This window comes from Primulina eburnea, chromosome 8 (genome assembly GCF_022965805.1).
Source record: "Primulina eburnea isolate SZY01 chromosome 8, ASM2296580v1, whole genome shotgun sequence".
Taxonomy (NCBI): Eukaryota; Viridiplantae; Streptophyta; class Magnoliopsida; order Lamiales; family Gesneriaceae; genus Primulina; species Primulina eburnea.
Genome location: NC_133108.1, coordinates 3,843,667 through 4,059,533, shown reverse-complemented (window position 1 = coordinate 4,059,533; position 215,867 = coordinate 3,843,667). Strand labels below are relative to the sequence as shown.

The 215,867-nt window shown below is 34.9% G+C and overlaps 23 protein-coding genes, 1 long non-coding RNA gene and 1 pseudogene across 47 annotated transcripts; 9 read left to right on the top strand and 16 right to left on the bottom strand.

Moving 5' to 3' along the window:
• Positions 1–2,260: 2,260 nt before the first annotated feature.
• Positions 2,261–8,374, bottom strand: LOC140838535 (GDSL esterase/lipase At4g10955-like). The gene is made up of 2 exons (XM_073204919.1): positions 7,926–8,374; positions 2,261–3,387 (listed from the first exon to the last, which is right to left on the bottom strand). Exons 1-2 carry the CDS (start codon positions 8,081–8,083, stop codon positions 2,415–2,417), a joined length of 1,131 nt encoding a protein of 376 aa, XP_073061020.1. The 5' UTR covers positions 8,084–8,374; the 3' UTR covers positions 2,261–2,414.
• Positions 8,375–8,770: 396 nt separating this feature from the next.
• On the bottom strand, positions 8,771–11,024 carry LOC140838534 (cytochrome b561 domain-containing protein At4g18260-like). Of its 2 annotated transcripts, XM_073204918.1 has the most exons (5): positions 10,503–11,024; positions 10,098–10,277; positions 9,814–9,975; positions 9,272–9,420; positions 8,771–9,201 (listed from the first exon to the last, which is right to left on the bottom strand). In XM_073204918.1, the coding sequence occupies exons 2-5, from the start codon at positions 10,236–10,238 to the stop codon at positions 8,901–8,903; spliced, it is 753 nt and encodes a 250-aa protein (XP_073061019.1). In that variant the 5' UTR covers positions 10,239–10,277; positions 10,503–11,024; the 3' UTR covers positions 8,771–8,900. The 2 variants fall into 2 exon arrangements, with proteins under 2 accessions (XP_073061019.1, XP_073061017.1); XM_073204916.1 differs by lacking the exon at positions 10,503–11,024 and having other exon boundaries at positions 10,098–10,460.
• A 1,124-nt stretch (positions 11,025–12,148) lies between these two features.
• Positions 12,149–16,440, bottom strand: LOC140838532 (3-hydroxyisobutyryl-CoA hydrolase-like protein 5). 5 transcript variants are annotated; one of them, XR_012119611.1, is made up of 17 exons: positions 16,279–16,440; positions 15,567–15,611; positions 15,314–15,397; positions 15,158–15,226; positions 15,012–15,075; positions 14,828–14,901; positions 14,649–14,732; positions 14,315–14,399; positions 13,986–14,071; positions 13,608–13,729; positions 13,465–13,531; positions 13,288–13,386; positions 13,095–13,196; positions 12,954–12,995; positions 12,805–12,835; positions 12,562–12,668; positions 12,149–12,460 (listed from the first exon to the last, which is right to left on the bottom strand). XR_012119611.1 is itself a non-coding variant. In XM_073204912.1 (16 exons), the coding sequence occupies exons 2-16, from the start codon at positions 15,597–15,599 to the stop codon at positions 12,415–12,417; spliced, it is 1,164 nt and encodes a 387-aa protein (XP_073061013.1). In that variant the 5' UTR covers positions 15,600–15,611; positions 16,279–16,439; the 3' UTR covers positions 12,149–12,414. The 5 variants fall into 5 exon arrangements, 4 of the variants coding, with proteins under 4 accessions (XP_073061013.1, XP_073061014.1, XP_073061015.1 ...); XM_073204912.1 differs by lacking the exon at positions 12,805–12,835 and having other exon boundaries at positions 16,279–16,439; XM_073204913.1 differs by lacking the exon at positions 12,805–12,835 and having other exon boundaries at positions 16,303–16,406.
• An 11,097-nt stretch (positions 16,441–27,537) lies between these two features.
• LOC140838531 (probable amino acid permease 7) lies at positions 27,538–32,377 on the top strand. Its single transcript, XM_073204911.1, has 7 exons — positions 27,538–27,773; positions 28,130–28,366; positions 28,748–28,841; positions 29,561–29,775; positions 30,947–31,080; positions 31,183–31,410; positions 31,811–32,377. Exons 1-7 carry the CDS (start codon positions 27,671–27,673, stop codon positions 32,210–32,212), a joined length of 1,413 nt encoding a protein of 470 aa, XP_073061012.1. The 5' UTR covers positions 27,538–27,670; the 3' UTR covers positions 32,213–32,377.
• An 819-nt stretch (positions 32,378–33,196) lies between these two features.
• On the top strand, positions 33,197–54,387 carry LOC140838530 (flowering time control protein FPA-like). The gene is made up of 4 exons (XM_073204910.1): positions 33,197–33,482; positions 34,393–34,704; positions 51,610–52,832; positions 53,035–54,387. The coding sequence occupies exons 1-4, from the start codon at positions 33,480–33,482 to the stop codon at positions 54,176–54,178; spliced, it is 2,682 nt and encodes an 893-aa protein (XP_073061011.1). The 5' UTR covers positions 33,197–33,479; the 3' UTR covers positions 54,179–54,387.
• A 1,882-nt stretch (positions 54,388–56,269) lies between these two features.
• On the top strand, positions 56,270–57,758 carry LOC140838106 (protein PHR1-LIKE 3-like). The gene is made up of 4 exons (XM_073204188.1): positions 56,270–56,579; positions 57,272–57,348; positions 57,451–57,520; positions 57,718–57,758. Exons 1-4 carry the CDS (start codon positions 56,270–56,272, stop codon positions 57,756–57,758), a joined length of 498 nt encoding a protein of 165 aa, XP_073060289.1.
• Positions 57,650–58,417, top strand: LOC140838120 (uncharacterized). Its single transcript, XM_073204201.1, has 2 exons — positions 57,650–57,828; positions 57,969–58,417. The coding sequence occupies exons 1-2, from the start codon at positions 57,787–57,789 to the stop codon at positions 58,368–58,370; spliced, it is 444 nt and encodes a 147-aa protein (XP_073060302.1). The 5' UTR covers positions 57,650–57,786; the 3' UTR covers positions 58,371–58,417.
• A 404-nt stretch (positions 58,418–58,821) lies between these two features.
• On the bottom strand, positions 58,822–59,184 carry LOC140838105 (uncharacterized). The gene has a single exon (XM_073204187.1). The coding sequence runs from the start codon at positions 59,182–59,184 to the stop codon at positions 58,822–58,824; it is 363 nt and encodes a 120-aa protein (XP_073060288.1).
• Positions 59,185–66,086: 6,902 nt separating this feature from the next.
• On the top strand, positions 66,087–70,795 carry LOC140838529 (C2 domain-containing protein At1g53590-like). Of its 8 annotated transcripts, none has more exons than XR_012119610.1 (12): positions 66,087–66,538; positions 66,626–66,700; positions 67,169–67,312; positions 67,470–67,565; positions 67,670–67,801; positions 67,996–68,148; positions 68,374–68,415; positions 68,566–68,614; positions 68,887–68,979; positions 69,050–69,233; positions 69,609–69,994; positions 70,312–70,795. XR_012119610.1 is itself a non-coding variant. In XM_073204902.1 (12 exons), exons 1-12 carry the CDS (start codon positions 66,389–66,391, stop codon positions 70,395–70,397), a joined length of 1,389 nt encoding a protein of 462 aa, XP_073061003.1. In that variant the 5' UTR covers positions 66,087–66,388; the 3' UTR covers positions 70,398–70,794. The 8 variants fall into 8 exon arrangements, 7 of the variants coding, with proteins under 7 accessions (XP_073061003.1, XP_073061004.1, XP_073061006.1 ...); XM_073204902.1 differs by having other exon boundaries at positions 69,609–69,732; positions 70,251–70,794; XM_073204903.1 differs by having other exon boundaries at positions 66,087–66,520; positions 69,609–69,732; positions 70,251–70,793.
• Positions 70,796–79,269: 8,474 nt separating this feature from the next.
• LOC140838528 (putative callose synthase 8) lies at positions 79,270–95,644 on the bottom strand. Of its 4 annotated transcripts, none has more exons than XM_073204898.1 (41): positions 95,296–95,644; positions 94,592–94,692; positions 92,412–92,533; positions 92,249–92,330; positions 92,000–92,104; positions 91,737–91,856; positions 91,525–91,611; positions 91,341–91,432; positions 90,996–91,122; positions 89,582–89,719; positions 89,425–89,501; positions 89,164–89,320; positions 88,816–88,953; positions 88,615–88,732; positions 88,109–88,437; positions 87,647–87,699; positions 87,484–87,544; positions 86,998–87,079; positions 86,864–86,913; positions 86,654–86,740; positions 86,431–86,565; positions 86,253–86,347; positions 86,072–86,156; positions 85,836–85,996; positions 85,564–85,687; positions 85,365–85,459; positions 85,121–85,259; positions 84,784–84,935; positions 84,435–84,541; positions 84,229–84,351; positions 84,059–84,127; positions 83,775–83,943; positions 83,562–83,673; positions 82,594–82,713; positions 82,402–82,514; positions 81,706–81,789; positions 81,416–81,528; positions 81,102–81,331; positions 80,088–80,936; positions 79,817–80,002; positions 79,270–79,730 (listed from the first exon to the last, which is right to left on the bottom strand). In XM_073204898.1, exons 1-41 carry the CDS (start codon positions 95,642–95,644, stop codon positions 79,497–79,499), a joined length of 5,970 nt encoding a protein of 1,989 aa, XP_073060999.1. In that variant the 3' UTR covers positions 79,270–79,496. The 4 variants fall into 4 exon arrangements, with proteins under 4 accessions (XP_073060999.1, XP_073061000.1, XP_073061001.1 ...); XM_073204899.1 differs by having other exon boundaries at positions 87,484–87,568; positions 95,296–95,608; XM_073204900.1 differs by lacking the exons at positions 94,592–94,692; positions 95,296–95,644 and having other exon boundaries at positions 87,484–87,568; positions 92,257–92,330; positions 92,412–92,534.
• Positions 95,645–103,419: 7,775 nt separating this feature from the next.
• LOC140838527 (tyrosine--tRNA ligase 1, cytoplasmic-like) lies at positions 103,420–120,509 on the top strand. Its single transcript, XM_073204897.1, has 10 exons — positions 103,420–103,585; positions 103,761–103,908; positions 104,639–104,928; positions 105,020–105,116; positions 118,545–118,650; positions 118,743–118,825; positions 118,917–119,062; positions 119,756–119,861; positions 119,986–120,045; positions 120,441–120,509. Exons 1-10 carry the CDS (start codon positions 103,506–103,508, stop codon positions 120,459–120,461), a joined length of 1,137 nt encoding a protein of 378 aa, XP_073060998.1. The 5' UTR covers positions 103,420–103,505; the 3' UTR covers positions 120,462–120,509.
• Positions 120,510–121,718: 1,209 nt separating this feature from the next.
• On the bottom strand, positions 121,719–123,813 carry LOC140838526 (interactor of constitutive active ROPs 4-like). 5 transcript variants are annotated; one of them, XM_073204894.1, is made up of 3 exons: positions 123,556–123,808; positions 123,108–123,160; positions 121,719–123,025 (listed from the first exon to the last, which is right to left on the bottom strand). In XM_073204894.1, exons 2-3 carry the CDS (start codon positions 123,119–123,121, stop codon positions 121,984–121,986), a joined length of 1,056 nt encoding a protein of 351 aa, XP_073060995.1. In that variant the 5' UTR covers positions 123,122–123,160; positions 123,556–123,808; the 3' UTR covers positions 121,719–121,983. The 5 variants fall into 5 exon arrangements, with proteins under 5 accessions (XP_073060995.1, XP_073060992.1, XP_073060994.1 ...); XM_073204891.1 differs by having other exon boundaries at positions 123,108–123,281; positions 123,565–123,808; XM_073204893.1 differs by having other exon boundaries at positions 123,108–123,199; positions 123,565–123,808.
• A 1,262-nt stretch (positions 123,814–125,075) lies between these two features.
• LOC140837705 (uncharacterized) lies at positions 125,076–127,478 on the bottom strand. Its single transcript, XM_073203820.1, has 5 exons — positions 126,936–127,478; positions 126,698–126,827; positions 126,315–126,608; positions 126,074–126,175; positions 125,076–126,002 (listed from the first exon to the last, which is right to left on the bottom strand). Exons 1-5 carry the CDS (start codon positions 126,998–127,000, stop codon positions 125,577–125,579), a joined length of 1,017 nt encoding a protein of 338 aa, XP_073059921.1. The 5' UTR covers positions 127,001–127,478; the 3' UTR covers positions 125,076–125,576.
• A 1,733-nt stretch (positions 127,479–129,211) lies between these two features.
• Positions 129,212–131,836, bottom strand: LOC140838096 (uncharacterized). Its single transcript, XM_073204181.1, has one exon. The coding sequence runs from the start codon at positions 131,834–131,836 to the stop codon at positions 129,212–129,214; it is 2,625 nt and encodes an 874-aa protein (XP_073060282.1).
• Positions 131,837–134,035: 2,199 nt separating this feature from the next.
• On the top strand, positions 134,036–136,021 carry LOC140838525 (polyphenol oxidase I, chloroplastic-like). The gene has a single exon (XM_073204890.1). The coding sequence runs from the start codon at positions 134,073–134,075 to the stop codon at positions 135,843–135,845; it is 1,773 nt and encodes a 590-aa protein (XP_073060991.1). The 5' UTR covers positions 134,036–134,072; the 3' UTR covers positions 135,846–136,021.
• Positions 136,022–151,259: 15,238 nt separating this feature from the next.
• Positions 151,260–151,550, bottom strand: LOC140838091 (VQ motif-containing protein 1-like). The gene has a single exon (XM_073204178.1). The coding sequence runs from the start codon at positions 151,548–151,550 to the stop codon at positions 151,260–151,262; it is 291 nt and encodes a 96-aa protein (XP_073060279.1).
• Positions 151,551–155,190: 3,640 nt separating this feature from the next.
• On the bottom strand, positions 155,191–160,982 carry LOC140838524 (uncharacterized). The gene is made up of 18 exons (XM_073204889.1): positions 160,862–160,982; positions 160,127–160,424; positions 159,413–159,825; positions 158,865–158,937; positions 158,722–158,763; positions 158,516–158,578; positions 158,265–158,314; positions 158,170–158,197; positions 158,027–158,101; positions 157,613–157,723; positions 157,464–157,524; positions 157,087–157,200; positions 156,595–156,716; positions 156,408–156,477; positions 156,233–156,280; positions 156,106–156,146; positions 155,887–156,013; positions 155,191–155,512 (listed from the first exon to the last, which is right to left on the bottom strand). The coding sequence occupies exons 2-18, from the start codon at positions 160,352–160,354 to the stop codon at positions 155,394–155,396; spliced, it is 1,785 nt and encodes a 594-aa protein (XP_073060990.1). The 5' UTR covers positions 160,355–160,424; positions 160,862–160,982; the 3' UTR covers positions 155,191–155,393.
• Positions 160,983–175,525: 14,543 nt separating this feature from the next.
• LOC140838523 (9-cis-epoxycarotenoid dioxygenase NCED1, chloroplastic-like) lies at positions 175,526–177,922 on the top strand. The gene has a single exon (XM_073204888.1). It carries the CDS (start codon positions 175,635–175,637, stop codon positions 177,444–177,446), a length of 1,812 nt encoding a protein of 603 aa, XP_073060989.1. The 5' UTR covers positions 175,526–175,634; the 3' UTR covers positions 177,447–177,922.
• Positions 177,923–179,401: 1,479 nt separating this feature from the next.
• LOC140837704 (uncharacterized) lies at positions 179,402–181,108 on the bottom strand. Of its 2 annotated transcripts, XM_073203817.1 has the most exons (4): positions 180,917–181,108; positions 180,339–180,536; positions 180,168–180,243; positions 179,402–179,769 (listed from the first exon to the last, which is right to left on the bottom strand). In XM_073203817.1, exons 2-4 carry the CDS (start codon positions 180,513–180,515, stop codon positions 179,465–179,467), a joined length of 558 nt encoding a protein of 185 aa, XP_073059918.1. In that variant the 5' UTR covers positions 180,516–180,536; positions 180,917–181,108; the 3' UTR covers positions 179,402–179,464. The 2 variants fall into 2 exon arrangements, with proteins under 2 accessions (XP_073059918.1, XP_073059920.1); XM_073203819.1 differs by lacking the exon at positions 180,917–181,108 and having other exon boundaries at positions 180,339–180,542.
• Positions 181,109–184,128: 3,020 nt separating this feature from the next.
• LOC140837785 (uncharacterized) lies at positions 184,129–185,028 on the bottom strand. Its single transcript, XR_012119458.1, has 3 exons — positions 184,884–185,028; positions 184,720–184,795; positions 184,129–184,523 (listed from the first exon to the last, which is right to left on the bottom strand). It is a non-coding gene; the product is annotated as an uncharacterized lncRNA (long non-coding RNA).
• An 891-nt stretch (positions 185,029–185,919) lies between these two features.
• Positions 185,920–189,140, bottom strand: LOC140838522 (pyruvate dehydrogenase E1 component subunit beta-3, chloroplastic-like). Of its 3 annotated transcripts, none has more exons than XM_073204887.1 (4): positions 188,801–189,140; positions 188,050–188,132; positions 187,883–187,917; positions 185,920–187,164 (listed from the first exon to the last, which is right to left on the bottom strand). In XM_073204887.1, exons 1-4 carry the CDS (start codon positions 188,892–188,894, stop codon positions 186,192–186,194), a joined length of 1,185 nt encoding a protein of 394 aa, XP_073060988.1. In that variant the 5' UTR covers positions 188,895–189,140; the 3' UTR covers positions 185,920–186,191. The 3 variants fall into 3 exon arrangements, with proteins under 3 accessions (XP_073060988.1, XP_073060985.1, XP_073060986.1); XM_073204884.1 differs by having other exon boundaries at positions 187,883–187,923; positions 188,050–188,148; positions 188,802–189,139; XM_073204885.1 differs by having other exon boundaries at positions 187,883–187,923; positions 188,801–189,138.
• Positions 189,141–189,625: 485 nt separating this feature from the next.
• On the bottom strand, positions 189,626–195,194 carry LOC140838521 (bystin-like). Of its 2 annotated transcripts, none has more exons than XM_073204882.1 (11): positions 194,794–195,194; positions 193,955–194,081; positions 193,165–193,216; positions 192,703–193,030; positions 191,974–192,053; positions 191,261–191,308; positions 190,925–191,071; positions 190,598–190,670; positions 190,445–190,520; positions 189,939–190,046; positions 189,626–189,853 (listed from the first exon to the last, which is right to left on the bottom strand). In XM_073204882.1, the coding sequence occupies exons 1-10, from the start codon at positions 195,127–195,129 to the stop codon at positions 189,967–189,969; spliced, it is 1,347 nt and encodes a 448-aa protein (XP_073060983.1). In that variant the 5' UTR covers positions 195,130–195,194; the 3' UTR covers positions 189,626–189,853; positions 189,939–189,966. The 2 variants fall into 2 exon arrangements, with proteins under 2 accessions (XP_073060983.1, XP_073060984.1); XM_073204883.1 differs by having other exon boundaries at positions 189,939–190,040.
• A 1,715-nt stretch (positions 195,195–196,909) lies between these two features.
• Positions 196,910–200,976, top strand: LOC140838520 (probable sugar phosphate/phosphate translocator At3g14410). Its single transcript, XM_073204880.1, has 7 exons — positions 196,910–197,172; positions 199,103–199,210; positions 199,290–199,324; positions 199,470–199,582; positions 199,703–199,964; positions 200,048–200,316; positions 200,533–200,976. The coding sequence occupies exons 1-7, from the start codon at positions 197,071–197,073 to the stop codon at positions 200,649–200,651; spliced, it is 1,008 nt and encodes a 335-aa protein (XP_073060981.1). The 5' UTR covers positions 196,910–197,070; the 3' UTR covers positions 200,652–200,976.
• Positions 200,977–203,113: 2,137 nt separating this feature from the next.
• LOC140837703 (serine/threonine-protein kinase WAG1-like) lies at positions 203,114–204,629 on the bottom strand. Its single transcript, XM_073203816.1, has one exon. It carries the CDS (start codon positions 204,618–204,620, stop codon positions 203,196–203,198), a length of 1,425 nt encoding a protein of 474 aa, XP_073059917.1. The 5' UTR covers positions 204,621–204,629; the 3' UTR covers positions 203,114–203,195.
• A 5,350-nt stretch (positions 204,630–209,979) lies between these two features.
• LOC140838519 (translation initiation factor IF-2, chloroplastic-like) overlaps positions 209,980–215,867 on the bottom strand; it is a 7,915-nt pseudogene continuing 2,027 nt past the window's right edge.

Below are 215,867 nucleotides of genomic sequence, written 5' to 3'. Positions count from 1 at the left end.
AGTTATACAAATGAATAGAGTATTATAAATTGATTTATTATAGATATATGAGTAGGTCTCTTGTGAGACGGTCTCACGAATCTTTATCTCTGAGACAGGCTAATCCTACTGATATTTACAATAAAAACTAATATTATTAGTATAAAATTAATATTTTTTCATGGATGATCAAAATAAGAGATGTATCACAAAATACGACATGTGAGACTGTCTCACACAAATTTTTGCCTAAATATATTATCATCATGATATTTCTTGGACCAAAAGATTTTTGGGAAAGGTGCAATAAAATTACCCTGAAACTATTTGGCAACATATGACCTCCGATTTACGTGTCTTGTGTTATTTCTTAGCCTCTTTCTGTCCAATGACTAGGCCTTTGCAAAACATTATTTAATGATTAAATTATTTTCCCAATAATTGCATGAAATCCAAATAAAACCTTCATATATAATTAGCGCTTAGTATTCTCCGATACAAGCAAAGTAGTGGTTAGTGGTTTTCAAGGTTAAACAGTAAACTCAAGAAAACTATATCCCTTCTCCCATTTTCCAGCACAAAATGAAGAAGAAATCCACAACACAGCCTCCCCTAAAAACACCCAAAAATGAAAAGAAACAGTCCCTCAACAATTTGATCAAGAATTTAAGACCTAAAGTTTACATCACAGACTCTTCAAATTTCAAGAATCTGGTGCAAGAGCTAACCGGAAATGGAAACAACCAATCCCCCGTCCTATCCCCGCCTCCTTCATCGATCCCTCTATCTCCACCAACACGGGAAAAGCGCATGTATCAAGAAAATAGCGTCGAATCGTCGTGCTTCAGCACACCTTTGGAGGGTTCACCAGATTTACGCGTGCACGAGTCTCATGATCACTGTGTGTTGGAAGAATCATTGAGTAGCCAGAATCCTGGTTTTTCATCGCTGTATGGAGATTTGGAGATGCTTTTAATGGAGATGGACTCGATTTCTGCGTATGATCACTATGATGGATGGTATGATTGTGGGATGAATCAGCAAGAGGTCTGCGTTTATGATTACGATATATCGCCCATGAGATGATCGATCTTCTGTACATATACACGTATTTTATGTGTTGTATATTTGTATTGATCGAGGTTCAGCACAGATGTGCTTATATTTTATGTATATATGTATAGAGATATAGGAAATTAATGTATAGTTTATGCACCTTTTGTACGTACAAATTGAGGAAATTTAAGTATTGTACTGTCGGTATATATGTTTATTTTGTATCTCTTAGGTGTGTATACTGCTGTTATGTGTTCAATACAATTTATATTAATGAATGTGGTTTTTCTTTTTGATTTATCAGAAGAAATAATAATACATTACCTATAACAGACTAATTTTTTTCCTTTTTTTTCCACTCGTCTTTAGGTAGCCAACCAAATATTATCAACTTCAATTCGAATACATATGATTGAACATGCATGCATGTATAAACTTCAAGCTCAATGCTAATTTGATACAAATCAAACAATATTTCAAGCTACCTCGAAGAATGCACCGAGTTGTTGTGTTCGTTTCTTAGAATGCCTCTACTATTAATGGACACACAGTCTCCACTCAGGTGAGAATAAATCTATATAAATTATGCTACAAAAACAAAACTCTTAGGAATATAATGAATTATTTAAAAAAAATTATAAACAATTTGATAATCGATTTACCAGTTGTTAAAAAATCTACTAAAATCCTTGTAAGCGAAAAGAAAATTACGTTGTTCATTATTCTACATAAGAAGGGAAAGATTCTTAATGATTATGGAGGAAACTTATATGCATATATGAAACGTAGCATATATGGAAATTCCATCTGTATGTCAAATTATTGATTTTGGCCTAAATTAAAGAGAATAATTCTTCATTTTTTTAATTGATAAAATTCACTCACTCATGCTGTCTCTTCCATTAAAATTTTCAAAAGTAAAATATGAATTGCCCATAACGGGTGAGCTTGAATGCTAAAAGTATTTAACTGAAAGAAATATTTTTCAAGTGGAAAATTTGAGAGTATTTTTTGAACATATGTTAATGTGTATTTTTAATATTTTTAAAAGACCAGATAAACATTACTTTATAAGCGTAAACTTATTTTCAAAGAGAGACTACATGTGCCATTGTGTGCGCTACTTGGCCAAAGGAAACCAACTCCAATGTACAGCCCACCATTCATACATTTAAAGGGCAAAAATGAATTGGAAACAAACTCAGACAAAGAAAGAAACAACGCATGGATTGAAAACAAGGACAAATAGGAATCATCGCAACAAAATAAGATATATGAGAGGGTTGTTATTTTTTTTGTCCCTTCAACTTTCGAAGGAACTCATATGCTGATTTTTTGTCATAAAAAAAGAAGAAAAGCATGACTGAATTTTCTCCTTATCAAGCCTTGCTCGGGGATCGTTCTGCAGGCGGGAGGCTATACAAAGATTTCAACTGTCTGCTAATCAGTTTACTGTTATTCAGAGCCGTTTGCATTTCCAAGTCATCTGACCACCATTGCTCCAAACCGTGCGCCTCAAGAAACTTTTGCTTGCCCTTTGACAGCACAAAAAGCTTGGCAGCACAGGATTCGTTTTTTGGTTTTGTATTCTCTTTCTCCGCCAAGCTGTCTTCTCTGCCATCTGGATCGGCATAATAGCAACAGATATAATCGCTATTATTTACATACAGATGCGGTATCCACTGCTTTAATCCTAAGGTTACAGACTTCGAGCCATCATCACCAGTAGCCTGAATTTCAGTACTAGAAGGGATTATTGACTTGACTCTATTCCACATAATCCCTGCTTTTTCTCCCATGTTTCTTAGACTTGAAACCAGTGAAACTGAGGGGGGATTAAACAAATGTGCCTCCACGAATATCCCTTCTTTGGCTAGTGCTTTTCCGACTTGAAGAGCAAAACCGGCTCCCAGAGAATGGCCCGAAATGCATATATTGCTGCTACCGTACTTTTCAGATATTGATTTTAGAGCCTTCAAAGCACAACTAAATCTTACGGATCCCTTCAGGCTTTCCCAAGCTAGGAACCGGAGATCATCCTCAATATCCCGTCGAATAGTTGGACTTTTCAGAAGTGTTCCTCTGAGAGCCAAAACAGCCCTTGGCGCACCACTAGGTCTTATAAGCACAAAATCTGTTAATGCTGCAGCCCGATCCCATTCTAGTATGGCACCAAAAATTGATCCATCCCTTTCATCTACGAGAGTCTCAACTAGTTTGTACTTAAAGGGTATCCACCATTTAGGAGCAAGAGCGTTTTCCGTGGTTCTGTTCTCTTGCCTATCGAGTTCAAGCAAGTACACGGCTTGTATAAAGCAGGCAATGACTGTCCTTTTGTAATTACCATCCTTCCTGGTCATGCAATTTTCCGGGATCATATTAGTTTTTTCAACTTTTTACAAAAACAACACATAAAACATTGGGGGAAAATATAGCAGAAAAAAATCTCAGCTGAAATTATATATATGATTCCAAATTTTATAATGTAAGAAATACTTATTTGATACAATTTTCATCAAATGAACATGAAGTTCTTTAGTATGTTTTCTGAAATTTCTCGAAAAAGATTTATATCACCAATAATTTCTTCGGACAAATAATTGCACCAAGGACATGGCCATACATGCAGACCTCAATGAAACTGTTATATTTGATACCTTGAAATTCGAAGATCATCTGCAACAGTTGAGTTAAGGTAAGTGTTGAACAATTTTTCCTTAAGAAAAATTTGCCCACTTGGTGCTTCGGTTTGTGACAATCTCCTCCCAAGATATAACAACTCTTTTTACAAATACATCATAGTAATTTTCAGAGCGCCCTGCGCTGCCCTAGAAATTGTAGCGCGGGTTTCCAACATGAATGAAATTGATGCATGAATGAATGTGATGTCGAAAAGAGAATTTACATGGAAAATTATCGCATCAAGGTATGTGGTTTTTGGCTTTGAACTTTATTTAGCAGAATATTATTGGATTTACTAGGCCACGAAGTGAACTTCTTGAGCTTCTTGGCAGTTTGTGTAAAATCAGACAACATAATCTACACGGTAACTTCTCTGCCATTTTCAATTTGGTTTTTTATCGGTTTTGTAAGCTTTGGCCATGAAACACTTCTTGGTTTCATAAGCGTGTTGAGGCGGCCCGTCATGACACTTACATAGGTGGTCTCCTTTCAAGAGTATGCTACCATATTCCTGCTTTTACAAGCTAAGGAACCATTAGAAGTTCAATACCTAACCTCACTACATTGGTACGTAACAACACTCATCGTCATAGGAATGAGAAAAGAATATACTAATTTTCGAGTGTTTGCTCAGGTTTTCATAATATAGTTGTCCTATTAAAAGAAGATATTGAGATCTCCAATCAACAAGGTTAGGTTTCCACAATGAAAATTTTATTTTGTAGATTTTAAACTCATTCTTCTTTACAAATTATACACTTAATCTCTATCGATGCTTTCATAAACGGATCCGCCAAGTTTTCCTTTAATTTCAAATAGAGATATAAATCTATTGAGATCGGTTGTCGTACTGTATTATGTCTTCGACGAACTACATGACGTTTTCTTCCCTTGGAATTGCCGCTCTTAACTAGTCGACATACTTTCCTTTCTTAAAACCCATTTGCATCCCAATGGCTCGGTACCTGGTGACTTCTTTCCAGTATGGAGCTTCAGGACTAAACAAAGCATCTTGTAAGGTTTTTGGTTAATTTTACAGCATATGGGTGTGGAAATCTGGATCAAAAGACTTCAAGGATCTAACCCTTACTTCGCTCAGGCTACATCAGTTCTAACATTTTTATCGTGTGAAGGTTCAACAATACTTATAAAACCTTCAATTTCTTTTTCTCCTTTTCTTTTGCTAGAGTTTTCTTCTTTTCTTTTTCAAAAGATACTGCATTCTTAGACTCAATTTTATCATGCCTACACTCATTTCAAAATTTTCAGACTTGTGTACTATGAATCTACAGGCATTGCTGTTTATATGCATATCCAATGATGGTCCAATTATGACTTGATAAAGCTTTGGTATTTCAACCTTGGCCAGACACCCTCACATTTTCAAGTATTTGTAGGAAGATTTACTGGTTTTTCCATAATTCATATGGCATATTGTGGGGGATTTGAGGTCAACAAGTCGATTTTCAACTTTGGTTCTATATGTTTTGGAAATACACTTTGGTCATTTTTGCTTCAACACATATTTCATATTTGTGTGTTGGATCGATATTACATTTAGGCAACAATTCCAAATTCACTAAACGTCACAGAGTATTAAAATTTACATGTCCTAAATGAACATGCCATACATTAAAACACTCAAGCAATTAAATATAACTTTTAGTTTTATTGTCAACATCAATCTCGCAGTGACACACTATTACATTCATTTTTAAGAGGTTATCATCCAAATAGATTTTCCCTACCAAAATGATCATTCTTCGTCAATACAAATTTATTGACTCAAATACAAGCCTAAAACCATGTTGACCAACAACTAATCCGTCATCAGGTTCTTATAATGTCTGGAACATGAAATACCTCAACAATGGTCAGTTCCATTCCTGATGTCATCTTCAAGACCATCTTTTTTTTCTTGCATTTGTTACTTGATTCCAATATGTTTACTTTCGCAGCCATCTTACTTTTCTTGTCTTCCGTTTTACAGTTGTCTTTCTCAATCCCTAGTTGTACAATCAGATCTTCCATTTCCATTTCCTTCCTATTATGCTTCAACTAATTCTTGAAATCCTTCTTCCACATAAGAGGGAGTTTCACAGTCAAAGCAGCAACTTGGAAGGATTCACTTGACTTAGACTCATTTCTTCTGCACGAATCTCGTCCAAAAGTAGTTGTATTTTTTGCACTTGACTCGCCACATATTTGGAGTCCACTATCTTGAAATCCAAGAAGCATTCAGTAATGAACTTTTTAAGGCCATCATCTATAGCCTTATACTTTTTTCAATACTTTTTTTCAAACATTTCATAGTTCCTTCGCAGTTTTGACTTGACAGTACTCATTGTAAAGTGCATTATCAAGTCCATTCAGAATGCATTTTCTGTATAGAATGTCACTTTGATTCCATGCATCCAGTGCAACCCCTCACTTGACTTGTACTCATTTCCTCTACATGAATCTCATGCAAAAGTACTTGTATTTCTTGCCCTTGACTCGCCATAGATTTGGAGTCTACTATCTTGAAATCCAAGAAGCATCCAATAATGAACTTTTTAATGCCAACATCTTCAGCCTTATACTTCTTTTCAAGCATTTCCCTAGTTCTTTCGCGGTTTTGACTTGACAATACATATTGTAAACTGCATTATCAAGTCCATTCAGAATGTCTTTTCTGCATAGAAAGTCACTTTGATCCAATACATCCAGTGCAACCCATCTTATCAGGGTCGACCTCTTTCCTACAATGGTGGGAGGATCCTCCTTTAAAAATCTTACCAAACTCAGTGTGGTTAGGTAGAACAATAAGTTTTGTTGCCACCTTTAAAATCTGCACCACAAAATTTCTTTGGTTTTTCTCCTCGTGCGATTGGAATAGTTGTCGTCGAAGATGGCAATGAATCTACTACAGTTGAATTGATGTAATTGTTGAACACTTTCTCCTTACAAAGAATTTGTCCCACCTTGATGTTCCAAATGAGCCTCGATGCTCTATTTAATGATTTCAATCTGTAAGAACACGTCAGTAACCATTTGAGGTGTCTCTTAGACCAAAGGACATGAAAGAACCATCATATGACACCATTAGGATGAAAAGGTGTCTGAAAACTCAAAAAATGAACATGCTTGTTCATGAATCCGATTTCCGGGTGTCCCAGAGATGCCTTCACTGCCTGGAAAAATCCAGGCAGTGCCAAGAGCGCCCCGCGCTGCCCTTGCTGCCTGGAAATTCCAGGAAGCACTTGCAGTGTGGGTTCCCCCTCCGGTGAAGTTGTTTCGAGTTTTTTGCTTAATTTTCCATTCATTAAGCTCAAATATAGAACAGAAACAAATAAAAACTTGGAGATCATTAGTCATTTGTGGAAGAAAAATTGCAATATCATTAGTCATTTGTGGAAGAAACAATCCACTAGTGTAGTTGAACAAAATAGTAAAGTCTGATCCCAATAAACAAATAAACTGAAACTCCATAAAGAAAAAAACTTCACAGCAGGAGTATCATTTCATTGATGACATGCTTTTTCTTGTTCTGATTGAGTCATATTTGCTACAGTCAGAATTGTGTATTTGGAGCACTTAAACAAACAAAAAGAATTGTTTGCAAAGATGTAGATTTACATTGACAACAAACAAAAAGTAAATGTACATTCCAAGTTCGCATATCAGTTCAATCGTCCTCGAATTCGAAACTTGCATGGTTAAGGGAAAGAGTCCGACCAACAAAATCATCCTTTATTCTAGTTTAGATTATTAATTTTAGAGTGTGATCACACAGATACGGCGATAACAACTACAATCAGAGTAAAGATTCAAATTCATTGGAGACCACATGCAGTAAAAGATAATCAATCTCGACCTTTCTCATATATCAACAGAATCAACTCAGACTAGTTCTTTTCCTAACTCCAACAAAATTCAAGCTTCTGTTCACATTTAAACAACTAAAATAAAAACACCATACTCAAAATCCTCACTCGAGTAAAGAAAAGATAATACTTGAAACGAGGCTGAAGTAGGTAGAATGCATTCTCATGTAAACCCCAAAAGTCCAAGATTAGGTTAAGAACCAGCTGTTCCACAAAAAAACATGTGTTCTCATACAAGGACGCAAACCCAGTTACTTCTGCGAAAGTAACTTCCCCAAAAGTACAGTACCAAAAATCTCAAAACCGAGGGGACCAAAAAAAAGGAGGAAAATGAACACTGACCAATTGGAACTGATGAGATCTCTCCAGTTAATGGAAGGAACGTTGCGAGGACCAGACACATGAAACGCATACGGGTGTTGATTTTGAGTGGCGAGCTCTGTTTCCATCACCTGCAGAATCTCACTCTTCGTCTCCTCCTCCGACTCCCGCTTCCCCATTTCCGCTCTTAAATTGACAAAACCCTCCTCAAACTTCGACTACAAAGTACGCAGAAGAGATGCCAAGAATCTTCAAGGAAGAGATGGATAAAGGAAAGTGGGGATGGCTTTTGGGCTTGTCAAGAATTTGCTGCCTTTGTTATGGAATATGATTCCAAGAGAAAAATCTGGGATTTAAATTCGTTTGATTTAGAATAAATCTAACGTTAATGGTTACAGCTAATTTTTTGAAAACGGCCTGCTTTTGGTTTTCTGGTTTTTTGGTGTCGGCTTCCTTACAACGGTCATAAGTTGACTTCACACAGCCAATTTGATATCATCAAGCAAGTAAATAATTGACTCAGGTTTAAACTCGGTCCCACCTTCAAGATTTTTTATTTTTTATTTTTAAATAAAAAAAAGCTTCATTGAGAATTTGGAAACAATGGAAATTGTTGATTTATAAGTGAAAATGTGAAATAAATAATAATTTGGTCATTTGAGATGTAAAAATCGAATACAAATTTTGGAAATACATAAATAGAGTTTTAAAACGTTGAGTTTTTTACTTATATAATTTTTACAAGTGTTGATGGTCTTGAATTTAAAAATGGATTTGGGTTTAGTCCAAAATTTGAACTTTCCAGTTAAGCAAGAATCAACATGTTTGGCCAGTGTAGGGGTGTATGGGAGTAATGATAGTTCCTGTAGGTCTACCATCTTTCTTTTTTTAATATATAAATAAATAAAATATATTACTCAATCGAAGTTGATAAATTTCTGAATGGAGTAGAGGAATCATATCTGTACAAGTATATTGATCAATAAATTAAATAAGTCAGCTATTTTCTTCTTTCCTCTGGCATCTTGGAGACATCTCTTGATCAGTAGGCTGTGTAGGCTCATTTCCTAAAATCACACCTTGTTTCTGTGCGTAGTGCCACTTTTCTTGAAGAAAGTAGAGGAAGAGTATGAATGAGATCTCCACCGCGAAAATAACAGTCCAAACCTTAACGTTTTTCGATGTCCGTTTATGGTAGGCTTGTAATCCCGTGTATATGTTGATGACTCCGAGTAAAGAAACTGCTACTCCTACCAGCCAGTGAAAAAGAAACCAAATGCTTCTTCCTTTGCTTCCCCTGCACACAAAGAACTCTCAGTTTATGCTTAAGTAATTCTGACTATAAATTTCAAGAGTGAAACCTTTACCTATGTGGCCTTAACATGCCAATCAATGTTTGTAACCATATGACACCATAAATGGCTAGGCCTATTATCTGGTGATCGTTGCTGAAAGAATTTTCGAAGTATATTATTGACAGTACTGCTGCTGCCGTTGCAAGGAGGACTGCGACAACCTTCAGATGAACCCGAATCGTTTTATATTTACAGACAAAAACAGGTGTTAGTTACCAAACCATTATGATATCGTCAGATCAGTCGGTCTCATTGTTGAAAGAAACTAGCTTTGGAAGCTTTTAGCAGCTTATCGATAATATATTTGATTTAAATGTTTTCCTTTCTTGCTAAGTATTCATAATTATTAGAACGGCTAAGTTATTATCATGATTTTATTTTTATTCCAACTAACAAAGTTCTTGATGAAAATGATACATTAATACAACACTGTGGAGATATTGTATGTTTCGCAATGGCTAACAGGAGAAAAAAGGCCATCTTTCATAATGTTTCCTGTCAATTTGCAACTAATGTTGCAAAACAGGATGGATTTGAGAATTTGAAGAACTTACCTGTGTAATAGCATGAATGTAAAGTATAATTCTTTGCTTTCTCAGGGATTCTCTTCTGTTTGACATCCTCTTAATAAGTATCGCAACCGGCATAAGAAAACCAACTGAAGCCCAGAGTAGGAATCCATGAAGTTTGATTTGAAAGGATAGTCGAGGAGTTATCTGACACCGTATACCGAGTCGACCAATTCATCAAAAAACAGTAGATCGTGATGTATACATATGCAAAGTAACGATTGTGCTGTTTCCTTAAATAAAAATTAGCTGCAGAAGTGCCACACTACCTCAGGAATCTTGTGTTTGTTACTCGAATGAACGTTTTCTTTTCTCTTGAGATCATTAGCTGAGACGATAGACAGTAGGAGACTAAGTACAAAAATACCTGCAGGAAATGCGAAACGCACCAGCTTCTGTGTAGATATCATAGTTCAATCTTGATTTGGACGGTCCTTTTTCTTAAAATCCTACGAGAACAAGAAAGAAGCATATATGAGGAAATGCGAAAAGAGGAAACCAGCTGAAAAAGCACTTTCATCTTCTCTCTTTTGAATTGATAAATATTATCTGTATATGGTGGCATGGAACATTGTTTTTTGCTATGAAAATCCCTTTCTTTCCCTCATATTCTTTCTACTTATGGAACAGAATTTTATTAGCGCTTGTTTATGTGAAAAAAGGTAGCGCATTACCCTTAGATCTTTATTATCCTCCTCCTTCGATCTTTCGGCTTGTAAAGCAAAAGTATAATGGTAAGAGGAATATTTTTACGGTGAGAGTATTGCATTGAGTCCATATCTTTCTCAGTGGAATATATAGGAGAAGCTTAGGAATTGGGATATTGTTCAAATTTCAACATGATGGCGTCTTTTTCTTACAGGCTTTTGGGTTTTAACGGAGGTATGAAAATGTCAACTTATATTGTCTGCACACTATCATACAGACAATAGAGACAGTGTTTTCTGCAGCTCCAATAAGAATTACAGACTATAATAGCAACTGCACAATAATAGTACATTACGTGTATATGCCCTTTGGAAGATGGAGCATCTTTGCTCGGACAGCAACTAAAAATTTTGATCAGTCCGGGAGCGAAAAATGATACAAGATACAAAGATTTGCGTTTGAACTTGAAAAAACATGACATGATATACGAATGTGCATATTACTTTGGGAATCTTATTGCTTCATCCCAAGTTACATACAATCTTACTTTTGATCTATATTACAGTCTTTGGGATCCCATGGTAATAATGGTTCCTAACTAACACAGCTCAGAAAGGGAGAAATAAGAGGATAATCTAGGAAGATAGGTGGAGCCTGACATTGTATTATATTCCCATGCAACTTTTTGTTGTGGGAAATCAATTAGCCAATTTAAAGTTCAAAAAGCAAGAGATGGTCCCTGTTTCCACTGAATATGTCAAATATTGAGGTTGAGCTTCAATTGTGAAATCTCGCCTCCACTCAAATACGTTCTTGCTTTTTTGGTGTTTTCATCGTAAGTTGTAAATCTTGGACTCATTATCTCATGTATGCAGATCCAATGATTAAACCCCATTGACTTGTTATCATATTCAAATAAAAAAAAAAATACATTTGCTGATATTTGCAGACGTACTGTTAATTGTGATTTAAAATACATCCATGATTTGGGTCATTTTTTTTATTCAAATTGCTTTTCTAATCAAATTTAGCATCCAAATCAAATCCTTCAATTTAAGCGCAACCTATTTTTACCACACCAAATCAAGCTTTTAATACCCATTGTATTGGGATGTAATCACCAAATTCAATATAAAAAAACTACAAAATAATGTGTAAATTAAATGATCAATTTTATTGATAATCTGTGTAATTAATTCTCATGCTAAAATAAAAGCAATTACTTCAGTCAGACTTGAAATCAACTATCTCAAAATCAAAATGAATCAATATGCTCACGGTTGAATATCGTAATCCAAAATTATTTTAGAAAATATCAATGCTAAGAAGGTTTGACATGAATTTTATGCGACTAATTCCACATGAAAATTTTTCTTTGATAATAAAAGTATTTCTTTTTTTCAAAATGACCATTATTGAAGCTGTTGGCTTGAAAAAATTTGCCCAGTATCAAATGCTCATGGTCAAGACAACAATCATCAACGTTGGAAAATAATTTATACCGTAAGGAATTTATCAAATAATTTAGTAATTCTTTCAAGCACTGGTTGGTTGTTCAGATGCAATGACGATTAATGTATAACGTGAGGATGATAAATCAATATATATAATTACATGACGTGAGGATGATAAATCAATATATATAATTACAAAACATCGGATGAAACAAGGATGCAAAATAACTTAATGTTTTATCATTAACATTCAACGATGTGTTATTTGACATTGACAGTGAATACATCAGATTCACACTGAAATCTAGTTAAATTTACTCAAGATAATTTGAGTATTGGATCCATATCGACATATGTTTGAATGACTCTAAACAAATAACCATTTCTTTTATTGAGCCACTCTCAAACTTTTAAATTTCTTAGAATTTATCAGTTTCCTCACATTCAAAATTCAAAGAAGCAAAGCCAGTGACTAAGTTGTCATTTACACAGAATTTGCATAGGCTGAACCTTCATATTTTCCTTGCCACCTGTGAATATTTAAAAAATCCAATAGTATAAAAAAGTTTGGTTAATTGTAAAAGCTTGTGGGAAGGGGAAGTGAAAGGGAAAGCAATAAGCAGCCACCAACCTGCAGTCCTCTTCATTTGGAATCTTGAGCTCTAGATCCTCTTTAAACGGCAGAAACACCTCATTGATTTTGTCAATGTTTATAGCTTCAAGATTTGAGGGCTCCCACTGCAGTTGTTTTGAGAAAATAAGGTGGTGGGTAAGGGAGACGAGACACCAATTGATGTTCTTGATAGTTTTATTCGGAAGTTCAATTCTATAGGTTCACATACTCACAACTACAAATGTAATTTTTCTTCTTCACCTGTTTGATTACACCAAGCATGAACCATGACCTGATTGACCATGCAAGGCGTACGACATATAATGAACAATTGAAAATCTAGAAAAAGATTTAAACTACAAATGTTTGGTGCTATACGTTCATATAGAGAGAGATACAGAGAGGCGTACTTTTGGGGCGTTGTCCTTGTCAATTGTGAGAGCTCTGATACCCTTCGTAGAAGAAAAGTTTAAAAAAAGGGGCTCGTTTAGATACTCCTAAAACTAATGGAGTACACTTCATATCAGGAGAAGTTGCTTTGTGAATCATACCTCGTAAACATCACCAGATATCATGATCCTAAGAATATTCATTGTGATTCTGAACTCTTTCTTCAGGCATTCAGCCAGTGATTGCTTCCTTCCTTCGCGAATCTACAGATTTTCACAATCACCGTGAGTGGACAAGATTTAGAACTGTTCCCAATCATATTGCTGCAGAATTAAGGTTTGGCAGAATCATTACCGACTGTAGTGTTATCTTTAAAGAGGTTGGGGATGATCTCTTTAAGCTTTTGAGGAACAGAGCTATCCAACCACTCCCCTCTTTGCTTGCTTCAACTTCCTAAACATGTATACGTAGATCACTTAGGCATTAAAGATTTTAGAAAAAGCTATATAAATTGGAAAATAAATCACTTACAAGTGAAACTATGATCTCCTCCACTGACTCTTTAGAAAAACACTGATCAATGACTTGGAGTCTTGCACTACATAGGAACCAACTCGTAAATTTGGAGACCTTTCAAAAATAGAAAAATAATCTCCAGTGTTTGTTATCATTACTTGTTCAGGATACTGTTTTCATCAATCTGACAGGTGATACTCCATTCATCGATGACAGTTTTAACAGCATTCTCTTCCCCAGTATTCAAACCGATCAGGCATTTCTCTAGCTCAGGTAATTTCTAAGCAAAAAATGGCATGTATAAAGTTAATACAAAGATATGGTGTGAAAAATCTTCATGTACGGCATCACCAGTACCTCAAAATCAATAGGGTGCAGTTCTAAATTGGATATTCGAGTTTTTATCAGAGAATTAGCTGAATTTCGAATATGAGGCAACATTCCATCCAACGAGAATGTAGGCCCAGAGGTGTGACAAAAGGTATTGAAACCCTTGCCTAACACTACGGAAGCATATAAAAACATGAAGATCTTACCTCAGACGGCACAAAATGAGTTGCCAAACCTGCTGCAACCAATTCTTTACCACTCAGCCTTGCCCCAGTCAAGCCTAAAAATTCGCCTACATGTACACATACATATTAGCCACTCATTTGAGCACTGTCGGAGCTAAGCGGTGGCCGATAAGGCTGTCACCCTCCTCCATCCCTAATTTTGTATTTTCATACAAATAGAGTATGTTTTTCTACATAAATATAAAAATAAAAACTTAATTATGTCCACTTATTTGTAAGAAGAATTTAGTTGAGTAATAAGCATGGAAATACGACTTCTTTTTTTCATTTTTGCCTGCAATATGGCTTACCTAAATGCCCCTGAAGGCGGGGAAGCATGTATGAAAATCCACAGTCTGTATGAAAGCCTATGCTTGCTTCTGGAGTTGCGAAAACCTATTTCAAACACATACGAAGTCAAACCACAATGACTCAATGAGGAGCAGACCCAGGAAAATGGAGACAGAGAAAGACAAGTAGAGAGAGCGATTTAATGTACTTCGTGGTGGTGAAACTTGCATTAAAAAACCATATATGAATTTTAAGTTTTTTTCCTGTGAGGGAACACTCTTTCTCTTACTGAGCACCTCCTTGGACTCAATATATCAGAACCTAGAGATAAAACCATGGGATACAGGTACTCACAGTTTTTTCCGTGACAACAGAGAACTTCATCGGGACCATGAAGGATGCGCCTCCACCCATGGAAATTCCATCAACTAAAGCGACCTTGCAACACCAAAAACCCGAGCTCTACATCACAAACTCTGCTAATAAACTAAAAATAGGATATTGTTTTGTTAATAGATAACACATGTTAATACCAGTGTTTTCTTGTATGTATGGATATGATAGCAAAGCCAGTACATCCTGTAAACTACTTCAACACAAGGGTCCTCTGAGAGCAAAAGGAAAAAGAAAAAAATGTCACAAGTAAAATTTTAGTGGTCTCAAAGCTACAAAAGGCAAGAATCATATTCTCTTATGAATTATAATGGATCCACCTACTTGAAATCCTTCCATCGTAGAACATTTTCAAATCCCCACCAGCGGAAAAAGCACGACCAGATCCCTGAAAAACATGAGAAACTTTAAAAATGCATTCAAATTCTTGAATTAAGTTAGACATCCTCTGAGACCACTCTGAACTTAACCCTGAATAGTACAAGCGCTGCCGTATCATCTTTCTCCCATTTTTCCAGAAACTTAGCCAGCGAAGCAACCTAATAATAACCAAGATATTTCTTCATCAACTTTTAAAAAAATAAAATATTTGAGTTGTTAAAGAGAACCTAATGCTTTGAAGATACCATCTCGGAAGAAATGACGTTCAATCGACGTGGTTGATTCAAGGTAATCAATCTTACGCGATCAGTTTCCTCAGTAAGAACAACCTAGCAACCAATTCAATCACTGGTAGATTATTGAATTTGGAGGCATGATATTAACAACTAATTAATGTACTAAACTGAAAGCGAAATTACTGGTACGAGATACACAGAGTCAATGAATCAGATTTATTTATTTTACAATCTGAGAGCTGAAGCTTAGACTGAAAATTACCTCTTCACCTGCCTTCACAATTTCTTGTGCCATCTGTAGCCTCAGCTGAAAGAGATAACCAACAAGAAAAAACCAACAAACATTAGAAGCTGACAGAATGAAATTCAGACAAAGCTGCCGTAAAATGAGGGCAAGAACTAACCCGCAATAGCAACTACGAGATTCAGGGTGGTAGTTTATACAGGGATGATAGTTGATTTAATGATTAGACAAAGCTTTTCAGTGTACCCTCTGATTAGATTTGGGTTTACATTTTTTTTTTTTTGATAGGAAACATAGATTTGGGTTTATATTAACTTATCACATATACATTCTTACAATAAAATATTTTCACATCTTTTCAGTATTCAAAACTATCATCTCTAACAATGTTACTCTATTGCATAAATTCTTAAGCTAAATTGGGCAAACGATAAACTCCTTGCGACACGATTACATCCATTCAAGACAAGTACATATACTCTTCGACAATATTCCAGTACAGGCCTACAACCCAGAACAGATAATGAGCAAAAACTATGTAAACGAAGGAACCCATTCAAGAACGCCAAAAGCAAACAACCAATGAAATAACTACCAAATTATTCCGCTAATCAAGAAAACGCGATCCATTTTCTCGAAATACATCGAGCATGAAAACCACACGCATAAAATAAAAAGAACAGCTTTAAAAAAACCGTAATTTCAACTGCAATTAGAAAGTTTGAGTTACCAGTTGCCAGCAAGAAGAGGTTACTCTTTGGCTTGTCGTTCCTCTCTTCAATGAAAAAGTTCGGTGACCACATTAGGTGGGGTATCATTTTAATGGAATTTGAGTCGAGAGAAGATCGACCAACCCCCTAAATCTGTTTGGTAGGTAAGGCCAACCAAAACATCAAACACTGGCTTTTCAAAAATGTACTCATTTTAAAATTTTTATTTTTTAAAAATAAAATTAAACATCGTACACGTGCATGATATCAATTATATTATAAAAATTTTAAATTTTTTTCAAATTAGACGATTTATAAGAACTTGTATAAATTATTTCAAAATTGTTTTCTAAAATTAAAATTCGAGCAGTTGATTTAATGTTATATAATAAATTGTAATGAACATAATATATACAAAAAAATGAATTGAAACAAATTTTAAAAAATATATATATTCAAACAGCACGTATAATGTAGAATAACGTAAAAATCAATCAAATTATGGATTTTATCAATATATAAATCATAATTTACTTAATTAAAGCACACCGAAGACAAATAATTATCAATTTAAAATCCTCATGATTAACACATAAAAACAATATCAAAACAAATGAGATAATAATAGTGATAGTAAAATATAACTCATAATATTTAATTTAATCCCCTACGGAATTTTTTATCTTTTATTTTTAGAATTCTATATCATGGATAATAAATTATATATCGATTTTTCATAGACTAACATTGATGACTATTAATTTTTTGTTAAATACAGTTTTAAAATAATAAATAAATGAACATGTGTAATTAAATACACATCCAAATAAGATTATACGATAAATATCAAATAAACTCATATAATAATTATTAAATATAAATTTTAAACTATTGGTATGATTTTCATCATTAATTTTGGAATATAACAAAAAAATAAAATTTCATAAAAAAATGTTATTTTTGTATTTATTGAATTAATTAGTTTGATTTCAAAATAATTAAATAAAGATATTAAATATTATATGTAAAAACTCGGATATTTTGACAAATGCTAATTAATTATTGTTGTGATTATATTTATTATAAGGATTATGTCATATATTGTTTTTACAGTAGAAAATAACTTAGTGTATTTTTATTGTTCATTAATCTCTTTTCACGAATGAGATATTTAGAGTTTTGATTGATAATTGATTTTACGAGGATATACATGTAATTTTTTAATTATACAATTTAATAAAATAATCATGCCAATACATATAGATTTGTTAATTTTTTTTCCATTTTTTCATTTTTTTTTAAAATTGTATTATCTTTTAAAATAAAAGTCAAATTTTCATATGGATATTTGTTATCTCATTTGGTAAAACAAATACATGCGAATATTTAATTTTTTACAATTAATTAACTTCCATATATTATATTAGGTAACGAAGAATTTTGAAAAATATATAATTTATATTCGACACCAAGCCTCTAAATACGAATCATTGTTATGTTTTTTTTTTATGCATTCGTGTGTTCTTAGTTCTTATATAGGACAATTCAAATTACTTGTCTTCTATGATCCATTTTAACATTAAATAGGCTGTAATATTTAACATTCGAATTAATTTGGGTTTTAATTTTTAGAGTTGTAGCATATCAAATAATTTGAAATATTTTTGTCACTTACTAACTGTAGAATTTTTAATTTTCTTATTATTTTTTTATTTTATTAAATTTTCATAAATAATTAAAATATATATTGAAATTGAAAATCATAGTAGCACTATATATATATATATATATATATATATATATATTGTAATATCTAAACTCGGCAAACGGTACAGTTTAAGATTACTTGTGTTTATTTACTACTTGGTTAAGTTAAGTATAGTTTTGATGTTAAGAATTTGCGATCTATGGTTTATAGTATTGTTGATTATAGATGTGTGTAGTTATATTGTAGCGTTGTTGCGATCAAATTCATGATAAATTGTATGTTGAGCCAATTGGTATTAGGCCAAATGGAGTGGTTAGATAAAACATAGAGGTGCAACTTTCATGTTGAGAGCGTTGCCAAAATATGGAGAGAAGCGACGTTGCGATTCGATTTTAGTTGCAAAGTTTATTGTTGGCTTCAGATGACACCGCACCCGCGCCCGAAAAGCTACCGCACCCGCGGTGATTGGACAGTATGGCCATCGCACCCGCGGTAGCAAACCCAGCGCACCCACAGTCGTTTCTTTCAGATTTTGTGGTGTGGTACAGTATGCGTAGCGCACCCGCGGTCCAAGGGCTAGCGGACCTGCGGTCGATAAACAGTAAAGTCGTATTTTGAAGTTTTAAGTGATTAAATACAAAATTTTTCCCTCATTTCCTTCATTCTTCTCGGTTCTTCAGCTTAAGGGAGAGCTAGGGTTCTCATTTCTTTCTTTTGTACCTTTGATTCAAGCTTCTTGTTGGGTTATTGAAGTGAGAGCAAGATCATTTTGGGTTTAAGGAGCTAAGGTAATCATGTGGTTTAGTTATTTTTGGATTGTGGTGTTGGGGGAAAATTATGGAAATTATGCTTGTGTTGGTTTTATGGGTTTTATGGTATGGTCATTTGATTATTAAGTTGTTGATGGTTCAATACATGGTTTATTGTTGTAGGATTTGTACCAAGATATTAGAATCAAACTTTCTGTTGGTTGTAAGTGGAATTCATTCCTTGTGCTCACATGAAGTATATGTATTGTATTTCAATGGTTTTAAAATGTTACTCCCTTCCATTTGATTTATGTTATGTATGAATACACTTTGTTGTATATTATAGGTATGGATGTAAACGAACCAAACTGTTTGTGAGCTATTCGAAGCTCGATTCGATAAAAGCTCGTTTAATGAGGCTCGTTAAGATAAACAAACCGAACTCAAGCTTCACAGTGTTCGGCTCGTTAGCTCGTGAACATGTTCGTTGGTAAGTTCATGAGTAATCTTTTAGATGAAAAAATAATAGTTTTGATATTTGATTTATTGATTTTGCATATTATTTATGAAATATATAGAAAAATATATTAAATTTATTTATTATAATAAATTTAAAATTTTTAATAAGAATAATATATTTTGTTTAAATATATAATTTACTTTTTGATTAATTTAATGAAAATTTAAATGTATGATTCATATTTATTAAGCTTGTTGATGCTCAATAAAGGCTTGAATAAACTCGTGAGCCATGCATACATTCGTTAAATAAAGCTCGAGCTCGGCTCGATTATAAACGAACCGAGCTCCAACATTCAAGAGTTCGGCTCGACTCGACTCGACTCGATTACATCCCTAATTATAGGCTTTTATATGTCTCATTTATATACAAGGGAATGCAAGAGAAAAGAGTACTCAAAGTGTTTGTTTTAATGTCCAAGAGAGAGTTCAAATGATTTATTGGATTAATAAATAGATAGTCAGATATTGCATGCAATTAGTTGATCAACGACCATAGGCTTATATCCCGAAAGAGTAATCGATTTATATCGATGGGATATAGGTATAGAGACAGAAATACTTTAAGGACCGTGTACTGTCTTATCGTAAATCTTATGTGATTATCGACAATTCATGAAATTGTCATGTGATTATGTATATGATGTATATCATGACAATGAAAATGAGAAAATAAGTGTTGATAATGAAATATCGTACTAGATATTGATTAATTAAAAGAATTGAAGTTGTAAGAGCTCGAGTGGAGAATCCGAACGCCAATACAACACAAAACCAATATTTTGGAAAGAACATCTGGCGCCCGAGCGATAGAAAATGACCGCCCGAGCTCTAGTGTACCAAAAGTTGGGTAATTGTACAGAACGTTTGGCGTCCGAGCGGTAGAAGATGACCGCCCGAGCGCCAGTGTAGAATATGTGTGCTCGGACAGAACGTTCCGCGACCGAGCGATAGTTTTTGACCGCCCGAGCGCGGTGTAAGTGACACTCGAGGGCAGAACATCTCGTGCTCGGGCGCGAGAATTCTACCGCCCGAGCGAGATAGCGGTGGAGATAAGAATGAGTCTTTTGGTTCATTTCTTCTTCATTCCTCATTTAGCAACTTCGAAAAGAGAGAAGGAAATCGATTTATACCGTACGAAATCACTTTGAAACGTTTTCCAAACACGAAACAAATTATAGATTCGGAATCTTCGCGTCGAGAGCTTCCTTTTGAGGTAAATTTCTTTTAGTTTCAGCAGCTCTAAATATTAAAGTGCTGAAATAGCATGTATTTGAAGTCGAGATTCATGTATGTGGTAGAATAACCAACAAGAAACTCATATTCGAAGTCGGAATTGAATTATGCTATGATTTCGATTTGATATGAATTTTCAAAGTTTCAAAAGATATTTGAAACTTATAATATTGATTTTGGATCATGTTATTGATTGAAATGAATATGTTATTGATGTAGATAGATTATTATACCGATATCTTCAAGCTACATCAACTGGAACGAAGAATTGAAGTATGTTGCGACTGAGTAACATACGACAGATATTTGTATCATATGATATATGTTTGATTGATTTGATTGAAAATATGTGTCTATATGCCTTATGTGATGATTTGATGTGGCATACATGACATTGTGATTGGAATATCGATGTATAAAATAAATATTTTGGTAACACACATCGTTTGATGCATACATCGATACCTGACATGTACGTTGAGTTATGATCCTTGGATACCCTGATATGATATGATATGATTTGATTCTGGGGTTTGTGAACACGATGCTATGTTTGGTATTACATGACCCTTAAAGCATAGTCATTGTGGCCCCGATGATTGATTGAGATTTGGGATTTGATGGCGCTTTTTCGACGCTATCATACGAGTATCCCTGATTGAGGCCGGTGTGCCAGCTCGAGCATTGATTTGATAGCGATTCGATTGATTCTGATATGTGCTCAGTGGATAGACATTTGACCTGGTACCTCCACGACATACATGCATTGCATATCATATATCATTGTTTAGATATCTGTGGTATATATGATGGTTGTTCCATACGGAGCTTTGCTCACCCCCAAGGGGGGATATTGTGGTCTTTGTGTGTGGACAATGGCAAGTACTCCAGGATATCAAGAGGTCGGAGAGGGTACTTCTGGAGGGAGTCGCAGTTTGGGTTTAGGTTTTATGTTTTGTTCCCAGTATATATATGTATATATATACCGGGGCATGTACCGAAGATATGAGTTGTTTGTATGTGGTTGGTTTTGATTATGTGGGTGAGTTTTATGATGTGAGATTAAATACTATTTTTAGTATTCAAATTATAGAAGAGATATTTTGGGCTCATTATAAAGAAGATTTTAAACTCGTTTTCCGCTGTAATTAATTAATCCTAATCAGATTGTGTTGTAATAACGATTAAGAGCTAAGGGTCCCACAGATGCTATTTAGATATCAATCCATCAGAGAAAAGAGAAATATCATCATTATAGTCATGTATACTATATTATTCCATGTTTCAAGAGTTAGATGATATTTAATGATTTCAAAGTCATGTTTTACAGAGTATTATATATATAGATTGCTATGTAAAAGTTCTACTTGCTGAGTTTTATACTCATTCCAGTTATTTCATGTGATGCAGATAACAGTGACGAGCCGGGACGTTGATTGGAGCTGAAGTCATATGTACAACAGATGGAAGGAAGAAAATACTTTGTTAGCCTTTTTACATGATCAAATCAATATTTTGTATTTTGATACATCATTTTATTGGTCATGTATATACTTTTGAATATATATGGAAATGAATTTATGTCAAGAAAAATTTAAATCCTTCTTTCCTTTAAGAAAATTTTAAATTCCGCTGTTATTTTATGAAATCAATCGAGAGCGTTACATTTAGTGGTATCAGAGCAACGTTCTTCGGACCAATGCATATGACTTCGTCTACTTTCAACAGTCCGGGTATGTTTTCTCTTATATATATTTATTGTTATCGGTTGATACGTATTATGTGAGCACGTTGTAGGATTTAATGCCTCCTAAGAGAAAGGCTTCAGAGGGCGATGATAGCTCCTTATCGAGAGTTGTCGACGAGTTCGGCAAATTATTGAAAGAGCAAAGCCAAGGTTCATAGTGAACAGATTCAACAGTTGCTTCGTTTACAAGGTTCGGGTCAAGGTAGAAGGCAATGGAGAGACCAAGTGATTCAAGCAGTTGGGACTCATGGGATATATACTACTTTTAAGAGGATGGATCCGCCTGAATTTGCAGGAAGCACTGATCCATTGGTGGCTGTAGAGTGGATTAAATCACTTGAGGCGATATTTGATCATCTCAAGTATGAAGACAAGGACAGAGTTGGTTGTGCAGTATTCATGCTAGTCAAAGCTGCACGTATTTGGTGGAATGCCACTAAGGTAGGTGTTGATGTTCTCATGTTCCGGCATTAAAATGACAAGATTTCACTTATCTTTTCTACGACAAGTATTTCCCGGTTGTTCAAACAGTTATTCTACTATTGCACATATAGTTAATTTTTTTCATATATCTTCTGGTGATATTATAATTTATTACTGAATTAAAAATTACACTAAAAATATAATTACAAAATTACAATAAAATCATTAAAAAAACATGTAGAGAGAAAATTAAAAGGATAAAACATTTAAATGTAGTATAAAGATGAATTATTTGATAAAATTAATATAAAAGATATTTTATTTTTGAAGTGATATAAATTACTACAATGAATGTCTATTGTAGTGATAATTCATTAACATTTGTTAGAATTTTACATATATATCATTATTGATTTTTTTTGTATTTGTATTAATAAGAAGAAGATTTGAGTCTTTTCACAATTGAAAAACAAATCAATGATCCACCTATAATATAGATATAGATTTTGTCCATCCAAGTTCGAGACCAATTATAACAAATTTTTTTATAGTGCATATGATATTAAAAAAATGTAAGAAAACCAATAATTTTAGATATTGCACATGTCAGTAGATCGACTAATATGTAGTCAATAAAATCGTTTTTTTTTGTTTCTTCCACCCATCCAATTCATCCAAGTAATCTGATGCTGTGAAATGTGATCACTGAACTTTACCACGACATACAAAGGATTATTGTTTTCGATTGATGGATTATCCTCCTTCAGGGTACGAAACCGCACAAAAAATTCCCTCAAACCAAAGGTCATAAAGTTTATGAAAATATGTTTAAAAAAAATCGCTCTCTAAATACAAATTTTAAATAACATTTGAAAGTTGTTGTTGTTGTTGTTGTTTTTTTTTTTTTAATAATAGAGAAACTTGTTCAAATACATTTAACTATAAAAAGTTTCATAGAATAGTTGTTCAAATACATATATTTATTCTTAAAACGACTTTTAAAACATTTTTAAAAAATTTTGAAAAAATATTTTTATAAAAACGTTTTTATAAGTAATTTTCTAAAGGAAACATGATTTAATACAAATAATTAATCTTAATGATTTTAAATAGATAACTAATACAATATATTATTATTATTATTATTATTATTATTATTATTATTATTATTATTATTATTGTTATTTAAAATAAATATCTGATAAAACTTGCAAGAATAGGCCTCTTATGAGACGGTCTCACGAATCTTTATCTGTGAGACAGACAACCCTAATGATATTCACAATAAAAAGTAATACTCTTACATAAAAAGTAATGCCTTTTATGGATGATCCAAATAAGATACCCCGTCTCACAAAATACGATCCGTGAGTCCATCTCACACAAGTTTTTGCCAACTTTTTGCAAAAGATATCAATATTAAGTTATCTAATTTCTTGCACACATAGTCGTCAATTAACTAATTAGTTAATCAATATAATCTAATCTGTAATCGTGGCTATTAATTACATGTGCACACACACACACACACACACACACACACACATATATATATATATATATTGAAATAATTTTTGTTAATCATGATTACATTAATTTGACCTTCACGAATAAATTATTCTAGTCGTTTAATACTTTTCCCTCACGTTAACTATGTCGTTATAATAGTATTTTTCATTAGTCCAAGGTAGTTGTGTCGTAACAAAAAGTTATTCTACTAAGTCGACCATGCAAAGAATTTGTTTTTCTGTGAAAAAAATAAAACAAATATATACATACATACATATATATATATATATACACACACACACACACACATATATATATATATATATATATATATATATATATATATACTGTATGGAAAAATATACAAAATTAAAATTAAAATATTTGTTTAAAGTAAGATATTATGAATGGTAAACATTGATCATAAGATATGCAATCACTATTTTCATTTATCAGATTAATAATTTTATTTCAAATCGAATGGCTCGACATGAGCATATTTCTAGTATTAATTAATAAATAGCACAATTAATTTATTTAGATGATGTATAGATATGTGTTATAAAATGATTGAATACAATTCCACCTCATCCAGTCAAATTTGTTGTTCAATTCAAACTTATACACGGCAACATCCATGAGAAATTTCCCGCAAATTGCAGCTGTATTTTTTCTTTATATATAATATTCAAATCTATTGCGGTCAACACAAGCAATCTGAAAATTTAATCAAACGCCAAATGTACGCTCTTGTGTATAAATATATATATATGTGTGTGTCTATATATATATGTGTATATGTCTTTCGTGAATTAATTAGTGGGATCATATCCTATCTAAAGTTTACGTCCAATCCAAAATGGCTAGAATTTTAGCTGTTACATCTGGTACTGGGAGTCATCCGAATGAAGTAGGTTTATTGTACGGGGGTTCAGGATTCATGATCATGGGCTTCATGGTTGTTATGTCCATTGCAATCATGTCTTTTATCGTCTTTGGTTGCGCGGACGGAGGTGGCAAGCGGCGTCGTAGAAGAGGTGGACTGTGGGCTGCAGGTGGAGGTGCAGGTGGAGGTGGAGATGCGGGGGGAGGGGGAGGCGGAGGTTGTGGTGGTGGAGGCGGAGGTGGAGGTTGTGGTGGGGGTGGGGGTGGAGGTGGAGGCGGCTGTTAGTTTTGTAATATTAGTAAATTAGAGTTCTGTTGTATAAAGAAAAAGCGTGTTAATGTTTATATATGTATTGAATAATGGAATATTAACACGAGGTTTGAATGAGAAGTTATAGAGTACTCATATTTAGGACAATCATGTACCGTTTGGTTTGCTATATTATTTATCCACATATTTATCCAATTTAATATCATGTTTGGTGTATAATATTATTTATCCATCTATCAATCATTTATCATACATCAATCAAATCATCAGTCATTTATCTCACATAAATCAAAACATTGTATTGAAATGACAATATCATCTTTAATAAAATAATATTATAAATATTTTATTAATATTTTTGTTGGGTGCAATTATTTTCCTTATTTGGTAGAGCGATAGAACCGTGGTGCTTGTGCTGTTGTGCGGTTTAAAAGATTTGAGTTGTACCATCACCACTAGCTATAGCTTTTGGTAAAGCGACAAGCGGTCGTTCCTACCATTAGTATCAGATCCAATGTCACGGGTTCGATTCCCATTGATTGCAAAGAGTGCGATCATTGGGAGTGAGATTGTTGGGTGCAATAATGGTCCTAATTACTTGATAGAGCGATCGAACTGTGGTGCTTGTGCTGTTTAAAAATTTGACTTGCACTATTACCACTAGCTATAGCTTTTTTGGTAAAACGGCAAGCGCCCGGTCCTACAATTTTCAAAATGACAAAACTGTAATATCACATTATCTCAAATTTAATCAAATTAAATCAAATCAAACATTATATTAACTATCATTTTATATATTTTATTATTACCAAATATTATTTATCTTTATACTCTTTGTTTCATACCACGAATCAAACAATATCTCATAAGATGGTCTCGTCTTATTTTTATTTATTTTTTAAATGGATAAATATATTTGTATTGGTTTAAAGTATATCTATTAGTTATTTATTTTAATTTTTGTTCGCATAAAATTCGGAACTTCAAGCATTTCATGTCGTTTTCTAAACAGAAATCCCCAAACAAGACTACTATATGCAATAAATTACTGAATATTACTGTTAATTGTATAAAGATTTTATTTTATATATTATTCTAAATTTTCATATAATTTTAAAGTGTGGTTAAGCTCCACCTTGCTATATGCTCATATTAAATAAATAAAAAAACATCATTTCATTAAATTAAACATAATAAAAATGTCATTGTATTTTCTTTGTTTTATAAGTATAACCTTTTTTTCAAAAAAAATAATAATAAATATTCGAGATATTTTAAAGCGTCCAATAAAAATGGAAAAAATTAGTGTGAGATGGACTCACGGTTTGTATTTGTGAGACATATATCTTATTTGGATCATCCATGAAAAAGTATTATTTTTTATATTAAGAATATTACTTTTTATTGTGAATATGGGTAGGGTTGACCCGTCTCAGTGATTAGGATTCGTAAGACGGTCTCACATGAGACACACTCTTTTTAAAAATATTCTTACTTAAAATTTTATAACATAGCCTTACATCATTTAAAAATCCTAAAATATCCCTCTTCTACCATTTTCTTTATCTTAATTTAATTTTGGGTTTGAAAATGCTAAATTTATCATAAATTATTAAAGTAATGAATCTTTTTTATGAGATGCTTTTTACAATTTGATTTTATTTTGATAAATATGTATTTATATTAGTAATAGTACATTAATAAATTATGAATGCTTAGTATGAATTAGGGTAATACTTGGTTAATTTAAATAAAATAGTAAATTCATTATATTACAACAATTATAACAATAATAACAAGAGCTATCATCATTATTCGTCATTATTTAACTTTTTATTAAATAATTTTTTTATATTTAAAATAAAATAAAAAATTGACTCTACATTAACCATCGCATATAAAATTTCAGATTTTAATTATCAACTTGTTTCTTTGTTTTTTTGAGTGGGTCTCATGTGAGACCGTATCACGGATACTAATCTGTGAGACAGATCAACCCTACCCATATTAACAATAAAAAGTAATACTCTTAGCATAAAAAATTATACTTTTTCATGGATGACCCAAATAAGAGATCCGTCTCATAAATTCAATCCGTGAGACCGTCTCACACAAATTTTTGTGATGTTTTTTTTTTTTATGTTTATGTAAAAAACATGCAAAGAAGATTAAGTTAAAAAAAATGTGTGAAAAGGTATTTTTAGAACTCAATGGATAGTTTATTAATAAATATGTAGACGACTACCTATTTGGAACTTTGGACGGTTCAATTGATGCAAGAATCACTGTTTGCTCCTTCTCATTGGAAGTCGAACATTCAAGTTTGCTAGCTGTGCCCAATTAGCAGCCATCAAGTTGCAGAGTTATGGTTGAGGTTGATGGAGAAGACGACCACACAACTCCGTTGCTCACATATGCTCCATCTTCTTCTTCTTCTTCAGATTCTCACAATTCCATAAAAAGAACAGGTCTGTTGGATCATGTTTTCTGTCAAAATCTGATCTTTGCATCATAAATTTGTGGGATACTGCTCTTTAATGGAATGGATAAAGTTAGTTGGTCGTTCTTGAAGCTACATGGATTGAACTTTATGATTACATCTAATCTTGAAATTACTGATTTACCTTTCTCGATTTGTTTTATGTCAAAAATGTGATAATTGTCATATTTGTAAGTTCTTTAATGGGTAAAAATGTAATCCCCCATTCTTTAAATTTTTACATAATTTTTTCTTGACGAAGGAACTGATTTTTTTGAATCTTGAAAAGACTGAAGTTTTCGGTTCTATTGTACTCATTGTTCGTTGTGTGATTTGGATGTGAAGGGACTGTATGGACGGCGATTGCCCATATAATTACCGGAGTTATAGGCTCGGGGGTGCTGTCTCTGGCATGGAGTGTGGCTCAGCTTGGGTGGATAGCGGGACCTGTATGCATGGTTGTGTTTGGAGTAATCACAATTATTTCGTCAAATCTTCTATGTGATTGTTACAGATATCCTGATCCCGTGCTGGGACATATCAGAAACAAGTCCTATGCTGAAGCCGTGAGGTCATATCTTGGTAATGTACATGCATTACTTCTTCCCTAAATTTGTAATCATTATGAGAGACATTTTGTGTTGAATGGTTTTTGTGGTCCAAGCCTTTTGTCTAAGAAATGCGATTGACTTCACGGATTTGATGTTAGATAAAGGAGGATGGTGTGTTTAATTGACTGATAAAGAGATTGAAGATCGATGGTTGGTATGACCTTGTGTGAGAAATTGAGCTGTGAGCTCGCGAATTTTCGTTTAGATGAACCAACGAGCGAGTTTTAAGGATTTGTGTTATCGTCTTGTTTTCAGCTTTTCCTGCCATACTTTATGAGATGAAATCTAAAGAAGCCATCAAACATCTTTCATTTGAGATGTTAAAATTTTTTAAGAGTTATAATTTTGGCAGGAGAAAAGAGTATGTGGGTGGCTGGAATATTTCTTCAAGAAAGCTACTACGGATATGGGATTGCTTATACCATCACTTCAGCGATCAGCATGAGGTCTTAATTTTATTTCTTTTGGTTCTACTCTGGATATAAACTCCATGATTGGTATGACTTGCAATGAGATAATGATATAAAGAATTGTCTTGATATAAGTTTGGTGACGATAACGAGGTTTCTAAAATTAAGTTGAGGCAGTGAGCACAGATTGCCATCACTGATTCTTATCTAGGTCTGCTACCTTGTTCAGAAACAGAAAACGAATTTTTCATCCATCTTTCTGGCAATAAAAGATCGCTAAATTCTTGTATGAGTTTTTCCACTTTTTTCTTATGTAAAATAATGAGCCCACCCTCCTTAATATGAGTAAGCACTGGGATTGGGCAGTTGATCGGAAAATATCAAGAGTATCTAACAGTCACTGTAGTTTTCTTTATAATACAAGTTCGAATCAAGAAAAATGCCTCCATATTAGGTCTACAATAGGTTAATCAGACTCTGAGCTACTCTTCCAAGTGAAGTTGTTGGCAAAGTTTTCGTTGAACGTTACAACTTATTACTGCACCGATCAACACCTTCAAGAAATTATTAATCTGATCATTTAGGATCCTCTTCTTACCTTAGCACTAGACATTCTTAATTGATACCTGGCAGTGACCTATTAATCTGAACTATGAAGCTAATTTCTATTACTCTTTAAAATAGAAGAACTTGTGTGCATTTCTTAGTATATAGCAGCTGTAAATATGATCTGTATCGGGTTTTTGGTTGTTTAGGGCAATTCTGAAATCAAACTGTTTTCACAAGGAAGGGCATGATGCACCATGTGACTACGGAGATAGTTTATATATATTGTTGTTTGGAGCTGTACAAGTCGTTTTTTCTCAGATACCTGACTTCCACAACATGGAGTGGCTCTCAATAATTGCAGCTTTTATGTCCTTTGCTTATACCTTCATTGGACTGGCTCTTGGGCTTGCAAAAGTAGTAGGTACAGTAGTTCTGGTCAGTCTTGATCCTCAGTATTCATGTTCATTTGGATATGACTCCCTTTTTTGTGTCTATAAATTATGTTAAGAGGTGAGAGGTGCATCATATGAGACCTAGAGTTGTACATGAGTTGAGTAACACTCGAGCTATTGTTAATTGCATGTGATAATAAATTCACTACTGAAACTCGATTTTGAGTTCGTTTAAGTTGTGAATTTTGGGCTGGAACTCGATGCAGATAATATTGAGTTACTTGAATTCAAGCCCATAAAGCTCGAAAATTTTCAAAATCAGTCGAGATCAAATTGGCTCGAGAAAGAAAAATATGCTTGGGTATTGGATGCACTAATTTATCTTTATTGTTCGTGAAAGTAACTGTCGCAGTGTGATTATATTTATGAAAAAATTAAGGGTATGACAATAATTTTAATAATATAAAATAAAAAACCAATATTATTCTCGAGCTCAAGTAGCTCAACATGTACTCCATCCTGATTCAAGTAAATGATCGAGCTACTCAATCAAAGCTATCATTAAGCTGCTCATGAGCTACTTGGGAGTGACTCACCCCTCTCGCACCCAGGTAAGAGTTTTTAGAGTTACTATGTGGTTGGTCTCTTTGGTATGTCAAACCTATAAAATTTCGATACTACCCTCTCCTCTAGGTGTTACACAAAAACCGTATTAATTATAATTTTCCTGCTCAGTGTGATTTCTCACTAAAGTCTTTACATATTATTGGAGTCTGGAGGACTTCATAATAATTATCATCGTTTTTTATATTTTTATGTTCCAAAAACACCCTTATATGTGATGTTTTTAGCCAATTAGGACTTCAGTTTACTTATGTTTAAAAGAAAATTTTAATTTTTATCTCAAATTATTCTCATCTGTTTTGGTTATTTCCATGCAGATAAATTTTATTAATGTTTGAATGCGAAATTGGTTACTTTGAGCAGTTAATTTAATTTTGTGTCTTTTACAACATTTATATCAGTATCAAATCTTTTAAATATAACTAATTAAAAATTGATCAAAATGCGTAAATATTAAATATAATGGTTATGCAATGTATTAAGTTTGCCTAAATGACTAGTATCAAATGATATTTGATTACCATTGGTAGATCCTCTTTATCTTGCAGCGAGGTAGATAACTATTGGCCGATGCAGGAGATGGAGAGATAAGAGGTGACCTTGTTGGAGTACCCACGGATAATGTGGCTCAAAAAGTATGGCTCTCATCACAGGCAGTTGGAGACATTGCTTTTGCCTTTACCTACAACATAATTCTATTGGAAATTGAAGTAGGAAACGATCCTTGCCATATAAACTTGTAAAATGATTTCATGTGTTTTTTATTGTCCATCTATGGAATTTGACAATTGATAATAAACTTGAAAATGAAGGATACTCTTAGAACACCTCCACCGGAGAACAAGACAATGAAGAAGGCATCAACTATAGCTATACTGATAACCAGTTTCTTCTTTATCTGCTGCGGTTGTTTTGGATATGCTGCATTTGGAAATCAAGCTCCTGGGAATCTGTTGACAGGATTTGGATTTTACGAACCCTACTGGCTCGTTGACTTTGCTAATGCGTGCATTGTTCTTCATCTCGTGGGAGGGTATCAGGTAGATCCCACTTGCTCAATGCATCAGGCATATTGCTACTTGAAGTTTGAAATATTTGAATACATTCTTGTTTGGATTGATATTTTCCGTATAATAAAACAAACACAAAAAGAAAATGTCACCCTGCATTACAAGTTCCCTGGCTGATTTTAGGAGGTTTCTGTCATAAAGAAAATTCTCAAGTACCCTATATATGCTTATTGTCTCATCCAGTTGGATCAGATCACTTGATGATATACTAAATCTGAACTCCAAAAATATTTTGCAATTGAACCTCATCTGTCAGATGACTTTCTGCAAGTTTTTTAATGTGAAATTAATTAACTCTTGAATATTTATCTTTTTTGCACGTTCTTCATCATCTTGGATCCTGGTATCTTCTACCTTTACTTTCCAATAGATATTCAGCCAGCCATTGTTTGCGGTGTTCGAAAGATGGATAGCAAGGAAATATCTAAGAAATGGATTTGTGAACAATGAGTACAGCATAAAACTCCCACTACTTCCCACTTTCAAGTTAAATCTTCTGCGGCTGTGCTTTAGAACTGTCTACGTTGCATCTACGACTGGACTTGCTTTACTCTTTCCTTACTTCAATCAAGTTTTGGGAGTTCTTGGGGCCTTGAATTTTTGGCCTTTGGCTATATATTTCCCCGTCCAGATGTATCTCGCGCAGAATAAGATAGGAGCCTGGACAGGAGTGTGGATTTTTCTTCAAGTTTTCAAGATATTCTGCTTGCTTTTCACTGTTCTATCTTTCATTGGTTCGTTAGAGGGATTGATAAGCAACAAATTAAGCTAGGAATAATCAATCTGCAGAGTTCTTGGTCTTTTGGCCAATGTTCTTTTTAGTTTTTATTGGATACAAACAATCCTGAAGCCTGGATTGATATTTGTGTGTTGTGGAATGTATCTGAATCATATTCGATACATTAACTTTTTTCAATAAAGCTTATATCCTTTGAGATATGCGTGCAATATATTTTATTTCATTTGATTGATTAATCACAAAAATTAAATGAAAATAATGGGGTTCTTCACATTTAATAATCTTTTTACAAATTCAGACAATCAAATGTCATTAGTTTGAAAATTTTCTATTCACTTTAAATGGATATAATTATATATATGTGCAAATAAATTATATTAAAACACTAAAAAGGGAAGAAATTTCAAATCCTATTGAATTCAAAAGCATCAAATCTAGTATGATATGATGTATTTAGATAATCAATATCAAATTTTGTTTTAGATATTCTTCCATCCAAAATTCAGGCTAAAACCAATTAAAAATCTTCACAAATATGTGATGCGAAATAATCCAAATACTAATATTATTTTATAATTTTGAGTCTCACGAATATGTGAGACGAATCAACTCTACTGATTTTCACAATAAAAAATAATACTTTTAACATAAAAAATAATAATTTTTCATGGATGACCCAAATAAGATATCTGTGTCACAAAATACGACCCGTGAGACCGTCTCACATAAGTTTTTGTCTATCATTTTTAAGCAACTCTAGAATTCTAAATATATCAAAAGAAATTTAAAAATTAAATTTACGTATATTTAAATTTTAAATATAAATTCATGTTTTAAATAATTATAAAATTTAATTATCTTCGGCAGAACTTTACTAAGTTATTTATTTATTGGCTACCAATATTACTATAAATTGAAGAATAATTCATAAAAACATTATTTTTATTACGGTTATCCACGGAAATTCCACGTGGCACCACCTCCTAATGCCCAAGGAACTCTATTTCCTATAGATTATTTTGTTATTTTTTATCTCCGAAAGAAAAATTTCCCCTTCTCTTTCTCCAGCCGTTCGCCGGTGATTTGTGCTGCTTCGTTGGCCAATTGCCCTCAATTAAACCCTAATCGCTCAATCTCATGACTAAACCCTAATTGGCTTTTCACTCGGCGTGTATGGATGGAATCGGTTCCACGATCGATTATCTACGGAAATATGTTCATCAATTGTAAGATTAAGTGGAGAAGAAGCCTTGTTTTGCTAGCTCTTTGAGAATCTTTCAGTGCCTTAATCGAAATCTAAATGGTCCGTTTCTTTTTTTTAACTCATCTCTCTCTGTAGTAATTAAAAATACGAATTTTACTGTACCGATAATCTTTTCATAGTAAAACCTTCACTCCGTAGTTTTGGGTGTTTCTTTCTTTTTTTTTTCCTTCTTTCCATGAGTCTTTGATTGAATGGTTTTTTTTTTTTTTTTTTTTTATTATCTCATGTCTTCCTGAAGCCTTTTTTTTTTGTTTCCCAAATACGTGTGCAGGTTACTGGATTTCTTATTGGTTACCTATATGTGCCCATGGTTGTTGTTAAGATCTATGAATGTACTTTTTGTTTCTGTTTTTTTCGGTATTTTCATGATATAGCTTATGAAAAAATTATGGCGGATTGCATTGGCTGTCCCCAGGAAAATCAAATGAATGCTTATATTTCACTCGGGATTTATGCTTGGGATTTAAATATATGGAGTATCAAAAGACTTTTGGTTTGTACGAGGTGTTTTCTGTTCTTTTACATTTTAATAGGGTCTGAATGCAATTTACCCAATTTTCTGCACTGTTGCTTTCACCTTACCATATGCACATCATAGGTAAATTACTGGCTTGATTGGTGCATATGTAAATGTTAGCATGCACCTTCAAACTTATTTTTCAATGGCAGCATAAATTGCATAATCACTTTGATGACATTCTGAACAAGCCTATTCGAAAAGTACAATTAAGTTTCTTCTTTCTTCGTTTTTTTGTGGTTTTGTGGGATGCATGTTTTAATTGTAGTAAAACCCAAGGAATTTTGTGAGAAGAAAAGAACGTGGGACTCTTTGGTGTTGTGACACGTTCATTTTTATCGCAAATCTATAACCTTACTTTTTGAGGTATGCGTTAGATTGATAACACATTTTATGTAATTTGTGCCTAAGCATCTGAACATTCCTTTGCAGGGCAGCAGAGAAGGAAGAGGCAGGCCTCAAAGAGATTACCTTACCAGAACAGAAGAGAAAATCAGTCATGGCCGCGGAAACAATCCCCCATCAAGGCACCTCTGGGTTGGAAATATTTCACATAACTTAAATGAGAGTGCCTTAGTCCATCACTTTTTGCAGTTTGGAAAGCTAGAGAGTGTTGCGTTTCAACCTGGCCGGAGCTACGCTTTTATAAACTATAGAAATGACGAGGATGCTTTGTCTGCTATTAAAGTGCTTCAAGATTATGTTGTTGAGGGCAATCCGCTTAGGATTGAGTTTGCTAAGGCGGTTAGTTTTGTCGATCTTTGTCTAGCTTTCTTTTGGTGCTTTGTTGATGTCATTTATGTACATGTGTACAATTTTTTATTGGTTCTAATCAATGACTATAACATTTAGTTAATGGCTATAGACGGTCGGAGCCATACATGGGCTCATTGCGCCTTCAAATCCTTCGCTTCATTCATTTATCAAACATCATCCTTTGGAATGATGCTAAAACCAGTATGCAGTTGAGCATAATATCTTTTGACTCACTCATTGATCCAATAATGGCTGCTACTTCTCATGGTGGCTATATAGCTTTCCAACTAGAACGAATTTAAACCTACCTATTGAACAAAAGTAAGGTTGTTATGTTGGAATATCTGGCCTTTATATGCCGATGCTATAAGTTGTTCGTATCATTCATGACATGTGGATCAGACATTCCAGTTTGTAATTTTACTTGCAAAATTCTTCTAATAAAGCTTAACAAGTCTAACCTTGTGTAAAGGTCCTCGAAGTCGCCCCAATCACGTAAATCAATAAGCATACTTGTCAGATGTCATTGTTATAAGAATGAGAATCAAGTAGTTTTCATTTAGGAAATTCTGTTATCAAGAACGAACTCACTATGTAATCAAACAGAGGGGGGCATGGCGTTGAATGGGAAATCCGTTACATTCCATCAGACAACAGAAATCCCATAATCCGTTAAGACACCACGACTCCGGAAATAAGACCGATAAGCAAGTGGAAAACTCTATTAATGATAATGGAATTCACTTTGTACCTTGACAGAGAACCTAGAGTTGAAGGAAAACTGATTCCATGATTTATCAGACAACTGCAAATCCATATCTATATGTTTTTTCTATAGAATGGTTCTATATCTACTTGGTTAGTTGAACCTGTTTGCGATTAATCAATGTAGCGTTGAGCCAACGGAAAGATAGCGGAGAAATGATTTCACTGACTTCAAAGTTGTAGCAAGAGTGTGCCCAAGTTTATTCCAAGTTTTCCTTTATGTTGAACTTGCTACTCTTGCACGGGGGACGTCTATTGAATAGGGAATTTTTTGAGGTTTTTTAGTTTATTTTATAACATGTATTTTTTGTAATGGTGGCATTTATCTGCTCATCAAAACGAATCAATTGCATAATATTTTAAATCAAATATATTATGTTTCATAAAATGAAGATATTTGTCTATACAAGCATCCATAGAAAGATAAAATCATGTGCCATTGACTATTGAAATAGTTTGCTACGGATTCAGGCATCATGAACAGGGTGAACATCTCGTAGAACTCATTTGCATGGATAATATGCTAAGATTGAAGTCCAAACATGATTTAGATAGGCTGCTATAACAAAATATTAGTTACTTTGCAGTTTCCTGTGACTTAAACGAAAATATATGCAGTTGGCGATTGTTAGGAGATCAAAATAAACTGGCAACTCTATTTTTGATGACCTATCTATAATTTGGCAAGTAATATCCTACAAGATATTGAGTTGATTGACAATTATGATGTTGTGGACATTCTATGATGAGATATCAAGACTTATTCAGGCTTGTGTCATTTGAGTTTTTGTTTGTTGTTCTAGCATGGGAGTTTTCCAGCTTACTCCATTGTCATACGGTATGTGACTCTCAGCATGTTTTATCAGCCCAAATCTTTCCCACCCTATCACTGGTTCAAGTCCAAACCATTTTGTCACTCTTGAAAGTGAATTCATTTCCTACTTCTTGGCTTATGTATCATAAAATGTCTCAGATGTAGTTTATCTGATTAGATAGCCCATCGGACAACCAACCTAACCCGGCACATCCAATCCCGCTCCGATGAACAACTTGGAAGTATGGCTGACCATGCTCAAGGCATTTAGTAGCTTGGGAAAATTCTATATTCATCCCTAGACTCGGGGTAACCTAACTCATTGTATCATAGGGGTGGTGGAGACTAGTATCAATGAATAAAGTTACTACCAGTCCACCATCAAGTCCAACAAGCTATTCATGATACATGTATTAAGTTCCACTTTCCAAATGCAACTTAATAGCTTCATTGCTTGAGAAACATGAATTTCCCATTCCATGGTTACCATCCGTTGGAGTTTGATCAATTGATAAGCAAATGAGAGGATGATATATTTTTTCGATATTCAGATGTGGAGAACGATTTTTTCTCTAGCATTATGTGTCGGGTCGTAGTTCAATTTAATTTCAGCAAAATCAAAAGTTGTTAATCTTTTTTACTGAATATAATAAAGCTTATATGTCATGACAATACCAAACATCACTTACTGAACAAGAGTTTTATGAACTTATATGAAATCATGAGACATCCTATATTCAATATGATGAAAATAGCAAAGGCATGCATCGAGCCATTATTATATGAACGAATTAATTTTCTGTAGCAAACCAATCAACTAAACCAAACTATACTTCTGGAGTAAGAACTAAGAGCCATACCTTCAGAGAGCCATACCATCAGATAACATTGAGATCAATGCTGTCAGATAATTTCCACAATACTTTTTGTTTCTTTTTTCATTCTCCTGGTATTTTTTTTTTTACATTTAATAATCTTATGTAATGAGGTAGAATTTGGCTTATTCACCAAAGTAACCTTGGTATAGAACAGGGGCCCCAAGGCAACATATTTTTCCTTGCCAAAGATTTCCCCAAGGGGAAAGGAAAAACAAGAACCATGACAAAGATGATTCACCAGAATGATCTCAATTTGTTATAGACTATAGGTTTTGAATGCAAATATTTGAAGTATGGTAATAGTGAATAAGTGTTAACAAAAGAAGAATGAATAACAATGTCATTGGCATTCTTGAAGTTGGGTTGTGTTTGAGGTCATATATATGATTATTGGTTCTGTATATTCTGGAAAAATGCCATATATATTTGTGAATGTTAAAGTGTGATGCTTTTAGTTGTGAGAGCTAAGTGATTTACCTACTAGAGTTATCAAGGATCAGAAGCAATTTGAGGCCAATATGTTTTGAAGCAGTAAGTTGGATGCTTTACGCTAAGTGTTATCTTGGCATTTATCAGTATAGGGAAAGGTCTTGTTTTTTTAAGAAACAAAATTTATTATATCAATTAATGTACAACTGAATAATAAGACATCTATCAGATCAAAATTTGTAAACTATAGATCGAAAACGCGGGACATTATGTTGTTTGGCTCAATCAACTTGTGTAATTGATGCCAGTTCTAATATAGGTTGCCACCCGATTAACAGTGAATTAGATGAAGTCTTTTTGAGGGCTCTATTCACTTATGCACAAAGTGCAACGCCATTATCTTGCATTTAGATATGTGTCTTCACCATTATAGTCATCAAGCAACATGAGTAGTATGCATTACGTATCGTCATAAATCGAATTGTCAACTCATGCAAGCAAACCAAGAAGTTGGAAAGCATACATTTTCCTTTAGAAATAGAAGAACCTGTAGATTAATTATCTAGGCTTCCCATCTTCCTCTCGAAAGTGGTACCGTTTCTACCAACACTTCTACTATATTTGTACGGTTACCAGATGACATCACAATTCCAGCAAAAGAATCATCCACTATCCACTATTAGATCCACTACGCAGTTTCCAGATAACATTGTACCATGTCACCGTTCTTTTAATGTAAGCGTTTAGTTAAAACATAAAATGTGCATCTATTACATGAAATGCCCATTGAAGCGAAAAATAAAAAATCATTACTGTTATTTCTCAGTCACATCAGATCAAAAACTTTCAATAACCTGCTAACCATCTTCAGTATATCTAGCTGATAGACCCCAAGTTTTATTTTACTTGTCAGTTCGCACAACTCTATATCTATTGAAGGCCATCTCTTAAACAGATAAATTTATGTACATCTGGAGATTTTAGACAACAGATAGATGCATCCAACAATCATTAGCTGAAGCTTAAGTTACAATGTAAAAACACCAGTCTTCGCTCATAAAGACAACTCTTTCCAATTGTAGGATCAAATTCTCACCATTCATCAAAGAGGAGACGTGATGAATTTACCATGTATTCAGCAAACTCGCCTTAATGACATTGTTTTGTCTTATACATGCAATAAGCATCCAGTCCAGCTTATTACTCGAAATCTATCTTCATCGAATTTCATTACTCTATCCTTGATACTTATAGCTGGTCACTTCTATCTCAAAACTAAATATCACATCTTACATAATATATGAAACAAATACTTACAATGGCGTTTTCTCAGAGAAGATTTACTCGAAACAATTATCTCACATTACAGTAATAAAAACGCAAAAGTTCCAAGAGGGCCATCTTGCACAATAGAAAAAATGTTTATGTTGTTTGCATCAGGTAGATTCTACTAGACGATCAACACTTTATTTTACTATCTTGCAACCTATCACAGGACAATGAATGACAGAATGTAAAATAAAAAGGCCTGCTTTCAAAAGAAAAGAATAGAAAAGGATTATTGGTGTTTGCCATGAAAAAGCCTACTCTCAAAAGACGTGAATAGAAAAGGATTATTGGTGTTTGACATAATGGCTATTATTTCTAAAAGATAGCTTAGACTAGACAAACTAATTTACTTCACAAGAGTGTTTCGTTTTAGGATATAATATTTGAAACTTGTCTTCTATTTACACCTTTGAAGTGCTTCTAAATGCTTTAAGTTACTATCAGATGTATCTTCATTATTTTACCTTACTGAAAATGGACATCTTGTGGTTCTGTGCGCTTCGATTAACACATATGCCTTAGAGCTTAATGTCACGTGCTGAATTCTTCAAACTCGAGCACCGTGCGGCACTTAGGCAAATCTTCTCTGAAACTTGTTTAAGTAATCCTTAACCAAACAAGAGCACAAGAGAATTCAAGAGGTGTTTGTAGAGATACCGTATTGTTAATATAACTGAGAAACTTGGGGGTTGTTAAAGTAATCCTTAACTAAGTCATGTCTAGAATATTCCGGACCCTTCTACATGATTCTAGGATGCTCGAGATACTTCTTGAACATTCTAGATTAGTCCCTACCTTTCCGTTGAATTCTTGAATGCGTCGGAACTTTCTAGAATTCTCCAAGTGGGGCTAGACAAGTATAGATCATTCCGAATTGAACTTAACCTCTGGCAAACATTTTCCGTTGAACTTAACCTTTATGATATGGCTTTAGCATACTTGAACGAAACTGAAGACCGGATCTATCTCTAAGTATTTAGGGAGCTCAATGCAGGACAAGCCTTGATTGACCCTCTCAATCACCCGAAACAGTCCTTCATATTTTCCCATCAAGTATTTATGCATATCACAAACCCGACGTTCCATCTTAACGATGACTTGATCCTTAGCTGTGTACTCTCTTGACCGCCGCTTGTTTCTGCCTCATCCTTTGATATTTGGTTCTCCCCTCTATTGGAGAGTACCTTGGTTGTACCACTGTAGGCACAAACTTTGTACCCGTGCTTCCACTTGGATCATTCGAGATAAGTTGAGATGAGATGAGACTCATACCTTTGTCTTGGTCCTCCGCCACATCTTCTATTTTTCTTATCCTTATGGCTCCAAGATGTTGTACTGTCTCTAGTCTCTGTCTCTGTCTCATGTCATTGTTGATCTTCTCGAATAAAAACTGACAGCTTCATGCATTTTGGGCACTCCCTAGCCCAATGTGTCCCGTCACACGAGCACCTGGGATTCCACTTGTCACCATACCCCTTTGGTGCATTTTCCTGGTGAACCTTCTTGTATGAGCCCATAGAAGATGTCTCTGCACCTTCACCATTATCCCATCATCACTCTATTCCACAGCTTTGTCCGTGGACTTGGAAGATTTGAGTGACTTGAACTCGATGAGCGACTGCGCTGCTGCAATGGCTTGGGAAGTAGTGCACACCCAGTCATAACAACTAATTCAAGTATGAACCCTAGAGAGAGAATTTTTTGAAAATGCTTTCTCCCTCCTTACCTATCACTTTCAGTTCCCGTCTCCTTCCTTCGGTCTATTGCTTCTTCTTTACCTGAGTCGCGTCGTCTGCTCCACAGTCGCCTCCGGCGCCGTCGCCGGTCACGGCTGACGGCGGCATTCCGTCTTATCCCGTCTTTTTCCTAATTTGTATTGCCAGGTCTCCTCGTTTTAACGTTTGTTCTTCCCGTCACTTGCTCGACATTCAAATTCCGATCTTCATCCTCCCAGTCGTTCTGTCTAAGATAACTATTCCATCCTTTCGCCATTTCCGTTATTAATCGCACCTTCGCACCCTTCAAGCTCAGCCGCTGGTCGTTCTAAAATGTATGGACGGATCTCGACTTTTCACCCAGATGGAATGATTAAGATAGAATTCAAAGCGTTCTCACTCAGGATGGTTAACGGAGGCTCGGCCATTCGGTGGTCTGAAAGAACAAGGAATGCCAGTTACTTTCTGGACATGGATCGACAAGAAGCCAAATGGTTCTCTTCAATACTCAGGAGCTTTGTTCATAGTCCTCAGTCAATGTCGGATTTTTATCGGTTTAGAGGCAGAAATGCGATCATCATCGTACAGCGTTTTGTCAATAGACGGGGCCGATTCTTAGAGGTCTCAAGATTCGACGTGCAAGGCAGGAAAAAGAGAATAATTGTACCGAGTGGATTCAACTCTTATGGATGGACAAGGATCTTGCTATTATTCAAACAACTACTTACGGGGAATGCTCACAGATCGGAACAAGATAAAGCTGTTTATGGACAAGATTCAAATAGAGATAAGCGACAATTTCAGGCAGCAAAGGCTAGTGTCAAAGAATACCGCCAAAAGACGTATCCAAACACAGAAGAATTGGGCAGGACTAGAACTGAAAGGAATTGGAACGAAGCCCTCATTGTTACTAGAGCAAGAATTAATGTATCCTGGGAGTTAGTTGAATCGGTTTTAAGTAAGGATGTAAAGACAAGGGTCAAATTATTTCCGTTTAGAGACAACAAAGCTGTATGGTGGACTTCACATCCGAAGGAATTCTCCTATTACTTGCAGCTGAGAAGAGGATTCTTTGATAATGGAGTGGCTCTAGATTTTGAGGGTTGGAGGCCAGATATTAACTCATCGGATATGGTTTATAAGTGTTGTCTTAGCTGGATTAAGATATCTAATCTACCTTGGAATTTGTGGACCCGACAGAATTTTGAAGCCATTGGGGAACGATGCGGGGGATTATTGGAAATTAGTGATGACACATTATCTTTCAGAGATTTAGAATCTGCAAAAATCAAGGTCAAAGGAACAAAAGATGGATTCATACCCAATAGAGCTTCAATCAATTTGAATGGGGCAAGTGCAGAGCTGATACTTTCAGTCGTATCTTTTGACTTGAAGGCGTACGAGACTTTCGAGAAACAGACGTACGCACAGGTAGTAATCAATGGCAAGCGGACAGCGGCAGGGTGGGGCAATTCCAATCTTCATAGGAATGGGGTAACAAATGGGGAGGCTACATGCTGCAACGAAGAATTTGAGAAAGGAGAACAGAGGGCTTTACCACATGCTGTTTCAGAAGAATTAAACTCAAAACAAGGATCTCCGGCAACACAAAAGTTGGATAGGAAGGTGGAGAAAATCTTACAAAGAATTAAACCAAAAGAAATTGAGGAGTTCAGACGATCTCCGATTCAATCTGCCTCAACCAAAATCCACTCGGAAAGGAATGCGCAGCAGCTTGGATTAGTACCTGGAACTTTGGTGTCACCTTATGCACGTACATATTGTAGAAGAACTATCATACCAACTGAGGAGGACGAGAGTGTCCGCGATCCCAAGGACAGATCAAAGGCCGTCGAAATCAATGAAGAGGTGATTAGCGAGCTACGAGGAACTTGTTATGATGACAAAGAAGACTTTAACTGTGACGACTCACAAGAAGATCTCATGAACGACGGATCTGAATCCTCAGATTCTGGCAGCTTCACATCATTGTATTCTGAAACAAGGGAGTACATCGACACTGAAGATTTAGACATTGAGTTGCTGTTCTCGCAAGGAAAAAAAGATATCAACAACGAGCCATCCTTCCTTGAAAACACTAAGCCAATTGTGGGTAAGGTACTGTCATGTCTCAATCCATCGACTCTTAATCATTCCTTTTCATTACACGCCATTTTTCCTTCTTCCTTCAATGCTTTGGGGTTGTCTAGTGGGTTAGTAGGGGGGGTACAACCAGGAGTGATTGACAAGTCGTCTTCAGGGCTAGATGCTTCGACAGGGTCTCAAAGGAATATCAAGTATGAAAAAGGATCGAGTTCCGGAGGGACACACCAGTTTTTATGAAGATTCTATCATGGAATATTAGGGGGGGGGATCATCTAGAAGGAGAGAAATTGTACGTAGGGTTATTCGGAAAGACAAACCGGACATTGTGGTGGTATTAGAAACTAAAAAATGGTGGATCGTCGGTTTGTTGCCACATTATGGAAATCAAGATTTGTGGAATGGGTGAGTTTACCGGCAATTGGTACAGCGGCAGGAATTACGGTCATGTGGGATCCTAGAGTTGTCTTTGTAAGAGATAATTTGATTGGGGACTTTACGGTTTCTATTCAGATCGAGATGGAGAATGAAATCAGTTGGTGGTTCACAGCGGTTTATGGCCCTTGCAAACCAAGGCAGAGAGAGTTGTTTTGGGATGAACTTGCGGGTTTGAATACCATTTGCGGGGATAGGTGGTGTGCTGGGGGAGACTTTAATGTGGTAAGGAACATTACCGAAAAAAGGAACAGCAGGTCCACAACCCCGAGTATGGACTGTTTTGACAGATTGATTCGGGATTTAGATTTATATGACCCTCCTTTGTTGAACGCACGGTATACTTGGTCGAACTTCAGGGCAGAGCCAATTTGCTGCAGGCTCGATAGGTTTTTTTTCACAGGGGGATGGAAAGATCTATTCCCAAATTTCAGACAAACGGTCTTGCCAAGAATCACTTCGGATCATTATCCAATCTTGATGGATACTGCAAAGTTACGGTGGGGACCTACACCGTTCAGATTCGAAAATGCGTGGCTGCTACATCCAAAATTCAAAGACTCGGTCAAACTTTGGTGGAATACAAGCAACCATAATGGGTGGGAGGGATACAAGTTCATGCAAAAGCTAAGAAGGATCAAAACTGAGATTAAACAATGGAACATCGAGGTTTTTGGCGATGTAAATCTAAAAATTCAAGAGCGGGAAAGTATTATACAGCAGTTGGACGACAGAGAGGCGAGGGGAGATTGGTCCCAAACGTTACAAGAGCAGAGAAGGGATGCACGCTGTGAATTGCAAGAACAGGTGATTCGAAAACAACAAATAGACACCCATAAAGCAAAACTGAAGTGGCTAAAAGATGGGGATCAGAATTCAAAATTCTTCCACTCTCTTTTGAACAACCGCAGGAATAGAGCAATGATAGACATGATCGAATTGGAGGACTGGTCACTATGTGTCGAAGAACAAGAAATTGAGGAAAATATTGTGGGTTATTACAAAAACTTATACAAAAAATCAGAAGGAGATGGATTGGGCCTTGATGGTTTGGATTGGGCTGAAATAGAGACTGTTGACGCAGACCGGCTGGAATTGCCTTTTTCAGAGGAGGAAATACATCGAGCGGTGATGGAATGTGATGGATCAAAAGCACCGGGGCCGGATGGTTACACAATCACATTCTACCAAAAGAATTGGGAAATAATTAAGGCTGATCTCTTGAAGGTATTCGCTGAGTTCTTTGAGGGAGGAGTTGTAAATGCAATTACAAACGAAACTTACATTTGCCTTATACCGAAAAAGAAAGATGCTATGAAGATCAAAGATTTTAGGCCTATCAGCTTGATTACAAGTTTGTACAAATTATTGGCAAAGGTTCTCACCACGCGACTAAAATCAGTCATGACAAAAACTATATCGGAAAATCAGTGTGCGTTCATTAAAGGGAGACAGATAATTGATTGTTGTATCGTTGCCAATGAGGTTGTAGAGGAGCATAGAAGGAAAAAGAAAAAGGGATGGTTGTTCAAAGTCGACTTCGAAAAAGCCTATGATAATGTTGACTGGAGATTTTTAGAATTTGTGCTTCGAAAAAAGGGATTTGGAGAAAGATGGAGGAGGTGGATAAGGGGCTGCGTGTCAAGTGTTTCATTCTCCGTTCTAATCAATGGCAAGCCGAGGGGCAAGTTCAGAGGGGAAAGAGGGCTCCGACAAGGAGATCCTCTATCCCCATTCCTCTTCAATATTGTGATAGATGGGCTGGGAAGGCTGGTGGAGAAGGCGAGGTCGGCAGATTTGGTGCGAGGACTTGCGGTTGGGAAAGATAACATAGAGATTTCGCATATTCAATTCGCGGATGACACATTGTTTCTTACACAATCCAAGGATCATATGATGAAGGTGGTCGAGCTTTTAGCACTGTTTTGCAGCAGATCGGGTATGAAAGTAAATTTCGACAAAAGTGTTGTCCTAGGATTAAATTACTCGGATGATGAATTGGACATTCTGGCAACGCATATTGGATGCAAGAAGGAAGTTTGGCCGATTACTTACTTGGGAGCACCTTTGGGTGGGAATCCTAACACACTGGAATTTTGGGCACCTGTGATGGCTAAATTTTCGAGGAAATTGGCAAGTTGGAAGAAGTCTTTTCTGTCGAGAGGGGGAAGATTGACTTTGATAAAATCGGTTCTAAGCGCACTGCCAACATATTACATGTCCCTTTTCAAGGTTCCAGTTAGGGTGGCCAAGATCATGGAAAAAATGATGCGGGACTTTCTTTGGGATGGAGGAGATGGAGAGTTGCATTGCCATGTTGTTGGTTGGGATCAAGTCTGCAAGCCAAAAGATAAGGGGGGTCTTGGGTTGGGAAACATTCGATTAAGAAACAGAGCTTTGCTAGGGAAATGGTGGTGGAGGTGTGCGGTAGAAAAAGACTCTTTATGGAAAAAAGTTTTGGGAAGCATTTATGGGTTTGAGGATAATGGGTGGGATGTTAGGTCGGCAAGAACAACAACCTTGAGAAGCCCTTGGAAGTTCATTTCTAGCACTCAGACGACTTGTCATAATCTCATTGGCACTGTGCTTAAGGGGGGGAACATCCTTAGATTTTGGGAGGATCGTTGGGTAGGTGAGTTGCCATTATTAGAGTGTTTTCCACGTCTTTACCGTCTCTCCTCTAGTACTAACAAACCGATTAATCATTTCTACTCGAATAATACTAGTGAGGGTCAATCTAGCTTAAATTGGGACATTAAGTTTAGAAGAGATTTTAATGATTGTGAGTTGCAAGAGTGTAGTAGGCTTCTAGGGGTCTTGGATTCAGTTACTTTGTCGTGTGAGGCCACGGATGCTCGTGTGTGGTTGGGGGATCCTTCCGGTGTCTTTTCAGTGTCATCTTTTTATTCGTCGTTCTTTCCTTCTCAAACATTCCCAATTTTCAAACATCACAACACCGTTTGGCGAGTACCGATACCACAAAAGGTGAAAGTGTTTTCTTGGATTGTGGCGTTGGGGAAGTTACTGACTAACGATGAATTACAGAGAAGAAGTCCGTGCATGATTATATGTCCACAATGGTGCTGCTTATGCAAGAACAATTTGGAGACTCAGGACCATTTACTACTTCATTGTGATTTCATGAGAGGAATATGGAACAGGGTCATGAAGCATTTGAAATTCCAATGGTGTTTCCCATGCAGATCGATAGACATGCTGTTAATGGATCAATCATTCATCAAAGGGAAAGATTTTATGGATTTCTGGTATCTAGTGATTCACTGCGTTTTCTGGTCAGTGTGGTTGGAACGAAATAACATGATTTTCAACGACAAACACGACTCGGATGGAGATTTATGGGACAAAATCAGGTTCAGAGTTGCGACTTGGACGATCAACTTGAAGAAGTATCGACATTTGCGAATTTCTGACCTAAATAGGGATTGGAAGTTTATTTGGTTTTAACATTAGGGCTGTAGTAATCTCTCTTTGTTTGTGGATTGCTTATCCACTTCTGTTGTAAAAATTTAATCTATTGCAATAAATAAACGTTTCTTATCAAAAAAAAAAAAAGTCATAACAACTCCACCTTGGCCCACATCTTGAGATCATTCATGTATGTAAACAACGCATCGCTTTCGCTCATGTCCGGAACCTCGAGCAACAACCCCTGAAGCTTCTGGCAGTACTCTCTCGCTTCACCTCGTTGAGTGATGCGATGTAGCTTTCCCCTTGCTTCCTCCTCAACGTACTCCGGATAGAACTATTGCTTCAATTCCCTTACAAATGCCTCACAAGCGACGATGGCGGCGCTTCCTCACCTCACTTCATCGCATTTTCTCCTCCACCAAGTCATAGCGATATCATTTAAGTAAGCAATTTGTACCTTAGTGGTAGCGTCCAAGACATCTATACGCTAAAGTGTTGCTCCATCCCCCACAAGAAGTTGTCTATGTCCTTGGCAACTCTCTTCCCTGCATAGGCTTGAGGCTTGTGCACGTCTATCCTTGTTAGAGTGGTCAACAGTTCCTAGTCATCTTGTATCATCCTTGAGTGCCGCAAGTTTTTCCTTGAATTCCCTCAACTCTGCCCGCAACGCTTCGATCATGGCCTCCAATGCATCACTCTTGTGTAGCGCATCAGCAGCAACATTCAAGGCTCTTTGCATCTGCCCACGCAAATCCTCGTGGCTTCCGTCGGCCTCGATTTGCTCGATGTGTTCCTCTTGTGAGGCATGCCTTTCCTCCATGTCGGAAAATGCAGCTTCCAACCTTGCAAGCCGAGCTTTGAAGACACTGACCACAGTCGTTGAACTTTAGATGACCTCTTGTACTCGAACACTGGCCCAATCGGGCTCTGATGCCACCTGTCCTGAATTGTTCAAACTCGAGCACCGTGCGACATGGTGGATCAATGGGGGAATTCAGGGGTGGGAAGGTTACAAATTCATGCAAAAATTGAAAGAAAAAAAAGAGGTTTCCGAATGGAACGAAGAAGTGTTTGGAGACGTAGATGTTAGATTCAAAGAGTTGAGCAACAAGATTAAGCAGTTCGATGGGATTGAGGCCGGTGGACTATGGTCGGAAGCGTTAAACGAAGAAAAAAGGGAAGTAAGGTGTGAGTTGGAAAATGTGTCATTTAGCAACTTCCAATTCAAAGCCAGAAAGCAAAAGATAAATGGCCCAAAGAAAGGGACCAGAACTCAAATTTTTTTCACTCTTTACTGAATAACAGAAAGAACAGAGCACTGATAGACAAGGTGGAAGTGGAGGATGGAGGTGTGGTTACTGAGGAAAAACAAATAGAACATGAGATTTTAAAGTTTTATGGGAATATGTTTAGGAAATCGGATGGTGAAGGGAGGAGTTTTGATGAGGTAGGGAGGGGTCTCAATGGGCTGGATTGGAGGCCTCTACAGAGTGTCGATGCAAAAGAATTGGAAAAACCATTCGAGGAGGAGGAGATTAAAAAGGCGGTTTGATAGCGATGGTACCAAAGCTCCAGGGCCGGATGGGTTCACATTGGCTTTCTTTCAAAGTAACTGGGATACAGTGAGAGTGGATATGTTAAAGGTGTTTGCTGAATTTTATGAAGATGGGATTTTTAATGGAATTACAAATGAAACTTACATCTGTCTTATCCCAAAGAAAAACGATGCGTCAAAGATCAACGACTTCAGACGAGTGAGTTTGATTACAAGTTTGTATAAGATATTGGCCAAGGTCTTGACAAGTAGACTGAAGAAAGTCTTGTGTAATACCATTGCGGAGAACCAGTGTGCTTTTGTTAAAGGAAGACAGATATTGGATTGCTGCCTCCTCGCAACGAGATTGTGGAAGAATATCGACGAAAGAAAAAGAAAGGATGGGTGCTCAAAATTGACTTGGAAAAGGCATATGACAACGTCGACTGGCGATTTCTAGACTTTGTGTTACGCAATAAAGGATTCATTGAGAGATGGAGGAGGTGGATCAGGGGATGTATTTCTAATGTATCTTTCTCAGTTTTTATTAATGGAAGACCGTGCGGGAAAATAAAAAGGGAGAGAGGATTAAGACAAGGGGATCCATTATCACCGTTCCTATTCAATTTAGTCGTCGATGAGTTGGGGAGGATGGTGGACAAGGCAAGGGCCCTTAATGAAGTAAGAGGGCTCGAAGTAGGGAAAGATGATAAAATCGAAATTTCGCATTTACAGTTTGCAGATGATACTCTGTTCTTCGCAAAATCACAAAAAGATGTGTTGGCAATAGTGGACATACTCAAACTGTTTGGCACCAATTCAGGGTTGAAAATTAATCTGGGTAAAAATGTTGTGTTGGGATTGATTTGTTCGGAAGAGGAAGTCGATGATATGGCAATAACTTTTGGGTACAAAAAAGAGGTGGCCTATTAAGTATCTTGGGGTATCGTTGGGAGGTAATCCCACGAAAATGGAATTCTGGGAACCTGTGCTTTCGAAAATGTCCAAGAAATTAGCAAGTTGGAAGAAGTCGTTCCTTTCGAGGGGGGTTGCCTTACTTTGATTAACGCGGTGCTTTGTGCTATACCATCTTATTTCATGTCCCTTTTCAAAGTGCCAATTAGGGTGGCTACAAGAATGGAAAAACTTATAGAACCATTGCCATGTGGTCGGATGGAAGCAGGTGTGTAAACCAAAAGAAAAAAGAGGTTTGGGATTGCGGAATATATGTCTCAGGAATAAGGCTCTTTTTGATAAACGGTGGTGGAGATGTTCAGTTGTATCCATATAAATTTCTTCTTTGGGTTGCCATGTAGGGAATGAATGCATTCTTGACGTCAAACCGCTCTTAATTTCCAGTTAGAATGAACAGCCAATGACAAAAGAATTTGGACAATATTCATTTTGGCAACCGGAGCAAATGTCTCTTGATAATCCACACCATAGGTTTGCGTGTAGCTTTTTGCAACAAACCTCTCCTTGTACCTTTCAAACGAGGCATCGTAGTAAACACCAATTTGCAACCCATAATTTTATTTCCGGAAGGAATATCAATAATTTCCCAAGTTTGATTCTTCTCCAATGACTGCATTTCAAGATTCATAGCAAGTCTCCAACTCTCATTAGATAAAACCTCATATACTATATTAGATATGTGGATAGTGTTTAAATTTACCAAGAAAGATTTGTGTGGCAGTTCAAAATTTTCAAATGTTACAAAATTATTTTTCGGGTAAAAGGGATGTTCAATGCATTCCCTTGTCCCTTTTTGAAGAGCAATAGGCGAGACATGATCGCAAACAGTATAGTTTTCTGGGCATACCTCATTCTCAGAATTAGGTTCAGATTCTTGAACTTGATCTTGGGTTACTTTGGGCTTCTTCCTTGAGTACATATGGTCAAATTGCACATTGACAAGGATAAGTTTAGTAGGTTATGGAACCAATTGTGTGGTGCCGAGCTTAGTTGAGTAGGTTCTGGAATAGGATGGGACAAGGAATTTCTGAAGATTGAAGTAGATCGAAAAGCCAACCATTCATATCCTTATCTTTAAGAGTTGGAAGTGTCTCCCCGTTATGCTTTCAAGCGTGTTTTTATTCCATATTTCTCAACAAAAAAGGTTACAAATGCTATTATCCATCGACAAAGAAATTCTTCATTTCCATGGATATTACCTTCGATGAACAAACACCATAATTCAGCCAACCTTATCTTCAGGGGGAGACACCGCCAACTCTTGAAGATAAGGATAGGGATTCTTGGCTGCTTGATCTACCTTCAATCTCTGCAAAGTTCTTGTCACATCCTGTTCCACAACCTATTGAACTAAGCCTTGCACCAACACAATTTGTTCCAGAACCTACTGCAATGACTCTTAACAGCGTGCAGTTTGACCATATGTACTCAAGGAGAAAGAAGTCTGAAACTACTCGGGAGCAATTTCAAGAATTTGAACCTAATTCTGAGAATGAGATATGTTTAGAAGACTTCAATGCTTGTGATCATGTCTTGCTTGTTGTTTTTCGAGAAGGGACTAGGGAATGCACTAAACACTGTCCACATTATTAGTGTTGTATCTAAGTCTTATCTGATGAGAATTGAATACTTGTTATGAATCTTGAAATGCATGCATTGGAGAAAAATCAAACATGAGAAATTGTTGATCTTCCTCAAGGAAATAAAATTGTGGGTTGAAAATGGTTGGTTACGGTGAATACAGGTCCGATGGCTTATTAGAAAGTCACAAGGTGAGGCTTGTTGCAAAGGGCTACACACAAACCTACGGTGTGGATTATCAAGAGACAGTTTTACATTAAATTGATTATTTAATTGATACAGATGTGACTTTCCTTTGCAGGGAGTTGAAATATGGTAAAAACCTAACACTTACTGAGATCCACGTTTCTGCTAGGATTGGTCCATTGTTTAAGCTTGTATATCTTTAATGCCAGTGATTCATTTCAGTCATGAATGTGTGTTGCCTTTCTTGCGTAATTGGGTCCCATTTTGTTGGAGGCTTAAATATTGGTATTGAATTGGAAGTATGGAAGGTCATGCCTTCAAGCAACCACAATTTACTGGGATTTTGTGTTTCAGAAGATTTTAGATTTAACTTCATCATTCTGCTTCTTCAAATTAAGAGAAATCTATCTAGTTTGAATGCACTATTGATTTAAACTGTTTTTTTAAAGCAATTTAAACTGATTTATACTGTTTTAAAGTATGCAATATCACCATTAAGGTATTGGCCCCCTTTACCCTGAGATTGTTGGTTGTGGATGATCAGTTTCAGTTTAGGCTAGAATATGAGAATTGTGTACCAAAGTGAAAACATTGTGTTGCGCATGCGCATGAGTCTTTGTGGATGTGAGATAATTTTGTTACCTAGTAACAGAACATTGCCTTTAGTTTTACTTCGAAATTTAACTGTCAATACTATCTCAATGCAACTTTATTCCTCAGGAAAAATCGTCAACTGCACAACGCGTTGCAGACTACTCTCAGCGGCGAGAGGAACCACACCCTGTAGCAAGGGGGTCTCCATTTACTTCGAGGGACTACAGAGCACGTAACTCTAGTCCTGAACCACTGTATCCAAACAAATCCAGGATAAATGATAAAGATGCCGAGCTCAGTGAGGTCTTATGGATTGGGTTTCCTGCGCAGCTGAAAGTTGATGAATTCATCTTGAGGAAGGCCTTTTCACCATTTGGCGAAATTGAGAAAATAACCGCATTTCCTGGTCGTACTTATGCCTTCGTTCGTTATAGAACTGTGGTGGCTGCACGCAGGGCTAAAGAAAATCTTCAGGGGAAGTTATTTGGTAATCCTCGTGTACATATTTGTTTTGCCAAGAATGAATCAGGACCACCTAACAGAGAAAGGATTTCAATTAATGCCCCACCATCCCCACGTGCTGGGTCATATGGACGCCCTGGATCTCCAGAACACCGCAGAGCAGATAGGAACTTTGGTGGTATGTCTGGAGATCCTAGAATAAGTTCTCCGCTCTTTATTCGAAATCTGAATCCTGGTAACCATGATGCTGTAGGTTTGTCTAGGAATTCCAATATTTGGCATGGTAGAAATGATCCTCAGGAGCAAAGGAGGTTCCCAGGGCAATTGTCTGAGCTAGGATTACCAAGAAACATCTACGACCATCCTAACAGTCCACCGAAGGATATACGAGCTAATTTCCGAGAAATCTCTCAGAAATTTTCTCGACAAGGCCCCTTCGATGATGATCAATGGGATTTTCCAGAGGATGACTCAATCTTGCGTGGAACAAAGAAAGTAAAAACCGACTCATTTTCACCCGAGAATGAGTTGCCAGAGTATCCTTTCTCCGAATTGGACAGAGTAAAACGTGTCATTCCTCACGACATTTCTCAGTCTCGGGTTCTTGATTTTGATTCCAGACAGCCTGGATATAGAACGATCCCCGATCACTTGACAAACACAGGGCAACCATTACGAGAAAGGAGTGATCGCTGGAATGCATCACTCGATAACATTCAAGGTGGTTCAGTTCCACTGCCTAATCCTGATCCAAGGAGATCAACTCCTGATATACGCAAATCATCTGCAAAGGAAGTGTGGAAGTGGGAGGGAATGATAGTCAAGGGAGGAACTTCTGTCTGCCGTGCTCGATGCTTCCCTGTTGGGAAGCCAATGGATATGGGCCTGTGAGTAGTATTGTGTCCAATATTCTTTTGTTAATAGATTTGTTGTCATATACTCTAATATTTTTCTTTTCCCGTAATCTGAATGTGTGAAACCAACATTCATAGAAGGATTGTCATGGATTAGAACGTTGACAGGAAATAAGTAATCTACATCCTTCTATACTGACTCGATTTTCTCACATATTGATTTTCAATGCTGCAGACCTGAATACTTGGATTGCACAGCAAGGACGAGCTTAGATATGCTTGGAAAACATTACTATCAGGCAGCCAACGCTTGGGTTGTCTTTTTTGTTCCTGCTCACGATCCCGACATTCCATATTACAACGAATTCATGAATTATCTTGCAGAGAAACACAGAGCAGCTGTTGCAAAATTGGATGAAAGGACCACCTTATTTCTGGTACCCCCTTCTGAATTTTCTGAAAAAGTATTAAAAGTACCTGGGAAGCTGAGCATCTCTGGTGTTGTCTTAAGGTTGGATCCCAACAATTCCGAGTATGGGTATCTTCCACGACAGGAGTACAAAGAAAGTAATTTTACATCTTTCCAGAGCGATGAAATTTACCAAAAATCAATTTCATCTCCAAATCTGCCTTTTACGAATTATGAGAAACCTGGAATTAGACTAGCTCACAGTTCCGGAAATACATTTTCAGGAAACATGCCTGGAACATTTCCAGTTGCCGCTCATTCTATGAGCAGCATACAATCAGTAAATACACAAGGGCAAGATTATGTAGGGAAACCTGCGCCTGGACCAAACTGGGCACCCCATGATTTGCAGAACTCAAATCTGAGTATTAGCAACATCCCTTCACATGCATTTGATTCCTCCAGTGGTTTCGTCGGTGGTACATACTCTCCAATGCCTAGAGCTATGCCTGAAGCAACTCAAAAAGAGTACACAAATGATATTTCAGGTATACCTCCAAGTGGAAATGGCAAGTTTCCGGTTCCAGTTTCAGGCCTCGCAGCAGAACAACTAGCTCAGCTGACGTCGTCACTTCCTGGTCAGCAAGGGCAACTCGGTGGTTCATCAACAGTTGCTGAGTATAAACCATCAGGAAACATCAATCAATCTGGTTACCCTCACACAGAGTCACAAAATCATGGATTACCAATCGAACTGATGTCTGCTGAGTATTTACAATCACAATTTAGTCAAGTGCAGCAGCAGCAGCAGCATCCACCAGCAAACTTCTTAGCTGCGCCTCAAAACGAGGCTCAGTTACAAAATGCTGGCCAAGATGATGAAGAAGCTGACCCGCAGAAGCGTTTGCAGGCTACGTTACAGCTGGCTGCAGCTCTTCTTCAGCAAATTCAGCAAGGGAAGGGAACCTGAGGACTTGAACTGTGTAAAGGTGATTGTGATATAGCTTTCTTGAGTTTACAGGTCTTGTGATCTACTAGTTTGTTCGGCTTTCTTGCTTGTTTACTTATGTGACCTGATTATAGTTTGAAATGGGGTAGAACATGGATGGAAGAAGTAATATGCATCCTTGTGTTCATTTTATTACTCGAAAGTGAATTCACAACACTTTCTATTTGGAAGTGTAATCTCCAGTTTTCTGGTGGGGAGGATTTAGTACTTTTCTATGGTATAGTCTTATTTCATTACTCGCAACTTTTGTCCATCATATAGGGTTTCCCTATTCCATTTAAAATTAATGGAGTCATCAGAACATCGCATTCAATCTCAAATCAATCAAGGTGTTGTGCAACATTTCCGTCTAACAGTTGAAAAATATAAATTCTTCTCCACTTTGTTTTGTTTGTTTGTTTTTCTTTTATCTACATAGAAAATTTTATATCTTGGGAAATAAATTACTCAAGTACGTAAACATGTATAAGATTAATATAGTTTTTTCGGACAAATAGTCGTTTTTCGGACAAATGGTCACAAATTCTTTTCACTGTTTTAAGTTACTTAACATTTATACTGTATTATTAACTTTGACACTCGAAGAAACTAGCTTTGGTGTCAACTAAAAATATCATTTTTTTTTCAAATCACAAAAAATTCTACTTTTTGTTTAATTAAAATGTCATTATTGCTCGTTTTAGTTAATTTGTATCTTATCTATCTATCGTGTCATCTTTGTATCTTTATGTGTATTTTGAAAATTTAAATTAAATAATCATATCATTCATAACATAAAAAATATTATAAAAACATTAAGAAAGTTTTAAATTTTAATATAATATATTCAAATTCAAAAAAAAAAATTTAATATCAAATATTTTTAATATATATGTACACATCACATGCGAAGCGACACATTTTTATGTAGAGTGAGTCTTATGTGAGACCGTCTCACAGATCATAATCTGTGAGACTGGTTAACCCTACCAATATTCACAATAAAAAGTAATATTCTTAGGGATGACCCAGATAAAAGATTCATTTCACAAATACGACCTGTGAGACGTCTCATACAAGTTTTTGTCATTTATGTAAGTATTCCCACCCAGTGACAGATCTAGAATTTCGACTCTGTGGGCCCCACTTATAAAATAAAGACAAAATATTAAAAGAGGAAAACAAAAATTTCATCGATTATATTCAACTAAACATAAAAAATTACATTTGAAAAATAAAATTTCTAACTAAAAAAAATTCAACGTTCCTTAAAGTTTTCTCACTCTTCAATAATAATCTCTATACAAATATTTTAAGCAATTTCTCTTTCGATAAAAAAACTCATGCTTTCAAAAAAATTGATTCAGGTGTAAGACCTTATTTCTTCAACAATGATGATATTTTATATTTTATAAAAATCATGTGTATAATTTGAATATATTAAATGGAGAATTATATGTTTTGGTCATATTTATGTTATTAATTAATTCACGATTTTAGTCCATCAACTTGCACACTTTTTCCATTTTTTTTTATTGAAATGCATGTGACGTCGAACCATGTCAGTTGAATAAGAGGAACATATTTCGAATCCATGTCAGCAATTCCCGACTTTATGTCCGCATTCAGACGAAAAATAACTAAATTTAAAAAATACAAGTTTGTGTATTAATACTTTGATAACAAGACAACAATAAAAATTATGAAAGTCGAGGGACAATCATCTTATTCTCCTTTTTTTAAATTATTTTTGAATGCGAATGCTTACCATATGATATTCATTAATCTCAACAAACGAATGCAGACAATCCCGCGAAACAACCTCAAAAGCCAAAAAGCCCCCCCAAAAGTTTAGTCCACGTATTGCATGCATGCATGCATCGCTAGTCGCTACACACCAAACGCGCCCATGCATTACATCAAATCCTCTCCTACGTGTTCTTAATCACCTCGCGTAACGTGGTAAACTCCTGCATAAGGGACGGGATACACCCTTTGCTTATCTGTACTAATTAATCTCCACTCAACTGCCATTTATTTGCAGATCGACTGCAAAACCTTGATTTTCTTAAAATGGGGATGGAAAGAACTGCTTTGGGAGGTTCGAGGTGGTCGGGTGGCGTAGGAGGAGGTGTCGAGAGTGTGTTTGAGGGGGTAGATCGGCATGTTAACCGAGGACTCCCGGTGATTATTGGTGGCTTTGACCAGGTTCAGCCTCTGCAGCCGGTTGACCATGCTGGAACGGTGGACTCTTGTGAGGAAAAGCAGAACAAGTGTTTTAATGGTTGTTCTCGCACTTGTTTTTCGACCCATCGGCTTCGTTGGACGCCGGAGCTTCATAAACAGTTTGTTGATGCTGTGAATCTTCTTGGTGGAGCTAATGGTAATAACTTGATCTCTTCCTTTTTTTTGTTTGGTTTCCATAAGATACCGTTTTGTGATGTATATGATGGACAAAATTTTCGCCATAGCTATTTTTAAAATCTTTATTGTTTGGTTTTCACAAGATTCGTGAAAGCTTTGTTAAATTTTTTTGTATTATTTTGTTTTTACAGGATGATGTTTTATAACGGATATGATGGACAAATTTGTCGCACAATATTCTTTTTTAAAATTATTGTAGATCAGTCGCACGACAAATTTGTCGCGATATCTTTTTACAAAATCATTACGGAATAGTCACATGGGCCAGATTAACGCGTACGGCCATATCCGGCCATCGATTTAGTAACATCCAGAAAACCATATCAGTTATTCATCCTTCTCATTAGTCGAATAACCATTAAATTTTGTTTTCCATCTTCGGTACTGTTTCAACAAGGGAAACAAAAAAATAAAAAAAGATACATCCCATGTTCTAATTTTGAGAGAAGGTATGCGAGTGCATTCAAATAAACAAAAAAATTATGTGCTAATTTTTCAAAAGTAATCCATTCTGCCTTTAAAATCCATTCCTAAATACTAAAATTCAGAGGGGGCACTTTCCTAGCTAGACCTTTACTGTGTATGACTATTTCAAGTTTATATATGAAATAAAAAATTACTTCACATTAATTATTTTATAATATGGTGCAGAGGCAACACCTAGGGCAATCTTAAACATGATGGAAGTTGAAGGACTCACTCTTTACCATATAAAGAGTCATTTACAGGTTCAAACATAAGCTCTTCATATATCACCAATTATCAAAAAGATTCCGAAAATAAACTCAACGATGCGATTAGATAAACCATGATTTCACTGATTGATGCAGAAGTACAGAAATGGAAAAACTGAAGTAAGATTGTGGAGAAAGCCATTTATACCTTTACCACCCAGCTATTGTAAGTTCTATCAGTTTTATCTGCATTAATGCTATTATGCTATATGTCTCGGTGATCGGTGTAAAATAGTTTCTGTTGTACTCGTGCAAATTTGTTTTAGACACAGGATACAGACGGGACACAAGTTTTCACTCTAGCTCATTTGACATTGATCGGTATAAGTTGTTTATGTTGATTTTATCGTATGCGTTATGCAGTTTCTGTTTCATACAATGTTGTGATCATATCCCTGATTTAGATTGCACTGTGATTATGGAATCAACTCAATGAAAGCTAACACAAATGGAAGCCTGCATCAACATGTTGAGGTAAACTTCCAGACAAATTCGAACTCTTCTTGGGAAAAAGACCGATAAAATTCATTAAAAGTGATTTAAGATTGCATTTTGCAGAACCATTTAACATTATCTAATAACTTGTATAAAATTTAATATTGGATATTGAGAAGCCTCAGGCTACATTTAAGGACTTGGAAGTGGCAAAAGAAAGTGCAGATGCTGCTAGTCCAAAAGAAGGCCTTGTTGTTTCTTCAGAATCAGCTGCATCGGAACTTCTTCCATCGACCCAATCTGGTGGGATTGATATCCAATCACACCATTCTCTGGATTTTTTCGATTTTCTTGTTCGAGGGAAACAGAAATCAGTTGCTCCTCGACCTGTGGACGATTCATCAGTGGATGATTTCCTGAATTCTGTTGGCTGTTCGACTGAGCTTGATATAGCTGGTTTCCCTGAATCAGGTCGATCTAGTGTGGGATTTGGAACCTTTTTTGACGAGGTAGAGACCTTTTCAAACTTGGATGATAACGGGCTGAGCCCGTATGGAAGTGTCTTTGCTGCTGATTTCTGAGTGTATTTTCTTGAAACAAGTAACTTTGAATGACATTGAACTAGTTTCCATTATCCTGCTTCTATTGTACAATTTGATCTTAGTTACATGAATGGTCCTGGTATAAACAATGGAACTCAAAACCGAACGGGAGCAATAGGGGCCGGTGCTATTGAAAATATTTCCGTGCAAAAATTATTAACAAATGGCACTTCAGATATCCCCCGATGCACCCCTTTGCTTCTACACTGTCGACATAGTAAGCAGTTGAAAATTCATTCATGGTCAAGATCAAGAAAGTTATCTTTCTTCGTAGATTACGGGAGAGTGAACACAGTTATCTGCACATGATGATGCCACAAATTAGAGTACAAGAAATCGGGGAACCCCAATTATTATAAATAAAATAGCAAGACACGTTTCTTTTATTCTTAGGCAATAAGCGTGTTTACCATTTTGTATATAAGGACAATTATTTGGCGCTGAAAGTCAGTGCACGAGATTTATCCCAATTTAACTTGAAAGTTTGTGTAAAATCATCTTCTAGCAACCATTTGTGCTCAAAAGTAAAACGCCTCGGGTATTTCTTGATAATACGATGAGCACGAGGAACCAAAGTCAGAGAGATTGGTCTGTGATCGGACCCAAAATAATCTAAGTTTTCCACCGACGCTGTTGGGAACCGACGACGCCAATCTAAATTACACACAAACCGATCCAATCTAGCAAATATAGCATCATCTCCTTTCCTTCTGTTGCTCCACGTAAACTTGTCGCCCTTACAAAAAAGATCCTGAAGACCACAATCTTCAAGAGCAGTAGAAAAATCTATCATTTGAGAAATTATCGGAACAAGAAGAAATCCACTGGAAACAGAGAGCCCGAGTTAACTGGTTGAACCAAGGAGATCGAAATACAAAATTCTTCCACAGCTTTGCCTCCACTCGACGACAAACTAATATCATAAAGGGATTTTTCAATTCCAAGGACGAATGGGTTGAGGATGATCACGACATGGCAGATAGCATTACAGAGTATTTTGATACACTATTCTCTTCTTCTAGTCCTCAGCAGCGAGACATTGAAACAGTGATGCATTGTATTGATCCAGTGGTGGAGGACCATATGAATGATTTTCTTTGCTCACCATTTTCTGCGGAAGAAATTCGGAAGGCAGTGTTTGATATGCATCCATCTAAAGCACCGGGTCCTGATGGTTTCACAGCCTTATTTTATCAAAAATTATGGCCAGTTATTGGAGTTGATATCACCTCGACAGTTCTTGCGATTCTTAATAACCAGGGCGATCTCTCGGATTGGAATGCTACCATTATTTCTCTTATCCCCAAAGTCAAGGATCCTGTGTCATTGAAGGATTTCAGGCCTATTAGTCTTTGTAATACTTGTTACAAAATTGTTGCACGAACAATTACAAATCGATTTCGTTCGATTTTGGCTCATGTTATAGACCCACATCAAAGTGCCTTTGTTCCTGGGCGGCTGATCTTAGATAATGTGGTTGTTGGCTTTGAATGTATGCATTGGATCAGAAATAATAAGAAAGCAAAATCTGGGTTCGCTGCGCTTAAACTTGATATGAGTAAAGCTTACGACCGAGTGGAGTGGGACTTTTTTAGGGCGATTTTGCTCCGGTTGGGATTCGCGATGGTGTGGGTGGATCTCATCATGAGGTGTGTTACTTCAGTCTCTTACTCATTCAAGCTAAACCAGTCGATTTATGGAGTTATTCATCCGCGTCGAGGGTTAAGACAAGGAGATCCGCTTTCACCCTATCTCTTTGTTCTTTGTGCTCAAGGTTTGTCGTCTATTCTTTCTAAGGCAGCAGAGCTTAGAAAATTTAATGGAGTTAAGATTGCCGCTTCTTGTCCGAGTGTCTCGCATTTGTTCTTTGCTGATGACAGTCTTATTTTCTTTAAAGCGACAAAGAAGGACTGTGAGAATGTTCGTAATTGTTTACATAGCTATGCTTCGGCGTCGGGACAACTGATTAATTACGATAAATCTGCCCTCACGTTCAGTCCGAGTACTCCGGCTTTGTCAATTGAGGAAATCAGGAGAGTATTGGATGTGGATGTTGTTAAGGGGCATGAATTTTACTTGGGCCTACCTACTTTCTCACTTCGTAGTAAACGATTACAATTTGCCTACATTCGTGAGCGGATTAGTAAGAAAATTCAGGGCTGGAGCAACAAATTTTTCTCTATGGGTGGTCGAGAGGTTCTCATTAAATCGGTTCTGCAAGTAATTCCTTCCTTTGCTATGTCGTGTTTTAAATTACCAACTTCTTTATGTCATGAGATTGAAAGGATGTGTGCTAAATTCTGGTGGGGCAATAACAGAGAATCTAAAAGTATGCACTGGTTGAACTGGAATGATCTATGCAAGCCTAAGTGCTTTGGTGGGATGGGATTTCGTAATATGGTAGCTTTCAATAAAGCTCTTGTGGCTAAGCAAGTGTGGAGAGTGGTTCAAAATCCTGAATCTTTAATGGCGAGAATCCTCAAAGCGAGATACTTTAAAAATTCAGACATTATGGATGCAGGATTGGGCTCTAACCCTTCTTTTGTTTGGAGGTCTTTTCTTTGGGGCAGGGAGCTGATTAGTAAAGGTCTGTGTTGGAGAGTGAGAACAGGTGAGAAAATTTCAGCAAAGTTGGATCCTTGGATTCCGGGTTTGCCTTCTTTTCGATGCAAAAATAATACTTTGTTAGATGGTAATCTTAAAGTGGCCTCCTTCATTTCACCAAATGGGTCCTGGTATGATTCCATTATCCGCCAGATTTTTTCGAGGCCAGAAGCTGAAGCCATCCTAGACATCCCTCTGAATAGGAGAGGTTGTACTGATATCAGATATTGGCATGGCAGTTCAAATGGGAAGTACTCAGTCAGAGATGGATATAGACTAGAAGCGAACAGCTTTGCTCCCCCTCCTTCTCAATCGTCGCATTCTTTGCAGTCTTGGTGGAAGGTTATCTGGCAACTTCATGTACCTCCTAAAATCCGGATATTTATGTGGCAGGCGTCTAGGAATTTCTTACCTACGTCAGCGAACTTGCAATCACACCATGTACCGACTGATGGTAGGTGTCCTTTATGCAATTTTAACTATGCTTCGACTAGCCATTGCCTTCTGTTTTGTTCTTTTGTGAAAAAGATTTGGAAAAATACAAGTTTTTGGATTTATTTGTGCAAACTCAAGGAGTGTTCCTTTGTTGATTGTGGCTTACTAATATTAAAAACTTGTGGTAAGGAAGAGTTTGAAGTGTTTGCCATTGTGTCTTGGGCTATCTGGAGTGATTTATGTAAGCTTCTGCATGCCGATAAGCTGTTACCAGTTGATATAGAAGTGGGATGGGCTTTTTCTTTGTTGGGGGCTTTTCGAATGGCAAGTGAATCATGCAAAGTGTTGCCTTTGCAAGAGCAGATTATTGCTGATACTCTATGGAAACGGCCGACTGTTGGTCAGGTGAGGCTTGATGTGGATGCAGGTTGGGATGAGGCAAATAACCTATTCAGTGTTGGGGCTGTTATTCGAGACTCTCATGGGCTTCTTTTAGGAGCCAAGGCAAAATTGATACGAAATCAGGGGTCGATTAAGGGTGCTGAATTAGAAGCTTTAAGATTTGGAATGGATTACTGTGTGGCCCAACAGTTTGCTAATGTTTGTATCTTTTCAGACTCTCTTCAGGCGGTCAATGCAGTAACCAAACCTGAAGAAGAATTGGGATCAGTCGGTGCCTTAGCTTTGGAGATTCATTCTATGCTTCATGAGCATAATTTCTTATCGATTCACCATATGAAGAGATCTGCCAATGGAGTAGCTCATCTTTTAGCCCACAAGGCTTTGATTTTGTTGTCTAATTTAGATTGGGGAACATGTGGTTTTCCTACTTGGTTGTTGAAAGCTGTAGAACATGATCTTTCTTTATCATCTTAATGGAGCTGTTTACCTTCAAAAAAAAAAAAAAAAGTCAGTGCAGTGATGAAGAACATCCCATTTTCCTCCATTTTTGTGTCTAATATGGTATCAGATCATCTATAACTAGGTCGTAGCTCTGATTCTTTTTAATGGCAAGGGAAAATCAAATGCAGATTCAAGCTCAAATAATTCTAGTGGTCGAACATTTTTCGAAGATTTGAGTAGCCCATTCTACTGTTGGACTTATGTGAATTGGGCTTGGTCTATTTGAATGAGAAATTGGACAAGTTAGTGGATGGTAAGTGAGATTTGTCCCACATAGGAAAAAGAACAGGGCATTGGTGAGCTTATATTGATCTACACTTTGTAGAGGTGTAAGTAAGATTGGTCAAGAGGCTCTCTCTCGCGCCCGTCGGCACATGGGGGTGCAAATTATGGGCCCGATTTGCAGTGGAAAAAGGCTTGACTTGTGTGCAAGCGTACGAGCGCGACCTGGGTGCGTCGAATGTCGGACCGATCAAGGCAAAATTTCCCACCAAGGTTCACCTGGCTTTTGCTCATTTTTATGAATGACCTTCCAGCTGCCTGACTCTTCATATAGCTTGCAGGACTGTTGGTGCTCCAGCTGGGTGACGGTTGGTGCTTCAGCTAGGCTGGTCTTTGGCCTTTCCATGGAAAAACGAGCGTGTGTGTGAGAAGCTGCATCGGAACGCTCTTTTACTCTTTTGGACTATCAGCATTTCTTCAGAATCAGTCTATGGAAAAACGAGCGTGTGTGTGAGAAGCTTCATCGGAACGCTCTTTTACTCTTTTGGACTAGCAGCATTTCTTCAGAATCAGTCTATGGAAAAACGAGCGTGTGCTTCAGCTGGGCTGGCCTTTGGCCTTTTTATAATACAATATGAATCAAGGCAAAATTTCATGTTTTCACTTTTTACTACTCTTGACTTGGTTGTGCGTTGGTTATAACTTCTTTTTCCACTCCTGCCCTACCTCTGTTCTCGAGATTTATAGCAGATCTCGATAATTTCCCTTCACATGAATACATCATGTGAACTTCTTCAGCAAGAATTTGATCTCTAACATCATTAAATTGTAGTTTTCCTTTTCCCACAGAGTTGCTAACCGTTGTATGTATCGTTTCCAAATTATTTGGTTAAGAAGTCAAAATAATAAGTGCACAGATCTCATCATCAAAATTCATTTAAACCGATGTTAACTGAGAAACAATCGTGTTGAATTCATCAGTGTGTTTAGCTACCAAAGTACCTTATCTCATTTTAAAGCTGAACAACTTTTTCATGAGATGCATTTGGTTGTTTGTTGATGGCTTCTCGTACATGTCCGACAAAATGGACATCATCTCATCAGTGTTTTTTACCTCAACCACGTTATGCGTCACATTCTTCATTAGGGTCAATTACATTACACCTAACACTTGCTGGTCAAAGAACTCTCAGTCATTACCTCCATCTTTTCTGGCTTCTTTTCTAGTAAGGATTGATTTTTTTATTTTTATTTTTATTTTTTCTAGTAGGGATAGATTCAACATCTTGCTATACAAATAATTTCTTATATGCAACTACCGGAACAAAAAACTGTTTCGTCGAACTTGTTTATTCCAGGATCCGATTTATCATCTCTGGCCATCGCTTCTTTATCATTAATAAAAAAATCTCAAAAAATCTTTTATGATGTGGAAGACCAGAAAAATCTGCAACCACATAGCAGACTTAGAATTCTAAGAGATTTTACAGCAAAACTTTGATACAAGTTGTTGTGGAATATACCAAAGCGATAAAGATCATGACGGTCATATAAAACCAAAAAATTGCAAAATAAAATAATCAACAAAAATTAAAAGATTTATGTGATTCACCTAACATAATTTAGGTCCACGGAGCTACCACAATTCTTTGTTATAACGAGAAAATACAAATGTATACAAAACACTTAATATCTCACAATCCCCACCCAATATAACCAAATTGTATGCCACAATTATTTCACATTTTGTTAGCAATTTGTCACCACCAACCATCATCTTTCTTATCCGTCGAAAGAGTGAAAGAGCGTGTGTGTGAGAAGCTGGGAAAAAATATATTGTATTATAAAAAATAAATAAATAATTTAATATGCCATATTCATTAAGATGATATCTTAAAACAATATTCTACCCTAAATTTCATAAAAAAAAACGTGCATCAACTACCCTACCCTACCCATTCATTAAATTTAGATTTTATTAGCTTATGTATTGTGTAGTAAAAAGTGGATATCCAAATTTAATAAAATAACTTTTTTAATCTTGAAAACGAGGATAATGTCCTTAAGATATGTTAAACTAAATCGATTAGATAATTAGAAAATAACTCACTAACTACAATTATAAACGTATAAAGTATAATGGAGAGACGGGTAAATTATAGAAATTATCAACAACAAAAAAAGACATCAAATTAAAGGAAAATAATAAAAAAAAATGACTCTTGCTTAAATTGTAATGTCCTTATTCACTTCATAAAAAATTATGGATCACATATTTAAAAACAAAAGAGTCGTTGGATGCATACTTACGACAATGTCAAAAGATTGAAGAAGGAAACATCGTGGCATTAAATTTTTTTAAGTCGAGTATAGGGGCCAAACTTTTTAATGCAATTAATGCTTGGTTTGATTTCTTTATACATTAAATTAAAATTTAATTTTCTCTTATATATATATATGTGAAATTTAATTGTTATTATTTTCTCAAGGGTAAATTGTATTATATATTGTAAAGTAATAATTCAGTAAGATTTAATAAAATGTTTTTGCATTTGATCAAGAAACAATATATATAATGGTACATCGTTTTCGAAAATTGACCAGAATATCATAATTATGTTGGAAAATATTAAGATTTAATAAAGATATATTATGATCAAGAAAATACATTATCTTGAACATATATAATGAAATCTCTACGTTAATATTTATATGATAAAATTAAATAAAATATGAATTTTTTGGCATTGAATTGAAGGTACTAAGGCTACGTTTGTTAGAGATTACAATTATAAAACGATTAAGAGAAAAATGATAAAAAAAATGATTAAATAGATAATGATAAAATAATATTATGTTTGATATGATTATTAAAAATGAGATAAATAATAATTTTTTGATGCATTGACAAAATTACCTTTCCACTTTTGTGGCAGTGAGGCGGTCGACCGGCAGCGGCTGGGGCGGCCGACAGTCGTCAGGAGGATGAGGTGGTCGGATGCAGCAGCGCCGGCAGTCGGCCGGCCAGCAGGAGGAGGGGTGGTTGGCAGCGGCGGTGGCGACGGCCGGCGGTCGGAGGTCGGCAGTGGAGGCGGCGATGACCGGCAGTGGTCGGCGGCAGGCGGCGGAGGTCGGTCGAAGGCGTGGGTGGTCGGTGGGCGGAAGTGGTGGTGAGTTTGGATTTAGGAGAAGGGTAAAGTTGGAAAAATATGATGAATTAAGAGTAGAATAAATAATCTTAGGAGACGATGAGTGATTATTTTATCCCAATTAATATAACAATTGACTTGATTAAATAAAAGTCGTACCAAATATGGGATAATGTGGATTAAAAATTCATAAACCCGCCTTATCCTCCAACCAAACACAGTGTAAAAGTCTAAAAGCATAGGTGGAGTGTGTGTGTGTATATATATATATATATGTAATCTAACATACATATATATATTTTATAATTTTATTTTTTTTAAAAAAATATAATAATATATTATTCTGTCAAAATTTCTTTCCACAGCATATTGCTGTACGAAACGTAATAACGGGGATTTGACCGGGAAACGTAATATTCAAAGAACCAGACTTAGCGTACTAGGAAAAGGAATACAAAATGAAGACTTGTTGGATGTACAAATTGCAGAAATATACCCATTTGAAAGTCAACTTCAGCCTGAATCTGTGCGAATTAGGGGGAAATCTTGGCTCTGTTGTTCTCCTCCATTTATTCCATTAAACTGTATAAATTCATTTTGGGCCTCAATGCCGTTCATGGGATCTGCCTCAACAAGATTCTTATGCATGCGAATGGATGTATGTATATATTTTGAACTTTGAAGATGGTGGTCAGTGTAAAAGATGCAACTTTACTCCACCACGCTTGTATTATACTGCTTTTACTGTGGCTTCTCAATTCATTCAACTGCTGCCACACTGTTGCTTATTTTCTATCCTTCGTCTATCTCTATTTCGTAAGCTTCTTGATTTTTGTATGTGTCTGATCTTAGTACATTCTGGATCAAAGTTCCTTTTCATCCTTAAAAGAAAAGGATTTATGGGTCAGGATGCTTTTGCAGGTTCATGAGGAATATGTGATTAGATTGAGAAAGAAACTGAAGTTCGAGGCAAAAATAGAATCTGATCAAGAAAGGGTAAATTATGATTCAGTGTGTGTTTACTTAGTTGATTGTGTTGTGTAGTTTAGTTTAAGAGAAGATTATGAAATCGGTGTCCATTTTGTCTTTGTTTAGTTGAGTGTTTCTATTTATAGGAAGAAGAAAAATGAAATAGCAAGAGGCAGATGGACCAAGATTTTGATATCAGGGTGATAAAGGATTCGATGTATGATAGCCAATTAAAAACAAGGGATACAATTATATTTTGTTGATATATTTTGAGCTAGGGAGGGCCATGTCAGTTCCATAAATGAGAAAAAAGGTGCCAATCGAGTTGAAAGTATGCATATTTTTTCAATATTTAACATGTGAAATACTCATTATTTATGAAGATGCTTCACTGGGTTGATTCCTTTCCATATTCCCTTTTTATTGTAGTTGGATTGAATTTTGTTAATCAGGGTAAATATATTTTCTTATCTGTATTGATCACATTTTTTGTAGGTGTTTTCAGATTCTGAAACGGTAAGATGGTTGAACCATGCTATAGAGAAGATTTGGCCTGTTTGCTTGGAAGAGATAGTTTCTCAGAAAATCCTACTTCCTATGGTTCCTTGGTTCTTGCATAAATATAAACCTTGGACTGTGGTATGAGTTGACAAATTGATATAACCTCGATGACATTTTTTTATGTTATTTGTTTGTGAATTGGCAAATGCCAATGGGATGGACGGATGGGGCTACTACAATGTTGCTGCCTATTTTTCGCTTTTTGATAGGTAATACAGTATTTTTTTACGCACAGAACGATGCTGAGATTCAGCATCTTTATTTGGGAAGTTCCCCGCCAGTATTCGCAAAAATAAGGGTTCTTCAGCAATCCGATGGTACTGATGACTTGGTAAGTGGTAAGGACTAGAATCAACGACCAATCAACATGTATTAAACTTTACTCTGCTTTTGCTGCTGCTCCAGTAAAGGAATATTACTGCCAACCAAATGCAGGTTTTAGAATTGGGAATAAATTTTCTTAGTGCAGATGATATGAGCGCGATACTCGGTGTGAAACTGAGGAAACTACTGGGATTTGGGATGTGGGCAAAATCACATTTGTTAGACATGCATATTGAAGGAAAGGTGAGTAAAATGTTACTCTGTTAGGCAAATCTAGTAATTTTGGCAAGCTTTTAGAACTTGCAGCACTGGCTTTGGTAATCTAATTGGACTGTGTGTTATTTTAAACATACCCCACAATTTCAAACCTTTGGAAATGAAATGTTGCTCATTGAATTCACATTATATGAATAGTTGTAAACATTCTTTTCTGGCAGGTGTTAGTTGGGCTTAAGTTCCTGCCTTGTTGGCCATTTATTGGTCGTTTGCGTCTATGCTTTGCTGGGCCACCATATTCTCAGATAACTGTCAAGCCTATATTCACACATGGCCTCGATGTATCAAAATTTCCGGGGATAGCTGGATGGATAGTAAGTGCATAAAATCATCTTCATGCCAAGCCATTTAGAAAATGTAAAAGAGAGAGAGAGAGAGAGAGAGAGAGAGAGAGAGAGAGAGAGAGAGAGAGAGAGAGAGAGAGAGAGAGAGAGAGAGAGAGAGAGAGAGAGAGAGAGAGAGAGAGAGAATTCAGTTTTGAATTCTTCCTGTTATGAAGATTCATCTGACTTATTGTACATAAATTTTAATTGGCTTAGGATAATCTTATGGCCCTTGTCTTTGAGCAAACTCTAGTGGAGGTGAGATGATTTACTTTATGATTCTTGAACCTTCATTCATGTTATTGCCAATTAGGTGCATGGATACTTCTTTTCTTATGTCGTTTAGGATATCTGTAAGGTGCTGGAATGTTTCATGTACCAACTTATAATGTTCTCTTACTTTTATAGCCTAATATGTTGGTGGTTGACGTCAAAAAGTTTTGTTCACCCCTACCAGGTATCTTGACTCTTACTTCATGATTTCTAATCTTTGTCCCACGAAGTTGAGTTTCATTTGTACAAGTATTGTGTTATTTTGTATCTTGGAGCCAAAAAAGGTAGAGTTATGCTGTTAGTCTCAGTTGTTCCTAAGGGTGAGCTGTGCAGATAGAGTGAGTTTATGGGCGTTCTTCTATTTTCAGCTGTGTGAGTAATGAGACCATAAAATTTGGCGATGGTTTTATTGTTCAATGGTTATTTTATCACTTTTTCTTATTGCCCCCATATCAGAGAACTGGTTCTTCGTTGATGCAAAGGAGCCCATCGCGCATGCTACTGTAGAAATTCTTGAAGCTGCCGAAATGAAACCAGCAAACATGAATGGTCAATTCAACCATTTCGTTAACAATTATGTTCACAAGATTTTCTTTATTGTAACTAGAGTTGATTTCAGGTTTAGCCGACCCATTCGTGAAGGGACGATTAGGACCCTACAGATTTCGGACCAAGACTCAGAAGAAAACTTTGGCTCCAAAATGGCATGAGGAATTCAAGATCCCTATTTGCACATGGGAATCACCTAACATCCTCATTATACAAGTTGTAGACAAGGATTTCTTCTACAATGACATTATGGGGTAATGACACAATGGGATGTGTTCACCGCTTTTTTGTCATTGATACTTTATTATGTTCACCTTGTTTGGACGTTTTCACTATTTATCGGTAGTTTGTTTTTTAGATGTCTTCTAGAACTTGGGTCTTGGAGCTAGTTCTTTTCCTTGCGTTTCCAAATCCCGATCTGACTATATCCAGAAAATGTAGTTTTAACAAAATCTTGTCAGGAAGTTTATGCTTGTTACTGATATACGTCTTTATTTTAGAGAACTAAATACATATTTGACATATTTTATCAAAGGCTAGTTTTTCAAAACTGTATTTTCTAAGAAATATTGAGAAACTAACTTGTTATTTTCTCAATTTATAATGAATTAATAAGGTAAATAGTGCAGAGATTGTTGTGTGAGCATCGATGAAATCCGGGATGGCCAGAGGCATGAGATGTGGTTGCCGTTAAAGAACATTAACAGTGGAAGATTGTGTCTCGCAGTGACTGTTTCTGAGTGCAACAAAAAGGTACAATTTATCCTTCTGACGCTAGCCCGTTTATATGCAATCCTGCTTTTCTGGGGATGATCCCACCTGTTCCATTTGAATCTTTGAAACAGGACTTGAAATTTTTTAAAACATATCTACAAATTCCCTATGAAAATCTTAAATGGAATAAGCAAATCACTCTTATTTATGTGTGTGCGTGTTTTGCATCTATAATATTGCGTGCAAGATCTTGGACCGAGCCAGAGTCAACTTGTTAGTCCGGTAAGCTTGCTCAAATAAGGCTTAACTGGTCCTATATTGTTGAACATGAGGTTATGTGTCTGATCAGAAAGGCTATCGATCTGGTTCGTAAGCTTTTCCTCATTATACGCTTATTCATATAAGGTTATAGATGTGGGCATTACATGGACAAAATCCAACCAAATTTATCCTCATAAAATACGTCCCTACCTTCACAGTTTTTACTATTTAGCATAGTTTTTTATGTAGTTTCGTAGTTCTATCTTTATAAACGTTAAATTGTTTCATTAAACCAGCGTGCAGAATATTCGTATGATCTAAAACTTTTGAACGAAGAGTTTAATTTCACTAAGAAAGGCTCCTTGTCAAGATCATCCAACATATCCCCGAAAGTCGACGATGTATGTGAGACCATGGACAACACTAGAAAACCAAGTAATTGAATTCGGATTCATCCCTGTGGTAACTGGTAAGCAAGCTCTGGGTGATGGTCATAATTCAACACGGAAGTTTGTTGAGTCCAGGGGGCTGATGCATCCAACCAATGTCTGGAAACTAATAAAATCACATCGATAAATCTAGGCGTTAACAAGGGCTTCAGAAAGATTGGCTCAGTGTTCCACAGAATCCACGACGAAGAAAACTGAATCCACGACGAAATGTAGGCGTTAAACGGTCACTGAAGCGCATCATGAATCAGATATACCGTGTGGTAGCTTGATTATCAGCGAGGCTTTGGCATTGTCGTGGTGCTAGTTTTCTTGAAAAGGTTTAGTTTTATATTACTAGCATGAAGAACGTACTGTACACGTAAAGATCAATTATAAAATTAAAATTCCAATTTTCTAAATAAATAAAAAAAATAGATTATTTTGTTATTTATCTGAGTTTGATCTTTTATCGTATTAAACAAATAAATTAATTAAAAATTTGTATAACTTACTTTCAAAATTGTTTCTCTAATTAAAATTCTAGTTTTATTTTTATATTATATAGTAAATTATAATTAACATAATATATAACACGAAATGAATTGGAACAAATTTTAAAAATATATTCAAACATCATGTATAAGACATAATAATCTAAAATTAATCAAATTATAGATTTATCAATGTACAAATCATAATTTACATAAGTGAAGTACAACAAGAACAAATAATTATCAATTTAAAATATTCATTACTATCTCATCAAAACAATATCAAAACTAATGAAATTATAATATTGACAGTAAAATATAACACATAATATTCAATTTAAATAATATTTAATTTCCTACAGATATTTTTAACATTTTGTTTTAAGAATTCTATATTATTAAATAATTAATTTTATATCAGAATTAATCTTTTGTAAACTACATTGATGACTATTAATTTCTTGTTAAATACAATTTTAAAATAATAAAAAAAATAAACATATATAATGAAATACACATTTAAATAAGATTATTTGATAAATATAAAATAAAATCAAACACGATAATTATTAAATATAAATTTTAAACTACATGCATGATTTTCATCATAAAAATTTAAAATATAATCAAAGAAATAAATTTTCATAAAAAAATATTATTTTTCATATTTGTTGAATTAGTTATTTTGATTTCAAAATAATTAAATAAATGTGGGGACCCGAACTTAATTCAATTCCTAATCACTTTCTGGGAATAATTAATCAATTATAATAAACAGGGTCTAAATTTTTTTAAAAATACGAGAGTACGCAGCATATGAAATAAGTCTTATCTCATTTACAAGATCACTAATCAGATCTAAGTACAAGTCCTGTACAACAAGAAATCATAATAACTACTGTTTCTTCACTACATCTCAGGTGATATAACAGATATACTCCTAAGTCCGGATCTCCACGCTAACTGTCTTCTTTCATTCTCTTCTTGACCCTGATCCAGCCCCACCTGTTGTCATGCACACATACAAAACAAGACAACAGCCGGATAACTCCGGTGAGAATAAATCTCAGTATAAACAATGTACACATGCAATCATATAAAACATATACAAAAGCATATAATAAATATTCATAACATGTATCAAATCAGAAACATAAATCAATATCAAGCACTGAATCACACTCCGACTCAGACTCGACTCAAACAACGCGTCGTCTCATACTCGACTCAACTCTAACCTAGGGATCCCGATGTCTGGATATTAATAATTATATTGAATCTCAGTCGGTAGGAATGAATCAACTCTAAACGGCATCGATATAATTCATACATCCAGTGTCTGGGCGAAACAGCCGCAGAATTGACGAATCAGTCAAGAATTAAGCGAATCAGTCAATAACTAGACGAATCAGCCAGTAATTATGCGAATCAACCAAAGTTTAGACAAATCAGTCGATAATTAGATGAATCAGTCAATAACCAGACGAATCAGCCGGTGACTAGGCAAATCAGCCAATGACTAGCGAATCAGCAGGTCAATACATGCATACAGTAACTAGGCGAATCAGCCGATGACTAGCGAATTAGTAGTCAATACATACCTGGTCTATGAATCATTAGTCTACAAACATCAATCTCATCAATCGCAAATATCAATATAATAATTATAGTATGTGATTTAGGGAGACTCGAGTCAAACCTCACTCGAGTTGTGCAATCCCAACTCAACATTAATTTATACCTTTCTTTCTGATACTCTGACTCGGTCGAAGTCTCGAACCCCAAGCCTGTCACTAACTCAATCTGACAATAACGATATCGAGGGTACGGTATCAATACACCACTCAATCAATACTAGATATAATCAGAATTTAATCAAATTCTGTTTCAACAACATAACGTCATAATTTCAATATACTCAGTACTACCATATAAATCAGATAACAATCCCAATACCTCATAATCGATAACAATTCAATTCTGACATCAAATCGACTCCAAAACTACTCCGAAAATCATAACAATTTCATATGGTGCTTGTTCTTCAGTCCGGTTTCGATTATACGATGTCTAACATGACAAGAACATCATATATCAATCAAATCAGATTCTGACAATACCATAATTTCAAATCATATTAAAACATATCAAAACTTACGTCCAGTTGTAGCTTGTGTTGATAGGAACACAGTACCGAAGTCAGATTCAAAATCAAATAGACGGGTTTCTCACAAAAGGCGTAAGGGTTTTCTATCACTTTACGGAGACTTTTCTCGATTCTTCTGATTCTGAGGGATTAATTCGTTTTGTGTATATATATATATATATATATATATATATATATATATATATATATATATACCAACGTTGCATACTAAGCCAAATGTCAATTTTTCCGTTTGCATGCCTCGCGCATATGCACGTCTCAACTTCACGCATATGCGCGAGACCTACTGTAGCCACAAGTGATTTCCTCGGCAGCTCGCGCATATGCGCGCCCCTTCACCGCGCATATACGCGAGGTCCACTGGAATTGACATTGGCTTCTCGCACAGCTCACGCATATGCGCGCCCTCCTGTCGCGCATATGCGCGAGACCTTTTGCCCAACTTGCGCATGTGCGCGTCTCATGTCGCGCATGTGCGCCGATGGTACTGTCCTCGCACATAAATTTTCACACGTTACCTCAAATCGTGTCTCGGTTAATCCTCTTATAATCATGTCAAATTATAATTCTATAATTACCGATTATTAGGATCAGATTCTCGGGCATTACAATAAAGATATTAAAAATATCATAGGTAAAATTTCTGATATTTTGACAAATGTAAATCAATTATTATTATAATTTATATTTATTATAAAGATTATGTCATATGTTTTTTAAAAAAATAGAAAATAACTTATGTGTTTTAATTGCTCATTATCATCTATTTTTCATGTATTACATATTTAAAGTTTTGATTGATAATTGATTTTGACAAGCAGATGCATGTAACTTTTTAGTTATACAATTTAATAAAATAGTCATATATATATAAAATATATATTTATTATAATTTTTATTATAATTTTTTTTTAATTTTTATTATATTTTAAATAAAAATCAAAATTATATATGTATTACAATATAAAATTTTCATACCGATAGTTATTATTACGTTTGAAAGAAAAAAAAATATGAATATTATATAATTTATTTTACAATCAAGTAATTATCATATACATTAGTTAATGAATAATTTTTAAAAAAGTATATAATTTATATTTTTCATCAAGCATTCAGATATAAATTATTGTTATATTTTTTTTCTATGTATTTGTATGTGCTTGGTGGTTATATATGTAGGTGAATTTGATATTTCAAATTATTCGCTTCTATGAACTATTTTTTAATATCAAATATGTCGTAGTAATGAACATTTGAAATAATGCTTTTTAAGTTTTAGAATTGTGATAATCAAATTATATGCAATATGATAGGACCGGTTATAGGATAAGAAGTGTTTAGAAGGGGGTTGAATAAACACTCAGGGTTTTTAACTCTTTCTCGAAAGTTTGAATCAGTTTGGTGAGAAACTGATTCTCAAAATCTTGTCATTCGATCACAATTAGTTAACAGTTAAGTGCGGAATATAATTGATTGGAAGATAGAATATAGTAACTGAAAGGCTTGTAAAAAAGATGCACGAAGTTTGTTTCTGGATGTTCGGAGATTTCAATTACTCCTACGTCACATCTTCTATCACGAAGATAAGATTTCCACTAAAAGACTTTGATCAATACAAGATTTGTACAGACCCACTTCAGTTTGGACTTAACAATGCCAAAACTGAAACTATTAGTTTACAACTCAATTTTCTCAATTGAAAAACTTAGCATAACTGATCTCCAGGATCAAGTTTCACAGTAATAACAATGTGCTAAAATGCTCGAAAGATAACCTAACAGCTGTGAATGTATATGATAAGCGCATGAATTTCAGCAGAGTAACAATAAGGAAGATTGCTAGTTCACTCTTCGCAACTGATTGTAAAGTTTTGTTATTTTCTTTAGCTGCTTCTCTCTGCTATATATAGGCTTTCCTCCAACGGTAATATTGAATGCGGTTTAAACTTTCTATTTGTTGATGTGCCACGTCAAAAATTCCTCTGCCAATAATACAATATGCCTTTTTTGAAATACGGCGTTCCCACTAACAGTTGCAGACTGTTGTACTATTTGTCGGTTGTCGTTTTCAACTTATGATGTGTCCAGCTGAAAGGCAGAAGCTGATAAAATTTGTAAGAATCGGATTTTTACACCATATAATTAAAATAATTGTAAGAAAAATGTTAGCATAAGATTTGGTGTTGTATTAAAATAAGATTACATATTAGAGATATTTTATATGGGATATGTAGAGATACTCTTGGATATACAACATTGTATTGATATATGGTGTATGAGCATGCAATTTTCGAAATTAGGGAGGAAATTCTTCCAAGATTTGTATATCACACAAATTAAAGAATTAAGGCATGAGATTACATGGGAAATTCGAAAATTTCCTTAGATTAAATGCCAAAAATTTTGTGAGGATTAAATGCTTGGTTAATTGGAAAGAAATCCTCAACTTTGTACCAAAACCGTTGGATCTAGCAACCTAATTCTGAATTAATCAAGGGCATTGGATTAGTGTGTGAATCTCCTAACTTGGGTAGATGAATTTTCGAAATTGGAAGAAAAATCAGCAACAATGACAAGGAAATTGGAGGCAAATAATGTGAGATTTAGGCCAATTTTGGACATGATTTGGCTACCTTGTTTAGCATCCTCCCTTCACCTATAAATATGCCATCACTCCCACTCCTCAAGTCACCCAAATTTTCGAAAATTCAGAGCTGAAAGGTCCGAAAATTTCAGCAACTCCCTAGCCAAACTCTGCCCGAAAATCGTCCAAGAAATTAAGCCGAAATTCTATCCGAAGAAGGAGCAAGAAGCGACCTTATTTCTGAGACGAGCATTCACGTTTTTCAGCATCCAAACACTGTAAGTGGGCTTGTTTTTAAACTTTAAAATTTCGGATTTGGGTATGCATGTTTTCGATTTTTACAAGAAAGATAAATAATCGAGTACAATCTTCTTTCTACTCTTTTATTGTATTGTCATACAATTTCAAAAGCACTGTGAGGAGTCGACTACGGGAGGGAATCCCAACCACGACGTACCCTTACGCGGTGGGGGACATAACCGCTATACGGCATCGCCCCTTTAAAGGAGTAAAAATTAGGGACTGACGTCAGTAAACCGTAGAAAGTAGATGAGTCGCAGTGCTGGGTCCATGTTATGCATGTTTATGAAGTATGTATGCAAGTCATGTTTTATTCTCGAAATTTATGCATGTTGTTTTATTGTACTCGATATTTCCCTCATTTACTGAGTATTCCAAAATACTCACCCCCTTACAACCCTCCCCAGATAAGCCCGAAGGACAGATTGAGGAGGAAGAATCCGAGCAGTTTTGGGGATGGTGAATGCTCAAGGAAATTGATTATGTTTAAGTTATTATTAATTAGATTTACGTTTCCGCATTAAAACTCTGTCGTCTTATTTATTTCGGTAATTGTAAAGACAATGGCTATTTAATTTGAGATTATGATAAATAAACTGGTTCGGTTTATATTGTGCTACAAGAGACTTGTTGTTGCGATTGTGTGATTGTTAAACAACGCCGGTGTCAATCCCAAGTTTCGGGGCCCGACAAAATTCACAACTGCAGTCAGTTGACTGCGCGTCCAGTTACGTAGATCAGTTGGTTAGATAATTCAGTTGCTGGATTCAGTTGGGCGTCCAATTCTGTTAAGTTTATTCGAACTTTTAGCCTTTTAGTTTGTCAAACATCCGAAACTTAGTTTCCAACACAATATTTATGTCACTTACTTGACTGGATTTTTTATTTTCTTAAAATTTCATAAATAACTAAAAAACATATATAGAAATTTAAAATTATAAATCAAAAGATCACATAATACTAAATTTTGTGTATTGAATTTATAAATTTGTCTTAGATATAATTTAAGAAAAATTGTTACTATGGTTCATTTTTAAATATAAAATAAAATAGTCATACAATATGTGATACGGTAAAATTAATTGTTTAACAGTTATGCTTTAAATTTAAATATTATGAGAGCTTATTTTTGAATTGAAGCCAAAAAAAGATTTTAATTCTAATTTTGGTTTCACTATTCTTGAAAATATGATCGGGTTTACCTTTAGATCCTTAATGCTTAAATCTTAAACATTCTTAATAAATGTTTCAAATATTACCGAATTTTATTTATTGAATTTATGAATTGGTCGGATATATAATGTTTTTTTAAAAAAAATGCTTCTAAAATCTCTAAATTTCTTATTATTGTTAATTCTCTGAATTCTTATAAAAAATTTATATTTTATGATATTATTAATATATTAACATTCATAATTGTTGATATATATTCTCCTAAATAATTTATTAAACGTTTTACTTTCAGTTCTTATTTAAAAAACAACAAAATATGTTAGTATTAAACTTCATATTATTATATTTATCATGTTATTCTACTATTGCATGTATAATTATTATTTTTTATATATTTTATTGTTATACTATAATTTATTACTTAATTATAAACTGTACTAAAAAATAATTACAAAATTGTATAATAATCATAAAATAAAATGATATAGGAAAATTGAAAGGATAAAATATTTAAAGGTAATATAAAGATGAAATATTTGAGAAAATTAATATAGGAGTTATATTTTTCTGTTGAAATTATTTAAATTACTACAATCAATGTATATTGTAGTGATAATTCTTTAATATTTGTTAGACTATTAATTATATATTAGGTTGAATAATTAGATTACTAATTAATTATATATTATGTGGAATAAATATAAATTTTTATTTATTTAATTTTTGCTTACAACAATTAGAATTTTACATATATATTTTTATTGAATTTTTGTATTTGTATTGATAAGAATGTCATTTTTATCTTTTTGAAAATGGTAAAACAAGACTCACACACATTTTTATTATTATATAGATATAGATAAAAAAATGTATTTTTATTATCAATCATATATTCATTTTTAATATATCATTGTTATTAGATTTCTCAAAAATTGTATAGAAAATTTCAATACAATTAATCTAACAATACACAATTCAAGAGAACAGTAGAAAATTTACAATAAAATTTTTATTATTTTTTTACACTATATATGTATAATAGATAAATATATATATTTTAAATGTTTTTTCTTTTAATATTTAATCAAAAATATATTTTTATTCAAAAAAACTATTATTTTAATATTTTTTCTAAGAATATGTATCAAGAAAATGTATTTTTGTTCAATTTTTACGTAACAATATTTTCAAAGTTTCTTATGTTGCAATTTTCTACTAAAAAAACAAAAATGTTACTATAATCTTTATGTGTTTAATGAGTTCAAAAAAAATAAATAGACCAATAAATGAATAAACAATACATTGACTTATACAAATTCAATATCTAAAATTTGATCTTAATTTTTATTTTTTTCCTACTAATGTCCATGTAATTGATACAAACAATACATAATTTTTGAACAATGTACTAAAATCATAATGCAAAATTTTTACCAATCATTTATATTTTCATAGATATATAGATATGAATGTAACATAACTCAAAACACTTCTTCTGTAATTCGACCAAAGGAAAAATGGGGAATGAAAAAAAAGAGTAAAAAATTTTGGAGTTATGCTCCGATATGTCTAATTTTATATTACGATATGCTCTGATATTTTAGTTTTCTTTTACTTTTTTATCTATAAAATTTTACATATAATTATAGGATGAAAATTGGTAATTCATAACTATATCTGAAAATTACTGTTTTTATTTTGACAAGAATTGATAACTAGTTGGTGATCTAACTCATGGGTTTTATGTAAATACGAGCTAATGACACAATACATATTATTTTTCGAGTGAGTCTCATGTGAGACCGTCTCACGGATCTTAATCTGTGAGACGGGTCAATCCTACCCATATTCACAATAAAAAGTAATACTCTTAGCATAAAAAGTAATACTTTTTCATGAATGACCCAAATAAGAGATCCGTCTCACGAATACGATCCGTGAGACCGTCTCACATAAGTTTTTGTCTTATTTTTCACCTAAAATATTTATAAATTTTTATTCCTTTAAAATAGGAGATAATTAAAATTTAACTGTAATGTTTTTTTATATAAACGGGATTAATATTCTAATTGATCATTAAAACTATATTCATCTTTCTTCTTTTTTTTTTGGCAAACTAGACTTTCATATATCTATTTCAGTTTGGGAATAATTAAGAATATGTAAATTGATCTTTACAGAAATAGGTAGCTTTTGGCCACCATTATCGTTTATTGCACATAGACCTTAAAAGGGGCTGTAAATGTTTGGACACAGATTTCAGTGTCTCAAGCCAAAAAAAATTGTACAATATATATATATGTTGGTAGTCTAACAGCCAACATAGTAATGTTTATCTTTCGGCTGTACAATACAAGAGTAAAATGTATAAATTTGCTATATACAGAGTGGAAATCACCTACGTTTTTTCTTCTTTCCAGCAAGAATTGGCTGAATCTGTAGCCTCCTGCTGAATGCCTCATTGAAAAGGAATCGAGTTTGAAAAGCAGATATGATCGGGAGCCATGCTAAGACGGCCACAGGAAAGAAAAGAAGGACGCCCATGCCATAGTCGTAAGCTCGGGCAAACACACGAGTGAACTCCCACAAGCCAATACACTCCATCTTAGGCCTCAGAGTTTGTGAGACCTGATCAATAAGCCAAGAAATTAAGACTGAAAATGCTACGCAAAGAGCAGAATTTGACATAAACACGAACGTTGTTTCAGACTAACCAGTATCAAGCCCCAACCAGTCGGCAGAAAAGCAAGACAACAAATGATCAAATCTTTGAGAGATAAATCACATATGAACGAGAGAGTTACTATTGTTGCCACAACACCCAAGAAAAGGATGACTTTGAACAGCCGGAATGCCATGTGAAAATTGGCACTGAGATATTGCTTCCCCAAGTTTACGACCTGCTTAATAATAACATAAATATGCAACTCAGACGTTTCTTTGAGTAACAAACATTTCAAGGGAACCACAGAATCTTGAATTTACCTTGAGTAGCAGAAATATCACGACTATAACCACCCACGATAGCACATACACAAGAAAGTTCTTGCTCTTTCCAGATATATCAAGGTGATATACCAAACCATATTGATAAATAAAAAATCTGAACGAGAGAAGTAATTCTATAATCAGCGAAGTGATCCCAGAGTGAAGAAGGTGAGCTTGCTCTTCATTCCACCAGGAGTGCCAGCTTTTATCTTGCTGGATTCCTATTCCACCCTGCTGTTTGATCCATTTGTTCCAGTCTGTCCAGTCATCTACTATTTTTCCCCAGTCAAATCCAGAAGGATTAAACAAAAATGGTGCAAAAAGCCAAGTCATTGACATGAACCAGATTGCGTATGTTATCAAAACGTATGCCTTGCTGCTCTCGTATGACCGTCTAAACAAATCATAAACAATAAGAAGCAGCAAAAGCTCGAACCCTTTAACAAAGTGACTCCGCGAATATAATCTATAGTTTTCAGTAAAGCTGGAGTGGAAAACCACCACTTTGCGTCCGGTGGGTCTATACTTGGCTCCCCCATGAAGTATTGTTCGGCCATAGTAATGAGATTTTGTCCCATAAGAAAAGGTAAAGAAAACAGAAGCTAACTGCAGTTGCATGAGAACAAAATCTTTAATGGCGTTGAGGAATCCTCTCTCAAGTCCTATCTCAATAACCATTGGCAAACCTGTTAAGAGCCCGAGTTGTATAAATGATTGGGAGGCCAAAGCTGTTTCCAACGATTTGATGTTTTTCACTTTAGCCTCTAGCAGGAGGGATCTTTGAAGACCACTTAGTACCAGGTAAAGCTGTCCATAGAGAAACACGTATACTGCAATCATGGATATCTGCAAAATCGGAAAATGTAGTGAGAAAGTAATCAACAAATTTCAAGATAAATTATTCTGCCTAAATTTACATCAAATGTAATTTGAGTGACTATTAGTTAATAAGTATTTATAACGTTCAAGGGAAAGAAGCACAGAAGATTTCGGAATTCAGATAAAACTTACAAGGCTGTTAAAATAAAAGCCAACAGTGGTGAAATAACAAGAAAGCATCCGAAAGAAGTCAAATCTACGTCCAAGGCGGTAAATATCACGACTAAGAGTTTGCTCACTGTTCCCGTTTGCCACTTTGGCTTCATATTTTGAAATTTGGTTCAGTCCAACATCGCGGCCTTTCCCAACTTGAATATACTCATGATATGTAACATATCCTTTTCGCAGTGTAGTATTGAATCCTGTAATGTATAAACTCTAAGTTGCATTCACAAATACCATATAATTATTGTAGAAAAACAACAGGGCAAATCGCAAACAAGTACCTGCATAGACATCCTCACTCAAGTTAATTGTTTTCGATGCCTTGCTAATGCCACCTCTTGTCAGGTGAAATATTCTGTCAAATAAATCAGGATGTCCATAATGGAATCGAACCCTGCATTATTTCATGACCGTGAAAAATACAATCATCGAGTTGTTTAGATCCAAATGCAAATTAAATTCAAGTCATATGCACAAAAAATCTAACACCAAAGAAAGTGAGCATAATAATAAGAATAGTTTATCCTAACTTCGATTTGGTTCCATTAGACAACAAAAACTAGTTCATTACCTGAGAGGATTTGCTAGAATTCTTTGACCAATTGTGACAAAGCTGGTCTCTTGGTAAGACATAAACCATGCCAAAGAAGAAACACTGCAGTACAATATTATATTAGATTTCATGGAGGATTCTCATGATAATACATATAGAAAATGTCATCCCTTTTATTCACCTTCTTCTCAATGTTCTTGCATGTATTCATGACATATTTAGCACCTTTTCCTTGTGAAACAACTAATATATCACTTCATATGATGTCTCAACAAGGCTGGAGAGCTAATAGTTAATAAAATTAATATTGTCATTGAACAATTTTCTTATGGCTTAAGATAAAATACTAGATGGTATTTGGGAAAGCTTCTTTTTTGTACATTAGAATTAGGCCAAACCTGAAATTATCATTCAGATCACCGAAAAAATAGTTTCTTGTTCACTCCTTTCACAACTGTGACAATTATGTCCTAGAAATTAATTTTGAATATGGAACTAAGCAATCTACTATCCTAACAAAAGCATCTCAAAGTTCTTAAGATGTAGCAATTAATGTAATTTCATCAAATGCTGCAATTTTTCTGAGGAAGCCAAAGTCTAGTTTCAATGACTAATAAAAACACATAGTCCGAGAATCATCAGAAGATATCAATCTGTTGCCTAGTTTCTGTACATAATGAGGCAACTTTTATGTCAATAATCTTAAGAGCTGACCTTCCGGTGAATATGTGCTCTCTCATGCCAAGAATAGTAGGCCTCCTTCCCTGAACTCTTTGAAATTCTTGCAGTAAATTTCTCATCTTGAGAGATTCCTCCAGATAATTATCCTGCCAGAACATTGTAAGATATCACACCATGAACCCATGAAAAACTTGGAGGGGGTAGCGTATAAAAAAAATACAATACCTGGTTCATATCAATTGCTTGCAGAGCTTCACCGCGTGTGAAAATTATTGAATGATTTTGATTCTCGGGTTTTCCTTCTCCTATATTTGGTGATCCAGGAAGTTTTATGCGATAAATTTCCTGCACGAAAATCAAGGTAGTGACTCTGACTAGTAAAATTTCAAGGTTATAAGATAAAAGAATTGTGTTCATTGTCTTCATGTAAATCGATTGGAAGCATAAAAAATCAAATTTTTATCTGCATCTTTGTGTTAATTGAAATTCAAGCAAATACCAAAACCATTAGATTTCATAATATTTGTTGCAACCACAAAACGTCTTTCGCACTTTAACAGATGAATGAAGCAATTGAAAGAAACAGCCAACAATGAAAATGCTGAAATGAAACTGTTATTTCGAAATATAATGTATGAAGATATCCTCCCAGAGGACAAAATTTCTCCACAAGGGATAAATAAACCTTATCCCTAGCAATGCTAGTATCAAAACCCTAGGAAAAATAATTGAATGCATATCAACTTCCACCTTCCTCACATTTTATTCTTCTCATTTCATCCCCTTCCACGTGAATTGTGGCTAGCTATTGACCTCCTTGACTTGGGCCATGATCCTTCTCTTGTTAGATCTTTTACACTAACCTTCCTTCCTCAACTTTCTCGGCCCAATATTTAGTGCCATATCAATATTATTTATTATCAGAGATTAAGTTTTTTTCGACAGAAAACAATATTTTATTAACATGAGACTTTATTTACAAAAAGCAGGCCAGAAGTCTATGTATTATATAGTAAGAACCGGGGTCATATTAACATAATAATATAAGACCCGAATCCCTATACAACTTTGAGACCGAAAACATCTTGTCATCCATCATTAAGCTTCATTTCAAAAAGTTGTCTCATTTATGACATGTTTCTCTCATCAATATTATTTTATGAGCAGAGCAATACATCCCATTTAGTTACTACCTGATCAAATCCATTGACAGCTCTGACTAATACAGAAGAATAAACTTTCCGAGTTCCCCCATTCACAATCTCTTCTTTCTCTTCAACATACGCAACACGCAGAGCAGGATACCTATGAACAAAGGTGGATAATATATTTTTTTAAGTGTATCAGCCAAATATATTTGTCATACACTGATAAATTTTGAATAGAACTCTTGTCTTCAGAACTACCTCTTCATTAAATCAAGTATGTCTTGGGCCTGAGGATCTCCAGAGGATTTTTGGGATCCGTATATTTGACATGAAACAACATGAGTAAATTTCATGTCTGTTAAGGCATCAAGTTGTGCTGATAATGTATCGTTTTCCTTATCAATTGCATCGTAACTTTGGATAATATCTGGTGAGCATGTCATACAACATGAAATGTTTCTTGCTCAAATTCACATTTCAAAATAGCCTCAAACTGGATCCTGATGCAATTTTACACTGCTGAATAAATTAATGAAACTTACCATCATCCTCAGTCATGTCCAGAAAAGCTTGTAATTTGAGGGCTTTCCTGTAATACATCATTCCTCTAACTGGTCGAAATATTTAAAAAAAAAAGTCAATATTGTAAACATTTTGGACACTAAAATATTTTTCACACAAAACAGATGTCAGTTATGCTCTCATGACTTACCGGTCCTGCTCAGTGTTTGCCCTCGGAAAGAAGCCCAGTCTCTTAAGTCTTCTTCATTGATTTCGTCATTTACACTGTCTGGTTTTTCACTGCCTATGCGTTCGAGAAAATTTTCCCATTCATCTGAGAGCAAATGGAAAAGAATGTGATGAGACAGTCAAGAGGCTATTATACCCAAAAAAAAAAAATTGCCCTTCAATGATAACCTGGATATATCCTTTGCATATAAAAGTTAATCGAAACCCCTTCCTTGGCTGAATGAAGCTCCTTCTTCGAGAACTTAACTTCTTCCATGAAGTGGGGTGTTAGAACACTGTAATTAAAGTGGATCAACAAGGTGATGACAACACATTTTGTACATTGATAGATAGTCAATGTTATATGGGATGATGGACTTTTTACATCAAATTGGCAGAGAAGCTGTGAAAGTTTGATTTGAAAAAGAGTCTTACAAGTTTGAGATGATTAAATTATATTTCTTTACTTAATCAAAATATAGCAGAAATGATAGGAACCAAGGAAAATACAGAAGAAGGATAAAAAAAGAGAACACACCTGAATGACAACATAGTGCGCACTTTGGGAGCTTTAGGCATATCCATGAAGAGAGAAGTAGCAAAAAATGAAATCCGTCTACGAGCTTCCAAGTTTGAAGGTATATACATAGCTTTGTCTTTGACAGTAAGCAACAAATGAAAACGCTTAATCTGTCATAAAAAATTGGGCAGATACATTTAATATTTCATTTGGTGTGTACTTGTACATTTGGCTCTACAGATCGTTATTTCATTTGGTGTGTACTTGTACACTTGCTCTAGAGATGTAATGTGTAACACAATATCAATATGAAACCAACTCTTGATAACACAAAATAGTGACCAAATAAAGGTACCTTTTCTATCAAAGGATCAGAATCTGGCAATGGGAAATGAATGGAGTGACTCGATGCAAATAATTCTGGCTCAAAGTGGCTAAAGAATTCGGTTTCGTCTCCTTCTAGTTGTTGATAAGCGTGAAGCAGATCCAGCGTTCTAATGCATAAATATTGATTGTAGTACTTAAATCAAATAAAGCAGAGATGGTAAAGATACTGAAAAAATCTCTGAACCTTATGCTTAACATTGACCTACACCAACCTGGAACCATTTACCAACAAATCATCAGTTACAAGCTCAAAGATATCTTGAAGCACCTTCACAACTTTGTAATGATGATCTTCATTACCATCGACCTTAGTAAAAGTATCAAGTTAGTAACACCTAAATATAGAGGTTCATGACCTGAGACAAACTTTTACTTCAACAAATATGTTGGAACTTGCTTATGAAAAATTACCAGAAGCTCGACCAAGTCAATACATTTAGCATATAAATCTTGCACTTTACTTATGTGTAGGTCCTCAAGGAGAGATGACTTTCCAATACTTTCCTCAAATTCATCAATTATACCCGATATTATTCTGAAAAGAGAATAAATTGATATAAAACATCAGTGGAGGAATAAAGATGAGACTAACTATGTGTGATAAGATGAAATTTCTTGCTCTGTTCCTGATAGGTCCAGTTTCTTCTAAATTACTATATCCAACTAATAAAAAAATTGTCTACCTTCTCTCTAGGTCACCCACCACAAGGATATCCAATATGTACTTAAGTGATTCATAACATTCAATCACAACCAAGTACATGTAGTTATCCTTTCTAATCCTTTTCAAGAGAGTGTCGTATTTTCCCACAAAATCTCTGGCAATGCTAAGTGCTGTGGATAACTGCAATCAGAAGGAAGAGACACATTAATATTCTAAGCATCATTTTCATCTTATACAAAAACCCAAACGAAATACCTTATTAGCTAAGAGGAAAACAGGCCAATAGACCCGGCCTGAATATAACTCGGAGGACATGGGTATTATCATCAAATCCATTTCCCTGTTCGGATTGTCGAATATTAAATATTACTAAAACCAAACTCAAGAAATATAGATTACAAAAAATGATAATAAGACATTGAAAGGCACAATCAACCTGTTGCTTATTATATCCTCATCACGAAAGCTACTTATAATTTGGTTCCATACAAGAACAAACTTTATAACTCCACCTTTCTTGTTCTCTAAATCCTGAAATTAGCTTGGTTAAGAAAGCAGCAATAATTTACAGAAATCACAAAGTTTATTTTGTAGTACGATTTCTAGAAAAAGACCTTCAGAAATCCAGGGTGGCAGAGCCAATCTGTGATCCATTCTTTATTATCTTTTGACTGCGGTGGAATAAGGCAGGCATTGAATGCAGAAGACAAAGTGTCAAATTTACTTCGCAACATCCCCTGAGTACGAATCTGGTTGGAAACAAAATTATTGAGAAAAAGATTATCTCTACTTCATGAAAGAGAATATAGGAGTAAATAAAAATGGAAGATGGCTTACTTCACCAAGATGGTGCAGAATTCCATAAACTCCACCAAAGACAGAACAATAGATAGAATACCATATTTGCGCATCCATGAAGTATACCTACATAAAAATGAAGAAAAACTCATTGAACATTGCATTGCGTGTTGTGAATTGACTTTAATCAGGGGAAGTATATTGCATCTTAACATGCTCCAACATTCTGGTATGACTTTAGGCACTCACAAGGATAATGGGAGACCAAATAGCTGCAATCGCGCAGGCATTGCTCTTGACTGAATGATAAACCAATATCAGATGATCTATAAAATGAAATTGCAAATTTTCAAGTTTATTGTCCAGATGATCTCAGTCGCTACCTTTGGGGAAAAGCTCGTGCCAGTCATAGTTTTTAATCCCAATTCTCATGATCTGTCTTGTTGGCGATATTAGTGGTTTGATCTGCATATTCCAAATACACAAATTTACAGGTGCCTTCATGAGTTTTTTTAACATCGTCATTAGAATATAGCCAACATCCCATAACAAGAATTCTGTAAGCAGTAGTTTCAACTTCCCATCAAAAGAGTTGAGTTCATAAAATATATTTTCATTCGTATCAAGGACGTTGTCAATTTGACTGTCAGTGCCATTTTAAAATATCTAACAAAAGAGGCACTTAGTTCTTCCATTCGAATATTTTCTCGCAGAAACTTGTCTTGTAAGTTTGATTTGACAACTCTGCAATTGACACAAAGCATAATAGAAATCTTTGGTTCAAGATAAGCACAAATTAAACTACTATGTTATTCTTGGTATACCCCAGATTGATGTCGATACCGGAGAACAATGTGTAAACTACTCACCTCAAATGTATAGCTGAATGAAAATTTGCTTAGCAATAAAAGCATCCAAAACAATGTGTACCTGAAGCAACACCAAAATTTATACCTGTCAGAAAAGACATCATAGGCAAACCAAATAAACAAAAATTGAAGAAAACGAATAGTGCAGAGATTTTGGAAATACTTCAGGAGGGATACTTGGCTCTCCTGCATTCCTCTTCCAATATATAACCTAGGCTACAAATTCAGAGTATTTGCAAAAAGTGAGGGAAGACACATGTACTAAAGTAAGAATCACATGATACTATTTATATTAGCAAACTGAAAGAAAAAGTGGAAACAATGATCAAAATACTACCAATAAAATTATTAAGAAACAAAAAAATTTGACACAGGAAATCTTTAGACATTTGTGTTTCTCAATGGTGAGTTCTATCCAATACAATACATGGTATAAAAAAAAGAAATTATTAAAATTCTCTTTTTTGTAGGCATGTACATTTAATATATCTAGTTCTCAAAGCAGGATCGGAAGCGGAAGCATTTTTATTTGGGAATGGATCATGTAAAATAGTAATTATTAAACATCGCAACTAAAGTTTCAATTTCCCTGGAAACAAAGAAACAACTTTCCCTAGACTCTCACCCGTGTCCACCAAGACAGCATAGTACACATTTGAGTATTGGATGTCTCGATATATCTTCCAACAGCAGGCACGAGGAAAAGAACCATATTGACTGCATTACTAGTCAAGTAAAATGCAACTGCTATCATGTACGAAGAATAGCACCACTCTCCCAGCCAGCTTCCATTCCGTGTAGAGTAACATGTATATTTTCCTCTAGATTTCGCATAAAATATTGGAAGAATGATGGTCCACATCATTGCCATTACCATCTTCAGCACATCTTTTCTACGATGAGCAGTGTCCATAGTTCTTCTAGCTTTCCATGTGAAAACGATGTCAAAAATAGCTGCAAAATCAGTTATTTTTTTCAAATTGCTTTCGCATAAGTTGAATATAAGCTAATGTTAATACCTGGAATTCTATAGTTTTGACTTGAATTAGATTTTAAGAAAAGAGATGAGAGGTTCAAGTATCACTTCAATTGAATGAGTCTCCCTGAAACATATAAAACATTGATGTGCACCTTGAATGAGCTTAAGAACTGCTGATGTAATGAATATGCTCATAACATCCTCCAGTATTGATGCATCAAATACTTGTATAGGAGATTCCAAATCATGACAAGCCATAATTATCATTGCCTAAACAAATAAAAAAGTAAAAATTTGGTTCTGCATATTTGACCAAGAAAAAAAGCATAAGTAGTGGAGCCACAAAAAAATACCTGGAGGGATAAAATAAGAAAGCTCCACATTCTATCAAAGCTTCTGAAAATCTGCCAAAAAGAACGTATTTCTGCAAAATTTGTCTTCCCTAGCCATATTGGCCGCCGGGTGTCATTTGCAGTGGTTGGAGAATTCCCCTAGCATAACATGTTTGTAGAAAAAAATTAATGAAAATTTTACGTCTTTGGCTACATATTGTTTGGCCCTGGTCGAATGATAAGCTACTCAGATGCACAACGAGAAGCGGGAAGATGAGTGAAATTATGAGAACAACTTCCCAAACCTGAATTCGCTAATATTACATGTGATGTAATGATATGGAAATGTGATTTGAGAAGACAGCTTACTCCCATTTCATCATCTTCATTGTTTTCTCTTCTGGCTTCCTCACGGATCTCATTTGGTGCTCGGGATTTCTTGGTCTTATCATTTTTTAAAGGGTCTGCACAAAAGAAATCATGGTCCAGGCGCATGGGCCAACCTATCCCAAAGCAATCTGGAGACCTGGATTTAACAAGAAAGCATGGTAAAGCAACTTCTACTTAAGATAAAGTGACAACCCCAGCCAAAGTGTTTTCCTAAGGCTGCATCGGAAGTCCATCTCTTACCAGAAAAACTCATTTAGGTCATCATAGTTCCTCCATGTTGAATGATCAGTTGTTCCATTTCTGTTTTTCATAGCTTCCTGCAATAAAGATGACATAAAAATTATAAACACGGGCCAAAAATTTCACCAACTGAAATGATATCTAAGCTTCATGGTACCTTAAGTATAACCTCATATATGGGAGAAATTATACAGTTAAGAAAATTCTCCGATCCTCCTCCATATGCTGGCGTGACTCTTTCTCCAGTTATCATACTCAGTGCGCCACTCAGCATTCCATGCAATTCACTTGCCATCTGAAAGAAACTAGTATTGACAATACTTGCACATCTGTTCATACTCGACATATATACTAATTCTTAGTAATTAAAATAGAAACATAGCTCATTGTCATGAACTATTTCTATGATTCTATAATAATTTTCCGAAAAAAGTGAGGGACATAGGAATCTACGAGGATGATGTAACACTTTGAAGCAAGAGAACTATTGAATACAAATACATACATGTGTCATCACAGTGTGTTGATTGTTTTTTTAAACCTTGATCCACTTAGTTCATCAAACCCTGCTACTTTTTTTCAGGCATAGACCACAACAAATACTTCTATTTTCACATTTAATAAAGTTTCATGACTACAAATCAAGACAGAGATATCTTATAAAATTTGGCCCATACAAAATAAATGCAAGAGCAGGGAGGGTGATCTCTGTTTGGATCCAAGAGTAGCGCACTCGAACAGGGACGATTGAGGAAAGGAACAAGGCTAATTCTGCTCGAAAGGCTATTTCCATATCCCTTCATTAGTTATCACTAGATCATCTGTCAGGTGAAAGGTACAGAGCTGAAGGATTCCTACAATATAAAAAAATGCACTCCACCAGGGAGAAGCGAGTACAAAATATTCCGAGTATCGACCGCATACAAAATCTACAGAGGTTGTAATGCAAAAATTAAGTACAACAAATGACAAAATTTATAGACCTTCAACTACTTAAAGAAGCTAAAAAATAAGTTATGTGTCTTTCGAGACTGCACTATATAAAAAGTTCTTCTGACCACATTAGTATAGCTTAGGTGACGTCAGATCAAGAATAAAATTGCAAGTAATTTAGTGTAGCATGCAACAATTGGTAAATCCCGGCGATTATCAACTTCTTTTCTTTGCTATTTTTTTCTGATGACCCAAACAAAATTATTTCGTCTAATCCTTCTCCAAGCAACTAGTCCAATAGGAAGAGATGGCAAAAAAGTGCCACTTCAGTAGCATAAAAAGGTCAGTATCATTCCAGTATCCCTGGCTTCATCTGAGGAGGTTGGCCAGATTTATCAAGAAACAAGGCTCTAAGCATCCCCGGAAACCAGTTAGAGTACTGAATGCGTGTACATGTTCGAGCGTATATGTCTGTGGATTTCACGACCTTGGACAACCATTTCATGGTTCAAACTCAATTTAATGATCGTGCTTCGAGTGAAATCATACCTCAAACATTTATGGCCAAAGCTGAAATCTGTACAACGAGCTTTAAAAACTGTGAAGCATCAGGTGATGGCAAAAAGAAATCAACTTACATGGTGGAATATGTAGCACAAGCATTCTGGCATAAATCTTAAGTTTGCCGCTTCTCCCCATATTAACAGGTAAAGTGCAATATATAAAAGTTTGTGTTGTTGAGAGTCCTGTTTTAAATATGGCAACCTGGATAAGAGAATGAAATATGTGGTCATGTAACTAAAGGTAAAATTTGAAACACAATTTTTTGTACGCTCTAGAGAAAGTTAGCAGAACAAAATCAAGAATGAGAACAGTGAGGAATCTTCTGTAGTGCCTAGATAACATCTACAAAGCATTGTTCTTAAAAAATTCCACAACTCAAAAACTTCATTTCAGTTCAAACAAAATAGCATATTACTCACCAAATGTTGCTTTTTCTGTTCAGAAACTTGCACCACTCTGTGTAATTTTTAAAAAATTTATTCATCAGTGCATCCAGAGCTCCATCCACTAACTATTATCCAAAATTATTTCTTAAAGATATCAGAAAAAAGGAAACAAAAATATCTTCAGAATCGATTGTTTAGTGAATAGCATTAGGCACACCTTTGATGATTGTTTATGAGAATGCCGAACATGCGTATTGGCAAGCAGGAGGATTAAATGTTCTCTTTGGTTGGCAACATTTCCCTTCTAATAAAAGTTGACAAGCAAACCAGTTTAAGATATGGATAGAACAAATAAGTCAAGCAAGTTTGGAGATATATTAAAAATACTGAGAACTAGAATATTGGAGAAACAAACAAACAGAGGGGCACCTGAAATCCGAAGCAAAACTGAAGCCAATCAAACAAATCAAGGTAAGGTGTTTGCCGTCGGAAATCATCCAGGAAAGGCAAACTTCGAACATTGCGGACAGCAGCCACTGCAGCTTTAATCTGTACACCTCTACAAGTCATCAGAAGTCATTTTATCTACTATAATGATTGTGCGATGCCGTATCATGCTAAACAAACCGAACTATCAATTGAAGTGCCTTTTAAACATAATAACACTGAATTGTTATCGAAGAGCGCAAGACCTCAGGAAGTTGCATTATGGCATGTGGAATGCCTCCTTGGTCAAGAGGAAGAATGTTATATGGCATGTAGAATTCAGATCTTGCATTTTCAGTCTCAGCATGGGCCTGTAGAAGAGTCAAATGCAGTGTTGATGTTTTTTGTGTAATCAAGGATACTAAACCAATCAAATGAGTTTCATAGCCATCATAAATACGAAATTAAGAAACATTGGCCTAAGAGTAAAAGGGAAAATGAGACTCAAAGGAAACCTGTGAACCTGCAGCTGAAGTGACCGTATTTAGTACTTCAAATAAAATCGACGCAATGGCACGTGCTCTAATCAACCTTTCTCTGGTAAGAGAAACGTTAACAATTTCAATAATTATCCTGATAGATTAACAACCAGATATCTAGAAGAACCCGAACCGTCACCTATTCTCCAAAGTATATTCTCCACCATGTTTGATGATGTAATCTTTATACTGTCTATAAACACGTCTTAATTCACGTAAATCACTCTTTTCTCTCCTTTTTCTGATTGTAACTTCTTCATCCTGGGGAAAGTAATTTAGATAGTGAAATAGATAATTAGGACATCTTTATGGCAAACATTTTTTTTCTCAAGTGTGTTCCTGGTTTTGAGTTATAGAGTTGTAAAAATAACCAACCATGGAGTTTCAGAGATCATAAATAATGCGACACTTCCAATTTTAGCAACATAAAATTATACCTCACATCAAGTAACCTATGTTGTTACCTCTTCTCGTCGAATCTGAAAATCTGGTCTTGAATCACGAATACAGCAGCAGCAAAAGTATCAAGTCGAGGCAAGGATTATCCTTTGTCCGCAAGACGAAATTGCCCGTATATAGTGCTATACGTCGAAGGCAATCGTCCCCAAGATACAACGACTTCACGTCGAGAGTTTGCAGCACTTCAAATCTCGAAATCAGCGAACACAAAATATGCAAAAGCTTTCAAGTGTTTTTCGAAAATAGATGCAGCAATATGAGAGGAGAAGATGCAAAATTTCAGCAGCCTTTGAATGTGATTTGAGGGACTATATATAGATGATCAATGGTTGTGTTGAGGAGACATGCTTCTCCAGATCGGTTGCTCTGAAGAGACTCGATTTTAGCGAAGGGATACAATGGTTGGGCCAAAACCAACCAAGAACAGATGCCACTATAGCCAAGGGACGCGCAACTTTCCAGAATCAGTGCTGCGCGCGCAGCCGCGCGCAGCTTTCTGTCTCCACGGGCAGCACGCACAGCAAGGCGCGCGCGGCCGCGCGGCTTCTGGCCGAAAGCCCCGCACGAACAGAAAGGCGCGCGCGCCCATTGTTGGATAAATGAAAATAAAAGAAGAGGAAAGTGAGGAGTTGAAAAGGGAAGTGGGATGTCTCAATATGGTTTGTCCCACATTGAGAAAATCACCAAATGAAGTTTCCCTAATAAGCTCCAAGTTGAGGTAGGGGTTTGGGCCCCAAGGGGTACCAGAAGTTTTTAGAAGGGGGAATACACTCATAGGCTGTGTCTCGATGAAACACACACGCGCGCGCTCGTCTCGTCTCGGGTCGGGTCGGTGCGGTGCGGTGCGGTCTTTGACCAAAGTTAATCTTTTTAGACCAAATTTATTTGGAAATTAGATTTTAGCTCAACAAGAATGCACAATAGTGTGCATCGTGCACGCACTCGGGCAGAACTGGGCGCGCGGTGGCGCCACATCCCGCGCGGATGCGCGCATGTCACTGGAATTCGAGCATCTGGCCAGAACAGGGCGCGCAGCTGCGCGCGCAGCGTGTTTCTGAGAATCATGCGCGCCCCTTGGTTTCAAAGCACCTGTTCGTGGCTTCCTTTGAGTCAAACAATGTGTTCTTTGGCTAGAATGGTGGCTCCTCAATGCACCCAGTCTGGAGAGACATGTTTCCTCAACACATCCAATGATCACCTATAAATGATTCATCCCACCATTGTCCAAGGCTGCTGAAATTTTGCATCTTCTCCTCTCATCTTGCTGCATCTATTTTTCGAAAAACACTTGAAAGCTTTTGCATATAATTGTTTGCTGATTTCGAGATTTGAAGTGCTGCAAACTCTCGACGTGAAGTCGTTGTATCTTGGGGACGATTGCCTTCAACGTATAGCACTTTGATACGGGAAATTTCGTCTTGCGGAGAAAGGATTTTCCTTGCCTCGACTTGATACTTTTTGTTGCTGCTGTGTTCGTGATTCAAGACAAGATTTTCAGATTCAACGAGTAGAGGTAACAACAACCTACAGACACACAATGTGTGCTAAGGATCATTTTCAGTTTTGAAAAGATAACACCATAACCTTATCATCATCAAGAATGATTATACCAAAGCCTCGAGCAATGCCGAAGGGACTCAAAACTTTACGAATATGTGTTTTAGAACAAGTACTTGGCTTCTTGATTAATATTGAACATGTTTTATTGATTACAAACAAACATAGGCCTCTGAATATTGAATTTAGAAAAATATGGTAAACAGAAAGTTATATGGTAAAAATTGTGACGAGAGGTGCATTTTAGGTAAAAGGGCAATGATGAAATTTCTTTTATTCTTGTCCCTTTAGGCCTCAGTTTACCTGTTCAAGCCGCTGAAGAAGAGAAGTTTTGAACTGTCGAACACCTCGACCACTTGAATTTCTGTCTAAGTTATGTGCAACTTCAAAGGCATGAAATCGACCTGAGTGAAAAACTTGATCAATTTGCGTTTGAACCAACTTGTAAGAGAGATTGAAAACCCAATATTATCATGGCAAAGCATTTTTAAAACGCAAGAAATAGATCAACAAACCCCTTTGCAAATTAAATTTGTGCACTATAAAAAAGAAAACATTTAGCAAATGATGAAATAAGCCAAGGATGAGACAGCAAAAAGTTTTCGGCTCAGTCATATTCCCATTCAAATAATTCAAGAATCAACAGATTGTAACTCAACGAAGTTAAACCAGAGAATTCCCATCAGAATTCAACCAAGACGTAATGCCGCTATCAGAGTACTACATATCATGTAGAAATCTTATTTGAACCTATAGGAACGACTTTCAGAGCCCTGACACACAAACAAATTTCACCTCTAAATTATAATGGAAAAAGGCAAATACGAAAAACAAAAAACAAATTTTAAATTTGAAAACATCTCAATTTAATCAAAGTTGGCACTTCCTTCTACCAAAGCACATTTTATTAACTCGAAAAAACTTCACCATTCAAGAAATTCAACAGTCACTTCACAAACTCATATTTTAGTTGAAACTATCACAAACTATATACAATGAATACTCACATAAATAAGCAACACGGGGCTCTTCAACTTCAATCTGATTGGCCACACGAAGAAATTTCTGAATCTCCGAAACCAAAGTAACAGGCAGCTTCTCACTATCAAAGGGCTCCGGCACATGCTCACGGCCTAGAGTGAGCGATCTTATAAATGGCCGCTTAGTATCAGCAGTATCGTAAACTCTTCTACGGCTAGTGCCAGCAGAATTTTGGTTCGGATCATCTGTGGGTTCTGCAAGAACAATTTCTGCCATTTGTGGGATACCGAGAAAATCTTTGGAGTAGAGAACAGCAGTGCTGAGATTGCATGGGCAAAGGGTATATATATTATGGGATCTTGTGTGTATATGCATTGTGTTTTTTGGGATTTATTGAATATTGTTTAATATTTTGTGTGTTTTGGCTTTTTGGGGTGCTTTTGGTAATGCTAGTCATCTTTTTTGTTTTCAATAATTTGCTTTAGCTTTTGTTGAAATCTGGAAATCGCTGCCTGCTCAAGTTGGTTAAGTCTATTGTAAGACGTGTTAATCATAATTATGTATATAAAAATTCGTGAGATCAGTAAATCTTGTTATATTTACAATAATAAATAATATTTTGACATAAAAGTAATATTTTTTTTATTGAAAACGTCTGAGAAAGTTTTGGCAAAGAAATTCAGGTGTAAAATGGGAAAAAATAAAAAAGACTTAAAGCCAAAAGGAAAAACATCAGGGCCGAGTATTGTCAACCAAGTTAAGGTATTGACCTCTTTGATTTATTATTTATTTATTTATTTTCTGTTTGTGTAGAAATAATGAAGTTATCAATATAAATTTTATTGTTTTGGTATTAAATTATTAGGTTAGAACATATTTAATTTCTTTCTCAAACTTAACGAAATAAAGAAAAACACATATTTATGAGTTTAGTCGTGTTATTTTGCAAACAATTTGACTTAAAATATTTTACAAAAATGATTTTTTCCTGAGCAAGGATTTCACCAAATTTCGGCGTTAAAAACATATATTATTCATAGAGACTACTTTTTCACTGTTTGCTGTAAAGAACCATTTTTATATTGCATGGTTGAGGTTCAATCAGATGTATTCTTACAAAGTAATAATATAACATTAAATCGATCTTAAAAGCAAATCATACAACTCCATAGCCAGACTCTCACATGGACACCAAAAGATTAATAGATGAGAAGCACAATGTTAGTTAATCGTAGCTTTATAATATATTTACATATGACGTCACTCTTTTACGGTTTGTTAAGCTCATATATGCTCACAAGGAGCACATAGTTAATCGTGTTGTTAGGCTCATAAGTACATGTGGCGTCACTCTTTTACGGCTTATTTAACTAATAACCAAATCAAGCAGCGCAACGTCAGTAGATTGACGTACGAGAATTTTCTAAGAAGTTACCTATTTCAGTACTACTCACAAAAAAAAAAAAAAAAACCATGGGTGAAATTCTGTGCAACTCAAAAAAGTATTCATATTTAGGCAGGGACTGGGATCGTAAAGAAGAAATTTAAAACTCCTCACTTTTGTTCTGAGTAATAAATCACCTTTTGGTTAATAAAAGGAAGAACACCGGGACACGTTTAAGGGATTGCTGTAAATTTATTAGTGGGTCAATATCTTTATTCACAAAATTAAAGTTGTCGAAAATTTGCATTATTGGAGGCCTTTTTGCCATTATAGATCATAAAATGTACTGAAATGTGGACCTCGTCAAAAAGATAATGGTTGAGCTCTCTTTTGAGCAAACTTTGTTCCTTCCCCTCTAAGATTATGGAACGAGTTTATATACAATTGTTGGCCTTATATACGAATGAATACAACATATTCAGTCCTGTCGTTGAAGTGACACAAATCTCTTCTACATATATGATTGGATAGTCGTCATGTAATTGATTATTTGACGATACATTCGTTTAGTTATTTCGACTTAAAAGTTTTTCGAGCTATTTATTTAAATATTCAAGCATGAAGTTACGAAGTTTAAGTGTGAAATGACAAAGTGCTTTTTCAGTTAAAGGCAAAAACTTATATGAGACGGTTTCATTGATCGTATTTTGTGAGACAGATATTTTATTTGGGTCATGTATAAAAAAGTATTACTTTTTATGCTAGTAATATTAATTTTTGTCGTGATTATCGGTGGGATTGACCCGTCTCACATATAAAGATTCGTGAGATCGTCTACAAGAGACCTATTCTTTAGTTAATTAATTTTTAGCATACAATTTAAATAGATAATGCTTCACACATGCTTCATATTTTGTTTATTATTAGAAAGCCACCTTCAAAGGTAGGGAGGTCTAATTTGTAATTTACGAATCATTAAATATTAAATATGAAAAAATAAACAAACAAACAAAGGTACATTAATCTGACTTCATAAAAAAAGATTTGTATCCAAAAAAAATGAAAGTATTATTATTAGTTAATCATAATAACCCAATATACTAGTTTTCGTAACAAAAACACCTAAATTATAGAAAGTTAACATGATTTTTTTCTACGAAATACGAAGAACGAAAATATTTCTTAAAAATCGATATTATTAATTAAAGATTTTTCTGTTTAATTGAGAAATATCTTATAATTAAGCTATTTTTATAAATTCTTATTACATAAATCTGACTTTCCTGTCAAAATTTTAAATATATGTTAGTATTGGATAAAATTGAATCTCGATAATGCTAGTATTATTTTCAAATTATATATATATGTGTGTCTAAAGTTTTATTTTCAAATAAAAAATGACCAGTATTAATTGTTTAAATTTTAGGATGGATCTATGTTACATTTGGAATAATATACCTTCTATATTTTAATACAACATGCGCCGCGGAAAGGTATCCGCGGCGTGCATTGCACGCTGCAATGCACGCTGTAAAGTTGAAAGCCGTCTTAAGTTTGACACTATTGGCGGCGTGCAATTTACGCTGCGGTTTACTCTATTAACGGCGTGCAGAGTATGATGTTGATAGTTAAACTATTAGAAGCGTGCATATGTACGCTGTTAATACAACATTCTACAGCGTGCACATATACGCGGTTAATAGTTATTAAACAGAAAAACCTTAGCGACGGTTTACGACAAACCGTCGCAAAATGGCGACGGTTTAAAACCGTTCTAATTTAGCGACGGTCTTAAAATGTAGCGACATGCTTATAATTTCGCGACAGTTCAGACACCGTCGCTAAATTTTGCGTCAATTTTAAAAAAAATTTACTTTTATAATTTAATTAATTTTTATAAAAATACAATGCAACTATAATAATATAGTCATAATCTGAATTAACAATTAAAAAATTTACCGAAAATTGAAACAAAAACAGAAACTTAAATCATGTTAGTAGAGAAAATTTTAAGTGTGGTGAAAAAAAAGCAACGGAGATCGGGAATAAATAGAGAATTTACGATTTTTTTGGCGACGGTTTGTTACTAAACAGTCGCCGATGTAAGTCTATTAGCAACGGTTTTTATTTAACCGTCGCCGATTTGAATTTGCGACGGTTATATATAAACCGTCGCTAAAAGTGGACTTAAATCGGCGACGGTTTATTTCAGACCGTCGCTAATTTAAAATTCGAACTTTTCCACGGCGTGCTTATAATATGCATGCCGTGAATAATACTATTGACGGCGTACGATTAATTTACACCGTTAATTTTTTAATACGATTTTTTTAAAAAAATGATTTACTTTTTGCATCACACATAAACTTGCACGTCGTTAATAATACTATTAACGGCGTGCTTTTATGGTGCGCTGTCGTTTATATAATTTATTAACAGCACACATAAATGCATGCTGCGGATATTACTATCCGTGTCGTGCTTTAATGGACGCCGTCAATAATAATATCCGCAGCGCGCTTTTAATGTACGCCGTTAATAGTATCAAGTTACTATCCGTAGCGTGTTTTTAATGCACGCCGTCCATAGTAATATCCGCAGCGTTTTTTTAATGCACGCCGTTAATAGTATCAAGTGCAACACTATTAACGGTGCACATATGGGTGCACGCCGCGAAAAGTAGTATTCGCAGCGTGCGTTTAATGCACGTTGTTGATGATGTGCTGCGGAAAATCATTTTTCTTGTGAGAATAGTATTACTTCATGTGTAACATGAAACTGACATTAGATTTCAATAATATAATGGAGGAGAACACTGTTAATTTTTAAGACAACATAACCAAGTCAAACTTAACCACACGGTCGATAAAAAGTTTCACAACTCTCAATCACATGGACGAAGTTTAACTTCCTCAGCTACGGCCACCGCCACGGCCAGCACAACCGCCATCGCGCCCAACCTCCATAGCCAGCACAACCACCACCCCAGCAGCTAGCCCCTGAAGCATCAATCACAACATTCGTGACAACGACAGCAGGAGTCCAGCTGCAACTGCCCAGTCAAAATCTTCAAACCCCCACTTTATCGTGTATCATGCATGGGTTTCGCCACCTTCATTTGATTCGAAAGAGTGGTCCTGGAATGTATTATTGTGTTCCTAAAATAATAATTTTTTTTCTCCTTGTACTTTTGCTCATGCTCCTGTCTTTTACTAGGTTAAAACGAGTATTTTTTATAAATAATTTTTTAAAAAAACAGAATAATGCAGATGGATGACTTTTGCGAAATTACAGCAAAACTCTACCATTGGTGATGAACACTGCAAATATATTGTAGCATCCGCCGATGAAGGAGGCGGGTGTTGCAGTATCCCCACTGCAACCTTGCAACGTTTGCTACTGGCAAAATGACGACACAATCGTCCTGCATAACTAATGCACACGTCAAACTAAATTCAAGAGGTTTCCTGATCTTCTTCGACATTCTTTCTTCACCTTCAGACGATACAAAATATATTTGTGCAAGTTTCAGTTTTCATTTGTAAGATTTAAAGGAACTAGCATTATTTTTTGGAAAGAAAATCGAAAGAGTTTGATTGATATTTCATATATAAGGTATTTTTGTATTATATTTGTTAGTGATTGTATTATAATTTGTTTATTATATCATATTTAATTTTTTTTGTTCAAGATATTAATACTTTTTCATATTAATTTATGATTTATATTATTTGTTACAAGACAGAGAAGATCCCAACATTCTAAATTTGCAAGAGAGACATATATGTCATCAACGTCTTCTTCTAAAACAGTTGATGAAGCGTTTATATAATCTTATATGGGTGTTATTTATTGGTAATAATACACACAATCATGTGTTGTAATATTTAAATGATATGAGGTATTGAGGTTATATGGTGTTTTACAATATAGGTTTCGTGTATTTGATGACTATCTTATTATTGATCATATTTAACGACGGTCTCATTCTAGATTTGGTAAAGCAACAATCATGTTACAAGATGTTTAAGTTATTTGGGGACTAAAAATTGATGGTGAGAAATCACTTTGGGAGTTTCTGGGATTTGAGCGTCTAATATATAACATCACATTTTAAAAGAGGTCACTTGTCTGTGACTGTTTTATATGATCATTATGCATCTACACTTGTTGATAATGATATCTCGGAAGTAGATGTCATACAATATAGTCGATGTGACATTGATGATTATTGGACGAATACTATTTCCAGATTATTAAGAAGGGTCGGCCAAACTTATATTTTTGCAACTACTCCAGGTTATCAATCGAGTTAAATCCTACAGTTGGGGGAGTACAGTTTTAACGTTTCTATATCACGAGTTATGCAATGCAACACATAGAGAAAAATCAAATATAACTGGACTTTTATATATCCAGCATGTATATATATAAATACATATAATATTTTGATTATTTAATAAATCATTCGTTTTATTTTTAACATGATTTACTATTATTGACATACATGGGCCTCAAGCAGGATTAAGTGTGTTAACTCGGACAGACATAGTGTAACTCTTGTTGCGCCCGGTGGTGACCCTGACATTTTTTCCAGTTGCTCTATATGGTGCTTGATAATATTTGAAATTTTATGTTGTAATATAAACTATATTGCGTACATTTTGAATATATAATCATATACTTTTTCATATATTAGGTAAAAATATGTGTTTAGTTACACTCGTGCACTGAAGCATGTTGTAGCGAGACTATTTGTATTGGTTTAAGTATGCATGAATGTGAGCAGTTTTGGGATTGATGATCTCTTAGGAAGTTTTCGAATGTCAAACTGATGATTTTGCGTCGTTTGATTTAGTTGGCTAGGTGGATCATACAAGAGTGACACCAGATCAGAAAGAATAATATTGTTTCTGATGGGATAGAGTCGACAATAGGAAAATTGTAAGATTGATATGTAAGTGATATGTGATAATACCAGCAAATAAAGATGTATCTCCTCAGACTCATGTGTCTAACATATCGACTTATTAGCATCGAAGTGTGTACACTATGTGCTGTCACGAGTATAAGAAAATAAAGTTATACATTAGTTAACAACTATAACTTTTAGTTTAATGGTAAGTGTTTGATCTTAACAGTTTTGATAATATGAACAATGATGTACTTATTAAATTATGAATTATTTTTAAAAATTTTGTATGATTTTTAATTTATTTATCCTTTGTTTTTTTTTTTTACTTTTTTGTAGTTTAATTGAATTTTTGACAATAAAAAAGATATTGATATAAAAAAATTATTGATTAATTCATACGATAATAATTTATGATAATGTGTTTTTCCCTGATTATCTTCGAGATTGTAGAGATGCATTATTCCAATCGTGTGAAGCGATGGTTCGAAATAAGACAATTTATTACCACGCAACGACGACCTACAAAATATCACATGGGCAGGTCATCACAATACAGTTGGGAACTCATCATAAAAATGTAACTCTTATGTGGAATTGGAATCGAAAGTCCAGGTATGTAGTACAAGGTGAACTATATATGAGATCAAGACAAATTGATGATTATATGCAGTGGTTTGAGCGAATAAATGTATGCATTATATCGCCTACAATTCATGGGCTTGGTTTCCGGCCATATCCATACGATATGATTTTTGTCGGACAACATCCTCAAACAAAATTTCAGTATGTATTTGTCTTGATTCGCACAAGTCATCATCAGAAAATCTTAAATTATTGTAGTAATCAAGCCAAACGTCCTAGAGATATTTAAGAAAGTTATTTTATATTTAAAAAGTTTTTATATATTGTTTCGAAAAAATTACGAATAGACTATATTCGGACTTCAGTCCTTTTTCTTGAATATATCTCAGTAGAATGACAAATGTTACTCTACCTGATAGCTGAGATGTAACCGTTATCAGAATATTAGTTTTTTTTTTGTGATGGTAACACACCAGAATATTAGTTTTAAGCGCATCTGTTAAGTAAGTTTTGTGTTATGTTAATAACATATTTCACAAATGACTAATGTTGCAAAATTTTCTAAAGTTATGTTTTTGGAATTATCATATCCATTTGTTTATGTTACAATTTATATTGTTTGTATGTCCTTGATATCGATAAGACATCACTTATTATCATATTGAATTATTTATATATCTACCTAAAAGTTAGGTCTCGTGTTCTTACAAGTTTATATTATTTTTTGAACATCTTGTTGATATTAAGATTTGGATGGGGACATGACATTCTTATGTTTATCAAAGTTGGTTCTCTATGGTTTCTATTTGTCTTGATCAATCTCTCATTTTAATATGATGTATATCTATCATACATATTTATGTAAATATGACATTTTTATATTGGATGTGATAAAAATATAATGTCATATTGTTTTTTTTTAAATTTTATTATTTAAATTACAATATAATCTCTTTAGTTTTAAAGATTATTTATGATTTCTATTTAAAAATAATAAATTCTAGTTAAATATGAATTAATAATTTTTATCATTATGATATTAATTAACTATAAAAATAAACTTAACAGATACGTGCACGCATTGATTTCCATATAGGATAGATGAGATTCTATCTATACGGTCACTACCTCATTTCATTTCAATGAGTAAGATCGCTGTCACACATATAATTCAAAAAAAAAGTGAGTCTTACATATGTAGAACAAATATTGATAATCTATTCTATCACTAGGACAATAACCACATGAGGAGGATCAAATAAAACTCAATATAGCTCAAAGCCTAACGCCACCTCTTATTAAAAAATAAATCACCTAAAATATTGCGGAAACCCTAAACTTCTTTATTGTCAGCCATGGAGAACGACGATAGCCACCGTAATGAGGCTTCTCCCTCTCAATCACTTCAATCCCTCTCTATTCCTCCTCAATCCCAGTAAATCTCTCTTTCTATCTTCACGCGCTGTGGATTTTTCATAATCAGTTATTTGTAGCAGTTTTATGCTGCATTTAATATTTTTCTTGTTTTTAGTATTTATATTGTTTTCAAATCTATTTCATTTTGGAGTATATTTTGTGGGTTTTGAATTTTTTGATGAAATTATTGGTAGAATGAATGTGAAGGAGAGGTTCGATGTAATAAGAAGCATTGGTGAAGAGTGCATACAGGAGGATGAGTTGGAGAGACTGTTGGCTAACAAGCCTAATCCCATTTGCTACGATGGGTTCGAACCCTCTGGGAGAATGCACATCGCTCAGGTCATTTACTCTGTATTAAATTTCAGAAAAGTTGCCCTTTTTTCAAGTCTAAAGAGGATAGCTCAGTGATCTTGAATTAGTTTCTTGGTGTAAGTTAAAATTTGGTGTTTTCTGTTATTTGAACTTATTTTGACTGATATCCCATTTTGGTTTTAGGACATTATTTTTTGTTGGAACTTGAAGGTCGATGTGATTAAGTTGTTTCTTGCATAGAACATTGACAAGTTATGTGAATGGGTATGGATATCTTGGACTGCTTTAAAATTCACAATCCTTTTCTGGTTGTGTTTTTCTGTGGGTTGAGCTGACCAGCGTGCAAATCGTTAAAATCATTTTATTCTGCTTGCCTGTGAGTTTGTCTGGGATTAATAATCTTAACAGCATCATTGTTGAGGATGATAGAGGGTAGTTTTATTTTACCATCTTATGATTGGAATCGGAATACTATTTTATGTCACAGCATTGACAAGGCTGGATTTTGTAATTGCCAATAGGTGCATAGTATTTTATGCTTCTCCTTTTTTCATTTTGAATATCTATTATTGATCAAGTTTAAATATTGTTCCTTGCTCTGTCTCTGATGATTATTCAATATATGAGCAGTCTATATTGTTTTTCAGATATTACAGAGTGCATTTTCGCAGGAGATAAAGATATACATTTACATATTTTAAATAAACTTGCTTATATTTTTGTTTTATAACTATCTTTGTAATGTATCCTTGAACAGGGAGTCATGAAGGCCATTAATGTCAATAAGCTGACCTCTGCTGGCTGCAAAGTGAAAATTTGGATTGCAGATTGGTTTGCTCAGCTAAACAACAAAATGGGCGGTGACTTGAAGAAAATTCAAGTTATAGGACAATATTTGATTGAGATATGGAAAGCTGTAGGAATGAATCTTGAAAGTGGTCAGGTAGAATTTATATGGTCTTCTGAAGAGATCAACTCCCGGGCTCATGAATACTGGCCTCTTGTAATGGATATAGCTCGGAGGAACAAGCTTCCGAGGATTGTGAGGTATTTTTTTTTACCTATTTTCATTTTAATTGATATTTGAATATATTAATATTAACATATTTGTTTTCTCTCTTTTGGGTGGCGTGCATAGGTGTTGTCAAATTATGGGACGTTCCGAGCAAGATGAATTGTCTGCGGCTCAAATATTCTACCCATGCATGCAATGTGCTGATATTTTTTTTCTCAAGGTGACTGTTTATGTATATGCTTTACTATAAGTTAATGCTGACAACTCTCGGTGTGTATTCTCAGTCCTGGGTTTCAAGTCGTTCCTTTAACCGAAAATTCAGACTTTTCTCTCCTAAATTCAAGTGATTGTTTGATTTTCACCCTAGGAATTATTTTAGTCATGAAATTTTTAAGGATTACAGATTGTTTATTTTCTTACCATTGATGATTGAGAATAATAATAATCACATAGAGGTTGTTAGATATGATAATTATCCCTACTGGGTAGTGAGATCAAAACGTGGTACTTGAATTGTTATACGGTTTAAAAGATTTGACTTGCACGGTTTCCACAAGTTGTAGCTTTTAGTAAAAGCGTCAAGTGCTTAATCCTACAATTGGTATCAGAGTGAAGATCACTGGTTCTATTCCCATTGATTACGAGTAGTGCAATTATTGAGAGGGAGATTTTCGGGTGTGATAATTTTCTCTATTGAGAAGAACAATCGGAACGTGGTTCTTGAGCTGCTATATAATCATTGCATTATTTTGCTACCTGCAAGTGTACGGTGTCAAGTTTTAGTACTCGGTGGAGCACAAATATCGATCCCACATTGAATGCAATTTAATTATAAATTAATTACCATAGTTAGAATAATCAAACTTTATTTAAAAAATTTAATAGAATGTTTGGTAAATCGGTAAGCGTTATTGTAACGCCCCAGATTCGAAGACTGTCCTCCTTTGATTTACTAGGGCCTACTCCCGCATTTGGCCCAGTTCCTCTGTTCGGCCCTGCTGGTCGGTTGGCGGCGGTAGGACACTCAGCAATTATGTGCCCTGATTTTCCACATCCAAAGCATACACCGCTGGCCTTTCGGCATTCCCCGGAGTGCTTGAAGCCGCAAGTTGGGCATGGCTTGAGTCCTTGATGGTTATTGGCGGGGAATTGCCCTGAGGGAGGTCCACCTGACTGATTGGGCCTCTTGAACACTGGTTTTCCCTGGGAAGGCTGGCTGACAGGGGGTCGCTTGTTCCTGTTTTTCCCTTCTCTTCGACGAATATCAGCTTCGGCGGGCTCGGATAGCCGCACCCATCAAGTCTGAAAAGTTGGCAGGTTGGTAGACCGCTAGAGCTGATTGGATCCTGCTGTTCAACCCCTTCTTAAAGCGGTGCAATTTCAGAACTTCATCCGCCATAATTGCTGGAGCATAAGATCCAAGGGCATTGAACTGAGAGGTGTATTCCACAACTGACATATCTGGAGCTTGACTGAAATTCTCAAACTCACTTAACTTCTGCAATCTGACTTCTGCTGGGTAGTACTGTTTCAGAAATGTTTCCCGGAAGATTCGCCATGTGATTGGTCCAGCAGCGGTCATGGCTGGCGAGACTGCTTCCCACCATTTAGCTGCCTTGTCTTCCAGGAAGGGCACGATCACATCAACTTTGAGCGCATCGGAAACTTCCAATAGCCTCAACTGAGTCTCGATACTCTTTAGCCAACTCTGACCAACTTCAGGATCGGCGTCCCGTCTGAATGTCGGACACCTGTTCTTACGGAGGGACTCGTAATGAAATTTGATTCCATTATGTGGTGGAGGTGGTGGTGGTTGATTGGCGTTCGGGTTCACTAACCCTTGCAGTGTTGTTGCCACGATCGTGTCTATGGCCATCAGGTCGGCCTGGTCAAGACTGAACCCAGGTGGTGGTCCATTATCTCCTTCGTTGGCATTGTTGTTGTTGTTGTTGTTGTTAGCATAACGAGGGTTGCGGTTTTGTCTTGGTGGTCTACCGGCCATTTTCTACAAGTTAAACGCTTCTAAGAATTTGATGTGCATAATGACAAGATTGGATAAATGAGTTATGCTAGAACAACCGAAGTTAATAAGTAAACATAACTTGAATATAGATGAACGACTGAGATTAATAAATAATCATGATTTTATTAATTTTCTAATGTAAGGAAACAATTAAATGAACAAAGTGTACTGAATGGAAATAAATCATACTGACTGAAATAAAATAGCAACAATGGGAAGATAAACTCCTAGTAATAAGGAAAGGTCACTAAGAAACTCTAATCATCTATCTCTCCATCTCCTATGGCAGCTATAGGCTCGTCGATCTCTATCGGTTCCTCTTCTTCCGTCTCTTCCTATTGCAGTAGCTCCACCATGTGGGTGAGCTGGGCATTCTCTGCATAAGCTGGGCCACCTGCGTCTTCCACCCCTGAACATCTGCCTCTGCCTCGTCCAACAGATCTATGGTACACTGGTGGCGCAGTTCGTACCCTCTCTTATTCTCCTTGATCTTGTTCTTCAGCGCTTCACCCTGTTGAGTCAGTTGATGGTTCACCTTGGCAATGCAGCTTATAGCCTCACTCAAATTTTCCATTCTCTTTTTGCTCCTGGCATTCAACTGTTTTTCTTCCTCCAATTCTTTTCGGTACCGGTCGATATCTTCTTGCAACTTTTTCTCTCGATACAAGTCATGCTCTATGCCATCCCTCAAATCCATGTTATCTCCTTTTACCAACTCTTCTTGATAGATCGCCTTATTGAGTTGGACCCTTATGTCCTCCTTTTCCGTGGCTAGAGTCTGAATTTCTTGTCTCTTATCGCCTAACCGGCTCGAAGTCGCTTGATCAGGCGCGACTGATTGTCAAGGGCAAGCTGCTTCATACGGATGGCAGCTTGGGCACGGGTGCGGGGTCGTATAGGGGTAGATGGAGCCATTTCCTGAAATCGAAAAAACGGAAATGCTCAGAATCCGAAATAAACAGTATATAACAAGTGAGAATATGCAATATATATGAAATTTTCGAAATTTAAATAAATATATATTTTTTTCCAAAAATGAAAAGTTTGGAATTTGACATATGGGTTCGAAGCATATGTCGAAAGGATTCCAGAACAATTGACGGAATCGAATTCGGAATTTGCTACGAGAAGTTATAGGGTCTACGAATATTTCCTAAAACGGCAAAAACGACGTTTCGGAGGCCTAAACGGAGGAATTTCGTGATTGCAGCCCCTACCTCACGACTTTAGGGTAGTGAGTCTCGTTCGTTGGGCCGTTTCGGAGGGGATAGCGTCGGTCTCGAGTCAAAATTCGTCCGAAAATTTTTCGTTTTTTTTCGAAAATCGATTTTTCCACTCCGATTATGAACCTGACGGCTCTGATACCACTTAAATGTCACGTCCCGAAACACGGGCTTGACACCGGCGTTGTTTAACAATCACACAATCGAAATAACAAGCCTTTTGTAGTACAGTGTAAACCGAAACAGTTTATCATTCATAATTTCAACGAAATAAGCCTTTGTCTTTACAATTACCAAAATAAATAAGAGACGACAGAGTTTTAATGCGGAAACGTAAATCTAAATAATAATAACTTAAACATAATCAATTTCCTTGAGCATTCACCATCCCCAAAACTGATCGGATTCTTCCTCCTCAATCTGTTCTTCGGACTTATCTGGGAAGGGTTGTAAGGGGGGTGAGTATTTGGGACTACTCAGCAAGTGGGGGAAAATCGAACACAATAAAGACAACATGCATAAATTACGAATCATAATCATGAGTTCATACGTACTTCATAACACATGCATAAACTTACTAGCCACTGTGATTTATCTAACTTTCTATGGTTTACTGACGTCAGTCCCTAATTTTTACTCCTCTAAGGGGGCGAGGCCGTATAGTGGTTATATCCCCCACCGCGTAAGGGTACGTCATGGTTAGGATTCCCACCCATATACAGTTGACTCCTCACAGTGCTTAAAACCGAATGACACAACGCAAGAAGGAGTAGGAAAGGAATTGTATTCGACCGAAGTTTTTATCAAAAACCCAAAATCACATATGCATTAAATTCGAAACTTTAAGTTTAAGAACAAGCCCACTTACAGTGTTTTTAGCTGCGAAAAACGTAGGTGCTCGGCTTCGGGAAGTGGATCGTTCCTTGTTCTTCACTCGGCGGCACTACGGCTCGATTTTTCTTGGAAGATTTTCGGCAGAGTTTGGCTAGGAAAAGTTGCTGGAATTTTCGAAACTGCAGCCTAGAGTCTCGAAAATTGGGTGTGTTGTGGAGTGAGGGTGATGGCCTATTTATAGGTGAGGGAGAGAGGGTTTAATAATGGCACTAAAATCATGCTCAAAATTGGCATAAATCTCACAATATTTGACCCTAATCTCCTTGCCATTGTTGCTGATTTTTCTTCCAATTTCGTGGGACTGATTCCTTAATCCCTTTCCCCTCAATATTTCGAATTAAGTGCTGGATATTTGGTCAAGCTTCATTGATTTCTTGTGCATGTATAGATGATTTGCTTCCTTTTTATTTGGCATGCAAGCAACTATTCAAAATCTATACAAGGTTGATGATGAAGATTTCGAAATCTTGATCGCCATATCATGCCTTACTCACTTAGATCTTGCAGGATATCTCAACCTTGTAAATCCCTTGCATATTTCGAAATGTGGATGCCTTATAGTAGGTATTATTTTTTGACTTAGTAATAATATTTCCAACCAATAATTTCCCCAGGTGCATATCTTATTAATATACAAACAATCAAATCGTATAATTTCCTTACAATTATAATTGCATGGCTAAAAAAAATCGGATCTTGGATCGATGTAAAATCCGATTTTTTTTGCCATGCAATTATGATTGTAAGGAAAATATAGGATTTGATTTTTGTATATTAATAAGATATGCACCTTGGGAATTAATTGTTGGAAAAATTAAAAAGGCAATGATATATACACTTGTGCATGTAAGTTTTGATATTTAGGAGAAATAATTCAAGATCATGAGAGATTGTGCAAGGCAAAGACTTCAGGAAATTGAATAATGCATGATTTGATGGGATACAACCCAAGATTTCGAAATTTTGCACTAGGATATAGGACTTATTATTACACTGGATAAAGACCTAGCTACTTGGAAGCAAATCATCTATCCATGCACAAGAAATCAATGAAGCTTGACCAAATATCCAGCACTTAAATTCGAAATATTGAGGGGCAAGGGATTAAGGAAGGGATCCCACGAAATTGGAAGAAAAATCAGCATCAATGGCAAGGAGATTAGGGTCAAATATTGTGAGATTTATGTCAATCTTGAGCATGATTTTTGTGCCTTAATTAACCCCATCTCCCTCACCTATAAATACCACACTATACCTAGCCATACCTCAGACTTAAATTTCGAAATTTTAGAGCTGAAATCTCGAAAATTCCAGCATCGTCCCAACTTTAGCCTAAAAGTCGAACCCGAAACGCTGCCCGGACAAGAAGCAACCTAAATCCCGAAGCCAAGCATCTTCGTTTTTCTAGCATTCAAACAATGTAAGTGGGTTGTTTTAAATGCTTATAAATTCGGTTTTATGCATATGTGATTTTCGTTTTTTTTGGTTTAAAAATACGGTCGAGTACCGTCGTTTTGTCTATACGTTTTTACGAAAGTTGTTACGTTATGGCACTGTGAGGATTCCCTGAAAATGGGTGGAATTCCAACATATGGCCCTCAACGGTGGGATAGAACCGTTTTATGGCCTCGCCCCCTTAGAGGATCAAAACTTAGGGACTGAGTATTCCCAAAATACTCATCCCTTACTCTCCCCTCCCAGATAAGTCCGAAGAGCAGGCTGAGGATGAAGAGTCCGAACAGTTCCTGGGCTGGTGATTCACCAGACCAGTAGTAGTTATGTTCGAATTTATGATTTAATAATTGTAAGACGCTTCCGCATTGATCACTTTTTCGTTGGATTTCGTTATTGTAAGGACAGTTGTTACGTTTAAATTATGATATATAAACTGGTTCGGTATATACTGTGCTACGAAAGGCTTCTTGTTTCGATTGTGTGATTGTTAAACAACGTCGGTGTCAATCCCGAGTTTCGGGGCGTGACATTTAAGTGGTATCAGAGCCGCCAGGTTCATAATCCGAGTGGGAAAAATTGATTTTCGAAAAAAAAAACAGAAAAATCGTCGGTGGAATTTTGACTCGAGGCCGACGCTATCCCCTCCGAAACGGCCCAACGATCGAGACTCACTACCCTAAAGTCATGAGGTAGGGGCTGGAATCGCGAAATTCCTCCGTTTTGGCCTCCGAAACGTCGCTTTTTCCGTTTTAGGAAATATTCGTAGACCCTATAACTTCTCATAGGAAATTCCGAATTCGATTCCGTCAATTGTTCTGGAATCCTCTCGACATATGCTTCGAACCCATATGTCAAATTCCAAACTTTCCATTTTTGGAAAAAAAAAATATATATTTAAATTTCGAAAATTTCATATATATTGCATATTCTCACTTGTTATATACTGTTTATTTCGGATTCTGAGCATTTCCGTTTTTTCGATTTCAGGAAATGGCTCCATCTACCCCTATGCGACCCCGCACCCGTGCCCAAGCTGTCATCCGTATGAAGCAGCTTGCCCTTGACAATCAGTCGCGCCTGATCAAGCGACTTCGAGCCCGGTTAGGCGATAAGAGACAAGAAATTCAGACTCTAGCCACAGAAAATGAGGACATAAGGGTCCAACTCAATAAGGCGATATATCAAGGAGAGTTGGTAAGAGGAGATAACATGGATTTGAGGGATGGCATAGAGCATGGCTTGTATCGAGAGAAAAAGCTGCAAGAAGATATCGACCGGTACCGAAAAGAATTGGAGGAAGAAAAACAGCGGAATGCCAGGAGCAAAAAGAGACTGGAAAATTTGAGTGAGGCTATAAGCTGCATTGCCAAGGTGAACCATCAACTGACTCAACAGAGTGAAGCGCTGAAGAACATGATCAAGGAGAATAAGAGGGGGTACGAACTGCGCCACCAGTGTACCATAGATCTGTTGGACGAGGCAAAGGCAGATGTTCAGGGGTGGAAGACGCAGGTGGCCCAGCTTAATGCAAAGAATGCCCAGCTCACCCACATGGCGGAGCTACTGCAATAGGAAGAGCCGGAAGAAGAGGAACCGATAGAGATCGACGAGCCTATAGCTGCCATAGGAGATGGAGAGATAGATGATTAGAGTTTCTTAGTGACTTTTCCTTATTACTAGGAGTTTATCTTTCCATTGTTGCTATTTTATTTCAGTCAATATGATTTATTTTCATTCGGTACGCTTTGTTCATACACAGTTGTTTCTTTACATTCGAAAATTAATAAAATTATGATTATTTATTAATCTCAGTCGTTCATCTATATTCAAGTTATGTTTACTTATTAACTTCAGTTTTGCTAGCATAACTCATTTATCTAATCTTGTCATTATGCACATCAAATTCTTAGAAGCGTTTAACTTGTAGGAAATGGCCGGTAGACCACCAAGACAAAATCGCAATCCCCGTTATGCTAACAACAACAACAATGCCAACGAAGAAGGCAACGTACCTCCACCTCAGTTCAGTCTTAATCAAGCATACTTGATGGCCATAGCTATGATCGTGGCGACAACACTGCAAGGGTTAGTGAACCCGAATGCCAATCAACCACCACCACCTCCACCGCAGCATGGAGTCAATTTCCATTATGAATCACTGTGCAAGAACCGGTGCTCGACGTTCCAAGGGGACGCAGATCCTGAGTTAGGCCAAAACTGGTTGAAAAGCGTGGAAAATCAAATGCGACTGCTAGAAATACCCGATGCTTTTAAAATGGATGTGATAGTACCGTTCCTGGAAGGCAAATCAAGTAAGTGGTGGGAAGCAGTCTCCCCAGCCATGTTAACCGCCGGGCCAATCACATGGCAGCGCTTTCGAGATGCATTCCTCAAGCAGTACTTTCCAGCCGAGGTCAGGTTGCAAAAGTTGAGTGAGTTTGAAAATCTGACTCAAACTCCGGATATGTCAGTGGTAGAATACACATGTCAGTTCAATTCTCTTGGATCCTATGCACCGACAATCATGGCAGATGAAGCTCTGAAATTGCACCGTTTCAAAAAGGGTTTGAACAGCAGAATACAGTCGGCTTTGGCAGTCTACCAACTTGCGAACTTTTCAGACTCGATGGGCGCAGCTATCCGAGCTGAAACTGATATCCAGCGCAGAGAGAAAGAGATTAGGAACAAAAGGCCTATGAATAATCAGTCCTCTCTTGGCAGTCTGTCGTTCAAGAAACCGAACCATTCCGGCGGGCCATCTAAAGGGCCTTTGCCTGCCTAAGGCTATCAGGCCATTAAGCCTTGCCCAACTTGCCACTTACGACACCTGGGAGAATATCGTAGAGCCAGCGGCGTCTGCTTTGGATGCGGGAAACCAGGACACCGTATGGCAGATTGTCCAACCGCCACCAACAAAACAACTGGACTAGGTAAAGGAGACGGGTCAAGCTCAGGGACGAATGCCAATAAACCGCGAGAGAACAAACCGAATGCCAGGTTGTTTGCCATGACGCAGGAGGTGGCAGATGATGCAAGCGATGTTGTGTCAGGTACCATATTTATTCAGCAAGTGCCTCCTGCTTATGTGTTATTTGACTGTGGTGCCACACATTCTTTTATATCTAAGAGATTTGCTAAGAGGTTAGGACGTAAGCCCGATAAGTTAGCCGAACCTTTCCGAATAGCCACACCTACAAGTAGGGCCGTTGAAACTCACGAAATCTACCGAGATTGTAGAATCAGGATCAGTAATCAGACTTTTAGCGCCGACTTGATACAGTTGATCATGGTCGACTTCGACATCGTGTTTCATGGTAAATCCAAGGAACGGAAGTTGCTACTTTCCGCAGCTCAAGCCTGGAAAGCCGTGAAATCAGGAGAGGACATCTACCTGGCTATGGTCAGTGAAATAAAAGAAGAAGTCGAACTGAATCTGGAAGACATCCCGATAGCGAGAGAGTTCCCAGATGTTTTTCCAGAAGAACTCTCAGGGACGGTTCCGGACCGCGAAGTGGAGTTCGAGATCAATCTAATTCTCGGTGCTGCACCAATCTCTAAAGCACCTTACAGAATGGCACCAGCCGAACTCAAGGAGCTAAAGGAACAACTCCAAGAATTGCTAGATTCTTGGAGTTGTGTCCCCTTGGGGATCTCCAGTGCTCTTCGTCAAGAAGAAAGACGGGAGTATGAGATTGTGCATCGACTACAGAGAATTGAACAAGATCACAATCAAGAACAGGTACCCTCTACCTCGGATAGACGATCTGTTTGATCAGCTTAAAGGAGCCGCCGTCTTTTCTAAACTGGATCTGAGGACAGGTTACCATCAGTTGAAGGTCAGGGCTGAAGATATCCCCAAGACAGCCTTTCGAACCAGGTATGGGCATTATGAATTCACCGTGATGCCTTTTGGTCTGACCAACGCACCGGCAGCGTTCATGGATCTGATGAACAGAGTATTCAAGCCCTTCTTGGATCAGTTCATAGTGGTATTCATCGACGATATCCTCGTCTATTCTCCTGACGAGACGAGCCATGAAGAGAACTTTCACTTTGCTCTGCAAACTTTAAGAGAGAATAAGCTATATGTTAAGTTCAGCAAGTGTGAATTCTGGCTAAGGAGTGTGTCATTTCTGGGGCACGTGATCTCGAGAGAAGGAGTGTCAGTGGATCCAAGGAAGGTAGAGGCAATTACTGAGTGGCCGAGACCGAAGAACGCCACCGATATCAGAAGCTTTCTCGGATTGGCAGGTACTACCGGAAGTTTGTCGAAGGGTTCTCCTCGATAGCCGTGCCACTGACGAAGCTCACACAGAAGATTTCTAAATTCATCTGGGATGACGGTTGTGAGAAGAGTTTCCAGACCCTGAAAGAGAAACTCGCATCCACGCCAGTATTGATCATGCCCACAGAAAATAAAGATTTCACTATTTACAGTGACGCCTCTAAGGACGGTCTAGGCGTACTAATGCAAGAGGGAAGAGTGATCGCCTACGCATCAAGGCAGTTGAAACCGCACGAGCAGAACTACCCTACTCATGATCTGGAACTAGCAGCGGTTGTCTTCGCCTTAAAGATTTGGAGGCACTACCTATATGGCGCTAGATGTGAAATCTTCACAGACCATCAGAGCCTCGAGTACTTGTTCACCCAAAAAGAACTGAATATGAGGCAACGACGACGGATAGAACTTTTGAAGGACTATGACTTGACCATAAGTTACCATCCGGGTAAAGCAAACAAAGTGGCTGATGCGCTAAGTCGGAAGGGCCCAGGCAAGGTGACTCTAGCCTCCCTCTCGGCCCAACCATGCCTATGGGAGACCGTCAAGTTAAACCAAGATCAAGACCCGGTACTGATCAAACTTAAGGATCAAGTCAGAGAAGGAAAATCTCAAGACCACCATATCGATGACAAGGAATATTATGGATGAAAGGAAGACTGTGTGTGCCCAACAGTAATAACCTTCGCCGAGAGATAATGGCAGAGGCGCACAAGTCAAAATTCTCAGTCCATCCAGGCAGTACAAAAATGTACAGAGACCTCAAGAATAGTTTCTGGTGGAATGGCATGAAAAGAGATGTAGCGGAATTTGTCTCCAGATGTCAGGTATGCCAGCAGGTCAAAGCAGAACACCAGTGACCTGGAGGATTATTGCAACCTCTGGAAATTTCTCGAGTGGAAATGGGAGCTTATTTCCATGGACTTTGTGGTAGGATTGCCGAAGTCTAGGCAAAGCCACGACGGTATATGGGTGATAGTAGACAGACTCACGAAGACTGCACACTTCTTACCCGTCCGCATGAATTACAATCTCGATAAGTTGGCTTCGTTGTACATGGACAACATTGTGAGACTGCATGGAGTGCCAGTGAGCATCCTATCTGATGGAGACCCGAGATTCGTCTCGCGCTTTTGGAAGAGCTTTCAGGAGGCCATGGGAACGAAAATGACCCTAAGTACGGCCTATCACCCTCAAACCGATGGGCAAACGGAGAGAACCATACAGACCTTAGAAGATATGCTGCGAGCGTGCGCTCTTGAATTCAGTAGCAACTGGAGCACTCATCTACCCTTAATTGAGTTTGCATACAACAACAGCTACCACAGCAGCATCGGAATGGCTCCGTACGAAGCCCTTTATGGAAGGAAATGTCGGTCACCACTTTACTGGGATGAAGTGGGAGAGAAAGCCGTGGTGGGACCCGAGCTTGTTCAGATGACAGTAGACAAGGTTAAAATTGTCCGAGAAAAGCTCAAGGTAGCTCAAGACCGACAGAAGAGCTGGGCAGATCTTAAAGAAGGCCTGTAGAGTTCAATGTGGGCGAGAAGGCTTATGTGAAAAGTCTCGCCTATGAGAGGAGTTGTCAGATTCAGTAAAGCCGGGAAGCTGAACCTCGATATGTTGGACCTTTTGAAATCTTGGAAAAAGTGGGCACGCTAGCATGCAGGCTGGCACTGCCACCAAACATGTCAAGAATCCACAACGTGTTCCATGTGTCCCAACTAAGGAGGTACATTCCAGACCCAAGTCATGTTTTAGAAGTAGAACCACTCTTGACCGAAGGAAACTTGGGAGAAGAACTGAAATACGAAGAAGTTCCTATCAGAATCGTGGACACCAAGGAACAAGTCCTCAGACGACGCATAATTCTTTACGTCAAAGTACAGTGGTCTAACCATACGGAGCGAGAAGCAACTTGGGAAGTGGAAGAGAAAATGCGAAAGGATTATCCCTACCTATTTGGAGACCAAGCCAACTCAAGTTTCGAGGACGAAACTTCCCATAAGGAGGGAGGGATGTAAGATCCGATTTTTTTTGCCATGCAATTATGATTGTAAGGAAATTATAGGATTTGATTTTTGTATATTAATAAGATATGCACCTTGGAAATTAATTATTGGAAATTAAAAAGGCAATGATATTTACACTTGTGCATGTAAGTTTTGATATTTAGGAGAGATAATTCAAGATCATGAGAGATTGTGCAAGGTAAAGACTTAAGGAAATTGAATAATGAATGATTTGATGGGATACAACCCAAGATTTCGAAATTTAAGTGTGAGGTATGGCTAGGTATAGTGTGGTATTTATAGGTGAGGGAGAGGGGGTTAATTAAGGCACAAAAATCATGCTCAAGATTGACATAACCACCTAGCAACCTAAATCTTGAACCAATGGAGAGCATGAGATCAAGGAATAATTCTCACTAATTAAGCATCAAGAATTTCGAAATAATGGCAAGGATATGAGAGCCAAAAATGAGAGATTTGAACCAAATTTAGGCATGATTGAGCTCCACCCTTCTCCCCTATAAATACCACATCAAAGCCTAGCATTCCCTTGACTAAAAACTCGAAATTCCCTTGCTGAAATTCACGAAATTCAGCAGCCTCTCCATAGCCAAACTCTGCCCGAAAATCGTCCAAGAAATTAAGCCGAAGTTTTGTCCGAAGGAGGAGCAAGGAGCGATCCAATTTTTGAGCGGAGCACCTACGTTTTTCGCTGCTAAAGATACGGTAAGTGGGCTGTTTTAAAGGTTTAAAATTTCGGATATATGCATATGTGATTTTTCGGTATTTTTGAAAATACAGTCGAGTGTCGAATTGTCATATTGTTTTAAGCACTGTGAGGAGTCGACTGTATATGGGTGGGAATCCCAACCATGACGTACCCTTACGCGGTGGGGGATAGAACCGCTATACGGCCTCGTCCTTAGATGAGTAAAAATTAGAGACTGGCGTCAGTAAACCATAAAAAGTTAGATAAATCACAGTGGCTAGTAAAGTTTATGCAGGTGTTATGAAGTACGTATGAACTCATGATTATGATTCGAAATTTATGCATGTTGTCTTTATTGTGCTCGATTTTCCACCACTTGCTGAGTATTCCCAAATACTCACCCCCTTACAACCCTTCCCGGATAAGTCCGAAGAACAGATTGAGGAAGAAGAATCCGAGCAGTTTTGGGGATGGTGAATGCTCAAGGAAATTGATTATGTTTAAGTTATTATTATTTAGATTTACGTTTCCGCATTAAAACTCTGTCGTCTTAATTATTTCTGTAATTGTAAAGACAAAGGCTTATTTCGTAGAAATTATGAATGATAAACTGGTTTCGGTTTACACTGTACTATGAAAGGCTTTTTGTTTCGATTGTGTGATTGTTAAACAACGTTTATGTCAAGCCCGTGTTTCGGGGCGTGACATTTATGTCCTATAAATGTTAATAATTTAATTTATGAGTGACATAAAATCAATATTATGCTAGTGTTTTCGCTAGTTGCGAATTGAGATATCAACAAATTCATTCGTTAGCTTGTGTGAACCTTGAGCTATAAATTTTTTACCCAAAATCTAGTTCTATCTAAACAAGGGTATAAAGCAACAGGCAGTGTATTATGAATTTTTTAGCAATGTTCTATTGGTTGTGTGGCATAAGTGTGGATGATCTTTTCCATATGGTACTGTTTCTCTGGTAACTTATTACTGTGGCCAAATTATTTTTTCATTTTATGTTTCACGCCAACCAAACACTGGTGGTTTATATAGGCTGATATCTGCCAATTGGGCATGGACCAACGTAAAGTGAATGTGCTTGCTAGGGAGTACTGTGATGACATCAAGAGAAAAAACAAGCCTATAATATTGTCTCACCGTATGTATTTGTAGAATTATTTCAACTTTACCTTGACACTCAATTTTAGTAGTACTAATTGCTCTGTTTCATTTGGTTATTTTCATGTGCAGATATGCTTCCTGGTTTGCAGGAAGGACAGGAGAAGATGTCGAAGAGTGATCCATCATCTTCCATCTACATGGAAGACGAAGAGGTACCTTCCAGTTGGCCATGTTCTTTTTCGCAATATGGTTTTTCTAAAAAACCTTATTTCAAATAAGGACATGTTACTCATAAATCCACAGGCTGATGTGAATTTGAAGATAAAGAAAGCTTTCTGCCCTCCAAAGGTGGTGGAAAAGAATCCATGCATGGAGTACATCAAATACATTGTTTTTCCATGGTTCAATGAGTTCACAGTTGAGAGAAAACCAGAAAATGGTGGCGACAAGTGAGTCTTGTTTACGTTTTACTTATCTGCCGTTTGTTTTAGTCGCTATTTGGGCCATGTGGTGAGGAAGATAAGCTCCGCATAACTAGCTACACTAGTAATTATTTTGCATTCGTTCACTTCATGAAACTGATTAGCTTAAGTCTCTAAAAGAGTTCAATATATTGTTCTATAAACGATTTCGAGCTCTTCACTCAAGACAATATGAGATGGGGGTAATACAGTTATCTTTAACTTCAGCAAAGTGATGTTCGCGTCGATGTAGGACTTAATTCAGGATCTACCAGTGTCAATTCTAAACTTGGCTCATATGGGGTCAACTGTCAAGGGATGATTCTTATTCACGTAGCTCGTGAGATTTCTTTTGTATATAACATTCTGTATGTCTTATTCACGTAGCTCGTGAGATTTCTTTTGTATATAACATTCTGTATGTGCATCACTTGGCTCTCAGTGTTCCAAATTCCAACTTATAGTGTTCTCGGATAAATTTTGCATGTGACGAGTAACAGGGTTGGGATCGGGATGAGGATCTGTAAGAAACTCTGCACGATAAGCTAAGCTAGCAACTATTTTGCATAGATTCTTATTTTGCTAAAACTCGTTAAACAACTTGACAGAGTAGTTCATTGTGTATATATATGTATTAACCCTTTCAAACTTTTCCCATAAAATAATGTCTTGTTATTTTAGGACATTCAAGAGTTTCAAAGATTTAGCTGACGAATATGAAAATGGCGATCTGCACCCGGGGGATCTAAAACCCGCTCTATCAAAAGCGCTAAACCGCATACTACAGGTCATTCATGTTTTACCGGTTATACTCATCATTTTTACAAGTTACATACAACATAATTGTGGTCTTGTCTTTTACATGCTGACATTTGCACTTGCTCATGCAATTATGAAATTTGTGTTTTCAGCCAGTGCGTGATCATTTCATTAACGACCCCAAGGCCAAGGAGCTATTGAAAAGGGTAAAGGTATGAATTTATTGTATTAGTTCTGTCCCTATTTTGAATTTGATGTACAAATTAGTGGCTTCGTTAGTATCTTTATAGAAAATATTTATATACTAATATACAAAACTTATTGATTATAACTTTATATATATATATATATATATATATATATATATATATATATATATATATATGTAAAATAAAACTTTAAGTGATAAAAGAAAAATCTCAAATTGAGGGTCGAACAAGTAAAATATAATTTACGCCATTATTTTGGGGGTTTGGATTATTAGTGTGACATTATTAATTAATTTGAATTTTGATTTTAAATGAATAGTGGTGATTGTTAGTCAACATTATTGAATCAATATTCCTCGCTTGTGCTCACATTCTTCAATTTTTTCCCAAAATTGTAGGGTTACAAGGTAACCAGATAATGTGGAATGGAAGCAAACAATCTCAATGCCATGATGCTCCACTAATTTCATTTGCTCTAATATTTTATCTTTTCTTCAACTATTGAATTTGCGTCCGTATACTTTACCACACCACACCACACCACACCACAATCTTTTGTTTGTATTACAAATTAAGGTTATTTATAATGAGATACAAGGTTCTAAAAAACGTGAAGTGTCCCGAAGCGTGGAAGTCGAGCTCCAAGTTTTTTAAGCTTAAGTGAAATTAGCACAGGCTTAAGCGTGAAAAATGTTTTTTATCTTTAGTGTAATTGTAATTATCTCAAACTAATAAATAAATAAAATAATACATAAATATGATAAATTTAAGTATGATACATTAATTATCATATTTATAAAAACATAAAAATATTAAAATTACAATCTTTATTTGTTTTTGCAATTAGATTATATGAAAAATTGCTAAATAGTTGTCAGATACGTTTAATTATAATTAAATTAAAAAATAAACATCTAAATTATTAAGTTAATTTATTATTTTAAAATAAAAAGACATATCTTCAAAATAAAAAAAATTAAAAAATAAACTAATGTGATTAATTACGTTTAAGCACGTTTAATTAAACGTCTTAATTATATTTAATTCGGTTAATTGTACCGATTTTTTTCACTTTTCCCGAAGCGGGTGTTTTTGTCGAGCTTCAAGTTTAAGAATTTAAACGCGCTTTTTAGAACATTGATGAGATACGAACCTTTTTGTTCTAAGAATTTTCTTTGTTTTTCCTTTTAAACTTGCAATTTTTGTGTATGTATTACAAATTAAGGTTATTTAAAATAAGATATGAACCCTTTTGTTCTAAGAATTTTCTTTGCTTTTCCTTTTAAAGTTGCAATTTTTGTGTATGTGTTACAAATTAATGTCAAATCTAGCTCAAGCTCGACTCGTATATCATAGTTGTTACTAACCTATATTTAGTATTCAAATGAAGACTAAACATGTATTAAGATATTAGTGATGGGTATTTATGGCGATTCGAACTCGAGATCTAGCTCATTTTTAGAACATGTGATGTTAGTGTCTCATTTTTGGGATATTTGGTGCCATTAGACCAAACGACCCGTGACAATTATTGGCAATTTATGGGGTATTTATTTACTTACTCGTAGACTTCGTCCAAATACAAATGTTAACTTAATCCTAATTAGTTGAAGTCTGGTTATTCTAAATGTTAAAAACGGGACAGTCACACAACTCATTACTTGAGAAAATACTTTATTAAGCAAAATCTGATAGAATTTTCAGTTTTGAGAGAGAACAGATGCCGATCCACTTACTTGTTCGTGGGCTTTGTGTCTGTACAAGGTCACGGCAAAAGCACAAAATTCGAGAATTATCTTAGTCAGTTTAAGATCAATGCCAATGCCTGTCCAGAGAGATGGAGGAACATTAGACTTTTAAGCCAAAATACAATGAAACTAAGGACAAAGCATGAGCAAGAATTTCATCAATGAGCAAGGCTTCGAGGCCGTACTACTACTACTACTTCAGGCCCTTCTTTTTCCACAGCTCTCCCAAGATTTTAATACCAGAACCTTTCCTCTTCCCACTTCCAAAAACATCATCAGAATCGTCCTCGTTTTGTCCTGGAGAATCAGCATGAACGACTTGTAGGAACGTGCTTCCATAATGTTTATCCATCGATCCACATCTCTCGGGAATCCTTCTTCCAGTTATCTTGGTTCCCCCTGCTAGGACTGACGCTGCAGCATCGGCTGCTTTTCTCCATTGCTCGGTTTGCACACGTAGCATCTTCATCTCGTTTTCTAACTCCTCCCTTGCTTTTTCGGTAGCTTCTAGCTTCTCATTCATCTGAAAAGCACTGGCTTTAGTGTTTTCAAGTTCTTGATCAGCCTTATTCAACCTCAATATCAGCTCATCTCTTTCAGATTGAGATGAAGATATTTTAAGTGACTTCTCATTAAGCTCATTTCTTAAGCTCTTATTTTCTTGATGAAGAATGTCCAATTCTTGGCTCTTCTCAGATAATTTGTTCTTCAATAGAGTCACCTCATCATTCTTAGAATTCAACTCATCAAATGAAGGATTTTCAGGTTCTGAAGTTGTCTTGGTTTCCATAGCAACTTCAAAAACATAGGTTTCCTTGCGAACATCCTCTGGCTTTTCAATCGTTGCACTGATGATGTCTTTCAGCATTTGTGTTTCCATGTCACCAAAGGGCTTTTTCAGAATTTCTTCTGGCTCGGGAACCTTTTGTTGTTTCTTGGATTTCATCTCTGGTTTATCTAGAGCCACTTTTTTACCAGACTCTGCAGAAGCCAACTGGTCCTTCAGATTCTTGAGCTCATTCTGTGCTTGACCAAGTTGAGATTCCAACTCTGCAATGCGTGTCCCTAGTTTCATTTTGTTTGCCGGATCAGATTGGACACCACGAGGGGATCGACCCTCTGGAATTTTTAGACTCTTTTCAGTCCTAGGCCGATGCAGGTACCCGGTATCAGAGCTTGAAGTCTTGAGATGAGGTGGGCCTCGGGGCGATTGCCTCTGAGGCATTTCTGTTAACCTGTTGCATGATACTATGCATCAACTAAGTGGAAAGCCAACAACACACTGCATAGAAGGAGAATCTTGATTCTGATAACTACCTTGATCTTGACATTTTTTAGACAACTAAAAATATTTTCACTGCAACTCAAAGCTCGATCTGCATAATTGCGATGCAAAATCTGAATATGATCTAAAAAAATAGAAGATGAGACGAAGTTATACAAAACTAAGATGCAATCCTTTGAGCCGATTGTTGAGCGTCGCTACACACCCTTCATCGGACCAAGTTCAAAGATAAAGAATATCAAGATTCGGATCGAAAAGATTCACTTTTGTATAAAACTTAATAACAATTACAGCAAAAATTACAAGCCATTTTCAGTATCAGAACAGAACTAACAAACAGATTACAAAACACAAAAGAAAGTAACAAAAATAAAAAAAAAAATATCCTCTCTAACAGCATGAACATAACCAGCAGCACATCATTAAACTCTTCAAACACATGACAAATTACTAAAAAAAAACAAACAAACAAACGCATACAAATCTCACCCTTGATTATGCTTCCTTAGTTACTCAATTTTCTCTGAAAGTTTAATCTCCCTTCCCTTAATCATCCACAGACAAAGAAGAAGCAGCAGCAAACATTAACTAAGAATTGGAAAGAAAAAAATGGGTTGACTTTATCCATGTATGGTCGCCGTTTGGATTGCATTTTGTGGACATATATATCGACAGCTCTTCTCGAGAGTCGAGACAATCTGTAAAACTGTATGTACGTGCAATAACCAACAACAACAAATCAAAGCTCGAGAGAGAAAACTCCTTATAATTTGAAAGTTTGAATTAAAAGTGCTATATTTCCAATTTTTTTTATTTGTTTTAATAGTTTTTTCCCCCACTATTTTAATAATTATGATTTTTTTTATAAAGAGGATAAATAAATAAATAAATAAATAATTCGGAAAAGAGAAGGCAAAGTGCTTTTCACGTATAAATGTTTAAGATTAAAAAAAAAATTATAGTCACAATTTTTTTCAATTTTATGTATTTTAAAATTCATAATTTATTACTTTTTAAAAAATTGAATTAAAATATGTTATCTTTAAAAATATTTATGATAAACAATCACTTTGTTAGATAAATTGTTTGCATTTGAACCCGTCCTAATATTAAGTAAATTTAATTTAATTTTCAATAACAAAAATGAAATAACTCAGCTATGGTCCACAGCTTAATTCCAAAAAAAAAGTGAATACCATTTTATGGATTAAAATCGTTCAATTTATATTACAAAAGATAATAATTATTTATATAGTTGTATTTGAATAATTAAGTATCCTTATTTTAATTTCTTATCAAACATATAACTATAGATTTGATATATATATTCAACATATTGAAGCTCGTATCTGCATTATGATAACAATTTATTTTAATATGTTTTTTTTATTTAATTTTAAAAGGATGTTAAAAAAAATCTCAGATTACTTGAATTCTGTGCTTATTTTTCACTTTTCTACAAAAAATTATTTTATGTGAAGGATAAATTGTAGACATGTAAGAAGAAAACAATGAGAGCAAAATTGCAACAAAAGCTTATTTTATTTATTATAACAAAAATTCATGCGAACGTCTCACGAATCAATTTTGTGAGATAAATTTTTTATTTGAATTATTTATTAAAAATTATTATTTTTTATATCAAAATATTATATTTTATCGTAAATATTCCAGCAGTGCCACGCTCTGTAAGTCCAATCACTACAAAAAACCAAAGCGATTTGCGACGGGTTTATCCGTCGCTAAAACCGTCGCGACTTGGTCAAAGCGACGGTTCTAGCGACGTGCCGTTGACCCGTGACCTTTTGGGTCGTCGCCTCACCCAAGCGACGCGACACAATAACCGTGACAATTTGGCGACCGTCTGTAGGATGAAGTCCGTCTCCAGTATAGCGACGGTCAAAATAACACCAACGCTAATTGTAGCGACGGTAATTTCAACAACGTCGCTATATTTAGCGACGATTATGCTTATAACCGTCGCTAAATATAGCGACGTTGTTGAATTTACCGTCGCTTCAAATAGCGACTGTTAATTAAAAACAGTCGCTTTAATTTGAGACGGTATTTTCACAACCGTCGCCATTTATAGCGACAGTATTTTCAAAAACCGTCGCTAATTTCAGCGACGGTTAGAATTGTTCCGTCGCTAATCACCATTCCGTTTTTTTTTAAAAATAAAAATATATTAAAACAATTGTACTGTATAATTACTAAAAAAATTGACAACAAATTTGAAAAATATAATCATATTAGTAAATAACATTTCCAAACTAGTGTTTGATACAAATATTCATCAAAAAAATTTAAACAAACGCCACTACGGTGACGGTGACTGAGTATCGTCGTCGTCGTAGTCGTCGCCGTCCTGCTCGTCCTCATCCTCGTCCTCGTCCCCGTACCCTTGCGTCGGAGGAATATAACTCTGTGAAAATCTGTGAATACGGGATGAAGAACCAACTGCTGCCCCACGAGATCGACCCCTGTGAGAAGTGCCTGGTCTAGACAGCGTGCGACCTGATGTATGCGTGGTAGCTCCCTGTGACATGCCTAACCAGGAGTCGGACATGCTCCTCTAGTGACGTCATGCGATCTCTCAGCATGACGTTCTCCGCCTCTGTAGCCCGCACCCTCTCGCAAAGCTCATCGTTACGACGTAACGATGAGTCCAGAATCTGGCGCATGACCGCCTCGCGCTGGGACTCAGACGACGGACCGACATCCGATGACCTACCACGTCGACCCGGAGCCATCTCATCGGGATAGAAGGTGCTGGCCATGGACCCACACCCATACATCCTCCCCTTCTTCTTCCCCCCAACCACAGTCTTGAACATGCTGTTTACCGACTGTGGGCTGGGGACAACAGGCTCTGATCCATCCTCTGCGGAACTTAGTGACTGAGCCATAGATCGCTCCATGTTCTCCTGTGATGTTGATAAAAATGGATTATTTTTAGTGAAACGTTAATGAGAATAACGAAATTTAATAAACTTACGTGGATCAGGCGGGATCGCGTGTCAACGAAAGATCCGTCTACATGTCGATGTGTGTGTACGTACAGCTCCCACGACGTAGGATCTCTGCCATATCGTGCTCGCTGAAATAAATTTAATAATTGTAAAACATTATAATTTAAAAGTGTAAACAAATATATATATATATATATATATATATATATATATATATATATATATATGTTAAAGTACAATTGAAAACTATTAAACTAGAAGAAATACCAGATCATGTCCGTGAGCGCTGTATGTCTTCGCACCTACAATGTGCTTCGACGTCCCTGTACCTACCCCTGCAAGCTCGCTGTTCCTGTTCGCCTTGTTCTTGGCAGCTCTGTCCTGCCAATCCTGTTGCTGCCAAGCAGCAGTCCAAGCAGCCCATCTCTCAGGCGTGACCGTCTGTGGAGGCTGGCCCCTGCTCCTCCAACGATAAATGGTCCAACGGTATAGGAGGGCAGTGTTACGTAACCACAGGTCTCGTACCTGAGTATCAATATCCGCTGCCCATCTATACCTCAACTGCAATATGGAATATTTAAGTAATTTAATAGGTTAATAAAAATTTAAACATGTTATTGGAAAAATTGATTGTTTTAATAAAGACCTACACAAAACCTCTCCCAGTAAAACTGCCGCTGCTCAGGTGTCACATGCCTCCACGACCAGCCTGAATCACAGGTCTGCATTGCAAACTGTCTCAATATGTATCTCGAGACACTGTTATTATGTTGCTCAAATCTAAAACCAAGAATACATGTTATTGTAATCGTTTTCGTAAAAATATTAAATAAGTAGAACGAAATTTTGTTAAACAATTACTTTACGATGAAAAAAAAAATTACTTACATCCCATCCCTCATAGTAAGCTCAAGCCTGTGATCAGGCGGTGGAGGAGGCGGTTCTCCAGACATATTATGTAAGTTGCAAAAACAAAAATTTTGTTATTATAAATATGTCAACACCAACACAAAATTCACCACTTAAGAACATATTTTCCACACTACGATACATCCAACTTCTATTTCATGTGTTATACCTTGAAGACTACAAGTGCTTAAATATTTATATTTAATTAAATTAAATTATCAAAAACTATACAACGAGAAATTAAATAAGTATCTACACTTCTATCATAAAATTAAAGTTACAACTACAAAAAATCATGCATGACATAGTAATAATATTACGCTAAAATTGCTAAATAACATGCATAAATTTCACGTAACGTTGGAGGATGAAACATTCAATAAAGAACACGCGTTAAAAATCTGACGTGTTTGAAGATATGCAGATCCACGTAACGTTGGAAGATGAAACGAAGCAGCTAATCTACAAAATGAAAACGGAAAGATGTTAGTACAAATAGAAAAAACGAAACTGCAAGCCCAAAAAAAAAAGCGTGTCGACGCTACCAGAGAAGAACGGCGAAGCTCGCTGAAGAAAAATGTGTGCGAACCTCGGTATATATAGAAATTATAGCGACGGTTTTTAAAAAAGTCGTCGCCTTTTACGACAGATTTTGGTAAAAATGTCGCCGACGGCGACGGTCTTCTCTAAACCGCCGCCGATCTAGATCGGCGACGGTATCGTTAATCACCGTCGCTCTTTAGCGACGAGTGTGAACCGTCGCCGATCTAGATCGGCGACGTTTCTTGCAAACTTATGTTATCAGCGACGGTTTTATTAAAACCTTCGCTGAGTTTCCTTTTTTTTTAAAAAAAAAAATTATTTTTAATGTTTACAAGAACAAATTTCAAATTAAATAAATAAAAGTTGTGCAAAATAAAATCCGATAAATTTAATTACAATAAAAGTTAGATTTATTTTGTGTCGGTTAATTAGTTTTGTTGTTACTATGACGTCAAACTAAAATTTTATAACAATAATTTAGAATTTTAATTAAGTAATTGAAATACAAAACAAATATAAAAAAAAGTTACAATGACCTCATCTCAATGCTTCCTTCGCTGGTCTGCAGTAACATGTTGCTTCTCTGTCATATATATACGTACATACGAAATATAGATATGCAAACAATCTGTTCATTATGTACACAAAATCAAATTTATTTTTATTCAGATTAGAAGTCAAAAAATAAACTTAACCTTATTCACTTTCGTCGTCAATGTCACGAACATCGTCGCTCGAATATTGAACATCTTCTGCTTCACTTTCACTACTATTCAAATCAATTTCGTTGTCGTACATAACATTTACATCGACTAAATTCTGAGACGTCAAAAGAAATTGAGTTGAAATGTCATGAGGTCCACTTTCGTTGTTTTGAAATGCATCAGTATTCTGCTCAATATTTGGCTCAACATCATTGACATAAGCTCGCCTACGTAGAGTACTCACATGCATCCAATCTGATTCTGCTCTCTTCGTTGTTGGATAAGTCAGATACACAACTTGCGAGGCTTGCGTAGGAAACACAAATGGTTCGTAGTCTCCCAGATTATTTTTTCGGTTGATATCAACAATTTTGTACTTTTTGTGTACGCGTGTGCCCGACCGAGGATGAGTATGAAACCAGCGACACTTGAAAAGTACAACTTGTCTCATTTGTAGACCTGGGTATTCAACTTCCACTATTTCTTCAAGTTGCCCATAAAACTCAGTGACATTTCCATTACTCATATGACCACTAACTTGAAGCCCCGAGTTGTTTGTACCTTTGAACGAAGTGTCATGCACTGTATGAAAGTTAAATCCATTAATGCAATAACCTCGGTAAGTCTTAACTTTCATCAGAGGACCTCCTGCAACCTGTTTTATAATTGGCTGTTCAATTTGAGAATCCGGCGTCGTAGCCTACGATAAAAAATAATTTGAAACTTTAAATCACATTATATAAAAGTTCATTGAAATATGTGCACAGAATTAAAATTTTGGCATTCATACATATTGACGAAACCACTGAAACAAATTGGTTTGGATGTACGCCTCGACTGAAGCGTCATCCATATCTGGATATGTCATACGTACGTTGTTCTCGTACATGCTGCAACACATTGAATACAATTTAAATTCTGAAACGAGTAATTATATAAATTAATGAATTAAATATACATAATACCTGACAAATGGCTTTATTTCATTGCAATTGTGCAAAACATATGTCAAATTGCATGATATTCTTCATTTGATAGCCATCGCGATTTTGCAGCTCCAATCTTCTTACCACGATTGCGGAATATTGAAAGAAGTTCAGAGTCATCAGTGTCAACATATGTGCTCTCACGAGCTTCCCCAGTTTTTCGCCTTCTGCTAGCCGTCGATTCATTGAAGTAATGTTGACAGAATATAGCAGCCTCCTTAACCAAATATGCATTGTATATGGAACCCTCTACTCGTGCCTTGTTACGCACCGTGTTTTTCAATGTACATAGATATCTTTCAAAGGGATACATCCACCTAAATTGTACAGGGCCCATGATGCGTGCTTCATATGGTAAGTGTATGCACAAATGCTCCATCGAGTCGAAAAAACTTGGGGGGAAGATCTTTTCTAACTTGCACATTATGATGGGAATTTGTTCGCTTAAACGCAACATATCACTTATTTTAACATTCCGCTCTGTTAAGTCTGCAAAGAATATACTTAACTCGGTAAGAGCCTCCCAAACATCTCGTGGTAACAACTCTTTAAATACCACAGGAATTAGTCGTTGCATGAATACATGACAGTCATGACTCTTCATTCCAAACATCCTCAACTTGTTCATGTCTACGCAACGCGCCATTTTAGACACATATCCATCAGAGAATCTAACTTCTTTTAGCCATCTAAAAAGAACTTTTCGAGCATCCTTGTCAAGTGTGTAATTTGCTTTCGGAAATTTCCCGTCTGCTGTAGATGGATGCAACTCGGATCTAATACCCATCCGAACAAGATCAGCTCGTGATTTGGCATTATCCTTCGTACGCCCTTGTATATTACAAACCCTATTGAAGACATTGTCAAAGACGTTTTTCTCAATGTGCATGACATCCAAGTTATGTCTTATAAGGTTCGTACTCCAATATGACAGCTCCCAAAAAATACTCCGTCTTCTCCAACCACATCTAGTCAAGCTACAAATTTTCTTATTGATTATATCAGAGTACATCTCATACGAAGGTCTGAAACCAAATTCGTCCAACTCATTCAGCAATTCGTCCCCAGGTTTAGAGATAGGAGCCGGCTGTGACACTTGTTTACCTCTTAGAAACATTGTCCTACTACGACGCAATGGATGATCTGCAGGTAAAAACTTCCGGTGATTGTCAAACCATGATGTCTTGCCACTACATGGCAAGGTAAAGGCGTCTGAATCAGACATGCAGTGGGGACATGCTTGTTTTCCGGAAGTGCTCCAACCAGACAACATTGCGTACGCGGGAAAATCACTTATCGCCCACATCAAAGCTGCACGCATATCAAAATTTTGTTGGGCGTGGATATCGTACGTGGGAACACCATTAGACCACAAGGATTGTAGTTCGGCGACTAATGGCTGAAGGAATACGTCCAATTTATCTTTGGGGTTACTTGGTCCAGGTGCAATCACAGTCAAGAACATGTATTCGTCTTTCATACACATCCAAGGTGGTAAATTATATGGAGTAACAATGATAGGCCATGACGAATACTGCTGCCCACTTTGTCCAAAAGGTTGAAATCCATCTGTTGACAATCCTAATCTCACATTTCGGATTTCTGCTGAAAAAGATGGATGCAAAGCGTCAAAATGACGCCACGCTGCACAATCAGAAGGGTGTGTCATAGTGTCACCGTCGAAATGATGGTCATTATGCCAACGCATATGTGACGATGTAGCTTTCGAAGCATACAGTCCTTGCAAACGTGGAGTGATCGGAAAATAATACATCATCTTGTACGGAGTTCCCTTCTTCTGAGGATTTCGAGATCGACTTCTACTACGTTTGTATCGAGAATGTTCACATATCTTACACTCTGTTAAACCCTCGTCAACACCCCAGTATATCATACAATTATTGTTGCATGCATCAATTTTTTCAACTAGAAGCCCTAGATCTTTGATAATTTTTTTGGTCGCGTAAAAACTCTCAGGGACGAAGTTATCAGACGGACACAACTCTGACATAAGTTGACACATGTCATTGTAATTGCGCTCGGACTTGTTGTGTTCATGTTTCATCTTTAGTAACCGAGCGAGCACAGACAACACAGTATGACCGTGTGGATTTCCATCCCAAATTTCTTTTTCGGCTGATTTAATGCATTCATACAATGATTTAATATAACTGTTTGTACTTTCAGGATCTTCAGGAACATTATTTATTGTTGGATTTTCTTCACCAAAATTCACATTCTCATTTTCTGGGTTCTCTTCAAAGTTAACATTTTGTTGAAGAAAATTCAAAAATTCCGGAGCTGTAGTTTGAGCAGTTGGTGGTGCTACACGAGACCTAGATGACGAAGGAACTTCCATATTAAAATTAGGAAAGACCGGGGGAATATAATCCTCTCCATGAAAATACCAGTTGTAATAATCCGGTACAAATCCATAACGACCGAGATGTACCTTCACAGTATCTTCATCTAAATATGTTTGGTTCTGACATTTTTTTCGATTGCAAGGACAACGGATATTTCCATCTAATAAACACTCAGGATGACTAAGTGCAAATGCTACAAACGACTCTACACCAACACAATATTCAGCCGTTACAAATCCATTCTCCAACCGACGATACATCCAATTTCTATCGTTATCCATTTTATCCTACAAAATAAAAAGTACGATGTATTTTACTTTTCAAATTAAATCTTGTATGTAATATTAGTCATTTTCAAACAAATATGTATATCATATCACATTATATAATGACGTGTCATAATTTATTTTGTTTAAAAACTTTATAGACTTTTATACTTGTCGTATCCCTTACCGGGAGTGTGGGATGTCGTCTTAACATCCTCCCAGGATTTATAACAAGTTTTCCAAAAAATTATTATATACATACTAACAGTTGAATTGCAAAAAAACTTACTTGAGTAGAAGCAAAAATCGTACACGAGAGAAGACTTGTTTATCGCTCGCAAATGTGAGCGAAGGGAGAGGAGAGGTGTGAAGAAAATCAGTTGAAGACGCGACAATTTATAGACACATTGCTAATAGCGACGGATTTTCAAAATCAGTCGCTAATAGCGACAGATTTTAGAAACCGTCGCCGATTCAGATCGACGACGGTTAACTTTGAACGTCGCCAAAAGTGACGACGGTTTTTTTAAAAACGTTGCTATTTTTGAAGATAACGACGGTTTAATTAAACCGACGTTAAATATAGCTACGGTTTTTTTTTCGTCGCTAATATAGCGACTATTTAATATTAAACCGTCGCTTCACACAAGCGACGGTGTTTAATAAAACCGTCGTCTGTTTAGTTTAGCGACAGTTTTTGAAAATTTGTCGCTATAGTAGCGACGGTAGGACACAAGACCGTCGCTTTTGTTTAACCTGTTGCACAAAATAGCGACGGGTGTGTGGAACAGTCGCAATAATAGCGACCGGTTTTATAAAACTGTGGCTATTATAGCGACGGTCTTTTAAAACCGTGGCTATTACAGCGACGATTTTTTAAAACCGTGGCTATTTTAACGACCGGTTTTATAAAACCGTTGCTATAATTTAAAAAGCGACGGTGTATATAAGAACCTTCGCTATATAGCAACGGAAAATAAAAACCGTCGCTATTTGAGCGACGGTTTTTCATGAAAGCGTCGCTAATCATACCGTTTTTTTGTAGTGAATCTCGCTGGCCGAGGTTCACGAAAAGTAATCCATGTCTAATCTGCATCAACCCAGCACCCCGTCCGTTCGATAAAACCACTGGGGCCGTCGAACGGAAAACCATCTCCATGTTCCAATCTCGTACAGTCGTACTTTAGCACCAGAGGAACCCGAGTATCGGAATTTAATCGGCACAAATTTTTCCCATTTCTCCATTGCAATCGCGAGACTTCACTCGTGTCTGAAAATTTGAGATCTCTCCAGCCTGGTTGCCTGGCTCTCATAGCGAGATGACATGTTTGATATGTGAGTGTTTTTATGTTTCAACGAACCGTCGTAGTCTATGTTAGAATTTGAGGTGATCATAAGATCTGCTACCCCACAACGCACGAAGTCTAAATAACAGCTGCACTGTTTTTTGGTCAAGAAATCCATCGATTTTGTGGTTGTAATAGCTTGATTGCTTTTTTATGGCTGATTCTAAGTTGTCGTGGAAGAAATCGTCATTTTCTTGTGAATCGAGTTACTCGGGTTGTTGTAGTTAATGTATCCAAGAGTTCCAGGTATTTCTTCAACACAATCAAGCCATTTGCATGCATGGTTTCCTCCTTTAGAAAGTATTCAGGTGATGATATTGAGTTCGACGAATGCAGAGCAAAGAAGAAAAGATTGTATGAAGAAGCAACTTTGGAGGTCATGATTTCAATTTCGACGTGTTTTACATCTTTCTTTTCATATATTAATGAAGTAATTGGTAGATAGAATTGCAAAAAGAATGATAAGATTAACCAGCATCGGAGCGTGATATATTCAAATAATTGGTTGGTGTAAAGTATCGAATTTTATGGGCCATGAGATCCATTAAGATTTGAGAAGCCCAAAGAAAGGTATCCATCCATACTATATGATTAAAAAATGACAAAAACTTGTGTGAGACGGTCTCGCGGATCGTATTCGTGAGACGGATCTCTTATTTGGATCATCCATGAAAAAATATTACTTTTTATGCTAAGATTATTGCTTTTTATTGTGAATATAAGTAGAGTTGACCGATCTCACAAATTAAGATCCATAAAACGATTTCACATGAGACTCACTCTTACAAAAAAATATATATTAGTATTAAACAGCTGACAGAAGCCCATTTCCCAAATCCTCTCTCATCCTCATTCCTCGTTGTATAAATAAACCGAAACTGAAGCGCATTACCTCATCCCAAGCCATGGCTTCTCTTCAACTTCCATGCACCCACTCCACTTCCTGCTCCGACCACCACCGTGCCTCTCCTCGCCGGATATTCCCCAAGCCATCACACTTCACTACCCGTTCAAAGCGCACCCACCGCCTGCAAGTTTCTTGCACCGCCGCAGCAAACGGTGGCCAAAACCAGAAAGAACCGTCCTTCCAAAATGTCGAAGCTGCTTCTGAAGGGAAGGTAGACAGAAGGAACATGCTTATGGGTTTAGGCGGCCTTTACGGCGCTGCCAACCTTGTTCCTACTCCGGCCGCCTCAGCCAATCCCATTCAAGCACCGCAACTAGACAAGTGTGGCACCGCTACCAACTTGAATACCGGTAAGCAGCTAGACACCAGTTGCTGCCCCCCTATAGCAGCGAGCATCATTGATTACCAACTCCCTCCAGTTTTTCAGATGAGAAGAAGGCCAGCTGCTCATAGAGTTACTCCTGAATACATTTTTAAGTACAATTTAGCCGTCGATCGGATGAAGCGTCTCCCGGCGGACGATCCACGTAACTTCATGCAACAAGCTAACATCCACTGCGCTTACTGCAATGGCGCTTATGATCAACCTGGGCAAGGCACACTGGATCTTCAAGTCCACAATTCATGGCTGTTCTTTCCTTTCCACAGGTGGTACCTTTATTTCTACGAAAGAATCCTTGGAAAACTGATTAATGATCCCACTTTCGCGTTACCATTCTGGAACTGGGACAATCCTAAAGGCATGACGATCCCACCCATGTTCGTAGATCCTAAATCTGCTATCTACGACGCGAAACGCAACCAGAAAAATTTGCCTCCCGCTGTGATAGATCTTGGCATGACCGGGAACACCGACCCTCTTCAAGTTGTGGCCAACAACCTTACTGTAATGTACACAGAGATGGTTCGTAGCAACTCTGATGCGTATGATTTCATGGGCAAGGCTTATCGGGAAGGAACTCCAGTTAATCCAGGTCCTGGTGCATCCGAGCGCGGCTCTCACACCGCTGCCCACGTTTGGGTCGGAGATCCGAGAGAGCCCAGCGGAGAAGACTTGGGTAACTTCTACTCAGCAGGACGGGACTCTTTATTTTACTGTCATCACGCAAATGTCGACCGAATGTGGACTCTTTGGCAATACTTTTTGCCTAGCATCAAAATTCCGGAAAAGAATATTACAGACCCCGATTACCTCAACACTTCGTTCCTGTTTTACGATGAGAATGCGCGGCTCGTTCGCGTCGCTGTGAAGGACTGTATAGATAATCTGAAAATGGGATTCGAATACGAGAGAATCGATCTTCCATGGTTGGACTACAGGCCTCCACCCCAAACTTCTAAGGCTAGAATCGCAAGAATTGCCTCTACGGCACCGAAAGCGGAAACTTTGTTTCCATTGAAGCTGGAACAAGTTGTCAGGTTCGAAGTCACCAAGACCAAGAAAGGAAAAGCCGACGAATTGCTGGTCTTGGAAAACATAACACTGGACACATCTAAATTCCTGAAGTTCGATGTATTTGTGAACGATGAAGATGACAATCCAGGGGAGCTGGACAAGGCCGCTTATGCTGGAACTTACGCACAGGTGCCACACAAAACGAATACCCCATCGGCCACCACTTCAATCCGGCTGAAGCTCACGGATTTGTACGAAGACATGGACCTCGCAGATGATGACTCTATTGTTGTGACCTTGGTGCCTAGGCACGAGGGCCCTGGAGTTACCATTGGTGGTATCAAAATCATTGAAAATCCTACCAAAACAAGTTAATTATCAGGTCCCGGTTTCCTCTTTCGAAGGTTCCTTGGGTTATCGTTTGTATGAATAAAATTTCCTTGGCATGCACCATTCGCCCTGGGTTGCTCTTGTTTGATTGCGTGTATCAATCGTATCGTTTTCTCCATCTTTTTGCTATGAATAAACTTTGTATTATTATGTTCGAATCACTTTTGTCTGCTGCTCTTTTTCCTAAAGTTGAAATATCTCGAAAGGGGCTTATTTATTTAATAAACTGTTGAGTAGAACAAAGGCGAGTCCCGCATAGAGATGGACATCTCCAAGAGCTTCTCATTTCTGCGTGTCTAAAAATTACATTTAGTTCCTCAACCAAAACAAAATTTACAATTTGTACCACACATTTGTCTCCATGACCAAATATATATTGCTACATCAGATCTACAATATATGTATACTTTTGTTTTACACGAGTCATCTTCGAGTTTCCACGTAAATATGTTCGGTTTTGTTGATGCTCCTGTGTCCACTCAAGACGTGATGCGTATGTTTATTTAATATGGATTAATAATCATGATTTATGGAGACGGGAATATTAGTTATATAATTAACATACACGAAACATATTCAACTTTCTTTCCGGCAAAGTGTGCAAATTAAGTGTTTCTTGCAAATTAAGTGTTTCTTTATTTATTATTCAACTTTCCTTCTTGCAAAGTGTACAAATTAAGTGTTTCTTTATTTATTATTCGCTTGGAAGTACACTACACACACCCACTTTACAAATTTCATTTTTAATAATTTTGTGGTTGAAATATTAAAAATATGGGTCAAAAGTAGAAAAGTTTTGTAAAGGCGATCATATTTCGACAAATTCAAAACATTTCACGATAATTGCCCCCACGTGGTGTCAGTGGTGGAGCCACATGGATTGATACTCGGGATTTAGTCTGGATAGTACATTTTATATTATTTTAGATCAACATGATATTATTTTGAGTAGATTAATTTAAAGTATTAAAAAAATTTAGAGTTTAAAATTCTAATCCGAACAGAACAATATTTCTGACTCCACAAATGATGTTCTTGGCTCTTTGGTAAGATTAGGGCCATAACCCAAAGATCCCATTTATTCATATCATATTTAAACCAAAAGCTTACAGTACTGAAGCTAAGCTTAGGATTAATAAATAAATCGATTTTAAATTTCTTTGTCGACACATACTCTTTCCATGCTGGTTTAGTTACACTTACAATATTACGGTAAAGTTGTGTTTGCTTATGTAACGATGTATGGTTTGTTTTTATTCCAACTCAAAATATATATCTACATTTCCATATTCTAATATCACATGTCGATAAAATAAGAAAAAAAAAAAAAAAACAAGTTCGTATATATAACAAATCAACTCTATGAATGTTTAGAAAAACAAATATGTATCTTATGAGAAGGTCTCGATCATCTTTATTCGTCAGACGAATCAACTCTCCTCATATTTATAAAATAAAATTGACATAAAAAATTAAATTTTTTAACGACTCGTCTAAATAAAAGAACTGTAACACAAAATGTACTTATAAACCAACTTACAACAGTTATGTATGGAAAATAACATGGCTATGTCTCGAATTTGAATGCAGGTTATTTGACTTAAACATATTTTTGTAACCTATACCAAAAAAAGCTCTAAAAAGTCGTCGATCCGCGTCGAGTTTCTGAAGCATTCTTCGACTTTTGTCTAAAAATTTAGCTCGTGAATCGAAGTGGTTAGGTGGTGGAATTTTGCATCGAGGGTAGGTGTGTGCGAATGGGACTCTGAGTCAAATTTAAAGGAGCGTAGAATATGAATTATGCATAATTTATTAATCTGATAGATGACATACATATGTATTATTATAAATATATAATGTGTACTTTACGATACGTCGTGTTTCATGTTTTATTTTTTAAATTATATACAAATGTTCAGCGTAAAACTAAAATATGTTTGACCATATATTAAAATCATTAGAAACAGTCATATAAAATTTGGCATGGCAGAGAGTTAATTAAAATTTTTTATTCGTCAGATATGTTAACACCGTCGTATTATAATAAAAAATAATTTTTTCAACATAAAAAATAATATTTTTCAACGAATTAAATTTATCTTATAAAATCGACACATTTTTAACGCAGACAAAGTCGATATGGACTAAAATCTGAAAGTACTGCTATATCTTGGTTGATGTTGATTTGCATATCTATAGTATGGTACTTTATTGATAACGATATTTATAATTGGGTTAAGACTCGAGATAGGTGATGTACATTTAAATATTTGGAATTTAATTAAATTAATCAACTCTTGCTGCAAAAGGAAAACGATAAAAGAAAATATTTTATATTAATTATTAGCACGTAACTATTTTTTAAGCTATCAATATATTTTTATTATTAATAAGCTGTAGTTATAATTTTTATGATTGAAATTCACAAAAGAACCTAAAATAAATTTGACCAATTTGAGAATTATTCGTTCTGGAAAATGTAGAGTGGATCAATCAAGGGGCCTGTTTCTTCACTTCTTCCAACCGCCAACGATAGGATTCGTGCCCATTATCTTAAACCAAACTTTCTGACCTTATCCATTCAAAGAATTTATTACTCGACTTTAATTAGATCTGTATATGTGAGACGGGCGATCCTATCTATATTCACAATAAAAAGTAATATTCTTAGCATAAAAAATAATATTTTTTCATGGATGACCTAAATAAGAGATATGTCTCACAAATACGACCCGTGAGACCGTCTCACACAAATTTTTATTTTATTTTTATTAATTAAAAAGCGTGAAGATTGAAACTTAGATAAAAAAATCAATTTTAATAGTCAGTTGAAAAAAAAAAATTGTCCAAATTTATTTATGCAACTTTCAGATATTTTATCTAACCAATGTGAGACAACTAACACTGTATGTCAATATATAAAACTCTAAAATATTATATATATAAGTCGATATGCGACAAAACTTTCAATAACATGTCTTTCAAACTGTTGGAAACGAAATAAGATATTATTATTCAATTAATAAATAATTATTAATTGAACGGAGTAATTATATTAATTTAATTAAAAATTGTATACGGGACGTCAACCTAACTCCAATACATACACGTGACTGGTCGAAGTTCACCTAACTCCATCGCATATTAATCGATCGATCGATCGTAGTGGGCAATCGATTCGATTTTCAATGTACAGAGTTACTAGCAATCATTATTTTTTTTAAAAAAAACAATTATTATTCCATGTGGTCTGTCACGTCACATTTGTTATTATTATTGTTTTTTTTGTTCTTCCTCAAATTTAAAATCCCAATTTTATTTTTATGTGAAGATAGTTTCTATTACAATGCAAAATAATACCATTCTCGGTATTTTCATAGAATTCAGGTTTTACGATAATTTTCGTATCAGTGTTGAAAAGCGACACGCATGATATTAACATTAAAAAAGAGGTTATTTTTAAGACAGCGGATAGAGATAAAATTTCTGGAACGCATAACTATCATTTTCTATTTATCTTTTTATTACAAAACGTTACTTATCTCCATATTATATATTTCATACCATGAACTAAACGGTATCCTAATAGGTTGTGGGTCTTTAAAGTGTAGAGACATAAGTATAATTTTGGTTTTTATGACGAGCTAAAACAGAAATATCAGGAGATAATGATAAACATTATCTATATATATGAGTCATGGTTCCCAGATCTCGCGTTATCACGTTTCCTTTTCTCTCCCCCATTTTCTAGGATTCTCTAAAGAAAAGAGCGCGTAGATCTGAAAGATCAAGGCACAGTCTAAAGAATTCAAATATATGGTTTCAGATATGCTTCCGTTTAAGTTTTTCAGTCAAATTTTTATGATTTAGTACGATAGATTATGCAGTTTATGGGTTTTTCCCCAACAAAATCCGCCATCATTTGGCTCTCGTGATTGTGAATAACTCCTTCAATTTCGGTCAACTTGATAACATACCGAAACGATTAAAAATATATTTGAGGTGGTCTTATTTAATATAAACTATGACTATCATCACCATCAACACAGTCGTGCTGTTATATAAATCTCTTCATAAACATAAACAATTTTAAGTATTTTAAAGATAATTTTTAAAATAATTATTTAAAAAACGTAATTTGTTAAATTTTAAAATTTACTATCGTTTTGTAATAATGTTATGGAAGAAGCATGGTATTTAGTGTCATATATAATAAAGACCAAATCGATGAATAGATTTTCCACACCCTCTTGTAATAATAATAAGGTATAGATGCCCGCATGGGCTTAGCTCAGTTGGTCAGTAGCAGTGAATCTTGGAGCAATAATCAGTGATCGAGTCTCGCAAGCGGCAGTGTGGGAGTTAAATTCCCTCCAATGAGGGGGAGCTCCTTGTGCGCGGCGTAGCATAAGGTCTAGCTGCTGCTGGTTGGCTGAGTCACCATGATTTACCTCCTCTCACATTCCTGTCTGGCCGAGAATGAGAGGCGCCTAGGGTGAGCGATTTCACCTTTTGGAGCAATAATAAGGTATAGATGATATAATGACAATGACGTTCACAAAATAAAAGATAACGAATTAAAGACAAGGATAATGACATGATCTGGTTGCATTTAATTGCGCTGAATTTATCCTTATCTCCTCCTCTTATTTGCATTTGGTTTGGAATTGTATAATTTTAATTTTTAGAAATGTCTTTTAGTATGTATCATCAATTTTTGTAAAAAAAAAATTTGTTGATATTTTGGTTTTTCTTGACAAATATTTTAAATATTTAGAAACCTTATAAATGTGGTTGGATAAGATTTTATAAAACTTTTTTCCAAAAATATTTTTTTTTTAAAATGTTATGCAAAGTAGGCAATAACTTGTGAGACGGTCTCACGAGTTGTATTTTGTGAGATAAATATCTTATTTGGATCATCAATGAAAAAATATTATTTTTTATTCTAATAGTATTACTTTTTATTGTGCATATCGGTAGAGTTGACACGTCTCATAGATAAAGATTTGTTAGACGGTCTTACAAGAGACCTAATAATTAATGGAATTTTTTTTAATGTTTTTAGAATAATCAAACACGTTTTCATGTTTTTAGCTTAGTTGAATAAAATAATAATTGCTGCCAATTAAATAACTGAAAGATAACAAATTTTACTTTTTAGGAAAAAACAAAAACAAAATCCCGCATTCATGTTGTCCAAAATTTGAAATGTTGTAAAAAGATTACACAGACACTCGAGAAAGCCCGAAGAAAGCTATCGATCCATATTATATATTCTTTGGACTTTGAGCTCGTATTTGGGCCACCTAAGGAATTTCAAACGGACCTACTTCGAAACATCCTTTAGTTGGACTTATAAATTCGCTAGAATATATATATATATATATATATATATGAAAAAAATATTTTGATACAATGAATTAAAAAAAAACATAAAAAGACCAAAAACAATGAACCCATAGCTTGCAGTTTAAGAAATTGATAAATTTAATAATTCATGGGCCCTTGATAAATACATTTTTAGAAGGATAAAACATCTAAGAGGTGTGATAGTTTTAATTTAATAATAAAATATACTACAAATTACTTAATTACCATCATTTATTTAAATGCATTTAAGTTAATGTTAAATGTTTATTAAATACATACATATATACAAATATATAGATACATATATATACACACATAAATAGTTACTAGGTCCCTTCGATATGAAAAAGATTATAAAACAATAAAGAAAAAGGCAAAAATCAAATTTGACCGATGATCGTCTTTGAATTAGGAAGAGAAATTGTTTAAATAATTTCCAAAATAAGACAAAAGAAACGAAAATTATTCTTTAGGACCTATATATATATAAATAATATATATATAGCGTAATTTAAGAATTGAGATATGTAATTACAAGATCTTGATAACAATGAAATATAAGTTTTTGTGATAGGGTTAATTTTGTCGTTACATGTCAATATATAAATTTAATCACTCTTGTTAAAATCATACAAAACATTCAACATATTATCTTATCCTTATATTTATCCTTATACTGTATATCCCTTACTTATCATATCCTATGTATCAAACTGTACCTATTAGTACATATAATTGTAATATCTTGCGCTACCAAATAATAATATAATTATATCTAAAATTTTAACAAATCCAAATATTATTAAAAAAATGTGTCAATTCGGGTGAGTTGGGCCGATTTAGGCAATAATACTATTCAAAAATTGCTCAATCGAATCCGAGCCAACCCGAAAACTCTCAATCCGAACCGAAATCAACCCGATCAACTCGATTTTGATTTTTATACTTTTTTTTTTTATAGAAAATTAAATAAAATTCAAAAAAATTTAAACACATAATAACAAATTTAACTCATATATATGATTTAAATTTGAAATTGTAATGGTAGAAAAATAAAATATATTTACTAAATCAAATAAATAATTGTTTAAAAAATTTAAAAAAAATGTTCAAAATAAATATTAAATTATGAAAATTTATGATATAAATATATAATAAATATTTTTTCAGACATAAAAAATATAAAAATGGAGGTAATATTTATTAATTATTTATTTTTTTAAAAAAAATTAAAATCCGTGTCGACCCGAACTCAACCCAACCCAACCTGAGCATTTTTTTTTCGGGTTAGCTATCTGACCCGAACTTGATCTAATCCGAACCCGAAAATCTCAAATCCAAACTTTATTTTCTTCCGATTAAACTGTGTCGAGTTTTGAATCGTGTCTAATTTTAACACTTTTATATTATAACTTGAAATTAATTATTTCGTTCACCGACGACTGATGATATGTGAATTTCACTATGCTAACTAGTTTATGATAGGACAAGTGTACTGCTCTATCTTGAGTACTGCAATCTTTCCTTTGTGTGAGCATTGGTAGTACTGCTTGAAGTACAACACTTTTTTTCTAACAACTTGGTGATCAGATTCTTTGTCTATCATTTAATATTTATAAATGGTCGGGGACAGACCCTCGATTCCTCGGACCCGGTGAACACCTGTCGCCGTAATACAGATGGCTTTGATGCGGCGGAGCTACCACTGTTGTTGGTATCAAAATCAGCGAAGAGGGTCTTTATAAATTAACTACGTTGACCTTGATACCATCAATGGTGGCGGCGCCGCCCTCCAGTACCCGGCCAGCGGTAGTGAATACTCATGACGGAAACCAGATTAGATCAATATATTATTTGTCCGGTTGTAGAATTTGATTGACGATTTTTGTTTGTGTTTTTGTTTGCTGTTTGCCGGGCAGGAAATTGAAGAATCAGAAAGACAGAAAGTGAAGCAGCCTGAAAGAGGAGAGACAAGGTCATACGGGTAAAGAGAATTCCCAATTTTATGTTTGTACTAAATAATTATATTCAATAAATTTGTCGTAGAAATTGTATCGAGGTCGATATATATATATATATATATATATATATATATATATATATATTTTGATCAAATAATGTTGTTTGCAAAAAAAAAAAAATCTGCATCAACTTGCCAGATACGAAATCGATACAAATGAATAATTTGATTTTTATATTGAAACGATGTAGATCTCGATTTGATAGTTATTGATAAGAAAACTCGTTCACAACAAATTTAATATTATCATTATAAATTGATTTAATATTTTTACAATTGAAAAAAAAAAAGAATGAATATGTTAAACTAAAGAAATTAAGCTAATGAAAATTGTAAATAAACAAATGAAAATAAACTACAATTGACTAATTTTATAGAGAATTTTAATCTGATTTTTCAATAATGAGTTGTGTGTAGTCTTTCTTATTATTCTTCATACTTTTGGAAGTAAGTCTCTTGTGAGACGATCTCACAAATCTTTATCTGCAAGACAGTCAACACTACTGATATTCACAATAAAAAATAATACTCTTAGCATAAAAAGTAATATTTTTTCATGGATGACCCAAATAAGATATTCGTCTCATAAAATACAACCCGTGAGATCGTCTAACACAAGTTTTTGTCTACTTTTGTTTGTATTTGTCCAAATGGTTTGGCCCATCTTTCATGATCACTAGTCGTGGATCGTTGTTTAACTTTCTCAATGTGTACGGAGGTCCAACTTCTCAAAACGCTAAATCTTCAATATTCTAATTAAATGTTTTTTTAGCCTAATGAACACTAATTTTAATTTGGGTTGGCTAAATTTGGGCCTAACAAATTACCCACGTAGCCAATTTGGCCAATAAGTTAAATCGACTATTTATATAATCGTGTTTACCTTTGCTGCTGACTTTGGTCCGTTTCAAAATATTTATCCTCACATTCTACTTACTTTGACACTTCCTATCTCCCGACAAAAGATCAAATTCACAACGATAATCCTCATAGTCCATTCCTACCGTGATAATCCTCTAGGCACAAACACCTTAATTACCACACAACCGTTTATATCGCCATTGCGACACTGTCCAAAGTACCCGTGTTCGAGCCTCGTTGTGTCCCGCTGCATTAGCTCAAGGAGTAGTAAAATTTCATCATTTTCCAAGTTTTCATCGCCGATTCTTTAAAATATCTCAGCCCTTCATGTTCATACACTTGAAAAGTTAGAGATTTTGTGTGGATGAGGTTTGTGTGTTTAATGTTTGCTTTGTGATCCACCTTGGAATTTTGTCGATTCAACAACTTTGAAACTTGAAACTTAATAGCTTAGGTTTCTGCTTGAGTTCATGATTCTTTGAGTTGAATCTCATTTGCATTCATTTGATTATGCAATCTTGTGTTCAAAGAATGTCAAGTAAATATTTTTAAGAAAAACTCATGCCTGGATATCCACTGCTTTCCTCAAGCTCATGACATATGTTGGTGTTTTACCATTCGTAGTTTTGTTGATTACTACTCCTTTGATTTCTCAACTGGTTCGCATTTATTTTACAGGAATGTTAGTTGGAGAAATGCGAGGATTTGAGAACTTAAAAGTTCAATGCAAAAATAAATATCTTAATGACTGATAAAAATAAAGTAGATCTCCACATAGGGATGCCACTGGTAAGTCTAAAAGAAAATTATCAAACTTGGATGAAGATGTTTGCAAGCAGCAGAGCAGATACATACGGAGTTCCACACACATGGAGAAGAATTAATACAGATATACTAGGGTAGTAGTTGCACCAACACATTTTCCCATATATTGTGTTTTGATAATTTTTGGATGGAAAATGTGGCCTTTCCGACCTGTTTCCGGCCAGCATTCTAATTGGTTAATCTACAAATAACAATTTTGGTATTTCCAAAAATAATATATGTTTGATATTATATAGGGAAATCTCTGCAAAAATTTCGTCAAAATTGCCAAATGACTTGTTTTATATAATGTATTACATAACCAATATACCAGTGTCCTTTTAACTATCATCAAACACAAATAACTTAATAACGAAGGTTGTGGCCAATGTATTATTTATACATTAAAATAGCTAAATCATCAACTTTACTTGAATTTTGTATTGGAAACACTCTTATACAAAAAGTGTCTTTGAAGCCTTCTTTTACAAAATATTCATCAATTTCACTGTTTAATATAGTTTGGACACTTTTTATAAAAAGACCAAGTAAAAATTTCCTCGAAAATTTCTCCTGAGCGCTTGCTGAGATTTGTTCACAATTGCCTGTCAAAAACTCCTATGAGTCATCACACAATATAGATTTGAACTCATTTGGCAATTTTATTGATCTAGTAGCACAATCAACTGAAATTGTTATCTGTCCGACCTAAAACCGGACTCTTTTGACTCCAGGAATCTCATCCTCGAACACTAGAGATCTTCATCATCATACACATTGTCTTCATTGGCTCTTCTACAAAATTTAGACTTGGGTTTTTGTGGTTCTACTGTCTGGACTCATCTTCTGTTTTTGTTTTCTGGTTAAAGGACGAAAGGATTTCTTGTATCTTACAACTTGCCACTCAACAAACTTCCTCAGTCGACAGTCTAGGTGGCAATACAAACCTTGGAACTGTGGTGGATATCCTTTGAATGTGAGGATGGACTCTCTCGTGACTCCTCTATTGAGATGACCGGTGATCCCTCATCAACTTCTGCCTTGGTGATCATTCTCCTGAAAATTCAATTATTGGCCTGAGATTATGTGATCCTCAAGTAGGATCAGGTGATCGTCGAACATAATTAAGCGATTCTCCATCGAGATTAAGTGATCCTCCCATATATGATCGGTTCCCTAACCTAAAGGACTTGGATCCTCGAGCGTATATGTGATCCTCCCTGGCATAAGGTATAATCCTCCGGATATAATCTTTGTAAACCCTACCATTCGTCTCAAACATCATATGCATTGGCACAAAACACTTTTTTATGACTTCTCTGAGCCATCCATATTTTTTTAGGCAAAAACTTGTGTGAGACGGTCTCACAGGTTGTATTTGTCAGACGGATATATTATTTGAGTCATCCATGAAAAAGTATTACTTTTTATGCTAAGAGTATTATTTTTTATTATGAATATGAGTAGGGTTGACCCGTCTCACAGATTAAGATCCGTGAGACGGTCTCACATGAGATCCACTCAGAATGGCAAAAACTTGTGTGAGACGGTCTCACGGGTCGTATTTGTGAGACAGATCTCTTATTTGGGTCATCCATGAAAAATATTATTTTTTAGGCAAAAACTTGTGTGAGACGGTCTCACGGGTCATATTTGTGAGACGAGTCTCTTATTTGGATCACCCATGAAAAAATATTACTTTTTATGCTAAGAGTATTACTTTTTATTGTGAATACGGGTAGGGTTGACCCGTCTCACAAGTTATGATTCGTGAGACGGTCTCACATGAGACCCACTCTATTTTTTATGCTAAGATTATTACTTTTTATTGTGAATATGGGTAGGGTTGATCCGTCTCACAGATTAGTATCCGTGAGACGGTCTCACATGAGACTCACTCTATAAGAATTCCCTGATGATTTTCCTAATAATTAATAAATTTTCATGTGCGACTCAAATATGAGATTTGTTTCACAAAATTTATTCGTGAGACTGTGTCACAAAAATTTTGTGAAATTTGAGATGTGTTTAATTTAAATATTTTAAATGATGGTTTGCGTTTAATAATTTTACAAAACAAAATTATCGAGTAAAAAATAGACAAAAAAACAAAAAATACTAGTTCCGACTTTCCAATGCATAAAAACAGTAACCGATTTTTTTATTTATTCAAAAAAGTGAACCAAATTTTTGTAAGCGCAATACGAAGCCCACTTTTTATTACTATCAAAGCTCACCCTAAAGCTCTTATTAAATACCTGTATCATTTTTGACACCACATCGCTTTACCCTTAAACTGTAATCAAATTTGAATTGAGCTCATTTAATTTAACTTTTGAGTTTTAATAAACAAAAACTATATTATATAAACATAATTGGTTTGAATTAAATATAGAGTATGTCTCATGTACAACAGTCTTACGGATATAGATCTGTGAGATGGGTCGATCCGATCTATCCTGCGGTGAAAATTAAAATTTTTAACTCAGGTCAATATATATTACACAATATACTTTTGACATAAAAATAATACTTTTTTTATTCAAACCAGCATATATTATATAATATTATAATATTTATTTATCACAATATAACAAATATAATATTTTGAATTGAAAAAAATATATTTTTAATGAATTGAGATAAGTAGAACATATGTCTCACAAATTTGACATTCATAAGTTTTTTTTTATTAAATATATGTATACCTATTAATTAAGGTAGAGTAACTTATTAATTAAGGTAGAGTAACTAATTTTGGTGTGGATGACTCTTTATTTTTAAACTTCCTCTCACAAAGATTAAATTAAGATCAATAATTATTTTTAAAAATTTTAAAATTATTCATCATTGTATTTACTTTTTCTAATATTTTAGTTTTCATTATTTTTATTCGATTGAGTTTAGATTGTAAAAATATATATGTATCGAATTAAAATATATAAGTCAAACGTTGTTGCCGGTTAATTCAATTCAACTGCATTAGTTTGTTTTCTGTAATATTATAGCTTTCAGGTTTTATTTTGATCAGGTAGGTTATCGGTCAATTTATAATTTTAGTTGAATATTTGCATTTTTGTTTTTAATTTTAATTATTTTTCATTTATTTTGTGAAGTGACGCCAAAATGATCACATGATATAAAAAATTGTTGATGTTATGCTTAATATTTCTGACATGTCCGATGTAACGTACTTTGATGCAAAAGGCTGAAATCGAAAAAAAAAAACTTGCAAATTAATAGACTCAAATTATGAATCGAGTAATAACAAGACCAAAAATAGATAACGCAAAAATTATAAAACCAAAAATATAATTTATTCACGATAGTATATAATATAACTTGAGTTAAAATGGAAATAAAATTATCAAGATTTGAATTTGAGATATCCACACTTCTACATTTAAGTATCATTTTTCGAACATTAGATTAATTTCCTGACGCATACTCATGATAAATATTGGAGAAAATAATTCTTCGTTTTATTTTTTTTATGACGTAATTAAAAATATGCTGAAGTCATAAACTGTGTAGAAGCTTCATTGCATAGATATTTGCAAAATTACCTCTATTTTCTCATTTGGCCAGCTAAAGTTGGGAGTTTTTCAAGTTTAAATGTGTAAAAATGTTTTTTTATCTTTAGTGTAATTATAATTATCTCAAACCAATAAATAAATAAAATAATATACAAATATGATAAATTTAACTCTGATGCATTAATTCTCGTATTTATAAAAGCATAAAAATCTCAAAATTATAATATTTATTTGTTTTTGCAACTAGACCACATTAAAAAATGTTAAATATTTCTCAAATCATTATCAGACATGCTTAATAATAATTAAAATTTAAAAATAAACATCTAAATTATAAACCTAATATATTATTTTAAAATAAAAAGACATGCCTTCAAAATAAAATTTTAAAAATAAATAGATACGACTAATTGTACTTAAACACACTTAATTAAAGACCTTAATTACGCTTAATTCGGTCAAACTACAGTTTAACCGCTTTTTTCCGCTTTTTTTCGAAGCGGGGCGTTTTTGTCGAGAGCGCGCTTAAGCGGAGCTTAAACGGACTTTTTAGAACAATGTTAAAATTATAGGGCAAAATTTCACCAAGATTTTTATCACTTTAATATGCAATTAGGCAATTTTGCTCGGTTTTTGCCCCAACCAGCATTCGCCCCTCAACGTTGCATATGAAAATCCAATGAAAGTCAAAACTATGTTATATTTGTTGTATTCGTCTCAAATCAACCTATTATGTCTTCACAAAAAATTCAATCATTTGCAGAATTTTTTTCAATTAAATAACATATGTTTGTGTTTGTGAGATGAATTTGTATTAAGGTACCGTATTTTTTTTTTCCTTTTTTGATATAACTTTTGCATATATTTTTTATTCTCGATGAAGAAGATAGAAGGCGGAGGCGAGACTTGAGAGTTGGAGATGATAGAATGCAAACATGTAGTACCCCGTAGGCCGTAACCAAAAATTTTGAGCCTGAGCCTATAGACTCATTTGACTCGTATCAGGTACAAGTTTGGATAAATTAACATATACGAATAAAATTATGATTTGCAACTTTAAATAAGGATAATGGGTCAGGTTTGAGTATGATTTCATGTCCTATGTTCCCGTCTTTATTTATAATATTCATCTTTATTATCATCATCACCTTCATCGAGTATTCAATTTCATCTGCATCCTCATACCCGTTGAAGGATTGTACATTCATACTCTATCCATATATTTTATCACTACTTATAATTACATTTTTCAAATTTGAATTATTTCGAATAACTTATGGATATTTACTAAATTGTTGAGAACAAAAAGAAAAAAATAAATATAAAACTAGAAAATTAAATATAATAGAAGAAATAACAAAATATTATAAACAATTAATCTTACAAAATAATATCAACTCTATACTATTAATTTTCTTCATTTTATTCAACTAATATCATTCAACAAAGCATATTAGAACTAATATAATAGCCAGGCAAAAACTTGTGTGAGAGGGTCTCACGGGGCGTATTTGTGAGACAGATCTCATATTTGGGTCATCCATGAAAAAATATTATTTTTTTATGATAAGAGTACTACTTTTTATTGTGAATATGAGTAGTGTTGATCCGTCTCACAGATTAGGATCCGTGAGACGGTCTCATATGAGATTCAATATATATATATATATATATATATATATATATATATATATATATATATATATATATATATATATATATATATATATATATATATATATATATATATATATTAGTTTTATTGGGTATTCGAGTCTAGTATAGATACGATTATTTAAAACTCGTCTCTATCTTCATACCCGATTTACACTTATTTAATCGGACAACACATCTCCTCCATTCTGGTCGAATATCGGATTCTCTGTCGAGTTTCGGAGAAAATTTGCATCCCCAACTATAATCCTTTATAAATTTGAGTAATTCGTAACACGAATTAAAGATGTGTAATTAGTTAACGTCTAATCCTTCGCATCAAACACATAATCAGATGAGAAACTATCAACTACTTTGTTCATCGAGAATATATATTTAAGATCAACTATTTCCAACATTATCAAGACTTCGAGGTATAGGAACAAAGTACCAAAACAAAATTCACATATCTGTATCAGTAATCTTAAATCTACTCATTCTCATTTTCATTCTAAATGAAATTATAATCAAACATGGTTGAATATTATATTCACTATCCTTTCCATTTGTGCAAGTTCATCATTCAAGTCTTGAAGCAAACTTTGTAAAAATCTAATCGCAGGCTCGTTCCACTAAACGGTATACAGTACAATCTCTGCCTGCCTTCGTCTACTTAGTTAAGAGTATTCTCAAATCCCAAGTAATTTCGGGATGGATAGTAAATACTCAGAGCATTGAGTAGCAAATTTATTAAATATCAAGACTCGATCGAGTTACTGAATCAATCGTCATTAGTCATACTCAGTTTCATTAATTCGTAAAAAAGTTTTCGAAATCTCTGAAATGGCAAAACACTAATGAATTAATGTTTGCATAAAACTGATCAGTTTTTCGCCTTCACCTCCGATCCCCTTATTAATTTTATGTATTTGACATTTATCTCCGTTTTGAAATACAAAGTCTGGGAGGCGAGCGTCAAATACATAAAATAAAAGGGAGAAGAATACAAAAAAAACCGAATAAAATATACGCAACAAAATCTGATCATATAGGCAGCCAAACAGAAACTCAAGGAAGAAAACAAATCACCAAATTATTTACACACATATGTATATAAGTACATAAACCCATAAAATATAAAATAAATCTCAACTATTCAGAGCAAAGCCTGTAGAGTTCTTCAAGTGGAGGCAACTCCTTAAACATCCTATCGAATTCCGTGAACGACAGCCCCCGCGACAAAACCGGCTCCATTGCATTACGGGAAGCTCGACTGTCTGGTTCAAAGATCTCCTGTTCTCTTAAAGGAGCTACGGCGGAGGGCACGGGGGTTTCTTTTCCGGTGAGCCGTTGAACGACGGATTTGAAACTGGTTGCATCAGTTTCCACGTATTGCGTGTTGATGATGATCACCTTGACGCCATCTCTACTCCCACCTGCCATTGATGTTATAGGTATGAATATTAACTAATTGTAGGGTTTTTTGTTTGTATATTAATCGTGAATGATTCGAGAATTTATAAATAATTTTCGTGGTTCCGTGGAGAGTTGAAAGTAAGAGATGAAATAAGTTGACCGTTATACGTGAATAAAGATCGAGTCTTTAAGATTTTCTTGATTCGGTCAATTCATGCAATTTGGAGGAAGCATCAGTGTTCTAACCGGGGCTACTTCATTTTACTAGACTTAATTATCATTGTACGGACTGTTCTGTCCGATGCTTGCAGTGTCTTTAATTTTTTTTTTTAAATTTCTTTAGAATTTATTATTTTTTTTTTTTTTGTAATGAGCTTGATTTACTATAAATTAATGTTCATATTATAATTATTGTAAAAATTGTATTGTACTGAAGTGGGAAAAATAAATAAAAAGGGAACCGAAAACAATAAAACTCAAACAGCTACACCACCGTGCTAATGGAAGGCGTATAACTTTAACATGCATAAAAAGAGTTTATTTATCGTGTACGTCTATGTCAACATTGATGATATGACATTCATTTATTAGATGTATAATCTTGATATGTTTTATTACATCGAATGAATAAATACCACCTCATCGTTGTTAATTTAAGTGTCCGTGTCCAGCATATATATATATATATATGTATAATCTTGATATATTTTATTACATCGAATGAATAAATGTCATCTCATCGATGTTAATATAAATGTTCGTGTTCAGCACATATATATATATATATATATATATATATATATATATATATATATATATATATATATATATATATATATGAACATTGACGATATGACATTGATTTATTAGATACATATAATTTTAATATATTTTATTACATTCGATTAATAAATGTCATTTCATCGATGTTAATATAAAGGTTGTGTTGATCATATTAAAAATATGTGCTTACATATAAATAAACTGTTGATCCTTGGAAAACACCATTTAAAATCCGTACTTTGAAAAATGTACCTGTCATGCTACGAGATATTGGTACGTCTCCTTGTTCATGCACTAAATCCAAATTATTTTCACTGCTTGTTGATAAAGTCTTGATGAATTTTATATATTTTAAACTCTTTAATTTAATTATAATTTTGAAAGCTCTCTTTTCTCTGTCAAAAGTGTTTGTAACATATAAAAAAATTATTATTATTTTTTTTAAAATTTGTAAAGAAGATCTAAGAATCATTTTCTTTTATAGAGATTACAAGTATCAGTGTGAAAATTTAAAGATAGATTAAAAAAAGTATCCTAACAATTTTTTTTTAATATAAAAAAGTGTATCCCCCTTTTCTTATTATTATTTATTTTCATTTAGTTCAGAATTGACTAAAACATTGACTAATTCGCCAATTGTATGAAATTGGAAAATGTCGCGTGTTCTAATATCCACCTCAAGTTAATACACGTAAATTAATTAATGTATGTGGACAACTTTGTGCAAGTTTGATTTTCGCCTATGAAGGTCCATTTCTCGTCGGTTAGCATAGACGTCAGTATATGGAAATTTTAATTAAAAATGAGAGTACTTTTTAACATGGTAAAGGAGAAATTTAAATTTTTTGTTGTGTCATTTTTAATCCCAGCGTGTAGGATCGAGCGCTTGTCGTTTTACCAAAAACTATAGCTGATGATAATGGTGCAACTCAAATCTTTTAAACCGCACATCAGCTCATGCACCACGGTTCGATCGCTCTACCAAGCAAGGACAATTATTGCACCCAACAATCTCCCTCCAAATAATTGCACTCCTTGCAATCAATGGGAATCGAACCCGTGACCTTGACTCTGATACCAATTGTAAGACCGAGCGCTTGCCGCTTTACCAAAAGCTACAGTCAGTGGTAATGGCGCAACTCAAATCTTTTAAACCGCACAGCAGCTCAACCACCACGGTTCGATCGCTCTACCAAATAAGGATAATTATTGCACCCAACATAGCATGTTTTTCATTCTTGTTCATTGTCAATTAGTTCATGATCAAATATTTTGTATTTTTTTCGATTTTAGCAACTTTCACTCGGATGTTGAGTAGAAAATATGATGAAGTGATGTTGAATGTTGCTGAAGTGTCTGATCCACTCCGGTGGAAAAATGATGAAAATCGTAAAATGTACATATTAATGAAGACCGTAAATTGATCAACAACGTGATTAAACATACAAAATATGCTTTCCACTTTCGGTTAGAGATCGATTTTTCAAATTTGATGAATATAGGAGCTAAGCTATAGATGGAAGAAAGCAAAGGTAAGATCCAACACAAATAAACCTTATATTGAGGATGGTATTTAGGTCCAAAATGCACTAATGATTTTCAGTCAACTCATATGAATGTTTTGTAGTAGGGTTCTTGATGATGCTCCCCAAAAACTGAAACTTCCAATTCTTCAAGCTTTTGTAAAGATGAATTTGATTTTCTTTTATTGAGTTTATTCAATAATGAATTTAGTTTTAAAAAAAAAGATGAAAATTAAATTCATAAATTTCAAATTAACCAATCCAAATGCAACCAAAATCTAAATATACATAAACTTATTAAAAATAAGAAAATAAATGAGTGACAATAGTAATAACTATGCCGATGATACATCAATATCACAATAATAACAAGAATAAAAATGTGAAATTTATCGATATATGATATTTGAGTTGTTGTATGGTTTAAAAAATTTGATTTGAGTTGCGTTGTTACCACCTACTATTATTTTTTGTAAGCAAACATTTGATCATACAATTGATATCACTGGTCAAATATTTTATTCTCATGCTTGCGATAAAGTGCAATTATGTGAACTAGTTGATCATGCTAGTAAAGCGATCGATAGGTGGTGATTGAACTTTTGTATACTTCAGATTAAAGATGTATCGTTATCATAGTAATAACTTAATAACAATAACAAATAATAATAATAATATCTTCGTGTATATCGCATTGACTTTTGTACAAGCTCTTTAAATGCTATTTATTGCATATAACTACGTAATTTCTAAAAAATGAAGAAAATTAACAAACAACTTGAATACAATGATACTTTATAATATTATATTATATATTTTTCCTCGTTTTTCTTAATCGCAATTACATGTGAGAAAACTTTAGTCAAATAGATCAATTAATTACAGTTAGAATTTGGTTCAGCATATTTGGTAATTCAGTTTTTTTTTTAAAAAAAATGTATTATTTAACACATATACTATTTTTTTTAATTGTAAAAAAATAATAATAATTGTAGTTGGTTGGAAGCTAAACGTAACGATTGCACCTCTAATCACACAAATTAGTCAAACTAACCCGTGTAACCAAATGAATTAGAATGTCGAATAATTCAACAATTTCCCGATTTTAAATCGTATATAATTAATAAGATCTATATAGTTTTGATATGAAGTTCATCTTTGTGTTCACCGATGAGATGTCACATTCCAGATAAATCAGAATTAGACCGTAAGTTGAAAATGGGAATTAGCTTTGTTCATACTGTCTGAGGCAAATTTCCTTTGGTGGCAAGCCAAATTAAATTCCCGTAATTTCTCCCCACCCGGCATTTTAAGAAAATCAATTTTCAAACTAATTTGACAAGGAACCATCACATCAGACAAGGAATAATATTGCTCAGAGAAAAGGATTTTTTTTTAACTTTTCTCGATTTGGTGGTACCTATACCCATATATTTTTAGACACGTTTAACGGTAAATACCATTTAATATCTCCCGATTCGTACAAATATCAAGATTTACAAGCACATCTTGATGTAATACTTGCAAGAAAATATAAAAAGCAAATCTTAGCCATATGTTCGTTCTAAGATTCGATTCCCAGAAGCGTTTTTTGGGTTGAGTCTGAATCTATCAATCTACGAGATTCTTCCCACAACTTGGTCTCGATCCCCAGCTTCCTTAGCTCCATCAAACCACGCTCGACTGTGATACAGAAACAAAGAAATAGGTTATGTTGTTTGTGAGTTGTAACGAAATATAAGTTTACAATATCATGTCCCCGGCCAGGGTCCTGGATTGATACATGGCCCTCTTCCAGACTTATTCATTAAAATGACCTGATATTTCACACGCCACAACATGCATTTATGTTGATTGATTCATGTCAATTACTGCAAAGTTGGCAATGGGAGAGACGGAGAAAATGTGACAGGGAAAAACCTGGGATGGTCAGAAAGAAATACAGAAACAGAAGCATTCTCCATAGGCAATAATGCAAAGGGAGTTCGGCGAGAGGCATAAAACAAATTGAAGTTATTTCATAAGGAAAACAAACGTTGCAAAAGGGAGCATAATACCATCCACTGCATCATGTGAATTAGGTGTCACATTGTCTTGGTTGATCCAGAACTGCAGCCTTTCTTCAGCAATATCGGGTTCCAATCCATGATTTTTCGCTCTTCTCCAAAAATACGTTATCCACGCCTGAAAAAATAGGGGGATTTAATAATACAGTATTAAAATCAATCCGTTGTTTTAAAAATAAACTCTTTTCCCTTGGTAGTGTGACAAAGTACCTGCTTCAGAAGAACGTCTTCGGACTCCTCTTCACTTAATACTGAAACAAAGGATATGATTTGAAAATAACAAATACATAATACGAACATTAATATATTATTGAAATTATCTTGTACATAAACTTACCAAATGTTTCTGAAAAATTCTGACCTTCAATTGGCAGATTAATTTCATCTACATTCGCAAAAAGGACATGATCAAATAATTGATTTTAAAAAAGACATAGTTCTACTAGAATAGCTGGTGATAAAGTACAACAGAATGCAATCTAGAAGATGAAGAACACTCCTTTAATTTTTACCTGTTAAATTAGATTTTGCTATGCTGGGGAAACGGTTTTGAGCCATTGATAAGGTTACTGCCTCCTCTACCTTCAAAAATAATTACACAAACTTCATCCTACTCGAGTGTAAATAAAATGATTAAAATTTCCGTTTTGTTTTTCAAATAAACTTATCAACGTTGAAACAACGCCCGTATATAATAACCTTAAGTGCATTAAGTTCCCTGAGACCTTTATCAACTAAAAGCATACTTTCGACGTTGGCTTTTTTCAAGACATCGTCCAGGTGGTGTAGAACTTTCTCCCTTTCTTCGAGATCATTGTTAACTGCAAAACATACAGGAGGTAAATATAATCAAGGAAGATCAGTATAGCAACATCTTGTAAATTTCAACCAAAAGAATGAAGAATTATTAAACAGAAATGGTTTGCAAAATGAAAGCCTGGCAGCATAACTAGACTTGATGGTCATTTGACTCATCGTCTGTTGACGTTTTGAGGAAAATCAATGAATATAGTATGATTGTATGAGTCATTATACTTTTACAAAGGCCAATCAATCCACTGCGGCCCTTGTTTATCTGGCCTGCCAGGGACCGGCAAGGGAGAATAAACTTTCCACAGGCCAAGTTTTGGTATGTGATTTCATTAGCATTATTGAGCACTAAAGTGAATCCGACTACTTAGGGAAACGTACTTGATGCGTTTTCATTTTTTGCCTTCTCGCCGGCACCCAGTATCGTTTCGAATGGACGAGATGTAACAGATGACCAATATTTGTATCTCGCCCCAGCAATCTCAGAATAGATACCTGCAACGTATAGAAATACTGAAAAAACTTTCTGTTTCAGTTATGTAACTATGGTCTGTAACATCTTTAGTCTTCCCTGTGTACGATTATCAATTGTAGCCTTGTAACTATTTGCTCTCCAAGAATCAAATTAATTTTTTTATTTTTTGGAAGGGCAGGGGCAACCGTCAGCTCAGCTCAAAACTGGTTGCCCCTACCTGACAATGAAAAGGAAAGTAACAAAGTATTTCTGGTGAGAATGTTTATGGATAAAAGAAAATTACCATGGCGAAGACATAAACTCCAGTACCGAGCAAGCCAACATCTTTTGAGAACAACCTCTTCCTAAAGTGAGGGACTGTCAATGACACAAGTATGAACAAAGAAAAGGGATCAAGAAAATATAGTAAGAAAAGTTTTTATTTGCTGATACCATTTCTTCTTGAGTTAATATCATTCTTTGTGCCACGATCCGAAGTGATTTAACTTCAGATTCAGCACCATTGAGCTGCTCCAAAGCTGATGTAGCTTCATTCCTAGCAGTCTTGTAAAAAAAATAATAAAAAAGAAATGATCTAATTCACATTCTGAAATACCCCTTCTGCCATTGTCAATCACTAAATTTAAGGCTAAAGAGACGCATGGCATAACCAAGCACAAACTATGGAAGAGGTGAGCATGACAGATCGCCAGATGTATATTTGGTTAAATTGTACAACAGTTAAGTGCATATCTGATTACTGTTATATAGAACAATGAAATCAATTATTGCCCACATAGACCAAACCCATAGAAACATGGTATAGGAACAGGCGAAATATAAGTTGGAGTTGAATATTCAAACCACCTCAGCTTCCATTCGTAGGGCAGCAATCTCCTCATCACTTCCACCATAGGTTTGTGCTAAAACTTTAAGAGCTGCCTAAAAAAATTGATTCAAAGTGAACATGAAAACATGAGTCACTAGATGAAGATTCTTATTCTACATACCTCTCGTTTCTGAAGATCGGCTTCCTTCCTGCCAGGGAACAAAATTTAGATCTGACATTCACTGTGTTTTGCAAGAGTGTTCTAAAATAATTTACCTGCTCAGAAGGCGGGCTTCTAAAGATACGCCTCCTCCAAGAGATGCAATCTAGAATAGGACCAAGAGAAATCACTGAACTCAAAGTTCAAATTCTCCTGAATTCAGAAATGAAGGCGATACGAGCATGCATTTGTTGGAGATCAAGGGTGAATTAAAAATGATGCAAGGCGCTTACTTGTCATAAAGAAAAAAATGTAACATAAATTGCAGCTTTTACGTCGAAGCGTTTGAATACACTTGCAGGATTACCTGTTGCTCGAGCTGCATCGTTCTTGCTTCAGACTCCTCACACCTTTTCTCCGTAATACGCAACTGAATAGAAGAGGTGAATGTGAAATGCTAGCTGATATATGATATTACAAATTCTAATCCAAATGCCAACATGTGAGACGAGACTTGCCACACAAAATAAACAAATCACGAGTTCATAAAGTTATAAGGTAGAAAAAAATCACCTTTTCCAATAAATTGTCGTTTTCTTCTTGCAGCGTGTCAAGCTGCAATTTGATGTACCAATTGTCAATTGTAAACAGGATAAAAGAGGCTAAACGAAAGATCACAGAAACTGTAAAAATCATTCTCAAGTGCATAAATGTACCTCATCTTTCAAAGCAGAAGACTGGTGGTCGCTAGGCTCTTTGTATTTGAAAGTTCCAAAGTCCAGAGATAACCTGGAATTTGAAGGATCATATATACTAGCTCCAACGCACAAACTAATATATATAAAGGTGAAAAGAAATAATAAAATCTAATTATATAACGAGGAATGATTCGGTTTCAAGAAATTAGGCAGAGTGAGCTTTTGAAAACTTGCATTTGCGGTTATTGGCTCAGTCGCTCAGATCTATTTTTTTAGGAAAACGATTAAGATAAGTTGAAGAACCAAATTGATATCACAAGACAATGCAAGACTCTTGTTTTTCACTTACTTAAGCGAGGTAAAGTAAGTTACTACCATGTTCATTCATACAAAGTTGAATTCAGTGATATTGAGGTATCGAAAGTCGGGTAAAATAAAAAACAATTTAGAACCTTAAAAAAATAAGATGGTGAATGGAAAGGGGATCCAAATCAAACATTTTTCCAATATGATAAAATATTATTTACAAATTCCTAGTCTATGCAAGGTGAATGAACTCAAAACACCTTTTATCCTTGTATCTATACAGTTGCATCTCTGCTGGAATTCCTGACACCACTGGCTTATGTGATATAGGTATGCTTGGTGGTACCATAGAAGCAGTCTTGACCTCTAAATTTCGACCGCTGCCTGACTCAAAACGAGCTGATGGAGGCTGTTCTTCCTGACTAATATAAGAAGGTGATCTTCTAACAGCCATAGAATGAGCAGATGGTGCATTTGATTCTTCAGCATAGTCTTCTTTGGGTTGAGGGAAATGTCTTATTATAGGATCTACCAGCCTAGATTTTGATGGTCGGAGAAGAGAAGCTGAGCGAGCTGATAAAGGCTGCTCTTGCACTGAACCAACTGTCGCAGATGGTCTGGAACCAAACGCCGAACGAACAGATAGTGGCTGTTCTACTGTGGTACGACCTGTCTAGAAAGCAATATAAAATGGGTTTTATACTTGTACAGATAGGAATTATTACTAGGCACACGTACTGTAACTAATGCTCAATAATACTGTCCGGAACTAATATGCAAGAGAACCCATGGGAAGTTCCTCTAACAGCCCAGTTTGGCACTATCCCTTGACCTCACCTCAAAAAGCCACCTACTCAACCACTTGAGATAGTTTTTTTTACCACATATTGGTGGAGATATTCAACCAAGAGATGCAACATAATCACTCTCTGAAAATATTTCATATAAAACATATGTATGATCAAGCTTCTTACTGTTGGAGAACGATTTCTAGTTTTCTTTCCACCCGCAAGTCCAATGCCAACTGATGGAACAGCCGATTCAAAACCATACAATTCATCCTCATCATCTTCGTCATCTGCAGGTTGGTGAGCCATAACCTGAGCAAGCCTTTGAGCTGCCACTTTGGTGTTCTGTGGTCTCCTCATATTTGCAATTCCGGTCGAACCCTGCCGCGCATGGCGATGCAATGGGGACGTCATACTGCCAAAACACCTTCTTGATGTTCTAGATCTCTTTTGCTACAAATATAATGGCCTCACTGAAACGTTTCTGCAAACATAACAAATGCAAATGACAACACCTTAGTCCAACTCATAACAAGTCAATCATTATTGTTATTTTTTAAACGAAGCATACAAAACAACTTCACAATAAATTAACTTTGATGTATTTAGATATTCCACTCTGCCCGGACTCAAATTAAGCCTCCCGCATTACAAGGAAATTCATCGAACTCGGAAACGCAGAAATTTAAAACAATCAGATATCAAATTCGACCATATTTCAGCGAACTTATACGAATCAACAATTGGATCTTGGTGCAAACGTAAAAAAAAAAAAAAAAAAAAAACTTAAATTCCCTTATCAAAAGCCACGAGAATGCCATATTCGCGTATGGTGCAATACGTCGGTGAAGAATTACAACATTCGAAAAAAACAATAAATTGCGTGCACGTGATGCTAAATTACATGAAGATTCATCATACCAGATAGATCGATCTGTTGGTTATATTTTGGCTCTTTTACAAATCTGTAAATAACATAAATTCGCCAGCCGTGTATTCCGGTACCCGCTCCGACACCCATTTGATATGGTCAGATTACATCAACGAGATGCTTACAGTCAGACATTATATGAAAATATAATAAATTTGTAATATTTATTTTACAAATTATAGGATTTTGGAAATCAACGTGAATCAAAATTGCGAATAAATATTCTAAAAAATATATTTGAAAGAAACAAAAATAAAATTTTTAATAATTTAACGTTATGTTTATTTTTTTTTTAATAAAAGTTGAACAATATATACAAATTCCTTTCGTCCGATCACATTACACCAACATCATTTTACATTTTTTTCCTTAAAAATAATCTTTACTTCCTAAAATTAATAGATAAAATCGACAAAATTATACTCGCTATCTTCACCAAAATCTCATGCCAATGTCTTCTCATCCACTATGCAATTGCTCTCACTCCACAAATACATTTCTATTTCATTAATTTCTCATCACACAACAATTGCTCTAACTTCGAATTTTTTTGTCTAACATATATGCAAAATCTTTGTATATACATGCATAATGTATGTCACGATTACTGGTATAAAATAAATATGTGTGCCCAATTCAGGTTTATCACTCAAATCAAAGATTATCTTTTCTGAAACGGTCTCACGAATCTTTATCTACGGGAGACGGATCAACTCTATCGATATTTACAATAAAAAATAATATTCTTAATATAAAAAATAATATTTTTTCATTGATGACCCAAATAAGAGTTCCGTCTCACAAAATACGACCCGTGAGAACGTCGAACACAAGTTTTTGACCACATCAAATAGTCTGTTAAATTTATTGATAAGAATGATAGCTAGACATTTCAATATAGGAGGAAAATGAGTACAAGTATAACTTTTTACACATTTTACTCTTTTTTCTATATAATAATAATGTTGGTTTTATTAATTCTCTGGCAAAATGTTTCAACCAGCCCATATTATATATAACCAAGCCTCTTCTGTCCATGAGCACGAGGCCTGATATGGTGCAAAGAGGATTGTAGCCCAATTCGAAGCCCATTTATCCCACGAATCCACTTTTCCTGGATTTACAGCCCAATGTTGGCCGATGCACATCATTCATTCTACGGTACTTTTTCTCAAGCAACATGTACCACTGACTTTTAAATTTCTTGGTATTTTTAACCCTTATATGATTATGATTTCGACAACAAATTGTGTGAGACGGTCTCACATGTCATATTTTGTGAGACGGATCTCTTATTTGAGTCATCCATGAAAAAATATTATTTTTATACTAAGGGTTCGCTTGGTTTTTAGGATGTGATAATTGAATGATTGATAATTTGATTGATAAATGTTTGATAGGATAATATATGTCATTTGAGATATATAATATCATGTGTGGTGTGAAATAAACAAGAGGGATAAAATCTTGATAAACTGATTTTTGACCAAAATACCCTTTAATATTTTAATTTAAATAAATTAAATTTTTATTCAGATCTTTCGAAGAAATGGGGATATAGGGGGTTGTCCACTTTCAATTACGAAAGTACTGTGCAGCATCGAAACTCTCACAAGAAATGGGGAGAAGAATGCCATGTACAAGACCCACTTGCCATTTTTAAATTAAAATTAAGGTCTATTTTGGGAATTTTCTTTTTGGGTGTACGTGGATAAATATAATCCATCTTCATTGCATGGATTCAGTGTCCAAGTCAAACAGTGAAATTTGTCCATCAATTAGTCAATGTCAAATTAATAAATGAAAGCGAACACAAGATAAATAAACAATCCAACAATAATAATAGTTACCAAACTGAGCCTAAGAGTACTATTTTTTATTATGAATATCGGTAGGGTTAAACCGTCTCACAGATAAAGATCTGTAAGACCGTCTCACAAGAGCCCTACTCTATGACTTTTAGGTCTATTTTTTTTTCAAAAATCAAATCGGATAATCCGCATTTGCTAATGGGATTGCTTCTAATTTGAACACTATGAGTTTACCGAGCCCTACGGGGCGAAAAATGTGGTGGTGAGGCGAAGATCGAAGTTAGGAAACAATGAACGTGGTCACCAAAAAGACCCACCAAATCAAAATTCTTACACCTTTTGCAAATTAGTCAATTGGCAGCATGCATGCTTAGGTAAGTGCTTACTCAAACGTCGTCCCTTTTTCTTTACGGAATCATTCATTCAACCTTAAAACGAACAAATATTTGCTGAATATATAAAAAAATTATTCTAAAAAAACACGAAGACTAATCCGCCGTCGTAGGTTACGTAAGACTATCGACGTCCAATCGAGGTTTTACAAGTGGGGATCATGTTATTACCGGTGGAATAAAAACTTGAAAAGAGCAACCATATATAGAAACTTCGTTAGGGAAGACTATTTTGTTATCGATATATAGTGTTTTTCCAAGTAGCTTGCAGCTTACGTAATGAGGGGAGAGAGACGTATCGATTTCCTAAGTAAGAATTAATCACGTTTAATTAACTGTGTGTTTGAGACGGTTTTATGGATCTGTACTTAATTGTGAGATTTGTTAACTCGATCTATATTCATTTTTTCATGTAATAGTTTTAGCATAAAATGTAATATTTTTATACGTTAGGTCGGGTCGAAGATTTGTCAAATAAAATTGATCAATAAGACGATCTAACGATGGTTTTGGTGATTTATGTACCGTACTTGTGTTGAAGGGAGAAACTAATTAAATTCTTACTACCGATCGAAACAATTCAATTAAGTGGACTACGTAGAAGCACTCAAACGGAACATCGTAACGAGTCAGTATGAAACACAAATAATTTAAAATTGGTCTCCTAAATGGCAAAAACTTGTGTGAGACGGTCTCACGGGTCGTAGTTGTGAGACGGATCTCTTATTTGGGTCATCCATGAAAAGAATAATTTTTTATGCTAAGAGTATTACTTCTTATTGTGAATATGAGTAGGGTTGATCCGTCTCATAGATTAAGATCCGTGAGACGGTCTCACATGAGACATACTCCTCCTAAATACCTTTATCCCTCACGGATCTCTTGATTCGCTTACAACTTTATCCTAAAAACTTGAATATATTTCAAGTTCGAGATTCGTTGTTTTATCTTATGATATAAAAAAAAACCCCGTTGATCATTTTTATCTATTTTTATTATGATTCAACGGCATTTTTTTATTTATATCGTATGTAAAACCAGAAAAACTAAAACAATAAATATAAGTATAAACAGTTGAGATTATAGGATAAATGTACAAATTCAAGTGTCAATCAAATCAAATTAAATATATAATTATAATTTTTATGTATGAAGTGTTAACACTTTTTTAGGACAATAAGGTATATGATACCCACGGAAAATTTAGGTCCGATTCCAGCAAGTGTCACTAGTCCAGACGCAGGTTTCGAGATTACCCTGAGCCTGAAATCACGAATAAAACCATTAAAAGGGGGTCAGGAGGGTGTCCCGACGTAGCCCCTCCGACACTCAAGTTAGAGACTGATGATATAAGTAGAGAACAGCTAAGTGTGCTGCTGAAAAATAATATAGTGAATGAATAAATTAGGCACTCAAACCTCGTATTTATAGGAGAATACATGGACCTGTAATGAGCCTTCTACCTTGGTTCTGGATAAGCAATGAAATTTGGGCTTGAATTTAATGGGCTCATCTATGGATATCAGTATATATTAATGAATATTATGTTTATATATATATATATATATATATATATATATATATATATATATATATGTATATATATATATATATACATATATATATATATATATACATATATATATATACATATATATATATATATATACATATATATATATATATATATATATATGTCAGTTACAAAGTGACTTAAATTGAGTATATGTAGTATAATATTTGGATTTTTAAGTTTGGAGATTTGAAATTAAAAATATTTCAGACCAAGAAGTTAAAACTAAGTTTTTCTGATACGAGAATTGAATTATAACTTATATTTAGGCAGAAAAACCGTTTCTAAGAGTCCATAAATCATACCACATTGAGAGAAATACGGATTGTGGTATATAAACATTCATTATTTTACGCAGGACTTTTATATATTCACATATTTAATATTATATATATCATTTATATAAAGAAACTACTTTATTTTTTTATTTTTTATGATCTAAACGCATGATCGCATGTGTCACAACATATAATATTATCGATATAGCGTAGTCAAGCCCGCATAAGCCTAGTTCAGTTGGTCAGCAACAATGAATCTTGGAGCAATGATCAAGGATCGAGTCTCGCAAGCGGCAGTGTGAGAGTTGAATTCCTTCCAATGAGGGAGAGCTCCTTGTGCGCGGTGTAGCATAAGATCTAGCTGGTGCTGGTTGGCTGAGTCACCATGTTTTGCCTCCTCTCACAATCCTGTCGGGCCAGGGGTGAGGGGCGCCTAAGGTGGGCGATTTCACCTTTTGGAACGATATAGGGTAGTCGAAGTTTAGAAAAAAAATAACCGGCAAGTAACTTACAGCTTACGTAACGAGGGGAGAGAGACGTATCGATATCCTATGCAAGAATTAATCACATTTTAACTGTGTGTTTTGATCTTAATGCTTTTGAAAGTAAAACTTTGAAGCAGCAGAAAAAAAATTCTTAAAAATAATTATATTATCATTCTATAATATAAATTTACTTTTGATATTTCGAGTCGGTTATTTGTGAGACGGTTTTACGAATATGATTTCGTGAGATATGTCAACCATATTCATGCTTAAAGTGAAACGTAAATTTTTTTCAAGAATCCGATCAGATTTTGGTGATTTTTTGTTGTGTTGAATAGAATAAAACTAATTAAATTCTTAGCCAACCAAATCAATTCGATCAAGTGGACTATGTGGAAACACTCGACGGAACATTGTAATGAGTATGTAAGAAACACAAATAATTTAAAACCGGTCTCTTGAAAACCTTCCGTGTAGGTTTATTGTGAGACGATTTCACAGATCTATATTTGTTAAACGGATCTATCATATCTATATTTACAATAAAAAATAATATTTTTTCGTGAGTGACTCAAATAAAATATACATCTCACAAAATTGATCGTACGAGAGTTTTTGTGAAACCTTTAACCATGTTTACACGGGTCTCTTGGTTCGCCTACACCTTTTATCCCAATACTTGGAATAGATTCGAGATACATAATTTTATCTTCGGATAAAAACACAAAAATAAAAAAAAACTAATCGTCTTTATCTATTTTTAATGCGATCCAACGTCAAATTTAATATTTTTTCAATAAATATAATTAAAATATATAATTTAATAAACTCCAAACTAGATCTTAATTTCAAATATTTCTGTATTGGGAGCTTATAAATTTGGGGCCGCAAACCATATCGTCAAAATATAAGGAAAAAAGAAGGGCTTTACTTCAACCGCGTTAGGTCCAATCGACGTCACTTTGTAAAAGAAAAGGGCGGTGTGTTTTCTTTTGTTCACAATATTTCCGGATAAATGTTTTTCAGAAAATATAATTTCAAAAAATCAATAATGGAATAAATTGTAGTTTTTTTTTTTTTTTTTGCAAAAACTTGTGTGAGACGGTCTCACGGGTCGTATTTTGTGAGACATATCTCTTATTTAAGTCATCCATGAAAAAGTATGACTTCTAATGCTAAGAGTATTATTTTATTGTAAATATCGGTAGGGTTGATCCGTCTCACAGATAAATATTCGAGAGATCGTATAACAAGAGACATGTCACATACTCTTGGTTTTTTGAAAAAATAAAATTTGTAGAGAGTGTTAGCTTTTTATGCAATAATAATTAATTATTCAATATATGATATATGGTATTTAAAATTTTATGCCTCAGCTCCACATTTATCGGAAATTTTAGACTAAGAATTTTAATTTTCTTTTTATTAAAAAATTGTCAAATTGTTTTTGGTATTTAAAGTGCATAAAGTCTAGCAGAGCTGTAGAACAGTAGAAGTGCATATTCTTTCTTGTTTACTTTTCCCACACACTTCCCAGAATCCCAGTTCCCACCTACTTGTATTGTTGTACATAACACAAACATGAATAACACAGTACATATCATCGTCTGATCACACACGTATCGATAAATATATATACGTATTAAAAATTATCAAAAAACTAGAAATTTCGCTAAATCGATAAGATATAAAATATTCACGCGTTTCTACCAAAACGTCGAATAATTGATAGAAAAAAATTTAGATTTCTAGCAAGTAAATAGAGAAGAATGGGCGAAGAAGCAAAGTTAGGCGTGAGATCTTTCTTACATCGATCACATGGATTAAAAAAAAGAGTTGTAATAAATCAAAAATGATGGATCTAGCATGTCAATAGTCTTTTCTTGTACAATTTGTTAATTAAGTCATCTAATCTAATTAATTAGGTAGTTAGGTAATTTTGGGATTCCAAACATTATAGGAAGATCTAATTTGGGCCGACATTATCCATTCTTTCTTATCTAGAACTACATCATGTCTAATATTTAATAATATCACAAGAAATAATACCACGAGAAATCAACTTTAGGGTATTTCGTACAAGATTTAATTGGGTAATATTTTCCCATTTTTTCTTTTTTTTTTTCTTTGGTTTATTTTCGGATATGTTTAGTCATTGATTTTTTTAAATTTAAAAAAAGAGAAAATTATGGCGTGTGTGTTTCTAATTCTATGACGATGATTCAAAATGGAAGTGGCTAGTTATCGTAGTCAACATTTTCTACGTGTAGGGAGAAGTCAGCTTGATCCCAATAAACGTGGGTAAAAAGATTGGAAGTGGGCCCCCAGACAAAAGAGTGACAAGGACAATACCTTTCGGCCCAACTCATCCTAAATAGAGCCCCGAGGGCGGTGGAAATATTTATATTTTTCATGATCTTTTTTAATCTTTCCAGGTGAGTTTTTGACGATTCGTTCGATATTACTCGTGTAGGCGTTGTTTGCACGGGTTAAGATCATGACATGTGTCATTTTTTTTGACATATGCCATCATCTTAATCGGATACACAAACTCGAGGATGAGCAATGGCGTTACATGAGTCAAAAAATGATACATGCCGTGATCTTGGCTCGTAAAGACGATGTCTGGATGGATAGAATCAACAAAACGGCTTTTGACTCCAATTATTGTATTGTTGAAGTTGAACTCCATTCTTATTGGAGAACTTACCATATTCACACGTAAAACATTACTATGTCATATTATGTAATTATACGGTATCATAGATCGATTTTATTTATATATATATATTTTCAAAACAAATATGTTGTATTTTTTATAAAAATCTAACGGAACCAATCATCCATAAACGATATGAGTCACCTACTAAAAATCAATGCTTGGACGCATTTAATATAAAAAGTAGCAAGGTAATAAATAAATAATAAATAAATATAAAAAGGGTATGGGTCCAAGTGGCATAGTTTCAAATTGACGGGGTCTACGCCAAGACCAGTTTGTCTTGTTGCATTATTTAGACAATTTTTTGGCTTCCTGACGTTAACTTTGACGACAAACGTGGCATCCATATGGTATATCTCCAATATGTCCAATTCTTTCGTAATTACGATGCGAAATACTATGTTAATTATTTGGATCCAACATGAAACATATTCTTATCTCTAAAAATTATTTAATATTTATGATATATAATATATATGTGTGTGTCACGTCCTGAACCCGAGCCCGCGCCTGCTCCTGCGTGACTGCACAATGGGCTCTTATAGCAAATACTTTGTATTCGTTCTCGCTTTACGAAAATGATTAACCCAAGTTGCCATAGAACTTCATTGTAAGTCATTATAAACTCATTTTAAATCTTTTATTTTTAAGATGTGGGACAAGGGTATCACAGTGTGTGTGCGCATCAATTTATTACATATTTTTCAAATTATAAAAATTTATAGATTGCTGAACTTTTTATATAAATTTGGAAAAAAAAATATATGATTGTGATTTCTTTAAACTACTTCTTATTCGAGTGAGAATAATAATGACAAAAAAATAAAATAAAAAATTTTCAAATATATCACGCAATGGTAATTGAGGAAAACTAACTAAAAAATTAATTTATTTCCAAACACATGTAAAAATCATAAAGCATGATTTTATCTTTTACCAAAATTACTTTAGACAATAGGCTTCCAAAAATCTTTCAAGACTTTTCGACTCATGTCATGTCGAAATATCATTTAATTAGCTTATGGGTCCAAAACAATATACAGCATCTAACATTTAATTTGCCTTGTTATTTTTGTTTTGGACAATATTGTCTTCATTGAAAAGTTACAAAATTTCAATGAAAATTAAAGAATGGATTGAAAACGGTGTCATGGAGGGAGGTTGATCATCTTCAATAAAAGACTAAGTCTTTTGTGAGACCGTCTCACGAATCTTTACCGGTGAGACGGGTCAACCCTACCGATATTCACAATAAAAAGTAATAATCTTAGCATAAAAAGTAATATTTTCTCATGGATGACTCAAATAAGATACCAGTCTCACAAAATACGATCCATGAGATAATATCACATAAGTTTTTGCCTAAATAAAAACTTTTTATTTTTTATGTATCATGAAATTCAAAATCAATGTTCGATTAAGTCATCAGACATTAAGGTTGCAAATTTGAAATAAGACGTAAGATTCGAGATCCAATTATAACAAATTTCTCGGCTTCATGCCATGTTCCCACCTCTTTTTGCCAAATATGAAACTGCCTCACATTTGCACGTGCAATGTTATGCTTCCATGTGCCTTCTTAGATGATAAACCTTTGGGAATGGGCCATCGTTTGAGTGCAAAGAATATAATACAGCCATATGTTCATAAAGTTTGATTGAAGTCTTGTCATTCTTAGATTGTGGTCATTATTAATGTACCTAGAATATGTTGTCCGATCGACGATATAAACAGACGGTTCACAAACAAATTGTTCGATTATCATTTGAGTATGTGAGAATGACGCGAGGGCATATGCCTACCCGTATATTATAAAAAATAAAAAAAATAGATATTGATGAGAAAAGAGGCATATTCCGATTAACCTATGGAAAAATGACTAGGTAAAGTTGCACTTATAATTATGTCTCGTTCAGTTTTTGGCGGTTTTAGTCTTTGTTGATGTGGTATTGTATTACGTATATATCAACACCATATCATAATCACATCGTGAGTAAAAAATATTAAAATTAACAGTGAAATTTGACAATGTAAGAAATAAAATTTGCAATAAGATAGATTTAAAAGACTGATAATATAATATTCTACTTGACATCATATTTGGTTCGAATGATGAAATTATTGAATTATTAGTAAACTAACGATAAAAATGATAGATAACTCCTGTCTTCTCGGAGACTTTAGCTGCCTTTTCATAGTCATTAAAAATGAAAACCTAAATTAATCACCACTATTAGAAATTGATCACGATTCACCGCCGCAATTAGTTCATTTGGACCGGAAGACATGTGGAGTTTGGTACTACGTTTGTTTCAGTTAACAATGTCGGCATTCTTTACAAAGTTCTATGTCCGATATTGAACCCCTTTATCTTTAAAATTAAATTATTACTTAAATCGTATCACGTGACCTGATATGCAAATTAGTCTCGTTTCAAAATTAATAATGCATTTGCCAAAAAAGAATTGAATATTTCACGAAGCATTGATATGGATATATACATATACATGTGTGCGAGATTTTGATATGTTGGTCACATGCATTGGCGGGAACCTTGTGAGAATTGTAAGATGTTCGTGCGAACGTTTCGTGGAACACCACGTTGGTAAGTAGCGTGTTATTATTTTTATATAATTATATGTCTTTAAAAAATTCATATTTTATGAAAAATCGGTTATTAGATAATTATTTAAATAATATATATAAATATAACATAAATTTTTTGGTAAAGTGACAATTGTCTGATCCCGCGATAGATACCAAAGCAATATCTCTTGTTCGATTTTCATGTATTGCAACGAGTGCAGTTATTAATAAAAACTGTTATGATTACCAATTTACCATTACTAAGAGAGTGATCTGGATATGGTGTTTGAGTTGTTACATGATTTAAAATATTTAATTTGTATTGTTATCATCATCTATAATGTTATTAAAGTATTGACCTATCATGGAGCGTGCGCATTTTTTTTTAAAAAAAATACATTTATTCATATCTAACTGTTTAGCCCAAATCTTGAAAGTCCACTAACTATAAGAAGTATGTAAAATGTGGAGAGGTCCAATGGACGAGCCCAAGAAGGTGTCAGTTGAAGACCACGATGGAGGAGTTGATCCACGACGCATCATGGACGATCGTGGAATATGGTCGGAACTGCTCCACGGTGTGTAACAAAAACAAAAAGAAGAATAAGAATAGGACACAACAAACACATCCGACAAAAGCAGCAGCAAAACTTTTTAAAATTTCTCTCAATAGTTCATCTGTATTTTTTTCCAATTTCTAGTATTATTTTCTTTATACTTCGCATATTCCTCCAACTTTCTTGTGATAATGTCGTTCATGTTCATAACAACGTAATTAAATTTGACGTTATTCATGAATTTTCTCTATAATTTCATCATAGTCCTCGGTTTATATTTTTTGCTTTGAAACCATGCCGAAAGAATTAGAACTAACGGTCGAATCGGAACACACAACGCTTGATAAAGAAATCGGATCATTTCACATTTGGCACGATCACGTGTCTGATACGCCTCACAATTTTCGTGAAAAACACTAACCATAATATATTTATGGGGAAACACAATTTAAATTAATTTAAAGTTTCCACAATTATGTTTGACCAAAGAATTGGAGATCATGCTTTGGTTAGAATTTATGGATGGTTAGGCATGTGGTAACATGCTTAGCAAGGAGAACATGGGAGATCTTTAAGAAACTAGTTGGGGGCTTGTCTTTCCCAATAATGAGCAAACAATTTTTCATCAGATTTCATGTTGTTATATGGCCTTCTCGTTGATTGAATAATAAGTAATAAAAACAGTTTGATGTATTTACATGAATAAATAAATAAATAAATAAATAAATAAATATATATATATTTATATATAACGTCCTTCTCTAACCCATAAAATTTTAATTAAACGGATAAAAACTTCGAATGCACTAGCATTACATTTGGATGGCTGAATTTGGAGTAAAAGATTTCAAATCCATAATAACAAATCAATCGATATATTCCATAAATACACTTGAAAATAAATGGTAAATTTCAACTATTTATTTTTTATTAAGTCATTGTATTGAACTTAATACATCCAAAATCGAATTATTTCAAACTCTTCCTTCAAATATTCTTTAAAATGCAAATATTTGAATCCGAACACAACTTAATTCGTTACAAACTAATTAAACATATTATACTAAAGATATATAAACCACACAAATAATTATGGTGATCATAATCAGCGCTTAATTAAACATACGTCAAATTTTTGTGGGAATATAATTGCGTAATCTAATAATAATGAACACATGATCCTCCTACGTGCCGTATTGCGTAATACATAAGGTGGATTAAATTTAAAATAAAAATTAAAGGTTAATTAATTTAATTAACAAATTAATTGATAGGAATTCGACACGCAAATCCATTTTGAAAGGGAACACGTAGCCATGTAAAGAATGTCTAGGTTTTATGATTTTGAACGTGGGATGTGACACTTTATATATCAAAATTAATCGTATCATTGCTGGATGTTAAATGTCAGGGCTGGAAATTTTTGAAATATTAGGCATGAGTTTGAATATGTAGCCTATATTATATAAATTATATTTTATGGAAAATCTCTATTTTCAAAATTAATGTTATTTATTTTTAAAAGCTGTTAACTTAGACAGGAAAATCTCTGTTTTCAATAAGTTTTTTTTTCTCTATATTTTCTGTAATTTTTTAGTTTCTTAAACAAAAAAAAAAATATTATTACAATCCAACCAAACATCTTTGAAAATGATGATCGTTCAACGTAGCACTATGAAAACAGTGGGGTAGGTTCATATGCAGCCCGTTGTTTTGGTGAATGGCAAAATTACTAATCCAATTCCAATTTGCGTATTTTAACTGTCTGGACAAGTCTATCTAATTTTGCGTTGAATTTGACGGAACTAGATATTGTCGATATAACTCAATTATTTTAAATAAAGGGGAATAAATTGGCGAATAAGTTTAATCTTTTTCGACAACTCTATTGAAATATAAGTTTTTTTTAGGAATAATAAAATAAAAACAAAAATTTGTGTGAAACGATCTCAAGAACGTATTTTGTGATACAAATCTTTTATTCTGGTCATCCATGCAAAAATATTACTTTTTATGCTAATAGTATTATTTTTTATTGTGAATATCGGTATGATTGACCCGTCTCACAGATAAAGATTCGTGGGACCGTCTCACAAGAAACCTACTCTAAAATATAAAAAACTCATATATTGAAATTAAATATATACAAATAAACTACATACACAGACACGCACACACATACCTAATTGAAATTACACTGTAGACAGAAAAAGTTCACAATAATTTATAATATTAGGTTCAAAAACTTTTTTAAAAAGGTCTTAAAACAAACTAAGATACAGTTTAAAGTAATGGATAAAGAATGTATACTTTTATTATTATTTCAACCAACATTTTGTTTAAATTTTAATATACTTTCAATTTATCATCTTTGTTATAATATTACATATTATTTATAGTCTCATAAAAAAATAATAAAATCGAGTTTATCTGTGTAAGCATGCGAAGTATATGTATATTCACTACAAAAAGAACACAATTTTTTTTTATTTAAATTGTCTCACATTTCAATTTTATGAGATATATATCTTATTCGATCATACTTATATTAAATTTTATTATATTTTTTTACTTTTCAATATGAACAAGGTATATACGGAGAGAAAGGAATATGTATATTGGAGGGGACAAACAAGCGTGTTGGACATTTGACTTGACAGAGATTTAGCTCAAGACTTCTAAGCAAACCCGACACGTGTTAAGCAAGTCACTCTCCTTATTTTTAGAGGCTTCAACGCGGGTTTAAGACCACCTATGTTGTTCAAATTAAACATTATGTTTATATATGTTTTATTATTATATTAATAGCAACATACTTTTATATATAGAAAATTGTTTTGGAGATTGATACTCACGAGAAATTTAGGGTCCGATTTCAATAAGTGTCACTAGTTCAGACGCAAGTTTCGAAATTGTCCTGAGCTTAGAGTCAGACCGTTAGAAGGAGGTCAGAAGGGTGTCTCGGTGTAATCCATCCGACGCTCAAGTCAGAGAATGAGTATATAAGTGGAGAGCAGCTAAGGGTGCTGTTGAAAAATAATATAGTGAATCAATTAACTGAACACTAAAACCTGGTGTTTATAAGAGAATACATGAGCCTTTGAAGGACTTGTCTTCTATTTGAGCTAGTGATGGACCAGAGATAGTGGGCCCATCCATGAAGTAACAGAGATATATCAAAACAATTTTCTGTTTGATTATACTAAAAATATAATGTAAAAGCTATAAAATTTTGTCGTAAAAGGTCCACAAAAATAGAGGAATAAATAAATGTCTAGGCAAGTATAGCACAACAAAATTAAGCCCGTTCAATTGATCACATGCATACCATTTGAATGGAATGGAATCAAATCAAATCAACTAAATCGATTCGAATATATCTAATGTTACATTCGATTCAAATCAAATCAAATCGACTCGAATATAGCTAATGTTACATTCGATATGACTAATGTTTTTTTATATACGTTATCTTTTTTTCACAAATCTTTTCTCGAATGACTCTAGATCCCTCCCAATCCTCTCTCAAATTGACTTCCACACGAGACAGCTCCATATATATGTTTAAAATAAAATGACATTAGACTTGATCTAGATGCAAAAAAAATCTTGAATCCATTGCAAATATCAAGAATTATGAGTTGGGGCGAAGAAGACAAGGATAGTCATGTCAAAGTTCGAAGAAGCTATATATGTATATGGTCCACTCCGACAACCTCATTCATTCACAATTAATTGGATATTCAAATCCATTATATTATTATTTCCTGAATCGTAAAATATATACACACACAATTTGTTTTAGATAGTTTGTGTGACGTTTTACTGATAAAAGTACAACTCTAATATTTTAAAGCTTACGACAGTTTAAACATCACGTTTCGATTGTTCTATTAAATAGAGACAATTATTCATCTCCAACCATCTCTCTCAATAATTAGATTCATTGGAATAAATAGCTCCGTAAGATCGAATGCTTATCACTTGACCAAAAATTATAACGGATGATAACGATATAAATCACATATTGTAAACCTTGAAATAACTCAAACACACCAAACTTCAGTTTTTTGTTTATTAGGGCATATTTAAAATAAAGTTTTGTGACTATATATTTCTCAAAAAATAACCAAAATTGTAATATTTACCAACAAAAAAAGAGTGAAATCAATTGTATTTCCAAATAACTTACACGTGGGCTCTCTGACATTCATGACTTTTGGCTGTATATATACCCCTCCCTCTCCTACCACTCGACGCACACAAACAGAAATCACTCATTTTCCATTCTATCTTTTGATTAAAACCCGAAAACTTTCAATTAGACCACTTTTAACAGTTGTGAAATAAGGAGCATTAATGGCTAATTCAAACGCTTACGCTGCCACAAGTTCATGGATTAAACCTAAATCGCGCGCGCCATTAATACCCGAGTTGGGCTCCTGCAAAAGATCTTTGTCCGTCAGCCAGCACAATCTTTTGCCGCACAGAAAAGGCAAATTCGACATAAAATCCTCCCTCCAAGTTCCAACGATCCGTCTCCCGAACCAAACCCAAATCCAGAAGGCTAGAAAACCAGCTACTATCGAAAAGCGGAAGTCGCCTTCTTCTCCAATGAAGCCACAATGGAGTTTGCTTCAGAAAGCTGCGGCAATAGCTCTGGATGCAGTGGAGAGTGCACTGACTGCTCAAGAGCTGGAGCACCCTTTTCCTAAAACAGCAGACCCTGTTGTCCAAATCGCCGGAAACTTCTCCCCTGTACCGGAACGGCCAGTGAAGCGCAAACTCCCGGTCACTGGGAAAATCCCGGACTCCATTCAAGGTGTGTACGTGAGAAATGGGGCTAATCCGCTCTTCGAGCCGCTCGCAGGACACCACCTCTTCGATGGCGATGGCATGATTCACAGTGTGAAAATTTCTGATGGCTCTGCTAGCTATGCCTGTCGGTTTACGGAGACACAAAGACTGATCCAGGAACGGGATTTGGGCCGCCCTGTTTTTCCAAAAGCTATTGGAGAGCTACACGGCCATTCAGGCATAGCTAGGCTGCTGCTTTTTTATGCTCGCGGGGTGTTTAAGCTGGTTGATCATGACCATGGAACCGGAGTTGCGAACGCTGGATTGGTGTACTTCAACAACCGTTTATTGGCCATGTCCGAAGATGATTTGCCTTATAATGTACGGGTGGATCCGGATGGGGACCTCGAAACAGTGGGAAGGTACAGTTTCAATGGTCAGTTAAAGTCCCCCATGATTGCTCACCCGAAGCTCGACCCAGTCTCTGGCGAGCTCTTTGCTCTGAGCTACGACGTGATTCAGAATCCTTACTTGAAGTACTTTTGGTTTTCAAGAAACGGTGAGAAATCAGAGGACATCGAGATCCCGGTTTCTGAACCGACAATGATGCATGATTTCGCTATTACAGAAAATTTCGTGATCGTGCCGGATCAGCAGGTGGTGTTCAAGTTGTCGGAAATGATCAGAGGCGGTTCTCCGGTTGTGTACGATAAGAAAAAAGTCGCCAGGTTCGGTGTGTTGGACAAGTATGCAAAGAACTCTTCTGGGATCAAGTGGGTGGAGGTGCCTGATTGCTTCTGTTTCCATCTTTGGAATGCATGGGAGGAGCCTGAAACAGATGAAATAGTTGTCATTGGTTCATGTATGACTCCCCCGGACTCAATTTTCAACGAATGCGAAGAAGGATTAAAGAGTGTTCTGTCCGAAATAAGGCTAAATTTGAAGACCGGAAAATCGACACGAAGGCCCATCCTGTCATATGAACATCAGGTAAATTTAGAAGCAGGAATGGTGAACAGAAATAGGCTTGGAAGAAAAACCCAATACGCATATCTTGCCATTGCAGAGCCATGGCCAAAAGTCTCCGGGTTCGCAAAGGTAAACCTTTTCACAGGCGAAATCAGGAAATTCATTTACGGGGATGAGAAATTCGGGGGAGAACCCATGTTTCTTCCTGCAAGCCCAGATTCAAAATCCGAAGACGATGGCTATATCCTGACATTCGTCCATGATGAAAAGGCTTGGAAATCAGAACTCCAGATTATCAATGCCATGACAATGAAATTGGAGGCCTCAGTTAAGCTCCCATCAAGAGTTCCCTATGGTTTTCACGGTACATTCATCAATGAAAAAGACTTGGCAAACCAGGCCTGAATCCTGATCCCAATTCAACCCATTTTTTTACTATTTTCCATGGAGAATTTCCAGTGGGATGGTTAGATATACTTCTCCCCGGAATCTCTCTCCTGGAGTCCTGTATAATATTATTCATTCTTTCCATCTTTTTTGCTAAAAAAAATACTGAATATGTTTTCACGTGGTAAGTTTCCAGGGCCAGCATGGTAGCTTTCGGATGTAAGGAAGCTCGGCTGGTTTCTCACGATTCTGTCACGTAGTATGTAAAAATCAGACAGAATAGGCACATAGTTTCCGTAGAACAGTTTGATAATGTTTGTATATTAAAAAAAACAGGCCTTTTTCTCTGTTTTTTTTGTACATGTTTATAAATGACATGAGATTGCGTTTGTTTTTTCTTTTCTATATTAGAATTTTGGAGTAGCCCAATTCATTAAATCATCTGAGATTGTATTAATAAATTTTATTAAGAGGCATGCTTCAATATTCTGTTCCTGGAGTATCCCCTATTCTTGGTGTTGAAAAACAAGTGAGAAGTTCCTTGAATGAAGCACATTTGGCACAATATATCAAATATTAAAAGTCAATAATAGGCAAATATTCCCTTGAATTGTATCCCCTGATCAACATCCTTAAATCACTGTCGCATCGTTTGCCCAGTTCAGCTAGATTCCTATATTATTTTATACTTTTCAAATTAGCACATGATTATACGTACCATGATAATTAATGTCACATATACTTACATAATTCTAAATAAACTATTTAATTAACTAGATTTTTTTTCAAAAATTGAATGATTTGTCCATTGTAGTAATTTGAGTAATAAAATGACGCAGTTAGTAATGTAATATGTAAATGAGTGTGTGGTTATGGATGGTATAGAATGATGCAATCCACAAATAGAGAATGATTTTTTCGCTTTTACGTGCGCATCTCCATCGAAAGGGAAATGTTCTTGTTGCTGGCACGAACCCTAATTTTCTTGAGAAACTAATTTACGGAATCATGAGGTGCTTTGGATTTGTAAAGTTATGCTCGTAATCGTACGTAATTAACGTGGGTTTTTGTTTTAAAAAAGTTATCAAGATTCACGATCTTTTAATTAATGGAAAGTTTGTTTTTGTGATATATATTTTAGAGAATATTGCAATTTTCACGGTCATATATTTTAATTTGTTTTGTAATTTTGATTCTCTACGTTGTAAAAATTGATTCTTAATCATTCATTATTAATTTTTGATACTTTTAATCATTTTTCATCCTGTGATGTTGATATGATACTACTATATATGATAACGATCAAAAATTGAATTTTTGACAAAGTAGATGACCAAAAATCGCAAATAGATTCCCCTATAGTTTACACATTGGTTAATAGATATATCAAAACTAGTAATAAAACAAGAATATTGAACAGTAACTGCTCTAGGGAAGTCGTTTTCTTAATTCAAAAACTGTTGTTTCACTTATTTAACTATATTATATATTTAATTTTGTAGAGCATGCTTTGTAAAAAAAAATCATCTTAATAAATTAATCTTAGTAATTTTTACTTTTGTTGAGTATTCAGTATAGTCACTATATCTAAACAAAATATGTACAAGTATTTACTCATGCAATGTGTGTGACCTTCAAGAACTTTTTTCATGTAACAAAGTAGCACGAGATTAATATTTTACTAGTTACTTTGCACACACGTTGCGTGTGTGTACAATCTTTTTTATCACTATCGATGGACTACAGTGAAATTTGACAAATTATGGAGGGACTAAATTGATGTTTGAATTGTTGAAATAAAAAAAATAAAAATAAATGTGTGTGTTGAAATTTAAAAAAAAAAACAAAAAACAAAAGTGTAATATTAGTATCATATAAGGATAAAACTGGAAAAGAAAAATTGGTGTCCTCTATAAGTAGTTATTATATGTCATCGCACTTAATAATATAGTATAGATAACAATAATCAGTTGTAGAGCTTGAGTCAAACGACGAGTTAACTAGGAAATTAGAAATTTAAAATTGAGGAGAGGGCGTTAATATGGACCGTAAGGTGTGAGTAAATTTGGCCTGGGATGGGCAAATCCAGCATGCATATTGGGAAGAAAGGGAAACCTGGTATCATTATTACCGTAACCAATAGGTTTATTTTCTTTAGCTGCAGGAGGATCGCTTTTCTTACCAATGCTCGCGGCCATGTATAGGTTCTCCGAGCATTGTCCGAATTGGAACCATAGGAGCGTTACGCGGCTCGATCTCCCGATTTTCTTCAAAAGTCTCTTCGGATCGCCTACTCCAGATATCTCCACAACACCATTTTGATCCATTTTGAAGCGTGCCCCTATGTTCATGAATTAATAATGTTCAGTTTCCACCACATTTTGTTAGTAAATTATACAAAGGAAAAATAACGTACAAGTTTTTCTATATAAAAAAAAATTAAATAAACAATGTTTGGTTGAGTTTTTATTTTTGAAAAATGTTTAGAATATCAACAGGACAAACCAGAAACATGACTTTCAGGGCTTCTTCTTCTTCGTTTTATATACGAATGTACAATTATTATAATTTTATTTTAGACATGCTATTAATGGTAGTCACAACATTTTTGTAAAACAGTCTCACAGGTCAATTTTGTTTTACGGATATTTTATTTGGGTCACCCAAAAAAAATATTATTTTTATAATAAATATCGATAGAGTTCACGAATAAGAATCCATGAAAGTGTGTCATAGTACCTTTGATATTTTTCAGTGCTACTAATACTCCTTTTTGCCATCCCAGTCTGCTGGAATCCACCTTAATAATAATTGTCTGAAAAGACAACAAAGTATAAATCATAAAATCATTTCGAAAAAAAAAAGTAGAAAAAGAAAGAAGAATATATTCTATATATCTATGTAAATCACCATGAAAGCGCCGAGGTTGAAATTGTGAAGGTCTGTTAAAAGTTTTTGCAGGCAGGTCGCCATGACGACTTGCGACGTCGCTCGGACTATGGGTCTCAACAATGTTTTGAACATGATCTTGCCAACTTTAACACTACTCCTGGCCGATTTTTTGTATACATTATCCAAAAAATCCATTGATGAGTGAGTATTGATGAACTGCTTCTGAAAATATAATAGAGATCAGTATTCACATCAACCGAGATGCATAAAATATAATCGATACAAATCATGTATCGATTTCGAAATAAGGCTAGATATCAATAAAATTTGGAATGAAAACATCTCAATATTTGTGGAATGAATATATTGTAGTTTGGTCTCAAAATAGAAATTTAGTTAGCAAACGGCAAAATATTTTACTTATTTTCATTTTCAATATATGAAACAAATCTAATAATTTTTGCAAAATCCCGACACGGATCTGGCTGATAATTTTCACACAGAATCAAACTGCATTTGTAATTAAAATGCAAAAAAGAACATGTCTGCAACAAAACCGACGATAAGAACAATCACAGGTATAATTGCCACCAAACTGAGTATTAAGTAAGCCCAATCGTGTGTCTCCGGGTTCGCAAAGGTAAACCTTTTCACAGGCGAAACCAAGAAATTCATTTACGGGGATGAGAAATTCGGGGGAGAACCCATGTTTCTTCCTGCAGGTCCACATCTAAAATCCGAAGACGATGGCTATATCCTGACCTTCGTCCACGATGAAAAGGCTTGGAAATCAGTGTTGGCTTCTCAAACCGAATATATAAAAAAAAATTATATTTGACGTAAGATTGGAATAGATCGAATCGTATAAAACAACATTTTTCACCAAAATGTTGAACGATCGATACCTATATTATTTTAATAAATAATCAAGAAGAGATAAAATATACCTTTATCGAATGAGGTTGCAATACTTTGAGTTAAGATACTATAATTCTTCCACGCCTATTCTCTCGAACCAACGAATTAACGTGTGGGCGTCAAAAAACTTTTGTTATGTTTCTATATTGTTTCTTCTTTCTTTTCCACTCTTACCGGCACAATGATATATTTCTATATTTATAAATCTCAACCATTGAGAAAAATCAAGAAAAAAAATATATTATTATGTACATTATATCTGAATTTGTCAGTTCAAAAAAAAAATTATATCTGAATTTGTTTAGATTTTTCATCACAAAATCATATCTATGATATAAAGACAAACTTTTATTTAAATTTAATATTACTTTCCTATTTTTAGGGAAGTGATCTATGTGATTGAAGTGGAGGAGACATGATCTTCTCCGCTACTCAATCTATTGTTATATTATTTATAATAAAAGTCAATAATAGGCAAATATAATATTCCCTTGAATGGTATCCCCCTAATCAACCTCCTTAACACTGTCGCCTTGTTTGCTCACTTCAGCTATATTCCTATAGAGTGAATTTTATGTGAGATCGTCTCACGGATCTTAATTTGTGAGACGGGTCAACCCTACCCTTATTTACAAAAAAAGTAATACTCTTAGCATAAAAAAGTAATACTTTTTCATGCATAATCCAAATAGAGATCTGTCTCACAAAATACGACCCGTGAGACCGTCTCACACAAATTTTTGCCATTCCTATATTATTTTCTACTTTTAAAATTAGCATGATTGAATTATTTATGATTATACCATGATAATTAATGTTACATATAATTACATAATTCTAAATAAACTATTTAATTAACTAGATTTTTTTTAAAAAAAAGTTGAATGATTTGTGCATTGTGGTAAATTTGAGTAATAAAATGACGCAGTTAGTAATGTAATATGTAAATGAGTGTATGGTTATGGATGGTATAAAAAAAAAGTCGTATGATTTGTGCATCTCCCTCGAATGGGAAATGTTCTTGCTACTGGCACGAACCCTAATTTTCTTGAGAAAATAATTTACGAAATCATGAGGTGCTTTGGATTTGTAAAGTTATACTTGTAATCATACGTAATTAACATGAGTTTTTCTTTAAAAAAATTATCAAAATTCACTATCTTTTAATTAATGGAAAGTTTGTTTTTGTGATATATTCTTTCATATATGCACCATATATATATATATAAAAATATCATAAATATCTTTTTGTAAAGCGAAATATATTAAAAAAATATTTAATTAAACATTCATTCTCTTCTTATTCAATTTTCTATCCAAATTAACCTACCTATACCAACCTCTCGTCCCAATAAAGATTCGCCTCAAATCTCTCCATCTTGGATTTATATTTACAATATATGCAATGTGTGTGACCTTCAAGAATTTTTTTCATGTAAGAAAGTAGCACGAGATTATGGGATTTATTACTAAATTGAGTAAGTCTCATGTAAGTCCGTCTCACGGATCATAATCCGTGAGACGGGTCAACCCTACCCATATTCACAATAAAAAGTAATACTCTTAGCATAAAAAGTAATACTTATTCATAGGTGACCCAAATAAGAGATACGTCTCACAAATACGACCCGTGAGACCGTCTCACACAAGTTTTTGCCTACTAAATTAGTAATCTTTCAACTTTAAGCCACGTGATTTAGGACGTTTTGTTGTGCGTTTGTGTATTGCTACTGACAACAATTTTAAGCAAAACAATAATATACGTTAATTATAATTTTTCAAAGGGAAATTTAATCCTTATAATTCACGACGACAGAGACGTGATAGAGCCTCACGAAAGGAGACAGTAGCGAATCTTCCAGTTTGTAACGTAGATTATACATTTTTATTTTCTCGAGATATTTTCATATGAAGAAAAACATTATCGACTAAATTATATGTCTTATCTATGTAACAGTTTGCGGGGAGGAATAAAATTTTGAGTGGGTATCATGTGAGACCGTCTCACGGACTTTAATCTGTGAGACGGGTCAACCCTACTCATATTCACAATAAAAAGTCTTAATTAGCATAAAAAGTAATATTTTTTCGTGAATGACCCAAATAAGAAATCCGTCTCACAAATAAGACTCGTGAGACCGTTTCACACAAGTTTTTGCCTAAAATTTTTTCAGCGATTGTTGCGTGGGAAAAAATCAAGGAAAAATAAAAGTTAACATATTAAAACCAGTTGACCAAAACCCAAAATTGAACGGTAAAATATATTGGACGAGGGAAATTTTATTACACGAGCTCATGTTCACATTCGTTTTGAACAAAAATAGCCATCATTGTAGTAAAAGAAATGTCTGATAGAAGTATTAGTTTGTGTAATTAGAATTAAACTAAAATTAATTTCATCAGTAGACAATTTAAATAAGAGTAGGTCTCATGTGAGACCGTCTCACGGATCTTAATCCGTGAGACGGGTCAACCCTACCCATATTCACAATAAAAAGTAATACTTTTAGCATAAAAAGTAATACTTTTTCATGGATGACCCAAATAAGAGATCCGTCTCACAAATATAACCCGTGAGACCGTCTCACACAAGTTTTTGCCTTTAAATAAAGTGGTATAATAATTTTTATGTCATAATAATTTTCTTTAATATTCTGCATCCAATTTCTAATTATCCATGTTCGTATTTTTCATCTTAAATTGGATTAATTAGTTTGATGAAATAAAAAATAAAAAATCAATGCATTTCATTTAATAATACTGCAAATAATTAATGCCGGAGGTTCCTGTGTACACATATACAATCACTAAGCTGTCTTTGTAGACATCATTTGACTCGTTGACGAGGATGATGAACTATATATAATATATGGATGATATATTCGAATAATATAATATTTTATAACAATAATCATTTGTAGAGCTTGAGTCAAACGACGTGTTAACTAGAAATTTAGGCATAGAAATTGAGAAGAGGGCGTTAATATGGACCGTAAGGTGTGAGTAAATGTGGTCTGGGATGGGCAAATCCAGCATGCATATTGGGAAGAAAGGGAAACCTGGTATCATTGTTTCCGTAACCAATGGGTTTAATTTCTTTAGCTGCAGGAGGGTCGCTTTTCTTACCACTGCTCGCGGTCATGTATAGGTTCTCCGAGCATTGTCCGAACTGGAACCATAGGAGCGTTACGCGGCTCGATCTCCCGATCTTCTTCAAGAGTCTCTTTGGATCGCCTACTCCAGATATCTCCACAACACCATTTTGATCCATTTTGAAGCGTGCCCCTATGTTCATCATGAATTAATGATGTTCAGTTTCAACCACATTTTGCTAGTAAATAATAAAAAGGAAAAATAACGTACACGTTTTTCTATTAAAAAGAAATTAAATAAAGTATTACTTTTATTATCGATATAATTGATCTTTTTAAAAAATAAGAATCCATGAAATTAATTAAACTGTGTCATAAACTCATAATACCTTTGCAATTCTTCAGTGCTACTAATACTCCTTTTTGCCATCCCAGTCTACTAGAATCCACCTTAATAATAATTGTCTGAAAAGACAACAAGGTATAAATAAATCATAAAATCATTTTGAAAAAAAAGAAAGAAGAATATACTCTATATATCTATGTAAATCACCATGAAAGCGCCGAGGTTGAGATTGTGAAGGTCTGTTAAAGGTTTTTGCAGGCAGGTCGCCATGACGACTTGCGACGTCGCTCGGACCATGGGTCTCAACAATGTTTTGAACATGATCTTGCCAACTTTAACAGTACTCCTGGCTGTTTTTTTGTATACATTCTCCACAAAATTCATTGTTGAGCAAGAACTGATGAACTGCTTCTCAAAATATAATAGAGATCAGTATTCTTACCAACTGAGATGCATAAAACATGATTATATATATATATATACTTCACAATCGTTATCACAAAAAAACCCTAAAAATGATATTACCCGATTAGGAAAGATCCGGTAAGGAAGGAAGATCTTGAAGAAATATGAAAGAAACTTTTGAACAGGTGATAAAATATGTGTGTGTGTGTAATTAGTTTATGAAATGATGGTGGTAGTATTTTCATTTGAAAATTAATTTATTTGATTAATGAGATAAAAGTATTATTCTAATTTAGAAAATAGACACGCCAAGAGACAAAATAAATTCTTTATATATAGTATAGATTTATAATTAAAAAAAATCTTTTTTATTGTTTTCTAAATATTATGGATTTTATTTCACGGCCGTTTTGAAACACAACCAATTTAGGAGCTTTACAATTGACTGGAATATAATTTGGATCTTGCCAAGATAGCAATATATTGACCTTTTAATTCTTTATTGACATGGAATATATGTTGTTATTAATTAGGCAAGCAAATTTTCATTTGATTAAATTCCAATTAGATTAGGAAGTTAACCGATTAATTAAACGCCAATTCATGAATAAAATTGTGGAGCAATATATATTTTTTTAATTTTTTTTCTATGAGAAATGTTACATGTACAACCAAATTCTGTACAATGATTCCTAGGCACACAAAAAAAAAAAATCAATAGAAAAAAATTATTTATCAAATATCTTTATATATTTAAAATAAAATCTTATTATATAATATCGAAATCTCACGATATAATAGCAAAATCTCATAATATAAATGTTATAAATGTGGCTAGTGGATCCAAATGCAATATTTGCATATATACCAAGAATAAATGACAATATAATCCAAATTTACAACAAAATGATCACTAAACATAAAAATTTTCCTTCAAAAACTCTGAAATACGTATTGATGATATCCACGTATATTAGTATCTCGTCCAATAACAAAATCCATGGAAGTTGAAACTCGAAAAATTATTGAATATAGGAAGAAAATTACCAAGATTCTGATTCAAAGTGAAAAAGCTGAAACTTGTTTTTGAGTTGAACTCACCCCTACTGCTTATTGACAGAGCTGTTCCACTGCAGTTACAATCTGTGCCGGTTGAACCACTGTCCATTCCTCCAAAGTCCCGGCATAAGGAGTAGGCACGTCCTGAGATGAAAGGCAGATGATTGGAGCATCTAAATAATCATGGAAATTCTCATTTATCGCTGCTGTAAGACTTGCTCCGATGCCACCAGTTCTCATGCACTCCTCAACAATAAGCACTCTGTGTGTTTTCTTGACCGAATTTCCAATAGTATAGAGATCAAAGGGCTTCAAGGACCGGATATCAATCACCTCGGGATCATAACCTTTGTTGACTAGAGTCTTGGCGGCTTGCATCACATGGTATCTCATCCGAGAGTAGGTCAAGATTGTAACATGCTGGCCAGGCCTCACCATTTCTGCCTCTTCGAGAGACAACACATACTCTTCATCGGGAATTCTCTCCTTGAGGTTGTAAAGAAGCACATGCTCAAAAAGAACTACTGGGTTCTCACTACGGATTGCAGCTTTCATGAGACCTTTGGCATTATATGGAGTCGAACAAGCAACCATCTGTATACCGGGAATTGACTGAAAATAGGATTCGAGCCTCTGTGAATGCTCAGCCCCGAGTTGGCGCCCAACCCCTCCTGGTCCACGAATCACAGTTGGAATTGTGAACTGCCCGCCTGAGGTATAGTGTAGCATGCCACAGTTGTCTGATATTTGGTTGAAGGCCAATAGAAGAAATCCCATATTCATGCCTTCAATTACAGGTCTTAGCCCTGTCATGGCAGCCCCTACAGCCATGCCTGTAAAAGAATTTTCGGCAATGGGTGTATCAAGCACTCGAAGATCTCCAAATTTCTTAGCAAGGTCTTTTGTGACTTTGTATGACCCTCCATAATGGCCCACATCTTCACCCATGACGCAAACTCGAGGATCGCGTTCCATTTCTTCCTCTAATCCTTCTCTAAGAGCTTCAAACAGCAAAAGTTTGTGCCTGAAGAAGCAAAACATTAATGTGGCACTTCTCAAGTTTCCATAAGTACACATAAAACTATTGGAAAAGAATTATACTATTTAAAACTTAAATGGCATGCCACAACATATTTCTGGGTTGACCAAGTAGGGCAGAGAAGTAAACGTGATTTTTAATACTTATATGTAGATAAAGATGCACCCATATTCCAATGCGCAAGACATGATGTATTTTAAGTTACTATGCATTTTTCATTAAATAAAAACTAAGATCCTCCGAGCCAAGTAATATCAAAAGCCCAATTCGCCACAAGATTTAAATTGGTTGTTTTCTAATGACAACCTAAACTACCACCACTTTGGTATACCAAAACAAGTCACGATGGGATCTCTCTCTTTAGTCGTTCCTTCAAACATGGTATAAGTGGCTTGTCCTTTATGGACGTCAACTCGCAATTGAAACCTCGAGTTGCACAAAATGTGGACCCTTTGGGATGAAAAGGTTTACCCGCAACTAAGAAAGCTTATGCTCACGTGGTCTCTGATACAAATCTAGACTAGTTTGTAATCAAATTGAGTATGTTTCGTATTGTCCGTCCGAACTCCGTCAGCTCATTATCTAAGACGTAATTTTTTCTCACATTCCAGCTGAGATAATCCAAAATTGGAACATTAAGTGGAAGTACATGCATGAGAACAAGAAGATTTTCAGAGTTGGGAAGGGAATTTCAGAACTTCACCCAGTTTTTGAAGCCGCCAAGGTAGGATTTTCAGCCTGCGCCTGAAAATTCAACAAGCGATACAAAAGCCAACTTCAGATAAGAGAATCCATTGGTTAAACTATCAAAATCACAGGAAAAAAAAACAAAACAAAAAAAATCAAAGAGTTCATAATCATCACGCTAACCACAACTGCTTTAGCAATCATTTTTCCCGTCTTGCGAGCTCCGTGAATCCGACCATTAACAAACCTTACATCAAATCGGGTAGCTGATGGAAACAAAGCGGATAACAAACACAAAATGAACACTAGGCTCTGTCAATTTATTGTACACACTGAAAAAGAGAGGGAAAGCACATAATTATGAAATTCAAAGATCATGAACAAACCCATGATTCTTTAGAAAGCACAAAGCAACTAATTCATTAAACAAGTTCAATAAAACCACGTAGAGTTTCATATTGTTATCAAGCAAAAAGTAAAATAAAATCATTTTTAATTATCTAGACAATTCTTGGATTGAACCTTCTTCAGGGAAAATCACATTTGGTTACTTTATAAATACTCTAGTCTTTTGGGATTAAATGAAGCAAAATGCCCAACAAACTAGGATAGTGTAGTTACTATTCGTTTCAAAATCCTTGAGAAAAGCCGAACGAGAATTGACCACGATCTCTGTCCAGACCAAAACGCTTTCAGTAAATTACAAAGATCTCCAACCAGAATGTGCGCTTGGGGGGTTCAGTCTCCCATCTCTGGGTTGAAACCAAAGATTGAATCTTTTGTAATTAACACACGGGTTTTTAGTCAACATTTTCTCTTAGGAGTACTCAGCACATTTGATGTCTCACAGGGTTCTAAAATCAAATCCCATCACGACTGAAATTGTGCAAAACAAATCCAATGAAACAGAAAGACAAAAGAAAAAGCAAGATACCCGGAAGAGAATAAACAGAGAATCTATTAGAAAGATCCGACATAGTAACTGAAGCTGGAGATGCCATTCCAACAGATTGCAACATTGCAGCCATGAAGAATAAGGCACGGCGAGTGAAAGAACAGGGAATGAGAAATGGTAAAATGCAGGAAAAAAATGCTTATATAAAAGGGATTGCAGAGGGAAGAGGGCGGATGAATCGATGTGAAAATGGGGCAAATTTCAAGGGAAGGAGAATTTGGAATGACGACGGAACCGAAGGATCCATCCCTTTATTCTTGCTTGATTGTGTTGTGTGCATCAGCATGTGTCGCCAACTTTACCAATACTCATCCAACCTTATTTTATCCCTCAAGAAATCCATAATTTTGTAACATAATACTTCAATTTATTTGTATTTAAAATAATAAATGTCAATTATATTAAAAAAAGTAAAAATTTTAGTTCATATATCTAAAATTATATTTGGATTGTGTTTAAGAACTACAATTTGAACTAAAAAAAATTTGGATTCACTAATAACATGAAAATATTATAATTATAAACTAAAAATTTATAACATATTTAATATATAGTAAATACTATATTTATATATATATATATATATGCCTGTGTGTATACATACATGCTTACATAAACACTCATCAACCATAACATTGACATCTCGATTACACTAACTTATTTTTAACTATATATTGATCAAAGATTTTAATTTATTAACCTTTTTCTCGTCACAAGGAAGACTGGATAAAACCCCTTTTTGCTTGACAATCACTTGTGCTTTCTTCAAAAATTATCTCTCATAAAACTAACCAAATTTGTCTATTGCGTAAAATAACAATAAATCATTTCATCTTAAAACGTTCGCATCTTTAATCTACATATAGACCCAAACAAACTATGAAAATCTTCCTACTACGCTGGCAAACAAATATGAAACTTCTCCCGAATCTTAGCCATCGTACACAGCATATTTATCTTCCCTGTGTCCACACTAACTCGATGAATGTGTCGACTTACCGCTAGACTTTCTTGATGAAAATTTTTTAATGCCTGCATAAAGAGATTGAAAATCATGAAAGTTTCGCTTGATAGCTACAATCATTAGGATGAGGAGTTAGTAGGGAAGACCATTTACCTGCAAGAATCAAGCAATGGTAAGTTGCTCAGTCCTCTTCCATAGGTACATCCGGAATATCAAACCTATCTTCTTGAATTGGTTTAGTAACTGTGGAAATAGGTGTCAGTTATAGGGAGTCAAGGAATGCGTGCAATCAATAAAGAAACGGAGCCAGGGGCATCCAGCACAAAGAGAGAGACCATATGACTCTACAAGTTAAAAAGTTTCAAGGCTATCCAAATCTAAATTCCAGTATCATACTGAGAAACTAAAAATTCAAGGGTATTTATGGTTAGGAAACGGTTATCAGGATTAAAAACAGTGATAACCAAGCAAGCATAATATGGCATAGACGAACAGGATATTGAAAATATTCTTTTATGGGGCGTATATTCATTCGTGCATAAGGACGAAAGTTGCATCGCGATGCTAGCAGCCTAGCACTGATTTTGTTTCCAAAACAGATAAACAAAATATAATGATAAACTCATTTTATCATATTTCAATAGAGAAAAAAAGGATATATATTGACATAAGATCATCCTCTTTGTCCCCGCGGTTTCGACTGTTGTTTAATTCCCTTAATATTTCCGGAGTAACCTGTATGTGAAGAGAAAAATGAGTCGATAAATCATTTAAAAACTTCCATCAAATAGTAAGAGCTCTGGTCATCTCACTAATTTATGTCTTTGCCTATCAACTAGAGTGTTGAGATTAGCTTTATCTTCCTTTGTCAACTCATTCTTGTACCTGCATCAACACAGCAATCAAACCCAGTCTTTTTTTCGTATGGAATGTGCACACAGACGAGCAGTTTTGTGAAGAATTTAGGCTTCACTGTTAGAAGAGAAAATTTCGTAAATTTTTCTAACTAATAATTGACAATTAGAGGAATCAACATCTAAATAATATATTTTACTGGCATCGGGGGGAGACATGTATAGATGCTAAGGGAGGAGAAAAAATAAAAGGAGAAGCAAGAAAAAATAACCAAAAGAACTAACCTCTGAGCAAATGCGAGAAGTGACTGGTGCCAGATCACAGGCATTGCTCTGGAGTCTTCATGAAATTTCATAAAATGAGCAACTAAAGCATCAAGTACACGATATGGCAATGCATATTTCTTCTCAATTAATAACTTTATGAAATAACTGCAACAAACATAAAATCTAAAATCGTCAACATATACTTTCTGATAAGCTCTTGTGAAACATTGTGGCAAGTAAAAAATATCAAGAGCATAATGGAAAACAGAATGAGTCATCAATAATATCAAGATCTATATGAAGTAGTCCATGTGGGATAATGAAACTCAGGAGTCACTGCACAAGTATAAATACCTTGTTGTTCCACAGTACTCCAGCTCTGCTAGTTTCAACAATGCGACACTGTTACATGCAACAAATATTAAACATGATACATCACAATTCGCAAGTAAGCAAAATGATATGGATTAATAACACGATGAAAATAATACCATAAAAACCAAAAATCCCCCTCCCCCTCCCCCTCCCCCCCCCCAAAAAAAAAACAAATGTGTTTTTCAACAATTAACATGTTTGTATGTCAAGCTCCGTCAAATGTCTGAGACATTTAAAAGTGGCAATCAAGCATTTCAAACTTTTCAAGCTGTTTGAATCAAATGTATTCAAAGAACACCGAGCAACCATGGTGAAGAGCTCATATTAATAAAACAGAGGCTGACAACCTCAAAATGAAATGTAAAAGGGATTCCGAAAGGTAATATGAATTTAGCATCAAAGTAAGCAGCTCTGCATTCAATAAAACCTCCAATGATGTAGCGAAATTATTCATGGAATAATGGAAACAAAATGACAGATTTTTCCCGTAAGATTTTTTTCCCATTGTTGACAGAAATTTGATTCTTGGTCACTATATGATTATATCAGATCAATAAACATTTAAAATTTTGCCTAATCATGTGGAATAGCTATTATAACACTAAGAGCATTGATGCAACTGCTTTTAGGGCGGTATATTTGTGATCTAAAAGTGAAAAGTAGAGCGATTTAGATTAAGGTCACAAGCATACCTAGAATGAAGTGGAGGGATTGAATTTTTCTCAATAATGCTCCCAACAATGACAGCCTCCCTTAAAGAGCATGTATTTGACTGGAAAATAAAAGGTTTCTCTTAAAAATCAACCGATGTTCATATGAAGAAAACTGTGGTATGCATTCATGCGTAAAATTTTTTTAATAGTAACACCCAGAAATTGCAACACAGAAAAAGGTGAAAAAGTTTCTAGAAAATGTAGGCAAATGGCTCACTTCTCTCTTCAAAATTCATCCTGAAACATAAAAATCAGCAACCTATTATCCATGGAAAAGAATGGCAAACGCCTCAATTGAAGCCCTAATTGACACTTGGTAAGTATCCATTATACGAACCATTGCAACCCGGAGCATGAAATCAGTAAGTCGGCTCACTTACATTGAAATGAACGTTATGACACCAGTGACATTTTATTAAAGGTGCGGTTGTTATCACTGATATATAAAAGGTCATTTCTTGCTTTTTTGCCTGACTTAGCCAAATTGTCGAACTAAATGCACAAAGAACATGCTGAACAACCAGAGGTTAAGGTTTTACTTATCTAGTAAAATCATATGCCAGTAAAGAACTTTGCACGTGTAACAGGCACACTGGCACAAGAGGAAACTCAAGTGTGCTTGAGGATAAATTGGGCCGTCAATCCAGTTATCAAAATCAAGAACCAATTATAATGAACTAATGAATCAATTGGCGATGTATTAGATACCTCACATAACGGAAGTAAGATTCCTTTATTAAAAGCAGCTGGTTTATAGAGAGCCTTTTTTAAAGATTGATACAAAGCAAAGTGCAGCCTCTTATTCTTTCGAATGTCTTCTCTCACACGTGGCAGCAAGACAAACTTGTAGAACCGTTCCACTTTCTTGACACCCAAATTAGAAGCAAATATTCTAGTGGTTTGATACATTGCATTAGGAGACCATTTCTCTGGTTCAGTCAAGTACAGGACTTCTTCCCAGAGTTGCATAGAAGGTATATGCTTGAAGGCTTTTGGCACCTTACCAGAGGTGTATTTACTGAGTAGCTTGCCCACCCTGCAGAAAACACATATTACCGACATATTACCGATCACTGTGGCACCAAAAAAGGAAAATAATAATAATAATGGAAAAGAGAAGGACGAGACATCCAACAGTTTAACATTAAAAGAATAAGATAAATGGCATACCCCTTGTATAGTTCCACAATGGAATCATCTAATTTAGGCATTGCCTGCGCTCCTACAACCAAACAAGTGAAACCGAAAATAGTAAAAAGTTGTCATGACTCTTTTCATTATACGATAAGCATCCCAACAATGTAACACTGGTAAAGTGTCAAGGTCAGTTGAAACTACATCTTCACCTCCTACATAAAACAAACTAAAACAAACTGAGAATGTGACACACGTTTGACTATGTTTTCTTAATAACATTTTTGTTGTAAATATCATGTTTATTTAAAATTCACTGGGGTATTTATATCTTAATCAATAATAAGAGGATTATATTGATTCCTTATTTCAGGGAAAATCATTCAGTTACGTTTCGGAATGAGACATTTTTTATTTTAGATTAGATGTCATGTTTTGATGCGTAGACCGTTCAGTTTTTCCTATGATTATTTCATACTAATAAATATGGAGTATTGATTCAATACAGTACAATAATAGATTAGTTTTGAGAGATATCAATAGCAATATAAAATATTAATTGTATTTGGGAGAGTGAAAATGTGTTTTCAGAAAGAACAATAAATTTTTACAAGGATGTGTTTATTATTTGTGTTTATAGGAAATGTCAACATTGCCAAAACACTCCCAGAAAAGATAAACAGACATGGCCAAAGGCTTCCGAAATCTTACCACAGTATATTAAAAATTAAAAATCAATAAAAAGAGAGGCTAAAAAATCATTAAGATATACAGGGGTAATTATATAAAGATCAGGAAAGTATTCGTGAGGATACTTGAATCAGACCTGAAGAAACTTGGGCATCTTTTTCTTTGATCTTCTCGACAATGATGTCGGCCAATGTGTGATGAGGACGATCATCTTTAGAAAAGAAGGCCTCAAGCAGCTTTTCATCTTCTTCATCAATCTTATCCTATTTGATCAAACAAATAGGATAATATTAAAAGCAAATGTAACAATTTACTAAAAGTGATTTCAAGGATAAGAAAAAAAGGAATATGACATAAATTTATTCTATAATCGATCAAAGATTCAAAAGACAGCTAAGTTTTATGAACAAATATCCTATGGCAAACAGACTGACTGGCGTCCCTTATCAAAATATGAAGGATTGGGAAATATATCGAATCTGCAATGAAGTGCTGAAACACATATACATACCGTGCAACAGAGATATCCATCGAGTCTTTGAATTTCAAATTAACAAAGGCCTTTAAAAATAATTGGAGGTCAAGAAAAACAATTGTTCATCTCTCAGAAAGAAAATCAAGAAATAAATCGAGCATTGAGTTCAAATTTTAGCTGAAATGAAGCTCCACTCCTGACAGAATTAGGAAACGTGCATTTCGGATATTATGAACACCTTCCTCCAACAAGATTCAAATGACAACAGTCAATTCAATCTCTAAAAATTATAATGAACCGCATACGAAATCAAAAAAAGAAACCAAAAAGTAACGACTAAAGACATGATTAATTTGCTCACTGAAATAGATGAAGAACAACAAAGTGACAGATTACAAAATCAAAATTCACGGGTAATTTCAGTAAAAGAATTTTAACCATGGCTCCACTAAATCCGAGCCCCGCGGCTACAGATATGTGAAATAAAACGAAGAGAAAACCTCAAAATCATGTTGCCCAGACTGGATCTCTGACTCGGAAAACCCTTTAAAATAATCCAAATCTTCTTCCTCGTCTCTGATACTGTTTTTAGGGTCGTCCACTTGAGAAAACACGATGCCATTATTCTGGGCATCATTTTTATCTTCTTCTAGTTGAATTTCCTTCTGCTGAATAAGGGCTTCATTGAGAATCTTTGAGCTGACAGCCGACGGCACGAGCCTTTGCTGGAGCTGGTGGTGTTTTGGTGGCTTAGAACGTCGCTTGTAAGAGACGGAATCGGAGGTAAACGGTGAGAAGGGCTCCGGATTCGCGATTCGAGAACGCTTTTTCGACATCGCAGCTGATGGTGGCGGCGGAGCTGAGCAAAAAACCTAGTCTATTGATCTTGTTTTGTAACGACAAGAGGCGGAGAGTGGGTTTTAGAAAAGCCAGTTAATTTGAGTTCGGCCTATTCCTCCAATATTTAAAAAAAAAATTAATATAAAAAAATAATATATTTAAATTTCAAATATATAAAATACATATAAATAATAAACATATATTTAATGAGATTTTAAAAAATTAATTAGCTTTAATACTATTATAATGTTATTTTAACAAATTTCAAAATCAAAAAATATCGTGTATATATATAACCAAAAATAAAATAAAAAAAATTGAACTAATCCAACTGTTTTTTAATCAGTTCACCGGTTCAATACTGATATGAACGACATATAATGATTTTTGAAAGTTGTTCGGACATGATCTATAGCCAGCGTTCAACTAGTTGGTGTCATCCGATTCTGAAAACACTAGTCAAAATAACTTATCGATTTCGTTAACTATTTAAAATTTTTAAAAAAGTTTAAAACTTTTATAACGTGATTTGATAGTAATTTCATTTAAAAACTATAGAATATTTTTTTCTTAGTAGATTAATTGTTTATCATGATTTTAAATTTGCACCATTTTTATCTTTTTTGTATTTTATAAGAGTTAAGATAATTTTATTCGGTGATTGATCAAATATTTTGGTAATTAATGATGAGAAAGAGTTAATAGATTTAATTATGTTTGTTTTTTGAATATGTCTTCTGTGAAACGGTCTCACGAATATTTATCTGTGAGACAGGTCAACCCTATCGATATTCCGATAAAATGTAATATTTTTAACATAAAAAGTAATACTTTTTCATAGATAAATCAAATAAAATATATGTCTTACAAAATACGAACTTCACCCAAATTTTGTGTTTTCTTTCTTACAACAAAAAATGGTGGGACACTACACGCAGCTGGCAATCCAACCAAAGTTGGTTGGGTCGAGACTTGTTCAGACCGTCAAATTGTTGACCAACTTAAAGGCAGGTGATATTATAAAATTCACCTACTTTTCATTTTTCTTTTTTACTTCTATTTAAAAAATTGTTACTATTTATTGTGTCATTATTATAATATCATTACAATTTATTTTTAAATAATTTACATTAATTACGTAATTTAATATATACACATGCATATAATATAAATATGCCGATCTCGCTCGGAAAAATTAGGTGAGTTGAGTGGATAAATTTTTTGAAGGAGATATGTTTTTTTTCTGCATATGCTTGTGATCGAGCAAGATGAATCCGAGCTGGATAATATGTTTACCTGATAACAAAGAACATTACGTGACCACACTGACATTCAGCTATGCACTTAAATTAAAGAAAATGTGTTTAAGTAAATATGTGAAGATTGTTTGTGAGAATGAACAAGTAATGTCTTGATTTTATCACAATTTAAGGTATTTATAGAATAATCGGTGACTACTTCGAGATGCTCGGATGATGGCTATCATGTATAGATATGGTCCATGTTTTGACTTCCGCACGATTTGTGAACCGGTAGGAGATGACAAATCTCTTAATTATCTATGGACATAATCAATGATCATCTAACTTGATTCTCTTGTATTAACCAACGAATGTTTTCCCGGGATCAGTTATGGACTGAGACTCTGGTTCTTCCTTCATCCGGGATCCAGACTCCCCGGTACTTTTGACTGGACCCGCTCGATTGTCCTTTCCCCGCCCGGGCTCAAGGACCCAGACCCGCATATATATATATATATGCGGGTCTGGGTCCTTGAGCCCATATATATAATCTGGAAGCAATTTCTTGTTTTTTTTCTGTTTCTAAAATCCCCTTCAGGTCAAAATTATGTCCGCTGTTCTCCCCTCGAAACTACGATTTTTCTATCACACTTCTCGCTGAATATTTCTGGGTCTGTGGGAGTTTCCGGTGCTGCAATGGCGGATCGGAGTAGAAAATGGGTGAGAGAAGAGTTCGTCACATATGCTTACATTCTCATATACATTGCTCTATCCAGCGGGCAGATCTTCTTCAACAAGGTTATTTCATCTCTACTGTATTTCTCCTTTTTCCACTTCCTACAGTGTACGTTTATGTGAAATAGTCGAATCGATGATCGCGTACTTCTAATTGGCACATTGTCAAACAAGTGATGAGATTTGTGGGTTGTGGATGATGATTTGAATGTGATGGGAAGGATTATATCCGAGGAAATTGTGTTAGGAAGAGCAAAGGGTCGACAATTTAAGCTCCAATTTGGCTAGGATTTCATGGATTTGTTAATTGAATTTGCTTTGAGTTAGAGGAGTAAATGGAAAGCATGTTTCTTGATATGAAATTCGTTTTATAGCGTGGGCATTCAGTTGTCGCAACTTTAAAGCTTGAGTATGGTCGAAGGCAGGAGTAGTTTACTGTGTTAGATGTGCCTTATTTTCACGGGTGATGACAACTCCACAACCGAAAGCCATTGCTATGGTTGATGGAGTTTCTGATAATTTCGCGAGACTTTTTCTCTCAAAATTTTTTTAGGCAATATATGTTGAAGTGTCCTTGTTTTATTGGTTTAGGGAGCTGATATTGAACCATATAATTATATTTTGGTTGGCGATGTCACATGAAATTATATGAAGTATTTTAAATTTGTCACTAGAGTTTATTGAAATAGAATATATAATAGAGTATTTTTTTTTGGAATGATATTTAATTAAAGATATGATTAGACGTGTTTGGGGGAAATTGGGAATAAAAGTGTAATGTTTTGGTTTCATCCAAAAATAAAAAAAGGGTTTGGAAAATGAATCCCGACATCCAAAGTTTCTTTAGGTGATAGAATGATGCCACACAATCACTTGCACAGTAGATTTTAGGTGCAAAATGTTCGCCACTTGAGATCGAAACCACAATAGTCCATAATGTGAACACTGATTGCTTTAGTTATTTCCATTTTCTTAGTCTGCGTCCAATTTCTTAAGAACATTAACATTAGGAGATGATCTTTGCAGGAGAGTCCTATATAAATACTAGCGAATTAAGTTGGACAATATCTCGGATTAACTGAACGCTGCAAATTTTGTTCCATCAAAGTACAACTAACGTTAAATTAGTGTAAATATCTATGAAAGAAAAATTATACTGCCTGTTTTTCACCTCACAGATGTAAGATTGATGGAGCTTTAGTTTTTGTCTCTTTTTTGTTAACAAAAGTGAGACCACTGCTAGATATTTAATTCAGTTTTTGAGAACTGTAGCATAGGTTTGGTTTTGATGGCAAGTGACATTTTCTATGAGAAAGTTTTATATGTCCATACGCTAAAAGGAGTAAACTTGTTGCCCTATGTGCACTGTAAGATACATCTTTGTGCATCTGTGATGAAAATGGTGCTACATGCGATTGTTTGTAGGAGATCTGTGATGAAAATGGTGCTACGTGCTATTGTTTGGGCTTTTTTTTTCGTTCTACTCTGTGAAGAAAAATATCCTAGATCTCATTTCTATTATCCCATGTAAACACTATATTTTCTGCATTCTTTGATTGCAATTGAGACAAATGATAATCATTATTATTTTATGGTATAAATTCTGAACTTAAATGGGTTTTCCAGTATGATAGTTATAGACTCCTAAGAGTTGATGTATATTTCCATTGAGTATAGGATTTCTTGTATTTTTTAGCAAAGTTCCATGGAGTTTTTATTTTCTTTTTATGTGCTATTTTGAGGATTTGAGAAATCAATTCTTGCACCTATTTATTGGAGTTCTTGTGGTGAAGTTTCACTACATACATGAATCACATGACTAGAATGAGGCATTGCTAAGTTGCATACTTTTATCAATTGCATAGAGTGCCTACTTATTGGCTATGTAAGTGAAATGTCATTTATGCACTTTCTATAAGCCTTTGGAAGTACATTTCAGAAGTCACGAAATTGTTCTGCCAAATTTACCTTGTCAAAATATTCTTGAATGCAGTGGGTGTTGTCGTCAAAGGAAATAAACTTCCCGTATCCTCTTGGATTGACGATGCTTCATATGATCTTCTCCTCTGTCTTATGTTTCGTTCTTACCAAGGTTCTCAAGGTAATATATGCACAAATAATACCCATGATCAGGATTTGTCGATTATTGTGTTTTAATATAGATTCCCCCCTTTTTGCAGATTATTAAAGTTGAGGAAGGAATGACTTTGGATATGTGAGCTAGCCCTACCTTTATAGTTATTGTCCTCAAATTTTTTCATGTTTCACCATTTAATTGCATTTATCTTGATCTCACTCGATTTTTTATTCTAGCATCATGGTTTCATTATTGCTAACAACTCAAGTTTTTTATTCTCCAGATATATGTCGTCAGTTATACCTATTGGTGCTATGTTTGCAATGACTCTCTGGCTAGGGAATACTGCTTACCTCTACATATCTGTTGCATTTGCTCAAATGTTGAAAGCAATCAGTAGGTGTTTACTAGTTGCTTCATTGGTGGAACTGTTTTTTAGTCAATGCAACTTTAGTGGCTAAAATTGATTATGATTTGGCCCTCGTACCATTGTTTTGATTTCTGCTACATCTACAGTGCCAGTTGCTGTTTTCATTCTTGGTGTATTCGCTGGACTTGAGGTTATGAGTGTCAAAATGCTTCTTATAATGTCGGTGATCAGTTTTGGTGTTCTGGTGGCTTCTTATGGCGAAATAGATATCAACTGGATTGGTGTTGTTTACCAAATGGGAGGTGTAGTTGGGGAAGCTTTAAGGCTGGTATTTATGGAAATTTTTGTGAAGCGGAAGGGGCTGAAACTGAATCCTATATCTATGATGTACTATGTTAGCCCCTGCAGGCATGTACTTTCATTCTTTAGAATTCCGAGATATGTTCCGATATTATTGCTGTCTTTGAATTGAAATTGGGTCCATGATGCAGTGCTCTTTGTCTCTTAATTCCGTGGATCTTCCTGGAGAAGCCAAGGATGGATGAACAAGGGACTTGGAGCTTCAAACCGCTCATTCTTATTCTAAACTCTCTTTGTACTTTCGCCCTCAATCTTTCAGTTTTCCTTGTCATCTCGCATACAAGTGCTTTGACCATTCGTGTAGCTGGGGTCGTGAAGGACTGGGTAGTAGTTTTACTGTCAGCCCTTCTTTTTGCGGACACAAAATTGACACTGATAAATCTATTTGGTTATGCGGTTGGTAAGTACATCGTTTGCATTCATGCTTCCCCGCTTCCAACTGTTGTAAGGGAGCCTGAAAACGTGATAATGAGTCTACTTTCACTTATTATACTCGATTCTGGATCTTCTACTGATTTTGTTAACTTCACCTTCAGAATTGCTTAATAATTTATTTGAACTTCAACAGTAGCCTGGCATTTTGATAAAATGATGAGAGAAACCTGGACGTTTGCAGCTATTGCAGGGGTAGCTGCATACAATAACCACAAGTTGAAAAAGGAAGCTACTCGTGTTAACACAGAGGAGCCCAGTCAATCAGTTCCGCTCGTTTCATCCTTGTCCTCAAACGAATGAACAAGAATGTCTGCTGCGTCTCGACCATGCTGCTTTAGGTTTGTTGGAAATTTCTGGTGCCTCGCTGCCTAAAGATGGAAAGGGATAACACAAGATTTACTTATGCGGAGAAGCTGCAGCTGACTGGTTTGATTCTTGTTCAGTATAGTGATCTTTGTAGTCTGTCTTCATTGTGTCCTATAGTTTCCAAGATTGATAGTCATCGGGTCAGGACCTGTACGTAAAATTGAGATCGATGACCGTTGTTTTTTTCAGTTTTAACACGAAAAAGGTTGTACACATTTACGATATCAGCCTTCATATGTATGGAACAAACTTTTATAAACGAAGTACGTACTCTTTCTTCATTCTGGATGTTCCAGTTAGCTTGTTAGATAATTTAACAAATCCAAAGAAAATAAACATATAAATCTCTCTAACTACTATCTAACAAAACAAAAATTTTGTCAAATAACCAACTCTGTTTTCTGATATGACGTCTACCAAAAGATTGTCGGTTGATTATTTGAGAAAACTAAATATTATAATTTTTTCGTCGAAAAACTAATCTGCTCGTTTTTAGTCATTAGCCTGTTCGTTTCACAGCTTAATTTCATATCAGTTACAGAACCACTTGCTCTCCCCACATAACTTCTAGTGTCCGTTTGGCTTCGCCTCGTAGTTGCATGCTTCATCTCCTATAAAGCTCTGCATTACTCCAATCCAGTAATACGACAATTCAAAAACTTCCCAAGAAATTAACAATTTGTTAGTCATGGATTCCAATTCAAATCTCCTCCTCGTAATCTTCGTTTTATATTTCTTGGCATCATCTACAGCCGCCTCTGCTCGTAATCTTAGCTTAAAAACGTCCCTTTCGACCCGTCTAAAGTTAGCTGAAGATGGGTCGTCCCCGTGCTGGGATTCGTTACTAGAGCTGCATTCTTGCAGCGGCGAAGTGGTGCTGTTCTTTCTCAATGGAGAGACACATCTCGGACCCAGCTGCTGCAATGCCATAAGAATCATTCAGCACCAGTGCTGGCCTTCCATGCTGGGCTCGCTCGGGATCAGTACGGAGGAAAGTGATATATTACGTGGTTTTTGCGATGCTACTACTGCCAAAGGCGTTGGTGGTGGCTCCGCCAACCCGCCGCCGCCGAGTTTTGGAAGTGCTGCCACCTACCACGTTTAGTCTCCTACGGATATCTACATTATGTAATGTGAACTGCCTGTGTTTAGCGCACTTTCGCGAATGATGGGTAAAAATAATTATTTTGCATGTCTCAAGTTATTATGGTTTTAATTTATAATTTGATACTTTAAACAAACGGAATCTAATGCATGACTGAAATAATATTATGAAAAAAAAATGAAAAATAATATAATACAAGTTAGTTTTTACGAAAATACTTTATTATTTTTTCTTCATAGTTTCCAATTATTATGTAAATTTTTAGGAAAATATAAATTATATTTTTCCTAAAAATTTACATAATAATTGGAAACTTCATTATATTTTTCCTACAAAATTACATAATAATTGGAAACTATGAAGAAAAAAAAAATTATGGCCCCATTCGAGCTACTGATGATCATAATCATGATTCATATACATAATAATCATCATTTTATACACGAATTGTATGTGTGCCGTAAGCTAGTACTGTATAAATTTTGATCATCCTAAAACACAATTTATCAATATCCTATTATTTTCATAAAATTTCATTTTCCGTACAAATGTGAATGCATATTTTGTAATCCATGTTTTTTTTCACATCAAAATTTACTCAAAATTTTTAGTAATTGTTCAACGGCTCACGTTCTATTATTTTCAAAGAAATGTAAACTTACACTCCTAACAAATTTAAATAAATATAAAATTTAAATCTTTTTAACTATATTTTGGCAATTAGCAGTTGGATTCTTGGTAGAACAATGCTTTAATATGATCTGACGAATATATGATGACTGACACGAGACAAAAAAAAAAAACTAATGTAGCAACTTGTGGAATCATTTGATTTTATTAAAATTAATTTCATAATATCGATTAAAAATTCTAATATCTAAGTGGTCGGTTGGTGCGGATGAAGTGGTAGATGAGACGAGAACTTTCCCTAGAAAGTCTAAATTTTATGTTACATCAAATTTCAAACAATCAATTAAATAAGGACAAAAACTTGTGTGAGACGGTCTCACGAATCGTATTTTGTGAGACAGATCTCTTATTTGTGTCATCCATGAAAAAATATTATTTTTTATGGTAAGCGTATTACTTTTTATTGTGAATATCGGTAGGATTGACCCGTCTAACAGATAAAGATTCGTGAGACCGTCTCACAATAGATCTACCCTTAAATACGTTAGTTATATTTTTTTTTAGAAAAATGACCATAATAATTACAAAAAAAATAGTATTTTCAATAATTTTGATATATTACATAGAATAGGTGTGTCGATATATTAAAATTATATATATAAGATGTCATTTACTCCAAAATTGTGGTATTTGGACGATTTACAAAGCATATGCTATATTGTATTTGACAAAAATTAAAACATTTAACTACGTTTCTTCATTTTATGATAGTCTACATGAGAATAATAATTGTAATTAGAATTTAATCTGTATTTAGATGCTTTTATTCTCAACAGACAAGCCACCTTCTTCCAGAAGCAGCGCCGCCATCTAGGAGAAGAAACTCCGCCAACGTGGGCCCTGCTCTTACTCCGTTTCACCGCCAGTCCACGAACCTCCGGCGGCCGGTAAGTTCGGATAAGCGGCCACTTAATAACTTTGAAGAATGGATGCCGCTTGACGTCCGTTGCACCCCTGGCACATCCCAATCTCTTCCGAGGGTCCTTCGCCAGCAATTTCTCAATCAAATCTCTGGCCTCCGCCATTCCCGGCTCCTCACTCTCCCCTTCCGCCGCCAGCAAGCTCACCCCTCTGCTGGATGCTATATTCCGCAGTGTGGAATCTTTGCTCCCGCCCTTGAACGGCGTCGTGCCGTAGAGTAGTTCGTATATCAAGATGCCGAACGCCCACCAGTCAACTCCGTTTCCATGGCCGATTCCGCTAGCTAACTCTGGCGATAAGTATTCGTGAGTGCCTACGCACGATCTTGAAAAAGCTGACGTTGGCTCCGCCACAAATTCTGTCACCCGTTCAACACGCCGCCGTTGGACGAAACAAGAACAGGACGCCGTCTTGATTTGTGTCCTATTCTCCAATATCGGCGAAACATCTGACTGAAAACACAGATCAAAATCCGATAACATGATGTGACCATCTTCACGGATCAGTATATTTTCCGGTTTGAGATCCCGGTACACAATGCCACGCGAGTGCAGATACTCTAGAGCCAGGAGAACTTCGGCAGCGAAGAACCTGACAGCCTGAACAGGTAAACGGTTCATGGGTTGCTTTCGGAGCAAGCCATGGAGGTCTCCATGGGGACAGAAGTCCATCAAAAGACAAGTGTAATGAGACACTTCTAAGTGAGCGTACAACGTCGGAAGAAAAGGGTGGTCGAGAGAGGAAAGAATTTTTGCTTCCGTCTGCACCTGAGAAAGTTTCTTAGAAGTCAATGAATCCCGGTCGACAACTTTAAGGGCGAAGTTTGCATGATCATAGTCGCGTAAGCGGCAGAGAAAAACGCGGCCAAGGTTCCCTGTCCCAACCAGTCGGAGGAGCTTGAGGTGGCGTAGATGGAGAGCGCCATCATGTGACAATGTGGTGGCAGCTTTGATAGCAGCCCAGTTGGGATTGTCATGGCGGCGATGTGGACGGTGGTTGGTGTTTGGGATGGCGGTGGAGGAAGAAGTATTATTGGAGGTGCTAGAGAGACGCGACTCGTTGAAGCTGAGGGTTAGGCTGCTGCGAGCTAAGCTGCTGCGAGCACTTACCGTGGTGGCGGTGGTGAAGCTCAGATCAAGCTCGGAATCTGTTAAATTGTAATAGTAAAGGGAGTCGTCTAGCTCCATTTTTTGGTTTGAGTTTACATGAATTGTATATGCTGTGTGTGTATATATATATATACATTCAGGCAACGACGGTGGTGGGGAACATAAAATTAATTTTGGTAACGTGTTTGGTTGAAATTATTTAATTTAAATTTAATAGAGTTGCTATTAAATTCAAAGAAGTTGATAATTGTTTACTTGCATTTCGCGCTATCCGAGGATGTTAGAGAAGAGTAGATTAAAATTCTATTACTATTCGAAACATCCAAGTGTCTAGGATAGAATTAAGAGCTCAAATTTAGTCATATATATATATGAGGTCCATTAATTTTTTTTAAATCAAATATGTGTGTAAATCTTGTCCATCCAAACTATATGGAGATAATGTCCTCACATATAGCATCGAACCTACCATGTTAAATAGAGAAGATTATTAATTAAAGTTAAACTTTGTACTAACGAACATTTGATATTGGTTTGTTGGTGAAGTTTTTTTAATAATTCAAAAAATACATTTTCAATTCCAAAATATTAAATCTATATATTTCACATTTCTATTTTCATTTCATTCATTGTTGTGTCGGTCAATGATACGAGGGAATGAAACAAATATTTGAAGATAAATTATGTGTTTTAGGATTATATATTATATTTTCTCCTTCGGAATTATTCTCTAGCTTGCATTCATACAAATTAATTTTCGAGACAGTCTCGTATGAGTTTTTATTCGTATAAAAATAAGAGAAGACATTTTCTAGATATAAATGCACAAATACTTTCTAATTTTATAAAAATACTTTCTATTTTTATGCTCGGAAGACATACATGATACAACGTACCTGAACAAAATGTGGGAAACTGGGGTTCATGCATGGCCGATAGCTGATTTTAGAAGATACGAATTTGAATCCCTCGTCAATACATTTGACATCATTGTTCGAGATTCGAGACTCGATTGTAACGAATTGATTTCCCAACGCATAATAATTCGAAATAATGCTATCACAATTTTTTTATTATGATATATAAAATATATTTTTCACAAGCTTAATAAATATATAGTTGATGAATTTCTCGCGAGTAATTTATTTGTCAACAAATATTTGAACAACTACAGCATTAGCGAGACAAATCGAAGCATTTTGTCCCTTTTTATTCAGTTTACTGGCCGATTTGCTTCAAATCAAGCCAAACGACGATTACGAATCGGTCCAGAAAGTATAAACTAGTGATTATTTGATCTGCGCTTATTTGTGACGCAAAATGGGAAATAGCATGAGTAATTATATAATCACAACAATTCTTGTGAGACGATCTCACGGATCAATTTCGTAGGTCGAATTTCTTATTTAGGTCATCCATGAAAAAATATTATTTTTTATGCTAAGAGTATTAGTTTTTATTGTGAATATCGGTATGATTGACCCATCTTAAATATTCGTGAGACCGTTTCAGAAGAGACATACTCTTATCTAATTTATTTTTTTAAAAAAAAAAGTGTTCGCCTGATCGACTTTGACTGGGACCCATGTGCAGAGTTATTGCAGCATATGCCTGCCACGTGGTCGTCGGCCAATTGTTGTTGCTCTCAATTTTTTAAAAAAGGATTTATTATTGTTACTATATATATAACTTTGTATATGTGTTTATTGAGTATTTCCCCTCAAATAATTGATCAGCAATGTCCATACCAATAGAGTTAATGCGAGATAATTCATGCCCATAATAGTTTAACTTAAATAATAGAACCAATCGTTATGACTGTAAATGGCACGTGATAATGGGTCGATATTAAAAATCGAGCGATTTATCGCTATCATCTGAAATCGAACATCTAGATATGTCACATTAAAAATACATGTGTGTGTATATCTACATGCATTACGTTTAACCATGCCTAACATTAATATTTAGAATTTTTTTTTCAACTCTAAGAAAATATATCTATCCTTTTCGGGCCCCTTTCTGTCTTCTGATGAGAGTAGTAGGTATCTTGTGAGACGATCTCATGATATCTATGATACGGGTCAACCTTACTAATCTAATATTCACAATAAAAAGTAATTTTCTTTGCATAAAAGGTAATATTTTTTCATTGATGTCCCAAATAAGAGACACGTCTCACAAAATACGACTCGTGAAAAAAGCAAAATAAACTTTTGTCAGTCGATCAAACCTATGGTCCCTTTTTCAAGAAATTAATCAAATGTACCGATGCAAATTGATCGTATACGTATATCACTGCCATAGCTGGCAGAGTTAATAGTGTATCTATTTCGTTGCGCAAAAAGAATATATCCATCGATTTCGATCGGGTCCATTTTATTTAATTTTTATTATTATTATTATTATTATTATTATTATTATTGAGTAATTGCCAATGTTTCATTCCCAGATATATCCACTTGAAAAGAATTAATATGAATTGAAGAAACATTACATGTGACCTCATCATGTATACATTATTAACATAATTTGGTTGATTATAGAAAGAGACATGTGATGTTGTTTGTTCCAATGGACTCACATGAGACGGGCCACACAATTTGATCTTTTTCTTGCAATTGTTATTTTTATTGATATTTCCATTTGATTACATCTCAAACTCTAATTTTTGAGTTAAACGTATACTAGGATGGATGATCTCTTGAGAAATTCTCGTACCTCAAAGGCTCAAACTGCTGACGTTGTTGCGTCTCTTGATCTGGTTGGTTGGACGGACCGTAAAAGAATGACATATTGACATTAGATCTTAACGATTAATAATGTCTTTGATGGTGACATGACGGTAGAGAAATGATATGACTGATCATTAAAAGATCTGAAACAGTATCAACAGCTAGATACGCACATATCCAGACTCATGAGTCTAACAATGCAATATATTAGTATCCAAATAATTACTTTGTTCTGCCATAAATATAAAGAAATAAATTCGCGTATTAACTAGCATCTATAGTTTATATTTGTAGTATAAACTCTTGGGGATTTTCACAATGTCTTTAGTTCCTAACATGTTTTAAAAAAAATGGAAATTAAGATCAGATCTTGAAACCTTAATCCCTACATAGAAAGAAGTGATTCCAAATTTTAGAATAAAATAATATACTATTTGACTTAATAAATTGTCTAACAAGCCAAGAAAATGCACAATGATTTGATTGGGAAACATCCACTATTTCTACTTTTGTCTGTAGATGCATTGTATGATTCTTGATTTGGCTTCATCAATAAAATCAAATTACAATTTAACAAAATTAATTATTCTGGCTATTAATTTTAAGTTACTTAAATCTTGCAAGTTGTCCCTCTATTCTCCACATTGTCACATGCATTGTTCCATTACTTATTGCATATATCACATAATATTATTCCAGTAATTTATGCATTTTTCCCGAATATTCTTAAAAGTTTTCGAAATTATAATCAACTTTTCTGTGCTATCTAAAAGTATAATTTGAAATTTAACCTCTGGGATTGGATGGATTTAGTCGATGCTACGCATATGAATTATGGTCTCGTAGATGTGTCATTGGGAATCGAATTATCCTCGAGACACGGTCGTATTGATTATAGTATGATTAATTAATCAGATATATATCACGCGTCAATTTTATGAGGCTGGTATCTTATTTGAATCATCCATGTCTTTTATGTCAAAATTATTACTTATTATTGTTAATATAAACATGATTGATAAAGATCCGTGAGATCGTCTCACAAGAGAACTACTATTGACTAAATCAACAATCAACTAAGAAGATGCTCCATTTGTTAGGGGGTATTTTTTCGACTCCGGTCAACTAATTTTTTAAGAAACTGATTACCAGCAAATGCTAATAATCAACATTGGAATAAAACAAATTGCAGTTAAAAAAAAATTATTTTTTTTGACAGCAAAAAAAAAAAAAAACAAATTGCATTTAAAAAAAATTATTTATATGTACTAAATTGATGAGAACCACCCATCTTGCGAATGCAAAACCAGTAATTTGGAGGCAATTTGGTTGCACTTTTCACCCAGCTCAATTAAAAAATTCGGAGAAAATTATTGAAATTGATTTTATTACTATTTAAAAAAATAATCAAGTTACAAAATCCTAAATGTTCTAAATACATCTTCTCATCATAGAATGACTTAAACTTCTCTACAGGTGATAGCAAAAACTCCACTATAGATAAACAAAAAAAGAGTGAAGATCTCTTGTGAGACTGTATTATGTATTTCATAATCGTTAGACGAGTAAATCCGACACATGCTTAAAGAGAAAATTACTATTTTTAGCATACAGATATTAGTTTTATAAAATTAACCATTGAAACCGTCCTACGAGAGTTTTGTGTAAAAAAAAAAAAAAACTATCCGAATATAAAACAAGAATCTTTTTATTTTTATTTTTATTTTTATAAAAAAGATTAATGATGGAGAAATTGAGATAACAAATAGCAAATAGAAGCTTAAGGGTTCACGACAAACTAATAATTGTGATTATCATTGGCCTAAAATTCTTTAATAATTATGATTATAAAACAATCAAATTTTTTTAAATAATGCCAATTGCCATGTTGTAATATAATCAACTGAGGTTATAAGAAACATGAATAGCTGTCTGATTTCTTGTTATGGCAAAGGAAGAAACATAGAATCATGTCAAATTCTGGTTTTAGAATCTCCAACCGAACTAATTTTTTTACTGTATAATAAATATATTAATTATTATCGGAGGAATTAATCAATTAAATATGTAGATCGTGAGCTATTGAAATCCATAAGGCATAAACTAAGTTCTAGTTTAGGTTAGTCCATAAAATTAGATGCTAATTTAAAAAATGGAATAAATTTTGAAATGAACTCTTAAGAGATAATATAACAAATATATAAAGAAACAATTCACTTACATACAACGATTTATATAATTGACGCTAAAATAAAATCTATGAATAGACGACAAGTTCGTGCACTTGCGTCCACACACACCACAGAAGCAGACGTTGCAATTTTTGCGGCGTCCGCTACTACTTTTTGTGTTTTGTGATATTTTTGTACTATTTATTTTATTTTATTGTACTCTTGAATTTTTTTTTACAAATATTAATTATAAAAAAAATCCACTAATATAGGTGTATGCATTGCATGCATATTCAGTTGATTTTTTCAATAAGTACACTTGATCATAAAAGAAAATTGAAAAATTAAATTAAAATTTAAAAATTTCTGATTTTAGAAATATTTTTTTCATAAATTAAATTTTTCATGAAAAAATGGAACCTATAAATATGTAGCATATATATATTATATGTTCTGTGTATTCTTTTGCACAAATCGTTTTTCTATTTCTTTTTTGTGAATAATAATATTACACGTATACCTCAAATTGAATGGTGAAAACTATTTGATCCCACTCTTCATTTTTGCTGTGTGTTACATTTGTGAATTCTGATTACCGTTGAATGATGTGAATCAACACAAATGCTATAAACAAAATGGAGCTCGATTTCTAATATATATTCAACTATTTACAAAGAAATAGCCTAGACCAAGGGCCGAATCTCCAAGGTTTTGATACTCAGCATGGTGACATTTTGTACCGGAATGCGGCCTCGAAAAATATCCGGCAACCCGCAACCATTTCGCCTTCACAGTTGTTCGGTTGCAGCTGACATTGTGGCAGACGCCTCTTCCAGTGTTCTTTTCTTTTGCACGGTGGTAAATGCCTCGACAAGATCACCCTCCTCCCAATCATCGAACTCATCACTTCCAATACCGCATTCAAGTCCAGCATTTACCTAAAGGGAGCATTCCCAAGAAAAAGTGTGTCGCATTAGCATTGATAGAAGAAACATCCGTAGAAGAACCAGTTAGCACTAACCTCTTTTACTATCTCCTTGACCCGTCTCAAGGAACCTAGGACACCAACATGAACTTCTTTGCCTTTTCTGCGCACACGAATCCCACAATCTTTCACCAGTTTTCCCTCCGTCACCATGCATCCAGCGACACGGCCACTGCCACTACTAAATACTTGCCTTATCTCTGCTGAACCAATCGGTACTTGCTCCTACAGATTTTTTTTTTTAAAAAAGACATTAGTTACTGCTTTCTCAACGACACTTATAACAGGACATAAAGGGATTTATTAACAAAATTTTCGTGAAAGATGCATCACGAGCCACAAACAAGATATTTAAGATTTGAACCATCAAAATCTAGTGTTACATAATGATAGTTTAGCATGAACTGAGGATCTTCCTAATGCAGTTTCTAGAAGATCAGGCAAGTTTATACATATGTTACGTTTCAATATTTTTATCGAATTCCAGTTTTGCATGGACATTACCAATCCAGGAAACATGCCAGAAATTGATAAAATAAAAAACAGAAACTCAAAATTCGTGTTTGTCTCTCTCAACTTAAGTGCTATCTGCACCTGAAATCAGATCGACTACCAAACAAGTCCATGGATCCACTACATAACAAGAAACATATATTTTTACCCGCAGGTTTTAATACTAAACTCTCTAAAACGAATCAAAACATATGCTTACCTCAACAAGATCCAGAAGCCCCTCCATTGCATTGCGCACGTCATCAATAAGTTCATATATAACTTTATAAAGACGGATTTCAACATTTTTGTTATCTGCGTAACTCTTCACTGAACCAGGTGTTTTGACATTGAAGCCAAAAATAATAGCTTTGCTCGCCACAGCCAAATCAACATCACTGGTGCTCACATCCCCAGTAGCTTGCAGCAGGAACTTCAAAGTGATGTTTTCTTGAGGAAGCACTTGCAAAGCTTGCTTTACTGCCTCAATGGATCCCTGGTCAATATTAAATTTTTTATCTTAAACACATTATCTGTATCACAGGTTTACTCATAAATTATGTGGTCATTTCTCAATCTTGAAGACAGATGAAAAAAATAGCATTAGATGATTTAGTACAATTTCATATAATTTCAGATTTGAAAGCACATATGTCTATCTTGTTGCCTCTAGACAAACATATCTTAGCTCTTATATTTGTCAGTCTGTTGAGAAATTTGTGGATTTGCATCCGCATTTACTTTCTTCACATAGAGATTTTTTCATATCAATAAATAAAACATGTGAGAATGTTATCATACCTAGAATAAATCTTTCAGGTGAGAGCACTCATGTTCAAGGCAATAGTAAACACATAGGATTGTGTAGCCCAAATTCTTTTCGAGCTAATCACAGAATATTTAGTCCATTTGTGATTTAATATACCAACAATAGGAGAATCATTTTGGCCAGTCTAAAATAATTCGATTTTAGGTATCTGTAGGTATAAAAGAATTGCATTATCTAACTAGTCATGGTTCCAAAGCATATTGATAACCCCACCTGAACATCAACCTTCAATATTATATTGAGTTGGTGCAGATCTAATCCAGCATTCTTCCCTGATGAAACAGCAGATGCTAAAGAAGAAAGCGTAACTTTCCCATCTCCAGCCTTTTCTGTTATACGTTCATCTCGCAAATACTCTGCTCGCAACCTCTGCCTTTTCTCGAGCAATATCAAGAGATGCAACGACCTCAAACTCATCACCAGCTAAAGGAACATTGCTCAATCCAAGAACCTGTCAAGTGTTCACAGCAAATAAATTCAGTGGAAAAAAACAAAGTTAATGCTTCATGGTGTATTAGGAAATGTAAAGGTCATCTCATGAAATAATTTATTAGTTTATTGATGACATCATATATATTTTGTTATTTTAATGGTATATAAATATTTTAAAATTTAGAGTAAATAGTTAAAATATAATAATAGAGTATTTTTGGGGAGTGGAGTTGAATTAAAAGTAATGATTATGCTGGGAGATCTAAAATTGAAAGAAAATAGAGTTTTAGGAGATTGTATTGGAATATGATCACTTTATTTTATTTCCACAAACCAATTTCTCATTCCCTAAAAAAAATTCCACGTTTTCCTTTTCCCAATCAAATTTTCACTCATTTTCATGCTTCCCAATATAATCATTAGTCCTAAGTAAACAATTTCATCCTTTCCCAAAAAACCTCGCACAATACAAAATATACTATTTTCACACTTTTATTATAATTTATTCAACCATTTTTGACATGATTGACACATATATAATAACATTATTTCTCAAATAAAAGCAAACATATATTTTATTTCCAAAACATTCTCCCAAAAAATTTCCCATAACTATTTCCCAAAACTCCCAAAATAAAACCAAATATTTTGGCCTTACTTAGGGAAAAAGGAACATTTCAAAAGGCTTCCTATATATCCAAGCTTTAAAAAAAAAGAGCAACATAAGCAACTGTCATGCGATTTAAGTGATGTAAGCCGGGAGAAGGGGAGGGGTGGATTGAATTGAAGAGTGAGTAAAATTTAGCAAATGGAACACGAGAGTGAGTTTTAAATTACAACAGAAATCCTGTCCAACCACCCCATCAGAAAAATCAAGACACCTCCAGGTAACAACAACAGTCTGTCAAGAAAGATTGGTTTGTAACATAGGTATGATTGGTACGTTGGAATGAAACAAGCTAGGAATAAGATCAACTTTGGAATGAAATAAGAATGACTATTTCATTCCAATGATTGGTACCAAAAGAAATGAAAAATGAATAGAATGAAATTATTTTGATAATCAATATTTTTTACTAAAAATCCAAAATAATAGCTACTCAAATAATAATCAATAATAATTATTGATATTCTATTAATTATTATAAAATTAACATTATCATATACTAATATTACTATTCATTTTAACATTATTATTATTTATTAAAATAAATATGCTTCAATAAAATATTATAATAATAATTATAGAAAATTATTTTATTTATGCTGTTTATTTTTATTATATATTTATATTTTAGTATTATCATGATTATCAACTTATTATTTTATTTACTTTTAATTATGAATATTAGCATTAGTATTAAATCATCATTTTATATTATTAAACGATGATAATAATAATAATAATAATAATAATAATAATAATTAGCACATTCTTATTTTTATGATTATATTATGATTGTTATTTTAGGTACTTTTCTTTTTAAAATAATCAGATAATAATTTATTTATTATATATTATTTCATTATTACTAATATAATTATTATATTATATTTATTTATTATAATAATAATTATAAAAATAAAATCACCTAAAAGTAATAATTATAATATATATTATTTTATTTATATTATTATTATTATTATACTTATAATTATAATTAATTATTACCATAAATATATAAATTTAAATAGTTAAACTAAACAAGATAGAGATTTTGTAATGTATATAAGAATGAACGTGAGAATGACTATTCTCATTCAAATAGATAGAATGACTATTCCCCTAATATTCAAATGTCCTACCAAGTATGGGTACCGGTCCACCTTATTCTCTCTAATCAAACAAGAGGCATTTCCAACATCCGAATTGGCGTGTTCGCAAAGCTTCTAAAATATCAACTTTTCCTATTGAAATGACACCATGTACCAAAGAAAAACACGAAAAAAATATCATTTCTCACACAGTGAATCGCAAGTTGCAACAGCCATTCAAGCACATGAAATAACTGACAAACACTCATGTGTGATTACAGTAGAAGATCATATGCAATTATCCTATTAAATAATATACAAAGTTATGACATCGAAAATAAACATAACAACATACCTGTACTGGAATAGAAGGACCAGCTTCATCTACCTTTTTCCCCTGATCATCAAATATTGCCCGCACCTGAAATTTTGAATAAGGAAATCTATCGGACAACAGTGGCGAATTAATACAAGACACTAAGGTTTCATGCACAAACCTTTCCAAACGCTTCACCACAAACTACTGTATCTCCTCTTCTGAGAGTCCCATTTTGCACAATAAAGGTAGCCACAGGTCCCTTGGATTTATCAAGACCTGCTTCAATCACTGTTCCTTAGCACTCCTATCTGGATTAGCCTTCAGGTCTTGCAACTTAACAGGAACATTACAGCCAAAATTCAGAGCTATTGATATACAAATATAAACAAATAATTCAAAATATACTACAAGTATTTTCCATGTTTAATCATCCACTCTCCAAGAATCAAGCAGTAAAGTGAAGGGAGTTTGAATACAAGGAATTGAATCACAAGTATGTTTGCCATCAACCATAATTATAAGCATATTAAGAGGTCCTCATTAGAGAAGCATATATCAAATGGGTGGAACAAAAAGGTCAAGAATATAAACAAATGGAATAGCGACATATACTGAAACCTAAGAGCTAATACTGTCATAAGCAAAAGAATGAGTCTCAAGTACCTCAGCAACAAGCATGACAGTTTCCAGTAAATCATCTACATTCTCTCCCTTAAGAGCACTTATCTGGGATGAATGATGAGTATTAGCATCATGCAAAAAAAATTTAAGCCTCACACAGAATCCCAAGACTGTTATGTCACCTTGACCATTGTACGTCGCCACCCCACTCTTCAGGCATCAAACCAATGGAAGAAAGTTCTTGTAGAACTCGATCTGGGTTAGCTCCTCATTATCTATCTAGAATAAGGGAAAGAAAATCAAAAGTTCTGGAAAAAAGAAAGTACCACGGAAACTTATAATTATCAATGAGCGTCAGTATTAAGATACCTTGTTTATAGCTACCACAATTGGCACCCCAGCCGCTTTGGCATGGGCAACAGCCTCACTTGTTTGAGGTCGGATTCCATCATCAGCTGCCACTACAATGATGGCAATGTCTGTCACTCTGGCTCCACGAGCTCTCATTGCCCCCAAATGCCTGTATAAATATATTTGATGAATAAAATACAAGTTTACATGATTAAGCACTAAGCCTCATTAAAGTGATCCAGTGGCACTCTTTTTAGAGCATGTATCATATATTGAGAGAACAAGAAAGGAAAACTGCAATAGTACCAGAATAAGACAGAGAAAAAATTACCTCGTGTCCAGGAGTATCAAGAAAAAACACATGTTTGTGGCTTGCCATCTATAGGTACTTGAACCTTATAAGCCCCAATTCCTTGTGTTATCCCACCAGCTTCAGATGCTGCCACCTACAATGTACAAGAGTTAGCACTGATTTTCCTAGCAACTGCACTCATAAAAGTAGAGCATGTTCACAAACATGCATCAAATCGTCAGACTTGACAGTGATAAGTCATATTAGCCATTACAAAGCCTTCAAATTGCATGCATACCTTGCTCTTCCGTATGTAATCAAAAGCGTCGTCTGCATGAGAACA

What these genes read in the sequence shown, in the direction of transcription:
- LOC140838535 (XM_073204919.1), bottom strand. Translation starts at nt 8,083, where the DNA reads ATGGGGAAGCGGGAGTCGGAGGAGGAGACGAAGAGTGAGATTCTGCAG. An exon ending in GATCTCATCAGTTCCAATTG is followed by an intron (nt 3,388 to 7,925) that starts GTCAGTGTTCAT and finishes TTGCATGACCAG; the next exon opens with GAAGGATGGTAATTACAAAA.
- LOC140838534 (XM_073204918.1), bottom strand. Translation starts at nt 10,238, where the DNA reads ATGATATCTACACAGAAGCTGGTGCGTTTCGCATTTCCTGCAGGTATT. An exon ending in ACAAACACAAGATTCCTGAG is followed by an intron (nt 9,976 to 10,097) that starts GTAGTGTGGCAC and finishes ATACGGTGTCAG; the next exon opens with ATAACTCCTCGACTATCCTT. An exon ending in ACATTCATGCTATTACACAG is followed by an intron (nt 9,421 to 9,813) that starts GTAAGTTCTTCA and finishes GTTCATCTGAAG; the next exon opens with GTTGTCGCAGTCCTCCTTGC.
- LOC140838532 (XM_073204912.1), bottom strand. Translation starts at nt 15,599, where the DNA reads ATGGCACAAGAAATTGTGAAGGCAGGTGAAGAG. An exon ending in ACGTCATTTCTTCCGAGATG is followed by an intron (nt 15,227 to 15,313) that starts GTATCTTCAAAG and finishes GGTTATTATTAG; the next exon opens with GTTGCTTCGCTGGCTAAGTT. An exon ending in ATACATACAAGAAAACACTG is followed by an intron (nt 14,733 to 14,827) that starts GTATTAACATGT and finishes TGGTGTTGCAAG; the next exon opens with GTCGCTTTAGTTGATGGAAT.
- LOC140838531 (XM_073204911.1), top strand. Translation starts at nt 27,671, where the DNA reads ATGGTTGAGGTTGATGGAGAAGACGACCACACAACTCCGTTGCTCACA. An exon ending in TGGGCTTGCAAAAGTAGTAG is followed by an intron (nt 29,776 to 30,946) that starts GTACAGTAGTTC and finishes TGGCCGATGCAG; the next exon opens with GAGATGGAGAGATAAGAGGT. An exon ending in ATCTCGTGGGAGGGTATCAG is followed by an intron (nt 31,411 to 31,810) that starts GTAGATCCCACT and finishes ACTTTCCAATAG; the next exon opens with ATATTCAGCCAGCCATTGTT.
- LOC140838530 (XM_073204910.1), top strand. An exon ending in GGATTGAGTTTGCTAAGGCG is followed by an intron (nt 34,705 to 51,609) that starts GTTAGTTTTGTC and finishes TTTATTCCTCAG; the next exon opens with GAAAAATCGTCAACTGCACA. An exon ending in AAGCCAATGGATATGGGCCT is followed by an intron (nt 52,833 to 53,034) that starts GTGAGTAGTATT and finishes TCAATGCTGCAG; the next exon opens with ACCTGAATACTTGGATTGCA.
- LOC140838106 (XM_073204188.1), top strand. Translation starts at nt 56,270, where the DNA reads ATGGGGATGGAAAGAACTGCTTTGGGAGGTTCGAGGTGGTCGGGTGGC. An exon ending in ATATAAAGAGTCATTTACAG is followed by an intron (nt 57,349 to 57,450) that starts GTTCAAACATAA and finishes TGATTGATGCAG; the next exon opens with AAGTACAGAAATGGAAAAAC. An exon ending in ACCTTTACCACCCAGCTATT is followed by an intron (nt 57,521 to 57,717) that starts GTAAGTTCTATC and finishes TGCGTTATGCAG; the next exon opens with TTTCTGTTTCATACAATGTT.
- LOC140838120 (XM_073204201.1), top strand. Translation starts at nt 57,787, where the DNA reads ATGAAAGCTAACACAAATGGAAGCCTGCATCAACATGTTGAG. An exon ending in GCCTGCATCAACATGTTGAG is followed by an intron (nt 57,829 to 57,968) that starts GTAAACTTCCAG and finishes GATATTGAGAAG; the next exon opens with CCTCAGGCTACATTTAAGGA.
- LOC140838105 (XM_073204187.1), bottom strand. Translation starts at nt 59,184, where the DNA reads ATGATAGATTTTTCTACTGCTCTTGAAGATTGTGGTCTTCAGGATCTT.
- LOC140838529 (XM_073204902.1), top strand. Translation starts at nt 66,389, where the DNA reads ATGGTGGTCAGTGTAAAAGATGCAACTTTACTCCACCACGCTTGTATT. An exon ending in CCGATGGTACTGATGACTTG is followed by an intron (nt 67,566 to 67,669) that starts GTAAGTGGTAAG and finishes AACCAAATGCAG; the next exon opens with GTTTTAGAATTGGGAATAAA. An exon ending in CGGGGATAGCTGGATGGATA is followed by an intron (nt 68,149 to 68,373) that starts GTAAGTGCATAA and finishes TAATTGGCTTAG; the next exon opens with GATAATCTTATGGCCCTTGT.
- LOC140838528 (XM_073204898.1), bottom strand. Translation starts at nt 95,644, where the DNA reads ATGCATATACACACAAGATCCCATAATATATATACCCTTTGCCCATGC. An exon ending in GCCCCGTGTTGCTTATTTAT is followed by an intron (nt 94,693 to 95,295) that starts GTGAGTATTCAT and finishes TTTTTCACTCAG; the next exon opens with GTCGATTTCATGCCTTTGAA. An exon ending in AGCCAAGTATCCCTCCTGAA is followed by an intron (nt 87,545 to 87,646) that starts GTATTTCCAAAA and finishes GTGTTGCTTCAG; the next exon opens with GTACACATTGTTTTGGATGC.
- LOC140838527 (XM_073204897.1), top strand. Translation starts at nt 103,506, where the DNA reads ATGGAGAACGACGATAGCCACCGTAATGAGGCTTCTCCCTCTCAATCA. An exon ending in GGAGAATGCACATCGCTCAG is followed by an intron (nt 103,909 to 104,638) that starts GTCATTTACTCT and finishes ATCCTTGAACAG; the next exon opens with GGAGTCATGAAGGCCATTAA. An exon ending in CCAGAAAATGGTGGCGACAA is followed by an intron (nt 119,063 to 119,755) that starts GTGAGTCTTGTT and finishes TTGTTATTTTAG; the next exon opens with GACATTCAAGAGTTTCAAAG.
- LOC140837705 (XM_073203820.1), bottom strand. Translation starts at nt 127,000, where the DNA reads ATGTCTGGAGAACCGCCTCCTCCACCGCCTGATCACAGGCTTGAGCTT. An exon ending in CTTACTATGAGGGATGGGAT is followed by an intron (nt 126,828 to 126,935) that starts GTAAGTAATTTT and finishes TCTTGGTTTTAG; the next exon opens with ATTTGAGCAACATAATAACA. An exon ending in GCGCTCACGGACATGATCTG is followed by an intron (nt 126,176 to 126,314) that starts GTATTTCTTCTA and finishes AATTTATTTCAG; the next exon opens with CGAGCACGATATGGCAGAGA.
- LOC140838096 (XM_073204181.1), bottom strand. Translation starts at nt 131,836, where the DNA reads ATGGATAACGATAGAAATTGGATGTATCGTCGGTTGGAGAATGGATTT.
- LOC140838525 (XM_073204890.1), top strand. Translation starts at nt 134,073, where the DNA reads ATGGCTTCTCTTCAACTTCCATGCACCCACTCCACTTCCTGCTCCGAC.
- LOC140838091 (XM_073204178.1), bottom strand. Translation starts at nt 151,550, where the DNA reads ATGGCAGGTGGGAGTAGAGATGGCGTCAAGGTGATCATCATCAACACG.
- LOC140838524 (XM_073204889.1), bottom strand. Translation starts at nt 160,354, where the DNA reads ATGACGTCCCCATTGCATCGCCATGCGCGGCAGGGTTCGACCGGAATT. An exon ending in AAAAAATGAAAACGCATCAA is followed by an intron (nt 156,717 to 157,086) that starts GTACGTTTCCCT and finishes TATGTTTTGCAG; the next exon opens with TTAACAATGATCTCGAAGAA. An exon ending in AGCAAAATCTAATTTAACAG is followed by an intron (nt 156,281 to 156,407) that starts GTAAAAATTAAA and finishes TTGCGAATGTAG; the next exon opens with ATGAAATTAATCTGCCAATT.
- LOC140838523 (XM_073204888.1), top strand. Translation starts at nt 175,635, where the DNA reads ATGGCTAATTCAAACGCTTACGCTGCCACAAGTTCATGGATTAAACCT.
- LOC140837704 (XM_073203817.1), bottom strand. Translation starts at nt 180,515, where the DNA reads ATGGATTTTTTGGATAATGTATACAAAAAATCGGCCAGGAGTAGTGTT. An exon ending in TCAACCTCGGCGCTTTCATG is followed by an intron (nt 180,244 to 180,338) that starts GTGATTTACATA and finishes TTGTCTTTTCAG; the next exon opens with ACAATTATTATTAAGGTGGA. An exon ending in AGCACTGAAAAATATCAAAG is followed by an intron (nt 179,770 to 180,167) that starts GTACTATGACAC and finishes TCATGAACATAG; the next exon opens with GGGCACGCTTCAAAATGGAT.
- LOC140838522 (XM_073204884.1), bottom strand. Translation starts at nt 188,894, where the DNA reads ATGGCTGCAATGTTGCAATCTGTTGGAATGGCATCTCCAGCTTCAGTT. An exon ending in TGATTGCTAAAGCAGTTGTG is followed by an intron (nt 187,924 to 188,049) that starts GTTAGCGTGATG and finishes TTGAATTTTCAG; the next exon opens with GCGCAGGCTGAAAATCCTAC. An exon ending in TTGGCGGCTTCAAAAACTGG is followed by an intron (nt 187,165 to 187,882) that starts GTGAAGTTCTGA and finishes TTGCTTCTTCAG; the next exon opens with GCACAAACTTTTGCTGTTTG.
- LOC140838521 (XM_073204882.1), bottom strand. Translation starts at nt 195,129, where the DNA reads ATGTCGAAAAAGCGTTCTCGAATCGCGAATCCGGAGCCCTTCTCACCG. An exon ending in GAGTACTGTGGAACAACAAG is followed by an intron (nt 191,072 to 191,260) that starts GTATTTATACTT and finishes TGTTTGTTGCAG; the next exon opens with TTATTTCATAAAGTTATTAA. An exon ending in CTTCTCGCATTTGCTCAGAG is followed by an intron (nt 190,671 to 190,924) that starts GTTAGTTCTTTT and finishes GTGTTGATGCAG; the next exon opens with GTACAAGAATGAGTTGACAA.
- LOC140838520 (XM_073204880.1), top strand. Translation starts at nt 197,071, where the DNA reads ATGGCGGATCGGAGTAGAAAATGGGTGAGAGAAGAGTTCGTCACATAT. An exon ending in TTCTTACCAAGGTTCTCAAG is followed by an intron (nt 199,211 to 199,289) that starts GTAATATATGCA and finishes CCCTTTTTGCAG; the next exon opens with ATTATTAAAGTTGAGGAAGG. An exon ending in TACTATGTTAGCCCCTGCAG is followed by an intron (nt 199,965 to 200,047) that starts GCATGTACTTTC and finishes TCCATGATGCAG; the next exon opens with TGCTCTTTGTCTCTTAATTC.
- LOC140837703 (XM_073203816.1), bottom strand. Translation starts at nt 204,620, where the DNA reads ATGGAGCTAGACGACTCCCTTTACTATTACAATTTAACAGATTCCGAG.